This window comes from Pinus tabuliformis, chromosome 6 (genome assembly GCF_031772625.1).
Source record: "Pinus tabuliformis cultivar Carrire ecotype Pingquan chromosome 6, CPIR1, whole genome shotgun sequence".
In the NCBI taxonomy this organism is placed as follows: Eukaryota; Viridiplantae; Streptophyta; class Pinopsida; order Pinales; family Pinaceae; genus Pinus; species Pinus tabuliformis.
In genome coordinates, this window is record NC_142292.1 from 263,378,210 (window position 1) to 263,666,567 (window position 288,358).

Genomic DNA, 288,358 nt, shown 5'->3' on the forward strand with positions numbered 1-288,358 from the left:
ATGGATTGGATTTCTTGAGTTTGGTCTTACACAAAATTGGTATGTCTGTGATGAATGTTGACTGGATCATGGCATGCATTACATCAGTACATTATGTTGTTCTTATAAATGGTGTCCCACATATATTTTTCAATGCATCTTGTGGACTTCATCAGGGATGTTCTCTCTTCCCACTTATATTTTTGTTGGTCATTGACAAGTTAAACAAAAAAAATTCAAATGCACAATCATTTCGTTGCTTCTCACTTTTTTCGATTACTTGTAATATCTCTATCATACACCTCATATTTGTGGATGATGTTCTTCGCATGGGGTTGATTTCTGTATTGGAGTGGAACTATTTGTATCAGATCATATGCACTTTTGGTGATGCATCCGGTCTCTTTATGAATAAATCAAAATCTATGTTGATTATTGCTTTTCCAAATGAACTGTCCATTGTAGAGATTACAAATATATTCAGAATTGATGTTGTGCCATTGGAATGTGGTTTTAAGTATTTGGGATTTATCCTAAAACCAAATAAATATGGGACAAAGGACTGGTGTTGGCTAATGGACAATTTTGAGAGGAGATTGTCACTGTGGTCACATAAATGGCTCACTTTTGGGGGTCGATTGTTACTCATCCAGTCTATCTTTACATAGCATTTCTATTTATTGGATGCACCTCTATCTTATCCAAAGAATATTATCATCCAAATTAATTCCGTAATTTCAAATTTTATTTGGGCAGGATCTAGGGACCCAAAAAAATCCACCTTGCCTGATTGGAGATCCTTTTTAGGAAGAAGGAGGACAAAGGCTGGGGTATATTAAATATAGAGTATTCCAGATGGGTTCTATTGATGAAGAGCCTATGGCATGCACTCAATGGATCTCGGTTGTGGCAGAGAATTATTCATGCAAAATATCTGAAAAATATGTCTTTGGGGTCATGGATTGAGAATGGGGTTGTGGTTTGAAAAACACCATCACACATTTGGTCCAATACGATGAAAATAAAAAAGTTGGTTGATTGGTAATATTAGATGGAAATTGGTATGGATCCCATCAAGGGTTTTGTGGGGGATCATATTCTTCCAGTTAATCTTATTCAATATTTCCACAACATGGGGATATATCACTTAAATCAGATTCATATTGATCCTAGGCCGCATACTTCATATCCTACATGGTGTAGTTCTTGGAAACTAGGCCTATATATTGAGATGGCCACACAATGGTCCTATTACGTTCATAACTTATATGGCAGACCTGACATTAAATGACGATGAGGACACATTTCAATGGGATGTTAACAAGCAAAATCATCAGATTTCAGTCAAGGAGGCTTATAGCTATATCACCTTTGATCAACATAATTGTGAGACTCCCTAGTATATACAAAAAAATTGGAAATGGAACTGCCCATTAAAACTCAAGGGTTTTGGATGGTTGTTGTGGTGTAATAAAATTCTAACATGGGATAACCAATGTAGACAAGGGTATAATGGGTTGGGGAGATGTGTCATGTGCGCCTCGACATGTGAAAATGTGGTGCATCTATTTTATGATGCCCATTTGTGATTCCATATAGACGGGGGTGTAGGAGAACATTAATATGACAACAACATGGAACTCAAATTCTATTGAAGCCTGACTTTAGGATTGGCTCTCGAGTACAAGACTTGGAGTACACTTCCTTTATTTATTTTCTAGGGTATTTGGCACAGCAAGAATTTTTCGTATAATTGAGGGAACTGATTTGGACATCAAGCAGAGTTGTTATTCCATTGTTGCATATTTCAATGAGTTTGGTACAATGGATACCCTTAGGCATGAAATACACTTTCAACACATAAACCTCTGGGACAAGTTTTTAGTGGGTTTCTTTGACGGGGCAACTAATAATGGGAATTGATGAAGTGGGGCTTATATTTTTATTAATCCTAGTTATTACTATCACTTTTTGTGGAATTGTGGGATGGGTTCAAATACTCATGCGAAGGTCATTGCACTATGGGGGGTTATGTTCTTTGCCAAGTGGCTCTCCATCGACACTTTGTTGGTTTATGGAGATTGAAAGTGGCTTATAGATTAGGTTCGAGGTTGTTCTTCATTTACACCCTCCCAACTCATAGATTGGATGAAGAGGATCTTGAAGATTATGGATGAGTTTCAGGACTTGCCTTTCTACCTTATATATTGAGAACAAAACTTCGTTGTTGATGGTTTATTAAAAGCAGGTCTCCACAGACCATCAGGGGGTATATATTACTCTGCCCATTATAATGACAAGTTTCATGATTCGGGGTATATACAATTAAATTAGTCATCTACAAAAAAGAACTTGTGTTCATATTTTTGTTATTATCATTTTTTGCATTTTTTTTTGGTAGGTGCATATATTCTTTGGAATGACCATAAGCATGGATGCTTCCAATGATATAGTCTTTAATTGAGTTGTTTTCGATGATCAATTATGTCTACATGGACATTAATGCTATGTATTTATTCAATTTATTAGGTGGACATCAAAAACTATAGAATATATCACCACGAAATAGATATGTAGGTGAATATGTGGGTAATTGGGGAATATGATAGAACATATATGATATTATGTAAACTTTTTTCTATGTAATAGAAAGTTGTTGATTTTTTCTCTCAAAAAAATTAATAATAATTATCTTACATTTTAAATATGCTTTAAATCATATTTAATGATTAATCCATATTAACTATTACCTATTTTTATTTTAATAATAATTATTCCAATATTTTTTTAAATTATTACCACAACTTTATTTATTTTAATAATGAATAGAACATCGACTCAAACTTTTAGAATTTTTAAAATTCACATCTAATTTAGTTCCCAAAAACATTAACCATTACGATAATTAACTATAAAAACATATTTTCATATATATATATATATATATTTTTAACTACAAAAGCTATATTTTCATTTCAATTATGTATTAGACTTAGCCATTTCTCAAAGATATTAGACCAACGAGAGGCCGATACCACTACAGTGCGCATCCTTCACTGAGTATGAGTTGTTCACTTGTGAACCGTTAAATTACACATCATGAATGTTATCGGATTGTGTTTGTTTGTATTTTACCTTAAACGTGATCATCAGGGGGAATATTTGCAATTGTTTGGGAGCAACCCAGTGAGAAGTGGAACCCGGTAACGAGTTTGAACACTCTGATTCATACTCGTAAACAAATGAGAATGAGAATTGGACTTTCAGAAGATCACATCAACATTACCAGACGAAAGGAGCATAACATTAAAAGTAAAACATCATCAATGTATATGACAAAGTAAAAGAAGAATAACATTAAAAGCATGTAATTACATGTAATAAAGTATATCCAATCATTTACAATCGACAAGAGAGAAGCTCCAAGAGAGGGTAGACCAATATCCACACATCAAAATTCATCCATAAAGCTCCAATTCATCCTCTAGAAAAAGTGTGAAAATATCAAGAGAGAGAAATGATCCAAACCAAAGTGATAATGAGAAAATGAGCTCATCTCACTTGTATTTATACACAACTTAGGAGTTAGAATTAGCCTCCTTGGCTTACATAAGCCCCAAAAATAAAATAATGTTCTAATAATTCAACTTTTGGTGACAAGCCCACCAAAATAGCTCATAAATGAAAAAGTAAGTCTCTGAAGAGGTCAAATAGTAATCTATGAATGTCGTAGGGCCCTCTAAGAGGCCTAATGAGGTCCATGGGTGCCACAATGAATAATAGGACTCTCAAAAGTAATGGACAAGGGGTTGGCCCCTTATAATAACCTGTGGTGCTCCAAATGACACGTGGGGGCACACAAGTATCCTCATGTGTCTCCAAACAAATCGAAGATTCCACATCATCTTGAAAGTCCTAGATCATCCACTAAGTGTATGGTGTAAGTTCGGGGCCAACTGAGCATGATGTATCATGTGCATGCTCCTCGTCCAATAAGTGAACCATGAGCACTCTCTGAATGGCTATGGGGATCCATGGAGGTCAATCTACCGCTGTGGAGGCCCATGGCTCTCAACGCTCAACCTATATGTGACAATGTATCCCTCTATAGGATTAAGACCCCATATAGGGAGACCAAAACCAAGATGGAAACCATCTGCAGTCTTGCATAAGATCCAATGCATCCCCTAGCATTCTAGTACAACAAGTCATTATAGAAATCGAGTAAATGATCTTACCAAATCATGGACCACAGGTGGGGACTGCATAATGGCATGCCCTTCCATAATGGGCTTCGGGATGTGTCAATGTCTCCTAAGATCCAAATGGGGTTAACCAAGTACCCTATTAGGTGGTTTCTACTTCTAAATGGGATAATATGTTCAAGGCACATGCTTCAAAAAGGTGGTGGCATGTGACAGATAGGTGAATGAAGTAGGGGATGAGAAGGGGCAACCCTGGGTCACATACTGGGGTACAAGGGTAGTTAATAAGAGGGAAGCCCACACTTGGGTTTATAATGTATAGGAGGGAGAAATCATGGTAGATGAGGTGCCTCAGCCTTGATTTTTCCACCCTTCTTTGTATGCCTTTTTCCTTTTATGAATTTCTTTGATTAACCGCTTGAGGCTCAAGGGGTTAGAGAATGAGGTATAAGATATAACAATGAATTCCCCCTTTTAAGGCGGTGCAGTTCATCGCCCACCACGGGTTGGGACAATCATGGGTTCCTATATGATGAGGAAGGTTCATAGAATCTGTAGGAACCAGGGTGATGGCCATGATGATGGGGTAGATCTCATGTATTGGCTTTTGCCCACATGCTAAATGTATTTGTCTTGGCCATCTTTTGCATTTTGTGGTACATTTTCCTTTTGAATGTGGCCATATATGATTTTATCTTTCTTTTCAGCTGCATCAACCTTTGGGCTTCATTCCATACCATGATCCAAGGTGTGGGCAAGGGGAAGGGCCATGCTAACCCTATGTGGACCCAATGGAGGAATATGGATCCAGGCGGGAGAAATGATGAATGCGGTAATAATGAATAGAAAGAGGGTAATATAAGCAGATAAGGGAGCGGGACCACACAACCAAAATCGAAGTTTCCCATGAAATATCATCCCTAGAGCCAAATGGTCAATAACAGAGATCGCACAGGACTAGAATCCAAGGTTAATGCGTAAAAGGGGTCTGGGGGACAAGAGCACAGACCTGGCCCATTCTTTCCACCGAATCCCCCCATTAATCCCTGCTCAAAAGTGTCCATGATAAGAAAACTACTATACTCAATTTCCAAATGACAAGGCATACCTTTAGGTTCAGGAGGCCCACCTTCAAACATATGATCATGGCAGATGGGCGAGGGACAACATGGCTGGCTCAGGTGGCGGATAAATGGAACAATATGCTAGCTGGTGATTGCAAGGGGTTGTTGGCTGCCAGTTGAGGACCATATTGGAGAAAAAAATTCTCCTAGGGATATTACCAACAAAAATTGTGGGTAACATATTGTCTCCAATTGGGATGTGATCTCTTGAAGAAGTAGGCGAAGCTACTCAAATCGAAGGTCACGAGAACTCCAACAATCTCTTGGTTACTATAGGCCTGTCATGTACACATATAATAGATGGAAAAACAAGTGGTAGCATGCTTTCATGGTGTATATTAATCACACATGCTTAATGTTAGGCCATAAATCAACAAAAAGATAAAATATGCAAATTTAATCTAAGTGCATCTAATCTACCATGAGAAATATCATATGATGTTAGTTCTAATGAGAAAATGAGCATGCAATGCATCCTATCCTAACATGCATATAGTAAGGCTAATACTAAGTGTAATCATAAAGCCAGTGCAACCAACATATCATCACATCCATATATGTGTGCTTGTTAGTATGATTATTGATGTAGCAACTCCCAAATTGAATGTGGACATAGTCACATGGCAAATGAAGCGGGTGAGAGGCGGGAAAATATGATCTCCATCCGAGGTAAAGGAAAGTCCTAGGAGAAGTAAAAGAGTTAATCTAGAGGTCCTGTACTTTCCTTCTAGGTACATAATGGTGGAATAAATGATCACTCTCAAGAACTCCTTATCACAATTATTGTCTATAATATCATGTTTTGTAAATGCCACAAGGTTGTGAGGAGAGGGGAATGCAAGGTTAAGGAGAGAAGGAGTGCAACAAATGGATCTCTCAAGGTGATGGTCACATTGGGGAGGGGAGGTATTGTGAGTCTCAAATAACTTAGAATGATTGTCTAAGACTTTTTGGAGATCTGGAGAAATAGATGATTTCAATGTTTGAACCTCTAGTGACCATAATTGTATAATTACGCCTCGTTGTTCTTTCTTTAGAAAAATTTTCATGCCATTAGAGCTTATTATATTTCCTAGTTTCCTTACGATACCCATTAATTCAACTTCTTTTCCTTCCCAAAATAATTTCAAGAAAAAATCTTGAAAATTAAAATTTATCATCTCTAAAGATTGTAACCATTGGACTCCTAGTACAACATCAACACCACCCATTGGAATGGAAAGCATTGGACTATTCAATACATGTCCCTCCATGGCTATCTTGATATTATGACACTTTCCAAAGGAATTTATAGTTCCTCCATTTGCGGCCATCACTTGACACTTTGGTGTTGGATATAGGAAGCAATTCAATTCCTTGGCTATCTTACAATGAATAAAATTATGGGTACTACCCGAATCAATCGACACTATTACCTATTTCTTCTTGATATATTTTTTCTATCTTGAGGGTTTGAGGAGTTGTAATCCCTGCCAATGCATTACAAGATATGGTCAGATTCATTTCTTCTTTCTCTGGGGTTGGTTCTTGGTGTATATCCTCCTCTTTTGATGTTTCTTATTCTTTTTCTTCCTCCTCTTCACAATCTATGTAAAATAATTTCTTCTCAGCACACTTACGACCTTTAGTGTAGTTTCTATCACCACTGTAACAAAGCCCTTTTTCTATTTTTTCCTCCAATTATTGTGTTTTCAACCTTGTAGATTATGGAAGGCTAGGAGCAACAACACTTCCATCTTTATAGTTGTGAGTGGTAGACTTCCTTGTTGCCATAATTTTTCTTTCAACTTTTCTTGCTACCTTGAATGCCTTCTCCAATGAATTAGGTTCCCAAAGGCGAACCTCATGTTGGATGTTATCCTTTAAAGTACCTATGAAGACATCAATCCTATGATCCTATGAAATATCAATTACCCTGATATTTATTTTTTGGAATTCCTCAATGTGCTCTGACATTGAACCCTTTTGCTTGAGATTTATCAATTGGCTAAAGAAGGTGTTTCTCTCTGTATCCTCATAATGTGCTATCATTTCCTCTATAAAATTTACCAAGTGACAAGTGGTTTACGAGAAAAAAGCTATCGATAGCATACAAAATAATTAGGTTCTAAATAGAAACATGAAATGTGTACCTTTTGTGTGTGTTGCACATCATTTAGTTCAAAAAATTGCTCCATCTGTAGTATCCATGTTATCGAATCCTTGCCATCAAAATTCCTCATATCGATATTTGGATTGTTGTTGGTTTTTAATCCCAAGTTAGAATCTCTAAAATCATGATTAACATTCCTTTTCTTCTCATGATGAGTTTCATGGAATACATTTTTAGCGATTAGGAAGCATTTCTTGTAGCAACTTTGTTAAACCTTCCTTCAAACCTTCCATGTCTGCTTTTAAACCATTCACGTCACCTTTTATTTCTACTTTTAAACAATCCATGTCACCTTTTATTTGTAATTTTAAACCATCCATGTCCCCTTTTAAGCCATTCATGTCCCCTTTTAGTTCATCTTTGCCTGCTCTTTGTGAGAGCGAAATCTGTTGCACTTGGTCCCATAATTTTGATATATCATGTTGCAATGTTTCCTCTTCATGCATCATAGTAGAGCTTTCTAAGGGCTTAATGGGTGTATAATTCTTTTTTTGGGAGACATTTTAGAACCAAATGCTGATATCTCTGCTTCAATATGCCCTTGGTATCACTTCGAACTTGATTTTTCAAACAAAAGTTATGCAATTTATAAAAAAATACACACTTTTTTCTTCCTTTTAGGAGCTCGATCTTGAAATGGTTGTACCTATGTGATTTTCACTCTCCAAGGCCTGAAATTTCGTCCTATGGTAGCTCTTTGAGTCATCTTTCCAATTCCACGAGTCAAACCGATATTAGATTCCCTAAGATAAATTTATTCCTAATCTCCCACAATGACCTGGTTATGGACTAGTTCAGTAGATCGAACTTGTACTAAATGCCACGTGCTACTGTTTCAACCTTGATAATGATACACAAAAATCTAAATTCCGTGCACTTTTAGTCACGTTTTATGAAATCCAAATCCCATGCTCATAGAGAAAGTTATGACAATTTTCCACAAGTCACCTATTTGAGACTGAATTCTTGAGCATGCAAAAACCCTAACTTCTTCGGACTTGTTACTGCTCAAACTAGCAGGGATCCTAAAAGGGGATCCTTGAAGGGCTACTACTAGGATAAGGGAAATAATGGAGCAATAACCCACTATCACCTTGGCTAAGGCTCCCTACTCTTTACGAACTTTCACCAATGGGAGGAAACCCGTTATAACGAGTATCACTAAATGGATAGACCAATAATAGGGTGAGGGTGATCATTTTGGCTGATAAAGATTTTGGTTAGCGAGGAATTGAAAAACAGGGGATCTACTTAGGAAGCATTTTTGGAATTATATCAAAGTGAAAGTGTTGTGAAGGCTGTTAGCATAAAAAGTCAGCAAGGAGGGAAGTGTAAGAAAAATGAAGAATTTAGGGGTATCTAGCATTAGAAAGGAAAACAACAACAAGGAGGTAAACATGATAAAGAACCCAGGACTATTCAGACTCAACAAACAGAGTAGCATGAAAAGAAAGTCTAGAAGGTAAAGAAGAGTGTGAAAGTCAAGGTCGTGGTTTTAGAACCACCCCGGAGAATAACACGAGGGTTGTTGAAAAGTCATCATGCTTCTTCTAGTAAGAAGACGTTGAAACCTACTACTCCATATGAGGTTGAGGTCATTGAGGACTCTGATTCATCTAGGATAAAATATGTTTCTCTTGAAGAACTTCCACCATATATCCTTGTGGAAAACATATATGTGCAAGATAAGCTCTCTCTTATGGAAGGAGTAGTGGTAATGTGCACCCCTGTCACGATTCAAGAGCATAAGGAGGAGGAGGATGATGATGATGTTCCTCTGGTATCTTTGATGAAGAAGGCTGAGAGACAAAAGATGAGTGATGAGCAAGAAGTGGAACAAAAATGAGTTCAGGAGTAGAAGAAAGAATAAAAGCATGAGGATGGTGTTCCTCTTACGTCCATGGTAGAAGAAATGAAGATACAAGAAGAAGAAAAGGGAAAGGAGGAATTGAAGGACTCTTCTCTCATGAAGAAGGTAAATAAAATTCAAAAGTTGAAACAAAAGATTCACGAGCTTGAGGTCTTGAATAGGTGTGTGGAAACTGAGAATGCAACATTAAGGATTGAGAATGGAAAACTGTTAGTAGCAATGGTTGAATTGAAGAAGCTAGTGAGAAAGTGGAGATTCCATGCGACCCATATAATAACTCGTGTTAAGAAGTTGGAAAGACGTATGAGGAAGGCTCGAGTGAAGAAGGTTAAAGCAAAGGGTTCAAGAATCAATATCCAAATCCAAAAATGAGAAGGAAGGGTTTTCCAATTTTAGTTTTTTGCAGAGGTTAGTGGTTGTGTGAGGACACACAACAAGATGAGATTGGGGGAATGTTGGTTATCATAATTGTCTTACTTTTTACCTAAATTAACCTACCTTAGCCTTCGTTTCACAACTCAAATAAGACCTCTATGCAAGTATTTTTGGTTTTTTTTAATGATTCTTTGGGTAAATGGATAATGTATTCTTATCTTAATTAATGGTCAAATAGGTCGATGTTTTTCTATGTAACTTACCATTTACATTACCTTATGACTTTTGCAATACATGTTCACTAATTCGAAATCAAAGTGGTTATGGTACAGGAAGATCCCGAGATTCCTACACTTACTTTGATTCCTGCACCAAATGTGGAAGGTCGTTGATTCGAGAAGTCCAACTAGGAGTCGGTCTCAGCTGTCAAAGAGAAAGGCGCACATTCACTCCTGAATTTTTGTTCCTGTCTTCCTGTAAATGGCTTGGAGCGTTTGAGGGTTTCCAAAGATAGGGATTAGTTTCCAACAACTTCATCTTTTGTTATCAACTTTATATGGCTGTAAGCCGATGTAATTTGTATATATATCAAGTTAGATTAGGGTGTAGGTTAGCGACACTATGGACAATTTTTGGTGTTTTTATTCTAAGAAGATTGTATCGCCATAACCTCTTTGGAGTTGGATCTGTCATTATATGATATGTATTGAGCATAGACTTTTGTTATTTAATAAAAGAGGGTCAATGCCAAGTTCAAGCATTTGTTTCGTCTATTTCTTGTGATGATAAATCTGTTCTCATAGATTAACCTCTTTCCTTAGAAAAGGGGAAACAAGTTGGTTGGCTAGGGCCCAACCAACCTAACTCGTTCTCCCTCTATCTATTGTATTGTGTGATAAGTAAATGGTGTGGTTGTTATCTGTGTGTGAAGGTTGCTTGTAACAGGTGTATATGACAGGATAAACCCCCATGCAATCTTTTTGAAGAAAGTAATGGAGGTTCAGATCTGAACTTTGCATTCATATTTGGGTTTGCCTCTTAAAGTTTAAGGTTGAAGAAATATTTACGTTTATTGTAAGATGCAATAAGGATTTGGATTTGGAAAGTTCCTTTTGTTTTCAAACTCACCTCTTCAGTTGAAAGTTTAATATATACTATGTGTTGTGTGTGTGTGTGTATATATATATATATATATTAGATTGTCTATATGCATAAAGCAATTGAAAACCTATGCTCTGGTGATTGTTATTATTTTATAGTGTCAATGTGTGAGGGGAATTGTTATTTTTCTCCTTAGAACTTTATGATTTAAATGTTACATCTTATTTTTGGTCCTGTTGAATTCAAATTATCATTTGGCTACTTGGGTAGCTCGGGTACAAGAACATAATATTGTTGTCACTAATTAATCTGAATTTATCGGGTGAATCCTCCTTGCAAAGTAATGTTTTTCATCTCTAATAAACACAAAAGTTTATCTCAAATACAGTATTAATCAAACCAGAACAGGGTATAAACGAAACTATATTTATGAGGTGATCTCTTTATTTTTGCGCAAGAGTTTAATATTTTCTCTGTTATTTGATAAAGTCTTCATCTTATCTTGAGATTTATGCATTGAGTAGTTAGAGGGAGTATGATGTGTGTGAGGATTTTATCTTGATTCAAGCAAGGTTTCTTTCCACATTAGTTCAGTTCGGGCTTGTTGCACAATAATTTTTTTAGTACAGGAACAAAGGATTGTTGAGTGCAGGAACAAAGGATTGTTGAGTGCAGGAACATAGTTGTTTTATTTTCCTAGTACATGAACATAGTTGTTTTGTCTTTCCTAGTACAGGAATTGAGTGCAGGAATATATTTGTTTCGAAAAGTTTTTTAGTGCAGGAACAGGTTTGTTTAAAAATGATTGAGCTTGCATGGTTTAGAATGAATCTTGAGTTTGCTTTCTTTTGAAACATTTTCCAAAGTCTCTGATTGTTATTTTTTGAGTGAGGGTCCAGTCTCTGGAGTGGGGTGGTGTCATTGTGTTAACAGTGCAGGAATAGAACTAAAAGGATTTATTTGAGGTTGTTCATTTGAACTTGAGTGATTTAATTGCAAGGATAAAGATAAGATTTACAGAGTGAACCCATAACCCTTGGCATTACTTATGCTATGCCTCGAAGCTTATGAAGCCCTGGTTTGATAATTAAGTGTTGAGGAATTGAATTTCAATTCTATCACTCAACACTTCCGGATCCACTTGTCCCTACATGGAAAAATGGTCGTACTAGGTCAATAGGTATTGCAAAGAGGTTAGATTGGTATTTGGTTCATGAGAACCTGGTGGAGAGGTTTAGTGTTTTGAGATAATGGGTTACCCTTGCGAGTTTATCAGATCATGAACCATTTTTTGAAGTGGAGTGGGGATGTCGTGAGGCCTCCCTTATAAATTTAATCATGCATGGCTGAAAGATAAGGAATTTAATGAATTGGCTCGAGATTTTTGGATTTTGTTTGAAAATGAATTACAAATTTCTAAGATGGAGGTGGTTCAGAGAAAGCTCTATGAACTAAAGTCGGTTGTAAAAGTATGGGAAAGTTGAAAAAAGAGGAAACATATATAGGAATTGAGGGACATAGACCAGAACATTATGTAATTATATGATCCAAATTCACTGAGTTTCTTTTTGGAGACCAGCAAGGAATTAATTATAGCTCTTGAATGTCGCACGTGCAAGCTACTATCATTACATGAGGAAAAATGGAAACTAAAAAGTCATGCCATATTGTTTTATGAAGGGGATAAAAACATAAAGTTCTACCATCAATATGAGACAAATAGGCAGAGGCAGAATACCATTTGGGGGATGTATGATGAAGGGGGTCAATATATCACATCTCTTAAGGAATTATAGAAAGGGGCCATTGATTATTTTGTGAAGATGAATACAGGTAAGGTAGATGTGGATCTAACGAACCAATTAGATAACATGCATATATATCCAAATATGTTTAACATAGAAGATAATCAACGTATTGGTAAGCCTATTACTATTGAGGAAGTGGCGACAATTTTATAATCATTTGCAAAGGATAAGAGTCCAAGATAGGATGAATGGTTGGTGGGGCTGTTTCTACACTTCATGGATATTATGGGACAAACCTTCTTCTTATGGTAAAGGAGTCACAGACTGCATGCAAAATTTATGGGGCAATTAATTGCACTTCCATTGCACTGATTCCTAAAGTTACTTTTCCAAAATGTTTGCAGACTATTGACCCATCTCTTTTTGCAAACACTGTTTATAAGCTCACATCCAAGATTATTAAAGCAACGTTATCAAAATGCATCACTAAGGCACAATTTGGGTTTCGGAACATCGACTGATGCAAGATGCGGTGGTGATTGCTCAAGTATGTATCCATTCCACCAAGGTAAAGAAAAAACATGTTATGTTAATGAAATTAGATTTGATGAATGCTTACGAATGCATGGATTGGATTTCTTGAGATTGGTCTTACAAAAAATTGGTTTGTCTGTGATGAATGTTGACTGGATCATGGCATGCATTATGTCAGTACATTATGTTGTTCTTATAAATGGTGTCCCATCTATATTTTTCAATGCCTCTTGTGGACTTCATCAGGGATGTTCTCTCTCCCCACTTATATTTTTGCTGGTCATTGACGGGTTAAGCAAAAAAAATTCAAAGGCACAATCATTGGATTACTTCTCACTTTTTTCGATTACTTGTAATATCTCTATCACACACCTCATATTTGTGGATGATGTTCTTCTCATGGGGTTGGTTTCTGTATTGAAGTGGAACTATTTGTATCAGATCATATGCACTTTTGGTGATGCATTTGGTCTCTTTATGAATAAATCAAAATCTATATTGATTATTACTTTGCCAAATGAATTGTCCATTGTAGAGATTACAAATATATTCAGGATTGATGTTGTGCCATTGGACTGTGGTTTTAAGTATTTGGGCTTTATCCTGAAACCAAATAAATATGGGACAAAGGACTAGTGTTGGATAATGGACAATTTTGAGAGGAGATTGTCACCATGATCAAATAAATGGCTCACTTTTGGGGGTCGATTGTTACTCATCCAGTGTATCTTTACATATTATTTCTATCTATTGGATGCACCTCTATCTTATGCCAAAGAATATTGTCATCCAAATTAATTCCGTAATTTCAAATTTTATTTGGGCAGGATCCAAGGGCCCAAATAGAATTTGGATGACAATTCTAGCCTTGTGGAGAGGCTAGAATACATGAGATTTTTATTTTAATAATAATTATTCCAACATTTTTTAAAAATTATTTCGACAACTTTATTTATTTTAATAATGAATAAAATATCTACTGAAAACTTTTAGAATTTTTAAAATTCACACCTAATTTAGTTTCCAAAAACATTAACAACTACGATAATTAACTATAAAACATTTGTCATATATATATTTTTAATTACAAAAGCTATATTTTCATTTAAATTATGTATGAGACTTGGCCATTTCTCAGAGGCATTATACCAAAGAGACGCCGATACGGAGAATGAGCTGTTCACTTGTGAACCGTTAAATTACACACCATGAATGTTCTCGGATTGTGTCTGTCTGTATTTTACCTTAAACGTGATCATCAGGGCGAATATTTGCAATCGTTTGGGAGCAACCCAGTGAGAAGCGGAACCCGGTAACGAGTTTGAACACTCCGATTCATACCCGTAAACACATGAGAATTGGACTATTTAATACCAAAAGTCCAACATTACCATGTCAACATTACCACAGGAAAGGACTATTTAATACCAAAAGTCCAACATGATAAAATCCGACTTTATTCATTGAAAAATTGTGCCCATGTCCCAGCAGCCTCTGTGAGCGTTGACAGACGTTCTAGTCATTTTCAAATCATCAATTCGGCATATTAGAGCATTACCTCCATTGATGATCGAAAATGCAAAATAATATGGATTTGTACTTGAGAGCTTCAGTGGTGGGAGACGAGCATGTCTTGGCGCCTATTCTGTGTCGTGCATTCACACAATTCAATATATCTGTTGGAATTCCTCCTCATGTAGATTACGATAATGTTGAGACATCCAAGAAATTCCTGCACGGAATGTTACAATCACCAACCAGCTATGGAATTACTGCCTTCGACAAAGCCTCCGGATTACCAATTGGAGCTGCCTTCCTCAATTATACAGGCAACCATTCTAACTTCACTTAAGTGTAATGGGAATGTTTTTCTGTCATGGCATGTTGCATGGAGTTTCATTGTTAGAGCACGGGAAGGAGGGGAATCCCTTCTTATTGTCTTCTGTTTGTTCAGGTGAAACTGTTCAAGCAATTGGGCCTCTTTTTGTCGATCCTGATCGGAGCAATAAAGGAGTAGGGAGGGCACTTACGAATGCCCTGATAGAGAGAGCAAACGCTACAAATGCTATGTCTATCCGTCTTGTTCAAGTAAGCTGCCCTTATTTTATACTGTCTTTCTGTCTTTGAATTTCATTACAAGTTTGGCTCGTACAAGTTCAGCTTAAGTAGTTCTTAGAGTTTATTTTTGCAAAGTGAGCTATGATGTTACATGTTATTAGGGGTTATAATATGTAGTCCAGTAGTTTGAATATGATAAACATGATGCTATCTGGCAAACATTTGGGTTTTAGTCAGACCACAAGTGCATTCTAGAGCCCAGTTAAGGGGCTCTATCTAGTATCAACATATCCTGTCTGTATAATACTCGGTCCGTATGATTATTTATTTTAATAATTCTTCAATATACCTCGAGGTTAACTTGGCAGACCTAATGCTGATACGAAGTTGTTCATAGTAAACAGTATATAAAATCACCGTCTCTTAACCCTGATCTATGTGTCAAGAGGTAACAAATTCTTCAATGTTGTTATATCAGTTTAGACAGATCCGGGTTTAAGATGGATGCGTGCTACCACAATAAATATCAAAAGAGGAGTTCTCGCATGGTGTAACCACCTCCCACCCCCTTAACCATCTCAAGCTGTGGAGGGTTACTTGTTCGTTTTGACCCAATCTCAGAGATCTGTTATGAAGATGGAGTTAGCAAAAACTTCATTTCTGTAATCTTTGTGGAATTTAATTCTGATACCACCATTGTGATCAGCTCGTCAAGAGCTTTCTAACAATATAAAATTTAACTCAATTTGTGTTCCGGATCAAAAGTTTGGCCTATTAAAAGGACTATATTGTCCCATTGTCCATGTGGTGTCCATGTGGCCTCCATCGAACTTGAGTGATCTTGACACATCATCCTGAGAGGGCCCAGAGTTCTCGGTCCACATCGTACTGACATAGCTGCCTGCATCAGGCAGCGAATCACTAAGAAGAGTGGGTGGTGGGCGGTCTCCCTATGGCAGGCTGCCCACCTTAGAACCATAGCCAGAACGACCTAACTTCTATCGGCTAAACAACCTAACTTCTATTGGCTATTCGTTACAAAGTTACAACATACCAACTCATGGTGGTGGGTAGTGGCCCAGCGGCACAATTCCACAAGCCAGAACCTCCATCAGATCGACTCCTAGGAATTGGGCTCTCCTAGCTTCCCTTTGTTCCAACCCCAGTGGAAAACGTCAAGGCCTAAAGGCACGAGACCCGACTTTATTATACTAGGTGCCCAAGGTGGAGCCCACTAGCCCATGTCATCTCGGTGTCTCAGTGTTGGGGTTCGTCCCTTTGCTCCAAACTTAATTGAAAAATGTCGAGGTCTACTCTTTACTCTATTTCAGTAGATTTCTTGTGGGCTGTTGATCCAGATAGATATTGGTGGCCACCTGCCTATTCCACTTGGATCCCCACCATTGTTTGTTTTTTTTTTGTTTTGTTTTTGTTTTTGTTTTGTTTTGTTTTTGCTTTTTTTGTTTTGTTTTTTGGTTTTGTTTTGTTTGTTTGTTTGTTTTTGTTTTGTTTGTTTGTTTATTTTTGTTTGTTTGTTTTTGTTTTTGTTTTGTTTGTTTGTTTGTTTTTGTTTGTTTGTTTGTTTTTGTTTGTTTGTTTTTTTGTTTTTTCTAGTTTCCTTAATTGTATCACAATTTATTATTTTTGGCAGTTTTTCAGGTCTTGAACTTCCGGAGCCGTTTTGAGGCCTTAAACGACATTTTTTTGGAAAACAGACAAATGTAAGTCTTGCAGTTTAAAGTTATAGTTCTCGGATAGATCTTTCTAACGAGGTATTGTGCACGTCAAACGAAGATCGTATGCCAAAGTTACGACCCTCAGAGGTTGATGTATCAGTTTATCCCAACAGAGCCCATAGTTTTGGTGCTTTATCTCCTAGGGTTAGGTTTTTGGATGTTTAGGGTTTTCTATTGTTTTTAAATAATAAATAGGCCTTCGAGTCTCATTGTAACACAGTTTAGAGGCATGTAGCCACCACATCTATTTTCAGAGATAAGCTACCATCGCCCGAGCTAGTTTATTTCCATTTTGTATGTGAGCATAGTTCAATTCTTTGATATTAATGAAATGAAGTTTTATTTCTGCTACATCTATGTGTTTATGTTTATATCTGTATTTTGTTGTGTTCCCACTTAAGTCCGGATGAGCGGTCTGCTCTTTCTCTATTTTTCTTTGCATGTCCCCAATGAGGTTAGGGTATAAGGAGTTAGGGCGCAAACTGGTTGAACCTTTGCAAGACTAGCCTTGCAAACCTCGATGACCTCCCATGGCGGAAGAAAAGAAAGATGAGATAGCAGGAAATCCTTTCAAAATATTGCTCAAGGAGGCCCTTGAGCTACAGAGGAACACGATGATGGAAAACTTTGCCCAGATCCTTTGGCGGCTACCCATAGGCGACTCATCTTCATCCAACAGCCACTCTAGAGGTGGCACTACTTTTAAGGTACAAGTTAATTTTGACATTCCCATATTTGAAGGCCAGATAGATGCAAATGATGTAGATAGATGGTTAAATATGTTGGAAGGATATTTTTCATTTCATGATTTTTTCAATTGGGAAAAGATTACTTTTTCACTCCTCAAAGCCACCCCCCATGTCAAGGATTGGTGGGAAGCCTACTGTGAGCAAAATGACAAGAGGGAATCCTCATTGTTTTCAGCCGCACCCACTTGGAATTCTTTTCGAGTTGCTATCAAGGAACAATATTACCCTGTCGGGAGTTATGAAGATAAATATATAACGTGGACCATGTTAGTTTTTGTAGCATCAGATGTGTTCTAGCCTTGAAATCTTGTGGAGAGGCTAGAATACATGAGATCTTTAAAACCCATAAATCGTTTCTGGAAATTCTGCCTAGAAATGACTTAATTAGATTATTAACCAATTTTTAAATATTTCGTAAGCTTAAACTTAGGGAATATGGTTAATTAATCAATATTAATTAAGTCAAGGCGTGAATCATCTAGAAACTCACACAGATCAACTCCAAGATGATCCTAGCCATCGATTATGTTTTAATCTTAGTCGTTGGTGCTCCAACAGAGGATTATAAGAGGAGGTCGATGTGATGATGGAGAATACACTTGAAAGGTTCGATTTCCAGAGTAGTAATAGTCAGTTGTTGGATAGAGAGCCTGAGATCGAAGCAGTGAGAGAGGGGCAGAGACTATGAAGACGGAGGAAGATTTCTAGATCCGGTGAGTGCATTTCAGAGTGGCAGAAGAGCCACAGATAGGCTGACGCTGGGGCAGCGCAGTAGCCTCTAGAGGCAATTTCGATTCTGCTGGGGGAAGACAAGTTTCAGTGCTAGAAGCTAGACAGAGGTTTCGAGGTCGGGAGAGACATTTTCCCAGATAGCAACAGAATATACGGCTTGAGGAGAGGTTGTTCCAGACTGAGTGCAGAAGGAACTGCGCTAGGGTGATGCAGTAGCTGTGCAGAGCAAGTTTGGACGACTCACTTGGAGCTAAGGTTAGAGCCTGGATTTGTTTGTGGGGTGAGGAAATTTCCTCACTAGATTTTCGCCAGTGTTTTCTCTGCAGGATTGCCAGTATTCGACATCTAGATTATACTCAGATTATTTCACTGCTGCTTAATAATTAAACCCTCAGTTGTTGTACCAGTTTTCCCAAGTTGGGTTTTTCTGGGGACTTTTGTCCAAAAATAACTGTGTTATTCTTATGTATGTGTGCTAACATTTCTTCCAGCATTTATTCTTTTGCAGTTTTATTTGCGTATATTACAGTGTGATTTATCAGTGTTTGCCGTAGCAAACAACAAATAAATTGTTAAATTAAATTAACAATTAGGAGAATAATTTCCAGTTGCTACAATAAGATTTCGGTTTGGAATTTTCACAGACCATGCTGCGGCAGGGAAGGGACCAAGATGTGGCAAAGTTCACAAATGTTTTCATGTCCTTCGCACGAATCTAGGTATCAAGGATTATGAGTGGCATTTGGTACTCAAGTACCACGACTGTCTACATAAGTACATTCAGGACGAAATGGAGTTCCTAGACATCTTCTCGCTCGGTGCCGCATATCGATATGCTGTCAAGATCAAACAGAAGTTTAAACAGAAGAAGTGAGACTTTGGATCTGTGAATCTGAAGCAAGGGAAAAGCACCCCCAAACCGTAGAACAAAGGACAAATCCAAGGCGGGGCAACCCAGGACAACCCATTGAAGCTGTAAGCGAAGAACAACACCACGAAGACAAAGAAGGACATAGGGAAGTGGTGTGAGTTCCATAAGAGCCCCACTCACGACACGGGTGAGTGTCTAGCCAAGCAGTCACTGGTGGCCGAGCTAAAGGCTTCCGAATCAGATGCATGTTCCGAATCTAAGTCAAAACCCAACAAGGGGAATGACAAAGGAAAGAAGATTATTGATGTGGAGCCTAGTGCCACCGTGTCCACCACCAAGATCCAGAAGATTGAGCCTGAAGATCTAGAGGAGGGAGAGCACCTCTTCCACTCATAGATGTGGGTGAAGGGTTCCCTGCTGCAGTTCATTGTCGATAGCAGGAGCCAAAAGAACCTCATTTCAACAGAGGTCGTGAAACGGCTGGGGCTACCAGCCACACCACACCCGCAGACGTACACTATCGGGTGGTTTCACGAAGGACAAGATCTTTGTGTCAGCCAATAGTGCTGCCTCCCCTACATCATCAAGCACTTCATAGATGAGGTACTGTGTGATGTTGCTCCTCTTGAAGTTTGTGATGTATTATTAGGCCAACTATACTTGTGGAAGCATCATGCTGTGTATGAGTCTGGGCCTCGCACTATTATTATTACTTTGCGCAGTAATATGTACAGGATACTGGAGGTAGCACCGCCTACTGCCATCTCTTTGATCTCTGCAAAGCAATGCAGTAAGATTATCTCTCAGATGAGGAAATTTGTCTTCCTCATGATTCGCCCTCAGGGCAAGAAAAAGATTGTGGCCACCTCCACAGCCCCCAGACAGGGCTCCTCTGCGCAATAGCAACAGATGGACAAGGTCATGGAGGAGTTCAGGGAAATCTTCACCTCACCCACAGGGGTACCCCTACACTGTCAAGTCAAGCACTCCATAGACCTGACCCCGAGCATGCCGCTACCCAATTGACCAATCCATCGACGCTCTGTTCTGGAGAACAATGAGATCAGAAGGCAGATTCAGGAGTTGTTGCAGAAAGGGCACATCAGGCTAAGTTCATCACCCTGTGGGAGGCTGATCGTGTTGGTATAGAAGAATGATGGAACCTGGAGGCTCTGTATTGATTATTAGGTGCTGAATAAGATCACTGTCTAGAATAGGTATCCAATATATTGAACCCTCCGATGTATGGAAGACCACCTTCAAATCCAAGGAGGGCATTTTTGAATGGTTGGTCATGCCTTTCGGGTTGACGAATGCCCCTGCAACCTTCATGCGACTGATGGACGACATCTTGCAGCCCTTCACCAACTTGTTCATGGTAGTGTACCTGGACGACATCTTGATCTTTAGTCGGAGTTGGGAAGAGCACATACACCATATCCGACAGGTCCTCCAAACCTTGCGATAGCACAAATTGTGTGCCAATTTGGAGAAATGCACTTTTGGTATTACCCAGGTTCAATATCTGGGGTACATCATTGATGAGCGAGGTGTATGTGTACCCAACCAAGATACAAGTTATTTGGGATTGGCCAGCCCCAACCACTCTCACAGAACTCCACAACTTTTTGGGTCTTTCAAATTTCTATCACAGGTTCGTGTTGGGATTCTCTCATATCACTTGGCCTTTGAGTCAAGTCACAAAGGGTGGAGCGAAAGAAAATTTCTTTTGGTCTGAATCCCAACAAAAGGCATTTGTCGAGTTGAAGCATCACCTCTGCTTTGCATTAGTGCTCACATTACCAGACCTGCAACAACCATTTGAAATTGAGACAGACGCCTTTGACTATGCTATTGGTGCAGTTCTTACCCAACAGGGGCATCTGGTGGCATATCACAGTGAGACACTTTCAGATATAGTCCAAAAGTATCCCACTTATGACAAAAAGATGTATTCCATTGTATAGGCCTGCTGACAATGGAAGCATTACATTATGGGGAAGGAAACGGTCATCCACACAGACCACCGACCCCTGCAGTTTATATAGACACAAGGAAAGTTGCAGAATGATCACCATCAGAAATGGTCCACATATTTGCAACAATTCCATTTGAACATCAAGTACAAGAAGGGTTGTACCAATAATGTTGTAGACTGTCTTAGTCGACCACTGGTTATGGCGCTAACCACTGTGCTCGACTCTTGTGGGCACGAGACTTCGGGATGGCTGCATCTTTACAAGAGTGATCCAGAATTCGACAACACGTACCAGAGGCTCCTAGAAGGCAGGAAAGTTCCAAATTTTCACCTCTAAGGCGCACTAATATGTCATCTGAGACACCTCTGTGTTCCTTCAAGCGAGCGTGGAAAGATGATTTGGGGCGCGCACTACAGTGGGGTCGCTAGACATTTCGGAGTAGAGAAAACAGTGGCAGTGTTGTAGAAGTATTTTTATTGGCCAAACCTTTGACAGGATGTTGGGAAGTACATCAGATCCTGCACTGCCTGCGCCTTTGCCAAACCGACAATCAAGAAGCAAGGCTTATATACCCCTTTGCCTACTCCTAGTCGACCGTGGGAATCCATTCCCATGGATTACATGTCGGGCCTTCCTTCTACTAAGCATGGCAACGACTGTGTTTTCGTGGTTGTCGATAGATTCTCTAAGATAGCCATTCTAGTGGCCTGCAAGAAGAGTATCACAGCAGAAGCCGCTGCTAAGCTCTTCTTTGAACGAGTGTGGGTACACTTTGGGATCCCATAGTCCATTATCTTAGATCAGGATAGTAGGTTTATGAATACATTTTGGTCGAGCCTCTAGTTGATGCTGGATACCAAGTTCACTAAGTCCATAGCCTTCCACCCCTAAACTGATGGCAAAACAGAGATCGTCAACAGGATGATCGTGCACATTCTGCGCATGTACAACTCGAAGCATCCTCGTACATGGGATGAAAACCTCCCCTTTGTCCAACACAGCTACAACAAAGCTCTCCATAGCTTAACTGGCCACAACCCCTTTCAGGTGCGGTTGGGATTCCAACCACTATGTCCCATTGATGTAGCCATACCATTTGCAACTACTCAGGCAAATTCGGCTCATGTCTAGTCTGAATTTGACAGGGCTAACAACTTCATTGAGCACATTCAGCACATCCGCCAGCAAGTCCATGACATATTGGACAGAGCCAATGCTAAGTACAAGCAGCGTCATGATCAACATCGGGCGCCCACAACTTCTAGATGGGTGACAAAGTTTGGTTACATTTGTAGGAGCGCCTCACTGGGCCCAACTGCAAGCTTTGCTCGCTCGAATATGGGCCATACATCATTACCAAGACTGTGGGAGACAATGCTTTTGAGCTCAGCATTCCCCCATTCCTTGGCCTGCACCCAATGTTCAATGTGGATCGCCTTCGACCATAATTTCCACCATTACTGGACATATCAAACATTGCAGAACAACTCACACCAACAAAGTTAAACCTAGAATGCATGGAATAGGCCACAACTAATCGGATCATGGACACACAGATCAAGAACACTCGCCAACAGAAGATCCAACTGTATCGGGTTGTCAAATCTGGCCAACTCCTGCACCAAGGCAAGTGGCTCACCAGGGACCAAGTTCAGCAGAAGTTTCCCCATCTCATGGAGGTACTCAATGCAATGGGGACCATTGCTTCCTAAGGGGGGAGGACTGATCCAGGTGGATATTGGTGGCCACCCGCCTATTCCACTTGGACCCCCACCATTATTGCTTTCATTTTCTCAGTTTACTTAATTGTAGCACAGTTTACTATTTTTGGCAGTTTTTCAAGATCTGAACTTTTGGAGCCATTTTGAGGCCCTAAACGATGTTTTTTTGGAAAAAGGGAAAACATGGCTTAATGACTAATGTTCGCATCGAACATTATAGTCCTCAGATAGATCCTTCTAACGAGGTATCGTGCACGTCAAACAAAGATCGTATGCCAAAGTTATAACCCCGAGAAGTTGATGTACCAATTTACCCCAACGGGGCCCATAGTTTTGGCGCTTCATCTCCTAGGGTTAGGTTTTTGGATGTTTAGGGTTTTCTAGTTTTTGAATAATAAATAGGCCTTCGAGCCTCATTGTAACACAGTTCAGAGGCATGTAGCCGCCACATCTCTTCTAAGAGATAAGCGACCATCGCCCGAGCTAGTTTATTTTCATTCTGTATGTGAGCATATTTCAATTCATTGATATTAATGAAATGGAGTTTTATTTTTGCTGCATCTATTTGCTTATGTTTATATCTGTATTTTATTGCGTTCTAGCATAAGTCTGAATCAACTGTTTAGACATAATTTGAGGAAGGTGTTTATTATAGTCAACTTGGTTATAAGCATACACATCTTGATAATGTTACAAGAGGGAATGTGGACCCTTTGATAGGTTGCATTAGTCTCCTGAGTAAATGAACTATTACAGTCTCAACCATAGCAATCTAATGAATGAACGTAGACCACACAGTCTGTTACATTAACCTTAAGCAAATAAATACACAACACAACCCAGTGATTTGTTAAATTCCTAACATCTAAGATATCATGCAAATCACGAGCATAACGATGATCTTCACCATTCATGCATTCATTAACATTCAGGAATATACAAGAGCTCATACCAAACATATGCAATTCATGGATAATATAGTTCATAACTCAATATATCAACACATTTGACTTATCTAAGTATGTAAAGATGGATGGCAATCGAAGGAGGGACTTCCACTCTCCACCCAACCATAGGTCAACTACATTATAGTCTTTCTTGCACTTGACCACCCCCAAACCGGATCCAAAGTATGAGGGGATGCTTGCTCAAGGAAATTCACACCAAAATTGGTAGACACCCATGAGATGAAGTTCACTATCTTGGTGGTTTAACAACTTCTCTTTGGTAGTAAGCACCATAATGACTCACTTCTCTGAGTTCAAACATAGGACTTCACCCAAGGTCAAGGTGGGCTATTGCTCAGTTCCAGGAGATTGAATCCACTGTTCATGTGGTTTAACAACTGACTTTTCATAGCAAGCATCAAAGGGGTTTGTAGTCCACTGTCTAGGTGGTTTAACAACTCTCTAGCAAGCACCACAGTGGCTCATATCACATTGTCCAAGTGGTTTAACAGATATACAACAAACACCACAGTGATTCAGTCATCCACTAAGCTTCCCATTGACCATTTGGGCTTAGACACACTGTTTAGTGGCCTCAAACCTATGTAATCGGATTTGTCCTACGGGGGCTACATGTCGCGAATCCGACACGATTCGTACAAATTCGAGTCCGGAAATCGTGACACGTAGTGTCCGATCAGGACACGATCGAATTCGGATCATGTCCTGATCGGACACTATGTGTCATGATTTCCGGACTCGAATCCGGCAAAACAACGACCCACAAAACTTTTTATGAGGGCTTTCCTCATTTATTTTTGCACATTCACTCATTTACTTTGCTTAGTGCTGTGGGTGTTTGGGAGCAAGGAGCAAAGGGTGTGGGAGCATTTTCAAGGAGATTCAAGCAACAAGTAAGTGCATTTTCTCTCTAATATTTTTGCATTTTTATTACAGCAGTTTGCAAATGCATTTCTTTTACAAATTTGTGCATTTTTTGTTTATTTCTTTATAGTATTCATGGCTCAATCAAGGGCAGTAGGGAAGGGGCAAAGGAAGGGGAAAAATGTACCCATTGGAGATGCCCCTCCTCTCCCAATTTCATCAGAGTCTGCTGCAAGTAATGTTGAGGGAAGACTTCCTCCTCAATGTAACATTGACAAATATCCCTTGTGGAAATATGTCACAAGAGAGCAAGGGCTAAGCAGCAAGGTGAAGGGAGGAGGCAATGTGAGTTGGAAATGCAACTATTGCCACAATACATTCACAAGCATATATTTCCATGTGAAAGGTCATTTTTTGGCTTTACTAGGTTGTGGGATTGGAGCTTGTACAAAGGTGCCTTTATCAAAGAGGAAAGAAATGGAAAGAGAGTCCAATGTTGGTATGGCAAATGTGGGTGCAAAATCCAAAAAATCCAAAAATGATGACCCCCTTCCATTCTTGAGGAAAGGCAACAACAAATTCCCATTTGAGAGTTCTAGTGGGGGACAAGCAGCAAAAAGAAAGGCAATTTCACTTGGTCTAATGTACAAGATTTTTCAAAAGGAGAAACGGGAAGAGCTTCATCTCGCCATTACCTTTTTTCTATCAAAACTTCATATCCTTCAATGTTGCATGCTCACCTCTATTTATTGAGATGTGCCAAGCTCTAACTCAAGGGGCTCCATCAGGGTATGTGCCTCCTGGGTCAGAGAAGCTTAGAACCACATTGTTGACGAAGGAAAAAAAAGAGGTGGAAAAAATTCTTGAGCCGATTAAAGCATCATGGCCAACATCTGGGGTTAGCGTTGTTTCTGATGGATGGACAGATCCAACACGACACCCACTCATCAACTTCATGGTGTCTTCCTTAAATGGTCCAGGTTTATTGAAAGCAGTGGATACACTTGGACAATACAAAGATGCACAATATATGGGTGAGTTGTTTATTAAAGTTATTGAAGATGTAGGTGTTGATTCTTGTGTGCAAATCATTACAGATAATGCACCTGTTTGCAAGGTTGCTGGCATGATTGTGGAAGCTAAATATCCACAAGTGTTTTGGACACCTTGCATTGTCCATTCATTGAACTTAGCACTGAAAGCTATTGCTTCTGATGTGCTTTGGATTGGTAACATTATTGAGGATGCACGGCATATCCATAACTTTGTACAAAACCTTACAAATGCCCTCACTATCCTACAAGGAGTAAAACAATCTATCATTGTTGAAGATTGCGGATACACGGTTTTCCTCTTCATTCATCATGTTGAAGAGGTTGAGGGAGGTCAAGACCGCTCTTGGGGACATGGTTATTTAAGAGTTTTGGTCTTTTTGGAGAAAGACAGATTAGGCTAAAAGAGTGAAGGACACAGTGTTAGATGATGCTTGGTGGGAGACGGTAGATCTAGTTATTCATATCATGGACCCTATCATTTCCTTGTTTCGATTTGCAGATACAGACCAACCCATCCTATGAGAGGTTTATGAGGGATGGGATTCCATGATTGAGTCTGTGAGGAGCATTATTTTACAGAGTGAGTGCCTCGAGTATGAGACATCATTAGAGGCCTTCTTCACCACTATACAGGATATTCTTGTCAACAGATGGGACAAGAATTGCACACCTTTACATTGTTTGGCTCACTCATTGAACCCAAAATACTACAACCATGAGTGGCTGAATGGTGGACCTTCCCGCAGATTCCCTCCTCACATGGATGGTGAAATCTCACAGGGGAGGAAAGATGCATTCAGGCGGGTTTTTTAGGATCGAGCATCCCTTGATGAGGTGGAGGATGCCTTTGTAGAGTTTTCCAATGGCACTGGTCGATTTGCAGGATATGATTTGAGAGGCAGGGGGACTAAGAAGCCCTATTCTTGGTGGGAAAATCATGGGTCAACAAGCCCTCCTCTACAACAGTTAGCCATGAGGCTCCTCTATCAGGTGACTTCATCCTCTTGTTGCGAGAGGAATTGGAGCACATATGGGAATTTGTATAGTGTCAAGAAGAGCAGGCTTGAGTAGTCCAGGGCAGAGACAATGGTGTATGTGCACACCAACCTTCGTCTTATTTACAGGCAGAGGGGAGAGTGGTTGAAGGGAAAGACAAACATGTGGGATGTATTTTCTGATGATATGGGTTTGGACAACAGTGTTGAGTTGGCATTGGCCAACTTGGATTTCAATGATCCAGTGCTAGACCCTGTCAGATTTGATGATGGTGATATTGTAGAGGGGTCATCCTCCACACTAGCAGAGGCAGAGATGACTTTGGATACAAAGGAGGAGGATGTAGTAGAGGAGAGCAGTGGTACTGGTGACCATGATGATCAAGATAGTGACGCTGATTTTGATGATGACTATGAGGATTGATGACTCATGAGTCATGAGCTACCCACTGCCTTGAGGCTTGTATACTTGTAGTTGTTTTTTATTTGCTATTTGCTATTTCTATTTTCCATTGGCATTGCACTACCTATGTAACACATTTTGATTATGATGACTTAATGAGAAAACTACAGTTGTTAGTATCTTTATCTTACTATCTTGTCTTTCTCCTATTGGATTATTGATGAATTGAATATGTATTATGAATCATGATTTATGATTATGTCACAATTATATTTGTATGTACTATGTACTATGCATAGTGTTACTTTGTAAACAGTAAAACTTACATGTAGATGAAGATCTATGTATGAAATCAATGAATTTGTATCATGAATGAGAATTTGTGTAAGAAATATCTAATTTTTAATATATATATATATATATATATATATATATATATATATATTAAAAATAATATATAACGTATTTGAACGTGTCCTGTTCCGGGGGGTCAATGTGTTTGTATCCGACACTCGAATCCCCATATCCGTCGAATCCCGAATCCACGGGTTAGGTGACTTAGCCTCAAACACATCAATATAGGGAATATCACCCCAAATCACTGAGCACTATGCTCAACCACAACTCCAACATTGCTTCATCTTCATGCTTAGCTCTAATAGCTCCTTGCTCTTTCTCTGTGAGCATCTACACTTGCTTGTTTTCTCATGCCCTCTTACTCTCCACACCGACTCCATCCTACTATCTCTTCCACAGTCTGTTACATTGTTTTGAGACTATTGTCTGACCTCGATCCGCGAGGGGATTGGGGATGGGCCATGTCCTATGCCCACACCACCCAATCCCATCTCATGAATGTGGTCAGAGAGAGTAGGTCGATTGGTCAACAACGAGCCTCCAACATTCACTCAGGATGGTTTGTAGTTCTTTGAGGCACAATAATGCCCTCCCCTTAAATAGTGGATCCGTGTTGCCCACTCCTTCAGTCAACCATCAATCACATTATGTATCTAATTTTTATGAGTTTGCAGGTTGAGTTCCAGCCAGTCGTGAATCTCAAACCGGTGATACATAGTTATGTCCACATATGTGGGGATGAAGAAAAAGGGTTGTTTCACAGGAACTTCCATGCCATGTTTTGGGCATAATCTCTCATTAGCCTTGCCTAAAGTACCTGACCCTACCACTCATGGCAAAGGGATGACAAGATTGGATCACAAGATCTCACAATATTTTATTTACAGTTTACCAAAAAGGTTTAAGACCATGAATACCACTATTGGATTGTATCTTCTTCATATGCTTATGTCATCTTTGTGTGCTTCACATTGTAGGACTATGTTCCTATTAAAGTAAATTTCCTTAGCCATTTTTCAAACCAGTAGCTCCCTCAATAGACTAGTTAGGGCAACATGGGAACAATGAAGATTAAGGCAGCACTACCACTGAAAGACCTTCCATAAAATGAAGTAGATTCATAGATAGTAGTACAAATGGATGATTGGACCCATTGTTGTGAAAGTACTCATGCGAGCTAAATTGCTACTAGGTCTGTTTAGCAATAAAGAGGCTATCCAATTTTAGTTTAGAGGCAACAACTTACCAATATGTCGAAGAGTTCTTGGAATGCTTTAAGATCTACAAACATTTCCTATTTGGATGAAACTCTATCATTAAGATTGCCTATCAAAGGCTCATGGTTTAGTGTCCAACTTAATAAATTCTTGAATGTAATGTCCCCATTCGCTTAGGAGACATAAGGGGAAGATTCCACTAGCCTAATTAAGTTCTCGTAGGTTAGGATGGGAAAATTAATCAAGGGAACAAAATTCGCCCAGAGAAAAACTATATAAAAGCTAAAGTGGAGAAAAGAGGGGCATGGGTCTTAGGGTAATGAAAATTCACTTTTAAAATATAACGAGAGAAAACCTACTAAGGTGACTTTATTAAAATAAAAAGTAAAATGGTGGCAAAATGGTCAAGTGAGTTATAAAAACGGGAAAAGAGGAGTCTCTCCTCATTCTTGCATTCACTCACTTGAAAAATAGATTTTTGGAGAGCTCTTGAGAAGAGAGTCTAGGGTTTTTAGAAACCCTCACTCTGGTTGCCAAGTTTGGTATTGAAACTATACACCCTAGCTAGTATTGAAGTGGAATCACTCAGGTTCCAACATTGCGCTTCATTCTTGACGAAGAAGAAGGCATTGTCAGAAATGGAGTAAGTTTAAAGGCGTTATTAGTTTATTTTATATTCCATCTTTTGGTATTCCTTATTCTCTTCTTGCAAATCGAGAAGTATATACATTGGAGATCGAAAACCCTTTCTCTTTGCAGGACGAGATTATTTAGTGTAGAGGTCGAAACTATTCCTTGTAGTGGTCGAGTTCTGATCTACATTTGAGGGCCAAGTTATCAGCTACATTTCAGGGTTGAGTTCTGAGTTATAAGGCTGAGTTCCCACTACCCAAAGAGACCGAATAGACTTCAGTAGTGAGATCGTGAGCCTCTGTTTTATTTGAGTGTGTTACCATTGTTCAGGAGGGTCGAGAGCACTGTTTATGAAGGGGCTGAGTGCCATTTTTGCTGACTGAGTTTATTGTCAAAGTAATCTTTGTCCCTTGGGGTCCGGGTTGACTTTATGAAGGCCAAGTCCTCTATTTTGGGAGTTGATTCAGACTGCTGTGTATATGAGGTGAATATTTTGGGCTATGCGTACTAGATTTGAAGGCTGTATCGAGTACCCTTGTTGGCTTTGTCTTCATAGGAGAGATTATTATATTGCTGTAGTTGTTGGAAGAGATTAATGTCATCCTGAAGGTTGCATTTCTGAAGTTTATATTGTTGGAGTTGCTCAAGATGGTATTTGCTGTTTGGTGACAAATATTTTTGGGCTTTTATCAACATCTATAGCCTAATTTTTTGATGAAGTTGGCTGTCATATTCCCATTGATTTCTCTCTAAGGTTGCTGTAGCAAACTCCTATTAGTGGTATGTACCATTTCCGAGTTTAATATGAATCATATCCTACTGTTTGAAGTATCTTCTTGGTACCTATTTGTCACTGTGTATGTTTATTTAAATTAAATTACACGAAGAATGCACCTACAACCATATGCATGCAAGCTATTTGACGAAACACCTCAGTGACAAACAAATAAAATTTAGTGGGAAAACTTGAGATATTCCAAGTGGGTTTCTTACAATGGTATCAGAGCATGGTCTTGGATAACTGTGTGGTTTGAAGGGCAAATTATAACAAAAGTTTGATGAGTACTAATGACCACCGATATATCACTTATAAGAGGAGCTACAAGGTCAGAAAAGCCACTCCAACTTGGGAGGAAGAAGAAGTTCCTGAAGCAGAAGAAGAGAAGATGAATTCCTGGAAGCAAAAGAAGAGGGAGGAGTACAGTTTGAAAAAGGTGAGGCAGTCATGGGAGAGAGGGAGAGCCAAGAGTTTATCTTGGTTAGCATCCTAAATGATTTGGCCAAGGGACAAAAGGTCATCATGGAGTTGATGGGGAAATTAGCCAATAACACATTGGGGGAACAACAAAAGAAGGATCCCATTAATGGTGAAGGGTCTAATAGTGGAGAAGGCAGCCATGCACGCTTAACCATACAAAGCCAACCACACCTATATAACAAGTCATCTAGACCCAATATGCGACAATTTTTAGATGGGTCAACAATAGGCTAAATGGGGCAGGATGATTATGATGAGCCTTTTGGGGCATATTTGGAGGTGTATAGGAAGCAGGGGTGAGACTTTCAAGCTTCCATGAATTTCACAGACTTCTGCAACCTCAAATGCAAAAACGTGCCTAAGGGAGCCAAGAGGGCTATGATGCAAAACCGGGAACTATAGAAGACACTAGGAAAAGTGACCATCCCAAGTTTCGATGGATCCTCAAAATTCTTAGGTAGATCACGGGTTCAGAATATGGACACATATTTCCAACTCAATCAGATGACAGAGATAGATGCTATTAAGTTGGCTACTTTACATTTGGATGGAGCGGGCCGTGAGTGATGGTATTGTTGATTTGGAGTAGCATCGGATGTGCTCTAGCCATGAAAATTGGTGGAGAGGCTAAAGCACATGAGATCTCCAAGACCCAGAAATAGTTTGGGCAGATTCTAACCGGTTTGGGAGATATTAAAACAATTAATATTTTTAATGCAGTTCCTAAGTCTAAACTTAGGAAAAATAAAATATTAATGGGTATTAATATAAAACTGGGTTAGAGGTTCCAAAAGTCATGGATCAAGCCAAATCTCATCTTAGTCGTTGATTAGAGATTTAATCTTGGCCGTTGATGGACCGACGAGAAAAGTATAAGAGGAGGCTTGAGGGTCAGTTGGAGAACACACCAGAGTGATTAGTCATTCATTTTGCTAGAGTAGGGTTGCTAAGCAAAGTTGAATCAGTGATCAACAGCGAGGGGCAGTGAGTATGAGGCAGAGAGGTAGGGACAATACTGGGAGACCAGCACAGAAGTGGAGAGAGCGAGAGCAACAGTCAGTCCAGGCTACGCAGAGCCCAACAGAGGCAGCGCAAAGCCCAGAGAGACTGCGTCATCCACACAGAGGGCAGAGGGAGTGACGCAGAGGTTCTTAGAGGTTGCGTAGTGCCTCAGTAGGTTGACGCAGAGGGTCCTGGGGCTGATGCAGGTCAGCAGGAGGCTAACACAGTGGCCAGAAGGGCCAGCGCTGAGCTTCAGTTGTGCTGGAGAGGGTTTCATGGGACAAGTTTTCTGAATACCTGTTTCCGGATATAGAGGTATTGTTGCCGTGTATTTTTCTTTGTCGGGTGAGCCAGTTTAGGCACCTAGTTGTACTCAGATAAACTGCATAATAATATAACCCTTTGAATAGCTGCATCGGTTTTCCCGCATTGGGTTTTTCTGGGGACATTGGTCCAAAATAACGGTGTCACTTGTGTGCTTGTTTTCTTTCAGTTGATGATCTGTAGATGTTGATACTGTACTTGTGTCTATTTTCAGTATTTACATGGTAAATAACTTTTTAAGTAATTAAACAAGTAGGAGAAATAAACCAGATAGTACAGGGAGAATTTCTAACGGGTTAGACTTAGAAATTCCAACAGGTATCATGGGTTAGTGACTTTGGGTCATACCATCTTAACCTCGTACTATGAGTTTACACAGAGGATCATTGAACGCTTTGACAAGAAGGACCTAGAGGTACATGTTAGAGTGCTGGCACAACTCAAGCAGACTCGCAGTCCAGAGGCATATATCTCAGATTTTTAGAGGCTGGCAGTGATGGTCACCGATATATCTGATGCATAGTTGGTGATGTTGTTTGTTGAGGGGCTATCAGAGCCTCTACAAGGTTGGGTTAAGCCTTACAACCTGCCACTTTACAGGATGCAGTCAGTAGAGCTAGAGACATGCAGGATGTTGGTCTTAGGAGCAATTTTCCTCCTAAACCATCCTTCCCCCCAAAAAACAAGGAGGTTAAACCCTTTCAAAAGGAGTGGACCAGAAAACCAAAGTTGCATGACGAGACCCGGAAGGAGCTGAGGAAGAAAAAACTATGCTTCAACTATCAGGAGCCTTGGGTACTAGGGCACAGGTGTTCAGGGAAGGACAAGGTGGGAAAGGCTCATTACATTGATGATTATTCAGATAGCGATAGTGATGAGGAGGATGAGGAGCCAATACAAGAACACGGACAACAGGTGGCAGGTGAGGAGACATCTCAGGCTGGGACTAAAGGCCTTGTTATTGCATCCATGCCAGGATGTCCTAAATACCCCACATTAAGGTCCAGGGGGATTTTTTTGGGACACAAGGTGACAATGTTGAGTGATAGTGTGGTATCCCACAACTTTATAGATGCAGCTATGGTAGATCAGAGGGGGATTCCGATGGAGGTGTTAAAATCTGAAAGTTGTATGCAGAAATTTAGAAATTCTTTGTAGAAACTTGAAAGTTATATGCAAAAAAGTGAATGTACTTGTAGAAAATTGAATGTAATTTTCATAAAACTGAATGGATTTGAATGTACTTTGCAGAAAGTTGAATGCTTTATGTTGTTACAATTATTTAGAATGCAAATTTCTTCCTCACAAATTTTTAGATCACCAATTATAGACATAAACATAAGTATCATATGAAGACAACCAAGCACAAATGTGAGACACTGAGAGTTAGGTCCAATGACTAGGGCAAAACCCACAAGGAGAAAGCCTAAATGATTATTCTTCTGTTAGATTTCTTCAATTGTTCAACAGAGTATATATATATATATATATATATATATATATATATATATATATAGAGAGAGAGAGAGAGAGAGAGAGAGAGAGAGAGTGAATGAATAAAGTCACCAATGTCTGATCAACTTGCAGCTGAAGTGCTCTTTCTCTTTGCTTGAAGATCTCCTCCTTCTCTTGATCAGATCTTATCCTTCACACTTTCTCCAGCTCTTTCCTTGCTCTTACTCTTCACTTGCTCTCGCACGTCTCTTGCACACACTCAACACTAGCTCTCCTTCTTCACAATGAACATGCTACGCTCAACTCTTATTTTCTCTTGCTTAAATAGATGAGAAAAGAGAGGAGCTACAAAATGAATTCGTTTCTTGAGCCAATAATATGATAATCGAATTCCATGAGGGAGGATTTACTTAAGGAGAAGTGTAACTCATCCAAAAAATAATAGATAGAGAGGTACACTTGTCTTGAAGAGTTACAATTCAAATTAGGGAGAGAGAGAGTTACACTTAGACATAAGAGAATATTTGGTGAGTGTTACAAATCGAATTGAATGAGGGAGTTACGAGTTCATTTAATGAGGAGTTACACTTTTGCCATACATTGAATTAGTGAGGGAGAGTTACATTCTCTTAAGTGTGGAGTTTCTATTTTATTACAAGAGAGAGGTTCGATTTGCCAAGTAAGAGATTCCCAATTTAATTTACTTATTCCATGAGAGAATTCGGTTTTATTAATCCATTAAAGGTGAGTGACTTTAGATTATTTTATAAATAATAGTATCATAATAATAATAATACTAGTAAGGATAAAAATATTAATCCTTGACTTGACTTGTCTTCAAGCGGTTTCAGGAGTTCAGAGCTCTTGTGGAGACACAAACAAGTTGGAAGATCAAGTCCCTGAGGTCGGACAATGGGGGAGAGTACACCATTGGAGAGTTTGTTGACTATTTTGCGGAGGCAGGCATTAGGAGGGAGTTCACTGTTCCTTACAACCCCCAGCAGAACGGGGTTGCGGAGAGGAAGAATAGATCCATCGGAGGGGCTGCCAAAGCCATGTTACATGATCAGGGGTTGCCATTGTTCTTGTGGGCAGAGGCCTGCAACACAGCTGTTTATTTGCAGAACAGGAGTCCGCACCGTGCCTTGGGGCACATGACTCCGGAGGAGGCTTTTTCTGGGAAGAAGCCTGATATTGGTCATCTTCGTATCTTTGGGTGCATTACATACTCCTACATACCCAAGGAGAAGAGGACCAAACTAGAGCCCACCGCAGAGAAGGGTATCTTTATGGGCTACAGTGAGACCTCAAAGGCCTTTCGGATTTACATTCCTGCACAGAGGAAAGTTGTTGTCAGGCGGGATGTGAAGTTCGAGGAGGAAAGGGTCTTTAGGAGATCACGGGAGTTAGAGTATCTGGATCAGCCAGACCCTCAGCAGCAGTTGAGTCAGTTGCAGGGATCCAGTGGGCAGGGATCAGGAGGATCTGGACGTACATCTATGAGTATGTCAGGTCCGTCAGTGAGCAGTGGCTTGCCGAGCCAGAGGGGTGGTGCTTCAGGCAACATGCAGAGCAGTCCACAGAGCAATTCACTAGGGAGTCCACTGATGGACAGTTCACACGGTACCTCAGCTTCTACAGGTTCAGGTGCAGGAAGGAGGACAACAGACAGATAGTCAGGAGTTCAGGCTCCTGATGATGATGAGGAGGAGGAGTTTCATTCTCCAATGGGAGAAGTGCGCTCAGGGAAGAGGAAGCCCAAGTGGCTTCAGGACACCTTGAGAGATGCCGCATCTGTTGCTGAGCCTCAGAGGCCGGTCAGAGAGAGTAGACCACCTGAGAGGTTTTGTAGCTATATGGCAATGGTTACTAGCATCCTTGACTCTGAGCCTTCTAGCTATGAGGAGGCAGCTAGCCAGCAGGTATGGAGAGAGGCCATGCAGGAGGAGTATTCTTCTATCATGAAGAATGATGTTTGGGAGGTGGTACCGAGGCCTGAGGGAAAATCCGTGGTTACTTCCAGATGGCTTTACAAGGTAAAGCATGCTGCAGATGGCAACATTGAGAAATTCAAAGCGAGGTTTGTGGCTAGAGGGTTCTCCCAGGTAGAGGGAGTTGATTATGAGGAGACCTTCGCTCCCGTGGCTCGATATACTTCGATCTGCTCCATTATATCGATAGCAGCAGAGATGGGTTGGAAGATCCACCAGATGGATGTGAAGACTGCATTTCTCAATGGCTTCATACAGGAGGAGGTGTACACTGAGCAGCCACAGGGCTTTGAGGTGCATGGGAAGGAGTCCCATGTGTGCAGATTGAAGAAGGCCCTTTATGGCTTGAAGCAAGCTCCCAGAGCTTGGTACTCCAGGATAGATACGTACTTGCAGGGATGGGTTTCATAAAGAGTGAGGCAGATCCGAACCTTTACTATATTGTGATAGGTGAGGAGCCTCTCATTCTGGTGCTGTATGTGGATGACTTGGTCATTACAGGTGCAGAGAGACTCATAGAGCACTGCAAGAGAGATCTTGCGGCGGAATTTGAGATGAAGGACATCGGCTTGATGCATTACTTTTTGGGTTTGGAGGTGTGGCAGGAGGAGGGGCATTTCTTCCTGGGGTAGGGGAAGTATATTGTGGACATCCTTGGCAGATTCCACATGGAGGATTGTAAACCCATGTCGACATCGATGATCACCAACTGGAAGAAGCTTCATGCTTCGGATTCCGAGTTGGTGGATCCCACATTGTACAGGCAGCTGATTGGTTCCTTGATGTATTTGGTCAACACTAGACCAGATATTTGTTTTGCAGTCAACACGGTGAGTCAATTTATGTGTGAGCCTAGGAAGGTTCACTGGGTGGCTGCAAAACACATTTTGCGGTACTTGCAGGGGACAGTGGATTATGGTCTGGACTACAGGCAGGGGGATGGAGTGAGATTGGCAGGGTATACTGATTCTGATTGGGCAGGTTGTGCTTCTGATAGGAAGAGCACTTCAGGGTGCTATTTTGGGTTGGGTTCGGCACTAGTGTCATGGTTAATCCAGAAGCAGCAGTTAGTAGCATTGAGTTCAGTGGAAGCAGAGTATATGGCAGCTAGTCTAGTGAGTTGTGAGGCCATCTGGCTTCGCAAGATGTTGTTTGGCTTATTTGGTCAGCCGTTGAGACCTTCAGTGATTTACTGTGATAATCAGAGTTGCATTAAACTCACGGAGAATCCAGTATTTCATGACAGGTCAAAGCATATCGGGATCAAATATCATTTCATCAGAGACTGTGTTCAGAAGGGTGCTGTGAAGCTTGAGTATATTTCCACTGATTAGCAGGTTGCAGATATTCTTACCAAAGCCTTACCACGGGGCAAGCATGACTACTTCAGAGACAAGATGGGTATGGTGAGGAACACCTTCTCGGTAAGAGGGAGTGTTGAAATTTAGTACCGGAGGACATGTGGTTCCCTAAGGCTTTGATCTTTGGCCTAGGGAAAAGTGTCCAAAAGAATTTAATTTTTCTCCTAAAGTGACTTTATAATTTTTATAAAGTCAAATCTAATTTAAAAGTGACTTTAAGTGATAAAGTTACTAAATTCTAATTTTAAAGTGACTTTAATAAAGTCAATGTAAAATTAGAAAGGAAAAGTGACTTTGGAAATAAATGACTGAGTGGGTCTTTATTAAAGTGGGGTGAATTAAAAAATAGAAAGTGAGATTTAAATGAGCATTTAATCTCAGCCCTAGATCTCAATCTATTTCAACCATTGGATTTAGGGATTCCCCAAAAGTCACTTAGGGTTAGATTAAAGGAGGAAAAGGAGGAAAAGGTCATTAATTCTTTCATGAGCAGATTGAGAGAAGGAGAGCAAGAGAGCAAGGGAGATTTCTGGACAGAGAGGAGAAGGAGGCAGCAGCTTGGCACACATTCCAAGGCAGCATTTTAGCAAGTCCGTACAGCTGAGTTAGCACACAGTGAAAGGCAGATATTGGGCACGATTTTCTAGAAATCCGTACAACAGTTTTTGTGGAGGCCGTACAACAGATTTGGAGGAGGTTGTACAGTTGTTTTCAAGGAGGCCGTACAACAGTTTTTGTGGAGGCCGTACAACAAATTTTGAGGAGGCCGTACAACAGTTTTCAAGGAGGTCGTACAGCAGGGAGGCCGTACAACAGATTTGGAGGAGGCCGTACAGTAGTATTGCTGTTCTGTTTTGCTGTTTGCAAGTTTTCCAGTTGGCTGTGAGGCACGAAAAACGAGATAAGTTGTAAAAGTTTGCTTGCTGATTTTTTGCTGAATATTTCTCTTACTGTAAAAAGCATTTTCCAGAAATAAGGAGGAGCTTTCGAACTGGTTTTCCCTAAGAGTTGTAGGGGGTTTTTCCAGGGTCACCTTGACCAAAAATCACTGTGTTTAAATGTGTTGAATGGCTGTTTGCATGTGCTGATTTTTATTTCTGCATTTTCCAGCATTCTGTAATTTTTCCAGAATTTATGTTTTTAGCAAAATTTATTTTTCAGCTGTTAAATGTATGGATATGGGAAAGGGCATTTAACTATTTTGAAGAAATAAGGTGAAACTGAAAACCGTGGTGGGAAATGAGAAATTTCTACATTGCTTTATTTCCTTAGTTAATTTTTGAATCGATTTCGTGAATTAGAAAGTTGTGTGAATGATTTTGAGTTTAATATTAGTCGTGTGGATATCAAAGATAGATTAACAGTTTAAATTATGTGTGACATTGAAGAGTATAATAGGTTTCTTCACTTCAGGGAACTATAGTGTAATGATTTTAAATTAGGAACATGATTTGGTCATTCGGTACTTAAATTCGTACTAAGTGAGCATAGGATAATCAATTTAGATTTGAACCTTAATGCCTTGTAACTTGAAGATTACGAACTCTAGTTGACAATTCTAAATTTAGGGAATTAAAACGACATATAAAAACCCTAACAGGTTGGTGAATGCAAGGTGCATATAAAAATATTGCAATCTATATGAAGTAGTTGAGTGGTGCATAGAAGATTTTGATACCAAGAACAAAATAATTAGGATGGATCTACAAAATAATTGTGCCAAAGAGAAGTCAGTAATGAATTCCAAATGGATCTACAAGATATAGCATGCAACAAATGGCAACATAGACAAGTACAAAGCGAGAGTTGAATAGAAGGTTCTCCCAGAAAGGGGGAGAGGATCATGTCAAGATGATTGATCCATGTTAAGAGTGCATGAGAAAAAGCCTCATAATTGAAGAAGACTTTGTATGATTTCAAGTAGACATGTTGGGCTTGGTATTTTTGTGTTAATGGATTAAGGATGATCCTATATTATGTTTTTTGACAAACAAAAGATGACTCGTGTTAGAGGGAGCAACTGTGGCAGAAAGAATTGTTTTTGTAATAGAGGGAGTAGTCAAAGAACCTTGTTTTAGCTTAAGAGTGAGTTGACCTCTGAGTTCGAGATGATGGATTGTCATTGACATTATCAGACTAGATAGCTGATATGCTAGAAGACAACAATGGTAGAGGGAGCAACCATAATTACCACAACAGGATATGTTTTAGTGTGAAAGGGAGCACCTATTCAGGGTAACAGGAATGCAACTGCGATGATGGATCGAGTGAAAGGAAGTCGATCTGTTTTATGAGCGAAGGCATGTTGCTCAATATGGGTTGGAGTACAAGCATGGTATAGCTGGTCATGGCAAAGTCAATTATGATTTGAGATTTGTCTCAAACAGTAAAGTACAACTATAAATTAAGATTGAGCAGAATGTGCTGAAGATAGAAAGAATTCATCTGGATATTGCTTCAGTTTTGTTGAAGAATGTGTAACTAAGTTTGGTCTTCATAAGTATGAAATGTATTCTTGTAAATGATAAAATGAAAATAAATTATTATTGGAGCATGAGTTTCATGCTCAAGTTATTTTATCTTATAGGTCAAGCACCCATTGAGTGCTTCTAGGGTTTGTCCTAGGTTAAAGAGTCATTGTCATATTTTGAAGACCCTATGGGCACATTGTATCTTGTAAAGAAAAAATTATTTTGTCTTTAAAATGTCGAAATACCTCCAAGATCAAGTCGACCTACTTGAAGAGCCATGTCTACCCCTTGCAAGAGCCTATATATAGAGAGGAACTCGTCCTCCATTCTACACATTCACTCATATCATTTTATGCGAAGAAGACGAAGAGAAGAAGTTGAAGAAGAGGATATGAAGAAGAGGAAGTCGAAGAAGTCGAAGTGCTTGGGCTAGATCTCTCTCTGTTGAGAAGGTCGAAATTAGGGTTTATGTGCTGGGACTATCTCTAGTTCGATCTTGGAATAGGAAGAGCAGGAAAGGCAAGCAAAGGGCTCTTAGGGTGTCTTAATAGCCCTAAGACTCAAGGAAAGGCAAGCGAAGGGAGGAGAAGACTATTCTAGGGAGATGGAAGTCTCCAAGAGAAGCAACGACAATTGTAGCAGTTGCCATGAGCCAAAATTTCAGATCTACTGTGGGAGGTCGAAGTGACTACAACAGGAGGCCGAGTTGATCTTGATCTTGGAAGGTATTTGTCTGAGTCACCAAGTCATAGTATTCGTCAATTGAAGAATAATCTATAAGAAGAGGAGATTTACAGGTTTTCCCCTCAAGAGGAGGGGTTTTGGCACTAGCTTGTAGCCTATATACTGTGTCACTATTCTTATTGTTTTGGTAACTGTTTGATGTATCGCACATTGTAATAATAAGGAACAAAGCTAATAAGTAAAATGGTAACACAAACAATTATCAAGTTAAGAGAATTAACCTACTTACTGCCCTATTGAATTCTCAACATGGTATCAGAGTTAAGGTTATCTAAGGGCGTCATGAAGATATCCTCTACAGTGAAGAAGTTCTTCAAGAAGATTGCAAGCCATCTCAAGAAAGGTATTAAGGAAGCATGGAATTTCTTATTCTCTACAAAGAAGGTATCAATCAAAGAAAGGGATGAAGGTCTCTTCTCGACTCTCTCTGGCACATTTCAAGATGAAGACATTTGGGTAATTGAAAGTGGTGCATCAAGGCACATGACTAGCCATTCCAATAGATTGAAGACCTTATCAAAAGGAAAGTCCGCTTATTCAGTGGAACTTGGAGACAACAAGAGCTATCCCGTAAAAGGTATTGGATCAACCTCCATAAAGCTGGAAGACGAAAGAAACATCCACCTCAATAACATTCTCTTTGTTCCAGGTTTGCACAAGAATTTACTTTCTATTTCAAGTCTAGAAGATAAGGGTGATAGAATAGCCTTCATTGATGGAAAGGTCATTGTCTGGGGAAAATACTCAAGTATAGATCAAGCCAAAGTTATAGGCATTCGAGAAGGAAGACTCTACAGATTAATGTCTCCTGTGGCTCAAGCCCTAGTTCACATTGAAATTAGCCCATGTGAACTTTGGCATCGAAGATTTGGTCATCTACATTTCAAAATCCTTCCAACCCTAAGTTCCATAGTAGATGGAATTCCTAATCTGAAAGAGGATCATGAAGGTGTCTATAAGGGATGTGCATTAGGTAAGAATACCAAGAGACCATTTGGAAGCAGTGCTTCATGGTCAAAAGAAATATTGGATCTCATTCACTCTGATGTATGTGGTCCTATGACTCCTAAATCACTTGGAGGTCATCTATACTATGTCACATTTATAGATGATCATTCAAGAAAGACCTGGGTTTACTTAATTAAAACCAAGGACGAAGTATTCACAAAATTTCAAGAATTCAAAGCTAAAGTGGGGAACCTTACAGAAAGAAGAATCAAGATACTAAGATCTGATAATGGAGGAGAATATACATCCAAAGGCATTATAGCATTCTGTAAGGAGTCTGGGATTAAGAGGGAGCTGATAGTCCCATATAATCTAAAAAAAAATGGAGTTGCCGAAAGAAAGAATAGATCCATTGAAGAAAGTTTAAAAGCAATGCTACATGATCAAGATCTACCTAATTTTCTGTGGGCAGAAGCCACAAAGACAACTGTCTACATTCAAAATCGAAGTCCCCACAGATCTCTAGTCAACATAACTCGGGAAGAAGTGTTCACAGGAAAGAAACCATCTGTAGATCATCTTTGAATCTTTGGGTGTCATGTATATATCCATATACCAAAGAACAAAATAAAGAAGTTGGATCCTTCCGACATGAAGGGAACATATGTTGGGTATCACAACTCATCAAAAGTTTATAAGATCTACATGAGAGATGGATATCACATAGAAGTCAGTCGTGATGTCATATTTGATGAGAGCATAGCATTCAAGAGATCAAAGGAACTTTCCATAGATTCTGATGATGAAGAACTTCTGATATTTGAGGAGGAAGTTGACCAAGGAAAAGAAGAATCAAACCATGAAGAAGAAGGTCCCTGTGAACCTGTTCAACCTATGGTCATCCCTAAATCAAGAAAAAGACCAAATTGGTTGAAATCTACACTACTTGATGCAGAAGGTCATGGAGCAGCGACAAGCTCATTTAGAGAAAGCAAGAAACTGAAGAGATATTCTGGATATGCTGCATACATGACAAAACTGATAGAAGCAAAACCATCCTCCTTTGAAGAGGCTGTAAATAATCGAGAATGGAAGGATGCCATGAATGAAGAGTATCAATCTATAATGAAGAATGGAGTCTGGGAGATCTTGCCTAGGCTAGAAGACAAATCTGGGTTTACTTTGAAATGGAACTATAAGATCAAACATGCGGCAGATGGAAGTATAGATAAGTATAAAGTAAGATTTGTCCCTGGAGGCTTCTCTCAACTTGAAGGCATCGATTATGATGAGACATTTGCTCCAACAACAAGATATACAACGATTCGATCATTAGTCTCTCTGGCAGCATCGATGGGATGGAACATCCACCAAATGGATGTCAAGACTGCATTTCTGAATGGCACAATAGATGAAGAAGTCTACATAGAGCAACCCTTGGGATTCGAAGTCAAATATAGAAAGGCATATGTTTGCAGACTGAAGAAAGCACTATATGGCCTCAAACAAGCACCAAGGGCATGGTATGCTAGAATGGATGCATACCTTCAAAGGATAGGCTTCACAAAAAGCTCTGTTGATTCCAACCTTTACATTAAGGTTGTAGATGGTGAACCTGTAATCATTCTTCTGTATGTAGATGATCTTCTCTTGACAGGTGTAGAAGGTCGAATTGAAGAATGTAAGAAGCAACTAGCAGTAGAATTTGACATGAAGGATCTTGGGCTGATGCATTACTATTTGGGACTAGAAGTCTGGCAAGGACCTAATGAAGTTTATTTGGGTCAAGGAAAGTACGTGATCGAGTTACTGAAAAGGTTTGACATGATGGACTGCAAACCTATGACTACTTTGATGATCACAAACTTGAAGAGACTAAGGAGTTCCGAATCTGGCCCTGTGGATCCTTCCAAGTATAGACAACTCATTGGCTCATTGATGTACTTGTTGAATACTCGTCCAAACATATGCTTTGTAGTAAATGTACTCAGTCAATTCCAAGTGAAGCTGAAGAATGATCATTGGGTAGCAGCAAAATAGATTCTGAGATATCTACGAGGAACCATCCACTACTGTCTAAAGTATGATAGAAGGAATGATGTCCAATTAGTTGGATATACAGATTTCGTCTGGGGAGGTAGTGAGCAAGATGGAAGAAGTACTACAGGAGGATGTTTTAGTATGGGATTCTCCATTGTCTCATGAATGAGCCAAAAGCAAGACTCAGTTGCTTTGAGTAGTGTTGAAGCTGAATATGTTGCACCCTGTGAAGTAAGCAAAGAAGCAGTATGGTTGAGGAAGCTGCTATCCGATCTGTTTGAAGGACCGATGGACCCTACAGTGATACGTTGTGATGACACTAGTTGTATACATTTGTCTAAAGATCCAATGTTTCATGAAAAGACAAATCATATAAACAACAAGTATCACTATATCTGAGAGCTAGTACAAAATGGTGTGCTGAAGCTACAACACATCTCCACTGATGAGGAGGTAGCTGATATATTGACAAAGTCACTTCCAAACAAGAAGATTTTATATTTGAGGGACAGGCTTGGTTTGGTCGATGTATCCTCCCTAATTGAGAGGGAGAGATAGACACTACATTCTATTCTTCACTTGGGAAGAAAGAATGGAGGATTGGGTAACCATCTGGCATTCGATACTCTTTGAGAATGTGGGAAGGCATTCAAGACAAGAGTAGTCGTGGACCGATATCCTTTGAGGACTAGCTATCCAAGATAAGAATAGTCCAATGGAAGGTCATACTCTGTGAACACCCGGGTGGAGTATGAACCATTGGTCTCATCAACATTGTGCTCTGATTATGGTGTCTATGAATCATTGGTCTCACAAGCATTGTGCTCTGATCATGTGGATAGAACTGTTAGTCAAGGCCTTTCTATGTAAACAATGCTGGTTGATATGATGCTAGACATATGGGTTACCAATCTAACTCTATTTATGAGATCTCTTCAGATTGAGAGTGACCATGTACCTCTTATGAATACCTCCCAAGTTAAGAGGGAGTGTTGAAGAATGTTTAACTAGGTTTGGTCTTCATAAATATGAAATGTATTCTTGTAAATGATAAAACAAAAAGAAATTATTATTGGAGCATGAGTTTCATGCTCAAGTTCTTTTATTTTATAGGTCAAGCACCCATTGAGTGCTTCTAGGGTTTGTCCTAGGTTAAAGTGTCATTGTCATATATTGAAGACCCTATGGGCACATTGTATCTTGTAAAGAAAAAATTATTTTGTCTTTAAAATGTCGAAATACCTCCAAGATCAAGTCGGCCTAATGAGCTGTCAAGTCAGCCTACATGAAGAGCCATGTCTACCCCTTAGAAGAGCCTATATATAGAGAGGAACTCGTCCTCCATTCTACACATTCACTCATCTCATTCTATGTGAAGAAGAGGAAGAGAAGAAGTTGAAGAAGAGGATACGAAGAAGTCAAAGTGCTTGGGCTAGATCTCTCTCTCTTGAGAAGGTCGAAATTAGGGTTTCTGCACTGGGACTATCTCTAGTTCGATCTTGGAAGAGGAAGAGAAGGAAAGGCAAGCAAAGGTCTCTTAGGGTGTCTTATTAACCCTAAGACTCAAGGAAAGGCAAGCGAAGGGAGGAGAAGGCTATTCAAGGGAGATCGAAGTCTCCAAGAGAAGCAACAACAGTTGTTGTGAGCTAGAATTTCGGATCTACTGTGGGAGGTTGAAGTGACTATAGCAGGAGGCCAAGTTGATCTTGATCTTGGAGGGTATTTGTTTGAGTCACTAGGTCATGGTATTCATCAATTGAAGAATCTATAACAAGAGAAGAGATTTACAGGTTTTCCCCTCAAGAGGAGGGGTTTTGGCCCTGGCTTGCAGCTTATATACTGTCACTGTTCTTATTGTTTTGGTAGCTGTTTGATGTATCACACATTGTAATAATAAGGAACAAAGCTAATAAGTAAAAAGGTAACACAAAAAATTATCAAGTTAAGAGAATTAACCTACTTACTGCCCTATTGAATTCTCAACAAGTTTGGGCTCTGTTATAATTTCTTGGATGAGCATGAAGCAGTCATCTGTCGCATTTAATATTGAGGAAGCCGAGTATATAGCAGCTGGATTGGAAAGTTGAGAAGCAGTTTGGATTCAAAGGCTACTTGCAAGATTGTCTTGATCAGGTGCAGGGGACGACCATGATGACAGGTCTAAGCACATCGAGATCAAGTACCACTTCATTCGTGACATAGAGTAGAAGGGAGCAATGAAACTCTAGTATGTTTCTACTGATGAGCAGATTGTTGATATTCTTACAAAGCCTTTGTCCAGAGAAAAGTTTGTATACTTTAGGTACAAGCTTGGACTTGTTGAGAATGCCTATCTTATTAGGAGGGAGTGCTGATGAGATAACATCATGGACTAACATTCTCCCTGTGTCATATATGACTAGAATTAGGGAGAATGGTCCAACAGAGGATAGTCATTCTTCCTGTGTCAAGTATATTGACTAGAATGAGGAAGAATGATCCTAGATGTCTAGAATTACTCAAATAGAGTGTGGCCTTTTGTTAATTTTAGGTATGTTCTATGCTAGAGCAATTTATTTCAATTTTCACAGTTAGCTCATTATCTTTTCCAGATTAGCAATCACATCAGCTTTAAAGTAAACTGCAGATTGAACATAAATATAAATCGCAGAAGACAAGCCAAGACAAGAGGACACAAGATGTGGCGCTAGCCAGGGACAAACCCCACAATGTGGGGAAACCCTTGATCAATTCTTCTTTTATGTTCTTCAAAGTTCAACAGAGAAAGTGAGAGAGATAGTACATTTACAATAGAAGTCAATGCTTTGACTTTTGATATCTACAGAGATCAGTTGAAGACATATTGCTTCAATTGATTCTTTAAGGTGACTTCTTCACCTATCATAGTGCTACGTCTCGTCCATTTGCTGCACCTTACCATGTAGCACCATCATGCTGCATCATGCATCATCATGCTGCTCATGATCTCATCACTATGCTGCCCATACATCATGCTGCCCATGATCTACATCATGCTGCTGCCTATGCCATATATGTTGTCTGCCATATTATACATAGTGTGTCTTCCATGCCATGCCAATGAATATGCTAACACAATTCCACTGAAGATTGTTACAGTCATACCATTGACTGCTATATCAACATTACTGCCCATCAAGTCTTCAAGGTCATGAGTCTTCATACACTGTGATAGATGACAACGTATATGTCATCAAGATCATTGCATATGCTATGCTTTCTGTGACATAGACATATCCGTATAGTTATGCCTAGGATGTATTACTATGAACCTTCTCCTCACACCATGTCTAGATTGTAATCGTTGACAGAGGTAGTGATCATCAAGTAGTTGACCGAGACTTGATTGTCCAGATTGCAATTGCGGTTTGTCATGATTGTGGCACCCTTATATTGATTACGACTCCTACTGCAGCTTTCACCCTTGACTGTGGCTCCCTTAACTACATGAACATATCTCCAAGTGTCCCTTATACCAGCGTATAAGTGTCTCTACAACTGCGTTATATATATTACATCGTGTATATCATTGACAGCGTGTATATATCATCTGTGTTCTTGCTGCGTTGTATTGCCTGTATGTGTCATGCCTTGTATATATCTTGCTGCATTGGTGAGCAGTCTATTTCAGCATATATACATCTCTTTTATAGCGGGTAGGGTTTCTCCATTTTCCTGCGTATGTATGTCATGGCTTGCATTTAAATGTTTTCGTATATATCCTCATCATGAACTATGAACAACGTAATATGTCTAATGTATAAACACCGCATCACTTCCATTATGAACTACATATTGATTGACTGTGGTTCCATATGCTTTGACTGCGGCCTAGGTCTATCCCATTGACTACGTGAATAGGTCTGAGTTTAGGCTGCTACAGGCAGTGTACGAAGGCTTCTTGGACAGCGTATCAATGTCACCCTTGACCGTGTTTAGGGATGCTCCATTACTGCGGCCAGATCTCCTCTAACTGTGGCTCCATGCCTTGACTGCGGTTCCTTTTTATTGACAGCGTATAACTGCATCTAGGGCATCACTTAACTGTGCGTATAATTTCTTCATTAACAGATTAGGGCATCATACTTGTAGCTAGGGCATCATACTCTTTAGTATCTCTCCTTCTCCAAAAACCCAAGATGTGGAGAGGAGATCACCTAAAGAGTGTGTCATCTAATGACTTCAAATCCTCTGTTATTTATACTAAAAACGTAGAGGTTGAATAGACACGTCGGTTGGGCTTCTGAGACTACATAAGGTGCTGGTCGGCTTGACAATAAATCCATAATCAAAATAAATTCATATCTCCATAAATACTTATCGGAATCGGATGACCTTTAGATGAATCCTACACCTCTCGATAAGAGGGATCCAATAAAAATATCAGTTGCCATAAATAAGATGACCCACATGGAGTTTGGCCTTAGTTGCCAATTTTAACACTCCCTTCAACTAGGGAGAACTCCATTCACTGATCCATATGCTCGGCTGTACTATCTCTGCCATCAGTGCCTTGCACTGCTCTGCTCAGCTCTGCTTTGCTCTGCTGGCTCTGCTCTGCTTTGCTCAGCTCTACTGGCTTTTCTCTGCTCAGCTTTGCTGGCTCTGCTCTGCTTTGCTAGTTCTGCTCAACTATGTTGGCTCTGCTTTGCTCTCCTCAGCTCAACTCTGCTCAACTTAGCTTTGCTGAACTATGAAGAAGAAGAATTGATCGAGAATGAGCCATACCATTCTCCACTGACCTGAAGTCAGTCTCAGAGTGTGTACCACTGGTCCCAGACCAGTCTCAACCGGCCCAAATTCAGTGTCATAGTGGGTACCACTCCTACCATTGGTCCGAGACCAGTATCATCAGTCTCAGAGTGTGTACCATTGTTCCCATATTAGTGTCAACCGACCCGAAGTCAGCATCATAGTGTGTACCTCTCATTGGTCCCAGACCAGTGCTCCACTGACCCGAAGTCAGTCTCAGAGTATGTACTACTGGTCCCAGACCAGTCTCAACCGACCCGAAGTCAATGTCATAGTAAGTACAACTCCTACCACTGGTCCCAGACCAGTACTCATTGACCCTAGATCAATGAAGGTTATCCTAGCATAGGGAGTACGGTAGATACAGTGATGCGTCCATCAGTACTACTATGGTCCCTATCCTCATTTCCCTACTCATTGATCAGATGAGAGGTACTTGCCATGAGTCCTAGATTGCATGGGTAGGATGCCTTGACAGGAGAACTAATCAATCCTGTCCTCACAGGAGAACTAATCACCCTCCTATACAATCGTCATGGAGAACACATCATCCAGACCTCACAGGAGAACTAATCATCCTGCTACACAGGAGAGCGAATCATCCTGTCCCACAAGAGAGCGAATCATCTTGTCCTAGTGCACACCACCAGGGGAGGGTGAGTCACCCTGTGGTCGTATGTTGCTCTAGTAAGAACCGCAAGCCCCTAGAGCTCCCAGAGCTCAATTTATGCAATATGCAGAACCCTTTTACAAGGGTCTCTTGACGACTCCAAGTCGTTCGGGAAAATCACAAATTTGATCTTTCCCCAGGGGTCTGACAAAGTGTAGCAACTTGTACATCATTTCAGTGCAATGGAGCCTCCTTGCTCATCGACTTACCGTATCCTAGATAAGGCAGTATCTGATGTCTATCTGCTGGAGCAATCATTGAATATGGGATTCCTCAATAATCGAATCCCACCTCTGGTTGTCACAAAGAATCACAGTGGTATTCATCATGTGTACTCACTGAAGAGTTTCCACAACCAGGCAACTTCATATGAGGTCATACTCGTAGTTATGTATCCGGTTTCAGCGGTACTTATGACAACCGACTTCTGCTTCCTGCTCATCCATGATATTGAAGCAGAATCCAAAGAGAACCAGCACTGAAAAGTGCTCTAGCGATCCTCCACACTTCCTGCCCAGTCAGCATTCGAATAATCATGCAGTTTTCATATTTCTGGCAGTGTATCTCAATCCATGAGAGATTTTGTCCCGAAGATATCTCAAAAGATTCTTGGCACCAATCCAATGAGGCTCAACCAAATATGAGCTCACCATGCTAACTGAAAAACATAAGTCCGGAATCCAACTCCCTCTTACTTCTGCAAATGAGAGGGTCTGCACTTGTTAGAAATAGTTCGTCTGCATAAGGTGCCGGTATGAGAGGTCTATCATCCACAACCTTCCGGTAATGGTTTGGATTGGTTTCACTCCTAGTGAATCTCAGCGTCATCAGACAGCTATCAATCCTCTCATACTATGCTCGAGGTGTTTTGCTTCAAGCCATAGAGGGCTTTCTTCCACCTGTATGAGATTCCCGTTCATGAATCTCAAACTCCACAGGTTGTTCCAAGCCTGTGGACTTGTTACATGAGGGGAATGGTCCCCTTGAGACATTTTCCTTCGGTACATCTCAGACATGTACCTTCATGCTCCTTTTGAATTCAGGCATCCCGGTCACCATGTTATATACCTAGGGGGGATAATATGGGGTACCAAGGGAGGTACCCAAGGTAATAATGTAATAATGGGATGGGCCATAGTAATAAATAAGGTGGTTAACCCATATCATGTAAGGGACCACAAGTAGTTAATAATAATGTAATGGGCCCATGGTATTAGTTTGATGGTATGAGAGAACCATGGTAATGATCCATGGTATTGTATGTATGAGGCCTATATAGAGGCTAGAGACTCCACATGGAGAAATAGTGAAGGATTATTGTATGAACAGGCATATGGTTTGTGGAGTGTTCTCCTTCCTTAAGGAGTGAATGTATGGTGTTGCCCTACCTTAAGGGTTTTGATAATAAAGAAGCATTTCTATCTATTTCTATCTTGTTATTCTTGGGTTATTTCTATTATCATAATATCTTTGGGTTAGATCTACAACAAGTGGTATCAGATCTACAACAAGTGGTATCAGAGTACTTTCTTGGGCACAAAAGTGGAATTTTTTTTTTTTTAATTTTTTAAATTTATTTTTATTTTTTTTATTTTTTATTTTTTATTTTTATTTTGCAGGGTTTCAGGGGCGGCGAGTTGCAGATCAGATCTATACATTTTGGTGCAAGATCTGCAAAATCTAATTGCAAATCTGCATTCTTTGTGAAAAAATAGCCAATTTCAAAAAAAAAATCGGTTGAATCGGAGTCCGGATGAAGGAGATATCGCTGATCTAAAAATCAGTGGGGTTGCAGACAATTTTTCAGGGCAGCGCGTTTGCAGCGCAGATCTGGACATCTTGGTGCAAGATCTGCAAAATCTAATTGTAGATCTGGAATCTTTGTGAAAAAATACCTAATTTCAAAAAAAAAATCAGTCGAATCCGAGTCCGGATGAGGGAGATATCGCTGATTTAAAATCAGCTCTTTTTACAGAAATTTTGGTGACGGCGGGAGAGTTGCAGTGCAGATCTGGAATTCTAGTGTCTGGATCAGGCTTTCTATCATATGGGCAGATGCAGAATGATTGTTCCATTTCTGAAAACAGGTCATAATAAGGATTCTGAGCAATATTGACGAAATTGTGACAATTTCAAATTTTCGCCCAGTAAGTGAATTTTTCTCAAACCCTCTTCATGGAAAAGCTATATTTTACAGGGAAAGATGATGATCCTATTATTGAAGAATTCATACAGAGATACAAGTCCACACATGGGACATATTGGAAGATTCTAATGATGCTTAATATGAGAGATGAGGCTCGAAAGTGGAATTTATCACTTGACTTAAAACAGTTGCTCAACCTTTCAGATGCAGAATTTGAAAAAGTCTTTTTGGACAAATGTTCTCGGGATAGAAAAAAGGAGAATGAGACACATAAGGGGTTAATTGCTACGGGTGTCTCCTTATTGCAGGTTCATGGATTGATTCAGAAGGAGAAAATCATTGTTTCTATAAATCCTAGTTGCAATCATAATTTCATCAATGTTAATTTGGCAAACAAATTGCAAGTTCCAGCAAAACAAATTGAAAATACACAGGTTGATGATGAGGATGTTCAAATTTATAAGGATTTGAAGCTTTCTATGGATAAGTATGTGTTGCATGTTGATTTTTATACTTCAGAGATGGATAATATGGATGTTGTTTTGGGATATCCTTGGATGGAATCTGCGGGTAATATCAATATTAATATGCAGAAGAAATTCCTGAAGCTCTGGTATAAAAAGAAGAAAATTACATTACAGGATATTTCCATTAATAAACAGGTAGAGTCCAAGGATGCAGAAGGAGAAGATGTTCCAGGGTCTGACATATTAGATGATGAGCCAGTGATGATAGACAATCAAACACAAACAGAGACTGAAGCAGAAAAGGTTACAGGTGCTGATACATCAGAGGAGGGCTCAGTGGTTGAAGTCATATTGGAAAAGAAGACACCACAACAGGCACCATAACAGGGTGAATTAAAGAAAAAGACACAGTGGGTTAAAACTTCAACATATCATCACCCACATCACCCCACAAGAAAACAACCAACAAGATGGCAACCAATTAGCCACAAGGACAACAACCCCCGTATGACGGATAGCGAGGAGCGAAGATCCACCTACTACACATCAACACAGAAGAGCTGCCATGGTCAACTTCCATCTCAAGCGAGCGAGGCACCAGCGAGATCGAGGGTTCACCTTTCTCTTGGATGGCTAGATGCACGTGCATGGTATAAGTGGACTACTCTTTTGAGTAGATCTTATTATTTGTGTTCTTCCCATGTTTCGGGGATGAAACATGCTTAGGGGGGTGGAATGTTATATACCTAGGGGGGATAATATGGGGTACCAAGGGAGGTACCCAAGGTAATAATGTAATAATGGGATGGGCCATAGTAATAAATAAGGTGGTTAACCCATATCATGTAAGGGACCGCAAGTAGTTAATAATAATGTAATGGGCCCATGGTATTAGTTTGATGGTATGAGGGAACCATGGTAATGATCCATGGTATTGTATGTATGAGGCCTATATAGAGGTTAGAGACTCCACATGGAGAAATAGTGAAGGATTATTGTATGAATAGGCATATGGCTTGTGGAGTGTTCTCCTTCATTAAGGAGTGAATGTATGGTGTTGCCCTATCTTAAGGGTTTTGATAATAAAGAAGCATTTCTATCTATTTCTATCTTGTTATTCTTGGGTTATTTCTATTATCATAATATCTTTGGGTTAGATCTACAACAAGTGGTATCAGATCTACAACACGCCATCTGACTCACAGACTTCTGGCGCTGAGTCAATGGTCATGGTCCCCAGTGGACTTAATACAACCCTGAACTCAAAGACATCTTTGAAAAATCTATTTTCAAACACGTACCTTTCTATCGATGAGTGCCACCCTGAAACCTTTGACTTCCATTTCCGAGATGGACACCAGGTTCTCCTCGCGATCAGGTACATAAAAGAGATTCTGGGGTTCGTTGCTCTCTTGGAAGAGTCGACCATTTCTCCTTGATGAACTGTATTACCTGTCATTCCCTTGACCCTTGAATGATTTGTTTATCTTCATCAAGAGAAGTGTCTCTGCCATTCAGAAACTCCTTCGCATAATGGCCGAACTTATTGTAACCAATGCATCTGTCTTTCTTTCCCTCCTTAGATCCGAACTTCCCAATGAAGTGATCTTTAGGTAGGCCATCAGAAATTTCCGCTGCGCCATTCTGATAATATTCTCTGCTTCGACTTCACCCTGGGTGAATTATGAGGAACCCATTGATCCTTTTGTCTTGTCCCAACTGTCTCTGGTGATTGCTCTTTCACTCTTGCTTGGGCATTGTCTTCACCTCACCTCTGATACCATGTTAATTTTAGGTCTGTTCTATGCTAGAGCAATTTATTTCAATTTTCACAGTTAGCTCATTATCTTTTCCAGATTAGCAATCACATCAGCTTTAAAGTAAACTTTAGATACAACATAAATATAAATCGCAGAAGACAAGCCAAGACAAGAAGACACAAGATGTGGCGCTAGCCAAGGACAAACCCCACAATGTGGGGAAACCCTTGATCAATTCTTCTTTTCTGTTCTTCAAAGTTCAGCAGAGAAAGTGAGAGAGATAGTACATTTACAATAGAAGTCAATGCTTTGACTTTTGATATCTACAGAGATCAGTTGAAGACATATTGCTTCCATTGATTCTCTAAGGTGACTTCTTCACCTATCATAGTGCTACATCCCGTCCATTTGCTGCACCTTACCATGTAGCACCATCATGCTGCATCATGCATCATCATGCTGCTCATGATCTCGTCACTATGCTGCCCATGATCTACATCATGCTGCTCATGATCTCACCACTATGTTGACCATACATCATGCTGCTGCCCATGCCATATATGTTGTTTGCCATATTATACATAGTGTGTCTTCCATGCCATGCCATGCCATGTCAATGAATATGCTGACACAATTCGACTGAAGATTGTTACAGTCATACCATTGACTGCTATATCAACATTACTGCCCATCAAGTCTTCAAGGTCATGATTCTTCATACACTGTGATAGATGACAGCGTATATGTCATCAAGATCATTGCATATGCTATGCTTTTTGTGACATAGACAAATCCATATAGTTATGCCCAGGATGTATTACTATGACCCTTCTCCTCACACCATGTCTAGACTGTAATCGTTGATAAAGGTAGTGATCATCAAGTAGTTGATCGAGACTTGATTGTCCAGATTGCAATTGCGGTTTGTCATGACTGTGGCACCCTTATATTGACTGCGACTTTCACCCTTGACTGTGGCTCCCTTAACTGTGTGAACATATCTCCAAGTGTCCCTTATACCAGCGTATAAGTGTCTCTACAACTGCGTTATATATATTACATCGTGTATATCATTGACAACGTGTATATATCATGCTATGTTCTTGCTGCGTTGTATTGCCTATATGTATCATGGCCTGTATATATCTTGCTGCGTTGGTGAGTAGTCTATTTCAGCGTATATACATATCTCTTTTACAACGGGTAGGGTTTCTCCATTTGCCTGGATATGTATGTAATGGCCTGCATTTAAATGTCTTCGTATATATCCTCATCATGAACTATGAACAACGTAATATGTCCAGCGTGTAACAGCGTATCACTTCCATTATGAACTGCGTATTGATTGACTGTGGTTCCATATGCTTTGACTGCGGCCTAGGTCTATCCCATTGACTGCATGAACAGGTCTTAGTTTAGGCTGCTACAGGTAGCGTATGAAGGCTTCTTGGACAACGTATCAATGTCACCCTCGACCGTGTTTAGGGATGCTACATTACCGCGGCCAGATCTCCTCTAACTGTAGCTCCATGTCTTGACTGCGGTTCCTTTTTATTGATAGCGTATAATTGCATCTAGGGCATCACTTAATTGTGCGTATAATTGCTTCATTAACGGATTAGGGCATCGTACTTGTAGCTAGGGCATCATACTCTTTAGTATCTCTCCTTCTCCAAAACCCCGAGACATGGAGAGGAGATCACCTAAAGAGTGTGTCGTCTAATGACTCCAAATCCTCTCTTATTTATACTAAAAACGTAGAGGTTGAATAGACACATCGGTTGGGCTTCTGAGCTTACATAAGATGCTAGTCGGCTTGACAATAAATCCATAATCAAAATAAATTCATATCTCCATAAATACTTATCGGAATCAGATGATCTTTAGATCAATCCTACACCTCTCGACGAGAGGGATCTAATAAAAATATCAGCTACCATAAATAAGATGACCCACATGGATTTTGGCCCTAGTTGCCAATTTTAACACCTTTCAACATTAAGATCATTTAACATCAGGCTCAAAATTACTCAAATAGAGTGTGGCCTTTGGGGATTCACCATGTGTCAAGTATTGACCAGAATGATGGTGAACCAAGACTAGTCTGTATACCATGTGTCAAATAGACCAGAATTATGGTGACTAGTTGATGCTCATGATGTACCATGTGTCAGGAGTACTGACCATAATGATGGTGAAGATACACCATGTGTTAGAGGTATTGACCAAAATTATGGTAGCTTGTTGATGCTGTTGATCTACCATGTGTTAGGAGTACCGACCAGAATGATGGTGAGAATACACCACGTGTTAGATGTACTGACCAAAATTATGGTATCATGTTGATACTATTCATCTACCATGTGTCAGGAGTACCGACTAGAATAATGGTGAGAATACACCATGTCTCAGAGGTACCGACCAAAATTATGGTAGCCTGTTGATGTTGTTGATCTACCAAGTGTGGAAGTCATTTGGCCATAATTATGGTAGTTCAATGATGCTAATATTATTGATGATTTGTTATAACCTTTCCTTAGAGAAATATGTCAACATGAGAACATCTAGATAGTCATTATGGATATCTCCCTAGCTAAGAGGGAGTATTGAATTTTGTAGCTATGTTTGGTCTTCATAATTATTATTTTGGTCATTTTAAAGCATGTTTTTCATGCTATTGTCAAAAGAGAAAAATATTTCACATGTTCTTCATGTCGGTTTTTGGAAAGAGAATTTAAATTTTTGAAATTGAATTTTTGGCTCCAATAGAAGTCAGGTCAGCTCCCCTCTAGTCAAGTCAGCCCCAACTTCTAGAGGCACCGATTCGGCCTCTCAAGAGACTATATAAAGACACCATTTCATCGTCCTCTATGGCAAGCAACTCGATCTATTGGAGGTCAGCAAAGAAGGGGTTTGAGGCCAGCGAAGAAGGGGTCTGAGGCTAGTGAAAGAGATCTATCTGAGGCAAGTAAAGAGAACAAATTTAAGGCCAACAAATAAGCATATATCTATGGTAGAGTTTTTGAGTTTATCCAAGGAGAAATAGCAAGTCTTTCTTGAAGGAGAAGAAGGCCGAATCTCTGGGCTGGCTGAAATTCTGATTTAGGCAGATCAAGGACAAGTTTGTGGAGAAAATTGTTGACTTGACTAGAGGGAAGTATTGGAGAGTGCAGTAGGGTAGCTTATTAAAACAAATTCTCCTTAACCTTAATAATTTCTTGTGAAATGTCTCGGGTGGCAGTTCAATTAGTTAATTCGGAGTCTGTGAAATCATTGATACAAGGAAGACCCAAGTTCAAATCCCCCCGTAGTGAGCCCAGTTTACGTGAAGGAGGACAACGCTTAAAGCCCCAGAGGTTCACTGGTAGTTTATGTGTCAAACAGGCTATTGGGTTCTTCTGGGTTATAAAAAAAAAAATTGCTTGTGAACTTTAGTTATCTTCTTATGTTTCTTTATTAGATATTTTCATCAAACAATTATCAAGAGTAAAACAATAAAGACAATGGACACAAGAAGTAGGATCCAAGCCAGGGCAAAACCCCTCCAAGGGGAGAACCCAGAAATAATCTCTTCTTTTCTTATAGAATCTGCTTCAAATGAGAAAACCAAGACCCAAAACCCTAGACCAAGTCTTCCTCCAAGCACCAAGTCAACCTTCCAAGAATCTCTTCCAAAAGCTGGTCAAATCCTTCAAGGTCAATGAGAATCAAACCTTCCTTGAGATGCTTCAATTACATTATTCGGTCATCTACTTTGGATTTGCAACTTCGGCCTTTTGTAGACAACAGAAACCCTAGCTTTCTTCCAAGAGATTCCTCCTTAAGCAAACGAAAGTCAAATCTTCCAAAATCTCCCCTAATCAAAATTTCGGTCCTGCAATTTAGGTCTGCAATTCAACTTGCAACTCTCAGCCCCAACAACTGCAAAAACCCTAGATTTACTTGCACATGTGAGTTGAAATGGTCAGAAAATATGAATTTCCTTCTTGATTTCTTCTTCTTCCTTAGCTTTCGCTCTTGTATTATCTTCTTGCCTTGCTTCAGATCGAACTTCGTCTTATGTAGATCAAATGGGTTGTTAAGGAGCTCAAAATTTCTCTTATATATACCAATCTGAGGAGGTCGAATAGCCTCTTCTAGGCTGACTTGTCACTGGCAGGGCCAACTTGTGCTAGGAGGCTTATAAGGACTTTCTAGATTCAAAATAATACCTTTTACATGTTACATCTTGCCCAATAGGGCCTTATACAATTGACAAGGACTCTTGTGACTCTAGAAAAATATTCTTTTCCCATGACAAACCCTAGGAGCATGAAATGCATACTTGGCCTAGGTGACCAATAAAATGAAGCATGAAAACCATGCTTAAAAATAATATTTTTCTTTCTTCTTTTTCTTGTAACATAAGATATACATATTGACATGAGTACAATGACAATTATGAATATCGAAACTAGTTACATTTTCCAACAGGAAGCATGACTAGATGTGACCTAGCTATATTGTTGGTTTGTTTGACCTTGTATTTGACAGATGTATTGCTTTTGAACTTGATTATTTCTCTAAGGTTGCTTGGTTTTTCCCCCATGTGGGTTTTCCCAGGGTAGATGCTTGTCTCTTGTGTTTGGCTATCTCTATTGTCATTTATGTTTCTATTGTTGAGATATTATGTGTAATTACTTTATGATGAATGCAAATGAAAGAAAGATTAATGGAAGAAATCATAAGAAGTAATTATCAGATAAGAATATCCCTATAATTCAACACCTCATAGGGCAAAGTTTCCAGGCCCTACCTAGGTGTGTGAACATATGGCTGCCAAATCCCAGAGAACCAATGGTCAATTGAACCCAAAGAATGGATGTGAGATAAGATCTTGTAATGTAAGATGGAAATTGTTAAGTATGACATAGGGATAGATGAAACTACACCATCTCAATCAGGGCTTCCCAAGTAGTGCCCCTCCTATATCCATTGGGCCATTAGGGGAGGTCCCACTAGACTAAGATCGAAGATTAACCCCCATTTAAGGTGAGAATAAGATCATGGTCAAAACCCATCCTTCTTACAAGTCACTGCATATATCAAATGCCCAAATACAAACTAGCATAGGCACTGAATTGCAAAATGTTTAAAGTACCTTTTGATCAAAAACCCACTTTCGTCCATGTGTTCATTCCAGGTGGGTGAGAAGCATATGGTTGATGCAAGTGGTGGAGATATAATAGGTCGTCATCTAGTGGTGGCTGTCAGGGGTTGTTGGCTGCATGGTTGGCCAGCTGGTTGTGAAGAATAGGAGAAACGTTTTCTCCTATAGGGTTACCTGTTTTTGGTAGGTTGTCGAATTTCCTCGACCCTGGTGCTAGGATCGAATCTTAAAATCTCTGACGCTACCAAACCAAGAATCTCAACAAAGCTGCTTTGCACAATGGAATATAAACAATGGTAAATCACACATGCACAATTATCGACAACTTTTTACAAATTTTTCAACCCAACTTCATTATATTAATCAGCATATAATACAATAGTCTAGGGCTCCTGTACATAGGATAATGTCCCTCAATTATCCACAAGTACAAGAATACAAGATACAGTGGCAATCTCGCTGCTCTAGTGCACAATCACAACCTCCGTGTCATATCTCATCCTGCCTGTCCTTTGCTTCCAATCTGCCCTCTAGCTGCCCCTTAGTCCATCGAGAGACAACACATAGAGACTCTAGGAGGGCTGCCACCTATCACCGGTTCAAGTCACTTCTGCTCCAATGAACACGGGCTGATCCAATCTGCTTTTCTAGGCTGGCCAATAGCTGAGCTCCAATCTATCAATCTAGTAGCTTTTTTCGTCCATCAAAGAGCTACACATTAGGCTCCAGGAACTTCACCCAAATTTCAGCTGTCAAACTTCCTTAATGACTGCTTGTCAAAGGGCTACTTTGGGCTACCTACACGCTGCCCTCCAACAGTCCAAAGATGCCCAATCCAATCACTGATCCTTACTGTGGAAACTGCCCACTGGTTAGGGCTTCTAACCTCCACGTCAGCCCTTCCTCCTTGGCTTCCACAGGCTGCAACAAATCTCATCCAAACTGGTCTAAATCTAGACTCAATACAAGTCAAATCTGGCTGCAATCATATCCCAAGTCTGGTGTACGAACTGCCATATGACTGTGACCTGGTTAGGGCATAACTGTGATCCACGTTAGCCGTACAAAACACCCTCACAGTCCCTTCTCTAGCTGTGGCTTCCCCTTTCTAGACTCCTTTGCCTATACGCTGCTGATCTGGGCACACATTAACCCCCAAACAGTCCTATGCACCCCTGTTCTTAGGTGTTAAGGCCTGCGGCCTACCCACAACAGCCTCCAAGGCTTACGGCCTGCATAAAAACAGAGAACCCACACTTAATTGACACCAAAACAGACTTGTGTTTTACCTTCTCTTCTTCATCCCTGTTGTAGGATGAACTGGCCCTTCAAACAATCATGAAAAGGCACAAAACAACCTTTCCTCCTTTGCTGAAATGCCTCCTATCCTGCGGCCAAACACAAGGTCTCTTCTTTCCTTGGCCGAGTTTCTTCTTCACACTTTTTGCTGCCCTTGTATTGCACTCTTGGATGTGTAGAAATGAACTCCATCACGTCTTATTTATACTAAACAAGAGGTCTCAATGAATTACCCAAGAGACATGACTTTTGGCTCATTTCACTTCAAGCCTACATGACTTGAATGCCCAAAATTCAATTACTAACTTCAAAATTTCATATCTCATCTTCTACAACTCGAATTTCGACGTTTTTCGTTGTGTTGGATTCTCCTCACCATCCTCTATCATCTCCATCCATCACGTGTAGAAAATGCTTCATGGTTTTGGCTCAAACATCGATGGGTGTAAAACCCCAACCTTGGGTTCCAAGCCCACAAATGACTTTTGTGGCGCTTCAACCTCCAAACCCTGAACCCTAGGGCTTGGAGTACCTCCCAAGCTATCAAAAATCAATATGGGTAACAGGGCCTACAATCTTTCATTTTTCAGCCATATAAACTCACATTTATTGGTAAATTTCTACATGTTTTGACGGCAGATTTACCCCCATCCATTCATCTTGTCCAGCCCTCTTAGAAATACATGACTCCATATGCCCTCTTGTATATTTGGCATGACTGATTTCCCATCCATTACCACTAAAAGAAACTTAATTATTCATCCATATTTGCTGTTATACTAAGACAACTCTTCATATCACCTTGAGCCTTTATTGTGTATGGCTTATTAATCCTATTCTAGGAATATCTCCCTGTACAAGAAAAGACCTGGTTTCAAGTGAGGGGAGGCCTTGTTGAGGTGACAGTGACAAACCTCTTTAGTGACCCTTAGGATTGCACCAACCTTTGGACTTTGGATATCAAGTGTAAGAATAATTGGTAACAATCACCAGCCTCAGGGTCAAGCAGACAAGACCAAAATAGAAAATAATGCTCAAATTGGAAAGTTCATTGTTGATATTTAATATCAATCGATGGAAATATGATATCTGCAAACTCATTTCACAACACTCACAAAAATATTTGAGAATCCTTGTTTAATTTGGTTTCATTTCATTCTGCATGCAATTTCTCGAGCATGGATGAGAATACATGTAATACAGTAAGGATGCATTGTAGTGATTACTTGGAGACATATCTGAAACATTTCAGTTATAGTCTAACAATTTCTCTATCATTTTCTTAATGGATTGATTCTCCAGATTGCAGCAAATACAAAGTCTTTCTCTCTATATGCAAAGTTGGGTTTTCAGCCTGTTGAATGCATTAGCTACTTTGAAGGTTCAATGGACGAAAAATTAAATAGTGGGACATCTGTCATACCAGGTAAAATCACATTGAAATTCCATATATGATGGCTTGGACAATTTGAGAATGCTTTTACTTTTTTCACCTAAATGTAATTGTTAATGTTTTGCCCCTAAAACCTGAACACCTCATTTTCCTGCTGGAAATCTCCACTGCTTGTATTTTTACTCTTGAAAACAGAAGTTCTAACATCTTTTGCTATTTCTGTTGGTTTCATAACAAACTCCCAATAATAATGTGCAGGGTTCAAGGTGAAGATGATGGAAGAATCCGATGTGCATGCTTGCTCAGAGCTCCACAAAAGTGTGTTAGGGCATGAGAGGGAGACAGATATACAGGATATCCTCCAAACAAGCCCTGAAAATACATGGGTAGCAGTGAAAGACGGCATATTACAGTATGCTTACCAAGATTTTATTTTGATGTTCTTGGTTAATAACAGTGCTTTATGACAATAATCATCTTTTGTGTATCTTTGAAGTTGGAAGTTAGAACATCATGTCTGCTGCTTAAGGGAAGTCGAAAATCTATGATTGTGATTCTGATATGGCCGTAATTACTCTTATTTATTAAGGAAGTAATTACGACTGAACTGGGTGCAGTGGGCAGAATATCTAACCTCGTCTTATTAGAGAAACAATGCCTTGAATTTCAATTTGTTATACGAGAACAAATATACGTATAAACTCGGATTTTACAGAACTTTATTGTAAGTTGCCAAGGTGTTTTCCAACTAGAAGACAGATATTCAAATGCATGGATTCAGCCCCGTATGCATAATTTGCTGTTATTGAAGGAATGCAGACACTAGGATTGTTGCACATGCACCACTAAGCCCTAAATAACATTATAAAGGCAGGATACCTGCATCCTTTCTCCTGCATCAATCTTCAAATTTCTTGTGTAGTTCAATCCTGAAACCATGTTCCAAATTACAGATTACATATGGGATTTGCTTAAATTGCAAGTTGAATATCTTCATTTCCATATCTGGTCGAGAATGTTGGAATCAGGGTTATATTCAGACTGGAGACTTGTACTGATTTGGAGGTTTTGGAGCATTTGTTTTCTCCAACCATGTGGACCCTTTTGACTGGGAACTGATAAATGCATTACAAGATGAGGAGAAAAAAAATTAAATATTGGCGCCAAATAGAGGTTCGGTTCACAAGCCAATAGAAGGAAAGGAGGTGAATCATCTGGTGTTCCTAGAAAAATTTATCGCATGTAAGGCATCACTTGCACCTAGAAGACTCCTCAAAGCCATAGTCTAACTAGCCGGAGGAATTGCCGGGAAAGTTATGGAAATTCCGGTTATATTTAGAGAAAATCCGGCAAGGATTTTTGTAAATCCAAGTTATAGTTGTTAAACTTCAAATTTCTAAGTGTCCTAGACGTTTTTGATGGTGCTGAATCTACTTCCACCATCAAAAACACGATTCAAACACTATGTCTACAAGATTTTTTGAAATTTTTTTGCCGGATTCCGGCCACTTTTGGCCGTCGAGGCAGTTCCTCCGCCTCGTTAGACGACTCCCTCCTTAAAGGTTTCTAACGTGACAAATCTGGGTCTCTCTTCCGGCCCTATGAGATGTAATCATGTTTTGCTTGGATGTCTCTAAATGCGCAATTTCAGATTATGAGGAGATTAGTGATAGCTATTAATTTGTGAACTCTCCCTTTTCTGTCTATTTAGGATGACGTACACTATTTTGTTTTGCTACTTTATGTTCTCTTTGTTACTTTGTGGATTCGCAGTGTACTGTAGTGTCTTTAGGGGAGGTTATAGTCTATCAGGAGCTCTGATTTCAAATGGCTAGTTAAATTGTCACATATGTGATTACATCTTTTTGGATCTTCTATATTGTGCATGAAGGCCTTATTGTACGTTATTTTACTTTCAATAAAATCACAACAGAATGCTCAACAAAACATATTCCATTTTAGAACTAAGTCTTTATACATGTATGTACATATGTTTTTTCCGAAAGGAATATTTCACAGCATCTCCCCCTCTTATGTGGAATACCTAGATGGAGGGTGGCTCAATTGCAAGCTACAATGATGTCTAATAACCCTAAGGGACTTAAATGGATTTGAAATATGACCTATGGCCCTCTAATTGGCAACATACTTTGTGTGGATGGTTCAATTGATTGAGCTAACCCTTCCAGTTATGTATATTTATAGTTATATATGTGTGTGTGTGTATTTACTTGTATAATTTATATATAAGTTATATATATTTTATAAATTAAGTCTATAGTTATAATGCATAAATTAAATTGTTTGTATACAATATTTAAATTCTAAATATATAAATTATAATTATATATGAATGGTCTATTGTTGGCATTATGACACAGGTTTGGCGCTATGACACAGGTGTTGTTCTTGATGGCAACTCACTCAAATGACAAATCACAGTTCAGGCTCTCAGAATGAAGGAAAAAGAGATATACGCAGGTTCCTCTTAATCGAGGCGCGTATACACGCGAGTTAAACGATCAAAAGGTGTGTATACGTATGCACACACTTTCATGCAAAGAAAAGCGCGTACGTGTGGGAAAACTTATTTTTGGTCCATGGTATTTAGTCCTTGGTATTTGGACCTATGGTTTTGGACCATGGTATCTTGTTTGAAGTGTTGAACCCAGGTATTGGGTCCCAAGTATTGGTTCTAAGTGGTTTTGGACCATGGTATTGTGTAAGGCCTAAGATTATAAAAGGGGAAGGAGATCATTAGGCAAAAGTATAGACTCAAGCATTGAATATCTTATGAAGAGCTAGATCTGGAATACTGGTCATTGGGTTATGGTGCATAGCTGGATCTGAATCAAGGAGGAACCTGAGCGCAAGAAGAAGGATAAATACTATTGATGGATCAAGATCTTAAGGCTTGAATAGTAGTATCTTTGTGTGATTTTGATCTGTTATTTTCGGCGCATGACTTGATCTATAAATCTGATAATCTGGGTACAACTGATGTCTGAATAAGTGAAAAAGATAGATTATCTTTTATAGATCTGTACGCAGGTTCAGCGAAGCAAAGACGCATATACATGCTGATTTTGTAATTCAAAATAGCGTATATGCTGGTTGGCCTTAATTCATCAACGTATGCACGTAGGTTGTACACATTGAAGTAGCGTATGTCTCTTGAAATATGTTTTAGCTACTTCTATTTATTGCTGCAGTGTTCAGGGTTCAGAATTGGTGTTTGGTTACTGTTACTGTTTTCTGGGTACAACATTCAGAGAAGTGACTATTTGATTCAGTTTTGTTTGGTGCAAAGGAGATTGGTTGATGCAGACATACTTGATGTTATTCATGGATCCAGTCTGAAAATTTATGAAACATGGTCCCTGGAAGAAAAGAGAAGGTTGTAGCCTTTTGTAGGTCAGCACCTACGTACTAGTACCTCTGCTAGTACAAGAGCTAAGGGGGTTATAACTCCCTTCCAGGAAAAGCTGGAGAACGAGAGAAGGTTGTAGCCTTCTGCAGGTAGCAGCCTGCGTACTAGTATAAGACTGCACCAGTACAGAATCATTGTAAAAAGAAGTTTCTAATTAAAAGATGAGAGAGACGAATTGTAGCAGGTGGTTTTCACCCACATTGGGTTTCCACTTTATATCTTTGTGTCCATATGTGTGATGATCTATTCTGTTTTACTGCTGCTGTTTAATGTTCTTATGATTAATGAAGTCTTGATGCACTGATTAAAGATCAACAATTAATGAATCTTAAGTTTTCTGAGATACGCTGGTTTCTTTAGACACAGTAGCGTATATATGCAGTTTCCCATAGCTGAAGTAGCGTATACAAATCTGATTGTGAAATGAAAAATAATTGATTTGATAATACTGATTCACCCCCCCTCTCAGTATTATTTCCAACATCTATATGTATCCTATGTTCCACCAAGACTCCGGGATGGGGGGACGTGGGTGCGGGGAGACGCACAGGGGGGACGTGTGGGAGTACCCTCAAATTTGAGGGAAATTTGGGGGGATAGCAAGACACACACACACACAGTGACACACACATATAAAAATATAGAAAATTCAAATTCATATTCAATAATGTAAGCTTAAATACATTGATCCATACATATTTGAATTAAATAATGAAATACACTAATCCATACTCATCATTCATCTACACACTACAAGAGTCAATAATGAAATTCATTGATCAATCTTCCTCATTCTTCATTCTAGAATTTACATTGATCTAAAAATTAAATTCGTCAATCATCATTCTAGATTCTAAATTTGATTTAAAATTTAAATTCATCATTCATCATTCTAGGATCTAATTAGTACTAAGAAAAATAGACTATAGTAGATACTGAAGTCTGAAGGTTGGAATAGTAAATTGATATAAATCAAACTCAAAAATAGTAAAGAGTGAAGAGTCAAAGAATCAGTCTAAGGTCATCGATATATAAAGTCAAGACTCAAAAGTTGAAGCTGAAAATAAAAAATGGACAATGAGCATCGAAGGAGCGTCACTGGGGTGGAGAGGCAATAGTTAATTGGTAAGTGATACAGGGTTGTGGGGTAAGCCAAGCAAAGGTAAGCTTGGTAAGCTGAATGAGTGAGTTAGGGATTGCAAATTAGTTTAGGTTTTGATATTTGTTATGTATTTTTCCTTTTAGTTTTAATTTTATTTTTAAAATTTTTTGTTTATTATAATTTTTTAAAAATATTTTTAAATTTGAAGGGTCATTAGAAAAAATTGACGAGGGGTGCTTCTGAGCACCCCTCCTCAAAAGTGTTGAGAAATCAATGATAGTAGAATTAGGGTTTGATTTCTCTTTCTTGATAATTACTTGTGAATTATGTTGGCTTCTTTTACTTTATTATATTATCTTTCATCAGGCAATTACCAAATTATGTGTGTATAAAGATCAGAAGAACAAGAGACACAAGATGTAGCCACTCTGCCAGGGCAAAACTCCTATCTAGGGGAAAAACCAGTCAAACATCTTCCTTCAGTAGTTAAGACGAGATAATCCAAGACTCTTTAACCTAGACACAGACTTCCTCCAATCACCAAGTCAACCCTTCCTTCTAGCAACTTCGATCTAGATCTTCGACCCTATAGTAGTAGCACTTCGACCCAACAAATCTAGAATTTCGACCTTCCCAGCAGCAGAGTTTCGACCCAACAAATCCATAACTTAGACATTCCCTGCAGTAGAATTTCGACCCAACAAATAGCCCAGTAACTTCACATAAAAGAGAGAGATAGATATCCCAAAAACTTCGACTTGCAATCCTTTCTTCTTCTCCTTGAAATTCACATTTTTTTGCACTTCCTTCTTGTGTATCGAACTTGTTGATATGGTGAGAACTTAGATCGAACTGCACTTGTATATATAATGCCCCTCCTATAACCCTAAGGATTTAAGGGAGGTCCTACTGGACTAGGCCTAATGATTAACTCCCTCGGTAAGGTGTAAAAATAGATTTATAGTCAAGGTCCATCAATGTTCTAGATCACCCGTTTATCCATACTAAACGCCTAAAACAAACAAGTATAAGCATCTGATTGCAAAATGATCGAAATACCATTTGAATGGCAACACACCTTCATCCAAGTGTAAATGTCAGATGCTGAGAAGCACATGGCAGATACAAATGGCATTGTATTCTCTTAACTTATTCAATTTATTTGTCTTTTGTAAATTAATTTACAGCAAATAACAAACATTCCACTACGGAAATTTTCGCAAATAAAAAGGTTGTGGAACATAAAATATTGGAACTAAGAAAATAATGCACACTCAAACAATAAATCTAACGCCAATATTTTGGATAATCGTCCCTAGAAAAAACCCCGAATGGAAAACCAATGTAGCATATGATGGTTTTATTATTATTAGTCTTCAGTGATTTGAGAGTACAACTGCTTCCCTGATACTGGCAAAGCTCCGGCTAATAATAATCTCTACTGGCTAAATGATCTAGAGACTCAAAGTCTCCCTCTGCAATTCGATCTGGCATCTCCTAGCAAAATCGCTCTTCCTTTGGCTATTCTCACTCCATGCCAAAAATGCGCACTGCCTGCTCCGAATAATTTGTACAGACCTTGGAATCTCTCTCCTGCAAGTCATTCTGCCTCCAACACTACTCTTGGCCCACTCGCTCTGCTTTCGGGGTGATAGATTCAACTCTAACTCACTAAAACGAGTTCCTCTACCACTCGCACTATTAAAGTGGCTACTCGCATTAGCTGTTACAGCCTCCTTTGCAAATGAATTCGACCTCCTCTTCCTGTCACTTGAACACTGGAAAAATGAGGAAATCTCATCTGGAATCTTGCTCCCAAATCTTTGTTGAAACTCCTTTGTCAGTGTCTCCCCCTACTTCAACTATGCCCTCGCTAAATAACTACAGCTAGTTAAGTTGAACTGCTTGACTCTCTTGAGTGTTTTCTCCAAACCCCATCGACTTGCTCTTGTAATCTTATGGTGACCAACCAACAACCATGACCACATCTCAATCGATGGCTAAGATCATCTTGACTCCAACAACTCACTTTTCCGGAACTCTCTAAAGAAAAATCGATTTCCCTCAATTAATTTGATTTAATTAACTAGTTTTCCTAAGTTAAACTTAGGAAATATTTAATTATTTGCTAATGGAGGTGTTACTAAGGCTTTTCTGGCAAAACATGTTATGGGTTTTTGAGATCTCATGTTCCTTAGTCTCTTAGATACCATAGAGGCTAGAACGCCTATCTGCTGCTACCAGAAACTAACACTCTCTCTTAGCAAGGAAGGTGTTCTCCACTACTCCCATCTTATCCCTGAAGTAGACAAACTTTGCCTTACCCAAGGCCTTTGTGAGTACATCTGCAACTTGCTGATCTGTGGGAACATCTTGTAGCTGCATTGATCCACGCTGCACACAATCTTTGATGAAGTGGTACTTGTTACCCACCATTTTGTGGGTGAAATCTCTAGGAGATTTTTTTTCCAAGATGGTCCTCAACAGGCGGCCAGCAACCCCTTGCAGCCACCAGCTAGCTCATTGTGCCATTCCTCTGCCACCTGACCCAGCGATGATCTTATGTTTGAAGGTGGGCCTCCCAAACCTAAAGGTATGTCTTGTCATTTCGTAATTTAATATTTTAGTTTGCTTATCATGCACACTTTTGGGCATGGATTAATGGTGGGATTCGACAGAAAGAATGGTTTAGGTCTGTGCTTTTGTCCCCTAGATCCCTTTTGGATATTAACCTTGGATTTTAGTCCCGTGGGATCTCTTTTACTGACCATTTGGCTTTAGAGATGGTATTTCGCAGGAAACCCTAATTTTGGTTGCATTGTTCCACTCCTTTATCTACATATATTACCCCATTTCCACTCATTATTACCCCATTCATCATTTCTCCCACCTGGGTCCACATTCCTCCACTAGGTCCACAGAGGGCTAGCTCACCCCTTCCCCTTGCCCACACCTTGGGTTAGGCTTGGAATGATGCCCCAGAGGTTGATGCAGCTAAAAAGAAAGATAAAAGCATATTTGGCCACATTCAACAGGAAATTGCACCACAAAATGCAAAGATTGCTGGGACAAACACATTTAGCACGTGGGCAAAAGGCAATACATGAGCTCTACCCCATCATCATGGCCATCACCCTGGTTCCTACAGGTTCTATGAGCCTCCTTCATCATATAGGAACCCGTGATTGTCCCAACCCCTGGTGGGCAATGAACCACCCTACCTTAAAAGGGGGTATTCACGACTATATCTTATGCATCATGTTCTTACCGCTTGAGCCCCGAGCAGTAACCAAAGAAAATCATAAAAAGGCAAAAGACATATAAAGAAGAGTGGAAAAATCACGGCTGAGGCACCTCATGTACCACAATTGCTCCCTCCTATACATTATAAACCTAAGTGTGGGCTTCCCTTCTATTAACTACCCTTGTACCCTAGCATGTGGCCCAGGGCTGCCCCTTCTCATCCCCTACTTCATTCACCTATCTGTCACATGCCACCACCTTTTGAAGGATTTACCTTGAACATATCATCCCCTTTAGAAGTAGAAACCACCTAACAGGATACTTGGTTAACCCCATTTGGATTTTAGGAGACATTAGCACATCTTGGAGCCCATTATGGAAGGGCAGGCCATCATGAAGTCTCCACTTGTGGTCCATGGTTGGTAAGATCATTCACTCGATTTCTCTAATGACTTGTTGCACTGGAAGGCTAGGGGACACATTGGATCTTATGCAGGATTGTAGATGGTCTCCATCTTGGGTTTGGTCTCCCTGTATGGGGTCCTAATCCTCCAGAGGGATACATTGGCACATGTAGGGTGTGTGTTGAGAGGCATGGGCCTCCACAACAATCGACAACACTCCATGGATCCCCGAGGATGGTCAGAGATGCTTGAGATACTCCAATTGGACGAGGAAGATGCACCTGGTTCATCTTTGCCCAGCCGGCCCCCCAGATGTACCATGCACTTGACAGCTGACCTAGGACTTATAGGATGATGTGGCATCCCTTACACCATCATCAGAGCCCTTGCAGATGATCTACAAGAATCTTCGACTCATTTGGAGACCTATGAGGTTATTATTGTGCCCCACACCCATTGGAGCACCACGGGTTTATTGTTTGGAGAACAAGAGGCCAACCCCTTGTCCATCCCTTTTGAGGGTTCTACTCTTCATTAGGGCACCCATGGACCTCATCAGGTCTCTTGGAGGGCCCTACGACATGCATTATTCATCATTTGACATCTTAAGAGGCATACTCTTTCATTTGTGAGCTAGTTAGGTAGGCTTGTCACCAAAAGTTAGAATGTTAGCATATTATTTTATTTTTGGGGCTTATGTAGGCCAAGGAGGCTAATTCTAACTTCTCATTAGTGTATAAATATAAGCAAAATGAGTTTATTTTCTCATCATCACTTTGGATTGGATCTATTCTCTCTCTTGAGAATTTCACACTTTTTCTTGGAGGATGAATTGGAGCTTTATGGATGAATTTTGATGTGTGAATTTGGTTTATCTTATCTTGGAGCTTCTCTATTGTCAAATTGTGGATGGTTGGATATGTTCTATTACATGTAATTACATGCTTTTAATGCTATTCTTGTTTTACTTTTTCATATACATTGGATTGCGATTTTCACTATTTTTAGGGCTAATTGCTACATGCATTTACTGCTTAAATTGTGGAATTTTGTCTCTATATAGCATCTCTCAATGTATGGGTCATGTAATTTGAATGAAATCTCCTAGGGATAATTCTATGAATGAATTCATCTTGATAGGCCATCACCTTTTGCACATTGAAGTATAAAAGTTGCAAGATTGCTTCTCTTTGACCTAGAAGCCTAGCGAAGTGGTCTTGATGCCTCCTTGACTAAGAACCAAAGGTCCTCATTCATATTTATCATAGACTCCATTCTCCCAAGACTAAGGCATTGATCTACCAAAAGGTGATCACCTAAAATCAATTCTTTTTCACGTTTTTCTAGGTCTAGCCAAGTTGGGTCACTTAGGGCATCATTTTCCCAACAAAGTAGCCCTCCAAAAAGTTCGATCTCCTAGCCTCTCCTGCGTTGGTGTCTCCTCAAGGCCCCCTCCAATTTTGAATCCATTCCGATGGTGGAGTTGTGAGAAAAGCCAAGCCCTAGCTTCAAGATCAAACTTTGCCCTAGTATCCCCAAGGCTAGTGCCTCATAGGATCAATTCAACACCTTCAAGTGAAAATTTCTCCTTTGATCCTTCCCCCCTCCTTGTCTGGGTTAAGAGCATCACCGGTTGCTAAACTCTTTCCTCCTAACCTAGGTTGGGTCTACTTGCTCCCGTGTGGCCCAATTCCTTTGAAAGATAATTCTTCAAGAAGCATCTGGGGTACCAATTTCAACAAGGATTTTAGGGATTGGGAAACTCTTTCACAAGTCATATTACCTAAACCTAACCCTCAAATCCTCCCATCCTTCTCCTACAAGATATTTTACCTTGCTTAGAAAGCAAGCAAGCTCTATTCTTCAACCTTTTCTCGAAAGGGATTATTTGGGTCACTCCATATCCACTTATGGATTTATCCTTCATCGACGACTCCATATATACCGGGTCTCCTCCCATCAGTGAAAGTCCATAAATGTAGGGAGCCTTAGTTGAGGTGACAGTGGTCTAAGTCTCTATTTGTTTCCCTTGGTCTAGCATTTGACCCTCCAGGTCCCCTGCTAGTTTGAGCGATAACGGTACTTTATGTTGATATGCTTCGACCTATATCATGGAACACTGGATTCTCAAAGAGCCTGATACAACTTTGATTATCACAGTAGATACTGGTCGAATCTATCCTTTGACTAAATAAACTCAATAGCAGCTTCCGAAGCCAAATAGCTTTGCATGTAGCCATGCTAGCTGCTAGGAATTCTGCCTTTGTAGAACTTAGTGCCATGGACTTCTGCTTCCTACTACACCAAGAACAACCCTTGATCCGATACTGAAGCAACACCCTAATGTGCTTTTCCGATCCACTGAACTACCTGCCTAGTCTACATCTATATATCCACATAAACTAACACCATCACCTCAAGTATATCTCAACCCATACTTGAATTTGCCACACAATATGTCTCGTTGCTATTCAGTGCACCCTCTTTGGTTCCACGATGTTGAAAAAGTGTAACTAGGTTCGGTCTTCTTAATGACATGTAATTGTGAATTTTATAAATGATGTAACGAAGAAAATAAAATTTGTAAGCCTTGCTTCATGGGTTTCATGAGTAAGTGATTTTATTTTAGATGGTTCCCATTGAGAGCCTTAGGATTGAAAGTCAAAGAGTTTATGTCATGTATGAAGAACCCTTCTTGGGGATATAAAAATGTATATGGGTCAACTAAGTGTCTAGAAAGTCCTCCAATAACAAGCACAATCCTCTTCTCTTAATGTCGACTTCTATATCGGTGACAAACTCATGTCGGATCACATTAAGGAGACCCAACGATTCAAATGCTCATGTCGACTTGAGTATATGGATGAACCACTATATATAAGAGGCTAATCTCTTCACATAAAGACAGTCAAGATCTTCGCATAACTCTGAATTTTTGGGAGTAGGAAAAGAGACTCGGGTTACCTCTGTTTCGGTGAAGGCTACAAGGTTACATGCTACAATTCTGTAAGGGAATTCAGATCCCTCTTATCTAGAGATCACAGTAACAGCGAAGAAGAAGTTTTGGTCTTTCTGAAGAAAAACTACAATTAGAAATTCGGTGGTCTCTCACTGTGATTTTGGAGGACAAAGACAGTGAACAATTCAGATACCTCTATTTGGGTGGCCTGGTGCAAAAGACAAGTTCATATAGGAGAATGCAGTGACACTGTTTCGGTGTTGAGGAGAGTCCACTGTTTGGTAAGATAAGAAGACTATGTTTCAGTTCAATTTCTGTTTAGATAAAGAAGTCTCGGTGTTGCCACAGGGAGAAGGATCCAGTGCTAACCTTGCTCAAGTCACAGTCTCAATGATGCTACAATTTGGACATGATTACCATACATGAAGTCTCGGTGTTCCTACAAAGTAACAAGATCTCGGTAATGAAGATCTTAGTACAGTGATGAAGTCTTTAATGGTATTACAGTGATGGATTTCAGAACTCTCTCATTGCTATCACAGTGAAGGTCTCAAGTGATGTAGTCTCAGCAGTGGAAGAGGAATCGAGAAGACAAAAGCAGAAGAGGACTTGTGTCTTCATCATGGAGTGGCTAATAGGTCAAAGCGTCTTGGTCTTGGTATTCTTCAATTGGAATCTCTATAAGAAGAATTTGTGCAGGTTTTCCTCTCAAAGAGTAAGAGGTTTTGGCCTTGGCTCATAGCCTACATGATGTATCTCTTGTCTATTTATATTCGTGCATTGGTTACTGTTTGATGAAGAAGATCACTAATAATCTAACATGAAGAAGATCCTAATCTAAAGAAGTAAAATGCATTCACAAACAGTTACTAATTGAAGAGAAATCACCTAATGCTAATGCCCTAGATTTCTCAACATGGTATCAGAGCTAAGGTGCTAAAAGTCAAAAGAAGGGCATCAAATCAAAGAGACACTCAAGGATAGAGTTTCATGAAAGGCATCTAAGCAAGTCGAAGGTTATGAAACAAAAGATCAAAATCTACATTGAAGAATAAAACCCTAGATCGAAGAAGCAATCTATTCATCATCAAGTTATCTACAAAGTAAGGTAGCTCGAAGGACTTTAAAGATGAAGATCACATCATCTTGGAGAAAAACCTAGAAGCAATTCTGATCTGCCAAAGTAGTTGAAGTATCTTGAAAGCAAGTTCCCTCTCATTGAAGCAAGGATCCTCCTTGAAGAAGATTATCCAAGGAAGTCGCAAATACATCTTCTTCAACCATCATCAAAGTGATCAAGTAGAAGATTTCATCTTCACTTGTCAAGTAAGTATCTTTCATTCTTTAATTAAATTTGGTAAATTGACTTCGTATTTGCAAGGAGATCTATAAGCTAGTTGGGTCATCGAAATTCCTTGCATGAAAAAGGAGGATAGACATAGTCCTCAAAGAAATTGAAGTCATGGAGCACATCAAAAGGTCTCCTCTGAATTCATGGAAAGGGATTCTTATGAAAGGTCCCCTCATATAGCAATATTGGAGACATCAAAGAGATGTATATGATAAGCTCGTAAGAATATTCTCTGAAGATGCGATAAAGTAGGTCACATGACTTAGATATGATCTACACAAATTTGGAGGTATCAAAGAATGAAGGATATCTTCATAAAGTCTCAACTGCGAGATTTGGCAGAGATGATAAGAAGATAATCATCATTGTTCTAAATGCACTAATTGATGAACAAGGTAACAAATATCCACGAGGATAAGAAAGTTACCTCATTCGACAACTTGTGGTTTCTATGCAAGATGGAAGAAAACAAGTTGAGGGCAAAAGTGTTAAAGGTTAAAGGACTCAAACATTTGCAGAAAGAAAAGGGAAGTTTGAACTTTGGAAAATTTGTTGCTCGGAAAAAGTAAGAAGAGCATAGCAGAGATTCAATGCTATGAATGTAAAATTATGGACATTTAGAAAAGTTTGTCTTAAAGGGACAATATCAAAAGAAGAGAAGAAGCCCATATCACTGAAGAAGTGGAGGAAGTTGAAAAGAAGAAGTCCAAGAAAAGAGGAAGTAAGAGATCTCTACTATGTTTGAGATAGTCTCCCTCACAAAGGGGCTTGACATAGCTTCTAAATCTTATGTTATAGGATATGGCTATAATAAATAATAAGATGCATTGTGGCATCATGGAAGCATTAGAAACAAGAGCTTGTGACATCACCATAGGAAACATGAAGGATGTCTGATAGTCAACTTTGAAGGATATAGCTCTTGGTGACCTCATTGAAAGATCAAAGGAAGAAGTCATCCAGGACAAGTCTCATCATACATCAGTTTAAAAGGGAAACATCTGTTGAATAAGGATATGCAAGATGGAATCCTCATTGGAGGATTCACCAATCTAGAGAGGAAGCAAGTGTTTCATTAGGAACTCCAACTTGTGGAGTTCATGGGATGATGGTATGATGACATGAGAGATGAAGCAGATCAAGGGGTTGAAGATCTTTTCAATCAAGGAAGCTGCTGAAAGAATCCTAGATGACCTAAAGGTAAATGAGGTATGTATGCTTGTATTTAATATTATAATGTCATGTCGTATGGTTGTTGGTAACATGGGTCACTACTTCTATTTTGAGAAGCATGATCAAAGGAAAGGGATCTCCTCCTATGAAAGAACGTCAGAAGGCATGAGTCACACTAGATGAAATCAACATAATATGTCCTCATATGAAGTATGAGGTGGTTGACTACAATTGAGGACCTCTGATTGGAAGCTCTTGGGAAAGAAACGTGTGAAGAAAGGAAGGAAGAGATCGTGAGATATACAACCATGGTAAAGGCATTCAACATCCGAGACCAAGAAGAGTTAACTAGAATATCTCGCAAAAGTTGGAAAAAGATGGAGACCCTTGACAATGAATATCTTTGGGAAATGTGTCAACATGTATGCAGGATGTTGATACCTATAGGAAGATTTCATGATGAATGACCATCACTAAAGTAATTTTGATTTAAATGTTCATCTCTTATTTTTGAACTAATATCTGGATGGGCTTATGTAGGACTGCCAAAGGGAAGATCTGTGGATGACTTCCAAGAGGACCATATTAAAGGATGTAAGGTCCTTCTGGAAAATTTGGCATGAAAGCAAAATGACATGAAGCAAAGCCAGATGGAAATCTAATGGATCACTTTCTGACGAAAATGAAGACATGAATAACTCTTGGATGAAAGTGATGGATGGTTTGTGCCCTATGAAGAAGTCCCCGAAAGATGAAGACTCATTGACAAAAGAAATTGATGACATCAAGGAAGAGAAGAGTTCTTCAAGCAGCTGGTTGTTCCACATGAAGAGTTGTTGTAGGTTCCTAGTTAAGAGGGAGCCTGAAAAAGAAGTTTCTTACTTGGAAGAAACTTGAAAATTCCTAATCTAAGAGGGAGCTTAGGTACATTCCTTTTTGGTAGGAATGAGTACATTCCTTTATTGGAATATGTCCTCCCTATTTGAGAGGGAGAGATAGACATGTCATTCTGGTCTTCACCTGGGAAGACAGAATGGAGGATTGGGTAATCATTTGGCATCCGATACTCTTTGGGGATGAGATAGGGCATCCAATGGAAGAGTAGTCGTGGAGGATCGATATTCTTTGAGGACTGGGGAGTCCAAGATAAGAATAGTCCTCATGGAACACACCCTGAGTACCCAGGCAAGGATGTTCCGAGAGAGACAATGATGAGGGTGTCTATAAATCATTGGTCTCGCCAACATTGAGCTAAGATCTTGTGGAGATAAGGAGTTGTTAGTCAAGTCCTTGCTATGTAACAATGCTGGCTGATATGATGCTATACAAATGAGTTACCAATCCGATTCTTCTTATGAGAAATTCTTTAGATTGAGAATGACCAAGTACCGTTATGAATACCTCCCTAGTTAAGAGGGAGTGTTGAAAAATTGTAACTAGGTTCAGTCTTCATAATGACATGTAATTGTGACTTTTATAAATGATGTAATGAAGAAAATCAAATTATGTTTGTAAACCTTACTTCATGGTTTTCTTGAGCAAGTGATTTTATTTTAGATGACTCCCATTGAGAGCCTTAGGATTGAAAGTCAAAGAGTCTATGTCATGTATGAAGAACCCTTCTTGGGGATATAAAAATGTATATGAGTCAACTAAATGTCAAAAAAGCCCTCCAATAACAAGCACAATCCTCTTCTCTTGATGTCAGCTTCTATATCAGTGACAAACTCATGTTGGCTCACATTAAGGAGAGCCACCCATTTGAATGCTCATGTCAGCTTGAGTATATGGACAAACCACTATATATAAGAGGCTAAGCTTTTCGCATAACGATGTTCAAGATCTTCACATATCTCTGAATTTTCGGGAGTAGGAAAACAAACTCGAGTTACCATTGTTTCGGTGAAGGCTACAAGGTTACATGCTATAGTTCTATAAGGGAATTGAGATCCATCTTATCTAGAGATCACAGTAACAATGATGAAAAAGTTGTGGCCTTTCGGAAGAAACACAACAGTGAGAAATTCGGTGGTCTCTCATTGTGATTTCGGAGGACAAAGATAGTGAAAAATTCGGATACCTCTATTCGGGTGGCCTAGTGCAGAAGACAAGTTCATATAGGAGAATGTAGTGACATTGTTTCGGTGTTGAGGAGAGTCCACTTTTCGGTAAGATAACAAGACTATGTTTACGTTCAATTTCTGTTTAGAGAAAGAAGTCTCGGTGTTGCCACAGGGAGTAGGATCCAATGCTAACCTCGCTCAAGTCACAGTCTCAATGATGCTACAGCTTGGACATGATTACCATACATGAAGTCTTGGTGCTCCTACAAAGTAACAAGATCTCGATAATTAAGATCTCAGTACAATGATGAAGTCTTTAATGGTATTACAGTGATGGATTTCAGAACTCTCTCATTGATATCACAGTGAAGGTCTCAAGTGATGTAGTCTCCGCAGTGGAAGAGGAATCTAGAAGACAAAAGCAGAAGAGGACTTGTGTCTCGATCGTGGAGTGGCTAATAGGTCAAAGGGTCTTGGTCTTGGTATTCGTCAATTGGAATCTCTATAAGAAGAATTTGTGTGGGTTTTGCTCTCAAAGAGTGAGAGGTTTTGGCCCTGGCTCATAGCCTACATGATGTGTCTCTTGTCTATTTATATTCATGCATTGGTTACTGTTTGAGGAAGAAGATCACTAATAATCTAACATGAAGAAGATCCTAATCTAGAGAAGTAAAATGCATTCACAAACAATTACTAATTAAAGAGAAATCACCTAATCCTAATACCCTAGATTTCTCAACACACCATGTATTGAGTAAGAGTGTTGACTGCGAAACAAATGTCTAGCCTTGTGTTGACCAGATACATGAGTGAATTGATGAGTTTCCTATACAAGGTCGGGTCCACATCTGCGTCCTCTGATGCATCTATCTTCCTCCAGGTAGTAATCATAGGGATCGACATGGGTCTACAATCCTACATCTTGAACCTCTTAAGGATCTCCATAGTATATCTCCCTTGCCCAAGGAAGATCTCCTTGCCTGTTTGCCATACCTCCAGGGCTAGGAAGTAATGCATCAACCCCAAATCATTCATCTCAAATTCTACTTCCAAGTTCCTCTTGCAGTCCTCTATGAGCCTTGATGACCCTGTCAAGAAGAGATCATCCACATACAACACTAGGATGAGTGGCTCACCTCCAACCATCAAATAATAGAGATTGGAGTTTGTTTTTCTCTTCACGAAGCCCATCTATTGCAAGTAGTTGTCTATGCGACCATACCATGCCTTGGAAGCTTGTTTAAGCCCGTATAACGCTCTCTTTAGTCTGCACACGTGTGTGTCTCTCTCATGCATCTCGAAGCCCTTTGGTTGTTTGATATATACCTCCTCCTATGTCACCCTATTCAAGAATGTTGTCTTGACATCCATCTGGTGAATCTACCATCCTGTCTACACTTCTAGAGATATAAATGCTCGAATGGTAGTATATTCGGCCATTGGTGCGAAGGTCTCCTCATAGTCTATGCTTTCTTTCTCCACATACCCCTTGTCCATGAAACTAGGCTTATACTTCTCTAGACTGCCATTTTCATCATACTTGATCTTATAGATCCAGCTGGATCCTACAACTGACCTATCCACAGGTCTAGGCACAACTTCCCATACATCGTTTGTCGTGATGGAGCTATACTCATCCACCATGGCATCCTGCCACACCTGATGCTGTGCAACCTCCTCATAATTGGAAGGTTCCTTGTCAATGACCTTTGTCACCAATGCCTTATATCGGTCTGGCTTTTTGTGCTCCCTCTTGCCCAGCCTATGAGTTCCCATAAACTCCTATGCATACTTCAATGTCTGACGAACTTCTCTGCTAGTTCTACCACTAGTGGTGGGTAGTTCTACTAGTTCCTCATCTTGCCTTGGCTACTCCATTTGCTTCAAACTCGTTGGATCGCATGTACCTAAGTTGGTGCTTGTACTGGTAACTGTACTAGTACTTTGTTGTCCTTGCAGTGGTCCCTACTACTGAACTAATAGAGCTTATGTTGGCTCACTCTGATCACTTGCTGGAAACTCGCAAGATCTCCTCAAGGCCTTCTCCTCCACGAACTTCATGTGTCATCTCATGATGATCCTTCTGCTACTCAGAACATAGATCATGTATGCCTTGGATGTTTCACTATACCCAACGAAATATCCCTTCTCTGCCGTCTGATCTAAATTAGTGTGTTTCTCATTTGGCACATGACAATATGTTATACTACCAAAGATTATGAAGTGACTGACCTCTTGTTTCTTCCAATAAAGATCTTCTTTGGTGTTATCTTCCCCAACGCCCTGTGAGGAATCCTGTTTTGTATGTATGTCGTTGTGCTAAATGTCTCTGCCAATAAAAACTTGGGCATATCCTGGTCATATCACATAGCCTTTGTTTCCCCAACAATCGTCCTATTCTTCTGCTCTGCTACTCCATTCTGTTGTGGATTGTATGGAGCCGTCCACTCCCTCTTGATTCCCTCCTTCACACAGAACCCCGTGAAGTCACTATCTATGTACTCTCCTCCATTGTCTGTACGTACTACGAAGCACCTTGATCTTTTTCCCTATCATGTTCTGCACAAGAGAATTAAACTCTTGGAAGCAACTGAAGACCATATCCTTGGTCTTCAAAAAGTAGATCCACATCTTCCTGGAGTAGTCATCTATGAAGGTTACGAAATATTCGTACCCTCTGAGAGATCTTGTTGACATTGGGCCGCAAATATCTGAATGTACAAGTTGCAACACACCATCTATTCCACTGTCACTTATTGGGAATGCTGCCTTAGTGAATTTCCCAAGTATGCACCCCTTGCACACATCATCATGTTCCATGCTCAAATCTAGAACACCAACCACCATCTCCTATTTAGCGTTCCATGGTGTAATTGTCCCATTCTCCTATGCCATAATTCACCCAAGTCTCTCCCACTGCTACTATTGCTGCTAACTAGTGCCTTTGGAGAATCGAGTTGCAACTTATATAATATGTTGCTTTGAACCCCAATCTGCTTCACCTTCTTCCAACTTTGGTGCTTAATGAATGCCTTCTTCCTTACAAAGTAGACATCATATCCCTTATCCTGTAGTTGAAAAACTAGAATCAAGTTCATGCCCAAACCTAGCGCATGCAACACATCTATAATGCTGGTGCTTGCTCCTGACTCTCTAAATGTTGATAGTACCTCTCCCAACTGGAGTACATTTCATTTTTTTTTCCCATCTGTATCTAGAAATCCATATCCCCCTCCCTGTAGTTGGAGAAGTAGTCTCTAACTCTTGTCATAAGTGTTGATGCTCCACTATCTATATACCAGACACCTTGTGAAGTCAAGCTAGAAAGGCAAGCTATTTGAGTGAGTTCATCTTCCAAACTAGAAGACAAATCCAAATTATCTTGGTTTGCGGCCATCTGCGGAAAATTTGTGAAATAAAATACACTAGAGAAATTAATAAACTGGGTTATAAAACCCTCTTACTTTCTCTTCCAGGCCCTACGCTGATTTACACTTGTAAAACCCTTCCGTTGCAAACCCTTTGCGCTAAATTTTCTTTTTTGTGCATTGATCTCTCGGATTCCAACATGTATTCATGGAGATATGAATTTATTTGTGTTATGTGACAATTCGTCAAGGTCGGCCAACGAACAAATTAGCCCAACCTATCCTCAATGTTTTATTATAAATAGAGGTGGCTTGCAAGTCATTTTAAACAAACATCTCTTGTGCTCTCTCTCTCTCCACTTGTTTGGGTTTTGGTGGAAGGAGAAGTGTCTAAGAGAGTACGCTGTCCTAGAGGAGATCTATCCCTAGCCGAAGATCTAAAAGGTAGAAGCCCTAGCAGTAGTCTGGCCACAATCAAGGGAGGATCATCTAGATGCAGTTGAAGGGGATCTGCCATGCCCTAATCCACAGGCACAATTTTCCCTAATCCGCAATTCTGAAAGAGACAAGGACGCAGTCAAAGGAGGACTTATATGCTGCCTACAGAGCCCTAAACGCTGTCATAAAGAAGCTCTACTTACAGTGAAGAAAGCACCATATCCGCATCATTTAACGGTGTCCTAGCCGCAATTTAAGGAGGGTTTTATATGCAGCAAGAAGAGGTTTAATTCGCTGTCTTAATGTGCCCTAACCGCAGTCAGTGGAAGCCCTAGCTGTAGTCATAGGGTTGGCTCCCATATGCAGTCTAGAAGAGATTCAATTCCGCAGAGAAAGGAGGTTTCAAACGCAACTATTACATAGTCCTTGAAGGCCCTTAATACGCTATTGAAAGGGAGCCATAATATGTTGTTAAGAGAAGCTCCCATACGATATAAAGTATAGCCCTTATCCGCAGCAAAACAAAGGTCACCTAGCCATAGACAAGAGGATTTTAGACGCTGTCCAAAAGTGGTCTATCCACAACCAAGGAGGGTCTGATCCGTAGCTTGAAGGAGGCATGAATTTTTGTAGGTGAGAAAGGTGATGACTAGGCATGTGTTAAGGATTCATTTAGAATCTGAAGCTACAACTAGATGCTTTGCAGGGTGCAAGCCATAGCAAGCAACTAAGGTTGTCCCAAGGCAGCATTGCAGTATACATTGATCACAGGAAGCAGCGTGGATTAGGAGAGACTCTCCTAGGTGGACTGCATCCCTTGAAGGGCTTAGTTGACAGACAACGTGAAAACTTAAAGGGGTTTCTTCTTCTTCCCTAACCAGACTTGCAGAAGCAGCAAGCAAACAATGGTGGACAACAACACTTTGTGAAGGAGTGTTGGGCCAATGTGTTTACCAGATTGAATCATGATTGCAGCAGTCTGTTGCTGCTATCTTCCAAACAGCAAGGAAAATACATTGATCTTTCTGTTGAAGGTCTTATCTGCTGCTATCAGTAATTATCAGTCTTGTATATTTGTACTATCTCTCTCTCTGCTGAACTATTGAAGAATATAAGAAGAATTGATCAAGGGTTTCCCCACATTGGGATTTGTCCCTCGCTGGTTCCACATATTGTGTCCTCTTGTCTTGGCTTGTCTTCTGCTGTTTATGTTTATGTTCTATCTGCACTTTACTATCATGCTGATGTGATTGCTAATCTAAATATTGTTATTGAGCTAATATGAAAAATTGAAGTAAAATGCTCTAAGCATAGAACATACCAAAAATTAACATGGTATCAGAGGTGAGGTGAAGACAACGCCGAAGCAAGAGTGAAAGAGCAATCACCAAAGACAGTTGGACAAGGTCAAAGGCTTAATGGGTTCCTTATCCCACTTCCCAGCTGAAGATAAGCTCCGTGAAAAAGTTTGACTATCACAGATGGAAGATGTCTTTGGATTTGACATTGGAAGAGTAAGAAGTGTTGGATTATGCAAAGGGTAAAATCCCTAAGCCTCCATCAAATGCACTAGCTGCTACAAAGAACAAGTACACTAAGGGTGAAGTCAAAGCGAAGAAGATTATCAGAGATTCCATTGACAAGCATCTGGTGGCCTACATCTCTGATCTAAACACCTCCAAGGAGATCTATGACAAATTGGTAAGCATGTTCAAGGTTAGTGATGCAAATCAAATTTTATTTCTCAAAAGTAAGCTAAAGGATATTAAGAAGGGCAAGTTTGAGGATATTCAATCCTACTTCTTAAGGATCACTAAGATCAAGAATGATCTTCTATCGATTGGAGCAATCATATCTGATAGGGAACTTACTATCAGTACTCTTGGAGGACTCCCACCTTAAGTGGTATATATTTAGAACCACTATTCTTAATAATGATCGAATTCCAGGGTTTGAAGAATTGATGTCAAGATGCATTCAAGAAGAAACCAGGATGGTGGAGCAAGAAATGCCTTCTAATAGAGGAAATCCTACTATTTTCTCCGATCATGCCAAAAGGATAAATAATGCAAGGTCTAAAGGTCATTTCAATGGAAAGCCCAGATCTAAGGGTGGAAGGAAAGGAAAATGCTTTGCTTGCAATAAGTTTGGCCATTATGCGAGGGAGCGTCCAAATAGAAAGGACACATCACATGATGATGATCGCAATCATTCCAGGGGCAACATCAATGATCGAAGGAATGCTAGATACAATGGCAAAGGAAAAAGGAATACGGGACATCAAGGAAATGGTCGACCCTCCAAGAAAGCAAGGAACTCCAGGTATGAAGAATATCATGTTGTTTCTGATAAGCAAAAAGAGTATTATTTTATATTGGCCCTCTCCACTACCTCTCCTCCGGACACTTTGGGAAATTGGCTTATTGATAGTGGTGCTTCAAGGCACTTCACTGGATATAAGGAATCTCTCTCTAATTTGATAGAGAAGGAGACAAACTTGGAGATTATTCTTGGAGACGATGCCACCTATCCCATAAAGGGTGTAGGGAATGTTACTCTTCAATTGGATCAGGGTAACTCGATTCATTTACAAGAAGTTCTATATGTACTTGATATCAAGAAGAACCTGGTGTCCATTTTGGCAATGGAAGACAAAGGTTACAAGGTGTCATTCATTGATGGAAAGGTACGAGTTTGGAAAAAGAATTTTAAAAATGATTTTACTCTTGGGTTCAGGATTGGCAATTTGTATCAAGTTGCAGGAAGTCCATTAGGGACCATGTCGTGTGACACATCTCTTCTATGGCACCGAGGTTTGCCCATCTTCAATATAAGGCCCTACTCGATGTAAGACAGATGGTGACAGGGATGCTTGAATTCAAAGAAGAGCCTGAAGGTACATGTTTGAGATGTACCGAAGGAAAACCTACAAGGGGAGCATTCCCCTCATGTAATAATAGCAAGACCACGGAGTTGGAAAAACCCGAGGGGTTTGAGATTCATGATCGGGAATCTCATGTATGCAGGTGGAAGAAAGCACTCTATGGCTTGAAGTAAGCACCCTGGGCTTGGTATGAGAGGATTGATAGCTATCTGATGAGGCTGAGATTCACTAGGAGTGAAGCCGTTCCATTTAAGGTTGTGGATGATAGACCTCTTATACTGGTACTTTATATGGACAACATCTTTCTGACAGGTACAGACCCTCTCATTTGCAAAAGTAAGAGGGAGTTGGATTCCAAATTTGGAATGGTGGACTGCAAGCCCATGACTACCTCGATGGAGCTTAACTTTAAGAAATTATGTGGTAGTGTTGCCAAACTTGATTTGGGAAATGCCTCTGAGTTTCATAAACTCATAATAGCATTGATGTTCTTGGTGAACTCCCATCTGGATATATGCTTTGCATTTAGCATGTTGAGCCAACATATGGTTGAGCCTCATCACTCGCATTGGATTGGTGCCAAGAATCTTCTGAGATATCTTCGGGGCACAATCACTCATGATCTGAGATACACTGCTGGAGCTGTGAGGCTGCATTGTTATTCTGATACTGATTGGGTAGGCAGAGTGATGGATCACAAGAGCACTTCTGAGTGCTACTTCTCTTTGGGTTCTGCTTCGATGAGCAGGAAGCAGCAGTCGGTTGCTTTGAGCACCATTGAGGCCGGATTCATAGCTACGAGTATGGTCTCCTGTGAAGTTGTCTGGTTGAGGAAGCTCTTCAGTGAGCTTCCTCTTGAGTGGGATTCGATTGTCAGAGAATCTCCTATTTTATGATCGCTCCAAGAACATAGACATCAGGTACCACTTTATTCGTTATATGGTACATCAAGGAGCAATAAGGCTCCTTCTCATTGTTACTAAAGTGCAGGTCGCCGATATTCAGATGAAGCCCCTGAGAAAGATCAAATTCTTGACTTTCCGAGAACGACTAGGAATCGTGGAGAGACCCTCTCCTGAGCGTCCTGTATGATATATCGAGCTCTAGGAGCTCCAGGGGGCATGGGGTACTTCTTGGAGCGATGAGCAACCATAGGGTGAGTGGTTCAGCCTTCCCCTAGTGGTTTTCTATGTAGGCAGGATGAATGGTCGTCCTTCTCCTGCTGAGACATAACCATAGGGTGAGTGGTTCAACCTTCCCCTAGTGATTTGGTGTGTATAGGGTGAGTGGTTCAGCGTTCCCCTGGGATACCCCATGGCGACATGTAGGCAGGATGAGTGGTCCATCCTTCTCCTGCTGAGACATCCTACCCATGCAGTCTGGGACTCATGGGAAGTACCTCTCATCTGGTCAATGAGCAGGGAAATGAGGATAGGGACCATAGTACTACCGATGGACACATCGTGTACTACCGTAGTCCCTATGCTAGGATGATATTGATCTGGGATCAATTGGAATTGGCTTCAGGTCAATAAGAGTGGTATGAGACACTCTATTTGGAACTGATTTCGGATCAGTAAGAGTGGTATGAGACACTCTCTTTATTTGGAACTGATTTCGGATTAGTAAGAGTGGTATGATACACTCTTTATATGGGACTGACTTCGGGTTAGTAGAGAATGATATGATACATTCTTGATCATTTCTTCTTCTTCATAGTTCAGCAGAGCAGAGCAGAGCAAGGCACTGCATTGATGATAGAGATGTTACGGACTGACAGATGGATTAGTAGATGTAGTTCTAGCTAGTTGAAAGGGGGTGTTAAAATTGGCAACTAGGGCCAAACTCCATGTGGGTCATCTTATTTATGGAAGTTGATATTTTTCTTGGATTCCTCTCATCGAGAGGTGTAGGATTCCGACATGTATTCATGGAGATATGAATTTATTTGTGTTATGTGATGATTCGTCAAGGTCGACCAACAACCAAATTACCCCAACTTATCCTCAATGTTTATTATAAATAGAGGTGGCTTGCAAGTCATTTTAAACACACATCTCTTGTGATCTCTCTCTTTAGACTTGTTTTGGTTTTTGTGGAAGGAGAAGTCTCTAAGAGAGTATGCTGTCCTAGAGGAGATCTAATCCTAGTCGCAGATCTAAAAGGTAGAAGCCTTAGTAGCAGTCTGGCCACAGTCAAGGGAGGATCATCTGGACGTAGTTGAAGGGGATCTGCCATGCCCTAATCCGCAGTCACAATTTGCCCTATTCTGTAATTCTGAAAGAGACAAGGATGCAGTCAAAGGACTTATATGATGCCTACAGAAGCCCTAAACGTTGTCATAAAGAAGCCCTACTTACAGCTAAGAAAGCACCATATCCACAACGTTTAAGGGTGTCCTAGCCACAGTTTAAGGAGGATTTTATATGCGCAAGAAGAGGTTCAATTCGCTGTCTTAATGTGCCCTAACCGCAGTCAGTGGAAGCCCTAGCCATAGTCATAGGGTTGGCTCCCATACGCAGTCTAGAAGAGACTCAATTTCGCAGAGAAAGGAGGTTTCAAACATAGCTATTACACAATCCTTGAAGGCCTTTAATACACTGTTGAAAGGGAGCCATAATATGTTTTTAAGAGAAGCTCCCATACGCTGTAAAGTATAGCCCTTACCCGCAACAAAACAAAGGTCACCTAGCCGCAAACAAGAGGATTTTAGACGCTATCCAAAAGTGGTATATCCATAGCCAAGGAGGGTCTGATCCGTAACTTGAAGGAGGCATGAATTGTTGTAGGTGACAAAGGTGATGACTAGGCATGTGTTAAGGATTCATTTAGAATCTGAAGCTATAACTAGCTGCTTTGCTAGGCTACAAGCCATAGAAAGAAGCTAAGGTTGTCCCAACGTAGCATTGCAGTATACATTGATCACAAGAGGCAACGTGGATTAGGAGAGACTCTCCTAGGTGAACTGCAGCCCTTGAAGGGCTTAGTTGACAGAAAACATGAAAAGTTAAAGGGGTTTCTTCTTCTTCCCTAACCAGACTTGCAGAAGCAGCAAGCAAACAATGGTGGACAACAACACTTTGTGAAGGAGTGTTGGGTCAATGTGTTCACCAGATTGAATCATGATTGCAGTAGTCCGTTGCTGCCATCTTCCAAACAACAAGGAAAATACATTGAGCTTTTTGTTGAAGGTCCTGTCATTAATTATCAGTCTTGTATATTTGTACTATCTCTCTCTTTGCTGAACTATTGAAGAATATAAGAAGAATTGATCAAGGGTTTCCCCACATTGGGATTTGTCCCTGGTTGGTGCCAAATCTTGTGTCCTCTTGTCTTGTTTTGTCTTCTGCTGTTTATGTTTATGTTCTATCTGCACTTTACTATCATGTTGATGTGATTGCTAATATGAATATTGCTATTGAGCTAATATGAAAAATTGAAGTAAAATGATCTAAGCATAGAACATACCAAAAATTAATAGGTGGTAAGCATGGCACAATTATATTTAAAGTCTAGAATTGAAATTAATAGTTTACCTTGTGTCTGTCACCTCTTGTTGAAATAAATTAAAAACCTATATTCTCTTTACTTTGCGTCTGTCTACATCAAAGGGGTAATTGTGTCACTACTTATTGGAATGTAACCTTACACTTCCTCACTCGATTTCCCACATCGTTTGTATCGATCATCAAACCCCTCTCATTACATTACTCTATATGTTACCTGTAGGTCGTTGAATAGATACGCATGGTTATATTGAGTGTTGATATGCCTATCGCATGGCTTGTAGTTAATGATGCTTGGTTTGTTGATACCCCCCCCATACCTTACTTAGTCCTCATTCCTCGTTACACTGTACAGTTGTCCACCCTTACACCTCACCTCCTACTGAGTTGCTCCATGCATCCTAGCCCACATGAACAGGTATCAGGGAACATGGCCTCCACCACTGCCAATGCGATGGGACTTCAACAACCTAGATCTACTGTCTTGCATCAAGAGTTTACATTTCTCTGGCTAAACCCTATCCTTTCGTTCCATTCACTATGCCCTCATTTGGTTTGCCGCTCTACCGCTGGAGCCAAGAGATCTGCAACCCTGCTTTGTGCTGACGATCTCATTCTCTGTCAACCTACTTCTGTTGTTGCGGCCACCTATGACTGAGTATCCCAACTTAAGCCATACCTAGCCATGGTGTGGGGTTTTGTTTGGAAACCCAGTGACCCGCCTGGCCCATCATTTATGCCTTTTCTTCCTTATGAGAGCAAAGGCAACAATGGAAGCAATGGGGATCTACAGGTCCTTCTCTCTCGTCCAGGTAAACCATTTCTTGAAGTTTCGGTTTTGTACTTGTGTATTATTCTCTATATGGCTCTAAATCACTCTTTGTTTGTGCAGAGGTCTGGGGTACGAATTGCCTAAGGGACAGCGTGGGGATTCAGGACTCCCACACGAAATCACTCTCGTTACCCAAAAACCACGGTAAGGTTTTCCTCACTATCCATGGCTTGCTTGATAATTAAATCCTACACGCACCCACAATCTTGCTGTTCATTTTGGTGGATTTCCCTGTTCCTTCTATTGTGCAGGTTCAACTATCTCCAAGAAATTGTTGTCCCGCACCCATTATACAGGTGTTGATGTGCTTCTTAATCTTTGTCTTGTGTCTAAGGGTTTACTGCTTGTTATTTTCATCTAGTCATAATACTACTTAATAATTCTATCGTCCTTGTGGTTGGGATGGCGCAGGTACTCCACCATCCGTTCCCCAGACCTAGTTTGAAGTTTACCATATCTTGGCACATACTGATATGGCATTCAACTCCCTCCAGGTTGGTTCCTTTATACGAACCCCCTCCTCATCGGGACGCCTTACCACCAATTAGAAATTGAAAATGATATTTTATTACTGTTATTGGTTTTCTTACTGTTTTAAAAATTAAAACGCCAGGCGCGCTCTTGGATCTTGTATCTGTCTACCGGGTTCAGACACCATCAAATATTATACCCTAGTTTGAGGGTCTTAGTCCTCTCTTGGTTCTCAATTGAATTTTGTGTTTAAACAGGCCTCCTATAGCAAGGATGGAGCTATAATGGACTCGTTAATGAACGTTTATGTTTTTTTTTGGGCATTATTGTAGAACGCTCCAATATGGTTATGCTATTGTCCTATAGTTCCTGTATGAGGTGAATTGGCTGTATTAATATGTTATGGTTATGATTAAATGATTCAGAACGAAAGTTTACCTCTATTCTATTTGTATCTTTCGTCGAGTACTTCTGGCTCATTCGTATTTTAGTTATTAACATAAATGTAGTTTGCTTGTCATAAAATTGTAAGAGCAAAAACTCCTGTAAGCGAGTTTGCATTTTCTACCTCTCATTTGCTATAAACTTTTGAGCAATTAGGTGGACTAGAATATACACCTGTTGTAACGAAAGTATTTGACTTGTTACGTGGGAAATATTTGAGTAACTGCTTAGTGACTAGTCTAAGTAGTTGTTCAGTAAAGATTAAATAAATGTATAGAGCATGTTTTAGTTTTTTTACAAAGAATACTTCAACTAAATATTTCAATAGTTCTGGGCGTTTTCTAGTAGTTTGCAAAGAATATTTCATCTGAATATTTCAAATTTTCAACAGTTCTGGGCATTTTCTAGTAGTTTGCAAAGAATATTTCATCTAAATATTTCAACAGTTCTAGGCGTTTTCTAGTAGTTTGCAAAGAATATTTCAATAGTTCTGGGCGTTTTTTAATAATTTTGCAAAGAATATTTTATTGAATTAGAGTCACTATTCTAGCCTAAGGCTAAATTTAATTCCCTCCTGTATAGTGACGCTGTGCACTACAACTTCATGCTACATGTTATGAAGTCGCGTTACCCCCAAGCATTCTATAATTGCTTGTTCATAAAATGATTATATCTCAGTATCTGTAGATACCTGTGCATACTGTCTTATGGAATCTCTTTCCAAAAAATGCATGCCTCTAGCCACCATTTAATCAGGACAAACAATTTATGTTCTGTTTGTAGTTCAATCTTTAATTCCTCTTTCCTAATTACTAGATTTTCGTGGGTCTTGATTTCTTTTAAATACGCTCACTAGCATGTCATCTCAGAGGTTTTACTATCAGTAGCCGAGAATTATTTACAGTCGATAACCCTTAAATTCCCAAACTAGCCTACAGTTAATAAATTGAGATGATTCCCTGAGCTGAGTGCTACCCAAGGACTAAGCGGTGATTCACAGCTGGGTGTTTTGGAATTTTCAAACTATAGTAATTTTGCTTCCTCCTCTTGTCCAAGAATTTTCTTCTCGAATGCATTAGCATTGGAGGATATTTCTCATTACTAATCTACCTCCCTCACTAAGGAGGGCGATTGTTGGAGTCTGCTGCCTCTCGACAGGTTGAGATTTTTCTGGCTCAAATCCCGAAGTCTGTAATACTTAATCTGTACCTATCAAAATTCTGGGTTGGGGATTAATTGCCCGTTCATTTGATAAGTTGATACACCTTCCTTTCTTAGTTTTCTAACTCCCCCCAGGTAGTTAATCACTCCTTCATCTCGACTTTACACATGCAGCTACACATGCAATCTCATCTCCTATATTTCTCTGATCTTTGCTTATTGTGCTCATGCATAGGGTAATTCTACAATTTTTTTTAACTTCCATAGTAAAGATAATAACAAAATTGAATTCTACACTAAGTTTGCAAAAAAAACTTCTCTAACATGAAAATAAGGCCACAAATCAGTTTTACATGAATTATAATGGTAAATTCATAGAGGTCATTTCCACAACAATAAACTAATCTTTCATCCAATTATATAACAAATACAATTTACTCAAATCCATTGTCTGCGTAATTAACAGGAAAAAAAAAAAATCTCTAACCAATAACCTGTTTTGGAAATTGTGTCTTAGACAACACTGATCCACCCAACCATGGAACAACCTTTGATCCCCTCTGAGTTAAGATGACCTTGCCTGTAATCAGTAATTCCTACTGATTTCTCATAATGTCTTTTTAACATTATTCTTCCCACAGATTTTTCCTTGGCAGTGTCTTGCCTTTCAGGGATTTGTGAACCCCTTTAGCCTAGACTTTTCTTTAGTTTTTCCTCAAAAAACATGCTTTTATCTCTTGCAGTGCTTTCCTCAATGTTTATCTCCCACTGAGTATATTTTTTTTTTGAGGAACTTAAAATCAAATCTGATTCACTTCAGATTTGGCAAGCATCTTTTTACCCCAATGTTTCTTTCCCCACAATTTCCAGTTTTATTCCAAAAATTTATTTAATTACATCAATTGTTCCTGATAATCATTTCATCATAGTTTATTTGCCAATCATACTAATAATAGTTACATACAAAAATAAACCGTTTCTATAATAATGGGGGGTCTTACAGCTATAGCATTCTCTACGGATGAATTCGACCTCCTCTTACTGTCATTCAAAAACTAGAAAATATGAGGAAATATCCTCTGGAATCTTGCTCTCAAATATTTGTTGAAACCGTTCTGCAGGTGTCTCTCTCTACTTCAACTACGCCCTTGTTGATTCACTGCAACTAGGTAAGTCGAACTGCTTAACTCTCTTGTGTGTCTTCTCCAAACTCCATCGACTTGCTCTTATAATCTTCTCTTGAGCAACCAAAAACCATGATCACATCTCAATCGATGGCTAAGATCATCTTGACTCCATCAACTCACTTTTCTGGAACTATCTAAAACAAAATTGATTTCCTTCAATTAATCTAATTTAATTAACCCATTTTCCTAAGCTAGACTTAGGAGATATTTAATTATTGGCTAATTATTCCAATTGAGGCATTACTAAGGCTTTTCTCGTGAAACCTTTTCTAGGTTTTGGAGATCTCATGTTCCTTAGCCTCTTAGACACCATAGAGACTAGAACACCTATCCGTTGCTACCAAAAATTAACAATTACCCATTTTGGTGGCTAACATCTCCTCTATTGGATCTTCAACACCCTTAAGAATTTAAAGAATCTAACACATTGGTTTCTTCAGTCGATCCTATAAGCCAATCTGGAGGTAATAAATGTCCCAAATTGTGCAATGTTGCCCCTATTTTGCCATTTGGAATACTTTTATACCTATTGAGAAACTTTGACCACATATAACTTGACAATGCCTTCATTTTTTGGAAAAATTCGAACATAGCATTTCATCTCCTCATCATATTGAGTATTTTGGGACCAAGTTGACTTTTTGACTGCTAGGACCACTTGCATTGGAAACGTGAGGTTCCTTGGGAAACATGAAAAGTTGACTTTGTGAGAGTGCCATGTTGAGAACTAATTGAGGGATATTGTATGAAATCCAAGGCCACATACGGACTCGATAGACACATAACCATGTTGTAAGACATAGGTGCACCCTGATGTAGGATGGACTAGCTCATACACTAATGATCACTTGTACATAAGACAAGCTTCCTGTAAACCATAAGTCTGAAATAAATTCATCCAATGCTTTACACCTAATACAAGGCCTGACATGGTTGTTACAAGGCTTTAACTTGTGACCTTGGGTTTACAGTGGTGTTGATTGCACAGAAAAATTGTATGTGCATTGTGTACCCCTACTGAAATGAGGGATAATAGGCCTTAAAAGCTAAGATCTCCCCCACTTTAGTATTACAAGTTTCTTCATTGAACATTTCCTTGTGCTTCCTGCACCAAAAGAAATAATGGAATGAGATTCCACCCTCAAGTCAGTGATAACTTCTTCAAAATCCCAATCAAGATAGTTTGCAAACTCTTGCTTAGAAAATGAAAAAAAAATTGTCCTCACAAAAATGCTCTTAACTATGTTATACATTTCTTCAGATGTAAAAGAAAATAATATTTTGTCAAAAATATATAAAATATTTTTAAATAGTGTAGAAACAAACTATTTTTGGTAAAATTTGTTTCTTATATCCTTTGTTGGTGGTTTTCCTGTATATAGAATATGTTTTTTTTCCTACCTAAATAATGTGTTAGATTTAAGCTTTGAAGTTTGTATATCTATAAAATTTTACTAATACCATAATAATTATGTTTTCAAAGCTGGATTATTTATCAAGTTTTCCTTTATGAATTGGATTTTATGTTTCAATTGCCATGCACATTTGGATTTATACTGCATAGTTTGTTTGATATGAGTGAGATGAACGGATTATTTAATTGTTGGATTGATGACGTTAAACTTGTGCACTATGACTAGTCCCCTGAACTCATTCCTTTTGTCTACAGGGCATATACAACAGGTTTTTCTTTAGAAGGTCATTCGATTGCTATTTCCGAAGAAGCATTCAAAACACTCTTTCAAGTAGTTTCGCTTGAAAAGGGAGGTTGTTCTATGAATGTTCATATCCCTGGACGCATCCACCCATTCTTAATAGAGTGGGTATTAAAACGGGGACTACGACTTGTAAGGTTTGTCCATTTATCACAAGAATTACCCCTTTTTTTCAGTTATGCAAAACTAAATGCATTTTAAAATCGAGATTCATATATTTCTAAATAGTCGGTAAACTTCCAACATACAACACTATGAATCCTCCCATTGTTAAAGTGAGTTGAAGTGAGTTGTAGGTATTATGCTTTCTATAATTATGACTTGTAATGCATAATAGTTTTTCAAGGGCTTTTTCTTTTTTTCTTTTCTTTTGGAAAAACAAACCAGTGTATTCCATCTTAACCCTAGATCTATTAAGCTTTAAGAAGAATCAAAAGGAAACCAAGGTGTAAACTTTTAAGAAGAATCAAAAGGAAACCAAGGTGTAAACTTCTCACTACTTAAAGGATTAACCTATGCTGGTTTACTTAATTATTATTATTATGGTCCAACCTTTTTTACAGGTTTACATCACAAATGTCACATTTCATTCAATTTAGTTTATTGACATTACACTTCGTTTATAGGACAGCCTTCAGTGGTATCTCTCACTGCATTCTTGGGGATGAGCTTAATCAACCTCTGATTAAGGAACTCCAGATGCAAAGACCTCTAAATCCAGATTACAGAAACAATTACCTGTAGAATCCCACATAGCCTTTTAGAACTGAAAAGAAAAACCGTCAAGTCCAAGGGACCTCCCATTCTGCATAGAGGACAAATCAGCGAAAAGCTCATCTTTCAAAAAGTCTCTATCCAATTGGTCCCTGTCACCACTAGCGAGTTTCTGAGGGAGCACTCTATAACAAGCATCCCAAGCAGCTAGCACACCGTTTGTCAGATCATGTGGAGCAAAAGTAGATTTGAAATGAGAATTAAATATACTTTGAATCTCTTTGCTGCCAATTGGGTATCCATAGCCCCAACAGAATCAGCATGGTATGACAAACAATACTATACTGCCAATGATTGCATTCATGGCCTTGGTGGAGGGTGTTTGCATATCCCTCAGTGCATGTCTTCCTTTCTCCTTTCAGTTCTTCAGTTTTAATAAAGGAAAATATTTTCTCTCTTTACCATCACAAATGGATGCAACAACTGGGAAAAGTCGTATTAGTGGGAGTGATCACCTTACGTAGGGATTTATAAAGCATGTCATATCAAGGATAAAGTGCCCATGTAAATATTTGACCTAGGATATTTTGTCTTTGCCATCATAAGGATATTGTCCTATGTAAGATAAATGTTTCTTCATCCGTTGTGTTGCTACACAAACTAGCAGGCCTAGTAAGTAGGCTATGGGCACAACAACAATTTGGGACAAAGGCCCATTGTCACCATAGCCTATGTCCCCTTCTCTTCTCGGATTTTCATCGACGGGAGGAGTCCTAGTATCCCTCACTTGTGATTAATATGTCTATACTAGGGTTCAAAGTGAGGCAAGGATGGCTCATTCAATGGAAAGGCTCAATTGAGGTGTGAGCTTTGGGAGAAGCTAGGATGGCTTTCCACAAAAAACCCCTTGAGAGAAAGACTATACTAGACCTAGGGTTGAGGTATTTGACGGGATAGGAGTTCATCCAAGGTCAATATAGTCAAGAGAAAAGGTTTTGAATGATATGCTACTAAATTACAAACCTTCAAGGAATCCCCAAGTCAAAAGCAACTTCAAGGGTTCCCACTTGGTATGATGGCTAGGGCATCAATTATCTTGAGATTCAACCATGAGAATTGCCTCAAATTTGGAGGAGAACTAGAGGAAACACCAATGCAGAAGCTTATCCAATTGGTTTTGCAAGAGCTCACTCCAAATGGATTTCGCACCAAGCCCTAGAGAGGCTACCTATCCTTGAAGGGACAAAGAATAAGGAGGAAAGATAAGGTGAGGGTAAATGATTTTTGATGAGGATATGATCACCAAGGATCCCAGACCTAGTGCCTATCAATTGGGAGAAATGGAGTCAAGAATTACTTTGATTTAAGAATTTCGCTCTATCAAGGAGACCTATGCAGCTTCGCTAGCCCTAAAGGAGGCAACTACACAACTACAATAGATATTTATACTTTGTTGACAATGATTGATGGAGTTTCAAGGTTGCAATATGCAAAATAAGCCTCTAGGAACATTCATTCATCATTATCTATGAGTAATGCATGCAATATATCCAATAATCTCAGTGTTCTCATAAATTCGCATTAAATTAGGGCACATTCAAGATCATGACATGATATTCCATACATTAGACATGTAACAATGTAAAATATAGCATCAAAAGGCACTTACAAGATAATGAGAATATATCCATCCATCAACATTGCAAAGAGAAGCTCCAAGACAAGATAGCGAAATTTTCCATACATCAAAATGCATCCAAACATCCAATTTCATCCAACAATTGCAGGTCCAAATTCTTTTTCAAGAGAGATCGAAATCCAAGTGATGATGAACAATACAAATGAGGCCTCTTCTATTTATATGAGGCTCCTCAAGTTCAAATTTGTCTAATTTGGCCTAATTAAGCCCCTAATAATATTTTAATGTGAAAATAACATGTCTTTGGTGACAAGCCCACCAAATAGCTACTAAAGTGAATGATAATCCATCCCAAGAGGGATGAAATAGTGCAAAATGGAGTAAGAAGGGTCATTGGAAGGCCAAGATGAGTCCTCTAAGTGCCATGATGAAGAGGAGGGCTCCATAAATGATGATCAAGGGGGTGGCCCCTTGATTTCCAAGCAAAACATCATGTGGTGCTCCCAAGTGGTTGTGGGGCACAATCAATGGTCTCATGGGTCTCCAATGGCTCAATAACAAGTCGATGCTCCATCAGTGAGGGCTAGAAGATGATACATGCCCTCCCATGTCTCTCTGGATAAGACAAAACCTCATATAGGCCTTGGATTAGCTACCAAGTGTCAGGTGCAAATGTGTGGCCGACTGGGAAATATGGTCCAAATGAATCATCATCTTTGCATGGCTGGGGCATGAACAAGCAATGTGTGGTGTTGAAGAATCCCATGGCGTGGCAATCAATGCTCTACAATGGTGGAGGCCCATGGCTCTCAATGCTCACCTACAAGTGCCATTATGACCCTCTGAAGGGCTTAGATCCCATATAGGGAGGCCAAGTCCAAGATGGAGACCCACTTGCAATCCTGTATAAGATCCAATGTGTCTCCTCACCTTCCAGTACAACAATTCATTAGTGCAATTGAGTAAATAAGCTTGCTAATCAGGGGCAAAAGTGGACACTTCATAGTGGCATGCCCTTCCAAATGGGCTTTAGAATGTACAAGTGTTACCTTGCTCGACAAGAGAGGTTAATAAAGGACCCTATTAGGTGGTTTCAACCTCTAAGGGAGTGACAAGTCCATGGTACATCCATCAAATGGCAGGTGTCATGTGAAATAATGATGGAACGAAGTGGGGGTAAGAGGGAAAGCTCCAAGCCACATGCCATGGTACAAGGGTATCTATGATGAAGGAAGCCCACACATTAGGTGTATGGATGTAGGAGGGAGCAATCGTGGCACACGAGTTACCTCGACCTTTGTTTTTCCATCCTTTTTCATATGCTTCTTGCCTTTTATTGATTTTTCTTTTCTTTACTACTCGGGGATCTAGGGGATGAAAGCATGATGTGTATGATGTAGCAGTAATTACCCCCTTAAGGTTGGGTAGTTCATCACCCACTAGTGGTTGGGACAATCATGGGTTCCTTAATGATGTAGGGGGAACTCATAGGGGCCCTAGAAACCAAGGTGATGGCCATAAGAATAGGGGGTAGAGTTCATGTTTGGCTTCCGCCCATGCGCTAAATGTTTCTGTCCTGGCCATCTTTTGCATTTTATGGTACAATTCTTATTATAAGTGGCCAAATTATGATTTTAAGTTTATTTTTAGTTGCATTAACCTCCGGGGCATCGTTCTAGGCCCGACCCAAAGTGTGGACAAGGGGACTGGAGGTTAACACCTTGTGGACCCAATGGAAAAATGTGGATCCAGATGGGGAAAATTTGAAAATGGCTCGTAATGAGCGGAGGAGAGTGAGATATATGGTGTTGGGAAGCGGGACCACGCAACCAAAATTAGGGTTTTCCATGTAGTGCCACTCCTAAGCTAATAGCCAGTAGAGGAGATCCCACAGGACTAGGATGCAAGATTAACCCCCAGGTTGAGGCAAGGGAACAAGAGCAAAATCCAAACCCATTCTTTCCACCAAATCCCCCCACTAGTCCATGTCCAAATGTGCCCAACTAAAGCAAGCATAAATACCCAATTACATAATGAAAAGTCATACCTTCAGGGTTGGAAGGCCCACCTTCAAACATATGATCATAATAGATGTGTGAGGGTACACAACTACAGGCTTAGGTGGTACAGAATGGTGGCACATCGAGCTATCTGGTGGTTGCAAGGGGTTGTTGGCTGCCCGTTGAAGACAAATTTAGGAGAAAATTTCTCCTATAGGGGTCACCCACTGATGGTGGGTAACAAGTTGTAAAACAAATGTTTCTTCAAGGGTTTGTCTATTGGCACAATGAATGTTATTCTTTTAAGAAACCTATCAGTATGTACCTCTACACCATGCCACATTTCGACAAGTAGAGGGAGGATGGTAAGCGAGTATCTAAGGTTCTTCATCATGCATTTTTGCAAGCAGGAAAATAACTATAGAAATATATACAACTAAATAAAGTAAACAATATCAGTGGGTAAAAAGCCTACTTGCTATGTACACGCTAATCCACCCGTGGATGTAGACTAACAAAAGTAAATGCTAATCCACCCTTGGATGTAGACTAATGAAAGGATCTTTTCAAGTGTAAGGCATTGCTACACAGAGGGAACCCAACTCCATCCAAGTCCTAAAGATAATAGACATTCTAACTACGATTTTATGCAATGGTAAGGACCTAGCCATAATGGGAAAACTTTGGGATGTTTTCTTTTTAGTTAACATGTTCGTTCCCACATAAATATAAAATCTCCTACCTCAAATTACTTGTCAAAAGTTGATTTGTCAAACCATCTTAAACTAGACTGATGTGAAAGGAATTTCTATTTAGCATTCTCTCATTCCTCTTGAACTTTAGTGAGGGATTAGTCTACTTTCAATTCCTGAGGATACACCTAAAACCACATTGGATAAATGCAGGAAGGGAAGAAATATATTTAGATGTAAAAGTTTCCTTTCCTTAAACCAACAAGGCCAACGCCCGAGGGAAGCCTTGGTGGTCGCCTTGTTAGCTCACAAGGCATTGTATAGGGAATTATACCAACACCTAAGGTAGTCTTCTATGGTCTCCTCCATTATTTTATCCAAGTTTTGTTGGTAGATTTTTCCACTAACTCATTCCATAGGGGCATTAGTTTTCACATTGCTTTAGGATAATACTCCTTCCCTTGGTGAAAGTTACTAAGTTGGCTAAGTGCAAGTATTTATTACAATTGAAAATTGAAGTCAATGGGGTGCCAAATGTAGTCAATATATTATGCTCAGGGAATTGAATAACAATATTATCTGAAGTTCTATTTGTAGGGACAACTTTTTTGCATCTCATTTAGTAGTCCATAATTTTTGTTTGTGATTCATTGTGGCCAAGGTGTTGATTTTTGTAGCTTTGAAAGATCTTTTGCATAGGCTGGCATCTTGCATGCAGGAGAAGAAGTCCTCTTGAGGTGGTTCTTTGAGAGGAGCAACTAATATGGTCTCCTTCCTATGTTTTAACTTAGGAAAAGTATATTGATTAATTATTTGAATAATGTAGAGTTTGGGCTAATGGTTTTCTAAAGATAAATATTTAATTATTTAAGTGACTTAGATCTAATCTCCATTGTTGATCAAATAAGGCTAGGATTCAATCTTAGTCCTCAATCACTTTGGAGATTAGAGAGTTGATCTATGGAGAATTATAAAAGCAGCCTAAGGAAGAGGATGAAGGCACAACACTAGAAGTTTAGAGAGATATTTTCTAAAGAATTTACATGAATCATAGTGTAGATTTGGTGAGTGAGAGATTCACAGGCTAAAGAAATTAGAAAACTGTGCAACTAGGAGTTCGAGTGAGGACGATTTTGCAGTTGGAGCACACAAGAGGGTTGAGATTCGCTTGAGGGTGAGGTTGAGGTGTGTCACAAGTTTTGAGAGGTAGAGAGGGTTGAGTGAAGTTTGTAGAGTGGCGTTACATGCTGAAAATTTGGCAGCTCAGGGATGATTTCTAAAAATAGAAAGTCTTAAGTATGACTTTCCAAAAATAGTAAATCACCTTGCATCAATTGGTAATCAAGTATTGTTGATGGAAAATCCGTTCTGATATTACAACATAAATAAGTTTTGTAATAAGTGATTGTTACAGCATAGAACATCAGAATTTCAACATGGTATCGAAACTTTGGTGAAGACAAGCTCCATTTGCAACTCCCTATCTGCTAAAATATCACTTGTTGTCTGCTCCATTTGCAGCACTCTTTCTGATAAAATATCTCTTGCTGTCCGGTCCATTTGCAACCCATTTTCTGATAAAATATCTCTTTCTGTCCACTCTATTTGCAACCTATTTTCTGCTTGAATATATCTTGTTGTCCACTCTATTTATAGCCCACTCTCTGCTGAAATATCAAGTGTTGTCCATTCTGTTTTCAACCCATTTTTTGCTGAATTTTACTGTTGAAATTTTGCTATAAAATTTTACTGCTACCATTCTTCCAAGATTTCAAGGAACCCAAGATATGATAGTAATTTTGTAGACAGTAATTAAGGTGTTGCATGTGTTCAATATTTGTGGTTTTGGTACTTGTTGATGAATGCAAAAGTAAAGAGTAATTTTACTTCTTTTTATGCATGTGTAAACAAAAATGTTGTCTTGAAAATAAGTATAATGCATAGAAGGTTATGAAATAATAACTTATAGAAATTGAATGTTGAAGATAGGAAGATTTCGACTCTTTCACATTATATGAGAAAGATCATAATCTTATGGGTTTTGGTAATTTTGATATTAGAGTTTACTAACAATAGTAGTTGTAGGTAAGAATCATGATTTTTGCAAAACATGGAATGGTAGTTTTCTAAACTAACATTTTTTGCAATGATCAAAGATGGATTATAACTAATATCATTGCGGGCAATGGAGTCAATAAGTATAATTACTATTACATGCCTTCACTTTGGGATCAAGATTTGAAGATCTTTATAAAATCAATGGAAGACATATCAATGCATTGATTCATGATAAGTAATCATCAATATAAATTGTGGCACCAAAAGTTCACTCATATTCACTATAAAACATTACCTCATATGAGAAAGATGGTTTCCGAAATGCCTGAGATTAGAGTGGATTCTGATGGAGCTTGCTAAGTGGTGTTCAAGAAGACGCATTTCTTCTGCCAATGACATATGACTGATGGATAGTGGTAACCTATAGAGGCCAGATCAAGAGGGATCTAACAACTTCCTTTAATCCCGATTAAAAAAATAAGTATTTTTCAATTCTTATGTTGTTTCTTTGTGTCACTGATTTTGTTTAAATTTATCTTTATAGATTATTGGTTATTCTTCATGCATGAGTACTTGAATGACTCTTTCACTAACTTCTTTATGAGGATGTGATCAAGAAAAGCAGATGCTGAAGATCATCAGGGTGCATAATAGTGCATGAAGAGTAAAATCCAAGAGGATGTTGGTGCAAGGATAATGAAGTGTTAGTTTTTGTAGCATCAGATGTGTTCTAGGCATGAAATTTTGTGGAGAGGTTAGAATACATGAGTTCTCCAAAACCCAAAAATCGTTTTTGGAAATTCTACATAGAACTATCTCAATTAGATTATTAACCAATTTTTAAATATTTCCTAAGTCTAAACTTAGGGAATATGGTTAATTAATCAGTGTTAATTGAGATAAGGTGAGAACCATCTAGAACCTCACACCGTTCGACCCAAAGATGATCCTAGCCATTGATAAAGATTTAATCTTGGTTGTTGGTGCTGCACAGTAGATTATAAAAGAATGTCGATGTGATGGTGGAGATCATCCAATGTAGATACTTAGTTGCCCAGGCAGTTTGATTTTCTCAGTAGCAGCAGCTCAAGAGAGAAGATAGAGCTAGAGGTTGAGTAGCAGGTCGAAGAGGAGAGCAATAGTAGTCTGGGAGGAAGTTTTTTAGTTCCCAGAAGAGTCGAAAGAAGGAAGGTCAAAATCTTCAAAGGCCTAGAGTAGGCACTGCGCGGAGGCTGGGGAAGTTATTTCAGAGGTAGAAAATCGCTGTGGGGTGAGAAAATTATCATAATACTTTTTGCCAGTATTTTCTTTAGATTAGATTGCCAGTTGGGCATCTAAATTATTGTACTCAGAATTGCTGCTGAACATTAATAATAAAACCCTCATCTATTGCACCGGTTTTTCCGGGGACAATTTTTCAAAAATAACTGTCAAATTTATTGTGTGTGTGCTAGAATTCCTCAGTGTCGAGTATTTTATTTTCTGTAGTATTTTTATGGTGAAAATTGCAGCTGTTATTTTATTCGTTATTTTCCATAGCAAATAAACTACATAATTAATTTTTGAGTTAGAAGAATAATTTCCAGTAGCTGGAATAGATAAAATTTCACATGGTATCAGAGCTTAATTGATCAACCGGGAAGCTCAGAAGCAGAGAAAGGAATTTCTTTGTTTAGAGGGAGCAACAGATCGAAATTCCTAGAGAAATTGCATAGAACCCATAATAGACAGTTTGAGTTGCTAGGGCAACAATTCGATTTTGCAATTGAAAGGAGGCATGAAAAATCGAGCTGGTCAAATTAGTGATTCCAACAGTCAGAGGGAGCAGTTGCAGCTCAGATTTTCGTTGAGCAGATGCCTGGTTGGATGAATTTTTGCTGCAAGTTGTAGAGCAAAATCTGCATCGGGAGAAAAAGAGGAATAGCACACTAAATTTTTTCAAGTATAGCCATAGACAGAAGTAACGTTCAGGGCACTTTAGATTTTTGTTCCAGATTGGAAAATGAATTTTCTTGATTAGTGGGATCAACTTCACAGGGAGTATGGTATATAGACAGTGGAGCTTTAGCTCACATGACAGGGGTTAGAGAATATTTCTCTAGCTACAAGGACGAGCAGATGGATTTCCAGATTACTATGGTAAACAAAACAAAATGTACTCTAGTAGGGAGAGGTACCATAGATTTTAAGGGGGAAGTTAGGAGCAAGCACCAACGCTTGAGATGTATTGCATGTGCCAGGATTGGGTATGAACCTGATTTCAGTATCCTAGTTACAGGATAAGTGGTATGGCATTCACTTCGTGAGGAAGAAAGTGTATGTCAAACACCCGAGCTGGAAAAAGGTAAAACATATTGGAGTTCAAAGTAATAGGTTGTACTGATTAGAAATCAATTCTCCGATGGCACTGATAGGCAGTAACACTAGCAGTGGGAAGGAGCTGAATGAATTATGGCATAGGAGAATGGGACATCTACACCATGGAGCACCAGGATGATCAAAGAAACTGTAACAGGGGTTCTTGAACTTGGAACTGAACACGATGATGTGTGCAGAGGGTGCGTACTTGGGAAGTATGCTATGGCGGCATTTCCAAGAAGTGACAACAGAGATGATGGCGTGTTAGCACTTATACACCCAGATATTTGTGGTTTGATGTCCACTAGAGCTTTCAGCAGTGCCGAATACTTCACCTTTATTGATGATGATATTAGGAAAACCCGGATCTACTTCTTGAAGACCAAAGATGTGGTCTTCGATTGTTTTAGAGAGTTTAAATCTCTCGTGAATAATGCGACAGGGAAGGTGATCAAGGTGCTTCACTCAAATAATGGTGGAGAATATATTGATAAAAAATTCACAGATTTCTATGCGAAGGAAGGTATCAAGGGAGTCCATATAATCCACAGCAAAATGGTGTAGCGGAGCGGAAAAATAGAACCATTGTTGGAGCTGCAAAGCTATGTTATATGATCAGGATCTACCTAGATTTTGTGGGTAGAAGCATGTAACACGACAATGTATATTCAGAACATGACTCCTCATAGAGAATTGGGGAAGAAAACGCCAAAAGGAGTCTTCACAGGTAAGAAGCCAGAATTCAACTACCTCTGAATTTTTGGCAGCATTGCTTATTTTCACGTGCCAGATGATAAAAGGAACAAACTAGATCAGACTATATTGAAGGGGTTTTTCGTTGGATACAACGAAACCTCAAAGACATTCAGAATCTACATTCCTAGTAGTAGGAAGATAGTAGTAAGGCGAGATGTGAAGTTCATGGAGGACCGAGATTTCAGGAGGTCTCGTGAGATGCCTGCAGGTGATTAGGATCAGTGAGCACAAGCGCCTTTAGTCCACAGCAGGTGCAGCCAATGGGACAAGCAGGGGGACAATCACAAGGGACAAGTACTATGACCAGTACCTGTATTTCCTCAGGTGCAGGAAATCCAAGGAGTTCTCAGCAGATGGAGCAGCAAAGATAGGACGAGGAGGAGTTGGAAGAACCTCCCACAACTAGTGGTCGAGATAGCAGAGAGGTTCGTCAAACATTAAGACATGCAGAGGAGTTTATTGGAACTCCTAGGACGAGCAAGAGACAATGTAAATAGCCTGACGGGTACCAAGCACTGGTAGCTCAAGTTGCAAAACCTTCCAGCTTTCAGGAGGTCGTACAACATCAGGTGTGGATAGATGCCATGATAGAAGAGTATAGCTCTATCATGACGAATGATGTTTGGGAGGTACTGATCAGGCTAGAAGATGGATGAGTTGTAGGTTCGAGGTGGATTTATAAGATCAAATATGCGACAAACGACATTGCGGAAAAGTACAAGGCTAGGTTCGTGGCAAAGGGGTATGCGCAAAAGGAAGGGATAGATTATGAGGAAACCTTCACCCTAGTTGCTAGATACACTTCTATCCGATCAGTTATATCTCTATCAGCTCAGATGGGATAGCAGATTCACCAGATGGATGTCAAGGCAACCTTCTTGAATAGGGTGATAGAGGAGGAAGTGTACATAGAACAGTCAGAGGGCTTTGAGACTCAAGAGAGGCGCACACGTGTGTACAAATTGAAGAAGGCTCTATATGGGCTCAAGCAAGCTCCCAAGGCATGGTATGGTAGAATTGACACCTACTTGCAGCAGATGGGGTTCGTCAAGAGTAACGCAGATCGCAACCTTTACTATTTGATGGTGGAAGATGAGCCTCTCATTCTAGTTTCGTATGTGGATGATCTATTCTTGACAGGATAATCAGGGATCATAGAGGATTGCAAGAGAAACCTCACAACATAATTTGACATGAAGGATTTGGGGTTTATGCACTATTTCCTAGGATTGGAGGTGTGGCAGAAGGATGGGGAGATCTTCCTTGGGCAAGGAAGATACGCTATAGATATTCTGAAGAGGTTTAGAATGCAGGATTGCAGAACCATGTCTACACCCATGATTACCAAATGGAAGAAGATAGATGCTTCAAATGACAAGGATGTTGACCCCACCTTGTATAGACAACTCATTGGGTCTCTCATGTGTCTGGTCAACACTAGGCCAAACATTTGCTTTGTAGTCAATAGTAGATACCCTTAGTCAATTCATGGTTGAACCGAAAAGTGTACATTGGGCAACAACGAGACATATTCTGAGGTACATTCGTGGCGTAGTTGAGTATGGGTTGAAATATATGTAACAACCTATCTCGAATCACGAGCAGCTATAGCATGCATGTGAGGTATGCATATGATAGCTACATATGCATGCATAATATACATTGCACTAGTATATATATCAACTACTCATGAAGCATGTTTAAATATAAGATAAATGAATTAATTATCAAAAGTGTTAATTAAATACCTAATTCTTGTAAATATAATGAATATACATTTAGTAAGAAATATGGTGAAAATGTTAAGTTTATTCATAGGTTTACCAGCTCGTATATAACCCAAAATGTATATTGAATAAACTAAATCCATAAACTTTATTATTAAATCTGATATGTTATAAAACTAAAATAATATTTATATCATTATGGCTATATACTATTTTAGTAAATCAAAACATCAACCATCAGTTAAAAGTGATTCATATGATTCAATTAAATGCAAGAAGCATGATGAGGCAACCACCGTTTAACAGAAAATAATATTCTTTTATAAAGATGGTGAATGAATGTGTAGAGGTGGACGGACCTCTAGTATTTAAGAGAGGAAGAAGTGTTTCAAATGGGGGGGAAAAATCTTTTGGCTGTTGGGGGAAAGCACAGTTGAGAGGAGGAAAATTTGTAACAAGAGATTATAGACAGTAAGGATTGAGCCTTGTTTGTTTCTGAAGTTTTTGGGCACGGGGGAACAGTTTGCATCAATTGAGAAGCATTCTGGACTGAGTACATAGGTTGTACCCAGTTTGGCTGGGAGGTTTTGGTCTTTTGGTAACGAGAGCGAGAGCGGGAGCAATTCTGAAGCATCTTCATCCGCAGGAACCCAGGTAGGTACTCCACATCAAATTAATAAATTTTGATATATGAATTTTGGTTAAACTTTAAAGCAGGTTTCATGTAGATTTCATATTCTGTTCAGAGTAAATAGCTGGTTAAATTATTTACAACATTACATTATGGTATCAAAGCTGGTTCTCAAACCCTTGGGATCCTAAAGGCCCATTCAACCACACTCCTTGCCGCCTGCCTATTTGATAGAACTCCTGCATATGTACCAATATATATATATATATATATATATATATATATATATATATATATATATATTGACCATTTTAAATGAACTTTCAAATAGATGTTAAAGTAGCTGCCAATCCAACTAGAGCGTAAGCTTGTGGCTGTGCTACTTCCGTATTACTTGGTATTGCTGCATTGATTAACTTGGCAGCTAAACCACCAAAAACAGCACCAACTGCAGCACTAATCATCAAGCTTGGAGCATATAACCCTCCTACAAGACCAGACTCTTTGCAAAGGGATGTGGCAATGACTTTTGCACCAACAAGTTGAGTCAACAACCATATTCTAGGAGCAGATGCACTCTTTCTAGTATGCAATATCTCATCAACATTTGTGACACCCCAATACAATATCTCACGATACCGTAGAGTTCCTAGTATGAGATACAAAGGAAGCTCTGCAGCAGATTTTAGCTCATATGTGGGCACTGTAAATGCTAAACTTCCACCAATTATAACATTAGACACCGTAGATGATAAAACCGATGCCAAAATTATCATAGCAGTTGTAAACAGAGGAGAATTCTCTGCACGGAGAGGCCTTAAAACAGTCTCACTAGCAAAGAAACAACCTGCAACTGCTGCATTGAACCCTGATGATATTCCAACTGCTGCACCAGCTGCAACAAGAGCGATTCTTTTTTTCTCTATTATTTTGCATGGTTTCAGTAAATCCATGAGCACAAGATTTCCCAATGTCCACACTAAGGCCTTCAGGTCCTAAAGAGCAACCAGTTCCTAAAGTTACAGTAGCTTGAATTGCCTTAATTGATGGGCATAATATAGCTAACAAATCGAATCACACCTATAGTGGAAGGAGCCTCTTCCTGCCGCATAGCCCGCTGTACAATAGCTTTGAACTTGGGTTGTATCATTCTCAATGGTAGAGTAGCCTTGGGAAACAACACAATTCCCTCAAGATAGAACATTAACAGAGTAAGAAGGGCACCACCCTCCAGGAAAGCTTGTCTATCTCATCAATTTCGCCAAGGTAAGTGTGCAAGGATGCTAGATAGCGGTCAAAGGTGAAGCCACCATAACGACCTAATCCTCCATCTCCATGACCATCCAGACTGGAGTTGCCACTAGAAGGAGACTCGAGACCTGAATCAACCTCTTCGACCTCCAACTACTCCCTATCAACGTCTCGAAAATGTCGAATTAGGAGGCATAAATTTCCTTCGTCTGCCTCGCCAGCTTGCACGTGCTGGCCGTCCATGTTCCCCTTTCTTGTCACCAAAATTTATGAAATTTTCCTGTCACCTCTACAATTTGTGAGAACAGAACAATGTGTGAATGTGCCTGTGCGAGACAGTAACAAATCAAATCTTCGCCTTTGATGCAACCTTGACTTCTTAATCTGATAAATAATTTCTAGTAGCCCGTGCATAACACCAACAATAACTCCACCAATTATAGGAATTAGCATTATACGATGTCAGCGTATCCTCAGTAGGTAGACAAATGCTTCTAAGACAAAGCACATGGAAAACAACAGGCCCTTTCAAAGTCGTTTCGATGGTTGTTCGAAGTACCAAAACCGAAGGAAGGAATATATATATATATATATATATATAATGCTCTACGCACAGTATCAAAGTGTCAAGCCACTTGACAAGTTTCGCTACAAGTCAAGTTAGCGTCCAACACAAGTGCCAAGCCAAGCAAAGAGCCACGAGGGGAATATAACAAGGCACCATGAACTCTACTTCCCATCTCAGGGAAAAGACGTCAACAGAAGAAAATGATCGGCGTGTAGTTCGAATCTCTATCCACAAGGCCATAGGCTCTGGCCTTCTGCCGACACGCCAATCACCTCCGTGGAAATTAAAAAATATAAAAATAAATTAAAAATAATTTTTTATAAATTCATTACATATTTAATCTATATATTTGTATATTATTTAAAGCAGTGATATTTCTTGGCTTATATCGTTAGTGAGGTATATTTGTATATTAATCATCCATACAACATTTACTGCAGAGCATTGTTGTCAGGTTAATATCATTTGTAGCAATATCGTATTAAACTTCAAATAATCCACAGTGAATCCCAAGTCCAACAGATTATAGCTTATGAACAATTATACGTCCACTACCAATCATTAGAATTTCTTGTACAAATTCGCAGATAGTGCACAACTATGTTTCTCTTGCGAATTTTATCAAAAGGCTTAACGAAGTATCCTTAATGTAAATCTGCTACAGTCTCCCATCTATCCCCTAAAACAAATCTTTCAGCAGGGTCCAACTTCTTCAGGAAACCTCCGTTCTGCTCCAGAATCCTTGGGTTGCTTCGCGTAATATTCTCCTCAGAGGATTCGGATTTCCTACCTCAGATAACTTCGGGTACCTTAGGTTTCAATCTGCTGTTACAGGGGTTGTCGACTGCCTCAGAATAGTTTGTTTTCTTCCTCAGGTTTGTTATACTAGCCTCTGGGATTTGCGGCCTGCTTCAGAATGTCTTTCGTCTGCCACAGAGAGAGAAACACATGATGATTAAAGTTTAAACCCAAGAAGACTTTGGTATGTTCATTAATTGATCCTCAGAGAACTTGTCCAGCTTTAGGATGGTTGGCATCTAAACCGTCCACAATTCTTGCCCAGATCTGATTAGAAAAATAGTGTTCAACATTAGGGATGTTTCGATCTACCTCTACTGCAGAAGATTTTCATAAAGATTTGGGCCACAGAATACTTCAATCTAATTAGGGATTAGCCTCAAATAGATACGTCCAACATCAGGGGTGCTTCGTTGCCTCAAGAAACTTGATTTAGTCATGAATTACTCTCAAAAACCAAAACCTCCCAGCCAAACTGGGTAGAACCTAGGTACTCAGTGCAGAATGCTTCTCAATTGATGCAAACTGTTCCCCCATGCCCAAAAACTTCAGAAACAAACAAGGCTCAGTCCTTACTGTCTGTGATCTCTTGTTACAAATTTTCCTCCTCTCAACTGTGCTTTCCCCCAACAACCAAAAGATTTTCCCCCCTTTGAAACCCTTCTTCCTCTCTTAAATAGTAGAGGTCCCTCCACCTCTACGCATTCGTTCACTGTCTTTATAAAAGAATATTATTTTCTGTTAAACGGTGGTTGCCTCATCATGCTTCTTGCATTTAATTGAATCAGATGAATCACTTTTAACTATGATGGTTGGTGTTTTGATTTACTAAAATAGTATATAGCCATAATGATTTAAATATTATTTTATTTTTATAACATATCAGGTTTAATAATAAAGTTTATGGATTTAGTTTATTTAATATACATTTTGGGTTATATACGAGCTGGTAAACCTATGAATAAACTCAACATTTTCACTATATTTCTTACTAAATGTATATTCATTCTATTTACGAGAATTAGGTATTTAATTAACACTTTTGATAATTAATTCATTTATCTTATATTTAGACATTCTTCATGAGTAGTTGATATATATACTAGTGCAATGTATATGATGCATGCATATGTAGCTATCATATGCATACCTCACATGCATGCTAATATTGCTATGCTACTCGTGATTCGAGAATTTTATCAGAAGGCTTAACGGAGTATCCTTAATGTAAATCTGCTACAGTCTCCCATCTATCCCCTAAAACAAATCTTTCAGTAGGGTCCGACTTCTTCAGGAAACCTCCATTCTGCTCTAGAATCCTTGGGTTGCTTTGCGTAAGATTTGTCCTTAGAGGATTCGGATTTCCTGCCTCAGATAACTTTGGGTACCTTAGGTTTCAATCTGCCGTTATAGGGGTCCTTGTTTGCCTCAGAATAGTTTGTTTTCTTCCTCAGGTTCGTTATACTAGCCTCTGGGATTTGCGGCCTGTTTTCGAATGTCTTTCGTCTGCCACAGAGAGAGAAACCCATGATTATTAAAATTTCATCCCAAGAAGACTTTGGTCTGTCCATTAATTGATCCTCAAAGAACTCGTCCATCTTCAGGATGGTTGGCATCTAAACTGTCCACAATTCTTGCCCAGATCTGATTAGAAAAATAGTGTTCAACATTAGGGATGTTTCAATCTACCTCTGCCGCAGAAGATTTTCATAAGGATTTGGGCCACATAATACTTCAATCTAATTAGGGATTAGCCTTAGACCAAGGTTGCACGAAACGGGGAAACGGGTACGAGTTTCCGAAACGGGAAGCGATACGAAACGCGACCTCCCCAAATTTTGGAAACGGGGAAACGCGAATATATATATATATATATATATATATATATATATATATATATATATATATATATATAGGAATTTAAGAAATATGTGCAATCATAAAGCATATAAGATACATTCTAATTTATTACATTATGATAAAATTGTCAATTGTCAATGCATAGACTATAAGTATCTAAATTTACATCACATTTACTCATGAATAATCACATAATGAAAATAGAAATATCCAAAATCAGCCACGAGAAATTTCTAATTTTTTGTCTCGTGGTTGATTGGGAGTCTCCTCCTACATAGTCGAATGACCTTAGTGCTCTTGATTAAATACAAGTTTCATACCCTAGTACCCTACATTCTCTTGATTATTGGGAGTCTCCCCTGCATAGAGGGCTTTGTTCTCTCGATTAAATACAAGTTCCATACCCTAGTACATGATAAAATCCAATGGAAACATTGAAATCCCTCCAATCCTGAAATCCTGAAAAACAAATAAGTCTGCTGGATTTTGAGTAAGATCTAAAATTCTACTTTCTCCATATGAAATCCAATGACGGCGAAACCACTCTCAAACATCCTGAGTCATTTCATGGTAATGTTAAAAATTTAAGTAAAAGGATGAAAATGAAAAATAAAGGGGAATATCACTTTTACGTTAAGAATTTAACATTACCATGAACTGCATATCAACACTAGGGCAAACAAATGTAAGAGATCTACATTAGAAAAAAAAAATAAAAAAAACAAATGTTTTTTTGGGGGAAACGTGGCCCGTACGGCCTGGAAACGCGTTTCCGGCCGTACGGCCACGTTTCCGGAAACGGAAACGTGGCCGTACGGCCAGAAACACGTTTCCAGGCCGTACGGTACGGGGAAACGCGTTTCGTTTCGCTTCCCCTGGCGAAACGCCCCCTAGGGCCACGTTTCCTGCAACTTAGCCTTAGACAGATACGTCCAACATCAGGGGTGCTTAGTTGCCTCAAGAAACTTGATTTGGTCATGAATTACTCTCAGAAAATGTTGTCCAACTCAGGATTTCTTTGCTCTGTTCTAGATGATTAACTTTAGAAGAATTTCGTCCAATCCTCAGGATGCCAAAGATATTCCACAAAGGTACTTTGCTGCTTCTTGGATAGGAAATTCCTTGTTTCCAGAACAATATAGAAAAAAGATAAAAAGGGAGGTGATTAGGTAGGGTGGGATCACCTCCACAGAAACTAGCCCAAGAAGAAAATGGGGTCATAAAATCCTCAGAGCCTCAGGCTCAAAGAGAAACAGTGGTAAATGATCGAATCCAATGATAAAAATAATAAAATACAAATAAAAATACGTAATTACCAATGAATTAAAAATAATATAGTGAGTAATATGGGCCTAGAGATAAGAATTCCAATTGTTGACACTAAATTGAATATTGTCGATTCTCCCCAATTTTAATCTGGATAAGAATAAAGTGGGAGATTAACCTTAATTTTTGTAAATGAAAAACATAATAAATGGTCTAGCGTATGGAAATTAGTTTAGCATAAGCCGACTAAGACTCAATTCAAAAGCCACTAACTTGACCTCCACAATATCCAAAAGCATCACGTCACCCCTTAATTTCCACCAGAGACAGGACAATGTTCTATGATGTGATGTCAAATGAACGATTATAATATTCTTTGAGCAGTTCCCCAACCTTATCGAGATAAATTTTAAACGCTAAGTGTATCCACGTAGGATCGAAAGATTCTTTAATTACATCCAAGTTTAAAACCAAGCTAATTTTCATTTGCATTGGAGTATGCTATAGCCGCAGTGACATTGCAAAAAAAAAGAAAAAAAAGAAAAAAGAAAAAAAAAAGGAAATGAATCGAGACAAGATAGCTCCATTACTTTTATGAGTGAAGTGATGAAAGAAAGATATTTTTAATGCTCATTAATCGAGAAGCAGGTATATGCAAAAGTCAATAGTTGGAGATGTAATTTTTAAGTTTTATTATATATACTTTTAAATTAAGATAAATTTATTGTGATAAATGTCCTTTTTATTATTATTAAGTGTGTATTTTAAATTTTAAAAGTTATAGATTAAATGTTCCATGGTATTCCACTAGACGTTTTAGCTTCATAAGTTGTACTCAACATTACTGATTCATCATTTATTTAACACTTCGTAAAAGTTGTGATCTGAAATATTTAATTAGAAAATGAAGTATTCATGAGTTAAATTGTATTCCTTATCTGAATTGGAGGCAGACATAATAGTTGTTAGGAGTTATTTTTATTTTGGTCTTCCTTACATTGGTAATTCTAGGGAATATATTTTAATATATTTCACACACATTACAAAGGGAATTAGTTAAAAAAAAAGAGGTCATCCCTAGAGTATGATGTCCGATTTTTGAGATGTTTTTCTTTTAAGGAACTGCCAAAATAAGTTGGTCCCTTATGATTATGCATAGACTATCAAGACTTAAATTGAGCTAAAATTCAAAAATCGATCTAAGAGTAGGTTATCATCAATTAAGAATTAAAGAAAGCTATGTTGCAGGAAACGTGGGGTAGGAGGGCGTTTCCGTATGGAAACGAGTACGAAACGCTGAAACGCGTTTGGTACGGCCTTGAAACGCGTTTCAGGCCGTACTGCCACGTTTCACGAAACTGAAACGTGGCCAGTACGCCCTGAAACGCGTTTCAGGGCCGTACGACCCACGTTTCAGCATTTACTTGTGTTTTTTTTAATTTTTTATTTGTTTTGTAATCTATTCTTACGTTAGCCTAGTGACTTCTAGTTGCTTCCAGATGCCTGTCTAAAGTTATAAAAGTGAACTTTTGCCCTAGTGTTGATATGCAATTCATGGTAATGTTTAAGAATTTAAGTAAAAGTGATATTCTCCTTTATTTTTCATTTTCATCCTTTTACTTAAATTTTTAACATTACCATGAAATGACTCAGGATGTTTGATAGTGGTTTCACCCTCATTGGATTTCATATGGAGAAAGTAGAATTTTAGATCTCACTCAAAATCCAGCAGACTTATCTGTTTTTCAGGATTTCAGGATTGGGGGGATTGCAATGTTTCCATTGTATTTTATCATGTACTAGGGTATGGAACTTGTATTTAATCGAGAGAACAACACTCTCTATGCAGGGGAGACTCCCAATAATCAAGAGAATGTAGGGTACTAGGGTATGAAACTTGTATTTAATCAAGAGCACTAAGGTCATTCGACTATGTAGGAGGAGACTCCCAATCAAGCACGAGACAAAAAATTAGAAATTTTTCGTGGCTGATTTTGGATATTTCTATTTTCATTATGTGATTATTCATGAGTAAATGTGATGTAAATTTAGATACTTATAGTTTATGCATTGACAATTGACAATTTTATCATAATGTAATAAATTAGAATGTATCATATATGCTTTATGATTGCACATATTTCTTAAATGTCCTAATATATATATATATATATATATATATATATATATATATATAGTGTTTCCCCGTTTCCAAAATTTGGGGAGGTCGCGTTTTGTATCGCTTCCCGTTTCGGAAACTCATACCCGTTTCCCCGTTTCGTGCAACCTTGAAAGAAAGTGATATATCTTAAACTGCATTCCGAACACGCTTCGGGCATTATGAGTTCACTATTCTACCATTTGGACTGACCAATGCACCAACAGTATTCATGAACCTTATGAGCAACGTTTTCCGCAAAAATTAATTTATACAAGTCTTCTCAGACAATATTCTCATCAACTCCAAAAAAATGAGAAAGAGCATGAAGAGCATTTACAAATAGTATTATCTTGCCTCAAAGAACACTAGTTATATGGAAAATTAAATATTCCTTCTTTCAGAAAAGATTCATTACTTAGGTCATATTATATCTGGTGAAGGGATCTCAGTAGATCTTGAGAAAGTAAAGGCATGAAATGACCAATACCGAAAAATGTGCATGAAATACGAAGTTTTACAGGTTTAGATGGCTACTACAAAAGATTTGTAGAAGGATTCTCCAAAATTGCAAAAACTATCACAACCCTCCAGCGTAAAGGAGTTAGGTATGAATGGAATGAAAAATGTCATAGAACATTCTCTGAACTTAAAAGATTGTTAACCAGTGGACCAATCTTGCGAGTAACTGATATACATAAAAATTTTACTGTGTACTGATGCATCCAAGAAAGGATTAGGTGCAATATTAATGCAGGATAGAAGCATAATAACATAGGCTTCGAGGAAATTAAAGCTTCATGAAGAACTCTATGTCATGCATGATTTAGAATTAACCACGGTAATGCTAACACTATCTAGTAGGGAAAAGCTTTATGTTCAAAAGCGACCATCCAAATCTACAATATTTCTTTACTCAAAAATACTTAAATGCTAAGCAAAGACGATGGAGTGAATTCCTAAGTAAGTGTGGTTTTGGAATTTCATACATTAAAGGAAAAGAGAATATGGTAGCAGATGCTTTAAGTAGAATACCACGGATATTTTCCCTCATACCTATCAAGGTAGATTTGAGAAAGCGAGTATTAGAACATCTCTTGAGAGATAGTTGGTATTTAAAAAGTGAGATTCGGCCTTGATAGTAAAAAGCCAAAAGAACCTAAGTTTGAGGGATATGAACTAGCAAATGATGAAATTTTACGATTCCATAGAAGGATATACATACCTGATGGTGGGATCTCTGAAACACCATCCTTAAAGGAGCCCATATTGCATTATATTATGCACATCCTGGTGTAAAGAAAATATACGCTGATACAAAGAAACTCTTCTTTTGGACATGCATGAAATGCGATATTATCCAATTTGTTGCAAAGATGTCTTGAATGTCAGCAAATGAAAACTGACCATTGTCACCCAGCAGGTCTCCTGCAACCTCAAGACATTCCTATGATCAAATGGGAAGATACGGAGATCATATGTCAAAAATACCCCAACTTGTGTTAAATTTAAGAAAATAAAAGCCATATTTTGTATATATTTACTTTAGTTTAAATCAGGTACTTAAAACTATTTTGAGATGGTTATATGTAAAAATAATATTTTTTTTTTTCACTTTAACATGATATATGACATTTGTTTAATTTCACTGGAATGTGGATACCAATATGAAATATGTTATTTAAATTAACCTTACTGAATTATGGATACTAGGATGAAGTTTAATATTTGATTAACCTTGCTATAAAATCTAAAATAATGAATTATATTATGAATTAAGATATCTATAATTTTGTTTCATTTATGCATATCGATATGATTGATGAGATAGAAATAAAAGAATGATTACATTTTAATATGAAAGCTAATAACATGAGTAGGATACGACCAAGTATTTTATACTGTAGATAACATGTATGAATTATACATAAATTGTTTATATTGAATATATTGATGCATATTTTATAATGTATGGACAAGTGTTTATGTTACAAATAACATCGTTACCAAGATGACCACGTGATGACAAAAACTTCAAAACAATTACGGCTCAAAGAGATTCCATGATAGAGTGTTGACCCTGGTCCCACTAAGAGGGGTGAGGTATTACACACCGTTTATCCTCCAAAACCTGGAGTCATGGGAGGACTGTGCGAATCACGCTCCTCTAGATATGTGATGATGATTGCCAAATGCCTACTGGGCAATCAGGTTGATATAATCGATGCTGATACCCTTGAGACCCTATGAATGGTTAGTCAGTATAGCTAATGCCATGGCACACTCTAGTAAAGGACGGATAGGATGTAAGCGGAAGAGATTAGGAAGGATAGGATGATTATAGAATAGCTTGGGAGTCTGGTCAGGGTCAGGCTTAACTATTAAAATTATAAACCTGTCAACGTTCAAATCACAAATTTTAAAGTGTCCTCACAATTATTAATGAAAATTCAATCACAGAACACAATCCTTACATACCCTAAAGGAATTATCGATATACTCTATAAACCCTTAACTTCGGGACGAAGTTTTCTAAAGGAGGGGTGTATGTAACAACCTATCTCGAATCATGAGCAGCATAGCAATATTAGCATGCATGTGAGGTATGCATATGATAGCTACATATGCATGCATCATATACATTGCACTAGTATATATATCAACTACTCATGAAGAATGTTTAAATATATGATAAATGAATTAAGTTTACAAAAGATTTTTCGGCGAAGATCACATGAAACATCATTTGTCGACGCGTTTCGAACCAACCAGTGTGGTTCATCGTCAGGACAAGTTGAAGAAACAGATTCAGCTTAGCAAGTTAAATAGACAGAGAAGAGCCTCCAACGGCTAAAAAGACCAACAGCTACTTTGGACTAGGTACCGGGATCAAAACCCCTTTTTTAATAATTTAAGGAAAAAGTAACCCTAGGGGGACCAATCCCTTAAAATAAAATAAATAAAAATAATATTATGATAATAGTTAGTTAAAAATATTAATAAATAATTAAAATAATATGTAAAAAATTAATTCATGATAATAGTTAGTTAAAATAATAATTAAAAATTATATTTAAGGGAGAAAATTACCCTAGGGGGACCAATCCCTAAAATAAATTAAATAAAAATAATTTTATGAATAAAATTATTAATAAATAATTATTAATTTAGTAAAAATTATTAATAGATAATTTTATGATGATAGTTAGTTAAATAATTGAAATGTTATGTAAATTAGTAATTAAAATAATTCATGATAATAGTTAGTTAAAATAAATAATTAAAAATTATATTCAAGGAAAAAAAAAAAAAAAAATTTACCCTAGGGGGAGCAATAAAATAAATAAAAATAATTTAATGATAATAGTTAGTTAAAAATTATTAAAAAAATAAAAGTTGTATGTTAAATAAATAATTAAAAATAGTAAGTTAAATTAGTATTAGAGGAATTAAATAAAAGAAAGAGAAGGTATGAATGAAAAATATTTTAAAAAGTCAACTTAAAAAAAAAAATTAAATAAATTAAATTAAATAAAAAAAAAAAAATAAATAAATAAATAAAAAAAAAAATAAAAATTAATAAATAAAAGTTAAAAAAAAAAAAACGACTAGGTCGAGAGTGCTGGGACCCAACACCGACTGATTTTCCAGCCATCATCTCTATTGAGATTATTCGGCCTCTTTTCAATCTCCAGCGCCTCCCTAAATTTCCAATGATGGAAGTGCGAAACCTTAGCAATAACACTAGCTTCCTCAATACAAACATGATGATTGGTTTTCTCAGCATGCTCAGCTAAAGCGGAAGACTTAGTTCGCCTATGCTTAAGGTCTGCTGCATGCTCACTAATCCTCTGATTAATGGAGCGACCAGTTTCCCCAATGTAGGGGGTCCCACAGGAACAGGGGATCAAGTACACACCTTTCATATCTTTAGGGTCGATAGGATCCTTCGCTGATCGGAGGGACATGCGAATAGTGTTCAGGGGCCTAAAGGTCACAGGGACACTATGCGTCCTGAGAATCCTACCAATCTTATCAGTAGTCCCCTGAACATACGGAAGATGGACACCAGGAACTCGCTCCTTTGGTTCTCGTTGAGACAGCGAATTCTTGGAAGCTTTAAGGAAAGCCCTCTGACCCATGAATCTACTATAACCATTCTCAACAAAGACATCAAGGAGATGGGATTTTTCTTTCTCAAAACTCTTCTTATCCGAGATCCTTAGAGCCCGAGTAGCAAGGGTATTGAGAACACCCATCTTTTGAGCCGGGAAATGATGGGAACTGGCATGAAGATACTGCTCAGTATGCGTTTTCTTCCGAAAAACTTGGTGGCCGAGGGAACCATCACTATTCTTAGAAATAAGAATATCGAGGAATGGAAGGCAACCATCGACATCCTGCTCCTGTTAATTAAATACTTAATTCTCGTAAATAGAATGAATATACATTTAGTAAGAAATATAGTGAAAATATTGAGTTTATTCATAGGTTTACCAGCTCGTATATAACCCAAAATGTATATTAAATGAACTAAATTCATAAACTTTATTATTAAATCTGATATGTTATAAAAATAAAATAATATTTAAATCATTATGGCTATATACTATTTTAGTAAATCAAAACACCAACCGTCATAGTTAAAAGTGATTCCACCCTATGTTGTAAAGTCATCTGATTCAATTAAATGCAAGAAGCATGATGAGGCAACCACCGTTTAACAGAAAATAATATTCTTTTATAAAGACGGTGAATGAATGCGTAGAGGTGAAGGGACCTCTACTATTTAAGAGAGGAAGAAGGGTTTCAAAGGGGGGAAAAATCTTTTGGCTGTTGGGGGGAAGCACAGTTGAGAGGAGGAAAATTTGTAACAAGAGATTACAGACAGTAAGGACTGAGCCTTGTTTGTTTCTGAAGTTTTTGGGCACGGGGGAACAGTTTGCATCAATTGAGAAGCATTCTGGACTGAGTACCTAGGTTGTACCCAGTTTGGCTAGGAGGTTTTGGTCTTTTGGTAACGGAAGCATTTCTGAAGCTTCTTCATCTGCAAGAACCCAGGTAGGTACTCCACATCAAATTAATAAATTTTGATATATGAATTTTGGTTAAACTTTAAAGTAGATTTCATGCAGATTTCATATTCTGTTTAGAGTAAATAGCTGGTTAAATTATTTAGAGCATTACAATTTACTTGAGAGGATGATGTCAGACTTTGTGGGTACACAAATGCAGATTGGGCAGGAAGTTCATTAGACAGGGAAAGTACCTCCGGGTACTGCTTTAGTGTTGGATCAGGGATGGTTTCTTGGTGTAGCAGGAAGCAGAAGTCAGTAGCATTGAGCTCTGCAGAAGCAGAGTATATGGCAACCATCACAACTACATACGAAGCTATATGGCTTCGGAAGCTGCTAGTGAGCTTGTTCAGGCAGAAGATGGAGGCGATCAATGTCTATTGTGATAATTAGAGTTGCATAAATCTCTTTGAGAATCTAGTGTTTCATGATAGGTCGAAGCACATCGATATTCGGTGTCAGTTCATATGAGATTATGTACCGCGAGGAGCAGTCGAGCTACAATATGTTCCCACAGAAGAGCATGTTGCAGGTGTACTCACGAAAGCTCTAGGGAGAGCTAAGTTCGTCTATTTCAGAGAAAAGATGGGTATGGTGGAGAACCCGTTTTAGTAGCAGAGACATACTATTTTGGATGTTGCAGTTGCAGCAACAACAGATGAGAGGGAGTTGGAGTGCGGATGCAGTGTTGGCAACATAATGGTAGGGTCAACGATACCACAGATGCAATGAATATCAGACTTGTGCAGTAGCTGGTGAGCAACAACAACCAGACATCAACAATGTGACAGGAGATGATACGAAGATAGGGTGTTGCTACAAGTGGAAGCAACCCTAGAACACATTCCTTGCTAAGAGGGAGTGTTAGTTTTAGTAGCATTGGATGTGTTCTAGCCACAAATTTTGTGGAGAGGCTAAAATACATGAGATCTCCAAAACCCAAAAATTGTTTCTGGAAATTCTATCTAGAAGTGTCTCAATTAGATTATTAACCAATTCTTAAATATTTCCTAAATCTAAACTTAGGGAATATGGTTAATTAACCAGTATTAATTGAGATAAGGCGAGAATCATCTAGAAACTCACACGGATCGACCTAGAAATGATCCTAGCCATTGATTAAAATTTAATCTTAGTCGTTGGTGCTCCAACAATAGATTATAAAAGAAAGTCGATGTGGTGGTGGAGATCATCCAGTGAAAATACTCAATTGCCCGGGCAATTCGATTTTCTCAGTAGCAGTAGCTTAGGAGAGAAGATAGAGCCAAAGGGTGAGTAGCGAGTGGAAGAGGAGAGCAGTGGCATTTCGAGAGGAAGTTTTTCAGTTCTCGTAAGAGTTGAAGGAAGGAAGGCCGAAATCTTCAAAGGCCCAACGTAGGCACTGCGCAGAGGGTGACGCATGCATGTCAACGCAGAGGCTGGGGAAGCTATTTTGAATGCAGAAAATAGCTATGGGCTGAGAGAAAATTCTCAGAATATTTTTTCCAGTATTTTCTTCAGATTAGATTGCCAGCTGGGCATCTACATTATTGTACTCAGAATTGCTACTGAACATTAATAATAAAATACTCATCTGCTGCGCCGATTTTCCCAAGTTGGGTTTTTTCGGGGACAATTGTCCAAAAATAACCATGTCAAATTTATTGTGTGTGTGCTAGAATTTCTCAGTGTCTAGTATTTTATTTTCCGCAATATTTTTATGGTGAAAATTTCAGCTATGATTTTATTTGTTATTTGTTGTAGCAAATAAACTACATAATTAATTTTTGAGTTAGAAGAATAATTTCCAGTAGCCGCAATAGATAAAATTTCACATGAAGGAGTCACTCTCGCATTTAGAAAAGAAAGAAAGACATGCCTCATCACCAATCCTTTGTATTGAGAATGAGGAAGATGTCAAGCCATCCCATGACTTGAGTGGACATGAAGTGGACAAGAGCTCAAGACTTCTGCAAGGGAGCTAGAATCAAGAAAGAGCACCATTGTACCATATAACCCATAACAAAATGGGCACTTAAGGATATTTGATTACCATGTCTACTTTCATGTGCCAAAGGAAAAGAGTACCAAGCTGGAAGCTTCAGGTAAGAAAGGTAAGATTGCTGGTTATTGTGAAAATTCTAAAGCTTAAGGAATATATGTGCTTGGTAAAAGAACTATAGATTTTATTAGAGATATAACATTTGATGAAGATATATCTCTTTGAAAATCCATAAACACTATGTTGGACATTGGATAAACCAACGCTCCCTGTGTGTTTCACGACGCAGACTAACCACCTCTCGTGGATCCTTATATCTGGCGATGCGATCGTTGACTAACACTTGTGGGTTTTGGTATAACAGCAATCGAGATTCCCAACAAGTGGTATCAGATCATAGGTCATGAGTTTGATACACACCCGACTCGTGTTGGTGGGGATATTGTTGGACATTGGATAAACCAACACTCCCTGTGTGTTTCGTGACATGGACTAACCATCGCTCATGGATCCTTATCTCTGGCGATGCGAATGTTGACTAACACCTGCAGGTTTTGGTCTAATGGAAATCGTGATTCCCAACACACTCCTCTTGCTAAGGTTGAAAGACATGATGATGCCTTAGATGCACAAGAAGATCGTGAGCTTGATCCTGAACTTGCTGATGAACCCATGGACTCCATGGACTCCTTGGATCCTTCTCCATGTGATAGAAAGAGACAATTATTGTTTCGTGACACTTTACAAGATGTTGATAGACACGCTGCTCCTTGAGGAACCTTCAGAAAAAGAAAGAAACCATGTCAGTTCCAAGGATATGTTTTAGCCATGAGCAACACTATTCAAGCTGAACTATGCACTTTTGAAGAAGCTATGAAGGCTCAAGTGTGGAAAGTTGAAATGTTTGAAGAATAATAAATCCATCATTCATAATGATGTATGGGAAATGGTTCCAAGACCCCAAGGTAAATCTGTTGTGTCTTCCAAATGGGTGAATAAAATTAATTTGTGTGTTGATGACGATATTGAAAAATATAAAGCTAGATTTGTGGCTAGAGGGTTCTCGAAGAAAGAGGGAATAGACTATGATAAAATATTTGCACATGTTGCCTATTATACAACCATCCTATCTATTGTGGCTCTAGTTGCTAGCCAATGATGGTCCCTTCACCAAATGGATGTGAAGTGTTTTTCTACGTTGCTTCCTTAAGGAAGAAGTATTTTTGGAGTAACCACAAGGCTTTGAAGTACATGACTAGAAAACACATGTTTGTAGACTGAAGAAAGACCTATATGGTTTGAAGCAACCTCCAAGAGCTTGGTATGCCCGCATTGATAACTTCTTGATGAAGCTTCGTTTTACCAGAAGCAATGTTGATCCAAATATTTACTTCCAAAGGTCCAAGGTATGCCTTTGATTTTGGTATTATATATTGATGACTTATTCTTGACAGGTGGAGAACCTCTTACCCTTCAGTGTAAGAGGGAGTTAGCTTCTGAATTTGAAATGAAAGATCTTCATTTGATGCACTACATTATGGGCCTAGAGATATCACAAGAGACCAGGTGATCTTTTCCTTTCTCAAGGAAAATATGTTTTCAAGCTGCTAGAAAGATTTAGTCTGACGGATTGTAAATGCATGAATACTCCAATGGAGATAAACTTCAAGAAGTTGTGTGGTGAAGTTGCAAGTCATGATTTGGCCAAATCCTTCTGAATGCTGACAACTGATTAGGGCTTTGATATTCTTAGTGAACACTAGACTGGACATATGTTTTGCGGTCAATACTCTGAGCCAATATATGATTAAACCATCTCATGCAAACTGGATTGCTGCAAAGCATGTGCTAAGATACCTACATGGGATCATAAATCTTGGATTGAAATATACTGCCGGATATGTAAGATTATGTGGGTACTCTGATGATGATTAGGTTGGTAACTCAGCTTATAAAAAAAGCACATTTGGATGCTACTTTAGCTTGGGATTTGCCATGATGTCTTGGATGAGCAGAAAATAAAAGTTGAGTACATTGCTACTAGCATGGATATTTGTGAGAGAGTATGCCTGAGAAAGCTCTTGGGAGAGTTGTTTGAGCATGTTCTAGATGCAACAGTAATTTACTGTGACAATAAGAGTGGGACTCGACTTGCGGAAAATCCTGTGTACCATGACATGTCCAAGCACATTGATATCAAATATCACTATATCTCGGATATGGTACAAAGAGGAGCAGTAAGACTCCATCATATAGAGATTGATGACCGGATCGCCGAAATTCTTACCAAGCCTTTTCTGAAAGGAAAGTTCTTGGTTTTCAGAGAGTATCTTGGACTGACAGATGTGACCCTTCCTAGAGAGGATGGTCATGGATGATACGCCTTGGATGTGTGAGATCCTTATCATGTGTTGACAAGTGGATCCCCCCAAGCAGTGATGAGCCTTGGATGGGCGAGATCCTTTTCATGTGTTGACAAGTGGATCCCCCCAAGCAGAAATGAGACTTGGTTGTGCGAGATCCTTGTCATGTGTTGACAAGTGGATCCCCCCAAGCAGAGATGAGACTTGTGTGAGATCCTTGTGAAGTGGGTTATCCCCCCAAGAAGAGATGTGTCTTGGTTGTGCGAGATCCTTGACAAGTTGGTTATCCCCCCAAGCAGAGATGAGACTTGGTTGTGTGAGATCCTTGTCAAGTGGGTCATCCACCCTAGTAGAGATGAGACTTGGTTATGCGAGATCCTTGTCATATGTTGGAAAGTGGCAATGCCCCCAAGTGAATATATGGTGGTAGTCGAAGCTCCCCTGTGATGATTCTTATTCATTAGAGTGAGACATCATTGTTTCAGATGATACAGAGTGGAGATGAACAGGGATGAATATTGAAAACGAAGATATTTGTTGCAGAAAGAAATTCCTCCCTAACTGAGAGGGAGTGTTAAAAATTTGACAGCTCAGGGATGAATTTCTAAAAATAGAAAGTCTCAAGTATGACTTTCCAAAAATAGTAAATCACCTCGCATCAATTGGTAATTAAGTATTGTTGATGGAAAACCCCTTCTAATCATTAATCAATCCTAATAGTTGAATTTTGACTTAATCATTAATATTACTATTATTATTCTTATGATACTATTATATTATTATTAAAAAAAAATTCAAGTCACTCAATCATGGCTCTCAATAATGTTCTCTTACACTCATTATTAGCATGGAATATTCCTTTTACACTCTTATTAATGCTCTTACCTCTCTTACTCTCATTAAAGCACGTCAGAAAAGATTCTCTTACACTCTTACACTCAATAAAAGCATGTCATAAAATATTCCTCTTACACACTTTTTAATGCATATGTTACACTCTCTCTTAAAAGCATAAGTTACAAAGGCATGCATACCTCCTTAATGGCATGAGTTACATTTCCTAAATGGAAATGAGTTACACTCCTCAAGGCATGTGAATTACTCCTCCTTTATGGCATGGATTTGTTGCTCCTCCTATATATATGTTCCTCATTCTTTCTCCCCTCACTACTTGTGCATTGTGAAAGAAGAATTTGAACTTGAGAGAGAGTTGGAGAGAGTTGAAGAAGATTGTGAGAGAGAGACTTGGAGAGTAAGAGCAGAACTTGGTGAGCCAAGGTTGATTCAGTGCTTCAGTGTTTCAGTGTTGATTCAGTTGAAGGGAAGGTTGATTCAATGTGTGCATCTGTTGTTGCTACCAGTGATCTTCATGCTACATCTTTTCTAGAATTGGGTGAACTCACTCATTCTCTTGATCTCTCATTGTACTCTATATATCTGCTGAAGAATTGATTTCTAATAGAAGAATAATTTGTTTTGGTTTTGCCCTTGTGAATTTTGCCCTAGTCATTGGACCTAAATTCTCGGTGTCTCATTGTATTCTTGGTTGTCTTCTATTGTGCATTTGGTTTATGCTCCATCTACAATTGTTTATCTAATATTGCAGCATAAAGAAGTTTTGTATTAAGTGATTGTTACAACATATAGCATCATAATTTCAACAGTAAATAGAAAGGGACAACAATAGATATTTCAGTAGTAAACGAGATATTTCAGTTGCAAAAGAGGAGATATTTCAGTAGAAAATGAGCAGCAAGTAAAAAGAACAACGAGTGACATTTAAACAGAAAATGGGTTGCAAATAGAGCGGACAACACTTGATATTTCAGCAGAAAATGGGCTGTAAATAGAGCGGACAACAAGAGATATTTTAGCAAAAAATAGGCTGGAACAACACTTGTGTTCTTGAGTTTGTCTTAACCAAAGTTCTCATACCATGTTGAAATTTTGACGTTCCATGTTGTAACAATCACTTATTACAAAACTTCTTTATGCTGCAATATTAGATAAGCAATTGTAGATAGAACATAAATAAAATGCACAATAGAAGACAACCAAGAATACAATGAGATAGAGAATTTAGGTCTAATGACTAGGGAAAAATCCACAAGGGGAAAACCCAACCAGATTTTTCTTCTATTAGAAATCAATTGTTCAGCAGAGATACAAAGTACAATGAGAGATCAAGAGAATGAGTAAGTTCACCCAAATCTAAACAAGTTGTAGCATGAAGATCACTGGTAGCAGCAATAGATGCACACACTGAATCAACCTTCCCTTCAATTGAATCAACACTAAAGCACTGAATCAACCTTGGCTCACCAAGTTTTGCTCTTACTCTCCAAGTCTCTCTCTCACAATCTTCTTCAACTCTCTCCAACTCTTTCTCAAGTTCAAATTCTTCTTTCACAATGTACACATAGTGAGGGGAGAAGGAATGAGGCGTGTATAGGAGGAGCAATGAATCGATGCCATAAAGGAGTAACTCGCATGCCAAGAGGGAGAGTAACATATGCCCATTTGGGAAATGTAACTCATGCCATTAAGGAGGTATGCACGCCTTTGTAACTTATGCTTTTAAGAGAAAGTCTAATATATGCATTAAAGAGTGCGTAAGAGGAATCTTTTATGATATGCTTTTATTGAGTGTAAGAGAGTGTACGAGAATCTTTTATGATGTGCTTATTTGAGTGTAAGAGAACATAATTGAGAGCCATGATTGAGTGTCTTGAAATTCCTTTTAATAATAATATTACAAAGAGGATAATAATAATATTGATGATAAAATATTAAATCAAGATTGAACTATTAGGATTGATTAATAGCAAGAAGGGATTTCCCATCAATAATACTTGATTACCAATTGATGCAAGGTGATTTACTATTTTTGGAAAGTCATACTTGGGACTTTCTATATTTAGACTTTCTGTTTTTAGACATTCATCCCTGAGCTGCCAATTTTCAACACTCCCTCTTAGTTAGGGAGGAATTTTTTCTGCAACAAAGATCTCTTCTTTCTCTACTCATCTCTGTTCATCTTTTCTTTGTATCATCTGGAACAATGATGTCTCACTCTAATGAAGAAGAAAAATCATTGGGGAGCTCCGACTACCACCCTATATCCACGAATGATAGGGGAGATTAATCTACCACCCTAAATATGTTCGATCAGTAATAGGTAGGATATCACTTACCATGAGAGGTAAGGATCACACTTTATCCTATTGTCCATTGATCTGCCCACCTTGATCCCTCAAGAATCAAGTGATAGAACACCTGCATCCACAAACCTTGGGGGGATAACCGACTTGACAAGGATTTCACACAACCAAGTCTCATCTCTTCTTGGGGGGACAACCCACTTGTTAAGGATCTCCCACAACCAAGTCACATCTTTGCTTGGAGGGATAACCCACTTGTCAAGGATTTCGCACAACCATGTCACATCTCTGCTTGGGGGGATAACCCATTTGAAAATGATCTCACACAACCAAGTCACATCTCTGCTTGGGGGGATAACCCACTTGTCAAGGATCTTGCACAACCAAGTCACATGTTGTTGGAATTTCTAAGTTTAACCTGTTAGAAATTCTTCCTGTGCTATCTGGTTTATTTCTTCCTACTTGTTTAATTACTTAACAAGTTATTTACCTTGTAAATACTGAAAATAAATACAAGTACAATATCAACATCTACAGATCATCAACTGAAAGAAAACAACCACACAAGTGACACCGTTATTTTTGGACCAATGTCCCTGGAAAAACCCAATGCGGGAAAACCGGTGCAGCTATTCAGAGGGTTATATTATTATGCAGTGTTTCTGAGTGAATTTGGGTGCCTAACTGGCTTACCCGACAGAGAAAAATACACGGCAGCAATACCTCTATATTCGAAAACATGTATTTAGAAAACCTGTCCCACAAAACCCTCTCCGGCACAACTAAAGCTCAGCTCTGGCCCTTCTGGCCTCTGCACCAGCCCCAGGACCCTCTATGTCAGCCCTCTGAGGCACTGCATAGCCTTTGGGAGCCTCTGCGTCACTCCCTCTACCCTCTGCGTGGATGACGCAGTCCCTCTGGGCTCTGCATAGCCTGGACTATCTGCTGCTCTCGCTCTCTCTGCTTCTGCGCTAATCTTCCAGTATTGTCCCTGTCTGTCTGCCTCGTACTCACTTCCCCTCGCTATTGATCACTGATTCTATCTCTCTTAGCAAACCCCGCTCTAGAGAATAGAATGACCGATCACTCTGGTGTATCCTCCAACTGACCCTCAAACCTTCTTTTATACTTTTCTCGTTGGTCCATCAACGACCGAAATTAAATCTTTAATCAACGGCTAAGATTAGATTTGGCTTGATCCATGACTCTTGGAACATTCTAACCCAGTTTTATATTAATACTCATTAATATTTTATTTTTCCTAAGTTTAGACTTGGAACTCCATTAAAAATATTAATTATTTTAATATCTCCCAAACCATTTATGGGTCTTGGAGATCTCATGTGCTTTAGCCTCTCCACCAATTTTCATGGCTAGAGCACATTCGATGCTACCCGAAATCATCACTCCCTCTTAGCGAGGATTGTGCTCTAGTAATACTCTACACTGAGCATCACCTTGATTATCCAGCATCGGTCCCTGTGTTGATGCTAGGCCTCCCTGCCCAATATCCTCTGCACTGCTGCATCCTGTACTGCTGCCCATGGCCCTGCCACTGCCATTGCTGCATCCATATGGCAGCTCCCTCTACATCCGTGCTGCTGCTGGTCCATCCTCTCAACGTTACATCTGCATTGCATCCCCTCTCATCATGCTGCATCATGCTGCCCATAGCACTGCCACTGCTAACTGTTGCACTGCAACTCAGTTACCGAGAAGTAAATAACTGATCCACCCAAATTTGACATCCCTGTCAGGCTAGAGACACTCCCGATGCTAAAGCTCCCTCTGCCGCTAACAAGTGCTTCCTCTATTGACCTCTGCGCTGTTACAACAACTCCCTACTTCTCGCAGCGTTGCCCACCTCTCTATGCCATCCTACATTGGTGCAACACTCCCGTGCCTCTCGCACTGTTGCAGCCTGCTAGCCTCGCGTTGTCCCGAGACTCCTGCACTATAGCACTCTCTATCGCTCCATCTGCATCTGTCTCTATCGACATCTGCCAGTCCTGCTACTCCTCTTCGGGGCTCCTGTAGCAAAGGTATAATCCAAGAGGTTGGGTACCTCAAGGATCCTACCCCTCATCGCCAGTAGTCCATCTGATTATAGCGCGATGTCTCCTCACTTCTTCTCAAGTGGCACATGAGCACTCATGGCACAATCGTCCTCCTCCTCGACTTCCTTCTCCGCCTTTGCAGGTGTTACCTTCGAGTTCGAAGCCTCTCCCTTACTCTTCTTCCTAGGACACTGGTTCGCAAAATGACCCAGTTCCCCACAATGGAAGCACTTGACCTTGGAGAGGTCCTTCTTATTCCTCTTCTCCTGCTTCCCCGCAGATCCTAGAGTCACATCCTATTCTTCCTCCTTCTTGATCCTGACCCCTTTTCCGCTACTCCCCACCTTGGTTAGCCGTTTGATCTCTTCTTGACGAAGAGTCACCCACAGTTCTTCCCATGTTGAAATTTGGTACCAGAGGACAGGTGGTTCCCTAAGGCTTTGATCTTTGGCCTAGGGAAAAGTGTCCAAAAAGAATTTAATTTTTTCTCCTAAAGTGACTTCATAATTTTTATAAAGTCAATCTAATTTAAAAGTGACTTTAAGTGATAAAGTTACTAAAGTCTAATTTTAAAGTGACTTTAATAAAGTCAATGTAAAATTAGAAAGGAAAAGTGACTTTGGAAATAAATGACTAAGTGGGTCTTTATTAAAGTGGGGTGAATTAAAAAATAGAAAGTGAGATTTAAATGAGCATTTAATCTCAGCCCTAGATCTCAATCTATTTCAGCCATTGGATTTAGGGATTCCCCAAAAGTCACTTAGGGTTAGATTAAAGGAGGGAAAGGAGGAAAAGGTCATTCATTCTTTCATGAGCAGATTGAGAGAAGGAGAGCAAGAGAGCAAGGGAGATTTCTGGACAGTGAGGAGAAGGAGGCAGCAGCTTGGCACACATTCCAAGGCAGCATTCCAGCAAGTCCGTACAGCTGAGTTAGCACACAGTGAAAGGCAGGTTTTGGGCACGATTTTCTAGAAAGGCCGTACAACAGTTTTGGCTCAGATTCCAAGGAGGTCGTACAACAAGTTTGCATAGAAATCGAGGAGCAGAAAGTCTGAAAATTGCTAGCACGTTTTTCAAGGGAGGCCATACAGCAAGTGGCTGTACCTTGGCATGCATTTCTAGGCAGAAATCTATACACTATACTGCTGTTTTTTCTGCATAGAAATCGAGGAAACCGTACAGCAACATTTATGGTAGCTTGCACACTTTTCTAGGTAGGCCGTACAGCAGCATTTAACGCTGAAATTTGGCACAAAAATCGAGGAGGCCGTACAACATTTATTGCTGTTCAGTTTTGCTATCTGCAAGTTTTTCCAGTTGGCTGTGAGGCACGGAAAACAAGATAAGTTGTAAAAGTTTGCTTGCTGATTTTTTGCTGAATATTTTCTCTCATTGTAAAAGCATTTTCCAGAAATAAGGAGGAGATTTCGAACTGGTTTTCCCCAAGAGTTTTAGGGGGTTTTTCCAGGGTCACCTTGACCAAAAATCACTGTGTTTAAATGTGTTGAATGGCTGTTTGTATGTGATGATTTTTATTTCTGCATTTTCCAGCATTCTATAATTTTTCCAGAATTTGTGTTTTCAGCAAAATTTATTTTCCAGTTGTTGAATGTATGGATATGGGAAAGGGCATTTAACTATTTTGGAGAAATAAGGTGAAACTGAAAACCGGGGTGGGAAATGAGAAATTTTTACATCCCAATCTGGAAGACTCGTTCTGCCCAGTATGCTCTGGAAAAATACCTCCCAATCCTTGAAAACTGCATTCAGTGCAGTCCTCACCATTAATTCCTTGTCCGGCTTGGCCCCTATGGAAGTTAGCTAGTCATGGATCTCCTTCAACCTACCGAGGAAGACATCTATCTGCTCTCCCTTCTGCATCTGGTATGCCCTTAGCTGATTCTCCAGGAGCATCTTCCTATGCACGGAAGTATGCTGATACAATGTCTTCAAGGCATCCCACATCTCGTTTGTCGTTTCCTTCTCGGTAATATGTGGTACCACATGATCCTTCACCCCATCAAGGATGATGCACTTAGCCTTTGCCATTGCCTCCTCGTACCTTTCATTAGCTACCGGGTCAACTGAGACAGCTATCATTCTCGTGACGAAGCCCTTGAGGCGATGTCTGTCTAGAATGGACAAGATCCTGGCCTTCCAGACCACAGAGTTGGACGCTCCGTCCAGTCTATCCTGATCTCTCAGCCCATTCACGGCCATCTTGTTGCTCTTCTTTCAACTCCTTTGAGTCTCTCTACTTCCCTCTAGAAGTCCTTTGTTCGAATCTTGTTGAGTCTCTCAACTTCCCCTCTGGAAGTTCTCGGTTCGACTCCCTCTGAATCTCGATTTCCCTTCTAGAAATACCTTTGCCAATGTCGAGTTGCTCCACTTCGATCGTCTGTGCAACTGCATCACTAATCCGAATTCCTTGGCTAGAAATCTGCCTCGGTAGAAACTCCCTCCCCTTGGTCTTACCCTGTTAGGTACTGTTCTGACCACAGTACCCCAGCAGCTTCGCTCCGCAAATTACCTGCAGCCTCCTATACCCCAGCAACTGAAGGATTGAGCCACTTGGCTTTGCGTAATCCCGACACCGGCAAATCAACTCCCCTAGCCAACTGCGTCAGCCCTCCTGGCCTCTGCGTGAGCCTGATTCTACCTCCCTTAGCCTCTACGCTACCTTTCTCTGGCTTAGCATGATGACATAGTCTCTCTGCGTCACTCCTTCCTCTGTCACCTTCTGCACAGATCAACTCTGTCACTCGGGACAACTGAATCTGCTGTTACTACTCTGCTAGGTGATGCCTTCAGTTATTGTGTGATCTGCAACCACGCTCTAATACCATGTTGGAATTTCTAAGTTTAACCCATTAGAAATTCTTGCTGTACTATCTGGTTTATTTCTTCCTACTTGTTTAATTACTTAACAAGTTATTTACCTTGTAAATATTGAAAATAAACACAAGTACAGTATCAACATCTATAGATCATCAACTGAAAGAAAACAACCACACAAGTGACATCGTTATTTTTGGACCAATGTCCTCGGAAAAACCCAATGCAAGAAAACTGGTGCAACTATTCAGAGGGTTATATTATTATGCAATCTTTCTGAGTACATTTGGGTGCCTAATTGGCTTACCCGACAGAGAAAAATACACAGCAGAAATACCTCTATATTTGGAAACAGGTATTCAGAAACCTGGCCCATGAAACCCTCTTCGGCACAACTGAAGCTCAGCTTTGGCCCTTCTGGCCTCCGCGTCAGCCCCAGGACCCTCTATGTCAGCCCTCTGAGGCACTGCTCAGCCTCTGGGAGCCTCTACGTCACTCCCTCTGCCCTCTGCGTGGATGATGTAGTCCCTCTGGGCTCTGCGCTGCCTCTGCTGGGCTCTGCATAGCCTGGACTGGCTGCTGCTCTTGCTCTCTCTGCTTCTACGCTGATCTCCTAGTATTGTCCCTGCCTCTCTACCTCGTACTCACTACCCCTCGCTGTTGATCACTGATTCTATCTCTCTTAGCAAACTCTGCTATAGAGAATAGAATGACTGATCACTCTCGTGTATCCTCCATTTGACCCTCAAACCTCCTCTTATACTTTTGTCGTTAGCCCATCAACGACTGAAATTAAATCTCTAATCAACGGCTAAGATTAGATTTGTCTTGATCCATGAATCTTGGAACATTCTAACCCAATTTTATATTAATACTCATTAATATTTTATTTTTCCTAAATTTAGACTTAGGAACTCCATTAAAAATATTAATTATTTTAATATCTCCCAAACTGATTAGAATCTGCCCAAACCATTTCTGAGTCTTGGAGATCTCATGTGCTTTAGCCTATCCACCAATTTTCATGGCTAGAGCACATCCGATGCTACCCCAAATCAACACATCTCTGATTGGGGGGATAACCCACTTGACAATCATCTCACACAACCAAGTCTCATCTCTGCTTAGGAGGATCCACTTGTCAACACATGACAAGGATCTCGCACAACCAAGTCTAATCTTTGCTTGGGAGGATCCACTTGTCAACACATGACAAGGATCTTGCACAAACAAGTCTCATCTTCCATGACCACCCTCTCTAGGAAGAGTCACATCTATTAGTCCAAGATGCTCTATGAAAACCAAGAACTTCTCTTTTGGCAAAGGCTTGGTAAGAATGTCGATGATCTAGTCATTAGTTGCTATGTGATGGAGTCTTACTGCTCCTCTGCATCATATCCTAGATATAGTGATATTTGATCTCAATATGCTTGAACTTGTCATGCAACATGGGATTTTCTATAAGTCGAAGCCCACTCTTATTGCCATAGTAAGTTAATGTTGTGTCCATAACATGTTCAAACAACTCTCCAAAGAGCTTCCTCAGCCATACTACCTCACAACTAGCCATGCTAGCAACGATGTAGTCAGCTTCAGCTATGCTGAAGGCTACAGAGTTTTGCTTCCTTCTCATCCAAGATATTATGGCAGATCCTAAGCTGAAGCAACACTCGGATGTGCCTTTTCTATCAATAAAGTTATCAACCCAATTAGCATCAGAGTACCCAATTAGTCTTACATATTCGACATTATATTTCAATCCAATATTGATGGTCCCATGCAAGCATCTCAACACATGCTTTGTAGCAATCCAGTGTGCATGTGATGGCTTAAGACTATATTGGCTTAGAGTATTGACCATAAAACATATGTCCGGTCTAGTGTTCAAAAGAACATCAGTGCTCCACTCAATTGTCGATACTAAAAAATATTTGCCAAATTAGGACCTATAGCTTCACCACACGGCTTCTTGAAGTTCATCTCCTTTGGAGTATTCATGGATTTACATTTTGTTAATTTATGCAACTAGGGTCAAATTCCACCTTGGACAACTTAGATGATAGAGATTATGATTGCATTGAATTCCACTTCTCGAGAGGACCAAACTTGACCTAAAGATCACCTCATTTGGACAAGAAGAAGTTGGTTTTTGCATTTATGAACCTACTCATGTACACTGGATTAGGTCGGCCCTATACACATGTACAATTGGACAGGTGGGCCTCAATATCAAATGCACCCTCATGGAAGCCTATAAATAAGAGAGACCTCAAACTCATTTGATCATCATCATCAAGCATCTTTTTCTCTATTCGTTTATTGTTTGGCTCACATGTTCGTCGGAGGAAGCTTGCTCAGGGTCTGAAATTTTTGGTCTGAGGCTCACATGAATTAGGGTTTCTGTTCTCAGGTCACACGGTCGCCACCGGTTATATCCCACTCTAGTCGCACACACGCCACCGGTTAGATCTGACTGTAGTCGCACACACATAATGTCTCTGAGTACGATTGGTGGTGAGCTCCAGTATTGCAACAATAATGCTGCAACTGCTGGGGCTGCCTTCTTTACTTTTATCAACCCGATAGTTCGTAACAAACTTGGAAGCGACGGTGCTATATGCACAAGTACTAGCTCTTATTGCGGCTGTCACTTGCTCAGCTGGCGCAAGATCACTAGTTGCTCAAGCCAACTTCTATGAGTTCTTAGAAGAAGCTTTTAACTGTGATGAAAGAAAGCTAACTCTACGAAGGCTATTCTATTTGCAGAAAGAGAAGGAAAACTGAAATGAAACACAAACCCTAGCAAACCCTGGTCTACTCACTAACCCTACTTTTGCCAGAAAAGAGATGGAAACTAATGAAATGAGTGCCATTGACTACTGAAAATGTAAATTGCATTATTCGAGCTACTTCTGAAAAGAAATGAGAAGAACACATCTTTTTGTGCTTTTGAGGGGTTTATGTGAAATTATTATGCTTATGATTTATCTAGTTGTGACTGTGCAGAAGGTTGGTGGCAAAGGAAGATGGAGTTGGCTTCTACAAAGGGTGAGGAAGGTGTGGAGAGGTCCTAAGAAGCCCCCAGTACCCTTCTGAAGACTTCCATGGCGATTGGACTTCGAAAATCACTCACAGGAAGTTCTACAGGAGGCTACAGGGGATCTACAAGAGGATCTACAAGACGAGGTTGAGAGATATTTTTGGAGTTTTGAAGGTGGAAAAATGATGGGAAAGGGGAACTGAAGGCTAGATGAAGGTGTTGAGGTGTCTAGAACTTGTCAAGGAAGATCAAGAACGAACGTGATGGTTGGATTTGTTCAAAGGGCAAGAAAGAAGCTTATGGAGAAAACGCAAAAATTAGGGCAGATTGGCGAAATGTTGTGAATGACTTGGGAAATCTATGAGAAGTGAGCTGGTGCTGGATGTTTTATGGATGGATGGTGAGCTGAGATGTCCTACAAGAGATTTGCACATTTACTTATCAAAACTAATCAAAGAAAGAACTAACTATACCATGAAAACATAACTTTTTCTAGCTTGACCTAATTTCTGACCTACAAACAGAAAATGTTGAACAGTAACCTGTGAACAGAAAAGCATGTAGAGAGAACTATGGTAAAAGAACAGAAAATGATCTAAGCAACTGAATCTGAACCAATATATCAATCTTCCCAAATCAAGTTATCACACTAGTAGTTGCATGGAAGAGCAAAAACTGTGTTTTTGGTGGCAGCAGAAGTGCCTTGACCTCAAATCATAGTCCCAAGAAGGGAGAAAGGAGATCAGGGCCTGCTATTGGCCTTTTTGAATCTTATTCTGTCACTGCAGTAACCTACTTGAGCAACTGAAACAAAAACAACTATACTAACCATCAAAAGCAACCTAATCTAACAAAGTAAAATGAATCTATGCAACAGAAATTAACTGATGAACTGAAGCAAAAACATATAAGTACACAGTAAGAGGTGTTGGGCAGCTTGGGTTGGGCCCTAACCCAAGAGCTTCAGCCCTCTGAAAGAGATCAGTGCTGGCTCAAAAACTGTTTCATCTTCATTATAAAAAATAGCAGTTACATTACATAAACTGTTCTCAAAAGGAACTCGAAATGCGCTGAACACAATGCTGCACAAAAGTGCGAAAATCAACTAATAACTGGCTAACCTACTGAGGCTCTAAGCCTCCTTATTTATACAAATGGAGTCCAACAGTAACTCGGCTTCCTAGAACTGGAGATAAACAGCAGTCCTACTTTACTTGCTCGGCTGCCCCTTGGAATCATAAATGTGGACCTTTGTGCTCCGAGTTGCTGATGGAGGATTCGAGGAAAGGGGTCATAAATGAAGGAGACACCCCCCTACAAGTTCTCTTCCCTATTTTCCTCGAGTTTTGGCTGCCATTTGCTCATAAATTCCTTGACTTTGTCCAAAATTGACCAAAAAGTCTGCATAAAGCACACATTAGACTACATGGAAAAATGACTAACCCAATTCACTCTATTATCATAAATATATTCAAAAACATGCAATAAACAAATGAGAATGGTGGATTAAGTCGAAATAAGAGGCAGAATGAGCCCATATAATTACCCATTTTTGGAGCTCATCAACTGGGAAGCCACATTTGCTCGCATATCAGATTGAAGGGTGCGATCGAGGCTCTGAGGTAGATTTGGGCTGATTCGAACACAGTTGCACACACAGAGTGGCTCAGAGAGCGACTAGGGCAACATAGTTGCTCATAGGACAACTTGAAGGTAATGATTGAGGCTTTGAGATCAGATCTGGGCACACTCGACCACAGTCGCAAATCACAGTGGCTCACGGAGCGACTAGGGCATGATAGTCGCTCACATAACATCTTGCAGGGAGCGAATGAGGGTTTGGGTCTGTTCTACATTACAGTCGCACCCTCACAGTACCTCAGGGAGCGACTGGTAGTCAAAGTCGCTCGCACATAATGCCTCAAAGAGCGTCCGGCTCACATAATTTCTTGATGAGTGCGACAAGGGTTCTAAGTTAGGATTTGACAGTTGATTGTAGTTGACCACAAATGTCTGAGGGCTGAAAGGTTTCTCTCTGTTGTATAGTGATTCTGGTAGTCTGTTTCTGATTTGTATTGGCTAAATCTCTACTGAAATATTATGTATTAGGCTCATTGTACTCTCTACTGAAACATTTTATGACAATCTAATAAGATGAAGATTTGAAAGGGTTTTCCCCCTTTTTGGGGTTTTTTTGGAAAATATAACTAGGTTCGGTCCTCATTTAATGTATTTGAGTCATCATGTAATGTACTTGTCAAAAGAAAGAGAAAATAATTTTATTATTAATTGAATTTGACTATTAAAGCATGGGTTTCATGCTTGGGTCAAATGTATAGGTCAAGCCTCCATTGTAGGCTTTAGGTTATTGTCAAAATAAATTGTGGAAACCCCTCATCCATCAAAGTCTCCTTGCTGTTGAAAGGATCAAGACGAATTCCATAAGAAGATCACATGTCGTCCTACACAAATATATATATATATATATATATATATATATATATATATATATATCTGTCGGCTCAATTATAATGAGGCAACTGTTCACATTCTCATGTCGGCTTATTTTCACATGGCAACAACTATAAATACCAGCCTAAGTAATTTGCATAACACACTATAGAACTCGCATTTCTCTGAGATATTTTTCGGTGAACACAGACTTTCGGATAAGGGTTTCAAAGCAGACATTTCGGTGATAATAGTTCAGAAGAGGACAAACATTTCGGTGATGCATGTTTGGATTTTAGAGAAACTTTCTTTTGGTGATTACACAGAAGTTTGGATGTTGTTTCTGAGACATATAAGTTGGGTAATGAGTTCAGATACCATAGTTTGATGAATTCAGTTCGGTGGTACTTCTGTAGAAGAAGCTCTATTGTCTTTACAAAGATAAACTCGCATTGGTATTGGTGCTATCACAATGACACTAACTCAGAGCTCTGACATCCTCTCAAGTGCTATTACAATGACTTAATTCGGTGCTATTATAGTGATGCTCTCTCAGTATCTTGGCAGAATGATGTTATCACAATAGATAAAGGAGCTCGGATTGTTTACAAAGGTGATCTCTTCAAAGGACAAGTGTGAAGAGGGAAGCCCTGGAATTGATGCATGACAAGGTTGATGGATGATGTCTTGGTCTAGTTTGTAAGGGTCTTGGTCGTCTCATCTTGAATGTATTGAAGGAAGAATTTGTGACTGGGTTTTCCCCTCGTGGGGGGGTTTGCCCGGGCAGCGTGCTTATATCTTGTGTTATCTTTTATTTATTTCTTGGCATTAATATTGATGATAAGAAAATATAACTATGATAACGAATACTAATAACGAAAATATCACAAGTTAATGTCATTAAGAGGAAAATCGCTTAACTACCATCTATATCGATTTTCCAACATGGTATCAGAGCTATGGTCAAAGGTTAAAATGCAATTTGAAGAACACTCATCCATCTTTGAAGCAGTCTTAGTGAGAAGTTATGTTTGTATTAAAGATAAAGGTCCAAGGACATTTCTGAGATAAATATTCTGAGGTATATTGAAAGGATGGAAAGCAAATTATAGTAAGCCAGTTCATTCACACCTTAAGGAGAAAGACAAATCAAGTAACGAGGTTTTACTTCAGTGATATCTCAGAAGAAAGAAGCTCAGGTCAATCTCAAAAGTTTTAGGATAGTACGATACCATTATAGTCTCAAAGGCTATCATAAGTATTTGTATAATTACAGTGGTAAGGAATCTCGATATGCCTGCAGTAATAAAATCATGGAATCTCGGTGCAACTACAAAAGTGAGATCTCAATACAATATTGAGATCTCAGCGCTATCTCTATGAATTAGTTCTTAGTACAAAGTCTAGATACAATGAAGAAGGCTTCTGTCTTAACAGTAAGTAGGTTTCGATAACACAAGTTTGATGCATCCAACAGAAAAAGGATTTCGATACTTCCACTAAGATTCGGTGTCACAACAATGTGAAGGATTCACTACAGTCAAGGAAATATGAAGTCTGTCCTATAAAGAGCACAAGGTACTAGCTTAAGTAAATCAAGTAAGTACTCCGTACTCAAGAAGATACACTTGCAACAAATCTAATAAAATCAGAGGTATGTAATTCACGAGGATCTTGGCCTAGTACAAAGAAAACACTTCAAGGAATCCTTACTAGATTTGTAAAGAAACATCTCCACCTCCAGGTATGTCTATATCTTATAAAATTCTCTTTATCTTATTTTTGAAGTTTTCATTACATTACTAACATTGTTATGTCTAGTGATATTGAATCATAATAATTCTTGTTCCGGGTGATTCATCATCTGATAAATCTACCCACCCACTCATATTCTTAACTGATTTTGTAGAACCCTAGACAAGTTATGGAAAACCCTAACCGAAGGGTATGCTAATGTGAATGTCCGAAACCCTAAGTTGTTTAGGGATATTTTGAAATGCTAGTTAAAGTTTTTATTGATGATGTCATGTTTGGGATTTTGGTATGATTGGGAAAACTTAATTTGTTAGGGTTGAATGATAAGGCCTAAATTCCCGAACCTTTGAACTTTTAGTAATGTTGGGTTTACTATGTTTCTACATTGAAACCCTAGCTCATTAGGGTTTGGTGGAATGTGTGAGAAAGACCCTTATATTGTCTTAAAATGATTTCCTTGGTATGTGTGTTTTTGTTTGATCAAACCCTAGTGTAATCAAGATTGTTGTGTGTCTAACTCTTATTGATATTTGTGAAGTTGGGTTTGACTAACACATGATATAAGTGTATTTGTAGTATGATGAAATCTATGCATATATAGTTGTGTCCTTTTGGTTGAAACGCTAGTTTGGTCTAGGTCAAATGTATTAATATTGTTGGACATATGATATGCTTATGAATGATTAGGAATTCCTAGACGTGTGTTGACCTAGCTATTGATGGTCATAAGTCTTAGGATTTAATGGAAGTCCTTGTCTGAGATTCTAGGATGATGATATTTGGAAATCTAGGGTTTTGTAGCTAAACCCTAGCGAAGTTAATTTGTCTAGTATTTGTGATATAACAATCTGAGATCTATGTATTTAATGATTGTTGAGATTGTGAAAATGGAATTCTAGGGTTTTGCAGTTGAACTTTAGTTGAAGAAGAAATCTCTGATGTATGATGACTATATAATAACCAAAATTGAGTTTTGGATGGATTGATGGTTGATTGAAAATCTAGGGTTTGCAGCTAACCCTAGTGGAAGTTGGTCATGTTAATGACTAAGCTGCGATTGACTTTAATTGATTATTTTGAATGAAATCTAGGATTTGTATGAAACCCTAGTGAGAAGTCTAACATATGAATTTTGAAAGGTTGTTGGATGCTTTCTATTTGTCTGAATTGTTTCTAGGGTTTGGTATATGTTGTAGTAAGGTATGTCATACCTTTGGAAGTAACATTGAAACCTTAGATGGAATGAAAGTTGTTATGAAGTAGTCTAAGGTTTATGACAAAGTCCCTAGCAAGATGTTGAAGAGTATATGTCTCTTGTTTGTAATTAAGTCTAAGTATCTGATATGTATAAAGTTGAAATGTTCTATGTTTTTGATATGATTAAGTTCACGCTTCTATAGATTTGGTTGTACTTTCTATCTAAGTCGTGTAGGTACATAATCTTCAACTTGGTGAACATGCTCGATATGACAAGCATGATGAGGATAATAACAACTTTGATGAAATGGTTGGAGTCGCGAAAGATTCTCCGATGACAAAAGGAAGAAGTTGATCACCTGGTGGAAGCCTGCATAGAAGAAGTCTCCCTAAGATTGAGAGGGAGTCTGAATGAAGAGATTCTTCTTGGTTGAGAGGGAGGGCATAGCTTGGTGTTAATTGAAAAATGAATTTCAGAGGATATGTTGCTATATGAAAAACAGGAAAGTATATTATTGATGAATCTTCTGTCAAAGATTTGGTTGATAATCCTACAGTCTACTGAGTTGAGGAGCAACATCTAGAACGACCCAGGAGGTTTGTATTTGATTATGTACATGTGAAAGTAAATTATTTATTGGGTTTGTGTTTGTATAGGTGAATCTCTCAAAGGTTTTGATAGCATGCTAGTTACCAATCAGTTTGATTGGGAGAGATTGGTCATTCTTGATCTATTGGATCAAGGGGTGTTGAGGCTTTGTGAGTGAAGCATTTCCTAGGGAGACATCAGGCTGACATTCTGTGTTGATGTCTGGATCCTGAAGTTGAAAAGATGGTGTTGATTATTGAGCTCTGTTTTGGATACACACTTGTATGTTTGGGTTGGTGATTAGCAAGTAAGCCTGATGGTAGCTAGAGGTGTTGAAAGCTTGATTCCACCTTATTCCCACTTGGATAGATTACCCTGGTCAGGAATCTAGTCCATGACATTGCGATGCCTAAACTGTTGAGTGACTGATTGGATAGATTGCTCTGGTCAGGAATCTAGTCCATGGCATTGCGGTGCCTAAAAGTTCTTCATGTTTCATATAGTTTGAGATCTTCCATTGTATGTGTACATTGTGAATACCTTCCTAGTTAAGACAGAGTGTTGGAAAATGTAACTAGGTTGGGTCTTCATGTAATTTATTTGAGTCATCATGTAATGTACTTGTCCAAGGAAAGATATTTTTTTTATTATTGTTAATTTTAGGTATGTTCTATGCTTAGAGCAATTTATTTCAATTTTCACAGTTAGCTCAATATCTTTTCCAAATTAGCAATCACATCGGCATTAAAGTAAACTGCAGATAGAACATAAACATAAATCGCAGAAGACAAGCCAAGACAAGAGGACACAAGATGTGGCGCTAGCCAGGGACAAACCCCAATGTTGGCTAACCCTTGATCAATTCTTCTTATATGTTCTTCAATAGTTCAGCAAAGAGAGAGAGAGAGAGAGAGAGAGAGAGAGAGAGATAATGCATTTACAACTGAAGTAAACACTTTGACTTATCTAGATAAGAGCAGAGTTCATCTCTACGAAGATGATACATGAGATCAGTTGAAGACATACTGCTTCAACTGATTCTCCAAGGTGACTCCTTCACCTCTCATTGTGCTGCATCTCGTCATCATGCTGCACCTCACTGTGCTGCACCATGCTGCACCCATCATCACAATGCTGGACCTCATGACTGCTGCAACTTATGCTGCACTGCTGTCCCATGTGCCATGGTTGAACCATGTTGTCATACTACATGTCTCATGTGCTTGCAACACCATGCTTGCCACTGCTATCCATGTTGTCCATGGTAGCCATGTTGTCTATTCTTGTTGTTGTACTATGCTTGCTGCTGTACCATGTGTCTTCTGCCATGTCACAACAGTTGTCCCACTTTGCCTTGCCATACCTTGTAGTTGTCCCATATGTCTTAGCATACCTGGTTGCTGTCCATATGTCTTAGTAGCACCATGTCACCTTGCTGTCCCATGCATGTTAGCAACACTATGTCACCTTGTTGTCCTGTGTCCTTGCTATCCCATGCATGTTAGAAACACAATGTCCTTGTTGTCCCATGCATGTTAGCAACACTATGTCCTTGATGTCCCATGCATGTTAGCAGCACTATGTCCTTGCTGTTCCATGCATGTTAGCAGCACCATGTAGCCCAACTGTCCTATTTACCTTGCTGCACTAGTTAGCAGCACCATGTAGCCTAGCTGTCCCATATATATATTAGCACTATTGTACTAGTTGGCTTGCTGTCCCATGCATCTATCCATCAGTCCACAAACAACCCTCAATTCTGCTGCATGCTACTGCTGATTTCTGCCTAGGGTTCTGTGCATGTACTAGTCTGGTTAGGGCACACCAACTAGCTTAACGTATAGGGAAAATATCCATGTTTTCCTTGTTGTCCTTAGAGGTGACTGTGGCCTAGTTAGGAGGTCCGTTCTAGGTCTCTCGGCCATCCAAACTTCATCTCCCAATTGCTGTAGCAGTCCCTCACTGCGACCCTATAAATGTGTCACTAAAACTACCCACAAATCAGTCCTATGACTGTGTCTGCCCTTCCAAGAGTCTATACTCTTCCACATGATCCTAAAACAGTCCTTATTGCCGCGACATGACAACAAGGGAACTCGGCCCCTTCTCCAACACTTCGGACCCCTCCAAACAACGGCTAAGACTCCTGCTCAATACGCTGTCCATACAACCCTTCCACGTTGTCTAGGGAAGCCTCCTAATGTTGCGGCTAGGGCATGGTATTGTCCTCCTTGACTGCATTTTGGTAGGGACCAGCGTATAGGGTTGTAGGCTTCCTTCTTGATAGCGTTAGGGCTTCTCTTTCATGACTACGTCCTCTAGATTAGGGCAGTGTATTCCTTCTTCTAGACTGTGGCTAGGGCAGCCTCTTTTCCTCCAACATCTAGGGCTTCCACTCCTAGATTTCTCTTCCACTAAAACCCAAGACAAGTGGAGAGAAATCAAGATAGAAGTGTGTGTAAGAAATGACTCTCAAGTCATCTCCTTTTATATTAAAACGTTGAGCACATGTGGGGTTTATTTGGTTGCTGTCCGACCTTGACGAATTGTCTTATAACACAATTAAATTCATATCTCCATGAATACTTATCAGAATTGGATGATCTTTAAATCAATCCTACACCTCTCAATGAGAGGGATCCAAGAAAAATATCAGCTGCCATAAATAAGATGACCCACATGGAGTTTGGTCTTAGTTGCCAATTTTAACAATTATTAATTTAATTTGACTTATTAAAGCATGGGTTTCATGCTTGGGTCAAATGTATAGGTCAAGCCTCCATTGTAGGATTTAGGTTATTTTCAAAATAAATTGTGAAGACTCCTCCATCCATCAAAGTCTCCTTGCTATTGAAAGGATTAAGATGAATTCCATAAGAAGATCACATGTCCGCCTATATATCTATATATATATATATATATATATATATGTCGACTCAATTATAATGATGCAACTGTTCACATTCTCATGTCGGCTTATTTTCACATGGCAACAACTATAAATACCAACCTAAGTACTTCACATAACACACTACAGAACTTTCATTTATCTGAGATATTTTTCGGTGAACACAGACTTTCGGATAAGGGTCTGAGATCCGACATTTCGGTGATAACAGTTCAAAAGGGGACATATATTTCGGTTATGCAGGTTTGGAATTCAGAGAAGCTTTCCTTCGGTGATTACATAGAAGTTTGGATGTTTTTTCTGAGACACATAATTTGGGTAATGAGTTTGGATATCACAGTTTGATGAATTCAGTTCGGTGCTACTTATGTAGAAGAAGCTTCGTTGTCTTTATAGAGATAAACTTGCATTGGTATTGGGTTCTATCACAGTGACACTAACTCGGAGCTCTCACATCCTCTCAAGTGTTATTACAATGACTTAAATTCGATGCTATTACAATGATTCTCTCTTAGTATCTCAACAGAATGATTCTATCACAGTAGATAAAGGAGCTCGGATTATTTACAGAGGTGATATCTTCAATGCTCACTACAACCATAAATTTTTATCAAATCGACATTCCCAACCTTTCATAAATGAATATTGTACCATCAACTAAGTTAGCTCATCGAAGTTTAAAAGCCAGATCAAAACTATTATCAAAGTCATCAATATCACAATATCAGTTCTTTCAACTAGGTGACAGGTAGAGCTCATATCAAGTTTTGACTTCATTTATTATCATGCGAACAAGTTGCCATCAATCGTGCAATATCAATCCAAAACTTCATCAAGTCATTCTTATGATCATAATACAAGTTATATCTGTCACTAGATGCAAATGCATACACGAAGGATAAGTCATGCAGGTTCCATATTCATACTGAATCACAACTATCAATACCTCAGCCATTGTGCTAGGAACAAGGAGGCCAATGTGAATTTTTCACTATTGTAGCTACTAGAAATTATTCTTCTAACTCCAAAATTAATTTTGCAGTTTATTTGATATGACAAATAACGAATGAAATCACAACTGCAATTTTCATCATAAAAATACTGCAAAAAATAAAATACTGGAAACAATGAAAATCTAGCACAAACAATAATGTCGACACAATTATTTTTGGACAATTGTCCCTGGAAAAACCCAAATTGGGAAAATCGGTGCAGAAGATGAGGGTTTTATTATTAATATTCAAGAACAATTCTGAGCACAATGATTTAGATGCCCAACTAGCAATCTAATCCGAGGAAAACACTAGCAAAAATATTGTGAGAATCTTCTCTCACCCCACAACTATTTTCTGCCTTCAAAATAGCTTCCCCAACCTCTGCACTGAGCTCCTTGCGTCACCCTCTGCGCAGAACCTATGCTGGCCCTTTGAATATTTCGGCCTTCCTTCCTTCGACTCTTCCGAGAACTGTAAATCCTCCTCCCCGAATGCCACTGCTCTCCTCTTCCACCTGCTACTCACCCCCTTGCTCTATCTTCTCTGCTGAACTGCTGCTACTGAGAAAATCGAACTGCCTGGGCAACTGAGTATCTGCTCTGGATGATCTCCATCATGTTATATAAAATTAAATAAATTGTAATTAGTAAATAATTAAAGGGCATGATCTTTTGATGCCCCTTCACCAAAAGGCACCCCGGGTTGTATTTAAGCCAGGGGCCTCCCACAATTTATTCATCAATTCATTCATTAATAATAATATTTATAATTGTGTTAATTGTTGAGATTAATCACTTCAGGTGGTATCAAAACCAGTTCGCTCCTCAGACTTAGTTGTCGTTGACCCGTTGTTGTACCCGATTATGTTAGTGCTCCACTATTGCGCATATACCCGCTTGTTCCCTCTCTATCATCGAACCCGCATACATCCACCTGTTTCCTCGCCCTCATCTCCGATGTCGAACCCGCACCTCTCCCATCGGCCCTCTTCTTCGTCATTGACATCCTGCACCTATCCCCCACCCTCTTCTCTGCTGTCGATTCACCCCACTATCAACGTGCCTTCATTGTTGTCGATTCATTCCACCGGTTGCCGTTGTCGTCGTTCTAATAGCAGGTTGACCACCACATTTATAAACCACGAAACAACGCCGCACTTTATTTTAAATCGTGGGTGGCATTAATATATATATTACAATATATACTATATAGTATATAGTATCATTATATATATATATAAACATTATCTAATAATTACATATTATTAATATTTATAAAATAATTAAATTTAATATTTAGAAAAAAAATTAGGATCAAGTTAAGAAAAAGAGTTAAGTTGGATAAATATACTTCACCTCAGACCCGCTTGATGTCTTCATCAATGTCGATGGCTGATTTCAATAAAACATTGATAGATCTCGAGGCAAAGGTGACCGGGACATGGCAAAAAAATCGAAGCGCTCCAGGACACAACAAAGAGAATAGGTTCAGCTCGAGCATAACAAGAATGAATTTAAAAAGGATTACAGAGACCTTTCAAGTAAGGTGGATCAAGAAATGGTGTTGTTGAACTGTATTTGTGACAGGATGAAGATTACACCTGATCAAATACCTTAGAATAATGAAGCTACTCAACATCTCAATTCTCCAGAGTCGCCAGACTCGTCAGACTCACTTGAGAAACCCGAGTCTCCAAAGACATCTTCCACACCTGATCAAGAAAATAGTAAGACGAATTTTCAAAATAGGTAGCTCTGGAATCCATACACCAATATTCCATTTTCAAATCAATACCCCTTCTTCACTCTATCAACAACTACATATCAACGAAGAACAAAACTTGAGCTATGCAAAAGTGATGGTAACGAAAAATGTAGTGTTGCTTGGTTCAATAAAGAAGAAGAATATTTCGAGATTTACGGTATTGACAATGACGACAAAAAGATCAGGCATGCTTCCATGCAAATGGAAGGCGAAGCATATAATTGGTATATGTAGTGGAAAAAGACAACACTCGCTATTAGTAGGAGGAAATTCAAAAATGCGTTCTTTAAAAGGTTCCAAGGTGTCAAGGAAGAAGAAGAATTCTCAGCACTCACTAGACTACAACAAAATGGAGACATGGATGAATACACTCGAGAATGGGAGACTTTAGCTACGCGAGTACTTGGATTATCAGAAACTCGTCTCATTCAATCGTACATCACAGGACTTAAACCCCATCTCTAGGATGAGCTCGAACTCCATGACATCACTTCTATAGAGGTAGCCAGACAGAAGGCAAAAGCTGCTGAAAAGAAATACGAAAAAATATAGTGGCCGAAGGTTGAAAGAGTATATTTGAGACGAAGATTTTCCCAAGCCATGAATAAGGATAACACAAAATATGTTCCACCACGTCTTCGTGAAGGAGAAAAAAATGACTTGGAAATGCAAAGAATGAAAGACGGCAAGTGCAAACATTGTGGCGAAAAATGGGACCCTAAACACAGATGTGCTAAAGGAAAAGAGACCAAGAACCTGTATAAATGTGAAGCAACTAATGATTCAGATAGTGATGAATTAGACGTAGAAGAAATCGAAGATTCCCCAGAATTCTCTCCTAGATGACGAGAGCATTCCATAGGTATCATTATTGACTATGACAGGTATATCACAACCCTAGACATTAAAATTAAAAGGACATATCAATAAGAACAATGTAATGGTTCTGATCGATACTAGTAGCACCCACAATTTTTTGGACTCAACCATGGCGAAGAGACTCAACATTTTCACATTTCCCATGCCCAACATGAAGGTTATGGTAGCTGACAGTAAGAAAATTGAAAAGGTAGGGAAAGGCCATAAAGTCAAGTTGCAGATTCAAGACTTTATTTTAGAATCTCCGTTCTACACTATACCGTTAGGAGGAGTGGATGTGGTCTTAGATATCCAATGGCTACAAACCCTCGGTACTTACTTTGCCAACCATCAAAAGTAATTTATAAAATTTAAATGGGAAGGGAAAAATTACAAGTTATATGGGTTCCAGCCACCTGAGAACCAAATTGTATCATCATCCCAGATGATGAAAATGATTCAGAAGGGAGCACCAACTTATGTAGTACAATGTCATCAATTAGAAATGTTAACTTTGAATATGGTCAACAAAGAAGCACCATAAGTCCAAGAGCTAATTCAAAAGCACAAAAAAGTATTCCAAGACCCTCCGATGAAGATGCCTCCTAAAAGAGAAATTGACCATACAATAGAAGGCAAAGCAAGATCAAATCCCATCGACATCAAACCATATCGATATCCACATCATCAAAAAACTGAAATTGAGAGATTAGTCCAAGGTATTTTAAAGTGTGGCATCATCACAACAAGTAAAAGTCAGTATGTTGCTCCAGTGGTATTAGTTCAAAAGAAATATGGATTTTTCAGATTATGCATCGATTACTGAGGACTAAACAAAATAACAATTTAAAACAAGTTTCCAATTCTTTTTATCGATGAAATGTTGGATGAACTACATGGCGCTAAATACTTCTCAAAATTGGACTTAAGGTTAGGGTATTACCAAATCAGAATAAGGTTGGAAGACGTAGCAAAAATTGTGTTCCGAATACATGAAGTTCATTATGTGTTTAAAGTAATGCCTTTTGGTTTAACCAATGCACCAAAAACATTCCAAGCTACTATCAACGGGCTATTCCGTCCATATCTAAGGAAGCTTGTGTTAGTATTCTTTGATGACATTCTAATTTATAGTAAAACATGGAAGGAGCACTTACAACATTTGGAACAAGTTCTTACTGTATTAGAAAAACATCAGTTCTATGCAAAGAAGTCCAAATGCATTTCTAGGAAGGAAGAAGTAGAATATCTTGGACATATAATATCCAAGGAAGGAGTAAAAGTAGATCATAATAAGATCAAGGCTATAAGGGAATGACCCAAACCAGTTAATATCTCCAAGCTAAGAGGATTCTTAGGATTGACATAGTATTATCGAAGATTTATTAAAAACTATGCCCATATAACTGCACCCCTATCGAACCTTCCAAAGAAGAACTCATTTCGATGGAATGATGAAGCAGAAAAGTGTTTTGAAGACTTGAAGGAAGTTATGTCTAATACCTCTGTATTAGAAACTCCAAATTTCTGAAAACCATTTGTAATTGAATGTGATGCTTCAGGTTTTGGCATAGGAGCAGTACTAATGTAGGATGGTCACCCAATTGCGTTTGAAAGCAGGAAGCTCAATAAGAAAAAACGTCTCAAGTCCACATACAACAAGGAAATTCTTGCTATTATGCACGCATTAGCCAAATGGAGACAATATCTCTTGGGAAGTAAGTTCTTAATACGAACAAATCATAATAGTCTTCAACATCTCCTCCAACAGAAAACGCTATCTATAGAACAACAAAAATGTATAGAAAAAATCGCTACCTTCAACATGGATATATTACATAAGAAAGGGAAAGAGAACATAGTAGTTGATGCCTTATCGAGAAAAGAAGAAGAACCATCATTACTTGTAGTTTCAGTTGTTGTTCCGGAATGGCTTAATGAGATTCGAAGTGAATATGCAAAAGACCCAAAAACAAGTGCTATAATCAATAATCTTCCTCAAAATTCAAAATTTGAATGGAAGAACGATATTCTATGGTACAAGGGAAGAATTTATCTGAATGCAAATTCCAAATTTAAAGCCAAGATTCTCAAAGAGTCACATGATTCACTGTCAGTCGAACATGTAGGATTCTTTAAAACCTACTATAATGCATGCCAATCATTCTTTTGGAAGGGAATGAGTAATGATATTCAAAAATATGTAGCAGAATGTGATAAATGTAAGAGGAATAAAAATGAAAATATTATGACACTTGGACTACTTCATCCCATAAACATCCCGAATCAGAAATGGGAGGAAATATCAATGGAATTTATTGAATGTTTACCTGTGTCTGATGGTAAGGATAAAATTATTGTAGTAGTCGACAGACTCACCAAGTATGGTCACTTTATTGCAATGAAGAAATCAGACTCAAAAAAACAAATCGCTGAGATATTTTGCAAAAATGTTTACAAATTACATCGATTTCCCAAGGTCATTGTGAGCGATAGAGATGCCAAATTTAAGGGTAATTTTTGGAAGGAATTATTCAAACATATAGGAACCTACCTCAACATGAGTTTAGCTTATGATCCTCAAACGGATGGCCAAACAGAGGTTGTCAATAAATGTTTAGAAGCCTACTTATGTTTTTATGCCACATACAAACAAAATAAGTGGGTTCAGTGGTTACATCTCACTGAATGGTGGTACAATTCCACTTACCACACGTCAACAAAAATGACTCCATTTCAAGCTCTATACGGTTATGAACCTATGAAATGGAAGGACTTTTCTATCATCGAGATGAAGCTTCCAGCTGTCAAAAACCAGTGAGAAGAAACTCAAAAATTCGTCCAAACTCTTAAAGAAAATCTACATAATGCAAGAAATCGTTTGAAGTAGCGAGTTGATTGAAATAGAACGGAGAGGGAATTTGAAGTTGGAGAATGGGTATTTGTTAAACTTCAACCTTACAAGCAGTTATCCTTAAAACAAAGGGGAAAAAACAAATTGGCACCAAAGTTTTATAGACCATACCCGATCGGCAAAAAGATCAACCAAGTAGCATACCGTTTAAGCCTTCTTGATAAAAGTAGTGTTCAGAACGTTTTCCATGTATCTTGCCTTAAAAAACACTTGGTGAACATCAGTCAACGCAAACAACACCTCTGACTTTAGATGATGAAGGACGGGTTATTCGAGAGCCAGAAGGTATCATCTCCATCAGGGAAAATAAGTTGCAATCATGAGTAATCAAAGAATACCTGATCAAGTGGAAGAACTTACGAGAAGAAGAAGCTTCTTAGGAGACAAAAGAATTTCGTCAATAACACTTGTCATTATGTATGCTTTGAAGAAAAAGCATCTTTTCAAGGGGAAGGCAATGTTATATAAAATTAAATAAATTGTAATTAGTAAATAATTAAGGGGCATGATCCATTCACCAAGAGGTACCTAGGGTTGTATTTAAGCCAGGGCCTCCCACAGTGTATTCATCCATTCATTCATTAATAAAGAAATTTTTATGATGTTAATCGCTTCACATCATCACATCGACTTTCTTTTATAATCCACTGTTGGAGCACCAACGACCAAGATTAAAACTTGATCAATGGCTAGGATCATTTCTGGGTCGATCCATGTGAGTTTTTAGATGATTCACGTCTTATCTCAATTAATATTCATTAACTAACCATATTCCCCAAGTTTAGACTTAGGAAATATTTAAAAATCAGTTAATAATCTAATTGAGACACTTCTAGGTGGAATTTTCGAGAAACGATTTTTGGGTTTTGGATATCTCATGTATTCTAGCCTCTCCACAAAATTTCGTGGGTAGAACACATCCGTTGCTACAAAAACTAAAACTCCCTCTTAGCAAGGAATGTGTTCTAGTGCTACTGCACATCCTGTCGTAGCACCTTGTCTCTGTCTCATCTCCTATCACGTTGTTGATGTTTGACCATACTGCCCACCAACCACTCGCAACTCTGATATATGTTGCATCTGTGCTGTTGTTGACCCTGCCATACTGCTGCCAACACTGCATCTTCACTACAACTCCCTCTAATTTGTTGTTGCTTCAACTGCTACATCCAAAATACCCTGTTCCTACTGCTGAAATGGGTTCTCCACCATACCCATTTGTTATATGAAATAGACAAACTTAGCTCTCCCTAGAGCTTTCATGAGTATATTTGCAACCTGCTCTTCTGTGGGAACATACTATAACTAGATTGCTACTCGCTATACACAATCTCTGATGAAGTGACACCGAATAACAATGTGCTTTGACCTGTCATGAAACAATGGATTCTCAGAGAGCTTTATGCAACTCTGATTATCACAATAGACACTGGTCGCCTCCAACCTCTGCTTGAACAAGCAGATTAGCAGCTTTCGAAGCAATATAGCTTCACACGTAGTTGTGCTAGCTGCCACATACTCTGCTTCTGTTATCATCTGATGCGTCTATCTTCTTCTAGTTGGTAATCACGGGCGTAGACATGGGTCTATAGTCCTGCATTCTGAACCTTTTTAGAATATCTATAGCGTATCTTCCTTGCCCGAGGAAGATCTCCCCATCCTTCTACCACATCTGCAACCCTAGGAAATAGTGCATCAACCCCAAATCCTTCATGTCGAATTCTGCTGCCAGGTTCCTCTGCAGTCCTCTATGAGCCTTGATGATCCTGTCAAAAAGAGATCATCCACATACAAGACTAGAATGAGTGGCTCATCCTCTACCATCAAATAGTAAAGGTTGGCATTTGCGTCACTCTTGACGAACCCCATTTGCTGCAAGTATGTGTCAATTCTACCACACCAAGCCTTAGGAGCCTTCTTGAGTCCATATAGAGCTTTCTTCAATTCGCACACATGCATGCACCTCTCATGAGTCTCAAAGCCCTCTTGCTATTCTATGTACACTTCTAGCTCTATCACCCCGTTCAAGAAGGTTGTCTTGACATCCATATGGTGAATCTGCCAACCCATCTAAGCTGCTAGAGATATAATTGACTGGTTAGAAGTGTATATGGAAACTGGGGCAAAGGTCTCCTCATAATCTATCCCTTCCTTCTGTGAATACCCCTTTGCCACGAACCTAGCCTTGTACTTTTCTACATTGTCGTCTGCCACATAATTGATATTATAAATACATATCAAACCTACAACTGATCTGTCCTCTGGCCTAGGCACTACCTCCCAAACATCATTCATCATGATAGAGATATACTCTTCTACCATGGCATCTATCTACACCTCACGTTGTGCCGCCTCTTGAAAGCTGGAAGGTTTTGTAACCAAAGCCACCAAAGCTTGGTATCTATCAGGTTGTCTACGTTGTCTCTTGCTCGTCCTAGGAGTTCCAATGAAGTCCTCTGCATCTCTCTATGTCTGACGAACTTCTTTGCTGGCTCGACCACTAGTCATGGGAAGTTCTGCCATCTCCCCCTCGTCCTGTCTCTTCTGCTCCATTTGTTGAGAACTCCCTAGATGTCCTGCACCTGAAGAAATACTAGTGCTAGTCACAGTACGTGAACCTTGTGACTTTCTTCCTGCCTGCCCCACTGGCTGCCCCTGTCACTAGACTAAAGGAACTTCTGATGATTGATTCTAATCACTTGCAAGCATCTCACGAGGCCTCCTGAAAGCTCGATCCTCCATGAAATTCACGTCCCGCCTTACTATAATCTTCCTATAATTGCTAGGAATGTAGATTCTGAATGCTTTTGAGGTTTCGTTATATCCAACGAAGAATCCCTTCTCTGTAGTTTGATCCAGTTTGGTCATTTTATCATCTGGCACGTGACAATAAGAAATGCTGCCAAAAATTCTAAGGTAGATAACTTCTTGTTTCTTCCCTGTGAAGACTCCTGGCGTTTTCTTCCCCAATGCTTTATGAGGAGTCCTGTTCTGAATATACATTGTTGTGTACATGCTTCCACCCACAAAAATCTAGGTAGATCCTGGTCATATAACATAGCCTTTGTAGCTCCAACAATGGTTTTACTTTTCCGCTTCGCTACACCATTTTGTTGTGGATTATGGAGTTGTCCTTTCTCTATTGATGCCTTCCTTCACACAGAAATTTGTGAAGTCTTTATCAATATATTCTCCACCATTATCTTAGCGAAGCACCTTGATCTTCTTCCTTGTCGCATTCTCCATGAGAGCTTTAAACTCTTTGAAACGATCGAAGACCTCATCCTTGGTCTTCAAGAAGTAGATCCATGTTTTCTTGGAATGATAATCAATAAAGGTGACGAAATATTTAGCACCGCTGAGAGCTCTAGTGGACATTGGGCCACAAATATCTAAGTGTATAAGTCCTAACACGCCATCAGCTCTGCTGTCACTTCTTGGAAATGCTGCCTTAGCATACTTCCCAAGTATGCATTCTCTGCACACATCATTGTGTTCAGTGCAAAGTTTAGGAACCCCTGTTACGGTTTCTTTGAGCATCTCGAGTGCTCCATGCTGTAGATGTCCCATTCTCCTGTGCCATAACTCATTCAACTCCTTCCTACTGCTACTGTCACTGCCAATCAGTGACATTGGAGAATCGATTTGTAACTGGTATAACCTGTTACTTCGAACTCCAATTTGTCTCACCTTTTTCTAGCTCGGGTATTTGAAATACACTTTCTTCCCGACACAGTGAATATCATACCCCTTATCCTATAACTGGGATACTGAAATCAAGTTCATACTATGAAAATGATATAAAGAAGCTGCTGGAGATTATTCTTCTAACTCAAAAATTAATTATGTAGTTTATTTGCTAAACAAATAACGAATAAAATCACAGCTGCAATTTTCACCATAAAAATAAGGCGGAAAATAAAATACTGGAAACTGAGAAATTCTAGCATAGACACAGTAAAATTGAGATAGTTATTTTTGGACAATTGTCCTAGGAAGAACCCAACTTGGGAAAACCGATGCAATAGATGAGGGTTTTATTATTAATGTTTAGCAACAATTATGAGTACAAAAATTTAGATGCCTAGCTGGCAATCTAATCTAAAGAAAACACTGGCAAAAATATTGTGAGAATTTTCTCTCACCCCACAACTATTTTCTGCCTCTGAAATAGCTTCCCTAGCCTCTGTGTTGAGATGCCCGCGTTAGTGTCTACGCAGTGCCTATGGTGGCCATCTGAAGATTTCGTTCGTCCTTCCTTTGACTCTTCCGAGAACTAAAAAATTACTCCCGGAATGCTACTGCTCTCATCTGCCACGTGCTACTCACCCTCTGGCTCTATCTTCTCTGTTGAGATGCAGCTATTGAGAAAATCGAACTCCCTGGGCAACTGAGTATCTGCACTGGATAATCTCCATCACCACATCAACTTTCTTTCATAATCCATTGTTGGAGAACCAACGACCAAGATTAAAACTTAATCAATGGCTAGGATCATTTCTAGGTTGTTCGAGTGAGTTTCTAGATGATTCATGCCTCGTCTCAATTAAGACTGATTAATTAACCATATTTTCAAGTTTAGACTTAGGAAATATTTAAAAATCGGTTAATAATATAATTGAGACACTTCTAGGCAGAATTTCCATAAACGATTTCTGGTTTTTGAAGATGTCATGTATTCTAGCCTCTCCACAAAATTTCGTGGCTAGAACACATTTGATGCTACAAAAACTAACACTCCCTCTTAGTGAGGAATGTGTTCTAGCGTTGCTGCTTCTTGTAGCAACACTCTGTTTTTGCATCATCTCCTGTTGCGTTGCTGACGTTTGGATGCTGCTGCCCACCAACTATTGTGCAACTCTGATATACGCTGCATCTGTGTTGTTGTTGACCTTTCCATACTACTGCCAACACTGCATCTGCACTGCAACTTCCTCTCATCTGTTGTTGTTGCAACTGCAACATCCACAACATCTAAGATAGCTTGTCCCTGCTACTGAAACGGGTTCTCCACCATACCCATCTGTTCTCTGAAATAAATGAACTTAGCTCTCCCTAGAGCTTTCGTGAGTATATCTGCAACCTACTCATCTGTGGGAACATACTGTAGCTGGACTGCTCCTCACTGTACACAATCTTTGATGAAGTGACATTGAATATCGATGTGTTTCAACCTATCGTGGAACATTGGATTCTCAGAGAGCTTTATGCAACTCTGATTATCACAATAGACACTGGTCGCCTCCATCCTTTGCCTGGACAAGCTTACGTACAGCTTCCAAAGCCATTTAACTTCGCACATAGCTTTGTTGGCCGCCATATACTCTGCCTCTGCAGAGCTCAGTGCTACTGGCTTCTGCTTCCTGCTACACCAAGAGACCACCCCTAATCCAACACTGAAGCAATACCCGAAGGTACTTTTCTTGTCCATTTACTCAATTTGCATCTGTGTACCCACAAAGTCTGATGTCATCCTCTCGAGTATATTTCAACCCTTACTCCACTGTGCCGCAAATGTATCTCAGAATATGCCTCATTTCTAACCAATGTACCCTTTTCTGTTCCACCATGAACTGACTAAGGGTATTGACTGCGAATCAAATATATGGTCTAGTGTTGACTAGATACATGAGAGAGCCAATGAGTTGCCTATACAAGATGGGGTCGACATCCTTGTCATCTGATACATCCATCTTCTTGCAATTGGTAATCATGGTTGTAGACATGGGTCTGCAATCTTGCATTCTGAACCTCGTCAAAATATCTGCATCGTATCTTCCTTGCCAAAGGAAGATCTCCCCATCTTTCTGCCACACCTCCAATCCTAGGAAATAGTGCATCAACTCCAATCCTTCATGTCAAAGTCCACTGCTAGGTTCCTCTTGCAATCCTCTATGAGCCTTGATGATCCTGTCAGGAATAGATCATCCACATACAAGGCTAGAATGAGGGGCTCATCCTCTACCATCAAGGAGTAAAGGTTGGGATCTGCGTCACTCTTGGCGAACCCCATCTGCTACAAGTAGGTGTCAATTCTACCATACCATGCCCTGGGAACCTGCTTGAGCCCGTATAGAGCCTTCTTTAATTTCCACACATGGGCGCGCCTCTCTTGAGTCTTAAAATCCTCTGTTTGTTCTATGTACACTTCCTCCTCTATCACTTCATTCAAGAAGGTTGTCTTGACATCCATCTGGTGAATCTGCCATCCCATCTGAGCTGCTAGAGATATGACTGACCGGATAGAAGTGTATCTGGAAAGTAGGGCGAAGGTTTCCTCATAATATATCCCTTCCTTTTGTGCATACCCCTTTTCTACAAACCTAGCCTTGTACTTTTCCACACTGTCGAACCTACAACTGATCTGTCCTCTGGTATGGGCACTACCTCCCAAACATCTTTCGTCATGATAGAGCTATACTCTTCTACCATTGAATCTATCCACACCTGATGTTGTGCGGCCTTCTGAAAGCTGGAAGGTTCTACAACCTGAGCTACTAAAGCTTGATACCTGTTAGGTTGTCTGCATTGTCTCTTGCTTGTCCAAGAGTTCCAATAAATTCCTTTGCATCCCTTAATGTCTGACGAACCTCTTTGTTGGCTCGACCACTATTCGTGGGAGGTTCTGCTAGCTCCTCCTCATCTTGTCTTTGTTGGGAACTCCTTGGATTTACTACACCTAAGGAAGTATTGGTACTAGTCATAGTACTTGACCCTTGTGTTTGTCCATCTGCTTATCCCACTAGCTACCCCTCCTACTAGACTAAAGGAGCTTCTGCTGACTGATTCTGATCACCTACATGCATCTCACTTGCCCTCCTAAAAGCTCAGTCCTCCATGAACTTCACGTCTCGCCTTACTACTATCTTCTTACTGCTAGGAATGTAAATTTTGAATGCTTTTGAGGTTTTGTTGTACCCAACAAAAAACCCCTTCTCTGCAGTCTAATACAGTTTGGTCCTTTTATCATTTGGAACTTGATAATAAGCAACACTGCCAGAAATTCTAAGGTGGATGACGTCAGGCTTCTTCCCTGTGAAGACTCCTTTGAGCATTTTCTTCCCCAATGCTCTATGAGGAGTCATGTTCTGAATATACACTATCGTGTTACATGCTTCTGCCCACAGAAATCTGGGTAGATTCTTGTCATATAACATAGCCTTTGCAACTCCAACAATGGTTTTGTTTGTTCGCTCTGCTACACCATTTTGTTGTGGATTATATGGAGCTGTCCATTCTCTCTTGATGTCTTCCTTCGCACAGAAATTTGTGAAGTCTTTATCAATATACTCTCCACCATTATCTTAGTGAAGCACCTTGATCTTCTTCCCTATCGCATTCTCCATGAGAGCTTTAGACTCTCTGAAATGATCGAAGACCTCATAATTGGTCTTCAAGAAGTAGATCTAGGTTTTCCAGGAATGATTATCAATAAAGGTGACAAAATATTCGACACTGCCAAGAGCTCTAGTGGACTTTAGGCCACAAATACCTGAGTATATAAGTCCTAACATACCATCATCCCTGTTGTCACTCCTTGGAAATGCCGCCTTAACATACTTACTAAGTACGCATCCTTCGCACTCATCATCGTGTTCAGTTCCAAGTTTAGGAACCCCCGTTATGGTTTCTTTGAGCATCCTGAGTGATCCATGATGTAGAGGTTCCATCCTCCTATACCATAATTCATTCAACTCCTTCCCACTGCTACTATTACTGCCTATCAGTGCCCTTGGAGAATTGATTTGTAATCGGTACAATGTGTTACTTCGAACTCCAATTTGTCTAACCTTTTTCCGGCTCAGGACTTTGAAGTAAACTTTCTTCCCTACGAAGTGAACATGATACCCCTCATCCTGTAACTGGGATACTGAAATCAGGTTCATACCCAACCCTAGCACATGCAATACATCTAAAACGCTGGTGCTTGCTCCTAACTCCCCCTAAAAATATATGGTATCTCTCCTTGCTAGAGTACATTTCATTCTGTTTCCCATAGTAATATGGAAATCCATCTGCTCCTCCTTGTAGCTAGAGAAATATTCTCTATAACCCCTGTCATGTGAGCTGAAGCTCCACTGTCTATATACCAGACTCCTTGTGGAGTTGATCCTGCTAAGCAAGAAAATTTGTCTTCCAATCTGGAAGACAAATATGAAGTCTCCTAAGTGTTACTTCCGTCCATGGCTATACTAGAACAAATTTAGTGTGCTATTTCTCTTTTTCTATCGACGCAGATTCTTCTCTACAGCCTGCAGCAAAAACTTTCTGCATCCAGGTAGGATACTGGTCATTGAAAATTTGAGTTGCAACTTCTCCCTATGACCACTGGAATCACTAATTTCGGCAATTCGATTTTTCCTGCCTCCTATCAACTGGAAAATCGAACTGCTGCCTTAGCAACTCAAACTGCCAGTTCTGGGCTTTGCACAGTCTCTCTGGGAATTTTGATCTGCTGCTCCCTTTGAACTGCGAAATTCCTCTTTTTGCTTCTGAGCTTCTTGGTTGATCAATCCTGGTTCTGATACCCTGTGAAATTTATCTATTGCAGCTACTTGAGATTATTCATCTAACTCAAAAATTAATTATGCAGTTTATTTGCTACGAGAAATAACAAATAAAATCATAGCTGCAATTTTCACCATAAAAATACCGCGGAAAATAAAATACTAGAAATTGAGAAATTCTAGCACACACAATAAAATTGATAGTTATTTTTGGACAATTGTCCCCGGAAAAACCCAACTTGGGAAAAACGGTGCAATAGATGAGGGTTTTATTATTAATGTTCAACAGCAATTCTGAGTACAAAAATTTAGATGCCCAGCTAGCATTCTAATCTGAAGAAATCACTGGGAAAAATATTGTGATAATTTTCTCTCACTCCACAGCTATTTTCTGCCTCCGAAATAGCTTCCCCAGCCTCTGTGTTGAAATGCCTGTGTCAGCCTCTGCGTAGTGCCTACGCTGGCCCTCTAAAGATTCCGGCCTTCCTTCGTTCGACTCTTCCAAGAACTGAAAACTTCCTTTCGGAATGCTACTGCTCTCCTCTTCCACCTGCTACTCACCCTCCGACTCTATCTTCTATGTTATCTTCTATGTTGAGTTGCTACTACTGAGAAAATCAAACTGCCTGGGCAACTGAGTATCTGCACTGGATGATCTCCATCACCACATCGACTTTCTTTTATAATCCACTGTTGAAGCACCAATGGCCAAGATTAAAACTAATCAATGGCTAGGATCATTTCTAGGTTGATCTGAGTCTGTTTCTAGATGATTCACACCTTATCTCAATTAATATTGATTAGTTAACCATATTTCCTAAGTTTAGACTTAGGAGATATTTAAAAATCAGTTAATAATCTAATTGTGACACTTCTAGGCGGTATTTCCAGAAACGACTAGTCTTTCCACAAAATTTCGTGGCTATAACACATCTGATTCTACAAAAACTAACCTATACCTAATCCTAGCACATGCAATACATTTGTAGCGTTGGTGCTTTCTCCTAACTCCCCCTAAAAATCTATGGTACCTTTCCCTACTAGAGTACATTTTGTCACCCTCTCTGCAGAGCCTACATTGGCCCTTTGAAGATTTCGGCCTTCCTTCCTTCGACTCTTCCTGGAACTGGAAATCCTCCCGCCAGAATGCTACTGCTCTCCTCTTCCACCTACTACTCACCATCTTTCTCTATCTTCTCTGCTGAGCTGCTACTACTGAGAAAATCAAAATCCCTGGGCAACTGAGTATCTGCTCTGGATGATCTCCATCACCACATAAGCTTTATTTTATAATCCATTGTATCTGCTCTGGATGATCTCCATCATCACATAAGCTTTATTTTATAATCCATTGTTGGAGCACCAACGACCAAAATTAAAACTTAATCAATGCATAGGATCATTTCTCGATCAATCCGTGTGAGTTTTTAGATGATTCACACCTTATCTCAATTAACACCAATTAATTAAGCTTATTCCCTAAGTATAGACTTAGGAAATATTTAAAAATCGGTTAATAATCTAATTGAGACACTTCTAGACGGAATATCCAGAAATGATTTCTGGGTTTTGGAGATCTCATGTGTTCTATCCTCTCCACAAAATTGTCTGGCTAGAACACATCCGATGCTACAAAAACTAACAGCCAATACAAAACCATTTTTTTGAATACCCACATAAGTCATTGAAAGCCACTATGCCCACATAACATTGACATCAAGGCAAATCAACAATCGTCAAATCAAAGTATCAGTCATCAGGTCAAATCCAAATTTGCTATCGTAGAGAGATTTGTTGACCACTATGTGTCAACAACCCATAGCAGTACACCCCCTTTTTTGCAAAAGGGATGGCGCCTGATCGATGTGTTCCTGCCATCCAGCTATCATCATCAACATGAGGATCATCTTATAATGTAAAACCAATCTGCATATGTATAATGTAAATAATCTCAACAGATCCATATCGTGTATGTAATCACCTAGGTAAACCTACTTTTTTGGTGACGATCTACATTCCGGGAGTTTTTCTGTCTCACTGATCCATTCTCGGATGGTCAGTAGAGTTTTCCTTAAGCCTTACCCCAAAGCCGGAGTGGATTTTGTCACTGGGATCTTAGGGGAGTCCTAGTGTTCTAGATCGAGTCTATGTAAAAGTGATCTGGGAATAATCTTAACTATTTGGTTAGGCTATTTTATTACAAATTGCTTGATTTGCTAGATTATATTTGTGTCACGGATCTGGGTAGTCTGTGAGGGTCCTTTTCAGATGGGTGTTCCCCCTTGAGATGTAAAAAATGTAAAATCATGATGTAAAATGTCTTTAGGGTTAGAAAAATAATTTATCCCCTCATAGGTCCTAGGTCTTAGGTAAATTTAAATTTTCCAGAGGTAAAATTTGTGGGTCCTTTAAAAAATTAAAGTTTAACAGGTCTAGGGACTAAGGTTAATTGATTATTTTGCTAAATTTTATGCCTTAGGTCCCTGGGGTTAAGTCAAAGTCAAAATTTTGAGGAAATTAATGCAAAATTTTAATTTTTGAATTTATTAAAATGCATTTAATTGAAAAATTCGAAATTTCCTCAATATTCAAAATTTCGACGAATGAGATTAAAAGAAATTTTGATCCTCATCAACAGTCGAGATTGCTTTGACAAGGATCACTCGAACTAGCCATTGGAGGATTTATCTTTAAATAGGTCATTTGTCAGTTGAGATCATCCGATCTTTTGATCGTGTACTAAGCGAAAAGCTCTCTCTTGTAATCTTTTTATGAACAATAAAGAAAGACTTTAGGGTTAAATTTCACCAGTGTTACTCTTCATGGAAATGCTATAAGATGTATTATTTTCGTGTGTAATTTCTTTTTTGCCATTAATAATAGCTTCTAAAGAGCGATTTGAGTACAGATATCTTGCTCAATCGCTGGGGTTTGAATGATAATTTAAGTTTTGAATATAATAGCAGGTATCTCTATTAAATTTGAATTTTGTTATTGTTTTCTTGCTCTATGTTGACAGCTGAATTGAGTTTTGCAGGAAAATCCTTGATTATTGGATTATCGGTCGTTTGGGGAAGTTCTTGGCTGAACCAGCCAACTCCCGATCCGTGTTTTCTGAAGAGCCCAGATTAAATTTGATCCTGGGTTTGTCATAAGATTTTTTTTTTATGGGTAATGCATGAAGGGCTTTGAGCTTAGTACTTCCTCTAAAATTAAATTTTTTTTAATTTTTCTGTGCTAAATCGTTAGATCTGGCTGTTGAAAACTTCAGATCATCGTATCTGGGAGCGGAGTCGAACTCACACTCCTTAGATCTGATAGATCTGCCATTTATGTACATAGATCTGTAATTAATTTTAGTTTTCTGTCTTTGGTTTTCAGGGTTTTAGTGTTTTTTGGGTCATTGTGTATATTGTTTGGGTGTTTTTTGTTGTATTGCAGCTGCAGATCTAAAGCTGAAAGCTGTGCAGAGTCTAGATCTAGGCCTTGAAGGGTAAGATCTAGATCTCTGGAGATTCATCAACATCATTTTTTGCAGGGAATTTATTTATTTTCAGATCTTGAAAATTTTGTGGGGGTTTCATCAGGCAAATCTGAAGCAGAAGGATTTAAAATTTTAATTAAGATTTTTGCAAATTCTTTAAGAAAATCTGGTGGATTTAAAGAGGTTTTGGGCCACCCCTTTTTTGATTCGTTGCCTAGGTTTTCAATTTTTTGCTCTATTCTTCTTTTCCAGAAAATTTCAAGGTCCTTTTTGAGGGTTTCTGGAAAATTTCAAAATTTATTTTCTAAGTTTGGGTTTTAAATTTAAAAAGAAAATCCAGAAAAAGCTTGGGTTTGTTCCTGAGTTTTCTGATCAGATCCTCGTTGTCCACCTTCGCTGCCTCCAGCTTCAAACCCTTATGCTCATCAACCCGCAGCATTGAGCCTCCATCCCTCTCACGCTGTCTCTAAACCCTCGCTGCTTAGTCTTTTCATCAGCTCCCCATCGAGCTCCCATCCTCACACAGTCTTTCAAACCTGCATTCTCCTCACTGCTGTCCGTAGCTTCAACGCTGCCATACCCCTCGCTTGGCTCTCTCCTTGCTGCTGCATATCCATCTCTGCTCCACACCTCTTTGCTACCATCCCTCTTCGTCCAGCTCGCTGCTTCCAAACTCCTCTCCACGCAAACCCGCAGAAGTCAGCTCTCCTTCACACAGTCCAAACTGCTACCACTCCGCAGCCATCTCCACCTTGCCCAGCCTTCCTCCGGCTGTTCAATCGAACCCTCTTCCAAGCCTAATTCGAACTGTCCACGTCTCCCGCATACCTGCAAGCAAACCATCAAACACAGCTTCCACCGCCCGGACCTGCACACACACAACAGCAAACCCTCAAACTCATTTGATTTTATTATTCTTATTATTGTGTATGCAGATGGGTTGGGTTAGTTTTCACTTTTATTTAGTTCAGATTTTATTTTATTTTTCTAAACTTTGCCTAGTTTATTTTTTTAATGTATAGATTTATGATTTGAGTTAGGGTTAGCGTAGGTGTTTTGATTTTCAATTTTTTGTTTTGTTTATTTCATTTTGATTTTGTGATTTATGATTTTTTTTACTTAAAAATCAGAAAATCTTAAAAAAAAATCTCATACATTTGAAAATTTTCCAAAATTAAAAAATCGTAAAATCTAAAAATCTTAAACATTAATTATTTTTTTTTTCTAAAAATCCTAAACATTAAAAAATTTTAAATCTAAAAAAATACATAAAATATTTAAAATCCAAAAAAATTTAAAAAATATAAAATTAAAAAACTTTAAATCATAAATCTAAATTTGGTGACTAAGGATTTAAAATAAAATTCAGGGTTTTTCGCTTAAACTCTAGAATTTTTAATGTGGCCTATGGCCCATTAAAAGTTTTGATTTTTTAACACTTCGATTAAATTAAATTCCTAAGGAATAATTAAAAAATTTTAACCTAAATCTTTTTAGTGTCATTTGGTCATTAAATGCAATTTTTATGATTTTCCTATGGTCAATGTGCGATAAACATTTTTAATCATATTTGGTTGTTGAAGAAAATTTATTAAATCTAGATTTGGGCAGTCAGTGAAAATAATTTTAAATCTAGAATTTCTTGCATATGAACTATTTATGATTGTCGCTTTTCATCGTTCTGGATAATTTGTTAATTCAAATATCGAAGGCACTGGTCTATAATTGTTTCTATCTTGTGGTCGTGACTTGATTACGTTGGCGTTTAATCTATCAACCTAAGGTAATCAAGATTCATTCATCAAGTTGTCCATCATTAAAATCTCCTAAAGTCTGTTTTTCACAGGCTATCCTCATCCATTTACCTAGGGACTACCCCCCTTGACTTATCTAGGAGAGAGTCTAAACGGAGTGAGTAAGGATTTAAGCGTGACAACCCTTACTCTGAGCGTTGTTGCGCTGCCTAGACACCTTGTGTGACAACATTTTTTGGCATTGTTGGCGGGGATAGAGTTTTTCTGTCCTTGGTCCTCACGACATTTCTTCGACATTCATCTTTTATCTGTCTCATCTCTCATTTGAGTTGACAAAGTCAACACTCCTTGGCATTGCCAGCGGGGACATAGTTTTTTATGTCCTTGGTTTCTTCAGCATCATTTTAATCATCTCATATTTTCCGTCATTCATTAGCCTGTCAAGCGGCACAGCTTTTCCTGGCGTCATTCGATCTTTTCATCGCCTTATCTTTCGTCATCTCGTTAACCGTTTCATCTGCACTTTTAGCACCTGGACATTTCGGTTCGTTTCTTGTTTGGGTGGCGACTCCACTTATTCCATTTATTATTTCTCAGACAAGAAGCCCTCCCTTATATCTGGTTGTTTGTTGCCTTTTGGATCCTAGAGTTAGATTCATGTTCGAGTGGCGACTACACTGCTTTCATTTCTACAAGAATTTCTACTAAAAGCTCCCTTCTTGTGGATCTCTTAATTTTCTTGAGCAGAGGTCTCTCTCTATCATCCATTTGGTCCCTCAGTGTTCATCATGGATTATTCGTTTACCCCGTGTCATTTTACTGATGTTCTCCATGATATTCCGGAAGTGGCCATTCATAAATTGTCTTTGTTCTCAGGTGGTGATTCAGACACTGTTAGAAAGCATTTATGCAGGTTTACTCGTATAATGCTCATATATTGTAATTCTCCCCAGTGTGATCATGAAGATGTCAAAATGCGTCTATTTTCCTTTTCTTTAGAGGGTGATGCTTTGAATTGGTTTAATAATTGTCCTGAAGATTCTTTCGCTTCTTTACAAGACATCGTCAATGCTTTTAAAGATAGATATGGTTATCAAGGTAGCTCGCTTTGAGCCCCTAAAATTATGCAATAGAATGAAAGTGATTTTGTGAAGGATCGAGTCGTCGATGAAAGATTTCAAGACAATTCTCCATATCAGAATGTGCCATCCACCTGTACCATTGTAGATCAATTCCATGATAGTGGAAAAGCAAGAACAAGTTATCAAATCAGTGTCGACCATGAAAGGGAAAATAATAAGAAAATTATAGAAGAACTAAAGCAGTTGGTTAAAGATATGCAGTTCAGTCAAACACAGTTGGTAAAAAATATGGAGCTTAATCAAGAAAAAATTGTAACTAATTACATCAAGGATGTGAGAACTTTATACACCCACTTGGAAAAGCGAGATAAGGAGATGGAAACCATGAAAGCTAATCATGATATGGAAATTAATTCTATGCAAAACAAGTTATTAACTAAGAATGAAGAAATGACCATCATGACATCCGATTATAATAATCAATTTGCTACCATGCAAGCAAATCATAAGAAAGAGATAAACTATATGCAAAATTGTTTCATGGGCATGAAGGCAAAGAATGAAAAAGTAATAAAAGATGTGGAAGTTGGTCAGATATGCCTTCAGAATAAGTTATTGACCATGGAGGAAAACCATGCTAGGGAAGTCAATGCTATGAAGGTTGAACACTCTAACCAGATGGATGCCATAATAATACAGGTACAGAAATTTCAACATCGGTCAGAGGATGAAAGAAACAAGGAGACGTCAATAGATCAGAAGCCTCCTTATCTGCTGCAGCAAGCTCCATCTTATTATGAGGAGGTCATTTGTTCCATTGAAAAGTGGTTAATTGAAGGTGATCCAGATAAAATTGAAAACGATAAAAATCAGATGCAAAATGAAGAAAGACATATCACGCATATCTTACATAAGTCATCTGAGAGTTTTGAAGCAGAATGTTCCACGTCATCAGTGATATAGCCTGCCACAAAGAAAAAAACGCAAGAGAAAGAGAATGAGAAAGCGATTTGATGCATCAGATGGCAGCGAGCAACTTGATTTTCAGATAGGAAAAAGTCCTACTATATGCAAGATTGGACATGGCACATCCGAGAAATAGCCGACAGATTTGCTTGAAAGCAGGCAAATGCTCAGTATGCACTATATTGAACACATCTGATGCCATGGGGCATCTTTGTATTGTATTTCTAACCTTATGCACTGTTATTTCAATATTTCATTTTGTAGTTAGATTTGTGTTTTTCATGTTATTAGACTAGTTAATAAATGAAGAGCTTATATATTTCCTGTGCTTAACGTTACATGATGATATTTGGATGGACGCTATTTATGTTTTGTTGTGTGTTGCATAGATGCAGATTCTGGATTCTCACATTCCTCTAGTGTAGCAACGTGTCCCCAAGTAGAGCTAGATGTTGACCACTACGTGTCAACAACCCATAACAGTACATCCCATTTTTCGCAAAAGGGATAGTGCTTGATCGATGTGTTCCTGCCATCCAGTTATCATCATCAACCTGAGGATCATCTTATAATGTAAACCCAATCTGCATATGTATAACGTAAATAATCTCGGCAGATCCGTGTCGTGTATGTAATCACCTAGGTAAGCCTACTTTTCTGGTGACGATCTACATTCCAGGAGGTTTTTTCTCTCACTGATCCATTCTCGGATGGTTGGCAGAGTTTTCCTTCAGTCTTACCCCAAAGCCGAAGTAGATTTTGTCACTGGGATCTTAGGAGAGTCCTAGTGTTCTAGATCGAGTCTATGTAAAAGTGATTTGGGAATAATCCTAACTATTTGGTTAGGTTATTTTATTACAAATTGCTTGATCTGCTAGATTATATTTGTGTCGCAGATCTGGGTAGTCTGTGAGGGTCCTTTTCAGATGGGTGTTCCTCCTTGAGATGTAAAAAATGTAAAATCAAAATGTAAAGTGTCTTGAGGGTTAGAAAAATAATTTATCCCCTCATAGGTCCTAGGTCCTAGGAAAATTTAAATTTTCCAGAGGTAAAATTCGTGGGTCCTTTAAAAAATTAAATCTTAATAGGTCTAGGGACTAAGGTTAATTGATTATTTTGCTAAATTTTATGCTTTGGGTCCCTGGGGTTAAGTCAGTGAAAATTTTGAGGAAATTAATGCAAAATTTTAATTTTTGAATTTATTAAAATGCATTTAATTGAAAAATTCAAAATTTCCTCAATATTTAAAATTTCGACGGATGAAACTAAAAGAAATTTTGATTCTCATCAACAGTCGAGATTGCTTTGACAAAGATCACTCGAACTAGCTGTTGGAGGATTTATCTTTAAATAGGAGGTCATTTGTCAGTTGAGATCATCCGATCTTTTAATCGTGTACTAAGCGAAAAGCTCTCTCTTGTAATCTTTTTATGAGCAATAAAGAAAGACTTTGGGGTTAAATTTCGCCGATGTTACTCTTCATGGAAATGTCGTAAGATGTATTATTTTCGTGCGTAATTTCATTTTTACCATTAATAATAGCTTCTGAAGAGTGATTTGAGTATAGGTATCTTGCTCAGTCGTTGGGGTTTGAATGATAATTTAAGTTTTGAATATAATAGCAGGTATCTCTATTAAATCTAAATTTTATTATCGTTTTTTCGCTCTCTATTGACGGCTGAATTGAGTTTTGTAGGAAAATCCTTGATTATTAGATCATCAGGTGTTCGGGGAAGTTCTCGGCTGAACCAGCCATCTCTCGATCCGTCTTTTCTGAAGAGCTTAGTTTAAATTTGATCCCGGGCTTATCATAAGATATTTTTTATGGGCGATGCATGAAGGGTTTTGAGCTGAGTACGTCCTCTAAAATTCAAAATTTTTTAATTTTTCTATGCTAAATCGTTAGATCTGGGAGCGGAGTCTAACTCACACTCCCTATGTCTGATAGATATGTCATTTATGTACATAGATCTGTAATTAATTTTAGTCTGTCTTTGGTTTTCATGGTTTTAGTGTTTTTTGGGTCATTGTGTATTTCGTTTGGGTGTTTTTTGTTGTATTGCAGCTACAGATCTGACGCTGAAAGCTGTGCAGAGTCCAGATCTAGGCCCTAGAGGGTAAGATCTGGATCTCTGGAGGTTCATCAACATCATTTTTTGTAGGGAATTTATTTATTTTCAGATCTTGAAAATTTTGTGGGGGTTTCATCAGGCAAATCTGAAGTAGAAGGATTTAAAATTTTAATTAAGATTTCTGCAAATTATTTAAGAAAATCTGGTGGATTTAAAGAGGTTTTGGGCAACCCCTTTTTTGGTTTGCTGCCTAGGTTTTCAATTTTCTGTTGTATTCTTCTTTTCCAGAAAATTTCGAGGTCCTTTTTGAGGGTTTCTGGAAAATTTTGAAATTTATTTTTTGAGTTTGGGTTTTAAATTAAAAAAAAAAATCCAGAAAAGGCTTGGGTTTGTTCCTGAGTTTTCTGACCAGATCCTCGTTGTCCACCTTCACTACTTCCAGCTTCAAACCCTTATGCTCATCAACCTGCATCATTGAGCCTCCATCCCTCTCACGCTATCTCTAAACCCTTGTTGCTTAGTCGTTTCATCCGCTCTCCATCAAGCTCCCATCCTCACACAATCTTTCAAACTTGCATTCTCCTCATTGATGTCCGCAGCTTCAACGCTATCATACCCCTCACTTGGCTCTCTCCTTGCTGCTGCGTATCCATCTCTGCTCCACACCTCTTCGCTACCATCCCTCTCCGTCTAGCTCACTGCTCCCAAGCTCCTCTCCACGCAAACTCATAGAATTCAGCTCTCCTTCACGCAATCCACACTGCTACCACTCCGCAGCCATCTTCACCTTGCCCAACCTTCCTCCGGTTGTTCAATCGAACCCTCTTCCAAGCCTAATTTGAACTGTCCACGTCTCCCGCATACCTACAAGCAAACCATCAAATGCAGCTTCCACTGCCCGGACCTGCACACGCACAACAGCAAACCCTCAAACTCATTCGATTTTATTATTCTTATTATTGTGTATGTGGATGGGTTGGGTTAGTTTTCACTTTTATTTAGTTCAGATTTTATTTTATTTTTCTAAACTTTGCCTAGTTTATATTTTTTAATGTATATATTTATGATTTGAGTTAGGGTTAGCGTAGGTGTTTTGATTTTCACTTTTTTGTTTTGTTTATTTCATTTTGATTTTGTGATTTATGATTTTTTTTACTTAAAAGTTAGAAAATATTAAAAAAAATCTAATACATTTGAAAAATTTCCAAAATTAAAAAATCATAAAATCTAAAAATCCTAAACATTAAAAAATTTTAAATCTATAAAAAATATAAAATATTTAAAATCCAAAAACATTTTAAAAATATAAAATTAAAAAACTTTAAATCATAAATCTAAATTTGGTGATTAAGGATTTACAATAAAATTCAGGGTTTTTTTCGCTTAAACTCTAGAATTTTTAATGTGGCCTATGGCCCATTAAAAATTTTGATTTTTTAACCCTTCGATTAAATTAAATCCCTAAGAAATAATTAAAAAAATTTAACCTAAAGTTCCTTAGTGTCATTTGGTCATTAAATGCAATTTTTAGGATTTTCCTATGGTCAAGGTGCGGTAAACATTTTTAATCATATTTGGCTGTTGAAGAAAATTTATTAAATCTAGATTTGGGCAGTTAGTGAAAATAATTTTAAATCTAGAATTTCTTGCATATGGATTATTTATGATTGTCGCTTTTCATCGTTCTGGATAACTTGTTAATTCAAATATCGAAGGCCTTGATCTATAATTGCTTCTATCTTGTGGTCGTGACTTGATCACGTTGGCATTTAATCTATCAACCTAAGTTAATCAAGATTCATTCATCAATTTGTCCATCATTAAAATCTCCTAGAGTCTATTTTTCACAGGCTATCCTCATCCATTTACCTAGGGACTACCCCCCCCTTGACTTGTCTAGGAGAGAGTCTAAATGGAGTGAGTAAGGGTTTAAGAGTGACAGCCCTTACTTTGAGCGTTGTCGTGCTGCCTAGACACTTTGTGCGACAACAAGATCTATAATCCAAAACATATCTCAATCATCTAGTCAAAGTTCTAAGTCATTGTCAAGCATCATGTCAAAACTCCAAACACTGCTCATCTATATCAATTATCCAAATCATGCCAAACTCTTGTAGCACAAACTTCAAACATAATGTAATATCTATATGAATGTCCTAGTCAATTGCAAACACAAGTTTAGTCTACATTTTCATATTATAGCAAACATTCAAACTTTTCCTGCTTTCAGATCTTTCTGTTATCTGCAACACATTTGTAGTACTGACATCCTCCATGTGAACATCCGATTTCATGCACAAGACTTCATTTTTCTGTGTTCTACAGGCATATATGCACCCATAGGCCTTCCTCAGTGCGATTGGGACCCACACTCGCACTCTTCAAGATGTTATGCGAGCGATTGTGGTCGAAACAACCCAAAACATATCTCAAGGACTTGGACGCACCTTTGAGCTTGTATCCGTGCGACTAGGAGGCTATAGTTGCACCTGCAAGCCTGCTTCCATGCGACTGAGGCTTAGAGCAAGCGAAAACTCTCTTTCCAGAAATCATAACTTTGCTACAGATCATCAATGTGAGATATCTGTCCATTCATGTCCATAGACCATATTTCAACAGTACAGAATATACATATAGTGCAAATGACAGTAGAAGGGATTTGAATGGGAATCCACTTCAGTCATCTTTATTCATGCCATCAACTTGTCTAAAATGCATCAATAGATCTGTTAGATCATAAAGTCAAACATATACCCATCATGGTCATAACATCTCACATCAGCTACTACAACATCATATCATGACATCAAGGGTTAGAGTCGCATGATAGGGGCAACTGACAGGTGTGATATCACACTTCAAAGATCATGAACACAATATCACTTCTATCAAGTCAATCCATCAAGTTTGGGCATTTAGATTTACCATATGCCATAGCTACTAATCAAAAAATAACCATGGTTAATGAAGGATCTAGAATGTCAATCTCATAGTTATACTTCTATCATCATGGTTACCATGCTTATCATGATCAATAGGATCAAGGCAAGTCATTCAGTAAAACTTTACCAAAACATCAAGAGTGTCAACCCTTTTCCATACTTTCATCATGCTCATCACAAGCATTATCAATACCATTGTATATAGAAATCTATGAGGTAACCTTCTATATGGGATCCATCATGTCTTATGCATGTCAAGTGTCAAGAGTATCATTTATTAGAGTCAAGGTGCTAGCTTTCTTTATAGGATCAAGATATCTAGTTGATAGATATTAGCCAAACATCCAGTATATCAATGTATCAACATTAGGTAGCCTCATAGAATTCAAGAAGATCAAAATGTTCAACACCTGGTGCACCATTTCATCAAGTCACTTTCATATGCATGGACCATTTGAGAAGGAGACATTCTCATCATACCTTAGGTGCTTAATAGTTGAAACATAACATTGAAACAATACCTTGTAGTGTTCAAATACCAGTGCACCTTCTCATTAGACATAGGTAACTTGTGTTGCCTGTTCATATAGTTCCTTTTTACCTTTTCCAGTTCTAGCCATCTTTCCTGCATTTCAAATGATCCTCAAGAAGGATCCACTTATCACATTTCATCAAAGGAGGTTAGAATCATCCATATACTCAAATACACATGTAGGAAGTATAAACAATAATCATAATAATCAGATCCATAAGTCTAAACAAAAGTAAGAGGCATCATAAGTCAAGAAATACTTATCTTCAATGAGAGGTGATTCTCTCCCTCTTGAACCAGCCATCACCATCCATAGTCCACATAACAATGCTACCTTTAATCAACCAACCAAGCCTACTAGGAATTATCCCATATAGGGCTTCATCAAATCTTTCACAAGTGCTTGAGCATCTTCACATTGACCATGCTAGGTTTCATATCTCATATTTTTCCATAATTCAGATTTTATCTCAAACCCTATCCTCGTATTATTGATCATACCCTAATACACAAACTGTCTAAGGTTTTGTTCAAACCCTAAAATTCTTTTAGGTCTCCACCATCCTCTTCTTGTTTCCATCAAAGGTGTCATCATCAAGGTGATCTCCATGCCTTTTTCTTCATCCCACCTCTGATACCATGTTAATTTTTCTTAGGGCTATATTGTTCTTTGCTTAAATAATTGCATATCTTCATTAACACATTAAGTTCACCCCATATCATCATTACATCAGTGAGATTTACATCATTATTCATCAACATATGTAACTATGTAGAAAGAACATCATCATTATCATCAATGCAGCAGAACATAAAGGAACAATAGAAGAAAAGCATGCACACATAGAGACACCAAGATTGGTCTGAGACTAGGGCAAAACCCACTATGGCGAAAACCCTTGCAAATTCTTCTTCTTCTTAGATCATCATAAAATGTTTCAGCAGAGAGTACAATGAGCCAAATACATAAACTTGCAGCAAAGATTTATAGAGCAGAAGCAGACTGCAGAACTACAAAACATCAAAGAGAAACCCTTTGTCCATCTGACTACTGAAGCCCACCGAAGGCAACTGTCAAACCCTAGATCAAAATCTTGGATGCTCCCAACAAGGTAGACTGCGAGCGACTAAAACTTCTTGGTTGCTCCCTTAGTCACTAAGAGTGAGAGACTATGTTTGACCTAGACGCTCCCTAGAAGACTGTATGTGTGCGACTGGGGACAAACACACACAAAACTAATCCAAACCCCCAGTCGCTTCCTTCCTGCTACTATGCGAGCAACTAAGACTACCCAGTCGCACCCTTGACTTCATTGTGCGAGCATCTGGGGACCAACACTGTCTGGTTTGCTTCAGAAACCCTAGACACTCCCTTCAGGCTTCTGTGCGATTATTAGAGGCTTCCCAGACACATCGTTGACCACTTTGTGCATGTGTTTGAGGACCAAACTACCCGATCTAGTTTAGAAACCCTATACTATCCCTTCAGACTTATGTGCGAGCGTTTGAGACTTCCTAGACGCACCCTTGACAACTTTGCGTGTGCATTTGGGGCTAAGAATTCTTAGTTATGAGCCAATGACCGAGAAACAGGAACCCTAGATCCGTGCGAGCTTCAACCCTATAGTTTCAAACCCTTGTGAAAACTTTCTCTGTCAAACCTGTGCGAACCAAGACAATAGAAGAGAAGAGAATATGGCTTGATCATTGTGTCCAAATGAGCTTGAGGTCTCTTCTATTTATAGGATTCCATGAGGGTCCACTTGATGTTGAGGCCGACTTGTCCAATTGTACATATGCATAGGGTCGACTTAATCCAATATACATGAGTGGGAACATAAATTCAAAAACCAACTTCTGCTCGTCCAAATGAGGTGATCTTTAGGTCAATTTTGGTCTTCTCAAAAAGAGGAATCTATTGCAATTATTATTTTCATCATATGAGCTGTCCAAAGTGGGATTTGACTGTAGTTTCATAATTTTAACACCATGGACATGTCACCCCCTTTAAAGGTTAAAACCACCTAATGGGGTTCTTGATTAACTCGTTATTGAGCTTAGAGACACTTGTACATGCCAACGATTACTATGGAAGGGCGTGCCACCGTGAATTGCCCTATCGAACCATGACTTGTAAGCTCTTTTACTTGATTATTGTAATGATTTGTTGTATTGGAGGGTAAGGGGACACATTGGATTTTATGCAGGATTGCAGGTGGGTTTCCATTTGGGGCTTGGTCTCCCTATACAGGGTTCTGGCCCTTCAGAGGGCCACATTGGCACTTGTAGGGTGAGCGTTGAGAGCCATGGGCCTCCATCATACCAGGTAATACTTCATGGATCCCCAACACCACTCATTGATTGCTTGTATTCCACCTTTTGGATGAGGATGATGCACCTAGTTCACTATGCCTAGTCGGTTCCACAGGCAGATGTTTCAAGATCCCGAGAATGTATGCCGCTACAGAGGGAAGGCTTACATCATCATCCTAGCCCTTACAAATGGTCTGCAAACATTTTCGATCCACTTGGAGACCCATGAAGATGTCCTTATGCCCCCACATCCACTTGGGAGCACCACAGGTTCTTTCTTGGAAAACAAGGGGCCAACCCCTTGTCCACTATGTTTGGAGTCCATTTTCACATCATGGCACCCCTTGGACTTCATTACGCTGTCTCAGAGGCCCGATGAATCACTATATTGATCATTCTGCCCTCTTGAGAGGCTAATTATTTTTATTATGGAGCTATTTGGTCAGTTTGTCACCAAAAGTATTGTTATTATGCACATTATTTTATTTTAGAGGCTCAATTAGGAGAATTTAGCTAAATCGAATTCATTAGAAAGTGTATAAATAGAAGTGAGATGATTCATTTTGATCATCATCACTTGGATTGGGTTATTTGTTCTTGTGAAATTTTCGCTATCCCTTTTGGAGGAGGAGTTTGGATGTTTTGGATGAATTTTGATGTTTGGATATGTCTCTCTTGTCTTGGAGCTTCATTATTGGCATAATTTGATGATTTGATGTACTCTTTTATACATGTAAGTATTCTTTTAATGCTTATTCTTGTCATTTAGTTTTGTCACATGAATGTTGTTGGGGTTTTCGCTATACAAGTCTGAAATGTATTACTTCTCTATATGAAATTGTGGGAATTTTTGTTCTTTATAGTGTTGCATCATGTCATGGGCCATGTATGAATGGGTGAATGTTCCTAAATATAATTTATGTTAAATACATCTCGATAAGTTATCATTTGTTGCAAATCGAAGTATAAAGTCCTTGCAACAGTGGTTTTCATGCTCTAAATGCCATGCAAAGTTGTTGAAGGCCTCCTTGATTGGGTGAATTCTTCACAAACCAAAAATTCTCCTTGACTCTGTCTCTCCCAAAGGACAAGGCACTAATCCTCCATTGGTGATCATTTTCAATGATTAGTCTTTTCACCTCCCTCTTTTCCTAGGCCTAGCCTACATAGGTCACCTAGGGCATCCATTATCTAACAATCTAGCCATCCAAACACTTCTATTTTTGGTCCACAACTGCGTTGATGTTTTCTCTAGAGGCCCTCCAAATTTGAAGCAAATACAATTTTGGGATCTTGAGATATAGAAATCCCTAGCTCAAGGACCATTTATTGTCGTAGGTTTCCCTTGGCTAGTGTCCTCATTAGGATCATTGAATTCAAATATCAAATAAAATTTGTTCTTTGATCCTCTTCTCCTCCCTAATTAGGTCAAGCCCTTCATTGGGTAATCAAATCCATACACTTGACCTAATTTTGGGTCCGCTTAGTCCTGTGTGGTCCCACAACCTATTGACACCAATTCCACAAAGATCACACAAATACCAATTCTCCATAAGGATTTCCAGGCCTAGGAATCATCTTTGCAAGATATACTCCCAAACCCTAGCCTCAAGAATCCTCTTAGCTCTTCCTAGAGAGCATATCACCTTGCTTCCCAAGCAAGAAATCCATATAATTGAGTTCTCTTGCGAATAGGCCTTAGGAATCACTCCTTGCCCTCTCATTGTTCCATTCATCTAGTCGTTCCCCCTTATACTGGGTCTCCTCCCATCGGTTAAAGTCCGTAAATAGTAGGGAACTTTAGCTGAGGTGACAGTGGGCTATCACTCCATTGTTTCCCTTGACCTAGTAGTTGTTCTACATGATCCCCTCCTAGGACACCTGCTAGTTTGAGCAATAACATTTTGGCGTTGTTGCCGGGGACACGAGACGTGTGTCTTGTTTCCTTTACAACATTATTGATATATCATTCTTAGCGAATCCATTAGAAGAACAAAACCCTAGTTCTTTGTTGTACTTTTAGGTCGATGCTTGTAAGGTGAAGCAAGCATTTTTTTAGGCATCTTTAAATTCACCCTGGTGACTCCTACATAATTTACATGTATATCTCAATAGGATATCTTTCTTTGATTATTTTCCCACTCTGGACATCACTAGCATCCCTAGGCACCCTAATCATGTCACAGTGAGAATGGTACGTGGGGTGCCCATATTTGATGGTGATCCACTCTGCGCAATTGATCATGTGGAAAGATTTATTGCGCATGCTTCAAAGGAGAAAGTGGTCCACTAGGATGTCCTTATACTATTGTTCATGAGCTCTCTCTATGGTCATCACTCATGGTTGCATAATCATAAACCTAGGAGCATCTTATCTATTGAGGAGTTCGTTGATGGCTTTCTTAGACATTTTCAAGTATCCCCTACACTAAGCATTCAAGAGGAAGCCTTCATTAAGCATCATCAAAACCTTGAGAATCTAAGTGATGAGCGGGAAGACAAGTCCTCCTTGGGTCCACATGATGAAAAGGATGATTTTGAGAACACATGTGTTGGGGAGGATGAGTCTATGGAAAGTCAAGTTGAGGCTAACCTTACCTGTCTCAAGGACATTACTCCTGATGACTCTTCTTTCGAGAACCTTGGGGAAGGTAATCCCATTAGCCACTTGGAAGTAGATATTGGATATTACTTTCATATTGAAAAGAAGAAATGGGAAATTGTTGGTCTTCAATTTGATTGTGCTCCCATTTATGATACCGATAGGGAGGATGAGGTTGGGATTGGTCTTCCCTTTATTTATGATGACATATCCATCGATATCCTTGGGAAGGAGGATCATTATTTTCCCTTGCATGAAAGAGGGTAGTTGGAAATAATTAAATATCTTATTTGGAAAAACCTTATCTTTGATACTAATGATGAGGCCCTTGTTCCTGTTTGCCTTCCTTGTGATTCTGGGAGTATATCCAAATCACTTGAGCCTTTAGAATATGATTTTCAGGAAAGGAGCCCCATTGATACCTCACCTTCCCCATCACCTTTCCTTCTTGTTCATCATTTTGAGTCATCCATAAGTGATTCCCTCACCCCTTGTCATATGATCTCAAGTGACCATGAACCCTTTCCTCCTTTTGAGTATAGTGTAAAGGAGGAGCCCCTCATTGAATATGCTTTATCTCCTTGGACACACCCTCAGGATTATGATCACTCCATGGGATCCCCTCTCCAATGTGACCATCACCTTGACAAACCTATTTGTTGCACTCCTTCCTTCCCTCACCCTTCGTTCCCCTCCCATCATAACCTTGTGGCATCCATAAAGCATAATATTATGAGCAATGATTGCGATAGGGAGTTCTTGAGAGTGATCATTCATTCCACTATTGTGTACTTAGAGGGAAAGCCTCACACTTTTAGATTGACTTATTTTCCTTCTCCTAAGATTTCCTTTTACCTCGAGTGGAGATCATACTTTCCCACCTCCCACTCGCCTCATCCTCCATGTGATTGTGTCTGCATTCACTTTGGGATTTGTTACATGAGTAATCATACTGGCAGCCATATGTATATTGATATGATGATATGTTGGTTGCACTGGCTTTATTATTACACTTAGTATTAGCCTTAATATATGCATGTTAGTGTAGGAGGCATTGCATGCTGATTTTCTCATTAGAACTAACATCATATGATATTTCTCATGGTAGATTAGTTGCATTTAGATTAAATTTGCATATTTTTACTTTCCTGTAGATTTTACGCCCTAATACTAAGCATGGGTGATCATATAACACCACAAAACATGTTTCCCCCATGTGCTTGGTCTTTGATATGTGCAGGTAACGAGTTTATGGTACCAAGATATTGTTGTTGTTCTCATGACCTCCCGTTCGAGTGGCTTCGCACACTTTTTTGAGAGCTCATGTCCTAGTTGGAGCCAAATGTTACCCACCACCTGTGGGTAGTATGCACAAGAGAAATTTTTTCTCCTAGATGGTCCTCAGCCAGTAGCCAGCAGTCCCTTGTAGTCCCTAGATAGTTCGATGTGCCATTTTTTCTGCCACCTAAGCCAACCATGTGGTCCCTCGCCCATCTGCTATGAATATATGTTTGAAGGTAGGCCTACCAACCCCAAAGGTACGAATTTTCATTGGTATAGTTGAGTAATTTTCCTTACTTGTCATGGGCACTTTTGGGCATGAATTGGTGGGGGGATTTGGCGGAAAGAGTGGGTTAGGATTATATTCTTGTCTCCACTGCCTGATTTTGTGGTTATCCTTGTATCCTAGTCCTTTGGGATCTCCTTTACTAAACATTTGGCTTTTAGGTTGGCACTACATGGAAAATCCCAATTTTGGTTGTGTGGTCCCACTTCCCGATACCACTTACATCACTCTTGTTCCACTCATTTTAGCCCCATTCATCTATTTTCCTATCTGGGTCCACATGTGCCCACTGGATCCACATAGATTTAGCCTCCCCCTCCCCTTGTCCACACCTTGGGTCAGGGCTGGAACAATGCCCCAGAGGTTGATGCAACTAAAAAAAGAAGAAAAAGCATAATTTGACCACTCTCAATAAGAAATGTACCACAAAATGCAAAATATGGTTGGGACATACAAATTTAGTGCGTCGACAAAAGCCAAACATGAGCTCTACCGCTTCTCCATGCCATCACCCTGGTTCCTATGGGCCCTAGATCAACTCCCTCTATCATTAAGGAACCCATGATTGTCCCAACCCCTGCTGAGCGATGAACCACCCCACCTTAAGGGGGTATCCACTACTACATATTACACATCATGCTCTCATCCTCTGGAGCCCTGAGCAGTTATGAAGAAAAGTCAATAAAAGGCAAAAGGCATTAGGAAGAAAGGTGGAAAAACAAAGGCCAAGGTAACTCATATACAACGATTTTCTCCCTCCTACATTCATATTCCCAGGTGTATGCTTCCCCTATTATAGCTACCCTTGTGCCATGACAAGTGGTCTGAATGTTTCCCCTCATCCCCACTTCGTTCCATTACTATATCATTTGCCACCTACCACTTGAGGAATGTACCATGGACATATCACCCCCTTTAAAGGTTGAAACCACCTAATGGGGTTCTTGATTAACCCCTTATTGAGCTTGGAGACACTTAACACCACTATGGAAGGGCATGCCACTATGAAGTACCCTATTGATCCCATGACTTGTAAGCTCTTTTACTTGATTACTCTAATGATTTGTTGTATTGGAGAGCAAGGGGACGCATTGGATTTTATGCAAGATTACAGGTGTGTTTCCATTTGGGGCTTGGTCTCCTTATACGGGGTCTTGGCCCTCGAGAGGGCCACATCGACACTTACAGGGTGAGCGTTAAGAGCCATGGGCCTCCACCATAGCAGGCAGTACTTCATGGATCCCCAACACTACTCATTGATTGCTCGTGTTCCACCTTTTGGATGAGGATGATGCACCTGGCTCACTATGCCCAGCTGGCTCCACATGCAAATGTTCTAGGATCCTGAGGATGTCTCCCGCTACAAAGGGAGGGCTTACATCATCATTCTAGCACTTACATATGGTCTCCAAGCATTTTCGACCCACTTGGAGACCCATGAGGATGTCCTTATGCCTCCACACCCACTTGGGAGCACCACAAGTTCTTGCTTGGAAAACAAGGGGCCAACCCCTTGTATGTTATGTTTGGAGACCATTTTCACATTATGGCACCCCTTGGACTTCATTAGGCCTTCTTAGAGGCCCAATGACTCATTGTATTTATCATTCTTCTATCTTGAGAGGCTAATTATTCTTATTATGGAGCTATTTGGTGGGCTTGTCACCAAAGGTATTGTTATTATGCACATTATTTTATTTTAGGAGATCGATTAGGCCAATGTAGCTAAATCGAATTCATTAGAGAGTGTATAAATAGAAGTGAAAAGATTCACTTTGATCATCATAATTTGGATTGGGTTATTTTCTCTTGTGAAATTTTCGCTATCCCTTTTGGAGGACGAGTTTGGATGTAATGGATATATTTTGATGTTTGGATATCTCTCTCTTGTCTTGGAGCTTCATTATTGGCATAATTTGATGATTGGATATAATCTTTTATACATGTAAGTTCTATTTTAATGCTTCATCTTGTCATTTACTTTTGTCACGTGAATGTTGTTGGGATTTTCGCTATACAATTATGAAATTTACAACTGCTCTATATGAAATTGTGGGACTTTTTGTTCTTTATAGTGTTGCATCATGTCATGGGCCATGTATGAATGGGTGAATGTTCCTAGAGATAATTTATGTTAAATACATCTCGATAAGTTGTCATTTGTTGCAAACTGAAGTATAAAGTCCTTGCAAAAATTGTTCTCATACTCTAAATGCCATGTGAAGTTGTTGAAGGCCTCCTTGATTGGGTGAATTGTTACCAAACCATAAATTTTCGTTGACTCCATCTCTGCCAAAGGACAAGGCACTAATCCTCCATTGGTGATCATTTTCAATGATTAATTTTTTCACGTCCCTCTTTTCCTAGGCCTAGCCTATATAGGTCACCTAGGGCATCAATTATGTCATGATCTAGCCATCCAAACACTTCTATTTTTGGTCCACAACTGCGTTGAGGTTTTCCCTAGAGGACCTCCAAATTTGAAGCAAATCCGATTGTGGGATCTCGAGATACAGGAAGCCTAGCTCAAGGACCATTTCTTGCCCTAATTTTCCCTTGGATGGTGTCCTCATTAAGATCATTGAATTCAAATCTCAAAGAAATTTTTTCATTTGATCCTCTTCTCCTCTCTAATTAGGTCAAGCCCCTCAGTGGGTAATCAACTCCATACCCTTGACCTAATTTTGGGTCCGCTATGTCCTATGTGGTGCCACAACCTATTGACGCCAATTCGACAAAGATCACTCAAAGGCCAATTCTCCAAAAGGATTTCCAGGCATAGGAATCATCTTTGCAAGGTATATTCCCAAATCCTAGCCTTGAGAATCCTCTTAGCCCTTCCTAGAGAGCATATCACCATGCTTCCCGAGCAAGAAAGCCATATAATTAAGTCTCGCTTGTGAATAGGCCTTATGAATCACTCCTTGCCCTCTCATTGTTCCATTCATCTAGTGATTAACCCTTTATACTGGGTCTCCTCCCATCGATGAAAGTCCATAAAGAGTAGGGAGCTTTAGTCGAGGTTACAGTGGGTTATTGCTCCATTGTTACCATTGACCTAGTAGTTGTTCTATATGATCCCCTCCTAGGACCTCTGCTAGTTTGAGCGGTAAAAGTTCCCTCCTGAAGAAATGACCTCAGGGAGAGATCGCACTAGACTAGGGGTAAATGATAACCTCCCAAGTGAAACATGGGAACAAGGGTACAATCATGAGAAGTCAATCATGCTGCTTAGCCTATGATCTAGGTTATTATGCCCCAAAACATTAAATGAAAGCACATGATTACAACAATGGTTAATGTACCTTTTGATAGATGACCCACCTTCCTTTAAGAAGCATGCCATAGGTGTTAAATATCCTAATACCATCTCAAATATATTTTATCACAATAATTGTTTATTCCCTATTACTGCTCAAACTAGCAGGGGAATCCCTAAAGGGAAAATGCTAGGCCAAGGACAACAAATAGAGTCTTAGCCCACTGTCACCCCAACTAAGGCTCCCTTTTATTTACGAACTTCCACTGATGGGAGGAGACCCGATATGTATGGAGTCACTAATGAATGATAAGTCAATGGATATGAGTGACCCATACCCTTTCCCAGAAGGTTTTGAAGGATGGAGCTTGCTTTCTCCCTAAGCAAGGTACTATGTACTTCTAGGGAAAGGAAGAGGATTTTGGGGGCTAGGTGTATGGGAAGAGGCTTTGAAAGGAGTTCCCAAAACCCTAAAATCTTTGTTAGAATTGGTATCCCAGATGGTTCTTGAAGAATGGTCTTTTAAAGGAGCTGGACCACACAGGGCCAAGTGGACCCAACCTAGGTTATGAGGAAGGTATGAAACAATCAATGATATTCTTACGCTAGACAAGGTGGGAGGGATCAAAGAAAGTATTTTCACTCAATGATGTTGCCTTGACCCTAGGAAGTGCTAGCCTTGGGGATGGCAGGGCAAGTTTTGGTCCCGAAGCTAGGGCTTGGCTTTTCTCCCAACTCCACTATCGAAATGTATTCAAATATGGAGGGCTAGAAGAGAGGTTAGCGCAGGAGACCCTAGGAGATCAAACTTTTTCAGTGGCTAACTTGGCGGGAAATTGATTCCCTAGGCACCCCAATATAGGAGTTTTGGTGACCACCCTCAATAGATCAGTACCTTAGTGCTTGGGAGAATGGATTCTATGTTGATTATGTGTAAGTTTTCTTGGTTTCTAGTCAAGGAAGCCTCAAAATTACTTCACAAACCCTCTAGGTCAAGTGAAAGCAATCTTGCAGCTTTTATACTTCAAGTGTATACAAGGAATGGCTTGTCGAGGTTAAATTTTACCTGTAGGAGATTTCGCTCATACTACAAGGGCTAATGCATGGAGATAACTTTATGATAGAGACAATCCCACAATATTAAGCAACAATTTGCATGCAACAATTAGCCTTAAAACAACGAAAATCCCATCCAACATATATGACCAAAGCAATAAAGAATAGAATCAAAATTTTGTACTTACATGCAGTAGAGTATATCCAACCATTCACAAATGACAATAAAGAAGCTTCAAGAGAAGATAAACCAATAACCATATACCAAAATTCGTCCATAAATGCTCCAATTCATCCGCAAGTAAAAAGTGTGAAATTCTCTAAAGAAGAGAGAGATCCAATCCAAAGTGATGATGAGAAATGATCTCACCTCACTTATATTTATACACATCAAAGGACTTCGAATTAGCCTCCTTGGCCTACATAAGCCCCAAAAATAAAATAATGTGCTAATAATACAACCTTTTGGTGACAAGCCCACCAAACTAGCTCACAAATGAAAAAGTAAGCCCCTCAAGAGGTCAAATAATAATGAATGCATGTCATAGGGCCCACTAAAAGGCCTAATGAGGTCCATGGGTGCTACAATGAAGAATAGGACCCTCAAAAGTAGTGGACAAGGGGTTGTCCCCATGTCATAACCTGTGGTGCTCCAAATGACTTTGGGGGCACCCAAGTGTCCTCATGGGTCTTCAAACAAATCGAAGATGCCTGTAGGTTTCCCTCAAGGGCTATGATGATACTGTAGGAGATGCCACATCATTGTAGAAGTCCTGGATCATCTGTCAAGTGTATGGTGTAGATTTGTGGCTAGCTAGGCATGATGGATCAGGTGCATCCTCCTCGTTTAATAAGTGAACTACGAGAAATATCTGAATGGTTGTGGAGATCCATGAAGTGCAATATGTTGCTATGGAGGCCCATGGCTCTCAACGCTCACCCTATATGTGCCAATGTAGCCCTCTAGAGGATTAGAACCCCGTATAGGGAGACCAAACCCCAAATGGAAACCATCTGCAATATTTCATAAGATCCAAAGCGTCCCCTGGGTTTCCAGTACAACAAGTCATTAGAGAAATCGAGCAAATGAGCTTACCTAATCATGGACCATAGGTGGGGACTTCATAATGGCTTGTCCTTCCATAATGGGCTTCGGGATGTGCTAATGTCTCCTAAACTCCCAATGGGTTAACCAAGTGCCATATTAGGTGGTTTCTTCTTCTAAAGGGGATAATATAGTCAAGGTACATCCGTCAGAAGGTGGTGGCATGTGGCAAATAGGTGAATGAGATAGGGAACGAGAAGGAGCAACATTGGGTCACATGCTGGGGCATAAGTGTAGCTTATAAGAGGGAAGCCCACACTTGGGTTTATAAGGTGTAGGAGGGAGCAATTGTAGCATCTTTATACATGAGGTGCCCTAGGCCTTGATTTTTCCACCCTTCTTTATATGCCTTTTTCTTTTTTATGATTTTCTTTGATTCACTGCTCGGGGATCAAGGGGTTAGAGCATGATGTATAAGATGTAGCAGTGAATTCCCCCCTTTTAAGATGGGGCGGTTCATCACCCACCAGGGGTCGGGACAATCATGGGTTCCTATATGATGAAGAAGGCTCATAGAACTTGATGGAACTAGGGTGATGGCCATGATGACGGAGTAGAGCTCATGTATTGGCTTTTGCTCATGTGCTAAATGTTTTTGCCTGACCATCTTTTGCATTTTGTGGTACTTTTCCTGTTGAATGTGGCCATATATGCTTTTGAATTTCTTTTTAGCTGCATCAACCTCTAGGCTTCATTTCCAGGCCATGACCCAAGGTGTGGGCAAGGGGAAGGGGTGAGATGACCTTATGTGGGCCCGATGGAGGAATGTGGACCCAGGTGGGAGAAATGATGGATGGGGTAATAATGAATAGAAAGAGGGTAATATGAGAGGATAAGGGAGCAGGACCACGCAACCAAGATTAGGGTTTCCCATGAAATACCATTTCTGAAACCAAATGGTCAGTAAAAGAGATCCCACGGGACTAGAATCCAAGGTTAATTCCTAATAGGGGTCTAGGGGACAGAAGCACAGACCTAGCCCATTATTTCTATTGAATTCCATTAATCCATACCCAGAAGTGTCCATGATAAGCAAACTACAATACACAATTTCAAAATGACAAGGCATACCTTTATATTCGGGAGGCCCACCTTTAAACATACGATCATGGCAAATGGACGAGGGACCACATGGTTGGCTCAGAGGGCGGAGAAAATGGCACAATGAGCTAGCTGATCGCTGCAAAGCGCTGCTGGTTGAGAACCATCTTGGAATTTTTTTTCTCCTAGGGATATTACCCACAAAATGGTGGGCAACATTCCCAACAATTTATTTTATTATCCAAATAAATTTTGAATTGTTGAAAAATAAAATCATTGGTATTTTAACTTCTAAAAATTTATATATGCAGCAGAAATAAAATCAAAGAGAGTTCCATCACATATTACAATAGATAAACACCCACAAGGATTCTCCTTCATTAATTAATCTCAGGAAAATCAAGGTTTCAACGCATGAGAAATTACAAGGAAATATGCACTGACTGGAACATGTAACCCAACCCTACTAGAAGAATTCAACCTTGGGAATTTCGACACACTGGAGATTAGCCTTTGAAGAAATTCGGCTTGGATATTTTCTACCCACCTCTCACTAGCAACTCAGCCCTACGTCTTCCCTTCAAACAATCTCTATGCCTAAGGAAATTTAGCCCTAAAAATTTCGCCTCTCCAACAAGTCGACTTCCTTCTCTTTTTAATAATTCGACCCTGCAATCCCTAGCAAATTGGCTTGCCAAAATTGCTCTCATTAGAAGAAATTTCAGCCTAAAAGTGGCCTCCGAAGGAAAAGTAATAAATTAGGAGTTGAAATAATAAAGTAAGAGTTATGAATTTTGGAGGGAAAAGAAAACAACTACCTTTTTTAATTGTGATTTTGGCTTGTTTACTTATAGTTCGTCTCAAATTTCAAGTGTAGACACTTGTTGGATGCGGAATTAAATTCCACATCCAAGGAGTACCCATTCTGTATACATTTGAGAAGACCCACATTGATAAAAACCTGAGGATACATTAAAAAACATGTATCTTTATTTTTTTTTATTATCAATGTGCGCCTTTTCAAAAGTATGCATAATGGGTACTCGTTGGATGTAGAATGTAATTCTGCATCCAATGAATGTCTATACTTTAAATTTGAGTAAATCTATAAGGAGATAAGCCACAAATACAATTTAAAAATAGTTTTTTTTCTTTCCCTCCAAAATATTTACATTTACCTCTTTTTAAATTTAAAGGATTTTGATTGGTTTGCATATTGTGACATGGAAATTACATGAAATTTTTTTATGCACTTTTAGGCTGAAATTTCCTCTAATGTGAATCAACCCACACTCCTTCTCTGCGCTATAGTCAAACTGATCCACTCACTCTAGAGGAAATCACTTTCTCTCCATGTGTGTCTTCACCTCTCCATTAAGCTCATTTTATAATCTTCATCATATTAGACTTTTAAATACACAACAACTAATTTAATGAATTTTTAGTAACGAAAGAAACTGAAACCGAAACCTTCAGATGCATTCACCAAATATATTGAATATTCTAACTAAATAGAAGCACATAAAAAACAAATAACACTAGAATTTACCTCAGAAACCTTAACTTTGGGGAAAACCTGCTACGTGTGTGTTCTTTATTTTTTCTTCAGGAATTTTTCATTTCTCAAGAAAATCACAAACAAGAGGGAAAACTTTTCTTTGTCTCAGCAACCCCTTAAATTCACCCAATGCCCAAGTGAACTGCATCTTGGCCCTCGTGGTCCTCTCTGTATGCACGTTGTACAAAATATGTACGGATCCGTATGACACTTCTACGCTAATAAACTTGGCCTAGCTGAAGGTGCTGGTTGGATGGAAAATCTGAGAGCTAAATGGCTCTTTTCCTTGCCCTCTCCACGGTGGTTTGCGTGTCATAATCATTGAATATGCTTGCTAAAAATGTTGAGTAGAACACACACTTTTGGCGCACTAAGTTGATTATCTAACTAGATGCTTCATATCCTCTTTATACTTCGACTTAAGCCCAACTAGGAAACTCAATGGATAAGATTTACTTTAATTTGCAAGGTTGAGATCTCTTTATAATTTGACGCAGGAAAATTAAAATTTTCGTAAGTCAATACATAGGAAATAAATTAAATCTACAATATTGGAAATCTGTGGGCCCCTCTGCTAGTCTAGGCATCATTGTTGAAAAGTGGTAGCTCAGGGATGGGTTTCCTTAAATAAAATCTCATTTCTGACAATTCTGGAACGGCTTTTCGAAAAATAGAAAGTCATGTCTAACATCTCAAGTATGACTTTCCAAAAATAGTAAATCACTTTGCATCAATTGGTAATCAAGTATAGTTGAAAGAAAATCACTTAACTTATCATTAATCAATCCTAATAGTTCAATCTCGACTTAATCATCAATATTATTATTATTATCCTTTATTATACTATGATATTATTATTAAAAGAAATTACAAGTCACCTTACCTTCAAAACCTCAATCACTTCGCACCTCTCCCCTTGATGACTCACATGGAACTATGTGACTCTCTCTCTCTTAATGATACATTACACTCTATCTTATGCACTCATTAAAGACATGGAATATTCCTCTTACATTCATTAAAGGCATGTCATAAAAGATTCCTCTTACGCTCTCTTTAGTGCATATGTTACACTCTCCTTAACTAAGGCATGCATACCTTTCTTAATGGCATAAGTTACTAAGGCATGCGTACCTCTCCTTAATGGCATGAGCTACATTCCCCTAAATGGCATATGTTACTCTTCCTCAAGGCATGCGTATTGCTGCTCCTTTATTACAAGAATTCATTGCTCCTCCTATATATGTGTCTCATGTCTTCTCGCCTTCTACTCTCACTTGTGCATTGTGAAAGAAGAATTTGAACTTAAGAGAGAAAATTTGAGAGACTTGAAGAAGATTGTGAGAGAGAAATACTTGGAGAGTAAGAGCCAAACTTGGTGAGCCAAGGCTGATTTAGTTTTTCAGTGTTTCAGTGTTGATTCAGTTGGAGTAAAGCTTGATTCAGTGTTTGCATTTGTTGCTGCTATCAGTGATTTTCATGCTACAACTTGTTCAGATTTGGGTGAACTCACTCATTCTCTTTATCTCTCATTGTGCTTTGTATCTTTGTTGAACAATTGATATCTAATAGAATAAGAATCCGGTTGGGTTTCCCCCTTGTGGGTTTTTCCCTGGTCATTGGACCAAATTATCTTTGTCTTATTTGTTCTTAGTTGTCTTATATTGTGCATTTGGTTTATGTTATCATCTACAATTTCTAAACTAATATTGCAACAAAAAGAAGTTTTTGGAATAAGTAATTGTTTCAGCATAGAACATCAAAATTTCAACATGGTATTAAAGCTTTGGTGATGACGAGCCCAAGAAGATAAGAGCTATCATTGCTTTGCATAAATTTTACTTCAAAGAGATCTTAATTGCTGTTGAAATTTTTTGCCCAAGAAGATAAGAGCTATCACTCTTTTTGCAGAAATTTTACTTCAAAGAGATGTTGCTGCTGAAATTTGTTTGACTCGATCAATATGTTCTTTTCTTACTTCAAGAATGAAGAGAAATTGAATGATGCTTCAAACTTTGGTCCATGGAAGACAAGATTAGATATTGCTCTTGAAGAACATGATGTATTGGAATGTGTGGAAGGCTAGGTAGCAGAACCACCAGAAAATTTGAATGTTGTTGTCAAGGCCAAATTCAAGAAGTGAGAAGTCAAGGCTAAGAGGATTATCCTTGATTCTCTTGGAGACCATCTCATCACTTATGTCTCCAAGTTGAAGAAATCTAAGGAAATATATGACAAATTGATTGGAATGTATTAAGTAAACAACTTGAGTCAAATCCTTGCTTTGAAGAATTAACTCAAGGACATTAAGATGAATAGAGGAGATACCATTTAAGCATACTTCATGAGGATATCAAAAATCAAGGATCAGTTTTCAACTATTGGTGAAATTGTATTTGATAAAGAATTGATGCTGATTATGCTTGGAGGTATTTCTCCAACTTGGGAAACTTTTGTTACTACTATCAGGAAGAATCATAAGTTTCCCACGTCTGATGAACTCTTGGAAAAGTGTAGTCAAGAAGAGGCCAAAATGATTTCCAAAAGGAAAATTCCCAAGCATGAAGAGGGAGAACCTATTGTTTTTGCTATCAAAGGCAAGAAGCAAAAAGAAAAAAATAGGTCATCACTTTTCAAGCAACCCTGCTTCTAGATCCAATAGTTCCTATAGATGGAATAGGGACTTATCAAAAGTTCAATGCTATAATTGGCATAAGCATGGTCACTATGCTTATGATTGCCCATAAAATAGAAGAGTACCAAGATCCAACTACAACAATCGTAGCAACAATTTCCGATCTGATTATAGAAGAAGAAGAAAAACTTTTGTTATTCGTAAAGAAAGCTACCATTCTTCCAAGAGTTAAAGGAACCTAGGGTATGATAATTGTATAGCTGAAACACAATCACAATACTTTCTCATTTCTGCTCTTTCTAGTTCCTCCCTTGCAGATTCTTGTGACAACTGGTTTGTTGATAATGGTGCTTCAAGACACTTTACTGGTTCTAAAGAAGTTCTCGCAAATCTGGTTGAGGGAGACGAAACTGAAAATCATTCTTGGAGATAACTCTACATATCCTATAAATAGATCTGGTTTTGTTTCTTTCATTTGGATCAAGGTAAATCTATATCTCTTCAAGAAGTTTTGTATGTACCTAGTTTGAAAAAAAATCTTGTATCTGTATCTTCCTTAGAAGACAAAAGAATGAAAGTTGCTTTCATAAATGGAAAAGTTGTCACTTGGCCAATGAGGTATAGCATGAGAGATTCCTTCACTCTGGGATCAAGATTTGAAAGTCTTTATAAAGTCAATGGAAGACTAATCCATGTGTTAATTCATGACAACAATCATCAATATGAACTTTGGCACTGAAGGTTCGCTCATTTGCACTATAAAGTATTGCCTCATGTGAGAAAGATGGTATCCGGAATGCCTTAGATTGGAGTGGATCATGATGGGGTCTACTAAGGGTGTGCAAGTGGAAAGCATGTAAAGGGACCATTCCATTCAAATGAAAACAAAACCAATCAGGTACTTCATCTTATACACCTATGCCTGTAACTTCTCTTGGTGGCTACTTGTATTATATAATCTTTGTGAATGATTTTCTCGCAAGACATGAATTTTCTTTTTGAAAAACAAAAGTCAAGCATTTAACATGTTCAAAGAATTCAAAGCTCTGGTAGAAAAACAAATTGGAAAGCAGATCAAAATATTCAGATCTAACAATGGAGTAGAGTTCACTTCAAATGATTCCATTGACCCTTGCAAAGAAGTTGGAATTAAGAAAGAGACCACCATACCATATAACCAAGAACAAAATGGTGTGTTTGAAAGAAATAACAACACTATCATGGAAGAAGTCAAAGCTATGTTGTGTGATCAAAATATACCAAAGCTTCTATGGGGATAAGTTGCTAACACTGTTGTCTATGTCCAAAATAGATCTCCACATCGAGCCTTAAACAACAAGACTCCTGAAGAAGTTTTCATTGGTGAAAAGCTCAAGGCTGGGCACTTGAGGATTTTTGGCTGTCCTGTCTACTTTCATGTGCCAAAGGAAAAGAGGAACAAGATGGAAGCTTCAGGGAAAAAAGGTATGTTTGTTGGTTATTGTGAAAATTCTAAAGCTTATAGAATACACTTACTTGGTTAAAGAACTATAGAGTTTAGTAGGGATGTAACATTTGATGAAGATGCAACTCTTGGAAAGGCAAGAGACACTTCTCTTCCTCTTGCTAATGTTGATAGACAAGATGATGCCTTTGAAATTAAAAAATATCTTGACCCTGAGCTTGATCTTTCTAACGAACCCATGGAGCCAATGGACCCTTTGGATCCTCCACAGATCTGAATGGAAATTGACATCCACCCATGGTATTCATCTACCCATGGTATTTATCAACTCATGGAATATACCCATGGTATTGTAAGTGACATCCACCCATGGTATTCATCCACCTAAGTTTTTTATCCATCCATGGAATTTACCCATGGTATTGTAAGTGGTATCCACTCAAGGTATTCATTCACCAATGGCATTGTAAGTGAGATCCACCCATGGTATCTACCCACCGATGGAGTTTACCTGTGGTATTATAACTGAAAAAAAGACTATAAGTAACAAGCCGCATTTTGTAAAACGACAGATTGTCCACCACAATGTAGCTTTTACAACTATTCTCTATTTTAATAAAACGTTTCTTGGTGGTTTTGTTTAATGTGTGATCTCCTATTTTCTTCTGGCATTTCAATTTTTCAGATCTTGGGGGCTTCCCCCCACAAGATCCATTTCAATTTTTTAGATCTTGGGGGCCTTTAATCTGGATCTTGGGGGAAGACCCCCAAGGTATAAAAAAATGAAATGAATTTTGGGGTGGGAAGCCCCCAAGATCTGAAAAATTGAAATTCCAGAAGAAAACAGGAGAACACACATTAAACAAAACCACCAAGAAACTTTTTATTAAAATAAAGAATAATTGTAAAAGCTACACCGTGGTGGAAAATCTGTCCTTTTACAAAATGAGACTTGTTACTTATAGTCTTTTTTTTAGTTATAATACCACACGTAAATTCCGTGGGTGGGTAGATACCATGGGTGATTGAATACCATGGGTGGATCTCATTTACAATACCATTAGTGAATGAATACCATGGGTGGATGCCACTTACAATACCATGGGTAAATTGCATGGGTGGATAAATACCTTGGATGGATGAATACCATGGGCGGATGCCACTTACAATACCATGGGTATATTCTATGAGTTGATAAATACCATGGGTGGATGTCAATTTCCATTCGGATCATCCACCATGTGATCCTCCTGCTAGAAAGATACCATTATGGCTTTGTAACACTCTACAAGATGTTGATAGACATGTTGCCCCCATAGGAACCTTCAGAGAAAGCAAGAAAACATGTCGGTTCTAGGGATACATTGTAGCCATGAGTAACATTATTCACGTTGAACCATGCAATTTTGAAGTAGTGAAAGATCAAGTATGGAAAGTGTTATTTTTGTAGCATCATATGTGTTATAGCCACGAAATTTGGTGGAGAGGCTAGAGTACATGAGATCTCCAAAACCTAGAAATCATTTCTGGAAATTTCGCCTAGAAGTGTCTCAATTAGATTATTAACCGTTTTTAAAATATTTCCTAAGTCTAAACTTAGGGAATATGGTTGATTAATCAAGATTAATTAAGATAAGGCGAGAATCATCTAGAAACTCTCACAGATCGATACAGAGATAATCTTAGCCATTGATTAAGTTTTAATCTTGGCCATTGGTGCTCCAACAGTGGATTATAAGATGAAGTCGATGTGGTGATGGAGATCACACCAGTGGAGATACTTAGCTGCCCAGGAAGTTCAATTTTGTCAATAGCAGTAGCTCAGCAAAGAAGATAGAGCCAGAGGGTGAGTAGCAGGTGGAAGAGGAGTGAAATAGCATTCCGGAAGGAAGATTTCTAGTCCCCGGAAGAGGCAAAGGAAGGAAGGCCAAAATTTGTAGAAGGCCAGTGTAAGCTCTGTGCAGAGGGTGACGCAGGGAGCTCAACACAGAGGCTAGGGAAGAAAATTGGGAGGCAGAAAATAGTTGAGGGGTGAGAGAAAAATCTCATGATAATTTTGTCGTTATTTTCCTCAGATTAGATTTTCAGCTAGGCATCTAGATTATTGTACTCAGATTTTCTGTTGAAGAATAATAATAAAACCCTCATCTGTTGCACCTGTTTTCCCACATTTGGATTTTTTCGGGGACAATTGTCCAAATTAAATGTGTTAAAATTCTTGTGTGTGTGCTATAATTTATTAGTTTTCAGTATTTTATTTTCCGTAATATTTTTATGGTGAAAATTGCAGTTATGATTTTATTCATTGTTTGTTGTAGCAAATAAACTACATAATTAAATTTTCAGTTAGAAGAATAATTTCTAGTTGTTGCGATAGATACAAAATTTCACATGGTATAAGAACGAGATTAATGAGTCGAATTGCTCAGGAAAACGAAGGTAAAATAATTTCGTTGCTCAGCAAGGGCAGCAGGCCGAAATTCCCAAAGGAAGCGTAGTATTTTGCCAAGGGGTCGAGTTGCTTGAGGAAAGGCTGATTTTTCTGAGGGGCAGAAAATTTTTGTCCCTCCAGATCAAGTGATTCCAGAGGTAGAGGGAGCAGCCTAGTACCTTCGTTGGGCAGATCTCTAGTTGGACACAAAGGGTTTTGCAACAGTTTGCTAGAACAGTGCCAGGGTTGGGGTGGAACAGAGGAATAAGACATTATAAATTCTTCGGCATAACCATGGACAAAAGTAACATTCAAGAGACTTCAGAGTTGTCTTCTAGATTGGAGGACGGATTTGCTTGCTTAGTAGGATCAAATTCACAGGGAGTCTGCTATATAGACAGTGGAGCATCAACTCACATGACAGAGGTTAGAGAATATTTCTCTAGCTACAAACAGGAGTAGATGGACTTCCAGATTACTATGGGAAACAAAATGAAATGTACTCTAGTAGGGAGAGGTACCATAGATTTTGAGGAGTCAGGAACAAGCAGCAACGCTACAGATGTATTGCATGTTCCAGGATTGGGTATGAACTTGATTTCAGTATCCCAGTTACAGGATAAGGGGTATGATATTCACTTCGTAGGGAAGAAAGTGTATGTCAAACACCCAAGCTAGAAAAAGGTAAGACAGATTGGAGTTCGAAGTAACAGATTGTACTGGTTACAAATTGATTCTCCAATGGCACTAATAGGTAGTGAAAGTAACAGTGGGAAGGAGATGAATGAGTTATGGCATAGGAGAATGGGACATCTACACCATGGAGCATTTAGGGTGCTCAGAGAAACGGTAACAGGGGTTCCAGAACTTGGCATAGAGCACGATGATGTGTGCAGAGGATGCGTACTTGGGAAGTATGCTAAGGTGGAGAATATATTGATAAAGACTTCACATATTTCTGCGCAAAGGAAGGCATCAAGAGAAAATGGACAACTCCATATAATCCACAAAAAAATAGTGTAGCAGAGCAAAAAAACAGAACCATTGTTGGAGCCGCAAAGAGTGTTATATGACCAGGATCTAACCAGATTTCTATGGGCAGAAGCATGTAACACGATAGTATATATTCAGAACGAGACTCCTCATAGAGCATTAGGGAAGAAAACACTAGAAGGAGTCTTCACAGGGAAGAAGCCAGAAGTTAGCCACTCAAGAATTTTTGGCAATGTTTATTATTGCCACGTGCCAGATGATAAATGTATCGAACTGGATCAGACTGCAGAGAATGGGTTCTTCGTTGGGTACAATGAAACCTCAAAGGCATACAGAATCTACATTCCTAGCAATAGGAAGATTGTAGTAAGGCGAGACAGGAAGTTCATGGAGGGCTAAACTCTTAGGGGATCTCATGAGATGCCTATAGGTGATCATAATTAGTCAGTAGAAGCTCATTTGGTCCAAAAACAGGGGCAACCAGTGGGACACACAGGAGGACAGTCACAAGAATTGAGTATTGTGACCAATACCAACATTTCCTCAGGTGCAGCAAATCCAAGGAACTCTCAGCAGATGGTGCTGCAGAGGCAGAATGAGGAGGAGTTGGCTGAACCTCTCACGACTAGTAGTCGAGCCAGTAGAGAGGTTCGTCAGACATTGAGAGATGTAGAGGAGTTTATTGGAACTCATAGGACGAACAAAAGATGGCGCAAACATCCTGACAGGTACCAAGCATTGGTGGATCAGGTTGTAGAACCTTCCACCTTTCAGGAGGCCGGACAATATCAAGTGTGGGTAGATACCATGGTAGAAGAGTATAGCTCTATCATGACGAATGATGTTTGGGAGGTAGTGCCAAGGCTAGAATACAGATCAATTGTAAGTTCTAGATGGATTTATAAGATAAAATATTCAGCAAACGATAGTGTGGAAAAATACAAGGCTAGGTTCATGGAAAAGTGGTATGCACAAAAAGAAGGGATAAATTATCAAGAGACATTCGCCCTAGTTTCGAGATACACTTCTATCTGGTCAGTTATGTCCCTGACAGCTCAGATGGGATGGCAGATTCACCAGATGGACGACAAGACAACCTTCTTGAATGAGGTGATAGAGGAAGAAGTGTACATAGAACAACCAGATGGCTTTGAGACTCATGAGAGGCACACTCATGTGTGCAGATTGAAGAAATCTCTATACAGACTCAGGCAAGCTCCCAAGGCATGGTATGGTAGGATTGGCAGCTATTTGCAGCAGATGGGATTCTTCAAGGGTGATGCAAATCCCAACCTTACTATTTGATGGTAGGGGGTGAGCCACTAGTTTAGTTTTGTATGTGGATGATCTCTTTTTGACAGGATCATCAGGGCTCATAGTGGACTACAAGAGGAACCTAGCAGCAAAATTTGACATGAAGGATTTGGGGTTGATGCACTATGTCCTAGGATTGGAAATATGGCAGAAGGATGGAGAGATCTTCCTTGGGCAAGGAAGATATACTACAGATATTCTAAAGAGGTTCAGAATGCGTGATTGCAGACCCATGTCTATGCCCATGATCACCAACTAGAGGAAGATAAATGCATCAGATGACAATGATGTCGACCCCACCTTGTATAGACGACTTATTGGGTCTCTCATATATTTGGTCAACAATAGGCCAGATATCTGCTTCGCAGTCAATAGCCTAAGTCAGTTCATGGTAAGGCCAAAGAGGGTACATTGGGCAGCAGCGAGGCATATTCTGAGGCATGTTCGTGGCACAGTCGAGTATGGGTTCAAATATACTCGAGGGGATGACGTTATAATTTGTGGGTACACAAATGCATATTAGGAAGGCAGTTCAGTGGACAAGAAAAATACCACTAGGTATTGCTTCAGTGTTGGATCAGGGATAGTTTCTTGGTGTAGAAGGAAGCAAAAATCAGTAGCACTAAGCTCTGTAGAAACATAGCATATGGCAACCAACACAACTACATGTGAAGCTATATGGCTTTGGAAGTTGCTAGTAAGCTTGTTCAGGTAGAGGATGGAGGCAACCATTGTCTACTGTGATAATCAGAGTTGTATAAAGCTCTTTGAGAATCTAGTGTTTCATGACAGGTCAAAGCACATCGATATTCGGTGTTATTTCATGAGAGATTGTGTACAATGCGAAGCAACCTAGCTACAATATGTTCCCACAGAAGAGCAGGTTGCAGATATAGTCAAGAAATCTCTAGGGAGAGCTAAGTTTGTTTATTTTAGAGAATAGATGGGTATGGTGGAGAACCCGTTTCAGTAGCAGGGACATATTACCTTGTTTGATTCTCAGTTGCAGCAGCAACAAATGAGAGGGAGTTGCAGTGCAAATGCAATGTTGGCAGCAATATGGCAATGTCAGTAGCAACACAAATGCAGTGTATATCAGAGTTGCATAGTGGTTGGTGAGAAGTATGGCCAAACGTCAGCAATGTGATGAGAGATGATGCAGTGACTGGGTGTGCAGTAGCACTAGAACACATTCCTCACTAAGAGGGAGTGTTAGTTTTTGTAGCATCGGATGTGTTCTAGTCATGAAATTTGGTGGAGAGGCTAGAATACATGAGATATCCAAAACCTAGAAATCGTTTATGGAAATTCCACCTAGAAGTGTCTCAATTAGATTATTAACCATTTTTTAAATATTTCCTAAGTCTAAACTTAGGGAATATGTTTAACTAATCAATATTAATTGAGATAAGGTGAGAATCATCTAGAATCTCTCATGGATCGACCTAGAGATAATCCTAGCCATTGATTAAGTTTTAATCTTGGTTGTTGGTGCTCCAATAGTGGATTATAAGAGGAATTCGATGGGTGATGGAGATCACACCAGTGCAGATACTCAGTTGCCTAGGCAGTTCGATTTTCTCAGTAGCAACAGCTCAGGAGAGAAGATAGAGCCAAAGGGTGAGCAGCAGGTGGAAGAGGAAGGAATCAATATTTAGGGAGGAAGATTTCCAGTCCCCAAAAGAGGCAAAGGAAGGAAGGCCAAAATTTGTAGAAGGCCAGTGTAAGCTCTCTGCAGAGGGTTACACAAGGAGCTCAGCGTAGAGGCTAAGGAGGCAATTTCAGAGGCAGAAAATAGTTGTGGGGTGAGAAAAATCTCACAATAATTTTGCCACTATTTTCCTCAGATTAGATTTCCAATTGGGCATCTAAATTATTGTACTCAAATTTGCTGCTGAAGAATAATAATAAAACCCTCATCTGCTGCACCAATTTTCCCACATGGGGTTTTTCCAGGGACAATTGTCCAAAAATAACTGTGTTAAAATTCTTGTGTGTGTTAGAATTTCTCAGTCTTCAGTATTTTATTGTCTGTAGTATTTTTATGGTGAAAATTGCAGTTGTGATTTTATTCGTTGTTTGCCATAGAAAATAAACTACATAATTAAATTTTATTTAGAAGAATAATTTCCAGTCGCTGCATAAAAAAAATCCATAGAAAGATGCAATGGCCAAAGAATATGAGTCCATCATACATAATGATGTATGGGAATTATCCAAATTTAAACAGGAACGCAAAAATTACAGATATAACCATAAATACAGAGATGTAACAGAAATAACACTTCCTTTCATTAATATCAAATAATGAAATATGATTACAAACAGAATGGAAATGAGACTAGCTCGGGCGATGGTAGCTTATCTTTGAGAAGATATGTGGCGGCCACATGCATCTGATTTGAGTTACAATGAGGCTCAAGGGCCTTTTTATTATTGAACAATAAGAGAAGACCCTAAACAACCAAAACCCTAACCCGAGGAGATGTAACACCAAGAGTTTATGGGCCCCGTTGGGGTTAGTTGTACAGCGAACTTCCCGAGGTCGTAACTTGGTCATATTATCTCCGATTGACGTGCATGATACCTCGTTGGAAAGATCTCTCCGAGGACTATAATTGAAAATGCGATTCCAACGAAATCGCCCAAAAGAATATTGCAAAAAAAAAAAAAAAACGTTTTTTAGGGCCTCAAATGGCTCCGAAAGTTTACGACCCGAAAAACTGCAAAAAATAGTAAATTGTGCTACAATTAAGGAAACTGAAAAAACTTTGACAAAACAATGGTGGGGTCCAAGTGGAATAGTCGTGTGGCCACCAATATCCACCTGGTTCAGGGAAGTAGTTCCAAGATCCAAAGGCAAGTCTATTGTGACTTCTAAATGGTTGTATAGAACTAAACATGGTGCGAATAATAGTACTGAAAAATATAAAGCTAGATTTGTGGCTAGAGATTTCTCTTAGAAAGAGGGAATAGACTATGATGAGTTTTTTTCACATGTTGCCCGATATACTACCATTTGATCTATTGTGGCTCTAGTTGCTAGCCAGGGATGGACTCTTCACCAAATGGATGCAAAAACTGCTTTTTTGCATGGCTTCCTCAAGGAAGTGTTGGAGAATCTATTAGGGCAGCTTGTTCAAACAATTCTCCTTAATCTTAATAATTGCTTGTGAGCTTTAGTTAACTTATTAATGTTCTTTATTAGAGTCTTTCATCAAACAATTACCAAGAGCATAAACAATAAAGACAATAGACACAAGAATTAGGTTCCATGCCAGGGAAAAACCCCTCCAAAGGGGAAAACCCAAAATAAGTTATTCTCTTCTTATCAATTCAAATGAGAAATCCTAGACCCAAAGACCAAAGTAAAAATTTCCTCCAAGCACTAAGTCATCCCTCCTTTCTATCATTTCAAACAAATCAAAGTCACCTTGAGTCAACAAAGTCAAATCCTTCCAAAAGCTAGTTTAATTTCAGACCCCAACCTTCTGCAACAAAATCTTGGCCTCCTGCAATAGACTTGCAACTTCGATCTTCTTGCAACTCTGAAATTCTTGCATGTGTGAAATTTTCTAGGGAAAATTTCTCTCTTTTAGAATTTTCTTTCTACCTCCTTTGTTTTTGACTTTCATCTCTGACCTATGTTCTCCTTTTATGCTCCTTGCTTGAGATCGAACTTGTTATGATTGCAGATTGAATGTGTGTCCAAATGAGGCCAAGTAACTTCTACATATACACATTTGTGGAGGTCGAATAGCCTCAAACTAGGTCAACTTCCTTTGGCAGGGCTTACTTGGTCTTGGAGGTCAAATTTGACTTTCTAGATTCAGAAATAATATCTTTTACATGTTACAACTTGCCCAATGGGGTCTTATACAAATGATAAAGACTCTCTTGACTCGAGAAAAATATTCTTTTGACTTGAAAAACACTAGAAGCATGAAATGCACGCTTGACCTAGTTGACCAACAAAATAGAGCATGAAACCCATGATTAAAAATAATATTTTTTTTCTTCTTTTTCTTGTTACATATGATACACATAATGACATGAGTACATTGACAATTATGAAGACCGAAACTAGTTACATTTTCCAACACTCCCTCTTCATTATGGAGGTATTCATAATTGTGAAAATGGTACAAGGATATTCCCAAACTAAAGAGTTCTCATAAGAAGAGTCGGATTGATAAGCCATCTTTTAGTCATCAACATCATAACCAACATTTCCGTCATAGTAAGGTCTTTAATTGACAAGCTCATATTATTTCAAAGCAATATGCTCGGAGGATTTACGTGAGACACCACACTACCTCTAAGGCACATACCCCATCCAGATGTTCACAAACTATGTCCTTTTAGGACATATTCTTATCTTGGGTTACCTATTCTCAAAGAACATTGGTCCTCTTTGACCACTCTTGTCTTGGATTTTGTTTTTCCATGATACTAGAGTCTCGGTTAGAATCTTACAATTATTGATGCTACCAATCCAAGTATCACAACAAACTACTTCGCATAGTGGAACAATAAATAACAGTAAATCAACATGTGCACAAATATAGAAAACCTTTTACAATTTTAACTGCCTAACTTTATATACTAACAAACTTATAATACACCTGTCTAGGGCTCCCTTGCTAGGAAAACTAGCCCTCATACATCTACTAATACAAAGATATACAATTGGGACTTGGTGTCAATAACTATGACAACCAAACTTCCCTAACAAGATACACTGACCATCTGACTGATGTAGCACTCTCTCTGAGCTCCTCTCAATCGTAACCTGAATACAACTGCCCGGTCCTTCGTCTGCCGATCTATAGCAACACAACTCTACCTTTATCAATGAAAAAACTCCTTTCGGCCACTGAAATCGGCTCCAATCTTCCCTCTTGCTGATCAAATGTCCATCTATGACTCAACTCCTTGGGTCTTCACATCTTCCCACTTGCTACTTCTTCATCCTTCAAGAAGTCAACACCTTTGGGACTTCTTTCCACTAGCTGCTCCTTAGTCCTCCAAGGACGCAAATCTTAGGGACTTTCTTCCTAGTAATGTCTTTTTGTGTTGCTTGATGAAGACACACTTAGGACACGGAGGGTTGCCACCTATCACTATCAAAAGTCCTTCTCCAACAATGAACTTGGGTTAATGTAATATGATCCCTTGACCTCCTTCCTTTGTCCTTCAAGGATCAGTCCTAATCTCATCTTCTTCTGCCACTTCTAAAAATTGTCTTTGTCCTTCAAGAGGTTGTACTTAGGGCTTGGAGCAAGCCACTACAACCCTCCTGAATCCTATGCTTTTGACTACTTCACCTCTATCCTAGAACAACATCCTCTAGCAAATCATCAAGTCAAGAAGATAACATACTTGTCTTGCAACTTCCTGCTGCTCTTCTTGACTTTGGCACATGTGCAACAGCTGATGATGATTTGCTTCTTAGGATGTACTACTTTCCTCAAAGTTGTTGTCCAAAATCCTTTTGGAACTACCTCATCCCTAGCAAACAACATCAACAAAAGGAGACTAACATACTTGCTCACTGCTCCTCCTGTCCTTGGAAAACCGTGCATTGTTTTGGCCTAATGATAAACTTGGTTAGGGCACATGTTTGCCTTATGCTCATGTTGTAAATCCTTGTGTTTACCTCCACAACTGTCCCAACTAAATCACTTCTTCTTGCTGAGTATGCAACCTAGTTTGGGCTCTTTTCTAGGCTTCTTGGCCTCCACAAAACAGAGGTATGAACCCTGTAATTACCATAGGTACATGCTACTTGCAAACAGATAGTAATGCTGCCCCAAAACAATCCTTAACCATAACCTACCTGCCCATATCTCCTCCCTACAAACTCAACCTCCTGCCTAGGGAACTTGACCCTCCAAACAGTCCTGGAAAACACAAAAACTTGCTCTTTTTCCTTCTTCGTTTGGAGTCTTCCTCTTGCGGCCAATTTATAGATATTTTCATTAACGCATTGTTCCTTGGATGTGTGAGAATGAGGTCTCTTCACATTCATATTTATATGAGTTCATGTGGCAGCAACTAGCCTGTCCTTGGGCCTTCTTTAAGTCAAGCCGACCCTTCATCTTGTGCCACATTTGTCCACACAAGATTCAAAAATTATTTTCTCCATTTGTACAAGGCCTTTTTCAGTGCTTCGAAATGCTCCTTGTTCCTTTAAGGGTGCCCTTCGATCTCCAAGTTCCAAGTGACCAAATCTCTTCGCGATTTCACACACAGAAGCTTGGGTGCAAATCCCACGTGCTTGGGTTCTTAGCCCGCAAGACCACTTTTTGTGCCCATTCCTCCAAAACCCACTAGCCTAGGGTTTGGAGTACCTCCCAAGCTACAAATCTCAACATTGGATACCTGTCCAATCCTCAAAGAGTGTCGGCGAACTTTCTATCTTGGATTCTCTATCATCAAGGAGTATCAATCTCATATGCTTATCCAATCCTCCATTGTCCTTCCTAGTGCCTTCAGTAAGACTTACAATTTTTAGTCTTGGTCTAGTGCATGACACATGGAGAATATGATGTATTTAACACTAGTCCCTCTCAACCTAGAGATGAGATTGTTATTCCCTCTTGATTGGGGAATAGATCCTTGCTCCTTTTTCAACATTTAAGGAGATTTGTTACTCCTTAATCATAGAGGAGATTTCTAAATTCCTTTCAATTTGGGAAGTTAGTCTTTATTATGTCTTCATCAATTCAATTACCAGCTCTTCATGGAGATCTTCAAGTAGCTACAAGGCTCCTCTTCTTCTTTGCATCTTCATCAAATTGAGCTTTCATCTTCTTGAACGTAATGGAGCCAAACTGTGACAGAATTCGGGCGATCAACCTTTCATATTAGTCATCATCAATAAACGCATTATATTTAGCCAATCAAAGTAGAACTTAGTTATAGCTCCCTTTAAATGTGAAAGTGAACGTCATCAAAACATGAACATCGAGTTATCTCTTTGTACTGCTACCTCTTAACCCCAAGATGATGTAAGCATCTTGACCATTCAATCCTTCAAGGATTACCAAAACCATCCACTCAATTTATCTACCAACAATTGTAGATATACTCGCTTCAACTGCCATTATGCATTTTTGCAAAATCCTTCTAGGTAGCAAAAACATATATCTATTAGATAACCAAAACCAAGACATCAATATTAAACTTACCTCAATATGATGGCATTTTGTCAATACTTCAGATTTTGTTTACTTACTCCCTTTGAGATCAACATCCTTCTTCATGATCCATTTTCATATTGTAAGAATCCTACTCCATGCTAATCAAAAGTTCTCGTGGAACAAACTAACTAGCAAGTTGCAATTTCTTCTTTCTTGGAGTTGGTATCATCAATTCTCTTTCTTTCTTCAGGAAACCATATTTGATATTGATCAATATTATCATGTCATGTCATCTTGTGGAAGAGTCTTGATCCTTAACCATTCCAAATCATGTCAAACTCCTTTTTCCAAGTGTCAAGCAATTACATGGAAGCCTTCTCATGCTCATGCTATTGAGAACATTCTTATGACCAATTCTTTCTGCAAGTTTCTTGTAGACATGAATTCTACCTTTCTCGAAAAGAATAATTGAAGACATGCATACCTTTGATCATCTAGCCATCCTTTCTTTGAATGAGCTTGTTTCTTTCCTTATCGAAGATAAATTTACCTTAAGAGGAGAAGAATTTAATTATGCCTTTCATACTGCAACTCGACCATCTGCATCCCTTCATGCTTCAAGACTATTGTTTCCATATTAGGTGTAGTATAATATTCATGTCATAATGCTTCTTCCAAGAACCGCCCATAAATGATGGTTCTTATAGTAGGATCTTGATGATTCTTCTTGCAATATGACTACCTCTGACATTATGTTAGAAAATACTTGAATGAACTATGATGTGCAAGATGGTTGAAAACTTCTCATTCTTGTTATCTAGATGACTTCTTCCAAAGCAAATTGATCATGTAGACTCTAATTTCTCTACTTATGATATGCTTTCTTCTATGATGCCATGCTTCCTTTCATTATGTTACAAAAAGTAAAACTCTTCTAGAGAATGCAACAATGCATGCTACTATAATTGCTATTTTCTAATAAAAGAAAGACAAATTGTACATAAACCTGATAGAGATGGAGTTCTCTTCAATAGCACAGATCCTTGGGATCCTCTCCTTTCGGCTTCTTCTTTTGAGGTTCCTCCTTTTCTTCAGCGATGTGAGATTCACTTCTCTCCTTCCTTTTTCTTTTTTTTCTTATTTGGACAAACCCTCTTAAAATGTCCATATGCATTGCATCCATAGCATTGTATCTTTAATATATCTAGTTTTCCTTTGGACTTTCCAATCTTCCCTTCTTTTTATTAGAATTTACAACAAAGGCTTGAGACTTCTCATGTTATTCGATGTCATCCTTTTCCTTTATTCCCGTTTCTTCCAAGATACATTGAGCCCATAGTTCATCAAATGGAGTAGTATTTTTTCTTGAGTAGATACTAGTTGTTAGTTTTTGTAGCATCAGATGTGTTCTAGTCACAAAACTTGGTGGAGGGGCTAGAATACATGAGATCTCCATAACCCAGAAATCGCTTCTGGAAATTTCACCTAGACATGACTTAATTAGATTATTAACCTATTTTTTAATGTTTCGTAAGTCTAAACTTAGTAAGCTTGGTTAATTAATCAAAATTAGTTAAGTCAAGGTGAGAATTCTCTAGAAACTCACATGGATTGACTTCGATATGATCTTGGCCCTTGATTAAGTTTTAATCTTGGTCGTTGGTGCTACAACAAAAGATTATAAGAAGAAGTTTATGGGCACTTGGAGAACATACTTGACACACTTGTGGAGTTTGATTTCCTTGGTGGTTCGATTTCCAGAGAGCACCAGCAGTCGCTGGAAAGCCAGAGATCGAAGCAGAGACAGTGAGGGGAAAGGACAATGAGGCTGGAGGAAGTTTTCCAGCTATAGTGAGTGCATTTGCAGAGAGGCCGAAGTTTCTCCAAGAGGTTGTGCGGAAGTCTTAGAGGGAAATTCTATTTGTTGAAGAGGGTAGATGTTTTCAGTTCTAGTGGTCAGGAAGAGGTTCCAGAGTGCCAGAGAAGCGTTTTCCCAGTCAACAGTAGGAAGGACGGCTTGATTAGAGACGATTCAGGCAGTATACGTGGCAGACAACTTCAGGTTGACGCAGGGTCTGCACAGACCCAGTTGGACGACTTGCTTTTCAGAGGTAGTCCAGTGTCAGAATTGCCTGTAGTGAGGGTAATTTCCCTCTAGATATTTTCGCCAGTGTTTTCTCTTTAGGATAGCCAATATTTGGCATCCAGATTGTACTCAGAATTTCTCACTGCTGCATAATAATAAAAACCCTCAGCTGCTGCACCAGTTTTCCCAAGTTGGGTTTTTCAAGGGACAATTGTCCAAAAATAATTGTGTCATATTTTTATGTATGTGTGTTTGATTTTCTCAATTTCCAATGCTATTTATTTTTGCATTTTTATTTGTGAAGGTTGTAGTAGTGAATTATTCATTGTTTGTATGGACGAACAAACTGTTAATTAATTTCCAGTTAAAAGAATAATTTCTAGTCATTGCAATAAAATTTCGTAGCGAAATTTTCTGAGCTCAGAATAATTTCTTAGAGCCAAAATTTTCACACTAGTTGCAAAACTGCTCCATTCTGGTGGCAAAGCATTTAGAACACAAGTAGTCATCTCTGAATCTAAAATGACTTCCCCAAGCCCTTGCAACTGGTCCCTCAATTGTGATATCCTCATAAGATATGAGGACATATCTTCATCCTTTGACATCCTTGTCCTATATAGTTGATTTCTCAAAGATATCTTTTGTCTCGATGTACTTATGGAATATAATTTTATCAACTTATCATATGTTGCTTTAGATGAACCCAAATCAACAACAAAGGGAATAAGATGATCCTTGATGGATTCAATAAGAATCCTTTGTGCCCTCACCTCTCCCTTCTTATATCTTGCTAATTCTTGAGTCTTCTCTTTGTCTGGTTGAGTAACTTCTCCAAGTACATATTCCATGATTTCATTTTGTGTGAGAATCAAGTCAATCCTCTTCTTCCATGCTAGGAAGTTTGTTGATCCAACGAGCTTGTTTCCTTCCTTTCAAAACGAAGTCATTTGATTTGTAGATTGAGACATGGAGAATAATATGGTTCTCAGTTGTCAAACAAGTATCCTTCTCGATGATGACGTCAAGAATCTTCAAGATACTTCAAATATTTCCTTCAAATGATGACTTCCAATAATGTCTACAAGTTGCTTCCTATAAAGATGTTCCCAGGATTATTTGATGCTTTCTTCAAAGATGTCTTCTCATGAGCCTTCAAATTGATAACCTTCCAAGAGAGAGATTAATATTTCTTTTCAAGATAAAACAACCTTCCTTCAAGGTGTTCCTTGAGAGCAAAGATCTTTCAAGAGAGATGGATGACCTTCTTTCAATGAGAGCTTGATGTAGTAACCTTTCTTCCTTCAATGAGAGTTTGATCCTTCTAAGGATGATCAACTCTTCTTCCTTATGCCCTTCCCTATGTCATTTTGTAGATGATCCCCTTTGACTAGTAGCCTTTTCTTATGCCAACAAGATGATTTTTATGCTTCCTTCTCTTTTTCACCTTAGCTTTGATACGATGTTGGAGAATATACAAAGGCAGCTTGTTCAAAAAATTCCCCTTAATCTTAATAATTGCTCGTGAACTTTAGTTAACTTCTTAATGTTCTTTATTAGAGTCTTTCATCAAACAATTATGAAGAACATAAACAATAGAGACAACAGACACAAGAATTAGGCTCCATGCCAAGGCAAAACCACTCCAAAGTGGAAAACCCAAAAGAACTTTTTCTCTTCTTATCAATTCAAATGAGAAATCGTAGATACAAAGACCAAAGTAAAAACCTCCAACCACCAAGTCAACGTTGCTTTCTATCCTTTCCAATAAATCAAAGTCACCTTGAGTCAACAAAGTCAAATCCTTCCAAAAGCTGGTTCAACTTTAGACTTCGGCCTTCTACAACAAAATCTCGGCCTCCTGCCACTTCGGTCTTCTTGCAACTATGAAAATCTTGCACGTGTGAACTTTTCTAGGGAAAATTTCTCTCTTTTAGACTTTGCTTTCTTCCTCCTTTGTTTTTGACTTTTGCTCTCCTTTTATCCTCCTTATTTCTTGAGATCAAACTTGTTATGATTGTAGATCGAATGGGTGTCCAAATGAGGTCGAGTAGCTTCTATACACACACATCTGTGGAGGTTGAATAACCTCAAACTGGTTTGACTTCCTTTGGGAGGGCCGACTTGGTCTTGGAGGTCAAATTTGACTTTCTATATTCCAAAATTATATATTTTACATGTTACAACTTTCCCAATGGGGTCTTATACAAATGATAAAGACTCTCTTGACTCAAGAAAAATATTTTTTTGACTTGACAAACCCTAGGAGTACCTAGTTGACCAACAAAATATAGCATGAAACCCATACTTAAAAATAACATTTTTTTTCTTTTTTTTCTTGTAACATAAGATATACATAATGAATATATTGACAATTATGAAGACTGAAAATAGTTATATTTTCCAACAAGAATAAGTATTTGTGGAGAAGCCACAAGGCTTTGAAGTACATGACTGGAAAACTCATGTGTATAGACTGAAGAAAGCTCTCTATGGATTGAAGCAAGCCCCAAGAGCTTGGTATGCCCACATTGATAACTTCTTGATGAAGCTTGGTTTTACTAGAAGCAATGTTGATCCAAATCTCTACTTCAAAACATTCCAAGCTATGTCTTTGATTTTGGTATTATATGTTGATGACTTATTCTTAACAGGTGGAGAACCTCTTATCCTCCAGTGTAAGAGGGAGTTAGCTTCTGGGTTTGAATTGAAAATCTTCATTTCATGCACTACTTTCTGGGCCTAGAGATATGGCAAATACCTGGAGAGATTTTTCTTTCTCAAAGAAAATATGTCGTCAAGCTACTGGAAATATTTGGTATGACAGAATGTAAGTCCATGAATACACCAGTGGAAATGAATTTCAAGAAGTTATGTGGTAAAGTTGCATGTTCGGATTTGAAAAATCCTTTTGAGTATCGACAACTCATTGGGGCACTGATGTTCTTAGTGAACACTAGACTGGACATATGTTTTGCAGTCAATACTTTGAGCCAATATATGATTAGGCCATTACGTGCACATTGGATTGCTGCAAAGCATGTGCTGAAATACCTGCATGGGACCATCAATCTTGGATTGAGATATATTGTCAGAGATGTGAGACTACATGGCTACTTTGATGTTGATTGGGCTGGGATAAATTTCCCTAGAAATACACTCTATGAGTTAACCCCTTTCAACCTGAAGCGAATTATTTCTCAAGTGCAAATTATTTTTATAAGTGCAAAAAATATTTCAAAATTGTTTTATAAAGGTATTTTGACATGTGAAAAATAAAATCACTTAAGTGATGTAATTCAACATGTGCAAAAATGGATCACTCTAGGAGCTTCCAAAATCCTAATTTGAGTTAGGGATTTTGTCTCAAAGATTCATATATATTGAAGATAAGCCTTCATTTGCAATACATCAAGTTCTCTCTCTCTTGCTTTGGTACTTTAGCTCTCACATTAATGATCAAGCCCTCACATCAATAATTTATCTCTCTTATTGTTAGTAGATCTAATGTGGATATGTAGATCTATGATTATCAGTGGTAGATCTCTTATCATCATTGGCAGATATCTTATTATCAGTAGTAGATCTCTGATTATCAGTGGCAAATCTCTTATCATCATTGGCAGATCTAGTGGAGATTTCTCTCTCGTCTTTCTGGAAATTTCTTTCTTGCATTATTGTTTGGAAAATTTCGTATTATTGGCAAGATCTCTATCTTGTATTATCATTGGTGGCAGATCTCCCTTGTATCAATTTTTGTAGATCTCGTATTACAAGTCTCATCCTCTCGCCCCTGGAGGATATTTACTTATTATTTATTGCTAGATCATCTTATTGTGAAGGCGTATTATCTTGGATTTCTAGCACGCATCTAGAGACTTGTATATCTCATCGTGAAAGCTAACATTCTTCTTGCACTTGCAATTCTGAAGTTGATTTTCAATTCATTAACACTCATCTTGAAGCACAATCTTTGGAAGATATTTTTCTCATATTTGTGGCTAGTTCACTTCACACTAAAGGCTTGTTTTTTTTAACTTGCATTGAGGTTTATTTGTCATATGTTGGCAGACCTATTGTAGATCTCCTATTTGCACTTGTAATCTTTTGTTGAAGGATTGAAGAATTTGTTATTGTAGATTTGTGATCAGATCTCACACTTAAGAAGATCTTTCCTAGTTTGAAAAGGGGTAATGTTGTTGTCATTGAGAAAACGGTTTTGTACTTTTCTTATGTATCTCTGCTAAACATTTGATGAATATCTAATAGAATAATATCCGTAAAGGGTTTTCCCCCACAGTGAGGTTTTTCCCTGGTCTTTCATCAAATCAGTTGTCTTATTGTTCATTGACTGTCTTCTATATGGCTATTGGTTATTGTCTGCACTTAAAGGTTGAAGATCTAAGATATTTGATTTCAAAATTGCAAAATTTAACAACTCTGTTGACAGAAAGAGCAATTTGGATGTTGCTTTAGCTTAGGATCTGCCATGATATCTTGGATGAGCAAAAAAAAAGGTCTACAACCCTTAGCATGGCTGAAGCCGAATAGATTGCTGCTAGCATGGCTAGTTGTGAGGCAGTATGGTTGAGGAAGCTCTTTGGAGAGTTGTTTGAGCATGTCCTAGATACAATAGTAAATTACTGTGACAATAAGAGTGGGATTTGACTTGCAAGGAATCCCGTGTTCCATGACCCAAACGCATTGAGATGAAATATCACTATATCCGGGATATGGTGTAGAGAGGAGCAGTGACTCTATCATATTGAAATTAATGGTCAAATAGTTGACATACTTACCAAGCCTTTGCCGAAAGGGAATTTCTTGGTATTCAAAGAGCAACTTGGATTGACAGATGTGACCCTTCTTGGTGGGGGCGATCATGGATGATCGAGAATACTGAACTATGCTCTTCCCTCTTGTTGAGCACACAAGTTGGGAATGGTGCTTGGAGAGCTACTGGGGTTGAAGTAACTCTTCACTGTAGGTTATGCACAATCATTGTCATGTGTTGACAAGTGGCAATCCCCCCCTACCATCAAGTTTGAGACTTGCCAAGGGTATACCCAAGTATGCATCCTACCCACAAGTTGGGCTTGTTGGGATTGCCACCCATCTGGCGAATGGGTGTGGTAAAACTTGGTTTTGCATGATCCTTGTCATGTGTTGACAAGTGGTAACCCCCCAAAGTTTGTGGATGCAGGTGTTCTACCAGTTGATTCTTATGATAAAGCTTGGTTTTGCATGATCCTTGTCATGTGGTGACAAGTGTTAATCTCCCCAAGTCTGTGTCAACGTGGGAAGATCAGTGGATATAGGATGATAGATGAATTTTCCATATGATGATTCTTTTTCATTAGATTGAGACAACATTGTTCCAGAGTAGAGATGAACAGAGACGGGCAGAGAAAGCAGAGATCTTTGTTGTAGAAAGAAATTCCTCCCTAGTTGAGAGGGAGCGTTGAAAATTGGTAGCTTAGGGATGAATTTCCTTCAATAAAATATCGGTTCTGACAATTTTGGAGTGACTTTATAAAAATAGAAAGTCGTGTCTAACATATCAAATATGACCTTCCGTAAATAGTAAATCATCTTGCATCAATTGGTAATCAAGTATAGTTGAAGGAAAATCACTTAACTTATCATAAATCAATCCTAATAGTTCAATCTCGACTTAATCATCAATATTATTATTAAAAGAAATTACAAGTCACCTTACCTTCATCACCTTAATCACTTCACACGTGTCTCCTTGATGATTCACATGACACTACATAACTCTCTCTCTTAATGATACCTTACACTCTTACGCACTCATTAAAGAAATGGCATATTCCTCTTACATTCATTAAAGGCATGTCATAAAAGATTCCTCTTACCCTCTCCTTACTGCAAATGTTCCACTCTCCTTAACTAAGGCATGCATACCTGTCTTAATGACATAAGTTACTAAGACATGCATAACTCCCTGTAATGGCATAAGTTACTAAGGCATGTGTTTCTCTCCTTAATGGCATGAGTTACACTCCCTTAAATGCGCATATGTTACTCTTCCTCAAGGCATGTGTATTGCTCCTCCTTTATGACAAGAATTCATTTCTCCTCCTATATATGTGTCTCATGTATTCTCACCTTCTACTACTACTTGTGCATTGTGAAAGAAGAATTTGAACTTGAGAGAGAAAGTTGGAGAAAATTGAAGAAGATTGTGAGAGAGAGAGGCTTGGAGAGAAAGAGCAGAATGTGGTGAGCCAAGGTTGATTTAGTGCTTTTGTGTTTGAGTGTTGATTCAGCTGAAGGAATGGTTAATTTAGTGTTTGCATCTACTGCTGCTACTAGTGATCTTCATGCTACAACCTGTTTAGATTTGGGTGAACTTACCCATTCTCTTGATCTCTCATTGTACTTTGTATCTCTGCTGAGCAATTGATATATAATAGAAGAAGAATTTGGTTGGGTTTTCCCCTTGTGGCTTTTGCCTTGGTCATTGGACCTAAATTATATGTGTGCCATTTTGTTCTTGGATGTCTTCTATTGTGCATTTGGTTTATGTTTTATCGACAATTGCCAAAATAATATTGCAGCAGAAATAAGTTTTTGGAATAAATAATTATTTCAGCATAGAACATCAAAATTTCAACAATCATAGACTAGACAAAACCCTTGTTGTCTAACTCCAATCAACACTCCCTCTTAGAGAGGAAGGTATTTTTTATTATGCCCAATTTATCTCTGAAGTGGATAAATATCCCTCTAGGTAGTGCTTTGGTCAAGATATATGTTGTTTTCTCCTTTGTAGGCATGTACTGAAGTTTGACTGTACCCCTCTGAAGACAATCTTTGATATGGTGGTACTTGATCTCGATGTGCTTTGAGTGGTCATGAAACAATGGATTTTCAAAGAGCTTAATGTAACTCCAATTGTCATAGTGAATCACTATAGGTTCTAACTCGACTGGACAACGCAACAAGTAGCTTCCTCAATGAGATAGCTTCACAGGATGTGAGGCTAGTAGCCATGTACTCGGCCTTAGTTGAGCTCAATGCCACTGATCTCTGCTTCCTTTTGAACTAAGAAATAGTTGTTGACCCAACACTGAAGGTGCAACCTAAAGTGCTCTTCCTCTCTATATTGAAGAATGTAACTAGTATCAGTCTCCATAATTGTACTTGTCAAAATATATTTTATTATTAAAGAAAATGACTTATTAAAGCATGGGTTTCATGCTTGGGTCAATGTTTTCTAGGTCAAAGCCTCTATTGAAGGCTTCTAGGGTTTCTCTTAAGGCAATAGATTCATTGTCATTTTTATTAGGCCCTTCTTGGGCTTTTGTATCATGTAAAAAGAATTATTTTTAAGTCAAAAATGTTATTTTTCACCTCCGTACCAAGTCGGCCATGTCCCCATGAAGTCGGCCTACATTAGGGCAATTTGACCCAACAGAAAGGCTATATAGAGAGAGGTAGTTCGACCTATTTGTCACACTCACTCAACAAGTACGATCTACAATGAAGAGAAGAAAAAAAGAGAGCGAAGTAGTTGGAGAAGGACAAAAGAAGCTTGTAAGACCTAAAACGAGTTCTTGGGCTATATATCTCTCACACGTGCGAAGTTTTTGGGCAGTTGTTGGGGTCAAAATTTTGAATTTACTGCAGGTTTGAAATTTTGTAGCCAGGGGACGAAAATCTGTTGTTGGGGGCCAAAATTATGGATTGTAGATGCTACTAGGAAGCTTTCACTTAGATACTTTGACAGACATCATCTATTGGAAGGAAGGGCCGACTTGGTGATTGGAGAAGGTCTTTGTCTAGGTCTAAATGGTCTTGGATTGTCTCATCTTGATTTGAATCTACTAGTGGAAGTGTTGCACTGGGTTTTCCCCTTGAAGGGGTTTTTCACTGGTTGAGTGCCTACATCTTGTGTCTCTTGTTCTTGTGGTCTTCATATACATAATTTGGTAATTAATTGATGAAAGATAAACTAATAAAGAAGTAAAAGAAACCAACATAATTCACATGTAATTATCAAGAAAGATGAATCAAACCCTAATTCCTATAAGCATTGATTTCTCAACAGTCTATAGATCTCTCTGCCTAATTTGCATCTATGAATCCTTCCAACTTCACTTCATCAACCTTCCTATACAACAACCCATAACTTTTTTTGCCCCTGAGATATCTCAACCCGTGCTTGGTAGCAATCCAATGCACTCTGGTAGACCTGACCATGAATTGGCTCAATTGGTTAACTGCGAAACAAATTCCAGGTTGTGTGTTCACCAAACACTTCAACGACCATATAATTTTCCTATAATGTGTGGCATCAACACACTTTTCTTTGGTAGCATCCCCCTTCCTCCAGTTTGTGACTAGAGGCGTGGTCATGGGCCTGCAATCCTACATGTGGAACCTCCTCGAGATACCCAACGTGTACTTGCCCTGTCCCAAGAAGATCTCCCCATCACCCTGCCATAATACCTCCAACCCAAGAAAATATTGCATCAACCCTATATCCTTCATCTCAAACTCTCCTGCAAGATCTCTCTTGTAGTATCGAATCAAGCTATTTTCTCCCGTCAATATCAAGTCATATACATACAATGCCAGAATGAGGGGAAGACCTCCAACCACAATGTAGTATAGGTTGGAGTATGCTTCACTCTTAGTGAATCCCAATCCCAAAAGGTAGTTGTCTATCCAGGCATACCATGCCCTTGGTGCTTGCTTGAGCCCCTATAAGGCTCTCTTCAGCCTACATACATGTGTTTCCCTGTTGAAATCCTCAAACCCCTCAAGTTGTTGAATATAAATCACTTCCCCAACAACTTCGTTAAGGAAGGTAGTCTTCACATCCATCTGGTGGATCCTCCACCTCATCTGTGATGCAATAGACGATATGGTCCTAATGGACGAGTACCTGGCCACAAGTGAAAACATCTCATCATAGTCTATCCCCTCGACCTGGTAGAACTCATTGGCCACAAAGTTGGCCTTATACTTCTCCACACTCCCATTAACTCCATGTTTGATATTATAGGTCCAACATGATCCAACCACTGATTTTCCAACCAGTTTTGGCACTACCTCCCATACGTCATTCTTCATGATGGAGGGAAACTCCTCCACCATGGCATCTTGCCACACCTGCAGAGTGGTTGCCTCCTGTAGAAAAATGGCTCTGAGTCTAGCAACTTAGTCAACAATGCCATGTACCCCATGTATCTTTGTGGTTGTCTGATTTCTTTGAATTAAGAGCTTCAACTCTCTTATGGGCCTCTTGAATTAGTTGTGTGTCCCACCTAGCTCGTCTTCTCCCTATGTGGGGAGTAGTTGGTTGAGTGGGCTCCACTCACTTTATTCTCTCCCCCTGCTCCTGTGTTTCCTCCTCATCTGCATACTGCTCACCCTACCTAACAACTAGCTGTGATGAAATCTGTGGAGTAGGTTGAACCTCCTTCTTGGGAGCTTGTTGCTCCTCTTGTGTTGTGGCCAGCTCATGCTCCAAGGACTTCCTCAGAGCCCTCTCCTCCTCAAACTTTACGTCACACCTTATCATTGTCTTCTTAAGTGTTGGGATGTGCACCCTATATGCCTTGGGCGTCTTGTTGTAGCCTAGAAAAATGTGCTTTTCTATCGTGGGCTCCAACTTCTTCCAATTCAAAAGGCACATGGCAGTAAACAAGATTGCCAAAAATTTGGAAGTGAAATACATCAGGATTCTTGCTTGTGAAAGCCTTCTCTTGTGTGACTCTCCTTGGTGCCCTGTCTAGACTCATTTTCTACAGAAAGATTGCAGCGTTGAATGCCTCTGCCCAAACGAACATGGGCAGTCCCTGGTCATGCAACATGGCATTGGATGCTCCAATAATTCTCTGGTTCTTGCACTTAGCCACCCCATTCTGGTGAGGGTTATAGGGTGTGGTGAGCTCCCTCTTGATGCCCTCCTTGGAACACAAGTCCCTAAAGGCATTGGATATGTACTCCCCACCATTGTTTTACCTCTACGCCTTGATATGTACTCCCCACCATTGTTTTTACCTCTACTCCCCACCATTGGATATTAACTTGTTTGGTTCTCCACCAAGGCTTTGAACTCCATGAACTTTAAGAAGACTTCATCTTTATTCTTCAAGAAGAATATCCAAGTCTTTCTCGAGTGGTCATCAATGAAGGTGACATAGTATTTGTATGCCATAAGGGATGGAGAGAAAAATGGTCCACACACATCTAAGTGAATCATGTCCAAGATGTTCTTGGCCGTGCTGTCTTTGTTGGGGAAGGAAGTCAACATACTTGCCAAGTGTGTAACCCTAGCACATGTCATGTTGGTCAACACTGCACTATGGCAGTCCTATGGTTATCTCCCTGAGAATCTTTAGTGCTCCATGAAGTAAGTAACCCACATGCCTATGCCAAAGCTCCCCTAGGTCATGGCTCTATTCATGGTCCCTCCTACTGCTAAAGGTTTTGGTTGTTTGAAACTAAGGTCTGAAGTGGCTCTTCAACCTAACTCCAATTTACTTGGTTCCTCTGGAGTTGGAAGGCTTGAGAAGGCCTTCCCTCTACTAAATATTACCTCAAAACTCTTGTCTTCTAGGGCTGAAATAGAAACAAGGTTTTTCATCAACCCTGGGACATCTCTGAGGTAGAGTGGGTTCCTAGACTCCCTCTCAAACTTGATATTCCCCACACCATTGGCTAGGTACTTGCCATCATCTCCAAGCTCAATATTGAACTGCATGTCCCTCTTGATCAACTGGCTAAAATAATCCTTATTCTTGGTCATATGATGAGAAGCTCCACTGTCAATATACCACACACTACTAGCCACTGAGTTTTCCATGCAAGCTATAAGTGAGAACTCCCTCTCAAAGTGGGAGGAGAACTCGTTAAACTCTGCAGATGATGCTACATGTTCCTTCTTAGACCCCTTCCTCCTGTTTAGGTACTTGGCGGCGTAGTACCCAAATTGGTGGCATTAGAAGCAATGTACCTGGCTGACATCCTTCTTCTTCTTATCACCTCTAGAGCTGGACTCAACCCCTCCTACACCTTTCTTGCCCTTGGCCTTTCCCCCATTACTAGCTAGGGCAAAGGTCTCCTCTTCCTCTGTCTTTACGTGAGACCCAACTTTGGCCTGCTTCTGGATTTCCTCTTGGATATAGTCACCCCATAACCTCTCCCATCCTCGTAGGTTTTCTCTACACCTGATGGCATAAGTAAAGTTTTCCAAAGACTTGGGAAAACTCAATAGTGCGAAGCTGACAAGGTCTTTGTTTGAGATTGTCTTCCCAACTCCAACTATCTCATCCCTCTCAAGAGTGAAATTGGTAAGGTATGAGACCACAAACTCATACTTCACCATCTTGATGTTTTTGAGTTTGTCCTTGAGTACCAATTTCCTGGCCTCATTCGAACCCTGGTACAACTATGATGGTTGCCACATGGCCTGAGTGGTCTTCTTCCTGGACAAGTGAGGTATAATGTGGTCCTTGACTCCCTCAAGGATAATTCTTTTGGTTTTCGCATCTTTCTTGTTGTGTTGAGCCAACTACTGAGGGTTAGTTGGTTGGGCTAGTGGATTGTCCCAAACTCCCAAATGCCTTGCTCCTCTAGCACTACACCAAACCCCTCCCTCCAAGAACAGAATTTTGAGGCCCCATCTAGGCAGTCCTCAAACCTCAACCCCATGTACACCACACTCATATTCAAACTACTTAGAAAAACCCTAGCGCTAAGTTATTTAAGGAAAACCCTAGTACGAGTCTTGATTGGTAAACTGCGCCTTTGCTCCCTTTAACCTACTCATAACGAAGTAAATACTCATGTTTTGGTCTTCAATCAAAGCCTGAGATTTGATACCATGTTAGAATTTGAAATACCCAACAACTAATTTAATGAACTTCAGTAATGAAATAAAATGAAATTGAAACCTTGAGATGCATTCACCAAATATATTGAGTATTCTTATTGAACATTCACAATGAAAAATAAACCATTGAAGACATAAGCACATCAAAAACACATAACACCAAAAGTTACCCAAGAAACCCCAACTTCGAGGAAAACCTGTTAAGTGTGTGTTCTTTATTTTTGCTTCAACAATTTTTCATTTCTTAGGAAAATTACAAACAAGAGGGAAAACTTCCCTTTGCCTCAACAACCCCTGAAATTCACCCAATGCCCAATCAAATTGTGTCTTGGCTGTCATGACCCTCTCTACCTACATGTTGTGTGAAATTTATATGGATTTGTACATCCCTTTGTATGACCCTTTTGTACTGATAAACTCGGTTTGGTTGAAAGTGATGATCGAATGGAAAATCTAAGAAGTGAATGGCCTCTTTTCCTTGCACTCTCTCTGTTGGTCTGGGTGCCCTAATCGCTTAACCCGCTCGCTGAAAATGTTGAGTAGAACACACTTTTTGATGCACTAAGTTGATGATCACACTAGATGCTTCATATCCTCTTTATAATTCAATGTGGGCCCACCTAGCAAACTCAATGGCTGAGATTTACTTTAAATTGTAAGGCTAAGATCACTTTATAATTTGACTTAGGAAAATTAAAATTTTCATAAGTCAATATATAGGAAATACAATAAATATGCAATAGTGGAAATCTAAAGGTCCTCTGCCAAACTACGCATCATAGACTAGACAAAACCCTTGCTCTTTAAACTCCAATCAACATGTCAAACCCACATCCCTAGACCTAATCTCCCTTCTAGAAGATCTAATCTATCAATGGTTGAGATAATTTCCAAGTCACATAAATAATTTAATTATTTATTCTTACAAATTGATTTAATAGTCCACAATAATTATTTGACTTTAATTATTGTACCTTTCCTAAGTTAGACTTCGGAAAGAAGACATAAATCACTTCACCAATCAAGAACCTAAAGAGGCAATAAATCATCTTCTACATGCTAAGCCACCAAGGCTATGTAGAAGACCTTCTGAAGCTACCACAAGCTTCAACAGTCCATTACCCCCAACTTGTCTTTGTACTTCACAAAATTTCCTTTTACAAGAGGCTTAGTGAGAATATCTGCCACCTGCTCGCCTATGGAAATGCACTACAATCTCGCAACACCTCTATGGACTCTCTGATGAAGTGATTTCTCATCTCGATATGCTTGAATCGATAATCTCATAGAGCTTAATGAAACTTTGATTGTCACAGTGAATCACTGTTGGTCCCATCTCCAAACTAAATAATCTAGTAAGCATCTTTTGAAGCCATACTCGCTACCATGTACTCTACCTCTATTGAACTAAGTGCCATTAGTTGTTTGTTCCTGTTGTACCACAAGATCATGGTTAATCCAAAGTTGAAACAACATCTAGACGTGAATTTCCTATCCACGACACTCCTAACCCTATCAGAATCTATGTACCCCTGTAACTCTACTCCATAAACTCCAACATATCTTAGCTCAGAGTCCATTGTACCTCGCAAGTACCTCAACACATGCTTTGCTACCACCCAATGAACATATCTTGGCTCCACCATGAACTGGCTGAGCATGTTCACAAAAAAACATATATCCAACCTAGTGTTGATAAGATACATCAAGTAACCTATCAACTTCCTATGCAATGTTGGATCCACCAACTTTCCCTCAAAAGAACTTAGCTTCCTCAAGTTAATAATCATCAATGTAGACATAGTCCTACAATCGTCCATCCTAAATCTCCTCAAGATCTCAATTCCATACTTGCCCTGCCTTAGGAAAATATCTCCTAGCTATTGCCACACCTCCAATCCAAAAAAGAAATGCATCATGCTGATGTCCTTCATCTTGAACTTCGAAACAAGGCCCTCCTTGCACATCCCTATGAGCTTCTATGATCTCGTCAAGAAAAGATCATCAAAATAAAGTACCATGATGAGCGACTCACCCTCAACAAGTACATAATACAATTTGGAGTTCGCCTCACTCTTGGTGAAGCCCAAACCAAGAAGATATCTATCGATCCAGGCATACCATGCATGTGGAGCCTACTTCAGCCCATAAAAGTCCTTCTTGAACCTGCATACGTGAGACTCTCTCCCATGCACCTCAAAGCCTTGAGGCTACTCAATATGCACCTCCCTTTCAATTACCCCATTGAGGAAAGTAGTCTTCACATCCATCTGATGTATTCACCACACCATCTCTAAAAAATATACATGACTAATCTGATGGATGCATATCTGGCGACAGGTGTGAACGTCTCCTCGCAATCCACTCCCTCCTATTGGGAGAACCCTCTCACCATGAACATCATTTTGTACTTCTCAAGAGTACCATCAATTGCAGGTTTGATGTTATAGATCCATCAAGAACTGACCATTGATTTTCCCTCTGTCCTCTGCACATCATTCCTCATGATGGAGCCATACTCCTCCACCATGGAATCCCTGCAGACCTACTCATTTGTAACTTCCTCAAAAGTAGAAGGCTTAGGCTCACTGATGTTGCTTGACAAGGCTAAATAACTAGAAAGTATCATTGGTGGTCTACACTGCTTGAAAGTGATGCTAGGCGCCTCCACATGCTCCTCGACATCTCTCCAGTTCTAGTTGGCCCATCTTGACCTCCCCCTAGTAGAGCTTGAAGGAATATCTCACTACTCCAAATCTACATGTTGTGTCCCTATTGTTGGTGTTGTTTCTCTATGCTCAACCTTAGGAACCTCTCCCTCCTGATCCTCTACCCTTGTTGACTCTTTCTCATGAGACCTCCTAAAGATCCTTCCCTAATCAAATATGACATCTCGACTAATGATAACTTTCCTTTGTCTTAGAATGTAGACTCAATACGCATTTGAGACCTCACTATAGCCCACAAAAATTCTCCTTCCTTACAAGGGCTCCAACTTAGTCCTTTTCTCCGTAGGAGTGTGAACTTAAATTGGACTACCAAAGATACATAGATGACTTAGCTTTGGCTTCACTTCTGTGAACATCTCCTCAGGAGTGATATCCTCCAACACTCTATAAGGACTCACATTTTGTAGGTACATAGTTATATTTTAGGCCTCTTCCCACAAAAAAATAGGAAAATCTTGGTCATAAATCATTTCCCTCACTACCTCTATTATGGTCCATTTTTTCCTCTCAGGAACCTCATTCTGCTGAGGGTTGTAAGGCACCATGAGTTCCTTCTTAATCCTTGTTGCGCTGCAAAAATCCTAGAACTCATTGGAGGTATCCTATCTCAATACCTTAATCCTCTTCCCGGTCTAGTTCTCCACAAGAGATTTAAACTCTTGAAATCAACCAAAGACCTCACCCTTGGTATTCATTAAGTAGATCTAAGTATTTCTAGAAATCTATGGATGTCACAAAGTATAATGACCCTGTGATTGATTCAACTAACATAGGTCCACAAATGTCTAAATGCACCAAGTCTAACACACCCTTGGACCTGGTTTTGTTGTGAGGAAACACAACCTTGACTTGCTTGCCAGCGCACACCCTTTGCACACTCCCTCTTGCTCCACCATGATCTTTGGAACACTTAGCAACCATTCTTTGGAACATAGGAAGGCCCTATAGTTTAATGCTACAAGTATGAAGTGGATGCCACAAAGCATGATCAAAACAATTTTAATATGTGCCCTCCTTGTACTCATTAGTTATGTGTTTTTTATTATCATAATGCCAAGAGGACAAGGTTGATGCCACACCGAGGAGTGTGGTAAACATAGTTTAGGTGTTTCTTAGAAAAGTGCAAAACATGTTTAAAGTTAGTACATTTATATTAAGCCTGGTTGCACAGTGTGTTGTCTTCTAGCTTTTCGTATACATATTTAATTAATTTCAGAGAGATTGTAGAGTGCTTGAGCTAATTTACTGCAAACACATTAGGTTAATTTCAATACCTAAACTAAGCTGAGATATGTTTCTGTTCGTAATTAAATTAAATTGTTTGCCTGATTTGTGCATAATTGTTTATTGATTCATTATGTAAACTTATGAATTTACTTCACTTTGTTAGAGACAAACTTTTTCTTGATAAACACAATGTTTTGGGAATTTCCATGTGTACAGCTTCATATTCCATATTTTTTTGGTCTTTGCTCACCTTTTTAGTGAGATATCTTAGAGGCTCGAATTATTTAGTTAACGATATTGCTACGGATTGTTATGGAAAAAACGACATAAATTTGTTTCTTTGTTTGATGAAGATTATCATTTCAAAATATATTATACTCGAACAACAAAATGAAAGTCATCATATCTTTTTAGTAGTGAATTTGTTAGTAAAATGATTTATGAAACTGAAGTTTTGATTTATAGTTTTTGTAAATGGTTAATTAGACTTATATGTGCCTATTATAAATTTTATAATATTTAAGAATTCAAATTTAATTAAATGATTTTTTTTAAAGGTTTAAATTGTTATTTCATTAAAATATAAACATTGTGACAAATATAGCTTATAACACTATGTCTATAAGGTAAATCTAACTTGATAAAAAAAATGAAAAGTAAAAACTTTTTTAAACAAGAGGCAATTTGAAACTTGGATATCTAAAAGAGTCTAGACCAATCTAGAATTGGAAAGTATACAAATTATCAGGAGTGTTTTCTACTAAGGAAAGAAAGCTCCCTTTTCCCTAAGAACCACAATAACATAGAAAATCTAAATATAACATAAATAAAAAATAAAAAAAGTGTTGGATAGCAACTCATAATTGAAACTTAGAATTAAGGAGGGGAGGAACGAATTTAGATTGTCTCAACCTCAAAGAGTGTGACAAGGTTGTTTCAGGGTTGTCAGGAGCATCAAAGATAATAATGCCACCACTTTTCTTAACCAACCAAGAGCAAGGGTGTTTTGTATATGACTATATTTTTCTAGATTGGCCAATCATTGTTTAAGGATGGCTTGATCCTATGCATGTTCCATAAATACCCTAGAAACAAATGATTTTGTGTGCCAATACAATTCCACTATTCAGTTGAATTTTATGTCTCTAGATTGACTATGTTTGAGGTTTGAAACGAATTCCATTGTTAGTTGATTGCATAATCCTCCTAGATAACCTCCTCCTCAATTGAATGAGGTATATTCCTGAAAACTAGTGGAACATAGTGTTGAAAGCTCATTATAGTGGCATCGACATTGAGTTCATTCTTGTTTCTATTTACAAGAGCTTTGTCATGAGCTCTAGAGTGGAGTGCCATTGTGCTGAGAGTAAACACTGAATTAAGTATGGAAAGATTTGAAAGGGGGACAGAGAAAGACAAGTCAATGAATATAATTAGAATGGCAACGAGAGGAGCCAATGCAGTTGTTGGTATCAAGGTTGTCCATGGGAGCCACGATGGAAGATCAGGCTCCAGTCCCTTCAATATTGACATAGTTGTTTACACCATGATTAGTAGATGATTCGACATCCTCATGCAAGGAAGACTATGACGACAAAAACCTCAATTTACCATCCTTATCCTCTTCATTATGATTTTCATGTTGATGGTTGTCCACTTGCCAACATATGAGTGGAAGGCTCATATGTTAGTCCGCCTTAGGCCCTACTTTGTCTAGCTATCACTTGATATGGGTAATTAAATTATTTAAATTGTTATTATGTCAACAAAAATGTTGACAAAATGAAATATTATCATTAATGAACATGGATATTTTCTATTAGAATATTGTTTAAGATATATGATTCAAGGATAACTCATTATTGAGAAAATGTTTATTTAATTTTGTGTGTTTAGACATTAATTTAATTGTCATCTTAATGAGTTACTGCAATTTTAACAATAAATAAAATTAGTTTAAGAATATTCTCAAAACAATTTTTTAAATGTAGAAGAGTTAAATTACCACTTTAAATTCAATGACTACGCAACTACATATAAGAATATGGTCCACATTTTAAATCAATAACAAAAAATTAAAACATTTTTGAAGATATAAATATATATTAATTTTTTTTTTTTTTTTTAAAATATTAGATAAAGAGTAATTTATGCACACATATCATAATAGCTTTAATAAAAAATAATAATGAAACTAGCTTAGATCAATCTTAACTCTGGATTTGCCAAGGGCAGAGAGGGACCAAATCTTCTTTCACTCTAAAAGAGTTTTGCACCTCAAGAGATTTGATCCCCTTCAGTGCTTAATAGATCCAGAGTTAAGGTGAATATATAGTAGTTTAATAAAAAATATATATCATTTAAATATATAATTTTCTAATAAAACACCATATATTATAATTACAATAATAATCAGCCTAGATCCATCTTAATTCTGGATCTACCAAGCGCTGAGAGGGATCAAATCTCTGTTCACTGTAAAAGAGGTTTGCATCTCAAGAGATTTGGTCCTTGTAAGTATATCTGAAGTTAAAAAATATCTAAGCTCGTATAATTATTAGTTATAATTATAAATTATGTTATTTTATTTTTACTTCCCCCATACTGACTATAGAAAGTCTCTTAGCCCAATGAATGATAAACTTGGTTTCATTAACTTGTATTAATATTCTTATGAATTGTATTTTAAATTGTTAATTTAATTTAATTTGAGTAGGGTTAAGAAATATCATCTTCTTTATATAAATTTAAAATTTATCTATAACATATTTTATTTTATAAAATATAAAATTCACTTAAAATAAAAAAAGTGTCTTTTTAACCAAAAAAAAATAATTAATTAAGATTACTTTATTATTTTTTTACAGTAAAAAAATAAATTATAATTTGGATTATCAATATAGTATCTAACATTAAAAAAAAATAATTAATTAAAATTACTTTATTATTTTTTTTTGCAATAAAAAAATAAATTATAATTTGGATTATCAATATAGTATCTAACATTACCAACAATGCCAAACAATTTGTAGAAGTTGATATTTATAATTTTGTAAAATTCATATAAGAAAAAAATCTCAAAGTACTTGGAAAAAAATTCTCACACATAAAAAGCAAATTAAATTGTAACCATCTTTCCTGGTGTACAAAAATGATTCTTCTCATTTCTTATTTTTTTACCATTTTTTATAAAAAAAATAAACATATTATTTTAAACTTCACATGACTTTACATAAACGAGCAATAAAATTATATAAAATTATTTTACATAAATTGAGTCTAACTATTTTGCAAAATCAAAATTTATATACTTAATAAATTAACCAAACTATAAAATGACATTCTTTTAAAAACATAAATTTAATCAACAAAAAATATAATACTTATATTTCTGAAATAATTATTTCACAATTTCTATAAATAAATTAAATAAAAATAATAATAATATATTTAATATAATAAATCATTATATTTAAATTCTTCAACTTCTATGCAATTTCAAACTTATTCTTTAGAAACACATTCCGTGTAATCCACACACCATCACATTTAGAGTCTATCTTAATATTTAGAGTCTACCCTAACTCTCTCATCTATAAAGATTAAACTTACATAAGTTTATAATCAATCACCCTTCCCATGAGAGATACAAGCTCGACCATCTCCAAATTGTTACAAGGGTTAGCCAAATCAAGAAACCATCTCCATATTTATTACAAGGCGATTTGCAAGAGAGCCAAAATGTTCGTTCTTCACTCAAAGCAGCCGCGACAGCACAAGACGAAAGAAAATCACATAGAGGTGCTGGTGCTTCATGACTTATCACAACTCCCTATTTGTATTTGCTACCCGTAGGTTAGCAAATTGCTGTTCGTAGATTACTTTTTTTTCCCTATAAAAAAAAATGAAATTTATGCTTTTAAATAAGTTATATTAATCACAAATCGCTATTTTAGGTTAATTTTTTTTAAAAAGAAATTTATGTTTTTAAATAAATTATATTAGATAAAAATATTATAGTTCAAAAACTCGCTCATGTTTATAAAATATATAAACATGACTTAGTTCAAAAAATCACTCATGTTTATAAAATATGATAAACAAAATATGGCATTATAATATTTATTCACATTATGAATCACAAAAATCTCAAAAAAAGCATTCTATAAAATAAACAGAAAAAATTACTATTACATAAAATAAATTAATTAATTTATGTATTTTAAAAATATATAATTAATTAATTTTATATTAATTAATTTTTAATAAAAAACGTATGAGATAGTATTGAATAGTGATTCCATTGTTTAAGTAATTTTATTTTATTTGTATCACTCCTTAGAATGTTGATTTCCAATGAGATGAGTAGTAATTTAATAATTTAAATTAAATTGAAATTTATAATATTTTAGTTTTTAATTTTTAATTACTAATTTATTTTGTAATTTTGATGAAAGTTATAAGTGATTGTAATTGTTGTAAAGTTAAAATAATAAAAATAAATTATATAATTAGCTGTAAATGGATAAGAATAAAATGATAGGGTTATGTTTTTATGAGGAGGGTGCTAAAAAAAGCGTGTAAAGGAAACTCGGCATGTCTATTAAGGCAAACTATTTATTAAATTTCTATTAAAGAAATGATCCAAATAAATGAGTACTCTTATTATAGCTGGAATTTTTGGAGTTTCCATTAAAGATATTTCATCACTAACCTATGCCTATGTTGGAGTCGTGGAGTGAAGTGGGAAAGACTATACGATTAGTCGATAGGATTATGTGGCAGGGAAGGGTATCCCAATCCTTAGGTTGTGAAAATAGAAAAGAAAGAGAGCTAGTGGATTAGAATTGTTGTAGAAATCAACTTGCAATGAACACTAAGTATTGGACTATAAATGGACAATAGCTAACCATAGGAGACATCTTTTCTTGTGGATTCATAGCGTCAACTTGGGGGTGACCTATTACTAAGGGAACTAGAGTAGCACATCTATAGTTGGATGGAACATCCAGTTGTATATTTGCTTAGAAATATATGTGTTATGCTCACTTCTTTTATTTATAGGCTTTATTGTTGCATATAATTTATGTGTAGAGTGTTTAAAGCTATTGCGTTTGCTTGTATGATCTGCGTTTATAAATTTAAAAAATTCCTAGAAAAGTTTTATGGGATTTTATTTTATATCACACTTAAGAATATTTAATGGGTATATGAATATTTTGTTGAGTTTACTAGAAGGGATTTTATAGAATTAAAATTCTACATATAAGGATGCCATAATGATTTTTTATTTTAACTTTGTTGAATCAAAATGATGATATTTATTAAACTACTAAGTTTTGATTTTGGCATGCAGGCATGGTTGGATGATGGTTCTTGGGCAATATCAAGCACCCAAGACAGGTTTTATATGGTGTCCAAGTATTGTGGGATGAAATGAGATATAATTAGTGATATACCACAAACCAATTATTAAAATGATTTAATTATGTATTTTAAGAGAATTAACAACAATAAAAATGATATTCATGTTTATTAATTTTATTTAATTAATATTATTTTTCATGCTAAATATTTTTCATTTATTTAATGATAATAAATTATGTATATTATCTCATCATTTTTGTAATGATTATAAACGATATCTCCTTGGAATGATTTCATATGTAAAAATATATTAAAAATAAATAAATTTGAAAACAAATATATGAAATTTAAAATATATATGGTTAAATAGAGTTATATATTTTAATTGGAGTATAGGTTTAATAATAAAAACAATATTTCGTTTATTTTATATTTATATGTGCATATGTAGTGTATGTGTGTGCATATTTAATAACAATTGTAATTGGTAGCCATAAGGAAATCAAGCAAACTTGAATTTGTGACTTATGTCTTCTTCATTAATAACATGTATTGGATAAATAGTTTGACCATTTGAGCTAGCCTCTAGGCTAATAGTTGTTTATTATTATTATTATTATTATTATTATTATTATGATTAGTAAGAGTATGCATTTCCTTCTTGAATAGCACAAGTTTGATTCCAGATGGAGGTAGGATATTGGAATATATCAATTCATTATTATTATTATTGTTCAAAGGAAAATTTGCTTCATTTATATTACTTTTAAAACAAAATGATGCTTTATGTAAATGTCATTCTAGCATGCAAGAACATATTTTGCAAAATAAAGTTTCTAAAATTGTTGACTAGTGATAGATTTAAAATGACAAGAAAGATAACAAAGTTTAATTGCATGAAAATAATTGAAGGAAAGTATAATTCTGCACAACCACTTATAGTAAAAAATAGAAAATCAAGATTATAATCTACAAACTCATTGTAACCTATATGACTTAGAAAAAGTATGTGCACTCAATAAACTAGGATACACCATCCCCATGCTCCAAAATTAGTAATACCCCAACTTGGAAGGTTGTTTGCAACCAAATTGTGTCCCCTCATGGTATATATATATTTTTAGAGCATGGGGATGGTGTATCCTAGTTATATTGAGTGTACATACTTTTTCTAAGTCATATAGATTATAATGAGTTTGTAGATTATAATCTTGATTTTCTATTTACACACACATTATGGCATCATGCAACTTCGCTCTTATATCATTGAAAATCCCCTTCATCCACTATATAATAGATTTCAATTGCCATATACTTTTAGCTCCAAAAATTTCATATAAATGGCTAAACATAAGGGCATATAGATTGCTTTAGGAATTTTCCTTATTGTATGTTCCCTATACTAAACTACATTGGAAAGGGTACCAACAAGTATCCAAGAGAAAAATAACACCACCAACTCCACACTACCCTAAATACCCCATTAAAGAAATCACATATAGTACTTATCTATGGGATTCTTAGACAATGCTCTCCTTATTCTTAGGAATTTGCATGATCATTGAATACATACTCTAAAACTTATCAAACACCTACAATGGAGAGGGATTTATGCCTTTAAAAATGGTTTCATTATGAACTATCCATATAGCCCATAATTAAGCCATGGGAAGTGAGTAATGTCCATAACTTACAATCTTATCTTCCCACCATTTTATCCAAAGTCTCCTTGAGATTCTCACCACCACTTTTTCTTGTGTAATAGTTTTATTGATGTCCATATTTCCTTTGAATATCTCAATTCATGAAAAGATGGTTAACATGCTCAAATTACTCTCAAGAGAAGAAAAAATACGCAAGCCTTACCAAGAATTATTTTGTAAATTGTCCAAGTGAGGATATTGTTGGAAAAAAGTACCAAAATAAAGAGCTTGCTTTTGTGAGAGCCTTTAAACTCCAAAACCCTTTCCAGCACCAATATAGTTTATTCTCCTCCAATTGTGGAAAACCACTTATTATCCAATACTAACATTGTAAAAACCTTTAGATTTATTAACACTCCATACTAAGGAGTCAAGGAGTCTTGATATTTGAATGAGGCACTTATCAAAGATTGATTAAATTTGTTCCATTCCTTCATCAATGCTTCCTTACAACCTAATTGCACTAAGATTTCAATCCATGTCTTTATTATATCGCTCCACCAACATTACTATTTCCTATGACCTTGTTGGGAATACTAAGAGGGGGGTGAATGGATATTTATTAACAATTAGTAATATATTAATCTTTTCATAGCATTAATTAATCTTCAGAAATTGGAAATCTGTTGGATAACTTAAGGACTGATTTCCTGAGTACCCTGTCTGCACAGATGGATACATTACAAGTAAAACAAAAACACATGGAATTGAAAAGGACTATGGCTATATTTTGCCCGAAATGTAGAAAGAAGCATCCATAGAGTGAATGTCCATTGAACTCCATAGAAGAATGTGCAATCTGCGAGATGAGTCATGCAACCAGTTCATGCCCCTCCTTGCCAGGATTGAAAGCGGTTTTTCAAGGGACAGGCGAAGAGATGGACCAACTGTATTTTATGGGATCCAAAAAGCCATGGCAACCTCGGCCACCAAATGTAAATCAAGGTATGTTTCCGGATCCATCTCAGTATTTCAATAATTTTAATATGGGTCCTCAGTCTATGCCTTATCCACCTATGTGGCCACAATATCAGTTTCCACCCTGGCAGCAGTGGGCTCCTCAAACTAGTTCGAATTCTTCATGGACTTTGAACTGGTGTGGACCCTCTCCTCCTGGGTAGTTTCCCTAGTCAATACCACAACAGCTACTTCAGTTGTCCTCTAATGTGACTCTTGGAAATAAGCCCGTTTGTCCTCAATTTCCTATCCAACCCAATCTGAATCTTAACAATAGAGGGGCTCAACAAGCTGACACCCTCAACCTACCTTCATACAACATCTCCATCGTAGAACTTTATGAGATGAATTTGAGATCCGGGCGGGTAGTAGATGCTCAACCCTCACCTGTTATTATTGAACAAGTTGGCAGTGAGGCGAAAGAACCAGTTGAAGAGGAATTGAACCAAGTTAGTAAAAATCAGACATCTCCTCAACCGCTAATTACTCAAGAACACCGAGCTAACCCGCCTTATCCGGAAAGATTGGCCTTGAGTAAACAGATCCCTCAAGCTGAGTTTGACTTGTTAGGGGAGTTACAAAATTTGTTTGTCAAGATTCCCATGTTACAAGCTACGAGGGACACACCTATATATAAACTCTCAAAGAATATTGTGCTAAAAAGCCTAGAAAGAAATCAAGGGACCCACTCACCATTCATGTGATGGGAAAGCTATCAAACTTTATGATGGGAAAAGCTATGCCTATGAAATATGGGGATCCTGGGAACCCAATTCTAACTATGCAAATTAATGGAGTAGAAATTCCAAATGTGCTGGTAGATTTGGGTGTTGCCATAAATGTCATCACTGCTGAAGCTATGCATGCACCAGGTCTTCAAAACTTGAAACACACACCTACTATGTTAGATTTGGTAGATTGATCTACAGTCAAGCCAATAGGGAAGTTGGAGGACATTACAATCTCAGTTGATTCATGGCATTACCCTGTGGATTTCCTCGTGCTACAAACGCAATCCCCAGATGGTGGCCATCCCCTGATTCTGGGAAGACCATGGTTGGCAATCGCAGATGCTTACATTGGGCGTCGTTCTGGGCATATGGTTATCTCAAATGGGCAGGTTACTAAAAACCTTGTGTTATACCCTCCTACAAAACCTAGCTCATCAGTGAAGCCAGTTGGCCGCAAGAAACCTCTACCAAGGGAAGAGTCTAAACCTGAAGATGAGGAATTAAGACCATTCCTTACTATTGGACAAGCCCTTCAGCTGAAAACAGAAACAGAAGATGACACAATTACCACTTTCATTAGTGATCCCTATTCTATTTCAGATTCGAATCAGTGAATTCTAGAATCTGTCTTGAGCTGTGAAACACAGGAAAATATTGAAACAATAGATGGATTTGAGGAACTACCCACAACTGTGTCCCATGACAGTGTTTTTGTGGAGATAGAGCCAGGGAAGGACCTAAATATTAATCCAGATCTGTCAGAATCCCAGACAAAACAAATCCTAGATGTTCTTCGAAAACACAAAGAAGCCTTTGCCTGGGACTACACAGACATGAAAGGGATTCCTGCCAATTTATGTACCCATCATATATACATCAAAGAGGATTGTCGCCCTGTAAGACAGCCCTAGAGGAGAATGAACCCCGCTCTGAAAAACATTGTCAAGGAAGAACTTCAAAAGCTATTGGATGTAGGATTTATTTACCCATTTAGGACAGCGAATGGGTTCCCCATTGGTGATTGTTCCCAAGAAATATGGTAAATGGAGGATATGTGTGGATTGCAGAGAATTAAATAAGGCAACACAAAAAGACCATTTTCCGTTACGATTCATTGATCAAGTCTTAGATACTTTGGTTGGGAAGAAGTTCTTCTCCTTCCTGGATGGATTTAGTGGGTATAACCAAATCTAGATAGCTCCCGAGGATCAGGATAAAACCACTTTCATGTGCCCTTGGGGAACTTTCGCATACTGGGTCCTTCCATTTGGTCTCTGTAATGCGCCTACAACATTCCAAAGGGAAATTCTAGGGATTTTCTCTGATCTAGTAGATGACAGTGTTGAGATTTATATGGACGATTTTACTCCATACGGGGACTCATTCGAAGAAGGGATGGAAAATCTGGAAAAAGTTCTTGAAAGATGTAAATGGGCACATGTCTCTTTGAGTACAGTAAAATTCCACATGATGATGGAAGAAGGAATATTCTTGGGACATTTACTTTCAGCTGTTGGAATTTGAATGGATCCAACTAAGATAAAGGTATTATTGCACTTCCCAATACCCAAAACACCCACACAGGTACGTAGCTTTATTGGTTGTGCTAGTTATTATAGGCGCTTTATAGAAAATTTTGCTAAGATAGCACATCCACTTTTTCAATTGCTGACAAAAGATGCAGATTTTGTGTGGACAGATGATTGTGATGCAGCCTTTGTGAAAATCAAGGAACTTGTCTGTAGAGCTCTGATCCTTCAAGGGCTAGACTGGACATTATCGTTTCATATTCATACTGATGCCTCTCAAATAGCAGTTGGGCCAATTTTGGGACAACAAGTGCACAAGATTCCATATGCAGTTTACTATGTTAGTAAAAACTTGGCCCCTGCCGAGTTAAACTACATAGTGACTAAAAAAGAATTTCTTGCTGTCATCTATGCCATCAACAAGTTTTGACATTATATTACTGGGTATCCCACCTTTGTACACTAATCACGCAACAATCAAGTATCTGATGAATAAACCCATTACTCCTAGTCGTATTACGAGATGGTTGTTGTTACTTCAATAATTTGACATTACCATAGTAGATAAACCAGGAAAGGACAATGTGGTTGCTGATTTTCTGTCTATACTAGATAATAATGCTGAAGGTAAACCCATAGAAGATAGTTTTCCAGATGAACATCTCTTTGCAATTTCTGCTAACACTCTGTGGTATGCAGATATTGCTAACTATCTTGCTATAGGGAAAGTACCTCGTCACTTGTCATACAGGGAAAAATAGAAAATTATTCATCATAGTACCTGATATTCATGGATGGCAGGGTACCTTTTTCACACAAGGGTTGATCAACAAATTCGGCACTGTGTATCTGAGGATGGAATCTATGAGATAGTGAAGGTTGCCCATGATGGCCCTTGTGGAGGACATTTTGCAGATAAAAGAACAGGCCACAAGGTGTTCAAAATGGGATATTACTGGCCTTCCATCTTTTGTGATGCTTGTGACTATGTCTGAAGATGTGACAGTTGTCAACAAATGGGGCATCCTGGAAAATCGGATGAGATGCCATTGCAGCCCTAGGTAGTTCTCAAACCTTTTGAGAAGTGGGAAATTGATTTCGTTGGAACTTTTAACCCACCTTTGTTAAAATTGGCAACTAGAGCCAAACTCCATGTGGGTCAGCTTATTTATAGCAACTGATATTTTTATTGGATCCCTCTTGTCGAGAGGTGTAGGATTGATCCAAAGATCATCCAGTTCTGATAAGTATTTATGAAGATATGAATTTATTTTGATTATGGATTTATTATCTAGCCGACCAACAACTTATGTAGGCTCAAGAAGCCCAAACGTCATGTCTATTCAAACATCCAGGCTTTTAGTACAAATAAAAGGAGACTTTAAGTCATTATACACACTCACTCTCTTGTGATCTCTCTTCATCCTGTTTTGGGTTTGATGGAGAAAAGATGAAAAAGAAGTGCCCTAGTATCTACGCTATCCTAATGAAGATGAAATGCTGGACATCTAGACGTAGGCCCTATAAACACAGTCACAGAGGATCCTCATACACGGTATAAAGGCGACCATAATAAACCCTAGCCGCAGTAACAAAAGGAAGCACAACTGCAGTTGAAAGGTGCCCTACCACAGGTCCTAATACGCAGATCAGGGAAGACTTATGATGACATTAATATGCATATAAGGGAAGACTTGTATGTTGTACATTGATACGCAGATCAAGAAGACTCATATGCAAGATAGTCAACGTGATGAATCATATAGAAAATTCTGCAGTCATAAGGAACAACTGAATAGCGTAGGCCTGTTCATGGTGAGACCTATATGTTATGCATGGAATTCATTATGGAACGCAGTCATGATATTATGGAACGCAGATATATACAATAAGTGATGCAATCAAAGCAAGGTAAGGTAGATACACGCTAGGTAGTGGAGGCAATGAATACACGCTGGGCAGTCAAGGTTATATTCACGCTGTTCATTACAGATCATATACGCAGGAAATGATATAACATGCAGGCAATGAATACACGCTAGGAAATCAAGGCAATGAATACACGTTGAGCAGAAAATCGATATGCTGGACCTTATCCACATTATCTATACGATGTTCAATGAAGACCTTACCACACAGTCTCTACATGTTGAGCAGACAATTGATACACTGTTCTATGATGGAAACTCATACGCTATTATGTATATGTAGAAAACTCAACGCTGTTATGTATATGCATGTCATGTATACAACACAATCATGGAAATACACTGCTATGTATATGCGAAGACTGATATATAACACATCTGCTGCAAATGAACATATATATGCATATGATAGTATGAGCAGCATGATGCATATGGGCAGTATGAGCAGCATGATGTATATGGGTAGTATGAGTAGCATGATGCATGATGTATGAGATCATGAGCATCATGGTAAATGTAATCATGAGCATGGGAAAATTGATGGTGGATGAGACCATGGAAATATGCAGCATGATGAGCAGCTCAGTCATCTAGATCCAGCATTGTGATGGGGTGTTATAGACATTTTTGTGCCTTACAACTCCAAGCATGAAATGTCCATAAACCAAGGGCTCCTAAGTCCCTAAAAGTGTTGTTCTAACCCCTAAAGGAACAAGGTCAACAGATTACAGCTTCTCCCAGAAGTTCTCCACCAGGAACTACTCAGAATAAGTCAAAACAGGATCATTTCAGCTGCTCCACTGGCTAGGTGCGTTGCATTGCACCTAAATACACTGGCTAGGTGCGTTGCAATGCACCTAAATACACTGTGAGGGTGCGTTGGGCGAGAAATGACAAATGGCAGTGTCATTCCGCGAGGTGGAGAGACAATGGAAGCTTCCAGAATCTTCTCCTGTGACACTTGCCTCACTGAATTTGACCAAGGATGAGTAAGAGGCCTTCAGTCTCCAAGTGGAAGCAAGAACTGGCAGAGAGAAGACACTAATCAAATCACAAGCTGACTCATCCTCCTTACACATATCTATATATGGATCCCTCATCCCAGAGATCCAGGGGCTGGAATTTTACATATTGTGAGGAATTGCTGTTGGTTTTGAGGCAAACATCAGAGTATTGGGTGATCTATGCTTTGTTGGAGGTGAAGAGGGGCTTCTTTGCTGGGAGGTTGATGCTGGGTCAGGAACCATCGGTTGTAACTCCTCCTGGATCTTTTCTTGTTTATCAATAAAAACTATTTGAGTTTTTCCTCCATGCTTTTGTATCATTGATGCTTGTTACATTTGTATGGTTAACTTAAATCTGATCCTAAGTTGTTTATGAATATAGATCCATGTCTTTGTATAGTGTTCTTCTTCTGTGATCTTACAGGTACTTGGTGAAGCTGGGCAAGTAAGGGAGCAGGTAGCTGGAGACTGTCAAAGAAGTGAGGGATTGGATCAAAGGATTAGCGCAAGACACAGGTTGGTTCTTTCTATTCCTCTCTATCTATAGTTCATAAAGGAAATGCAAAAGTAGTTTTTCTCTGTTTGTTTCTAAGGCAGATGTCACACCTTAGTGGGATAGAGCAGTTCTAAATAGACACTTTTCCCAGTAACAAAATGGCGACTCCGCTGGGGATGTCTAATTAGTTTGTTTGTGTATCTCTTTGTTGTTTGTTTCATAAACTTATAAGTAGCATTCGAACTGCGTTTGCCATGACAAATGCAAAGTAGACATCTACTGCTTCAATCCATTCACTGGATCTGTTTATGATTTGAACAGCTGATTCACAAACTATCTGATTACCCTTGTGATAGCTCTTAGACCCTCCTTAGATCTACCCCTGATTGTGCATTACTGATTGCTTTAACTCGGCCAAAAACCAAAGACTGAACTGCAAACTGTGACCCAGAACCCGGACAGATTCTCATTTCTGGCCCAGCGCAGGTATTGTTAAGAGATCCTGAATTTCAGCGCACTTCCCGAAAGGGCAACCTGCGCTGCAATGCAGTTTCTCTGTGTTACAGGTGCGCTGATCAGACTAGCCCTGTGCAGCTGTGGTTCTTGTGCTTCATTCTTTCCAGTTCTGTCTCTGAATTTTGCTGCCTGTGATCAGTATATGTCTGTTTAAAACCCCTTTTCCTTGCTGTTATTCCGCCTCCTTTGTACAAAAGAACTGTAGATGTTTTTGTGTGTTTGTTGAGTCGTTTACAGTTTTCCATTGCAAAAGTAGAATAGTCGTACTGTCGTCCTTTGATTTGGATCTGTCGCAAGTGTCGATTTCGATCATAGGAGGAAGTTTGATTGTTGTTGATGGTCGATTATACTGTTACTATTGCCTTTGGTCTGAATTTGTGATTTTTTAGTGTCAAAACGAGTATTCATTTCAAAATCGTAAAGTGTCGTAATCGTCTCTATCTTTTGATTTCGAAAAGAAGCTTGTTTGTGTTTGTCGCTTGAAAGCAAATTCAGATTTGTACATCAACTTTCTTTTTAGCATCAATACTAAGAAAGTCGAAAACAAATACATGCATGTGCATTTGCATATAGACAGTCTGTTTGGCTTGATTTAGGAAAGTGCATTTACAGTGTGCTCTTTGCTCTTTGTGAAAAGATTGTGTCTTTCTTTTCCTCTAGTAGCTAGGATTTTCATTGCACAAAAGAGATAAAAGTTAATTTATCATCTTTAGATTACATTTTAGGAATTACATCTACATCTCGTGGTGAACCCAAAAGGCAAACTTCATAAGCAAGATCAACTTAAAATAAATTCAATGAATCTAACAACGCTTTGGAACTTAACGCACAACATTTAGAGGTTTAGGCTAGAGACGTATTCCGGCGTCGTAAAGCCTGGTAACTGTTGTCCTCACTGATGGTTGGGTGATTCCTCCACTTTGAGACGATAAGTGCCAGTACGGACTTGTGCTCCCACGTACCGTCGAGTATATTTTGGGAGACCCCTATAGGCTTAAATCCTTTATCCTTAGGAAACCGTATCTGCCACCCTATCAATCGCAATGCACTGAACACAGCATTCGGGAAGATTGACTGCCGTACTGTAAAAAGTATTCTACAGTTTTGCGATTGGTTTGGTACTCCCTCTACCTAGATCTCCAGAGTAGTCCCTTTCGTTCCTTTTCAGACTCCTTAACGGAAAAGGTCCATCTGAGCACTTGTCACTTCAGGCTCATTAAAAATCGAAGGCGACTAGAGTCATCTTTTGTTTTTTCTCGACTCTTTAAAATTGAAAAAACAAGTTGTGTCAAATCGTCTAAAATTTATTTTAAACGGAATAATCATCACCTTTCCTACGTTGGTCTTAGAAGTTAGTCTCCCTTCATCGCAAAGTTCTTGTAGAATCGCTAGAAAATCTTTTGGATAGACTAGATATGTCTGAACAACCATCGACATCCAGGACTGTGTCATCCGATGCAGCAATGGCAGAGCCTCCTGCTGCTACTCCAACGATGTTCGATGGTATACCATCTGTCCCGGCAAGTTATCAACAACAAGCCGGAGTCCAATCAGGGACTATTTCGACGATATGGTCAGTTCCTATTTCTTCATCCGGATTATCATCTGGTATTTCTTATGTTGAAACTCAACAAATTGATCCAATGTGTCTTCAAAGGCCAATCCACCCTTTAAGTACTGGATTTCCACCATATGGAGGGCAGTATGCCTTTTCATTGTTCCCTCCCAGAGAACAACCATATGGGAGTTTACAACAAAGTTCAGGTCAAACTGGAATTACATCCAGTGGTTGGGTACCAATACTGCCTCAGCAACCAAGGGTTGTATATTCAATGCAACCAGTCCACCCTGTGTCGAATATTCCCACTATACCTGCTATGGTGACTGCATTGCAAGTACAAGCGCTACCTGTTGTATGTCAACCCCAAGTTTCTCAAGTTGCAATACAACAGCCTCTTATCTCAACGACTCAGTCACAACCTCAGGTTAGTGCCTCCTTATCTGGAGCGACTCAGGCTCAAACAAGTACTATGACTCCTCATCTTGGTCAAACATCCAGTATTGGACAACAGCAAATGGTCCAACAACCAAGGCTAGTTCAAACTCAACAACCGCAATTCCAGCAATCATATCAAGGACCTGAGCAACAAGTCTTTGTAAGTAATGGGCAACCGCATTTCCAAAGCGGTTATCAACAACCATATTATAATGGTTTTGCCCATCAACCTTGTCAAAGTTGCCAGCATCAAATACATTATGCTGGTATGCAAAGACCCACTGCTCAGGCGATTCCATCTTATCCTGGGTATGCTTCGCCTAACCTGAATCAACAGTTGCCCTTTGTAGCAACTCTAGAATTACCAGATCTAAATTGGCTGACGAATGATCCAATTGCTTATGCCCCCTGGTGGCCAGCGATTCCGTATAAACTTCCGTAAGATATTCCTAAATTTATTGGAAATCCGGGTGAAGACCCATCGAATCATGTCATGACATTTCATCTGTGGTGTTCATCAAACACCATAAACGATGATTCAATTAGGCTTCGCCTTTTCCAGAGGACGTTAACTGGTCCAGCAGCAAAATGGTATATTGAGTTACCTAGAGCTTCGTTTGACAACTTCAGTGCCCTAGCCACAACCTTTTTAACCCATTTTCAGTTACCGATAAGGTACGAAATGGGAACAGAACTTCTTACCAATTTCAAACAGACAACGACCACTCACATATCTGATCATATTCATGAGTGGCGACGTCGTCGCAGAATGGTAAAAACATATGTTCCTGATCAGCTGCTAGTTGAATGGTTTATCAAGTCATTATTACCTTCTATCACAGAAGATGTGGCAAAGGGAGGAGTCGTCATTGAAGAGAAAGTTATCGCTCATGCGCAATATTTGGACTTAATTTACACTCAGTCTGGCACACTCTATGATAAAATACTTGACGCTCCTAGGCCGGAATTCTCAGTTCCTCCTCCTCTTAAATCAAACAATGACTTTCATGCCGGCGATGGCGTGATTGGCGCAACAGACACGAAATCGACAAAGGCTACATCTAAAATGTCCCGTAAGATTTCTAGTCAAAATGCAAATGAGGAACTTCTTGCCTCAGAAGTAAATGTCGTGTCGACCGACAAGGGCAAACAACTGAAGCAACCAGGGGCAAGAAGAAAAAGAAAGGGAGAAAAAAGAAGCAGGATGAGTCATCTCCTGAAAAACCTTCTACAAACCCTTCTGGGCAAAGGAAACCCCCTGCGGGGTGTCATATATGCGATGAGGATCACTGGACGAGAGATTTTCCAAATAAAGCTGAAATTAAGAAACTCTTTAAGAGTTCAAAAACCTCAGCAGTATTGACTGATCCGTTTCCAAACCCGGGAACCAAACTGGTTGCTAATAAAAATGCTTCCCGATCCCAAGTGCTTATGTTGTCTATCTCAAAGCAGCAAAGTGATGCTTTGACAAGGAATAAAGATTACGGGAATCCACAGCTGTCGAATAACAAGGCTAATGAACAACCTAGTAGTTCGACAACAACTTTGATCGAAGTTGTGCCACCCATCATTCCTGAACCAATGATAAAGTCACCAAAGGGAGTAGTACACAAATCGACATTTAATCCTCGTGCAAAAGTAGCACAGAATTATAATATAATAGAGGACCTGGCTCAATCGCCGTCCGCTATGTCGACACTTGAGGTACCGCAAAATTGCCCCTCCCAAAAGCAAGCTTTATTATCAGCAATAGGTGGGATTGGCCCAATGGATTCCAATCTTGTGGCCTTTGATCATAAAGGATATGACCCTCAGTTACCAGCTCAACTAGCTTTCCTTATTCAAGTGAAAGCCCTCAACAAAACTGTTCATCGAACAATTATTGATGAGGGGGCATCTACATGTATTGTGTCGATGAGTTGCTGGAAAAATTTAGGCTCACCACCCTTGTCGAGATTGTCGACGACGTTAAAAGCATTTGATGGACGATCATACACTCCATACGGAATTTTGAGTAACTTGCAAGTTGAACTGGGGGGCAAAACATTAGAAATTGATGTTGAAGTAATCGACGGAAACCTCGATTACAACATCCTACTGGGAAGGCCCTGGATATATGCCATGGCCGCAGTTGTGTCAACCTACTTCAGGAAGATTGCATTTCACTTTCAAGGAGGAATTACAATCGTCGACCAACAAACATTTCTCCCCAATAGTTCACAAGTTACGGGAAGCATTCCAATGATCCATGGAAGCAATCATTCGCTTCAAAATATTGGAGTAGGCCTCCTAAAAGACCCTGCCTTAATGGGTACTTTTGCCCTACCGCCTCCAAGTAATTTGGCGGAAGTGGCCATAGTGGAAACCTACAATATTAAATCTTCTATATCTAATGGATTCAGAAGATTCATAAACATTTTGTCAGCATGGATCATCGCCATTTTAGAAATATTGTAGCAATCAATTTTCTTGGCCTGGGGGGCAAACCAAAATCAACACTCATCGAGTGTTTGGATAGATAGGTCTAAGGAATATGGCACCTCTTCAAATCCTTCGTCGCATGTACATTCAACAGACGAAGGAATCATTCATTCAATGATAGGAGAGGCACCGTGGGAAGATTACCACCATCGCTCCCGTCTTCCAAATTACCACGAAGGTTATTCCAGCAACCTTAATCATCCTTCAGTTTTTGATTCTCTATCAAATACTGTAAATATGGTGGATTCCGAGGACAGTTCTTATCTCGTGTCGACCTCGTTAAAAAATGAAACAAGGAATCATGAGGATAGTTCTTTTACTGTGTCAACCTCATTAAAAAATGAAACAAACCCCCTTTCCAAATCTCAAAGGTAAAACTTCATTCCAACCACTGAGTTGAATGCAATGAAGCTTGGGGGGCATGCACCTCGATTTGCATTATTATGCTGGGGGCATGCGAACTTATGCACCTCGATTTGCGTTATTATGCTGGGGGCATGCAAACTTATCTCGAGCAGTGTTACCGCAAGGTTCAAGCTCGTTAAAAAATAAACCCGCATCGAGTAGTTTTAGCACATAGTTCAAACTCGTTAAAAAATAAACATAAGACATGAGCAAATGTTTCCCCCCCGTGTTTAAGCTCGTTAAAAAATGAACTATTCCTCGGTAAATAACCATCATGAATGTAGTACTTCAGCCGTTAAAGCCTTGGTCGTGTTTGCACCGTCACCTCCACTTTTTCATTGGCCGATCATTCACCTCCATTTGATTGTTTACCCATTTTGAGGAACAGCTGCGAAGAGTGATTTCATTAGCCATCCTTGTGACACTGCCGTGATTGGAAAATTCCAAACCTTACCTGGAATCAGCTGCTACCCGTTTTATCACTCGTTCCTCAAAAGATGAGTCTCCTTTAAGCTCTTTTCAACTGACTCGTAAAATATGAAAAGATTGCCGAGTCCTTGGCCTTCCAGCTCGTTAAAGGGATAGGAAGTGCTATCCCTCATCTAGATTTTAATCTTTTTGGACCTGAGGGATTATTGCACAAAAAGATCGAGTGCTTGTTTTGTTCGGTTCATTAAAACTATCGAAAATTCATCCCTTCTGTATTGTTTTATACTTTTTCGAACTTAAGGGATTAGATGACGAAAAAGGAATTTTGGAGTTACCTTTACATACCTTTTCAGACTCTTTAAAATTGAAAAGGACCGAGTTATCTTTTTCGTTAAACTCGTTAAAAAGATTAATAGCGACAAACTTGTCTTTAGACGAGAACGAGTTTCACTATCGCTAGGCTCGTTAAAACATAGCGATGGGTTTGCCCGAAGGGCAAATTATAGAACAAGCATATGTTATCCTCCTCAAGCTTGACAAAAATAAAGAGGTACTGGTCAGCAATGACTGGGGAAAAATTGGGAAGAAAACTCAAAGAATCTTTATTGGTAGCAAGCCGCTCTTGAACATGACACTTCCACTCCGTGTCCGAGTCGGGTTGGGTTGTTTCATTCACCAATCACATCGCCATGGTCACACCATACCATCCACATTTGGGGTTAATGCTACCAATCCATCACATCCGTGTCGCCGACATGTTCAAGAGAAGTCATCCAGAGAAGTCACCTGTGTCTCACCCACTACCATACATTATACTCCATTCTTTCATGACTGCCACCCTGAACCGTATATCATCAGATCGTTTTCACCTCCATCAAAATCATTTGCTCCGTTCCGTGTCATTGATGTGGGATTCATTAAGGCCCTCCTGTGACGGATCACTTCTTGTCGACATCAGCTCATTATCCAAGAAGTCGATCTAGGAACACTCCATTCAGTACTTTGAAGCTTGCATGCCTCAATGGCAAGTTTCTCACTTCCGGCGACAGGTTTACATCAATGACCTTCGACCGAAAGATTTTGCGTGGTGTTCGACGCCAAGTCCTTTATTCACACCACATGAATTGTACTGCAGTACCTTGAGGATCATTATCATTATCGGTGATTCCTCTCGCGCTTGTTAACAGTTTACATCATTGACTGGTAATCAAGCGATGTCTTTCCATGTTCGACTTCAGAACATTTCTCACATGGATCGACTTGTACTTCGAGTGAAGATCGGACGAGATTGAAGACCCCAGATCTAGTTTCATCCATCCGGGCTGCGATATATATCCAGGGAAATAAAGACATTAAATGTACAACATTGCAGCACAGATAATCATCCTACCAAAAGGATGATGGCTCTAAAAGAATCATCAGTCTACAATCAGACGATTGTCTGTCCTATGTACATGAAAATGAATTTATAAAGCTGAGCATGGGGATGCCCGCCTCAGCTAGATCATGAAAACAATATGAAAATAATGTATTGTATTCCGTGTTTGAAAATAGAATTTTCTAAAGATGCTTTTGAGTTCAAGGTTGTATTAAGTTACAGGAAGTCCACGAGTAGGACCATGTCCGTTGACACATAGCATCGGAGGTATGTGAGTCAGATGGTGATAGGGAAGCTTGAATTCAAAAAGAGCATGAAACTACATGTTTGAGATGCACCGAAGGAAAATCTTACAAGGGGACCATTCCCCTCAAGTAGTAGGTCCACAGGTTTGAAACAACCTGTGGAGTTTTGAATGGGAATCTCATGTGGGCAAGTGGAAGAAAGCCCTCTATGGCTTGAAACAAATCACCCCAGGCATAGTATGAGAGAATCAACAACTATCTGATGAAGCTAATATTCACTAGGAGTGAAATCGATCCAAACCATTACTCGAAGGTTGTGGATGATAGACCTCTCATACCGGCACCTATGTCTGACAGGTGTAGACCCTCTCATTTGTAGGAGACAAAGGGAGTTGGATTTTGTATGTGTAATGATAAACTGCAAGCCTGTGACTACCTTAAGGATATTAACTTTCAGAAGCTATATGGTAGTGATGTCAGACCAGATTTGGGAAATGCCTCTCGAGTTTCATAAACTCAATCACGTTGATGTTATTGGTGAACTTTCGTCTGGACATATGTTTTGCAGTTAACATGTTGAGCTCATATTTGGTTGAGCCTCACACGATTGGTGCCAAGAATCTTCTGAGACGTCTTTAGGGCACAATCACTCATGGATTAAGATACACTGCCATAAATATGAAACTGCATGATTATTCGAATGCTGATTGGGCAGACAGTGTGGAGGATCACTGGAGCACTTCTTAGTGTTATTTCTCTTTGGATTCTGCTTCCATATCATGGATGAGTAGGAAACAGAAGTCGATTTTTGAAATCACCGCTGGGACCGGATACATATCTACAAGTATGATCTCGTATGAAGCTGCCTGATTGGGGAAGTTCTTCAGTTAATTGTTTGTGCACATGATGAATACCACTATGATTCTCTGTAAAAACTAGTGGTGGGATTCGATTATTGAGGAATCCCGTATTTGACGATTGCTCCAGAAGATAGACATCATATACTGCCTTATCTTGGATATGGCAAGTCGATGAGCAAGGAGGTTCCATCGCATTAAGATGATGTACAGGTCGATACACCTTGTCAAACCACCGGGGAAAGATCAAATCTGTGATTTTCCCGAATGACTTGGAGTCGTCAAGAGACCCTTGTACAAGGGTCTTGCATGTTGCATACATTGAGCTTTGGGAGCTCTGGGGGCTCGTGGTTCTTACTGGAGCAACATACAACCACAGGGTGACTCAACCTCCCCTGGTGGTGCACTGGAACAAGATGATTCGCTCTCTTGTGGGACAAGATGATTCGCTCTCTTGTGGAATAGGATGATTCACATTCCTGTGTAGCAAGATGATTAGTTCTCCTGTGAGGTCTGGATTGATGTGTTCTCCATGGCGATTGTAGCAGGATTAATGTGTTCTCCTGTGAGGCCTGGATTGATGTATTCTCCATGGCGATTGTAGCAGGATTGATGTGTTCTTCTATGAGGCCTAGATTGATGTGTTCTCCATGGTGATTGTAGCAGGATTGATGTGTTCTCCTATGAGGATGGGATTGATTAAGGTCTCCTGTCAAGGCATCCTACCCATGCAGTCTGGGACTCATGGGATGTACTTCTCATCTGATCAATGAGAAGGTAAATGAGGACAGGGACCATAGTAGTATCGATGGATGCATCGTTGTATCTACCATACTCCCTATGTTAGGATGACCTTCATTGATCTGGGATCAAGAGGACTAGTCTGGGACCAATGGTAAGAGTTGTACCTACTATGACATTGACTTCGGGTCGGTTGAGACTGGTCTGGGACCAGTGGTACATACTCTGAGACTGACTTCGTGTCAGTGCAGGACTGGTCTGGGACCAATGAGAGTGGTACATACTATGACGCTGACTTCAGGTCGGTTGAGACTGGTATGGGACCAGTGGTAGGAGTTGTACCATACTATGACGCTGACTTCGGGTCAGTTGTTACTGGTCTGGGACCAGTGGTACATACTGTGAGACTTCGTGTCAGTTCAGGACTGGTCTGGGACCAATGAGAGTGGTACATACTATGACGCTGACTTAGGGTCGGTTGAGACTGGTCTGGGACCAGTGGTACACTCTCTGAGCCTGCGATACTGGTCTGAGACCAGTGGCAGGAGTGGTACCCACTATGACACTAACTTTGGGTTGGTTGAGACTGGTCTGGGACCAGCGGTACGCACTCTGAGACTGACTTCGGGTCAGTGGAGAATAGTATGAGACATTCTCGATCAATTCTTCTTATTCATAGTTTAGCAGAGCTAAGTTGAGCAGAGCCAGCAGAGCTGAGTAGAGCAAAGCTAATAGAGCTGAGCAGAGCCAGCAGAGTTGAGCAGAGCAGAGTAGATTCAGTAGAGCCAGCAGAGTTGAGCAGAGCAAAGTAGAGCCAACAGGCTGACCAGAGCAGAGTAGAGCCAACAGAGCTGAGTAGAGCTAGGCAGAGCAGTGCAGGGCACTAATGGCAGAGATAGTACAGTCGGACTTATGGATCAATGGATGGAGTTCTCCCTAGTTGAGAGGGAGTGTTAAAATTGGCAACTAGGGCCAAACTCCATGTGGGTCAGCTTATTTATAGCAGCTGATATTTTTATTGGATCCCTCTCGTCGAGAGGTGTAGGATTAATCCAAAGATCATCTGATTCCGATAAGTATTTATGGAGATATGAATTTATTTTGATTATGGATTTATTATCTAGCTGACCAACAACTTATGTAGGCTCAAGAAGCCCAAACGTCATGTCTATTCAAACATCCATATTTTTAGTATAAATAGAAGGAGACTTTAAGTCATTATACACACTCACTCTCTTGTGATCTCTCTTCATCCTGTTTTGGGTTTGATGGAGGAAAGGTCCAAAAGAAGTGCCCTAGTATCTACGCTATCCTAATGAAGATGAAATGCTGGACATCTAGACGCAGGCCCTATAAACGCAGTCACAAAGGATCCTCATACGCTGTATAAAGGTGACCATAATAAACCCTAGCCGCAGTAACAAAAGGAAGCACAACCGCAATTGAAAGGTGCCCTACCATAGGTCCTAATACGCAGATCATGGAAGACTTATGATGACATTAATACGCAGATCAAGGAAGACTTGTATGTTGTACATTGATACACGGATCAGGGAGACTCGTACGCAAGATAGTGAATGTGATGAATCATATAGAAAATGCCGCAGTCATAAGGAAAAACTGAATAGCATAGGCCTGTTCATGGTGAGACCTATACGCTATGCATGGATTTGATTATGGAACGCAAATATATACAATAAGTGACACAGTCAAAGCAAGGTAAGGTAGATACACGCTGGGTAGTGGAGGCAATGAATACACGCTGGGAAGTCAAGGTTATATTCACGTTGTTCATTACGGATCATATATGCAGGAAATGAATACACGTTGGGCAATCAAGGCAATGAATACACGCTGAGCAGACAATCGATACGCTGGACCTTATCCACATTATCTATACACTGTTCAATAAAGACCTTACCACGCAGTCTCTACACGTTGAGCAGACAATCGATACACTGTTCTATGATGGAAACTCATACGCTGTTATGTATATGTAGAAAACTCAACGCTGTTATGTATACGCATGTCATGTATACAACACAGTCATGGCAATACACTGCTATGTATATGCGGAGACTGATATATAACACATCCGCTTCAAATGGACATATATACGAATATGAAAGTATGAGAAGCATGATGCATATGGGCAATATGAGTAGCATGATGTATATGGGTAGTATGAGCAGCATGATGCATGATGTATGAGATCATGAGCATCATGGTAGATGTAATCATGAGCATGGGCAACTTGATGGTGGATGAGACCATGGAAAGATGTAGCATGATGAGAAGCATAAAGATGAGAGCAACTTAGTCATCTAGATCCAGCATTGTGATGGGGCAGCATGGTGCTACATGGTAAGGTGTGGCAAATGGACGAGGTGCAGCACTACGATAGTTGAAGCCATCACCTTGGAGATTCAGTTGAAGCAGAATGTCTTCAACTGATCTCATCGTTATATGAAATGATCTATGCTAGATCTAGATAAGTCAAAGTGCTGACTTCTGTTGTAAATGTACTATCTCTCTCTCTCTTTCTCTGCTGAAATTTGAAGAACCTAAAAGAAGAATTGATCAAGGGTTTCCCCACACATTGTGGGGTTTGTCCCTGGCTTGCGCCACATCTTGTGTCCTCTTGTCTTGGCTTGTCTTCTACAATTTATATTTATGTTCTATCTGCAGTTTACTTTATGTTGATGCAATTGCTAACGTGGAAAAGAAATTGAAATAAATTTCTCTAGCATAGAAAATACCTAAAATTAACAACCTTCTCATTAAAAGGTTCACATTCTAGTCTACACTGATTATGTAACTAAGTGGGTGGAAGCCAAGGTTGTTGCGAAAGCAACAGAGCAAGTGGTTGCAGATTTTCTTTTTCAAGATATTTTTGCCCGATATGGTACTCCAAGGGAGATCGTTTCATATGGAGTGGCATAGTTCACATCCCACATGATAGCAAGGCTTATGCAGAAATATGAGGTCAAACACAGGGTGACAACTCCTTACCACCCCCAAGCAAATGGACAGGTAGAAAGTACAAACAAGGTATTGGAAAATATCTTGACAAAAACTGTAGCAAGCCATCGTCGTGATTGGTCTCAGAAACTTCTAGAAGCTCTCTGGGCATACAGGACAACATGGCGGAATACAACTGGGTTTTCACCATTTGAGTTAGTCTATGGGAAATCCCCCTTGTTTCCAGTAGAATTTGAGATCAGCACGCTCAGAACAGCTTTGGAAGTAGGATTAGATCTATCAAAGGCCCAAAAACACCAGCTGGAACAGCTCAACGAGTTAGATGAAATCCGTTTAGTGGCTATCCAGAAAAATACTGCTATTCAACAGCAGAGAATGAAATGGCATGATAAATTTATCAAGAACAAGGTGTTTCATACAGGAGATTGGGCACTGTTGTATGACTCTCGTTTCAAAGATTTAAAGGGAAGCTTCGCACTCGCTGGATGGGACCCTATGAAGTGGACGCTATGTTTGACAATGGAACAATCAGATTGGTTACAATAGATGATACTCGTACTTCATTTTTAGTGAATGGATATCGTTTGAAATTATACCATCGCCCAACTTCTAAGGATGCCTTCATCAAACATCTCTCTGATAAATCTGGTTTGATGGTTGTTGGTGCAGAGAATTTTCTCTCTGCCTTCTGATCTTTCAAAATAATAATAATAATTATAATAATAATATGTTGTTACTACTTGTTTGTCTTTTGCAGGGATAATGATCAAAATCTGACAAGGAGGAGCTGACAAAAAAATTCCAAGTAATAGTTGATGCTCTGTTGGTGCTGTTACTATGCCATTGTTGTTACTCCTGAAGATTTTTCTAAGTGTCGGATGCTGTTACTCCACCATTGTTGTTACTTGGTCAGTGTTGTTACTTTGTCGGTGTTGTTACTTTGTTAGTGTTGTTACTCCGCCATTGTTGTTACTCCTAAAAAAATTTCTAAGTGTCGGGTGTTGTTACTCCACTGTTGTTGTTACTCTGTCAATGTTGTTACTCCACAGTTGTTGTTTCTCCGTCAGTGCTATTACTCCACCGTTGTTGTTACTCCATCGGTGTTGTTACTTCGCCACTACTGTTACTCCACTGTTGTTGTTACTCCACTGTTGTTGTTACTCCGTCAGTATTGTTACTCCGCCGTTGTTATTACTCTGTCGGTGTTGTTACTCCACCACTGCTGTTACTCTGTCGTTGTTGTTACTCCACCGATGCTGTTACTCCACCGCTATTGTTACTCTGCATGTTACTATGCTGTTAGTCCACCACCAGGTAGGTTGCCAGGGACGTCTCCATTGACTCTTATGGATTCAATTAAAATATTCTATTAATGAGACACATATGTGCCACGGACGACCGCATTTAAGTTGGGGGGGTACTGTCATAAACAAACAACGGCGCATTAAAACCATAATAATGATACATCATTACCAAATCTGGTGCAAACGATAACCCAAAAATTTCGTGATTTCGTAATAATTTCCTGACGCATTGGAATTTAAATTATGTACATTCAATAACCAATCGGTCTTTTCCCATTACATCCGAATTAATCATTGTAATCATTTCACCATATTACCATGATTTGCCATTATTCTTCGTGTTTTTAAAAAATTTACCGACCGCTTTCACTGCTTTTCACCACGCACTCCACCATGTTGTCACCATTGTTGCTAACGTGGTTGCTGCTACTCTCTCCCCAACAACCAAATGCGTCCTAGTGTTGTTACTATTTCCGCAATGATTGGTGGGTTGGCTGTGCATCACGAGCCGGAAGATACCATATTGGTCCGCAACAACAAGGAAGTATGGCAGATTTTTGTCGATGCAAGTTGGGATGTTTATTTTAATAAGTTACATGGATTCGACAAAGGGATTGCAATAGAATTCACACTCAATTTGGGTGAAGAGAGCTCTCGGGTCAGAGGGATAGAAATCCCTGTCACAGAGGAGGCTATCGCAAAGGTTAGTGGATTGCCCCAACTAGGACAGAGCTAGTTTTCACAAAGAACCTCCCTCCCGGAGTTCCCTGAGGCATTTCTGCAGGCTGGTGAGAACGTTGTCCAAAAAGGCCGGGGATGTGACTGGAACTCATTACCACAACCATGGGGTGAGGTGGCAGGTTTTGTAATGAAATACATAACTTGTGAAGGGAAATACACCACTATAATTAAGTATCATTTCAGGGTGTTAGCTCACCTTCAATTTCCACAGTAAGAGGTCTTCTCGTTGAACATGTCGTTCTTTTTGCCAGGAAGGCCTGAGACAGAAGAAATTGTTAGTACCACAGCCGAGGTTGTTCCACAAGAACCAACCTCGACTGTGGGGCCAATGGAAGAAGACAGACAAGGGGAGGAAATATTTGAAATAGAAGAAATTGTTAGTACCACAGCCGAGGATGTCACACAAGAACCAACCTCGACTGTGGGGCCGATGGAATAAGACGGGCCTCAGCAAGAAAGGCTCGGAACAATACTGTGGAGCCAATGGAGGAAGGAATCATGGATACGATGAATGGGGTTGAAACGATGATACAAGAGTCCACTTTTATTAACGACATGCTAGAGGGGACAATGCCAACACCATATGTTCAGGAAGTGTTGAATATGGGCGGTGGTGCCACACAAGAACCACCACTAACCCATCCGATACTAGAAAATGTAGAACGAATAAATCCAGAGGTTGACACTACTCCACAAGAACCAGTGTCAACCGTGGGACAGGAGGCAACACATGAAGGAGTTTCGGGTCAGAGCAGAATTGTTGCAGATGAAGGGAAAGATCTTGAGGTTACAGTCGAAATTGGTAGAGATCGGGAAGAAAACATTTTCAATTTTCCTTTTGTGCCTCCATTCCCAGAGGAGCGGAGCGAGAGTGTCTCATTCTCCCCGACGCTCAGGAAAGGAGGTCGTTGTTCCTCCCATTCTGAAGTTTGATGGGTCAATTAAAGGCCCGGGTGCTGTTATTCTACTGGCTGCTGACTCTCAGCAAGGCCATTCTAAAGAGTAGAGGGAGGAAGAACATCTCGCAGAAGAACAGGAACAAAAAGTGGGTGAAGAGGGCATTGTTTAGGCAATAGATGCCCTGGAGCCCAGAAGGGAGGAAAAAGTGGATGCTTCTGAAACAGGGGAACTAGGAAGGGAAGTTCCAGTCGAAAAGCCAATGGATCCCCCTTCAATCGATCCACCACCTGCTGAAACAACTCTAGAGCAGGTCGAGTTAATTATTAAAAAGGAGGCACTTGCTCCCAAGGAAGGGGGACCAAGCAAGGAGGTCCCGACAGATGGACCCGTGGATACTCCTCTGAGTAATCCACCACCTAAGGAACCAGTTGTGAAGCTGGTTGAGTTGGTTGTCAAGCGAGAAGTGATCAAGAGAGAGGAACCAAGGGAGGAGAACCCGATAGAAAGATCAATAGATACTCCTCCGAGCAATCCACCACTTTCTGAACTAGCTGTAGGGATAGGCGAAGTGGTTGTTAATAAGGAGTGGATATAATTGTGTGAGAAAAGGAGGCCACCCCTTAAAAATAAATACTAGCTACAATTCAAAGAGGCGATGCGATTGAAAACAGAGGTCTGAAGACTGAGAAGACAAGTGCATCGACTTAAGAAGCAGGTAAGGAAGTATAAACGGTGGGTTAAGAAGCCTAAGGTTACCATGGTCGAGGCAGAAACACAGGTAGAAGATGTGTCGATGACCTCTGTTGCTACTCAAATGGATCCTATTGAGCACTTGTTCGAAAGTCGTGAATTCTCTTTGACAACCGAGATTCAAACTTGGAAATCCACCGTGGCCCACTATCATAATGAGGTGAAAAGAGTTCAGGAGCAATTGTCCAAGGCTATCTTCGAATATGTAGAGTGAGTGGATATCTTATGGCTGAGGCATGCGAAGCAGCAACTCAAAGTAGAATGGTTGGAAGGGAAAGTGCTGGAATTGAAGGCTGACAAAGAACATATGTTCAGCCTAGCACAACAGGTAATGGCATGTTGCCCTCCTGCTTCTAGCTATGCCTTGTTCTTGCATGAGCAATTTCTTTTCTTCTATTTGGAAAGCATTAAGAAGGAGGTCAGTCATGAGATCGAGGACTCTGTACAGTTCCTTCATATATTAAGGATCCATGACGTAGTAACCCAGCATTTGATGTGCGAGTTCTATCTACATGGATACTTCCTGCGCGATGACAAAGAATTTAACCTGGTCCCATATGTGGGGGACATGCATTTAAGGGCTCTCACCTCTTATACTCTCAACCAAAAAAACTGGCAAAAGGCTTCCGTTACATTTGAGTCAAATCAAAACACGAAGCCTCTTATGATGAGAGGAGAGCACGAATGGTCCGTAACTATGTACAATAAGCACACTACCTTTTTAGAGATCGAGGGAAATAGAGAACAAATGCTGAGGACACAGAAGTGGTGCATTGATATTTGTGTCAAACAAATAGTCACGTTTCAAGATGAGGCCCTTGATAGTTGTCAGAAAAGGTGGATGATGTCACCTACATCTGTCTAGAATAGGGAACCTTTTGGGGCACCAAATTTTGCACGGGCACTAAGTCGGGTGCCAAGGTATGTCGCATGCATCCAAACATGTGGGGTCCGGTGGATGGGACTTCGGTTCAGGTTCCTTGTCATTTGGCTACCAGCAGAGCATTATACCCCAACATATAATGTACCAGGTGATTGGTGGAAGGAAGTCCTTCTTTCAGAAGGATACAAGGTCCCAGGAATAGATATGGCAGAAGAATATGATCTCGCCCAGCTCCACGAGGATCACAACCGTTCTAACCCAGACCTACAGAAGCGGCGAGATGCATGAGGGCATGCAGAAGGCTAGTTGGGGGGAGATGTTGGGCACCAAATCTGCTTATCTTTTCCTTACCTTTTCACCCATCCTTCCATCTTTTTTGCACCAATTGATATGCATTTATTGTGATAAACGCATGAGGTAACCCTTCTTTCTTATGTCTCTTGGAATATGTAATTGATCAAGTAAAGTCACAGGGGTTTTACCTATGCGAACTACTAAAACTTGTTATTTCCGCAGATTCCGGTGAACAGGTACCAATTTCACAACATGTAGCAACAATTTCGTCATTCACAGTAGCTATTCGGCAACGCTATGACAGCATAACCAACTTACAACTATTTTCACAGTTATATTGAATCGTTTCTGTTCTCGCTCTCTCGACAACCAGTTGCTGTTCTAAACTGTTGTATATTTTGGGCATTTAGTTGCCAGGTTTTGGGGAATATGTTATTACCCATGTATTGTATAAAAATGGTTTTATTCCTATGCGAAGGGTTAGCCATGCAGAGATATGTATTGTAACAGCTCTTTTACAGATTAACATAATACAAACAGTTTTGTTGTTCTTTCCTTAGTTGTAAATTAATGTAGCCCTGATCAGAGAGCTAGGCCCAATCTTATGATCAAGTGTTGTGTATCTCTTCTATGTATGTTGTTTTATTCTTTGTCTGTTTATTCTTATTGCTATTACAAATCTCTATTGATTACTGTGGATGCATTTTAAGTTCTACAATTTCTTTATCATTACTGTTACAATGATGCTTTAATTTCTTAGTTACGAATCCTTGGTTGATGTGAGATTGTAACCTTGCCCCTGCATATACCTTGCACGTTACCTTGAAAATTGTACGCACCCGGATTGATGATTTAATGTAGGAAAGGGTTGAATAGTTTGTTCACACTCGAACCCCAACACCTTTCACAACCTTGCTATCACGCAGAAGTTTCATACAAGTCTCTAAGAACGTGGTAAGGACAGAGGGATCGACCTCTGTGGGCACGCTGGTTTCTTGGACTCTGTTCTAACTTCCTGAGGTAGATGCCTCAGTGAAGCTCTTCTTGGCCTCCATAAGTGTTTCCTTCATGCGCTCCAGATCAAATCCAACCTCCTTTTCTGGGGCCTTGCGGACCCATTCGTCCTCTTCAAGCTTCTTTCCCTTATCATCCCCCATCATCACTCAACTTCTCAGCATGATATTGACATTTGAATCTTCCTCGCGGGGCTCGGCTCTCACCATTTGTAAGTTTTGCATAGGTTTTTGAGGATGCGCCTTCTTCTCCTGCATCTTAGCTATCAACACTGGGCATTCTTCTATAGTGTGGTCAAACTAACTGCAATATTGACATGAAGGGCATATATGATTCTGACACTCTCGCGCGTAGTGCTTTGGTGTCCCACAGTTGTAACAAATGACCTATCCATTACCTCTACCAGGTCCTCCTCTGTGGCCTCGTCCTCTTCCCTGATAACCTCAGCACGCTCCTCCAGCACCCTGATCTAGAGGCTGAGTTTTTTCTTGCATTTGGTAGGTATGCGGTCTTTCCATCATTAACTCATAGCTACGACAATGGTGCTCATCATGGCCCACCGATTTGCAGAAATTGCAGAACAATTCCTGTGGTTTCTGAATGAACTTCTGCAGCAAATGACAATATTGTTACATGTTTTCCAACCACCTGACAAATAACACACCATAGCGCAGGCCTTGCACTCAGTCCTGTTGGAGCTTCCAGCCTCAGTGGAATCATACCCCCCCCCCCCCCCCCCCCCCCCATGATATAATTTGCGAAGACAAGGAAGTGGTCTTTATCATGCCCCTGACTCTTACATTTTAGGCACCAGACTTCCTTGCGCACCTCTGACCTAGCCTCCTTTTCTTTTTTCAAGCTCTGCAATTCCAAGTGAATTTGTTGGACTCCCAAAGTCGTGTCATGAATAGGTGTCTCGTGTAATCTCATTATGATTTCCAGGGCTTCTGCCTGAGTTCCTATCTTTTGTTGTGAAAAATAAATCCTTAGGTGGGGCAGAAGCGAGGCTATAAACCACTCGCGTTGTTGACCATCTGTGAGATGCATATTCGCTTTGCGGATCACAAATTTCAGGCTTTGATCCAACTCCCAAGGTGTGTCACCAGCGCTCATCGTGATTTCCTTAAATTCAATGACTGACTGTGAGTCAGACTTAAGCTTACTAAACTCTTTTTTAAAGCATCCTTAGTGTTTGCTAGCATTGCTAAAGGATTGTCAGCACAATACTTAATATACCACGTTAGTGCACGATCCTGCAGAGCAGTAACCAAGTGCACCTTCTTTATGTTGTCATCAATGATCTGTTGCCCAGTCCATACAACATTCACAACAAACTGGAACTGATTTGTATCCTCGCTCCCTATACCCTTGAAAATCGACAATTTCATTGAGTTGAACATGTTGAACGACGGTGGTGGTGGTGATGACGGTGTGGGTGAAGGTGTATGGTGTGGAGTTGAAGGTGGAGGTGGAGTGGCTGGATGATGTATTCATGGAAAACCCTACCTTACCAACTCGACAACACTCCACAGTGAGGCCTATACCCCTCCCTTGTTGTCACTCGAAGGAGGTCTAATCAACGAGCTATATTCAGGACTTTCTTTCTCTTGATTTCTAAAAATGCATCCACTTTGCGTAGATCCAAACGTCAAGGCAATGACATAACCAGTTTCTCACACAAGAGCATCTTAATCCAGGTATTCATAGATCTCAGATACTTACCTCATGGTCCCTTAAAAAAGCGTCGCTCTACTTCGTTGTCGCTGACTGAGGTATCAACTGCGAACTCTGTAACGAATCCTTCTATAATTCGATTGAGTGGTCAACAACGCGCACGATCTTATCTTCAGAAGCTTCTAACCTTCGCACTAGCTTTGGAGTCCACACTATTGGACCATCAAGCCTCCACCTTCCTTGGTCTTCTGCCAATTTAGCTATCCACTCATATAGTTCGATAGGGAAGTTGCAGATGAAAATTTCATGTATTTCTGTGTACAAATATCTATCCAACCACTACTCTTTTGACAGGCATGGATTCTTGTTCTCTTTCACCGCTAATTCATGGATCTTCCTATCCAACCACTTCTCAATTTCTTTCTTTTTCGGATTCTAGTGATGCAACATCACACATCTCTTTATGCAGATTCCGGTCTCAATAATGGAACCATTTGTTGGCTTAATGGGTCCTGATCCAGGTTCAAAGTTAATTGTGCCAAACAAAACCCTACACTACTGGCCCTTTCAGCATTAATCTGCGTAGCGTGGATTGAAGTCTCACCCGAAGCAGTACATGGGGATTCTGGAACCAAGTTTCCACATCTAGAGATCAGTGTGATGTCCTTTTATGCCCTAGATCTGCCTTCGTGCAGATCTAGAAGCCCTTAAGGCTTGGTACTACAACTTCACTTAAATGGCCTTTAGACCTTTGCGAATGTCTACGATAGGTTTTGCGGACCCTTAACAGATAAAACATCCACTTACGTGCACCATAAAACAACTCTAGATCTGAGTTCATGCAGATCTACTTAACTGCTTAATAAACATATCAGAATGTATTATAATCTCTGCGTAAATACTTGACATGCAGTGCGTTCAGTTAATAAGACCCATCCAATAGAGTCGCGCATCAATACATCATTATTTCACAAAGATATTATTCCTTCACAACATATATTGCAAACATAAATAACAAAAGTAAACAAATAAACACATGAATTTCTTCAACTATCTTCTTTATTGATCTTCAATATGTGGTTACAGACTCAAAACTTCCCTGTGCACTCAGCTGCAGGGGCTCGCGCACTCAGCTGCAGACTCTACTCTAGGCCTTTGCGCACTCAACTGCACATCTTTTTCCTCCGCTAAGACTCACTTCCCTCCGCTATCTCCTATTGACCCATTACATCCATTATTCATTACTATTCTATCTGCCTTAGACTCTCTAAGACACACCTATTTGTATAATCCCATGGTCTGCGGACCATGGGTGGATCTTCAAAACCAACTCAACTTTCCATAGATAAGGGGCTAAAACCCCTTTTGACTTCTAACTATCTACGTGCTCCACGTCCACAAATTTCGGAGACCTTACATCGTTTTCCCAAAATCTACATCAAAACTTGGGTTTTTAACCCCAAAACTAACCCAGGGGACTCCATCTCAACAAATAAAAAAATCGTTGAACACTTTTCTAATAATTTTGTGAGTACACCAAATTATTTAGCTCCAATAAAAAAGGGAAGCCCCAACTCCCTAATACTCTATAAAAATGTTCAATTTTTCCGCTTCAATTGGAAGGATGCTCCAACGCCTTGGTTTTATCAACTAATGCTGAAAGGATGCTCCAACACCCTAGCAAGATTCAACTTGCCCCAACACCACCCTATCGCCCTGAAGCGTTTTCAAGCTCTAAACTGAAGATGACTTCAATCACCTGCCTAGCACCACCCTACCACCCTTAAAATAATAATGAATTTTACAATTATTATGGGTTCCCATACCAAGGAAAATGAACCACTTACAATGATCTTCAACGAAAACCATTAATCCTAATGTGCTTGAGATGTACAATAAAAACTCTTACTACAAAATTACAATAAAGGCCTGACCACGAATTCCTTTTGTTGAACTTCTTCAACCGATAAGGACAGTACACAATTTTGTTCAAATTCAATGAATTAATGTATCTGATGTTGAATGAGCCTCTACTATTTCATAATGATTAATCAAGTAAAGATGAAATCCTTACTATCTGCTACAAATAATAGATCATGATAATGAAGATACTATTGTAGAAAATATGATGATATAGCCACAAACTTCTTCAAAACTCTTCAATTATCTCTAAACATGACAAGGAAACTATCTATTAGCTGCCCAAGATCAAATTTTTGAAAAGAACAATCTATATTCAAACAAATTTTTGCACGAAATACCAATAATAGAAGCTCTGAGGATGACTTAATGTAGTGTCTTTGACTTAATTTCTCTAGAACAGCAGCCAACAATCTAGAGATGTTGTCAATTTTTCCTTTGCTACTTTCTTCAAAAAAACGAAAGAATATGCAAGTTTAAAACCCTAGCTACAAGTTGATAATAAGATTTCTCCCAATAACCAAACCACTAAGAATATTTAGCACAATTTAAAAAATGAAAATATGTTCTTATGAATTGTGTTATGTTTGAAACCCTTACTTCCTCCTTTAAGTACTTCAAGTCAACCTTTGAATTTAAGGAACAATGGTTCACCATCAATTTTTTGCCGCAAGAAACTCTATTTTAATTCTTGGTGGGCAATCTTATAAAATGAGCATTTGTCTTTGCCAAATAAATTCTTCCACATCATCACCCTTGGGGGGTTTTGCTCACAAGTTGGGTTCTTCATCTTCAAATAAGCATAACTCACAAAATGTGCTTGGGCATGCCACATAACATCGAAATTTTCTCAATGAGGAGAATCCAACAAAGATGATACTGACTCAAAAACATCATGAATGGCCATGTAATTTTGATTAACAAAAGTGGGGAATCATCTAGTGTTGGTTGGGTTGACATCAACGACAACCACATATCAACAACTCTTCCAACTAGGTCGATAGATAGTTTGTAACATTCCTACGCTTTAATCTAGGGATTTACCCCTATTTGAACACTTGAATCAATCTCACATCATCCAAGAGAGTAACCTCCCAACTAAAGGATATTCTACTACAATTCCTTCCATATCATTCTTCTTCAACTTCATGTATTTACATGATCCCTTACTTACTCTCAAGTCTTTCCATATTTGGTTTAATAAAATCATTCTCCATGACCCCTTAGCGATACGAGCTCGATCCACACACATACACAATTTCAAAAACATGAGTTATATTACATTAACATTTTATTGAAAAAAACCTATTTTATGTAATAAGATTAAATTTAATGAAAATTAAAAAGATTACATTTCCTAAGAATGATGTATGGATGAACTAGTTCTTTAGTAAAGTGGATTGATGGATTATAATGGAACATGACATTAATAATGTGATGTCTTTTTGTTGTAGATAAAATTTATTACCTTTTTTTTGTGGGTTGTGACATGTCCTTCCCTCCTAATCAAAATAGTGTTATTTTTATGTGTTTCATTGAAAATTGTTGTTAAATAAACATAAGTTGTAAGGGCTATCTTAACTGATTGCAATATGCCCATGGTTCATTGTTAAAAGGGAGGCCATAAGTCACAATTTAAATCCAATCGATTCGTATAGGGTTACCAATGACTATTGAGTCTAACATTTGAGGCAACCCTCCTTTTAAATATCTTAGGAAAGTGGAGGGGATCCATGAGGCTTTTTTCAAAAAAAAATAAAAATAAATAAACAAACAAATAAAATCTAGTGGATTATTTTGAGTTCAAATGCATTGTTTCAAGGAAAAGTTCACAGTGAGATCTATAATTCTAGTTTCCCTAAGGTTTAAGTATCATCAAGTCTTGTTGTTTTACCAATTACTATTCCAACTAATATTTAAAAAAACCTTGAATTCAGGCATTTCGAGGAAGAGGGGGAATCCTATAAAATTGTTTTTGTGTGTATGTGTGAGCGAGAGACAAAAAAGTGTTATTTTATAATAATCCTTGATATTATACATTTGATTATTATATATCTACAGAGGTGATATGCAATTTTAAAGATTCTTATACAAGTTTACAAGGCTAAGAAAAGTCCTCTACATTTGAAAATATCCTCATATATCTTCCAATATCTACAAACACATTTTTGTGTCCTTTGCGAAGTTTCCTTTAAAAACTTAAGAACAATAGAGTAAGATCAGTCACATTTACTAGAAAAATAAAATGCATATTATTGATTGTTGTAATTATAATAAAAAGAATTCCCAAATGTAAAAAATATAATTATAATTGAAAAGTATAAGAAATACAATGTTTATGCTACTTTATAATTTTTCAAATTAGTATAATTTTAAATCATATTGAATCATAAACAATTCAAATATGTTTGAATCAGTATTCGTTAAAAACATTCCAAAATATGCTTCGGATCAATATTCTTTTATAACATTCCAAAATATTGTAAATTTTATTATCATATTAAACAAATCATCCTCACAATGAATTCAAAAATAAGGTTATGTTTAAATTAAAATGTTCTTTGTATAATAATAAAATAACAAATAAAAAATCATGAATAATATAACAATAAAAAATCGATATAATTTTTGAACAATCTAATATAATAATTCAAAGTAAAAATGAAATGAATAAAAGTACATAATATGCAAAGAAAATCTGTTACTTTTACATTAAAAAAACCAATGCTTTATATAATGATAAGTTAGTCCACCAATAATTGTTTAGTAGAAAAGCATCATTCACACACACCATAATAAAACATTGAAATAAGTCAATCGATGGTATGGAAACCTTCCTAATGCATTTAACAATTTACAATATTCATCCTTAGTAATTAAACAATCATTTTGCTTTATTGAAAATATATATATATATAAAATTGTGAATGAAATATTTTTCGTTTTATCATTTCACAAAGAAATGCATATGATGTGCGATTGTTTATGACATTTTAATATTACTATTACTTTTACAAATAAATACTTTGTGAATTAATTTTCAAATTTATTAGTATCCTTTGTAAATTTAATTTGAACATTTTAAGATGCAGAAAAGAATAAAATAAAAATTAGCCTTGTTTTGGAAAACCTTAGCACATTTTTTACTTGAAAGAATGTTATTTACGGTGAAGTTGAGATAAATATTATAGATAATATTTGCAAATTCAATCTAGTTTGAAGGGGTATTTTTTGGCTCATTATTCGCAGAGACGATCAAACTATTTATGATATATAAATGATATTATAATCATGTGTAGACATGATTGCTTTGATCTCATATATGATAGTGAATTTATAATCTATAAAATACTTAATGTGGTTTTAATCTTTGATCATTATCATTTTATGTATAAAGGAGTTGTCATTTTATGTTGCAAGTATTCAAATAAAGATAATGACATTACTTTACATTGTAATATTGTATGTTTTTAATAGAATGCACATTTTAATTGTTGAAGACTACATGCAAGTAAAGAACCCCTCAAGCTGGTCTTCTTGAATATGCAACCCAAAAATAGTGTAGAATTAAATTAGAAGACATCTATAATGGAGTTTTCATGACAAAAGACTACAAATCGATTATTATATTAATATATGTGCTACAGGCTCCCAATATTTTTGTATGAATATAGAACATTCAAGATGCAAGTGATGCAAAAAGGACTTTGAAAGTTATGTTTTTGTATTTGGTATAATGACTTGTCACAATAAGGGCATAGAAAATCATATCTTCCTATGGGTGAAGTAATAGTGATGTCTAGGAAAAGGAATAAGGTAGACTATGCCGATGTAAATCATTTCCAACTTCCGAATGTATTGCTCAACTTTCTTTGTGAAATTCCCAATTTTTTTTTGACTAAAACAAGTATATATTATATAAAAGAAGAATTGTAACCAATCTATACAATAAAAGCATACGATAAAAAATGTATGAGTTTATAACTATGAAGTTCAAAAGGAGAAAAATATGTAGGGGCCATCTAAAACTTTCCATTCTTTTAGAAATCTTTTTAAAAAGATATTAGCCTTAACACTACAAATTATAATAATCCATCCTAGTAAAAATTTAAACTTGAAATACATAAACTTGGATAAAAGAAAGGAAAAATATCCATTAGAGAATTGTTAACGATTTTGAGTGTGATTCTTTTCAACAACTTCATGATTCCATGGGCTTGGTGCCTCAATGAATTATATCTTCTTCTATCATTGCTTCTCTTAGAGATGTCATTGATGTGTTGTGGCTTTTACCAGAGTTAAAAAAAGATATGGACTAACATATTGTGCTAAGATATCAATCTTTCCATTTGAATATTCTAAATACACTATCTTGGCATAAACTTAGGAATATTATCATCCATTTCCTCCATATGGCTATGAACATTATTTTCAATTTGTGAGATTGTCTACAACCCCTCTAACTTAGACGCATAATTTCAAATTAGCTGAAAAAATTCAACCATGTCACAAGAATTACCCATATTTTAGTGATTTCTATTCTTTGCTGCAAATGAGGGCAATGACCAAATAATGGGGCACACCCAAACCCCAATCTTCCAACTCAAATAAGGCCTCAACATGTATATACTCAACCTTGGTAATTCAAACTCTGTCACACACTATAGTCCTAGTCTTTATCATTAACAAACATTTTGAGCTACCCTTTGTCAATAACAAATATTGCTATGAGGTGAATTGAAACCACATTTTAATTTTTTATCCCACAACATTTGGACATGCTCATTCCTCCCTCCATGAATGGCTTAATCATGTCAATAGATTGGAAGAGTTCAAGGGGATGGTGTGAGTTAATGTCTTTGCATGGTGACGTATTTCAATTTCCACTTTCCCATCAATTTGATGTGGGAGTTCATATTGTAATCCATAATTGTGATAATCATGGAAGATACTACAAAATAATTCCCCCCATCCTAATTTTGGAGCAATTTAACCTAATTCAAAAGTGCACCCTTATTTTGCATGGCATTCAATTTAAAGTTTGGATAATGAAGGACATGGTTATAACCTTGGAGACAGTTCCCGACGGCAAAGGAACCAATGGCCAATACATCTATGGAAAATGATAAAAACCTTTAAATGGAAATTCAAAGGAAAGGACCATGAGAAATTCAATGAGTAATCTAGTTCAAAACCTATCTTTAAAACTAGACTGGCCAAGATAAAAGAGGATTGTAGTATTTAAAGCAAAGAAATGGCTAGAGGATATATGAAGAGGGGCAAGGTTTCATACTTCAGGAAATTAATAATATGAAGCTAAACCTTGTAGGAAGAATGGTGAATAAACTAGGAATATGAAGGAATATATGGCATGGTGGAGCACCTATAAAGGATTTTTAAATTAGAAAATGAGTACCAAATTAAGGTAAATTCATGATCAAAACTTTATAAGCTCTATTGCTACATTACACTCGTACTAGTGGTAGAAAGAATTAATGAATGATAAACATGAATAGAAAAACATTTTTGCAATATACCTCAAGATTTCGAATCAGAAACACTTTATATTATTCAGTTTTTGAGAGATTTGTCATTACATTTTCCTCGTGATTGGTAGACTCTGAACCCTTACCCAATGTTTGTTTGAGACTTTTATTTTCCACTAGAACTAAATGTCTAGAATCAATTACAAAAATGATTTGTTTTTGTTACAAAATTATTTTATTTTTGGGAAAATATAAAATAAAAGTTATAAAATGAATGATTTTAATATTATATAAAATAATATATAATATAAAATATTTTAAAATGAAATTAAAGTCTCGCCCCTTTTAAAAGTAAAACTCATTACAATATTCCAACGTATTTTTTTTTTGTAAATTGGCCCAAAAGATTTCATTAAACAAAAAGTTTTTGCAAAAAGTACATAGATATAACTGGCATCATCTGAAGGTACACAAAATTCTTAATTTGAGCCATCTGTAACCTACCAGAGCGCATTTCTTCTCATAGAACTTGAGTATATTCTCTTTTAACAACATCAAAATGTATTTTACTCCAGCAATTCCAAGAAAATATGCGAAACATAGGAATGAGTCATTGGGTACAAAAGGAAACAAACAAAAATCCACATAGAGAGCACAAGATAACCAAGGAAAAACCATGAAGGGAAGTAGAGAGTCTTTCGAATTCGCCTTGAGGATGTTGGTAAACCCTCGAGCCAAAATTTCACAAGAAACCTAAGAACAACCAAAACTACTAACAACTAGAGAGTTGATACCTCTAATCAGAGATAACTACCAGGGATAGAGGAGCCCCATTTGTTGAAGGAACAGTGGGAATAGATGGTGTAGGGTTGACCAGTGGAAAAAGTGGTGCAATGTTGACCTATGGAGCGTTGATCACTGCAGGAGTGTTAGAGGCATTCCCCAAATCATAATCTGAATCTGACACAACATACTTCTCCACCCTTTGTAGACATATTAGAATATCATCTAAACAATATCGTATGCTTCTGAGAGGGAATTTCAAATCCTCTTGTCTTGTAAATATCCTCTAGTGGTTCACTTGTTTGTCCCTGATGACCAAGGTAGAGAATCCAACTGCTCGTAGCCTGCAACAGAATGTAGAAAATGCAATTTTATCTTACAAAATTTGCCAGGGTTTGGAATCCAATTGAATTTTGAATTACCCACTTTAGAATCTGAAAGGTAAGCTTTGTCTCCAAATTCCTGAGTTTCAAGTTATCAAATCTCCCTTTTGACTTCTGGGGGGATTGTGTCAAACACAATTTCCATAGAGTTCCACCCGAACAAATTCCTCGAATGAGAACTAGACCTACTGTTGAAGCCTCCCCTACAACTTTCCATTCTCTATCTTGGAGTCATAGTTGGTTGGAGAGGTGCAATAAAAGGTCAATGTAAAGTCATTGCAATTCTCTGGAAGATGGAGAAAACCCATACCCTCCAAAGACTCTTTTCACCACTAATTCAAATGGGGTTGAAAATGACATAACCAAGAGGACTAAACACACTCTCAACTGCCTTAACACTTTGAGGTCAGAAAGTGTTGTAACCAGGAAAGGGAAGCAAAGAGAAATAATGATGTGAGGGACCAATGTTCGTGAGGAGGGTAAACTAGAAACGATAATTATGGCGAGACCAGTTACTTTGCAACTTGTGTTATACCATTTCAACGACAAATCCTATGTAAACATGAAATGAAGACAAGGTTCCCCAAATCGAAATCTTTGGAAATAGAGTAAACCCCTTTGTAATTTTAGAGAAGCAAAGAAGGAGACACCATTAAAACTAGATGGAAAAATTACCTGGGTACCAGAACCTGGGAAATTGAAAGACATACTTAGGAAATCAAAACCCTGAAGCGCCGATGAGGGTAGCACAACCACCCATTTGAAAACCTGCCTGGAGGCTGCACTATGTGTTGGAAACCTAATCCGTTAAGTGTTGGTGTGGAATGTACACAGTCAAGGGGAGTCCAAGAGACCACTTGGTATATGGAAACCAGGGGTCATCAGAATATATTTTGAATTTATATCACTTGTGAATAAAGGGAAGTCGTCATTTATCTTACTCTTGCTGTCCACATTCCATGTGTGTTTAACATGGTATCAGAGTAGGAAATCTCATGACCTGCTCAATCTTATTTAAGCCATTAGTTTAGTTTTGTGGCCATTTATGCCCTACATCAAACCTATTGTAGTGTGTAGTAGTTTATTCTATGGACATCTAAAAACGCCTATTTTACATGGGCATCTGCTACTACTCTAACGCCTATCTAAGCATTGGGTTTCTTAGTCTGCAATGATTCTCGTCATTCATGGTACTATTTCTGCACGCAGATATTCTCAATAATGTAATATCGCTGCACTGTCGAAGCCTGCTTTTGTTAGCGTGTCAAGCATTGTTTGGCAATGTAAACCTGTCCTCTATCTCTTAGGACCATTATTGGCGATCCTGCATGACTGTTTCATTAGCAGTCATGACCCAAGCTAGTAAAAACTGCATCCTCAGGCCTTGTCTGCATTACCTTTTGACCCTAACCATTTTGTCTATTAGCTTGTCAGACTTGTGTGTTATTTTTGGCATTGTGCCTTTTGGTTTCCAATTTTTGGTTGTTTGTGGCCATATCTATCTTGCTTACCTGCAACGACTATGTTTGGTCTACTAAAACACTCCTATCCAACTCATTCCATGTCAATCTCTCTGCAAGGATCTCTAAGAACCATGGTGTTGGCTTGAAGCTTGAGATTATTTCACAGTTGTCCTCTAATTCAAAGAAAGTATCAATTTCTTGGGCGTGTTGGAGATGGAAAGCATTACGACAATACTTGTTGTGTAATATGCACATGTTGTGGCTACCACTGCAATTGGTCAAGACAAGATTTGTGAGAAAGTAAACAAAACAAGGTAGGACCTGCAATGACGTTTCAACAACATTTTATTTTTATGCTTTAAATGAACATTAAAGATCCGTTTTTTATTCTCTATGATAAACGTTGGTCGGTGAAATGTTGTCTGTGCGTTTAATATCAATATCTCTAGCCAGTTCGTTTCTACCTGTAACGCTTTGTCGTTGATTCATTGATTGTTCAGTTTCTCCGTTGGTCCTGTTAGCTCTGCTATAAATTTCAGTGTTTAAAGGTCAACTTCAGGACTGATGATTGGTTTGTGCCGAGAAGGGTGCTCGCAGCTGTTGGTTTCCTTTGCCCCCTCGTTCTCCTTGTAACTCCATAGCCCCTGCTTTCCCTGTTCTCCTTTAAAACTCTGTTTAATCCCGTGTTTTCTCTGAGCCTCGCTTTCTCTGATTTGTTTCCAAAATTTATTCTTTCCCTGCTAGCCCTGTTTTCCTTCAAATTTCAGTGTAAACCCATGTTGTTTAACGCTCGGGCGTGAAGTTTAAATCACATGACCGCGCGCCTTATCCATTTATTCCTCATCGTTTAACCGTAGTCATTGATCATCCCCATCCAACGGTTAATTTTATTTTTCCTGCACATTAAACTCTGCACTCGTTCCCCGTCATCTGTCCATCCATCGCACGATCGGACAGCAGTCGCAAGCCCCGATCACGTGACTTGTGCGCGCGTTAGCCCGCGGGGGTGGTGGTTTTTGGCTGCCACGTGTCACAATCTTACGGGATCACGTTGTTGCATATGGAAACCACCGTTGCTTCGTGGGCGGTGCGGGGAATATCACTTGCCCGCCAAACCACCTTTCCCCGCCCGATATCGTCCGTGCACCTTTCATGCACGATGATCATTGGATTTGATGTTGCCTGATCTGACGGCCTTCGTTAGTCCCCGCCCGTTTCCTCCAGATTTTTTCCTCCGATAGATCCCTGCCATTGATCCACGCGATCTAACGGTTGAGCTTTATCCCTAGCCTGCTCATGCTTCCGCCATGAAATCTCAACTCCTTTTGACTGTCACGAGCTCGCGAAGGACATCAAACATCAATTACCTGTACCTGACACATTCATTCTGCAACCACCGCATTCAAGGAATAACATGGTCAAGAAGGAAACAGGACAGCCTTGAGCAAATAAATGAAGTTATTAGTTATGGAGCTCTGTTGGGTCTCAAAATAGTCCCTATTTTCACTCCATTATTCACCAATATTTTCACATTTTACCTTCATGTTACCTCCATTCCACCTCCACATCATTCCATTTACCTCATTATTGGATTATAACTATGCTTTTCCAAAGTTTATTAATTCTTAACATTTTTAAGTGAATTTATGGCTAAACTTTAGAAAATAAAATGCTTATACTTATATCTAACAATTAGAATGAGTTTGTTGACATGTGTAGGCACAAAGGAAGCTTCCAGGGCATCTTTATGTGGCCTTGAATGATCAAATTCGAATTTGATAAGATAAGCTTCATGGAGAAGATCATGGACCTCATGGAGGAGATCATGGAGGATAGGGTTATGTGTCATCATTGGTTGAGAAATATGTGGGTCAAAGGAGAGAATAGTGGGTCTACATTTATGAGGTTGTTATCATAAGTTTTTGTATAAATAGGAGTACCTCCTCCATTCCAAAGGGAGGACTCTTAGAGCATTGTATCCAATTGATGATGGAATAGAATAAGGCTTCATTTTTCATATATTTCCATTATGTAGATATGAATTTATGTAGTTTTTAGATATAAGTTTGCTTAATGTAGTATATGGAATAATTTGTCTTGTTCTTAGGAGAATTGAGCTCACTCTAAAAGGATGAGAGAAACATGTTATTTCATATTAGATCTTGTTTCATTTCATTGTTTAGATGTTTAAGGATTTGATTGGTGAATGAGTTTTGAATTAAAATCTTATCAGCATGTGAGAGAACAACCAAGGGTCTAAGTTAGACTCTCTCTCCATTTGATTTTCATGATAATTAAAATTCATTCTTTTGCTTTTATGTTTCAAGTATCATATGAGGAGATACCAAGAGTCTAAGTTAGGCTCTCTCTCCAATGATTTATATGGTAATTGAAATTCATTCTTTTGTGTTTATGTTTCAAAGTTATTTCATTTCTTATGCTTATGAATGAATCCTAGCTTAGTTTGGATTAGTACATGAGAGGACAATCAAGAGACTAAGTTAGTCTCTCTCTCTACTTGAATCTAAACAATAACTAAGTTCATTCTCTTGTTTTCATTTCAAGGTTTTAGTTTTATGTAATTAATGATTTCTCTATGATACTGTAGGGAAGGACAACCAGGACCTCCTTAAGTTAGGAGCCTCTTCCCTTGCATATTATATTGAATCGTAAATAATTTAGTTAGACATAGGTTAGTTGCCTACTCCTGCATATATATTGCTGGCACCATCACAAGCTTACGAGTTTCCCTGGTCGATAATTTATGCAGCAATTTAAGTCCAATAAATTGCCCAACATTTTGGCGCCGTTGCTGGGGAATGGTGCTAAGGGAGTAGGCATTAGGAATTTAATTCAGTTCTAGTATTTTTCTTTCAGACAAAATAACTTGTGAGACCTGGTGACAGCAGGATCTTCACAAAGAAGTTTAAGTTTGAGTTTTGATAGTTTAGTGTTTAGTTAGTTTTAAATTTCGTCCTTTCAAAAACCCCCCCTGCATAAATAAACACAAATCGAGCGATGAGTATGCTCTCTTCCTGCGCTTCGTGCGATCAGGAAGATCAGAAAGTCCATTGATTTGGTTTAAATAAAAAAAACTCTTGCTGAAGAATTAATTTGCAAAAAGAAATAAAGAATTTTGTGAATGAGAAAAATATTATCTTCAAAACGCAACCCCTTAAAAACGTCAGTTTTGAAAAGCAGTTTGTGATTCAACCAGGGCAAATCTGGACAAACGAAGACATGGGTTTTTTCCATAATAGAATGAATTATATAACCCAGAAATCGTTTGCTTAAGCGTAAATAGTGGTTCTTCGGGACCCTATTTTAGTAACTGCGTGAATAAAACGGTTTTTTTTTCTACTCCACATTCATTTCATGTTCATTACCCCTAAGTATGCATTTTCATTTTCACATCTTCAAGAGACTGATATGAATCTCTCCAAATAATCTCGGTTCATAATCACGAAAGGCTTGAACAAACTCATCAAGAGTGAATGGCCATAGACCAAGAACATCTGCAAAGGTCACTATAAATCTCCAAACCTTAAATAAATTTCTAACATTCTGCTCAGAATCTGTCCAGGGACGAACAGCAAACGGTCTCTTCATTCATTGAAGTAGCTGGAAATTTTCCCAACGTATCTTTGTGAGGTTCAAGTTCTTGGAATGTCTCACTATCAAGCAGAAATATTGAGGAGAGGCCCTTAGCTGATGCTGCGAACTCCGTAGACTCTCTTGCCAGAAATCGTGCCGTGGCCCTCTCATTAGTAGCTCTCTGTCAGGCAGTTGGAGCTGCGCGAGAGAAGTTGAGCGTGCTTGCTGATCTGCACAGTGGTAGCGCCTTTTTGGAGCACGTTTATAATATTTTTTTTTTTTTTTTTAGGGCTTGATCTTGGGATGCACTGTCATTCCCATGAAGAGTGCTAGAGCGATGATTCTATAATTGAAATACAAGATCTGGTGTGGATCTCAGGATCTATTGCTGAAAGAGAGTCTGGCATGAGGCATTGATGCAACCAAGCAGAGGTATATCTATATCAGAGAGCTAATGTCGATATGTTTTTTTTGAGAATCAGAGAAAGAGAGAGCAGTAAGCAAGAGGCAACAATCCAGACATGGGAAAGAAGAAAAGTTTCGTGAACAAGAAGAACTCTGCAACATTCCGTTTGGTTTACAGAAATTCACCGTCGACTTTCTCTGATCCATGGATTTTCACGCGAGTCGAGGAAGGCACAAGCTGCGTTCCGGGCTTCACCAACGATGACCCTCGCGCCAATTTAGAAAAGGGAGAAACTGAATCGATCTTTGCAGACGCCGACAAAGATTCAGGCGAGGAAGCCAACATCAGGCCCAAGAAAGATGAATATAAGAGCACTCATCCGATTCCCCATGGATCGAACAAGGGCAAGGCCCTCTGCCTGATCACATCAGAAAAGAAATCATAGAGCTCGGTTTTACTGACGATGGCTACAATTATCTCATGCATATGAGGGAAATCAGGGCTTCTGGAGGTATACATGCTAGTTTGCAGGCAAAGGAAAAACACACAGAAATACATTCTTTGATATCCACAATCTGTGGCGACCTTTCTTGAAACTGCTCAGACACAGGCCATGATAGTGGTCATGAATTTGAATTATTTTGTGAGCAAAGCTAGGGTAGCGTTCAGCGCTTCAGCGCAATTCCAATACCTCACACTCTCCATCGACCCTCCATGCGTTTTGGTTTACCATTTGATTTTCCATTTGTTTTGTTTTACGTTTGATTTTCCATTTGGGTTTTCTTTTCTATTTTTAGTTTAAATCTGTTTTGTATTTATTGTTAGATATTATATATTATATTTATTTTTATTTGTTTTGATTTATAGTTGTCTTTTTAATTAATGATTTGATTTGTATTGGTATATATTTAGTTATATATATATTTTTTTTTGAGGTTTGTTATTATAATTAATATATTGATATATTAATTCTATTAATATATCAATAAATTATTATAATTGTATTTTGTTGTTATTTATATTTTTAAATTCATTGTATATATTAATATTTGTTAATTGTAATTATGAGTGGTTATGTTTGTTAATTATTAATTAATGTTTGTTATAAAAATGTATTAATATATTAATTAGATTAATATATTAATATCTTTTATAATTGCATTAATTAATATAGTTATAATTTCTTTTGTTATGTTGGTAATGTATTTTATTATTATGTTGTATGATTGTTTTAATACATTAGGTTAACATTGTAATGTTATGATTGTTAAAAAAATAATAAAATAATAAAAAATAAATAAATTATGTTAAGCGTTTTGTGATTGTTTTTGGCATAAAACAAAATTTTGGGGGCATGAAAATTGAGAGAATCATGAAAATTACAGGAATTGCTTGAAAGTGCAACAGTTGGTACAAGGGCAAAATTAGAAGAAAAAAAAAAGACAAAAACTTTTCACAAAATTCATGCAGGCTTGAAAATAAAGAATGGAACTTTTGGAAGCAAAACTTAAAAGACCATTTGGTGGATTTGCTGATTAACTTGCATAGAATGCACAATGTAATATTGTTGTATGCTTTTACAATGTACTAATCCGCAGGACACAGCAAATGTCAAACTTTTCGCCATGCACAAAGTCAGCTGACACAAACAGGGAGTATAACATTTCCATGGTTATTTTAAGAATGGAATGATTTTAATATCATGATTAAGTCAAATTCAAAACTTTGATTGTCCTTAATTTGATTTATTTGGTATAAATTTTTTGCGTAAGAAACATGAAGCAAATGGCCATTTTTTCATGAGCACACTTATGTTTTCTTTGTACCAAGTTTTTTTACAGGTTACAGGATAATCAAGTGATCATAAGGAGATTAAATTATGTGCACAATTAGTCTTCCAAAGACTAAGTCATGACATATTCCAAAAACAAATCCAACTCTACAACCACTCCTTTGCAACTCCCTTTTTGCAAAACATTTTCCACCAATTGTCAATCCATAAAGGCATTCCATTTCCATATCCATTTTTCACAGCAAGAGTTCTTATTCATCCACCATGCATTTCCTTACATTCATTTCTTACAAGCTTATTGCCATTTCCATTGTCTTCACCATTCCCCTTCATTTCCACCAATAAAACTCTGCTTGAGTCAAAGTCCTAGAGTCTATGTATCATTATAAAAACACCTAGAGGCTTGCATGCCTTAATGGCAAGTACTCTTGCCAATGAACAATGGGAGTACATTAATATCCCTTGTTTGTTGGATCTTGTAGGTGACTCGACTACGACAAATTTATTCGTACCTACAAAGATGTGTTAGGCATCCTGACTCCCATTGGAATCAATGGTGGGAGCTCTTGTGTTGGCTAGGGGCATTCATTAACGGCCACTAAGTCAACAACTTCTTGCTATGTTCGACATCGACACATTTAATCACATAGTAAGATTTGTGCCATCGAGCGTTGAAGACTTGAAGACCCATATTTTGTAGCAGATGAAGCCAATTTCTATTCATTGTCTTTCCATTCATTGTATACATTGTATTTCACTTGAGGACAAGTGAATAAATAAGGCTGGGAGGAAAATGTAACTTCTATATTTTGTATACCTTCCAAGCCTTATATATATTTTCAACCATATTCAGCAAGACTCATCAGATTCATCATCCAGCAGCAGAGGATCCAGCAGCCGATACAATAACATAGATTCATCTTTCATCCACAGCTTGAAGAAGCAGATTTAGAGCAGAATTGTGGTAGTTGCACATGCATGATTCATGCATGATTTTTCCAACCAAGTAAAGAAGACCATGAACAAAAGTTCTTGCAGCCACACGTGCACAACTCTCATCCATTTTGGAAGGGTAAGTTAAGGTATGATATTTTCTAACTTTTAACCATTAAATTCCTTGAAAAGTTAGAATAATAATTTTTGGAAAAACTTCACTTCCTTTTCCCTTCTTTTCCCCATTTCACATAACTGCCCAAACCATCCATTTAAGGGGAAGGATACACTTACATACATGCTTTGTTACATTCATATCCACATTCATATATCACAACCCCACTTAACCCCACTTACCTTCAAAGTATATTCACTATTACATGAGCATACAAATGACTTTGTCAGGAAGTATTTAGAAGTTAATTGGATGCGAAAGCAATCATGGTTGTTACACAAGAACCAACCATGACGCATTCCAACAAAAATACTCTGCCATTATTACATGAGCTTACAAGTGGCTTTGATAAAAGTATTTAAAAGTTAATTGGATGCCAACAAATCATGGTTGTTACACAAGAACCAACCATGATGCATTCCTACAAAAATAATCTGCAACAAAAATCACATTATCAATATGCAAAGATCATACATTGAATGCAACAAACAAAATATGGTTGAAACACAAGAACCAACCAAGTTGTAATTCATCAAAATAATGCTTTGCAAAAGTTATGTAAATGATATCATGCAGAGTTTAAGCCAAAGCTCAAAAAGTAATGTAATAGATTGCATGAGGACATGCAATACCATTGATTGCATGAGGACATGCAATATCTTGAGTTTGGGGGAGATGTTGGGTCTCAAAATAGTCCCTATTTTCACTCCATTATTCACCAATATTTTCACATTTTACCTTCATGTTACCTCCATTCCACCTCCACATCATTCCATTTACCTCATTATTGGATTATAACTATGCTTTTCCAAAGTTTATTAATTCTTAACATTTTTAAGTGAATTTATGGCTAAACTTTAGAAAATAAAATGCTTATACTTATATCTAACAATTAGAATGAGTTTGTTGACATGTGTAGGCACAAAGGAAGCTTCCAGGGCATCTTTATGTGGCCTTGAATGATCAAATTCGAATTTGATAAGATAAGCTTCATGGAGAAGATCATGGACCTCATGGAGGAGATCATGGAGGATAGGGTTATGTGTCATCATTGGTTGAGAAATATGTGGGTCAAAGGAGAGAATAGTGGGTCTACATTTATGAGGTTGTTATCATAAGTTTTTGTATAAATAGGAGTACCTCCTCCATTCCAAAGGGAGGACTCTTAGAGCATTGTATCCAATTGATGATGGAATAGAATAAGGCTTCATTTTTCATATATTTCCATTATGTAGATATGAATTTATGTAGTTTTTAGATATAAGTTTGCTTAATGTAGTATATGGAATAATTTGTCTTGTTCTTAGGAGAATTGAGCTCACTCTAAAAGGATGAGAGAAACATGTTATTTCATATTAGATCTTGTTTCATTTCATTGTTTAGATGTTTAAGGATTTGATTGGTGAATGAGTTTTGAATTAAAATCTTATCAGCATGTGAGAGAACAACCAAGGGTCTAAGTTAGACTCTCTCTCCATTTGATTTGCATGATAATTAAAATTCATTCTTTTGCTTTTATGTTTCAAGTATCATATGAGGAGATACCAAGAGTCTAAGTTAGGCTCTCTCTCCAATGATTTATATGGTAATTGAAATTCATTCTTTTGTGTTTATGTTTCAAAGTTATTTCATTTCTTATGCTTATGAATGAATCCTAGTTTAGTTTGGATTAGTACATGAGAGGACAATCAAGAGACTAAGTTAGTCTCTCTCTCTACTTGAATCTAAACAATAACTAAGTTCATTCTCTTGTTTTCATTTCAAGGTTTTAGTTTTATGTAATTAATGATTTCTCTATGATACTGTAGGGAAGGACAACCAGGACCTCCTTAAGTTAGGAGCCTCTTCCCTTGCATATTATATTGAATCGTAAATAATTTAGTTAGACATAGGTTAGTTGCCTACTCCTGCATATATATTGCTGGCACCATCACAAGCTTACGAGTTTCCCTGGTCGATAATTTATGCAGCAATTTAAGTCCAATAAATTGCCCAACAAGCTCCTATCAGTCAGTACTCCATCTGCTCGAGGAGGACAACAGAATATCCAGAAAGGCCGATTTTGTCCATAAAAGCAGTCAGACCATAGCAGAGCCCCATATCTAAATTTTAAATGTGTTAGGTGGTCCATTATGACCCCTTCTTATGTAACACAACAGAGCAATATTGTAATCAACCTCTATATATAACCAGAAGACAAAAGGTTGATGGTTGATGAATGCTATTTTTTTGTAAGCTTCAACTTCTGGAGACTGTAACTACTGTGATACCTGCAGCGTCTGGTCTTCATTTTCAGCTAATGCAAGCTTCTTTTGTTGTTAATTGCTCACTTTCCACTTCTTCTTCTTTGTTCCAGGCTGTGCCTGTTATGCATTTATTCATGTGCTGTAGATGTTTAGCATTAGAGGGGCTGTCATCCCACCTCTGTGTTTGAATCTAGCATGTATCATTGAATTTGTATGCAGGTTTCTATTATTTTAATGCCAGAGAGTTGTCATCCTGTCTGTGTATTAGGAAACAGATTTACAGACCTTTTAACTAGTTGCAGCTGGCCATCACAGGGTCCTGTGCATCTGCTGGTGTGATCAGTATTCTCCATCATCACATTTTCCTTAAAACTGTGAGTAATTGGTGGTCTAAAGCCTTGTAGTCTGGGGGTGTTCACCCATGTCTGGGGTTAAGCATAGTAGAAGTGGTTATCTGGCTTGAATATGCAGCATTTCTTTCATTCATCCACCATTTATCCAACATTTTGTTGAGTTTGTAATGTTCCCGAGCATCTCTGAGATACAACCTAGGAGAGTTTCTTGGAGTGATAACAAGTCCATTAACTGATCAACATTAGGTCTATTGGTAAGAAGGTGACTTAGGAAGGATCAACATCGTTTCTCGAATCTACAAAAGCCACTGTATCCTCCTCAATTTTCTATTCTCTCGAGCTTTGTGGCCTATTGAATGGTACATTCATTTGCCATTAGCTCCTCATGCCAATGGAATCTCGCTTTTCTCTTAGAAGACTCTTCCTCTACTGTGTATGCAATGTTTTGACTAGGGAATGCACCGAATGTGAATGAATTTCCAGAGGAAGTAAGGGAGGCAATGTGTATGAGATTTGTTGAGGAACATATGTCCCTTTTAGAGTGACACAACATATGAGCTTTGGAGCAGTGTGGTCGGATTTGGTGAGCAGAGTATGAACTTGTTGAGATTCCTATTCGCATATTTGTCTTCCACAGTAAGAGGTGCTTACGTTACTCGGTTACCTATGCACCTGGAAGCACAAGGGACAGTCAGTTTGTACAGAAGATAGACTTGACTTCTGCATTGATCACCATTCTTTTTAGACCTTAGTTTCTTCTATTTTCATGGATTTCTTCAGAATTCATGATCGACGGTGCTTCAATATTGCATGAAATACTCAGTCTCACTTCACAGCTGTCGCATTTTTTGTGTCTTGGTATTCCGTGATGATACTTGTGATATTCGAGCCCAAGGAAAGTCAGACATATGATTTTCTAGGCTTTGAATTCTTGGGATTGAATGGTTGAGAAAGCCTTATAAAATTTGTTCAGCCTACAAGATGAAGCTCTGAGTTGAGCATCCTAATTTGGCTAGGTGAATTGAGGGTTTTCCCCTAAGGTAATAGCTACAGTTCAGTGCGACAAATGGCCTCCGTAAGAAAACAAAGAAACACATCGTCATTCCATAAGAGGGAAGCTCTTGACCAAAATGAAGAAGGAATACCAACTAAAAGCATGCCACGAAAGCCCAAAATATCAGATATGGGATGGATTGGAAGAAGGTGGCTTCATCTGTCCATAGTAGAACTGCTGAAATGGTCGCAACTCTCTACAACATGAACAAGGCTTACTTGTCTCTTCCTGATCGAGTTGGATCTGTAGTTGGGTTTATAGCGATGATGATTGATCATTACAATATGTTGGATATAAGCAACAGTGATGGGGACTCTTCTGAAGAATATGAGGGATCCAAGCATCCCAAACAACAATCTCGATCAAACAATAAGCTAAGCAATGCAAACTCCTCAGATGATTGTTACTCAACTATGCACACTAGATCACTGCCACTTTTTAGTTGTTCACCTCATGGAAAGAAAAGAACAGGAGGTAGATGGTCTTGTACTATTGGGAAGAGAACATCTTTGTTTCATTCTTCATACATTGGAGAAAATAAGTCCGAGCCTTTGCCGTTTTGTGAAAGTTTTACATGCAACGTGTCATCACAAGAGTCTATTATTTGTATGTAGCAAATTATGAACCAAGTGAAAGAACAAAATTTATCTCTATATATGACTAAACGTGATGATGCATTAGAGATGTTGAATATCCTGATTCATTCTACTGTAGATGGGATGGTAAAAATCATCAAGGATACTCTTTTTGACATTATAATCTGTTTGCAAAATGCATAAGAAAAGATATATTTTTTGCAACTTGAGTCATAACTTTAGCAATATGAGTTACATCAAAAAAGGTATCATTTTGAACTTTTTTTTTTAGAAAAATCCACTATTTGAGGTTGAAACTGTAGAAATTTTGAATAATATAACACTTATTCACAGAGATTATCCCGATTATACCGTATTTGTGGAATGCATGTATAATACATAACCTCCTCTACGTTGACCATCAATTTTGCAGAATTAAGAAACAATCACATGCGCACATTGAAACATCAATCACACATATCAACACAGTATGTACTGGGGAAAGCATACAGCTGAAAACCCCCAACTATCTGTATATTATATTGATAGAGAACATGTAACAATACATAGTACAATACTCCTCACAAGTACTCAGGACTATCTCCACCTGCTACACACAAACTAGCTCAGATCTGAATCAAGTCACAGGTTCAAATCTCCTCCGCTGTTTTCCTGCCTCTACTGCGCAATCCAATGTGAGAATAGGAATGATCAAAGCTCATTTTCCCTTCTTCTGTACTGTGCAATCCTGATTGGCAATCTCCATCATTGATTATGCAAATCTCATGCACAGCTATAGTCACAACTGATAGTAGTCTCCACCTCTAACACCTGTCTCCACTGAACTATCCATGCGCTGAGTTAACTGATGTATTCTTTAGTTGATTTATGAGTTAATAATTAGTGAATTAACTAATAATTAATTCACATCACTCATCACTAGTGTATTTGGCAGTTAGACTAAATACAACTAGTTCAACTAAGTCAAATTGAACACAACTCCATCAACTCCTCAATCAACTCCACCAAACTCAATCACTTGAGTTCTAACTAAAGTCCATCATGCAATAGCTCAACTAACCCATAAGAAAAGCGTATTTCCTTCTGGCAGTTGCATGTGCCACATCCGTATCTCGAACTGAAGTGCTCCAAGAGGATAAGATAATGTTTATAGTCCAAATATTATTAAGAGCTAATAATATTCGACTGTTCTATTTTTAGCCTGGCAGTGATCCAGGTGGATATTGGTGGCCACCTGCCAAGTCCACCTGGACCCCCACCATTGTCTTTCTCAGCATTTTCAGTTTCCTTAATTGTAGCACAACTTACTATTTTTAGCAGTTTTTCGGGTCCTGAACTTCCGGAGCCGTTTTGAGGCCCTAAACGACGTTTTTTGGGGAATCCGGGGGCAACACGAGTCCATGGAATGGACTGGTGTTGCCCGTTCCAACAATGATAGTGCTCGGATAGATCTTTCTAATGAGCTATTGTACGCGTCAAACGGAGATCATATGCCAAAGTTACGACCCCGGGAAGTTGATGTACCAACTTACCCCCAAACGGGGCCCACAGTTTGGCGTTTCATCTCCTAGGGTTAGGTTTTGGAATGTTAAGGGTTTTTCCATTGTTTCTCAACAATAAATAGGCCTTCGAGCCTCATTGTAACATAGTTCAGAGGCATGTAGCCATCACATCTCTTCTCAGAGATAAGCTACCATCGCCCTAGCTAGTTTATTTCCATTTCTGTCTGTAAGCATATTTCAGTATTTTCCATTAATGAAATGAAGTATTATTTCCGCTGCATCTTTGTGTATATGGTTATCTCTGTAATTTGTTGCGTTCCTGTTTAAATCCGGATCAGTGGTATCAGAGCGGTCTGCTTTTTCTCTGTTTTTCTTTGCATGTCCCCAACAAGGTCGGGATATAAGGAGTTAGGGCTTGAACTGGTTGAACCTTTGCAAGACCAGCCTCGCAAATCCCGACGGCCTCCCATGGCGGACGAGAAGAAAGACGAGGGGGCAGGAGATCCCATCAAAATCTTGCTCGAAGAAGCGCTCGAGCGACAACGGAACGCGATGATGGACAGCTTTGCGCAGATCCTTCAGCGGCTACCCAGAAGCGGCGCATCGGCTTCCAGCAGCTCCTCTGGAAACGCCACACCCTTTAAGGTACAAGTTAATTTTGAAATCCCCATATTCGAGGGTCAGATAGATGTCGATGCCGTAGATAAATGGTTAAATCTGCTAGAGGGTTATTTTTCTGTTCATGAATTTTCGAGTCGGGAAAAGATTGTTTTTGCTCTTCTCAAAGCAGCCCCCCACGTCAAGGACTGGTGGGAAACCTACTGCGAGCAGAAGGATGAAAGTACTAGCTCACTATTTTCAGCCGCACCCACCTGGGATTCGTTCCGGGATGCCATCAAGGAGCAGTACTACCCTGTCGGAAGCTATGAGGATGAATACATAAAGTGGACCACGCTGCGGCAGGGAAGGGACCAAGACGTGCCGGAGTTCACCAATCTTTTCCATACCCTTCGCACAAAGTTGGGTATCAAGGATTCGGAGCAACATTTGATACTCAAATACCGTGGCTGCCTGCACAAGTACATCCAGGAAGAAATACAGTTCCTAAACATCCCCTCGCTCGGCGCAGCATACCGGTATGCCGTCAAGGTCGAGCAGAAGTTTAAACAAAAGAAGCGAGACTTTGGATCTGCGAATCCAAAGCAGGGGAAAGGTGCCCCTAAACCACAGAACAAAGGACAAAGCCAAGGCGGGACAGCCCAAGACAACCAGCCGAAGCTGCAAGCAAAGAGCAACGCAGCGAAGCCGAGAAAGGACACTGGAAAATGGTGCGAGTTCCATAAGAGCTCCACTCACAACACAAGTGAGTGTCGGGCCAAGCAGTCACTGGTGGCTGAGCTAAAGGTTTCAGAATCAGATGCATGTTCCGACTCTGAGTCAGAACCCGATAAGGGGTATGAAAAAGGGAAGCAGATCATTGATGCGGATCCCAGCGCCACTGTTGCTACCGCAAAGATCCAGAAAAATGAACCCGAAGATCCAGAGGAGGAGGAGCGTCTCTTCCACTCCCAGATGTGGGTAAAGGGCTCCCCGATACAGTTCATTGTTGATAGCGGGAGTCAAAAGAACCTCATTTCGGCAGAGGTCGTGAAGCGGTTGGGCTTACCGACCACAGCACATCCACAACCATACACCATTGGGTGGCTTCACCAAGGGCGAGATCTTTGCGTGAGCCAACAGTGTCGCCTTCCATACAACATCAAGCCCTTCACGGATGAGGTATTGTGTGACATTGCTCCCCTTGAAGTTTGTGACGTATTACTAGGACAACCATACTTGTGGAAGCGACATGCTGTGTATGAATCAAGGCCCCGTGTTGTTATTATTACATTGGGAAATAAGTTGTTCAGGATACCAGAGGTAGCACCACCTGCCGCCATCTCTTTGATTACTGCAAAACAATGCAGTAAGATCATTTCCAAAACCAGGAAATTTGTTTTCCTGATGATACGCCCTCAAGGGAAGAAGAAGACAGTGGCCGCGGCCTCCAAACGGGGTCCCTCTGCACGGCAGCTACAGATGGACAAGATTGTGGAGGAGTACGAAGACATCTTCACCTCCCCGGCAGGGGTTCCTCTGCACTGTCAAGTCAAGCACTCCATCGATCTGACCCCAGGTGCGTCGCTACCCAATGGACCAATTTATCGGCGCTCCGTTCTGGAGAACAATGAAATCAAGAGGCAGATTCAGGAGCTCCTACAGAAAGGTCACATCCGTCCGAGTTCTTCGCCCTGTGGGAGCCTGATAGTGTTGGTACAGAAGAAGGATGGGACGTGGAGACTCTGTATTGACTATCGGGCGCTGAACAAGATCACTGTCCATAATAGGTACCCGATCCCGCGGATTGATGACCTCCTAGACCAACTAAAGGGGGCGAAATATTTCAGCAAGATTGATCTGAAGTCAGGATATCACCAGGTACCAATTGAACCCTCAGATGTGTGGAAGACTGCCTTCAAATCCAAGGAGGGCCTCTTCGAATGGTTGGTCATGCCTTTCGGATTGACGAATGCTCCTGCAACCTTTATGAGGCTAATGGATGACATCTTGCGGCCATTCACCAACTCCTTTGTAGTAGTATACTTGGATGACATTCTGATCTTCAGCCAGAGTTGGGAAGAGCACCTCCAACACATCCGACAGATTCTCCAAACACTGCGACAACACAAGCTATGTGCCAATTTGGAGAAATGCACTTTTGGCATGACCGAGGTTCAGTATCTGGGATACATCATTGATGAACAGGGGGTGCATGTCGATCCAGCCAAGGTCCAAGTCATTCGGGATTGGCCCTCTCCAACCACTCTAACAGAGCTCCGCAGCTTTCTAGGTCTTGCCAACTTCTACCGCAGGTTTGTGTTGGGATTTTCTCATATTTCTTGGCCCTTGAGTCAAGTCACCAAGGGCGGGGCGAAAGCAAAATTCTTTTGGTCTGAATCTCAACAGAAGGCATTCAGGGAGTTGAAGGATCGCCTCTGCACGGCACCAGTGCTCGTGTTACGAGATTTACAACAACCATTTGAGGTCGAGACAGATGCCTCTGACTATGCTATTGGGGCAGTCCTTACTCAACATGGACATCCAGTGGCATATCACAGTGAAACACTTTCAGACACAGTCCGGAAGTACCCCACTTATGATAAAGAGATGTATTCCATTGTACAGGCCTGCCGACAATGGAAGCATTACATTTTGGGGAAGGAAACGGTCATCCACACAGACCACCGACCTCTGCAGTTCATACAGACCCAAGGGAAATTGCAGAATGATCGCCATCAGAAGTGGTCTACATACCTGCAACAGTTTCACTTGAATATCAAGTATAAAAAGGGCAACACCAATAATGTTGCAGATTGCCTCAGTCGACCACCGATCATGGCGCTAACCACCGTGCTCAACTCTTGCGGGCACGAGACTTCTGATTGGCCACTTCTCTACAAAAGCGACCCAGAATTCGGCCACACATACCAGACACTCTTGGAGGGTCGGCAGGTTGCAGATTTTCACCTCCAAGATGCCCTATTATGCCACCTCGGGCACCTTTGTGTTCCTTCAAGCGAGCGTGCCAAGATGATTTGGGAAGCACACTACAGTCGGGCTGCTGGGCATTTCGGGGTCGAGAAAACAGTGGCAGTACTACAAAACTATTTCTATTGGCCGAATCTTCGACAGGATGTTGGGAAGTACATCCGATCATGTACTGCCTGTGCCATTGCCAAATTGACCATTAAGAAGCAAGGCCTCTATACCCCGTTGCCTACCCCTAGTCGACCTTGGGAATCCATCTCCATGGATTACATGTCAGGCCTTCCTTCTACTAAGCATGGAAATGACTATGTTTTTGTGGTCGTCGACAGGTTCTCAAAGATGGCCATTATGATGGCCTGCAAGAAGAATATCACAGCAGAAGCCACTGCTAAACTCTTCTTTGAACGAGTGTGGGTGCACTTTGGGATCCCACAGTCTATCATCTCAGATCGGGACAGTCGGTTTCTCAGCACCTTTTGGTCCAGTCTCTGGTCAATGCTGGACACCAAACTCACGAAGTCCACAGCCTTCCATCCTCAAACTGATGGCCAGACAGAGGTTGTCAATAGGATGATTGTGCACATTCTGCGCATGTATAACTCAAAACATCCACGCACATGGGACGAGAGCCTCCCCTACGTTCCGCACAGCTACAACCGAGCTCTTCACAGCTCCACTGGCCATAGCCCTTTTCAGGTGGGTTTGGGATTCCAGCCACTATGCCCCATTGATGTGGCCATGCCACTTGCAGCTACTCACATGAATTCAGCTCATGTCCAGTCCGAAACAGATAAGGCCACCAGCTTCATTGAGCGCATCCAACATATTCGCCAGCAGGTCCATGACATTCTTGAGAAATCAAATGCCAAGTACAAGCAGCGACATGATCAACATCGGGTGCCACACAAGTTTCAGGTGGGCGACAAAGTCTGGTTGCATTTGCAAAAGGAACGCCTTATTGGAGCCTATCGGAAATTGAGACCACTCCGATATGGTCCTTACACCATTACTAAGGCTATGGGAGACAATGCATTTGAGCTCAGCATTCCCCCATTCCTTGGCCTGCACCCAGTATTCAATGTGGACCGCCTTCGGCCATACTTTCCACCATTGCTAGACACATCCGACATTGCAGAACAGCTCAAACCCACAGAATTAAATCCAGATTGCATGGAACAAGCTGCAACTGATCAGATCATGGACACACAGATCAAGAACACTCGCCAATAGAATATCCAACTGTATCGAGTTGTCAAAGCGGGCCAACTCCTTCAACAGGGCAAGTGGCTCACCAGGGAACAAGTTCAGCAGAAGTTTCCTCATCTCATGGAGGAGCTCAACGCAATGGGGACCATTGCTTCCTAAGGGGGGAGGAATGATCCAGGTGGATATTGGTGGCCACCTGCCAAGTCCACCTGGACCCCCACCATTGTCTTTCTCAGCATTTTCAGTTTCCTTAATTGTAGCACAACTTACTATTTTTAGCAGTTTTTCGGGTCCTGAACTTCCGGAGCCGTTTTGAGACCCTAAACGACGTTTTTTGGGGAATCCGGGGGCAACACGAGTCCATGGAATGGACTGTGTTGCCCGTTCCAACAATGATAGTGCTCGGATAGATCTTTCTAATGAGCTATTGTACGCGTCAAACGGAGATCATATGCCAAAGTTACGACCCCGGGAAGTTGATGTACCAACGTACCCCCAAACGGGGCCCACAGTTTGGCGTTTCATCTCCTAGGGTTAGGTTTTGGAATGTTAAGGGTTTTTCCATTGTTTCTCAACAATAAATAGGCCTTCGAGCCTCATTGTAACACAGTTCAGAGGCATGTAGCCATCACATCTCTTCTCAGAGATAAGCTACCATCGCCCTAGCTAGTTTATTTCCATTTCTGTCTGTAAGCATATTTCAGTATTTTCCATTAATGAAATGAAGTATTATTTCCGCTGCATCTTTGTGTATATGGTTATCTCTGTAATTTGTTGCGTTCCTATTTAAATCCGGATCAGGCAGTCTAAAAATAGACTCTGCCCATATGTCTAAAAATAGAAGTCCATCTATTTTTACCAACATGGCCAATCATCCACAAATAACATCCTGCAACTCATAGACCATGATCCATATGTCTAAAAATAGACTTTGCGCCAAAAATAGCCTGCGGGCCCACTTAGTGAAGGCGACTTCTTTTCACTAAGCTCCATCATCTTGTTGCATTTTCAAAACTCCCTCTCAACAAGATATGGATTATCTGCAACCCCTATCTTGCAACTCTGGAATGTTCTGCATGCAACACATTTGCCCGGTCCACTTGCTCCAACGACACTTGGAACAAAAACACTCCCAATTGACCACTCTGTTGGGCTAGGAACATACTCTGATGCTGAAGCTCTACCTATTGCTGACAAGTGCTCCCTCTTTGACATCTGTGCTACTGCAACATCTCCATGCATCTCGCCCCATTGCACACTTCTCTGTGCCACCTAGCACTGTGCCAAACACTTGTGCCTCTCGCATTGCTGCAGCCTGCTAGCTATGCGCTATCTTGGGATTCCCTACATTGTTGCTCTATCTGCCGCTCCATCTGCATCTGTCTCTACCCAATCAATCAATTCCTGCTACTCCACATCGGGGCTCCTGTAGCAAGGTCTTATCCAAGAGGTTTGGTACCTCAAGGATCCTGCCCCTCCTCCTTGGGACGATCAATCCACATCACCCCACCTCCTACCTGGAGGTATGGTTGCATGCGATCCCTCTACCCACCTGGCTCGAAGTTTCCCCCTACTGGAGGTATCTGTATGAGTAGATGTCTCTACTCGATCTCCTCTCAACTTCCCTTGTTGTGGCTACTCCACAACCTCCTAAATCTGCTGCACCAATCGTGGCTCCTCCACAATCCTCTGAGACTTCTTCTGGCTCTGCATGTTGAGAGGTAATATACGCTCCCTCTCAGCCACCAAGTCTCCATCAGTTGCTTCGCTGCTCAAGGCTTTGCATGTATCTTGAACCTCAAGAGCATACAGGTTCTTGACCCGTGAACCAATTTGCTTCACCTGTCTAGTGATGATGTGTCTAAGGAAAACCTTTCCCTTACTGAAGACTACATCATAGCCTCTGTCTTCCAGCATCGCGATCGACACCAAGTTTCTCTTCAGTCCTAGTATATACTTGACATCGGTCAAGGTAAGGCGAGCTCCATTCTCCCTCTAAAAAAAATCGTGCCTACACCTGAGACACTATACTTCTCATCATTACCCATCGCTATGAGTATCTGGAGATATTTCTCCTCCAAAGTACTGAACAAATTCTTGGCACCGGTCATGTGGAAAGAAGCTCCTCTGTCAAGAAACCAACCAATTCCCACCATGGATGAACCCATGAATGCAAAGAGTGTGAAATCCAACTCAAACTGTGAAGCAAGTGCCTCACCTTCAGATCCTTCCCCGGATCCCTTCTTGGATTTCCTCCGTGGACAATTTGCAGCATAATGGCCCACCTCATGACAACGAAAGCATCACACTTTCGATTTGTCAACCTTATTCCCATCATTGGAAGAACTGGATTCGGAAAGAGAACCCTTCTCCTTCCCCTTCTTTTCTTTGGCAACCAAAGCGCAATTTTCTTCATCAGATGCCTTTGATGAAGATCCGTCCCTGGTATTCCGCCTGATCTCCTCTTGCACAAGATCAGACCAAAGTCTCTCCCATCCTAGCAATTTCTCCCGACCATTGACAAAGTCCTGATAGGAATGCCAACTCTTCGGAAGAACAAGGAGAGCCAAGCTCACCAAGTCCTCATCATCAACAATCACCCCCACACTTCCCAGCTCATCCCGGCATTGGGTGAACTTCGTGAGATACTTGGGCATATTGTCTCCTTTCTCACACTTAATGTTTTTGAGTTTATCCTTGAGCGCCAACTTCCTCTGGTCACTCTTGCTTTGGAATAAATCTATTTACGCTTTCCACATCAAGTATGGAGAAGCCTTTCCATGCAGGTTGGATACAATGTGATCCTTCACGCCCTCCAACAGAATCCTTTGACACTTTGTTGTCTTCTTTTGCCAAGCCTCAACATGAGCAGCATCAGTAGGCTTTGGGACCTCAGCCTCTATGAACTCCTTCAACCCATTTTCATCTAACACCGCCTCCATCCTGTCTTTCCATGAAATATAATTCGAGCTGCCTTCAAGTGCATACTCCAATCACAATCCGTAGAAAGACATTTCAACTTTGACACCAAGAAAACACTACTGCAAATTCGAATTCCACTAGCTCAAAACTCAACCGCTTCTGATCTAAAATTCGTGAGAACAAAGTATTTCTCGTACAGAGATTGACTGTATGGGATTTTACCGGATATCTCACCTTCCAAAAGAAGAATGAATCCAGAGGCTACCTGGCCCGATTACAGACTCTGCCTGAAGAAATAAAATGTAATCACTTTCTAAATAATAGATCCGATGATCAACTCTGCTCTGATACCATGTAGAGATTTTGAATAATATAACACTTATTCACAGAGATTATCTCGATTATACCCTATTTGTGGAATGCATGCATAATACATAACCTCCTCTACGTTGATCATCAATTTTGCAGAATTAAGAAACAATCGCATGCGCACATTGAAACATCAATCACACATATCAACACAGTATGTATTGGGGAAAGAATACAGCTAAAAACCCCCAACTATCTGTATATTATAATGATAGAGAACAAGTAACAATACATAGTACAATACTCCTCACAAGTACTCAGTACTATCTCCACCTGCTACACACAAACTAGCTCAGATCTGAATCAAGTCACAGGTTCAAATCTCCTCTGTTGTTTGCTTGCCTCTACTGCGCAATACAATGTGAGAATAGGAATGATCCAAGCTCGTTTTCCCTTCTTCTGTACTGTGCAACCCTCATTGGCAATCTCTATCATTAATTGTGCAAATCTCATGCACAGCTATAGTCACAACTGATAGTAGTCTCCACCTCTAACACCTGTCTCCACTGAACTGTCCATGCACTGAGTTAACTGATGTATTCTTTAGTTGATTTATGGGTTAATAATTAGTGAATTAATTAATAATTAATTCACATCACTCATCACTAGTGTATTTGGAAGTTAGACTAAATACAACTAGTTCAACTAAGTCAAACTGAACACAACTCCACCAACTCCTCAATCAACTCCACCAAACTCAATCACTTGAGTTCTAACTAAAGTCCATCATGCAATAGCTCAACTAACCCATAAGAAAAGCATATTTCCTTCTGGCAGTTTCATGTGCCACATCCGTAGCTCGAACTGAAGTGCTCCAAGAGGATAAGATAATGTTTATAGTCCAAATATTATTAAGAGCTAATAATATTCGATTGTTCTATTTTTAGCTTGGCAGTCTAAAAATAGACTCCGCCCATATGTCTAAAAATAGAAGTCCATCTATTTTTACCAACATGACCAATCATCCACAAATAGCATCCTACAACTCATAGACCATGATCCATATGTCTAAAAATAGACTTTGCGCCAAAAATAGCCTACGGGCCCACTTAGTGAAGGCGACTTCTTTTCACTAAGCTCCATCATCTTGTTGCATTTTCAACAGAAACAATCACCCATCAACATCCAACAAGTGATCAAGTCAGTAAAGTTGATTTTGATTCCCATCATGTACCCATTTCAAGAGCTAAGTTGCATGCAGATGGAGATGTTCAGTCTTCACTTCCCAAGCCTATCATCAGACATTGGGAAGAGATTGTCAACAATAGAAATAAAACAAGTCTTGGATATGATAAGGAGGTTTCTCTTCACACTTCAGACTACTCCAAGGCCATCTAGTTTCATAGTGTTATGTTTTTCATGATAGTTCATATTCACCTTTCCTTGCTCCTCCTCCACAACAATAGATTGTCAAATTCCAACATTGTGACTGAGTTGGCCATGTGAAAGAGAATTGTTTTGATCTTCACCCATGCAAGAATTGTGGTCATCACACTCATTCTTCACATAGATGCTTCAAAAACATACCTCCTGCAAGAACAAATATTCACCTTGGATGGATTGCTTCTTGGCAATGGGCTTCAATCAAGAAGATATTTTAGTCATATGTTAGCATTTCTTCTAGAGTATTGAAAAGTCTTGCAATTGAGTTCTCTTCGTCTTCTCACCTTGTATCTAACAGGGGGGAAGTGATGTTCATATACAACTTCCAAATATACATCAAGCAATCCTAAGCCACAACCTGAACCTGCTACTTGAGCCTATAGCCAGAGACAACCATACCCAGATTCAGAGTTGTATCCCAAGACACAAAAGCCCCTGAACATGCCTTTGGTTGGTGGCCTTCCTTAAACCACCGCAAGTTGTAGACCTCCCTTTTTCAGGTTGAAGGTATCCCTCTCCAAAGCATTAGGGGCACTTCCTCTAGCAGAAGACCTCATCTTCTTGCCAGATTCAGAAGAGTTTTGGCAATCGCACTAAGCATTCCATTGGTTGGTGTCATTCCTTAAACCATCATAGGTTGTAGACCTCCATTTTTCAGGTTGAAGGTCTCCCTCTTCAAAGAATTAGGGACACTTCCTCTAGTAGAAGGTAAATATCTTCTTGCTAGATTTGGAAGAGTTCCAAGAACTGCACTAAGCATTCCAATGTTGGTGGTAATCCTTCAACCAACACCAGTTGAGACCTCAAGTTCTCCCACTTTATGTCATCATTTCAAAGAGCACATTCAACTTATTATTGTCATCCATTGTTGTATTTTTGTATTATAGACCTCTTCTTGGACTCATATATACCCCTTCAAATTAAGGTGGGGAATGTTGGAGACCTAATCCACTAAGGGTTGGTGTGGAATGTAAACAATCAAGGGGATCCCAAGAGACCACTTGGTATATGGAAACCAAGGGTCATTAAAATGTATTATAAATGTATATCACTTGTGAATAAAGGGGACTCACAATCTATCTTACCCTTGTTGTCCACATTCCATGTGTGTTTAACACTATGCAAGAATAGAATAAAAACATTGACTTAAAAACCTTTGAAAATATATGGATTCTCTATCCTTAGGAATTCCCTCCATCGAAAATGGAAGAATGGCTGTCAAGTCACTAAATAGGTTGTGCCAAGAAAGAGAGAATGATGCAAAACCAAAGACCTTATAATGTTAGAGACCTCACTGCAGAACATTATGTACCAGCGCCACCCCTTGCATGAGCTATGCCATTTATAACTACACGAAGAAGAGACATCACCTGTTGTTGAAGGAACATTATGTTGGTAGGGAAGGACCAAGGTAGGACAAGTGTGTAATGTAGCATACAGATTAAGAAAATAATTCTCTCTGCATTATAAGGAGTCATTAATGGCTTGCAGGCATACTTCCTCCTCTCGTATAATTGATCATGTCAAAGTGATTAGGGCAATACTTCCAAGAACGAAGCAAACCAGAGTCGATGCATAGAACCAAAACTAGAAATAATACTCACTCTCTCCCACCACCTTCGCACTTAGAGTAGGGAGCGTCGTAAAACCATACATCACCATTCTTAACTTGCCTTTTTTACACGTTACACTGGTGGAGGGACACTTGGTAGTAATCTTCTATATGCTCTAGATCATTCAATGATGTGATGTATGTTGATGTGGTGGCTAACACCCCCATCGGGGAAATATTCCAACATATTTGACTAGGGGTATATGTAATATTTTTAAATCTAGTGAATAATGGCACAAGCCCAGTTCTTGTTTCATCCACATTGAAGATGAGGTGGATGAGTTAAATGATGGTGCAGGTCGAGCAGGGTCGTGTTTTCATCATATATATGTTTTTAAACTACTGGAAGTTATTGGAAAACCTTATACCACTTCCAAGACCTCCCTTTGGAAGTTTTCAAATATTATTGATTACCCCCTGGAATACATCTTGACCGTCGATTTGGAGATGGGAGGTTTGGTCAAACTGCTTTCCAAGACCTCCCTTAGTTTTATTTATCGTGCACTTTAACCTCCCAGAATTCCATTAGATTTGAAGCAGGTGCATTGTGGACCATTGATTTGTTAGACTCTTTGGCGTTGACCAATGTTCATTGTCAATCTTTGATGAAATCAAACCATCAACTTTCAACCAACATTACTCAAAATACTTGTCGCCCAATATAATCTTGTAGTACACATCTCACACAAGGAATCAATATAGATAGAACACTACACAGACATTTAAAAGAATATAATGTATTTTCACTATAATTTTATGCATATTCAGATTATATAACACGATTCTATTTCCAAAATTTAAGGATATAAACATCCAAGTAAATTTATTGCAGAGAGACATAGCTCACTATTTTTCTAAGCACCTTATTTAAAGAGCTTTAATAGCAACAACTATTGTTTTCATAATTGTATCATATAATCATCTAAGCAAAAGATTATCATTTTTTCATCAACTATGAATTCCAGCATCTATAATGAAATGATTACTTTGACTCGTTTAGATATTATGGATTCAGCAAGCAAGCTACAAGCATTAACGATTACTTGTCTAAGAGAATTTTTTTTCTTAATTAATGACGTATTTATTTCTTGCTAGCCAAATTTTCCAACATAAGAACTTTGGCAAATTTATCCAAGCTTGCTTCAAAATAGATTTGTTTTGAAATGTTCCTAAATATTCATGTTCCTAAGAGACAAACATTCCACTCCAATTTGTATATTGAGAAAAATTACCCCCCACTTCAATAAAGGTTGATTTCCAAACTTGGATGTTGAATTGACATTCTACAAAGAGAAGATGAGAAGGTTCCTGAATATATTTATGGTCAAACATGGTGCAAAGGCCCTTGTGTCCCTTTATTTCTCAAATTCTCCATCGTTATAATTTTCCCATGAGCTAACATCCAACAAAATATGTTCACTTTGGGAAACCCACTGCCTTTCCATATGTATTTCCTTAATGATGACCTTTGAGGATGAGAAATGGCCTAAAGTTGGACCTTATCTCCTACCTAACTCTTATATTTAGATCCATTAGGACCCCAAACTTTACTATCTAGCTTATGCTCACATAAGGAGGCTAATATTTCGAAAGAGAGAACAAATGATGGGCCAAATTTAACAAGTGCAATGGAGATGAAATCCTTTTCCAATATTTTTGATACATTCTAAATCCCATTTGGAGAGCCTATATAAAGCTTGTGTCTATCCAATTTGGTTACTCTTATTAAAGGAAGGTACTTCTTGCTCATTGCTAACTTCCACCATACAAATTTCTCTAAGATGAGTCTCCAATTGATTTTTCCTCTCCTAACAAGATTATGTTGGACAATTGGTGGTGGTTGTGTTAGCATTGGCATGTATATTGGCATTGATGTCAACAACACGCAAAAAATGTATGGCTCAGGAGAATTTGTATGATAACTGCAGGCTTTATGTTGAGAATCATCATAGTATTAGACTTATCGAATAAGCCATACTATGATGATTACAGTGATGTACCAGCTGGAATTCCATGGTAGCTTCAGGCTTCATGTAGAGAATCATCACAGTAGAAGGATTAATAAAGAAGCCATAAAATGATCACTCATTCCTCTGCTTGTAAATAGGACAAATCACCTCCAAAATGCTCCCAAACCATTTCTTATTTGCTCCCACACACCCACGACAAGAGAGGTAGAGAAAAGTGAGGGAGAAATGACCAAAAACCGGCTTTTATGGGACACATGTCCCAGAATCGGGACACAATGGAATTGTTCCCCGAATATGACTGGACATGATCGGACACGATCAGAGGACAAATGCCCCACTGGATTATGTCTAATTCGACCGATTCGGGACACGTAGAAGGTTTAGGACAAATCTAGTTTCTTAGGTATAAAGGAATCCAAGAATGAATTCATAAAGGTGCATGATGGTTGTGATGAGGATATCTAAAATGCCAATGGATTGAAGTCACTAGAAAAGAACCTCCCTCAGGACTAAACCAAACATTTTTCAAAAGTATACAAAGCAGTAGAAGACTTCTAAAGAGTGGTGTCTCACTTCCTTAATGACAACCATGAAGGTGAGAATGTTGTTAATGGTCTCATGCTTGAGAAGAAACCTACTTGTCCTCTAGCATCTAGGTGATAACTCTCAAGTATATCTAATAAGGAATCTCCAGTATATTTGATAAGTTTTAATACATTTAGTTGTTTCTAATACTTTCATTAAACAATATTTGTAATTCCACCCCTAAATTACAAAGTA

The 288,358-nt window shown here is 39.0% G+C and overlaps 1 protein-coding gene across 5 annotated transcripts; it reads left to right on the plus strand.

Annotated features, from left to right (window-relative positions):
* Positions 1-14,227: 14,227 nt before the first annotated feature.
* LOC149258365 (uncharacterized) lies at positions 14,228-224,100 on the plus strand. 5 transcript variants are annotated; one of them, XM_089415217.1, is made up of 8 exons: positions 14,228-14,917; positions 15,043-15,176; positions 60,584-60,707; positions 60,933-61,086; positions 87,488-87,571; positions 87,679-87,723; positions 92,360-92,542; positions 223,894-224,100. In XM_089415217.1, the coding sequence occupies exons 1-8, from the start codon at positions 14,665-14,667 to the stop codon at positions 223,970-223,972; spliced, it is 1,056 nt and encodes a 351-aa protein (XP_089271343.1). In that variant the 5' UTR covers positions 14,228-14,664; the 3' UTR covers positions 223,973-224,100. The 5 variants fall into 5 exon arrangements, with proteins under 5 accessions (XP_089271343.1, XP_089271348.1, XP_089271353.1 ...); XM_089415227.1 differs by lacking the exon at positions 223,894-224,100 and adding an exon at positions 87,839-87,921 and having other exon boundaries at positions 14,229-14,917; positions 92,360-92,493; XM_089415230.1 differs by lacking the exons at positions 92,360-92,542; positions 223,894-224,100 and adding exons at positions 87,839-87,921; positions 88,041-88,288 and having other exon boundaries at positions 14,229-14,917.
* Positions 224,101-288,358: the final 64,258 nt, after the last annotated feature.

Excerpts from the sequence above, each read along its gene's own strand:
- LOC149258365 (XM_089415217.1), top strand. The coding sequence starts at position 14,665 with ATGCAAAATAATATGGATTTGTACTTGAGAGCTTCAGTGGTGGGAGAC. Across the intron at positions 61,087-87,487 it reads GTGAAAGACGGCATATTACA|AGGTCTGGGGTACGAATTGC; the intron begins GTATGCTTACCA and ends TTGTTTGTGCAG. Across the intron at positions 92,543-223,893 it reads CGGGGACTACGACTTGTAAG|GCATGGTTGGATGATGGTTC; the intron begins GTTTGTCCATTT and ends TTTGGCATGCAG.